At 43.3% G+C, this 288,358-nt stretch overlaps 1 protein-coding gene and 1 pseudogene across 1 annotated transcript; both read right to left on the bottom strand.

The window, feature by feature from the left end:
* Positions 1-13,838: 13,838 nt before the first annotated feature.
* Positions 13,839-208,939, bottom strand: ROR1 (receptor tyrosine kinase like orphan receptor 1). Its single transcript, XM_049775459.1, has 10 exons — positions 208,700-208,939; positions 197,650-197,788; positions 195,234-195,305; positions 145,778-146,065; positions 144,740-144,770; positions 62,037-62,164; positions 58,541-58,858; positions 55,567-55,812; positions 34,800-35,011; positions 13,839-15,296 (listed from the first exon to the last, which is right to left on the bottom strand). Exons 1-10 carry the CDS (start codon positions 208,937-208,939, stop codon positions 13,869-13,871), a joined length of 3,102 nt encoding a protein of 1,033 aa, XP_049631416.1. The 3' UTR covers positions 13,839-13,868.
* LOC126012810 (uncharacterized) lies at positions 164,220-164,392 on the bottom strand (annotated as a pseudogene).
* Positions 208,940-288,358: the final 79,419 nt, after the last annotated feature.

Consider the following 288,358-nt stretch of genomic DNA (forward strand, 5'->3'; position numbering starts at 1 on the left):
TAAAGGATAAGTGTTAAAAAAAAAAAAACAACCAATAGTAAAGGTGTGACAGTGGCAATTGCCATTGTTTGCATAGGCCTAGAAAAATATGGGGAAAACAGGAAAAAAAAAATCCTTGGCCTGATTACAAGAAGGCCTCACCCTGGGATTGCTGAGGATTGAACCAGTTTGGTTGAGTGCAAGAAAAATGCCCTACATGCTGTGCTATCTCTCTGGCTCCAAGTAACCTTTAGTTTTAATACAATTTTCACATGCTTCAAATTTAAGTTTTAATATACTTGAGAATTTTGAGCTCATGTAGCTACTTCTCATGCCTGAAGCCATGTCCTTGTCTGACTTGTGCTGTTTTGTTTTTAAATAAACCAACAGTCAGGAAAGCAAATCCTCATGTTTAGGCCTTCTACTGACTTTTTTTTTTTACTGTTTATTTTTAAGTTTGGGGGCCAACAGCATGTGGTCTCAGACAGATCTGGGGTATACCCCTGCAGACATCTTTTTATTAGCTAGCATAGCCTTGAAGAAGTTCCTTGGCTACCTCAGACTGCACTGATATTTTCTCAACTATAATATGCAGACAATCATGGTATCTAACTGCAATTGTCCACATATTCAGTATTTCAGGACCTAATTCCTGCCACATACTTGGTCACTGGATGGCTGAGACTGGGTGATGGTCACCCCTCATACCTACCATGTGCTGGGCACACGACTGTAAGTACTTGACAGACATTAATCTCCTCTTAAAAGTACCAGCCTGGAGTGGATCCCATTAGGCTTTTGTTTGCAAATTGCAGGAATTGCAGGTACAGAGACTCTGAGTGATCTCTCCTTGGGTCACACGCCAAGGTACAAATAGGGCATCTAATTACAAGTTCCATTTCTTATTAGGGGACCTCCCAATAGGTGGAAGGCTTGGTGTTCCTCCTGGTGACTTGACCAACTGAGCCTACAATTCAATATGAGGTAGGTGCTTGCTCAATGATTTAGAGCTAGGCATTTCCTGTGCCAGGCCCAGCAGTGCTCACGAGCTTCCAGGGCTGTACCTAATGATGCTCAGGGGAGCCCCTGTGCTTAGAAATGAGCATGCAGAGCCCTTATACTATCTCCCTATCTTTATGCTGCTATCCTATAACTCATCTTCTACCCCTAAACTCTTGGTCTTCTATAACAACTGATGGTTATTTACTCCCACTCGTCTTCATGCATGTGGTTTTATTTTGGTATATCTGGTTTGGACTTGGTTTGTCCCAGTTAGCTTCCAAATGTCCTTCCACAGAAATGCACAGAAATGCAAGAAAGTTGAACAAAAGCTGTAGCTGTAGCAAGCATCATGTCCTAGACTCAGTATGCCTCCTGTCATATCAGGTGACCCAACAGCAGAAACTCAGCATGACTTCTCATAAACAGAAGGACGGGCGAGAGCAATAGCACAGTGGGTAGGGTATGCAAGTAGCCTTGCACACGGCCAACACAGGTTCAACCCCTGGCATCCCATGTGGTCTCCTGAGCCTGCCTGGAGCTATTTCTGAGCACAGAGTGAGAAGTAACCCCTAAGCACCATGCAATATGGTCCCAAAAGAAACAAAGAAAAAGGATATATTTACAGTACACTGTAACTAAGCCAAAACCTCACCTACAAACTGTTTTAGTTTATTTTTGTTTTGTTGTTTGTTTTTGTTTGTCTTGGGGTAACTCCAGCTGTGCCTAGGGCTTATTCCTGATTCATACCTTATTCGGGACTCATACCTAATCGGTTTAGGGGACCATAAAGGATGCTCGGGATGAAACTCATGATTTTTGCCCAAGTTGGCTACATGCAAAGCAAGAGTACTACTTGGCCCCTTCTTTATTAATTATTTTTAACTTCAAACAAAGAGAAGATGTAAGTAAGTCCAGCTATTGTTTGGAGATGGGCCTTCCTTTTGGTCTTTTCACTGAAAATGAGCCTCCAGGATTGAAAAGAGAAGCATCACTTTGCATTTCTCCTAGACAGAGAACACTGAAATGACCCCCCAGTTCTCTATGTTTGTGTAATTTTCATAATGTGGAAATGATGGTTACATTAGACAGACAATTCACTTTGACAAAGGGACATTGGGAGCCTAGATGATGACAGTAGAGTGGATAGGTGCTTGCCTTGCATGCGACTAACTCAGGGTTCAATCCCTGACCCCTTGTCTAGTTCCCTGAGCCCCATTAGGAGTAATTCTTGTGTGTTGAGCCAGAAGTAAGCCCTGAGCACTGCCAGATGTGACCCCAAACCAAAATAAATTAACAAATCAATCGAAAAGGAAGATTACCATGACGAATCTGACCTTATCTGGTGACTCCCAAATAGAAAGGGCTGTCCCCAAACTCAGCATTTCAAAGCATGAGAAGAATTTCAGACGAGGATCACTGCCTCTGAAGCTAGAAGAGGCCACATCACAAACTCTGCTTCTGTGGTAGAGCGAGGCAGCTGGCTGACAGCCAGCCAGAACTGGGGTCTCTCTCCTACCACCTCAGGCCACCAAATCTGACCACAACCACTTGAGTTTAGAAGTGGATTAAATTCCAGTCTGGTCAATAGCTGGTGAAAGATGAACCAAGAACCCCAGTCTCAGGGCACGGAATTTGATCCAACTGGGTATTGTTCTAAGGTGCTACATTTGTGGTATTTCATTACGCAGTCATAAAGAATTAATGTATTATTTTGTTTGGGGCCATAGCTGGGGGTGCTCAGGGCTTACACCTGGCTCTGTGCTCAGGGATCACCTCTAGTGGTGCTGGGGAGACCATTTGCCCAATGGGTCAGTCATGTGCAAGGTCAAGTGCCTTAACATGCGTAACTGCTGCATTTTATCCAGCAAATGCAGCTACTGCCAAGACAAGCTTTGTAGCAAAAGGTCAGTCACTTATAGAGCTGGGGCTATTCTAATAGTGTGCAAACACAACAGTAAGCAGACATTCCCAGGGATGGCTTTGGGTGGGGCTAACAGATGAGATGGTCACTGACATCTGCAAACTCACTGGGACCATCTCCCCAGCTACCAATCAAGCACCCCCTTCTACCCGTCTTTGAAAACACAGTTCTCTCCCTTCAGACTTGAACAGATGTTTTCATTTTACTTAAACGAAAAGGCTGTTTTTCTCATCCACCAGGACTATGTACTGGTACAAAGTGTTAACCTCGTTTGAATCTCAACCCCAGTCCTCCAGAGCAAGGGAAGGCTGAGGTTCGCCAAATGTCAGCTCAGCTGAGAGAAGTGTTTTAAATCATATTTTGACGTCGGTTACACTGTTAACTAGAAAATGAAGTGCGGCACATATGCTTCTAGTAACTCTGGTTTCAAATGATATGATTCTTTCTTTGTCTTGAAGACCTTTTGATGTGCTTTCCCAATATTGAGTTTCTCTGCTTTTAATAATCTTATATTCCTTCCTCAATATAAATGTCATGAAAAATACTGAATGCTAATCTTCAGAGATCAAACAGGAAGAAAGAGGTGGGTAGCATAGTTCAGGGACTCGAATTCCTGACATTTTACATTGCAATTTAAAAAAAATTTTTTTTTTCAGCCTTAAAAACTGAAGCACCAAGAAGTGATTGGTTCTTCTTTCTTAAAAAAAAAAAATAGTGGTTGTACTGGCACGTTTCCTAAATTTTCAGAATTAAAAAATAAAACAAAACAACTACCAACAACTCAGGGTCAGAGAGACAATATGGGGGTTAAGGAATTTTGAGTTGCAGGAGGCCAACCCAGTTTAAGCCCTGGCAGTGCAGATGGTCCCCAGCATCATCAGGAGTGATGAGTGCAGAGCCAGGATAAACCCTGAGTACCACTAGATGTGGCTCCAGCCTCATCCCATCAATCTACCTGATAGACTCCCTGAGAAGCAGAGGCCACTCAATTACATTTGTATGTCCTGACTATCTACTGGCCAGGCAGGAACCTTTCAGTCAGCTTTGTTTTTAATAATTATTATTGTGATCAAAGTGAATTACGAGTCTTTCACAGTAATATTTAAGGTATATAGTGATCAAGAATTAGGTCTATTCCCACCACCAGTGTTATCTTCCCTCCACCCCTGTTCCCAGCATGCATCTCATACCTCCCCCACTTTGCCCCTTGAACTGCTAGTGTAACAGATCTCCTTTGTGTCTAGCTTGTTGTAGATCGGGTATGGATTCTGGTGTTGTTGACTTTTCGATTCTGGTGTCGTTGACTTTGGGTTTGGTGCTTAAGTCTGATCATTTTTTATTTCCACTTGATGTTCACATGACTGGTTGCTCCTTGAGCCATAAGGAGCAGGACTGTTGGACTGTCAGCCTCTGGCCACTCTGTCATGCTAGGAAGAGCGTTGTCCCTGACAAATGAGCACAGTTTGTCACCTGAGCTGAAACATCAAGAATCTCTTCAGGATAGGGCTGGTCCAGACCAAATGCAAACTGCTGTTTATTGTTTGTGTTGTAAGGATTCTAGTTTGCTTTCCATGACATGCTGGTGGTGCCCCAAACCCCCAAAGTCCTTGAAGGTGACACTCAGAAATGGAGAGGCCGCTAGGATGCTGAAGGAGAAAAGCTGTGCCTGCCTAGGATACACTAATGTGTTTTAGGAGAATTAGGGATTCTTCCATTTCACTGCCTGTAGGAGAAGACTGGTCACTGAGCCCCAGCACTTAATAGCATCTAATACAACTCTGACTGTGAAGTGTGTGTGTGTGTGTGTGTGTGTGTGTGTGTGTTTGATGCACATGATTATTGTTTGAAATCTTTCATGGATATTTTAGTTTTCTATTTTTTGGTCTTTTTGCCTTTTTTTGTTTCAAGGGTGGGCACAACCAACAGAGCTTGGGTCTGTACCGAGGGTTCAGTCCTAAGAGGTGTCAGAGGTCTAACGTAACATATAAGGCAAGCCACATGCAAGGCATATAAGACATACAAGCCACATATGAGGCAAGGCAAGTACCCTACCTCTGTAGGATCACCTCAGGCCTCTTTGGATTTTCTAAACTTATTCAAACTCACTTGCCCCCTGGAAGTTACCCCAGGATTTCAGCCTGGGAGGATCAACTTGGAGGAGTTGGAAGGAATAACATATGGTTTAAGGATGACTGAGGGATGTGACTTGGGGCTGTTTTTATTTAGCATATATTTATTAGGGGGAGTTTGAAGGGAGATGAGGGAAGTTATTGAGGGGCAAAGTTTGTCCCCACTTCACTGGTAGCTGGCCTGGGTGTTCTATATCAGGGCATGTGCAAAAAGAACTAAGTAGAATATTTGTGCTCTTTTATTAATCATTATAATTATAAAATAATTAATATGGTAAATAATTTACTACATTTGAAAATAACATGTCCCTTATAAAAGTGTCAAACACAGCAAACATTAGCAATATTTCACTTTTTTTGAGCACCTACCTGTGTCAATGATTTCATTATATATTTATATGTAATCTTATTATTTGCTCAGATTAACTCTGAAAATCAGAAATAGGAAAGACCTGAAATATGCCCAGAATCCCCAAGAGAATCATTCTGTATTTGCTCCCAGCCCAGGAAAAGCCCCAAGTTCAGGATTCAAAATCCACTTGCTGTTCCCACATTGTAATATAAAAATGTCTTGTCAGCCAACCATGCTCCTTCTCAGCATCTATCCCTGAAACAAACACACACAAACCGTTCATTTGAAAGGATCTATGTACATCCATGTTCATTACTGCACTTAGTCCAATAGCCAAGATATGGAAGTGACCCAAAAGCCAACCACAGATAAAAAAGATCAAGAAGCTGTGGTCTGTAGACACAGTGAATGCTGTGCAGCTCTCAGAACAAAGTTATTTAATTTGCAGCAACATGGACGAAACTAGAGGACATCATGTTGAATGAAGTCAGAAGGAAAGGGACAGGTACAGAATGATCTCTCATTGTGTGGGACTTAGAGAGACACAGCAATGTGGGGCCTGAGCAATAGCACAATGGTAGGGCATTTGCCTTGCATGTGGCCTACCCGGGATGGACCTGGGTTCAACATCCCAGATGGTCTCCCAAGACTGTCAGGAGCAATTTCTGAGCAAAGAGCCAGGAGTAATCCCTGAGTACCACCAGGTGTGGCCCAACTCCCCGAAAAAAACCACCACTACCACCAATACAACAACAAAAAGATACACAGCAATGTGGCAACAAAGGACCAAAAACAGTATAAAGAGAGATATGATCCACACAATTGCTTTTGGGAGGGATAGAACATAAGGAGAGTTTGGGGTCTCTGGGGGGGTTGGAGATGGGCACACTGATGATGGGTGTGGTATAAGAATTACATGTATAGGGAGCTGGAGTGATAGCACAATGGTAGGGTGTTTGCCTTGCAGGCAGCTGACCTAGGAGAGACCAGGGTTCAATCCCCAGCATCCCATATGGTCCCCTGAGCCTGCCAGGAGCGATTTCAGAGAGTAAAACCATAAAAATATCAATATCAATTAAAAATAAAATTAAATAATCTTAAGTCTGCCTGGGAAATGACTCAAAAGGCTGGAGCCAATGCTTTGTACCTGGGAAGCCAGGTTCAATTCCCATCATCACATGATACCAAGAGCACTGAACTGGAGGTTGTACCCAAGCACTACCAGGTATGCCCCTTTCTCCCAAATAAACAGAAACAACCCCCTACCCCCAAACCTCAAACTTAAGTCAAAGCATCACAAACTGGGGACCTGTGGCTTGTCAATCAGGTTTAGTCTCAGGGTTGTGTCAGCCTAGAGAATGAGAGGAGAGACCCCCTGGGTTGAGGTTCCTGAGAAGTTGTCTCATCCTGTGGACAGCTGGCAAGGCTGGGCAGTGGCTGCAGCATAAACCTTGTAGGCTGAGATCAGGAAGAAACAGCAGCTTGCAAGGCTCAAGTTTCTGAGTTGTTCCTTCCTGCAATCAGGCAGCCTGAGATAAGCCACAGATTTGAGGTGCAGACTGAATCCTGGATGTCCACCTAAGTGCTACTGCCTGCATAACTGGCTTGGTCTTATTGGGTTGACAAGCAATAAATTTCCTAACAGCGCTGGGGAATTTTAGCATCTCTTAAGTGACTTCATGTGTGGGTTCAAAAGAAACTTTTAGGGGAATTTCCTTAGAGTGACCCCTATAGGAGATTGGAGAGATAGTATGGTAGGGTCTGAAGCTGAGTTAGGATAGATCCCCCGCATCCACTACCAGGAGTGAGTGATCCTTGAGTGTACAGCCAGTGATAGCCCCAATAGGCCCCAGGGGTACTGGAAACTCTGGTCTGAGACCCTCAGAGCTGATGGGTGGCTAAGGAGCATCTGCTGTGTTAGTGAGCTTGACCTTGACTGGTTTGAACATCTGGTTTATATGTCTCTAAGGCCAAGAAAGCTGCAGCCTGAATCTCTGGCCTGGTGTGGTCTGTTCTGTTGTTTTCCACCTGAGTTTACCATAGAGAGAAGGAAGTGAGAAAACTGACATTTAGAACCATTTTCCTTCTAACTGAATGTTCTCCGAAAGATCTCTATTTCAGTCTATTAAGATATTGACTTTCGGAAAACTGTTCATGATGTCATTTGTATGATTATTTTCATCATTATTATTATTGCGGGGGAATGATTTGGGCCATAGACAGCAGGTAAGGTATCAAGGATCTAACAGATCAGTTGCTTGCAAGACAAGAGCTTTATTTGTGAGGGGGTGGGGGGATGGAAATATCTGGTGATACTCAGAACTTACTCCTGACTCTGTGCTCAGGGATTACTCCTGGTGGGGCTCAGGAACAATATAAAGTGCCAGAATCAAACCCAGGTCAGCTGCATGCAAGACCAGTGCTCTACCCACTTGACTATTTCTCTAGCCTCCAAGAAGGCAAGCATTTTACCTCCTGTGCTCTTACCAAACAAGTGACTTCACAGAGATAGGCGCTTTGAAACCCAGCCAGCCATGGTTAAGAGGACTGGTTTGATCCAAGTTCAAATTCCAAGCATGGTCCCTTGAGCATGGCCCAGAGTTATCTCTGACCACAGAGACAAGACAGCTGGGTGTGGCCCCCAAAACAAAAGAGAACAGATTCTTGATAAAGCCCTTCATAGCTCTTCAGAGGTCAATTAGTCATAACTACTCATCAATTCTCCTCCCATCCATCTCCATTTTTAACCTTTCCTGGCTGAATTTCCTCAAGGGTTATGCTGGTTTTCAGAGCTTCGGTGGTCCCTGGGACCTTCCCTTCTGAAGAACCAACAGTGGCCTAATACTCGGCATTTATAGTAACAAGTTTCAAGTGTGGTCCTTGCGAAATGTTTCCTCTCTTGGATTTGGGAAATCTGCTCAAAGGGGGTGAGCACATCCTTCACATGTGGATCTCTGGCACTGCCACTCCCCCATGCAGCACTACCAGGTGTAATTCTGGTGGCTCCCAGAGCACCTCATATTTGCAGAGAGGCCCTGGGTCCTGAATACCCTATAATAATAGGAACAATAGCATAGCGGTAGGGCATTGGCCTAGCATGGGACAGACCTGAGTTCGATTCCTGGCATCCCATTTGGTTCCCCAAGCCTGCCAGTAGCATTTTCTGATCATAGAACCAGGAGTAACCCCTGGTTGTGGCCCAAAAACCAATAATAATAATAATAATAATAATAATAATAATAATAATAATAAAGATGGCATTTTCTTAGAAACCGAGCAACTTAACAAGCAAAATAAGCTTTATAAGGGCCATGGAGACTGCACAGCTGAAGAGCATTTTGCATGTGTGAGGCTCTGGGTTTGATGTCAGGCACAGCTGAGACAAAACCCAAACAAGCTCTATAAATCACGGTGCTGAGTTTCATCTCCAGGGTCCTTCCTTCCATCCTCTTGAGACTGTCTAAAGGCAGAAGGGGAAGGATGGAGGCTGTGCACAGCAGGACTTCAGCTACCAGCAGGCTCAGGTGTCCCAGTTAGTGTAGGAATGGGTGCTAATCTTGCAGCTGTCCTGCATGTGCCTAAGGGGAGCTGTGCCACCCTCCACTCAGGAAAGACCATTTTATCTGGTACCCCAAATTTGTTAAATGGCAACACAGAGAGAATTCTTTTAGAGATATTCATTACCAGTCTGAAGAATCACAGAAATCTGTTCTGAGATGGACCTTTCTGAGGTTGATCACAGGCTGGAAAATCTATGGTCACTATCTGGGCTGTGGGCTGTTGAGATGAGTCTACCCTTAACAAACTCTGGATGTTGTTATTTTCTACCCAAGGGAACAGCTACAAACATATATATATGACTCTCTAACCAGTGGTCTAGGGTTAGTACAAAACTATCTGTAGTGGGACTGGGGAGATAGCTGAAAGGGCTGGAGCTCAGGCTTTGTGTGTTGAGGCCTGGGTACCATCCCTGGCATTGCAAGTCTCCAAGCATGCAAATCTCCAAGCAGCATCTTGAGTGGCCCCCCACACCACCCAGTGTGGTCCCCAAATAAAACAAGTTTGGTTTTTGGGCCATACCCAGTGATGCTCAGGGGTTACTCCTGGCTATGCACTCAGAAATTGCCCCTGGCTTGGCAGACCATATGGGACTCCAGGGGATGGAACCGTGGTCCGTCCTAGGCTAGCTGTGTGCACGGCAAACACCCTACCACTTGCACCACCGCTCTGGCCCCATAAAACAAGTTTTTAGTGCCAACTTATTAAGTAAAACTTGATTTTCCGTAAGGGAATTAAAGAGGCTAACATGTGATGAAATGTTTATTCTATGCACTACTAGGAATACAATGCCCAGGCATGAGTGTGCCTCAGAGTGGGAGCACATTTTGCATTTGTGAGGCTTTGGGTTCCATCCCTGGCATTGTATGTGCCCCATATCCTCTGCACTGTTGACTGTGACTCAGGTGACCCCAAGAAACATATCAACAGCAACAAAAACATAAGGATACAATGACCCGGTTCCTGTTTCTCTCTGTCCTATGCCTTTACATAAAACTGTTTCTGGGGTTTCTTGACCTCTTTCATAGGACATGGTAAAATATTCATTGCTGAACCCCAAACTAAAATTTCTGCTAATTCTACAACATCTGTGCTCAGAAATTGCTCCTGGCAGTCTCGGGGGACCATATGGAATGTCGGGGATAGAACCCGGGTCTTTTCCAGGTCAGCCATGTGCAAGGCTGTGCTATCACTTCGGCCCCAGCCATCCCATGCCTTTACATTAAGCTATCTTTGGGGTTTTATCGAAGTCCTTCATAGGATATGTTAAAACACTCATTGCTGGGCCCCAAACTAGAATTCTTTCTAAGAAGCCTGAGAATATGCTTTTCTAGGGAGCCTGAGAGAAACTGGCCTGTAGACCACATTCGGAGCAGCCCTGGGATGGAAGAGAGGCATTTAATATTGCGCCTTTCTGTTCAGCACCTGTGATTTGCAGAGGACACAATTGGCTACTGCACAGCAAGTTTGCACATGGTGTGTGTGTGTGTGTGTGTGTGTGTGTGTGTGTGTGTGTGAGTGTGTGTGTGACTGGGTAAAGTTTGAAAGTGGAAGGGTTGGGTGACAGGGGCCAGAGGCTGGAGTGCAGAGACTGATCAGGAAGAAATCGAGTGAAGGGCAAATTGAGGCATTGCAGTGAGAGGGAAAGACCCCACATCTCACTGCCATGTGAAGTGATCACTTTATTGAGTTTGATGGCTGAGGTGGTGACATGAGCTATACCTAAAACAGATGGATAAGGCCCTGGAGGTTTTATTGTCTCCCCTTCTGTATTAAATAGCCGAAATGGACAAGTTCTTTGAACTTTCGTAATGATACTCATTTTCCTTGACAGTGTGTATTAATCGCCAGATGGGGAACTCTTTCTTTTGGGCAAATACGGTCATAAAGATAAGCCGTGACAATTAAATGGCCACATTTCTTTTATTTTGTCAGGATGGCTGGAATCGAAGTTGAACATGTTAAGGTGCACACAGCTTTTTCTCCTTCAGGGTTCCTAGAAGTGATTTTTGATGTCTGTGTTCACATGGAAACATCAAGGCAAAGAAGGAGGCAAGTTTGAAAACCACACCTTCCATTTCCATCGGTTATAAAATGGTGATCACATGTTATTTAAAAAATAATCAAATTCTTGCCATGTCTAGCCTGTAATCACTGGAATTCTCCCTTCCACATAAGGTCACTAGCGAAGCATTCATTCATGCTTCTTTTAAAAGCCTACTTTAAAAAAATCATTTCAGTGGCATAGGAGAAAGGAATTGTCACTACTCTTGCTGTAAAGTGTTAAGTATTAGGATAATTAATATTAAAATTCCCAAATAGCTTGGTGATAGCAATTTTCAGGAAATAATGTTTTATGGTAAACATTTTTAATAAACAGCAGCATAAAATAATCAGTGTTTAATATCATCTCTGGTTCGGGAAATACAAATGAATATATCCTCCACATAAAATAGTCTTTTGTCATTACAATTCCATGCTTGTCTATTTGAAATGCCCATAACAACAAATCAAACATTAAGTAATACAGTGATTAAATGCATGCAGTGAAAATAAGGAAAGAGGCAGGGTGAGATATCTGACTTTGGCCATTATATATTTGAAGAAAATCTAGAGTTAAGAACAATGAAGAAAACAAGGAGACAGACCAGCTATAAAAATGCAGAGCTATATTTTTCACTTTTGTGATACAAACCATAAACATAGTTTTGTGCAAACAAAAATTCTGAAAATAAAGTCATCTTACAAAACATTGTCAACAAAGCCAAGGATAAATTTTTCAGTCTGTGAAAAAAAAATACTAGTTCAATACAAAAGGGACTGTGTTATGTAGACATCACAGTGCGATTACAAAATACATAATTTTTACAAGTGGTTTTGAAATTTAGATTTGCTCATCTTAAGGACCTCAGTAATTATAAAGGCTTAAAATAAATGTTATAGTTCTTTATCCATACTAATGTTTTTTCCAGAGTTAGGTATTTTACTGGCTCATGGAATGCTACTTTCCCTTTAAGGGAACTCCCAGACAAACTCAAGATTCACTGTAGTTGTGTTTACTTAAAGCAATAAATATTCTTGGAAAAGAATTGATTGTCGCAGGATATATAAAACTGTGGTTTGAATCTTCATCATTAAACAGTTGCATAGCAACAAAAGGATACAAATATTCTCCTCTACGTAAAGTTAAGAAATGGAACTTCTGCATCAGCTTATTTTTGTTACCCACATATGTCTTCATTTAGCTACCAACAAAAAAAATTGGGGTCCCACCAATTCTCTGTGTTCACAGAACCTTTCAGCCTCTGTTTGCTGTAAGGCAATTCAGCATTGGCAAAATGTCAATTAATGTTTAGGCAAACACTCTTGCATCATTTCTCATCTGAATTGTATTTTTTTTAAAAAAGAAGCCATCAACATGTTTCTAGTTTGCTTACATTTTCCTTATCAAATATCATTTCCAGGAATTTCTTCCTATCCTGTCTCTTTATCTTAAGAAAAAAAAAAAGGAGACTTTGAGATAAGTTCCTAGAATAAAAGAGTATTTTTTTTTAATCAACAGAAAAGGCAAACATAAATCTCCTTCCTCTACAAAAATTTCAACCCAGAAGAATTCTAATGCCAGCGAAAAGCTAACCAGCAGGTAAATGGCATTGGACACACATTTTAAATCTTCAAGGCCTAAACTAATCCTGTGGCTTTGATTTACCTGCTTCAAGAATTCAGTTCTCAGTCCCCTTTGAAATGAGAACTCAGTACGTGCCTTTTTTTTTTTTACTCTTAAAATAGTGAACTATCTCACAAAATAGAATTCATAATCTCTTTGGATTCCAACTAACTTTATGAATAAACTGTCAGAACTCTTGGTGCTGGAATAAAATCTGTGCACATTTTCAAATCAAAAAAAGTGAGAGAATTTTAAAAGAACTAGCTATGGGTGTCCTAGTTTCTACTTCTGCTGAGTCAACTCAGGATGAATGCCCCTCCACCCCAAGCCATTATGGGGGCAGAAGGGTGCCAGCACCTACATGGCCATCTGCAGAGCCCTTGCTTGTCCAGGGCACTGGTTCCTGGGTAGCACCTTGAGGTTGTCCCTTTATATAAGAAATCGCCATCTCTTTCCTCTGGGACACTGATCTAATTTTCGTCACCTTTCTTTCCCGGCCTCAGCATCTTGCGCCTAAACAACAGAATAATCCATCCACCATCAATACCAGTACCTCCACCTAGTCTGCAGAAGGCATGGGTGAATGCCCAGTGGGAAAGGTTTTCCTGGTCAGCAGAAGAGATTCACAAAGAGGCACATATGGTACTTGCTCAGAGAAGCCCTAGGGGTTAGGCAGCTGCAGGGCACCTCGGACTGGTCTTATGGCTCATTTCCAAAGTTGCTCTAAGGTCTCCTCATTGATTCTGAACGTCCTTTCCATACAAACATGCATAGAGTCTAAAGTGAATCAACCGCATTCCTGAACGTCTGTCCTAAAGAGAAGTCAGCAGGTAGACGAATGCCACGGTATAAACACTTTGGGAGAGACCAATCCTGCCCATGGGAGGGAAGGACACACGGACCACTACTTGCTCTCCTTTTTGGTTTGCTGTTCCATGGTAAGGTTCTTTCTCTTCCAGGCCAGTATCTGAAACTAGACAGAAACCCCCTCCCATGGCCAGAGCATACATCCAGACAAAGATTAATCCCACAATGGTTTGGCTTTTTCTTTTCTTCTTTTTCTTTTTCTTTTTGCCAGGCTGGGTGCCTGCCCTGCTCGAGGCAAGACCCAGCTACACTTCACAGAAGGTACCTGTTGCAAAGTCAAAGTCTGCTCCTCTTGAAACCTCACTTGAATGAAAACCATTTCAACGCATCAATTTCTCCAGGGCTATGCTGGCTTCTCCTGCAGACAAGTTTCCAGGCCAGGAGAAGCACTGGTTACAGTTCTGCAGAAATCATGGATTCGGTATGTCCATGGATATTGGAGTCTCCTAGCAAAGAGGGCTGCTTCGAGTCTATTTTGTAGGGCTTTTGTGATTTGTTGCCGAACACGGTGATGCCCATTCCTCCGGGATGGTTTGGCATCGACATATGTGGAAGCAAAGGAATATTAGCTTCCTGATTGGAGCCTGACGAGGGCAAGCTGGTGACATGGCCCGTGCTGGTGGAACCACTGGCACTGCTAGGGGAGCGACTCTTGGGGGGTGGACAATGCTGGATAACTCGGGGAGGCCCCGGAGGCTGATAGTGTGCTGCTGGGAAGGCGGCATATCCTGGAGGAATGGGGTACCCATTGATGGGGATGAAGCGTTGGTTCTGCGGAATGGGGGCACCGATGAAACCAGCAATCTGGCCCTGGGCTGGAATGGCCTGGCCGGGGAACATGTAGTTGGGGTAGCGAGGGTTACTGAGGTTACTCACGGGACTGGCACTGAGGGAGGTGGTCTGCGTGGTGGCATTGCCCCCTGATGGTGTGGTGGAGCTGGTATGGCTGGAAAGGCCTTCCCAGGAGCGCAGGCGAAGGTGAATGTCTTTGAAGCGGGGTCTGCGAGCCGGGATCTCATTCCAGCATTCGGTCATGAGACCATACATACGAGGAGGGCAATCTTCTGAGCAAGGTAGCAGCTGTCGCTTCCTCACCATCTCGATCACTTCTTGGTTGCTGAATCCATAATAGGGCTGCAGGCCGAAGCTGAAGATCTCCCACAATACCACCCCAAAGGACCAGATGTCGGAGTCGGAGGAGAATTTGCCATATAGGATGGCCTCTGGGGCCATCCAACGAATGGGAAGCAAGGACTTGGTCTGCACCCGGTAATAGTCGGCAGAGTAAATCTCTCGGGATATGCCCAGGTCGGAGATCTTGACATGCAACTGCTCTCCTATCAGGATATTGCGAGCGGCCAGGTCCTTGTGCACGAAGAAGTGACTGGACAGATATTCCATGCCCGCTGCTATCTGGATGGCGATGTGGAGGAAATCTCCGTGGTCCAGGCTGGATTTCACGGTCCCATCTTCATCACTGCTGCAGCCCACGTCGGAATGTGGGGAGCGCATGATAAGAAACTCGTGCAAGTCACCCTGATTCATATACTCAAACAACATGCACACGGGTTGCTCCTGGGTGACAGCACCCAACAGGCAGACAATATTGGGGTGGTGGAGCTCCGCCATCAACGAGGCTTCCTGCTGAAATTCTGTCCATTGCTGCGGGTTGTTACAGTCTTTCAGGGTCTTGATCGCCACCAACTGAGCGTGGTCCATGCCTGGGAGATAGAGATGGCCCTTATAGATCTTCCCAAAGGCACATTCGCCCAATTCTTCCATGAAACGTACAGCAGAAAGGGGCAGCTCTTTGGCTTTGCTCTGTGGGAAAGAAAGGAAGAGGGTTTAAGATGTTTCTTTTCTTTTAGCCTTTTCAAGCCACACTGGCTCTGGCTTCCTGGCTCTGTGCCCAAGGAACCATATGCAGTGCCAAGGATCAAACCCAGGTCAGCGTTGTACAAAGTAATCACCCTTGTAATATCTCTTCACTCTCTCAAGTTGTTTTTTTTTTTGATGGGGGATTTGGGTAATACCTGGCAGACTGGCACCACTGCTCCCATGTTATTCAGTGGACCAAACTATACCTGAATCAAGCCCAGGGCTCCTGCAAGCAAAGGCGTGCACCCATCCTTTGATCTCTTCCAAGCCTTTAATTAATTGCTGGCTCCAACTTAAAGTAATTGCCATCCGTATGTTTTGTTTTTCTCGTCATGATTTTTATGTTCTTTTTATAGGTGTTCTGTTTTTGCTTTTGTTTGGGGGCTACACCTGGCAGTGTACAAGCAGTATTCATTCCTTGGTAGTGTTCCAAGGACCTTTTGAGATGCCAGGTTCAACTGCAATAGAGCAATACCCCTGTGCTCTTTCCAGTCCAGTTTTTATTTTTAAACAAACATGGGTTATTATTTAAAATTTCTTTTTGAATGACACTTAACAGTAAAAGAAGAAATGAGTCAAATGGACAATGCCAAATTAAACAAAAAATAAAAAAGGTAGAGTAATCACAAGGCTTATAAGAATAAAAATTACACTTAATGTTGAATTTTATTTTATTTATTTTCTTTTTGGTTTTTGGGCCATACCCATTGGTGCTCAGGGATTACTTCTGGCTCTGTGCTCAAAAATTGCTCCTGACAGGTTAGGGGCCATATGGAATGTCGGGGATCAAACTTGGGTTCGTCCCAGGTCAGCGTGTGCAAGGCAAACGCTCTACTGCTATGCTATCACTCTGGCCCTAACATTGATTTTTAAATGTCTCTTTTATTGGGGTGTCAGTGATTTATAAGAGTATGACTGTTTAGGTGTTTAAGGTACAAAATATTACCTTGCCATATCTGCCACCAAAGTGACAATCTTCTCTATTACAGCCCATAGATGCCATGGTTAATAAAATCTGTCATTTTTGTGCCCCTGCTATTCACACCCCAACTCCAATCTGGGGCCACTGTTTCTGCCAAGCCCTGCTGCTCAGCCAGAGTCAGTGCCAGCAGCACACAGACCAGCACCCAAAGCTCAGACCCTAGGCATCAGAATGTTCGAGAACAGAGCCCAGGGGCCGGGGTGACTGTGAATGAGAGAAGAACTGCATAGTTTGAGACAGCCTTAACTCTCAGCCTGGCACTGTGATAATGGGTCTCAGAGCCTCTTTCTTCTGTCCCTCCCTCAAGGGAGCCCATTTGTGTCCACAGGACTGACTCATCATCTATCCCCAAACACTGAGTGTATTCTTGCCTTCCCCCTTTCCCTTTAATACCATCCTATTTGGAGAACATTTACTATGTTCAAAATCAAAGAAACTAAAATGAGTTGATCACAAGAAAGGAAGGAGGTTTGGGGTGTCTTCTCTCTACTGAGCATTCTTGTTTACTCAAAGACCTTCCCTGGATCCCCCAACTAACCCCCTTTGCTTTGAGTATCACTGTATGCAGGAGACAATGGAGCTGATGATCTCCTTGTGTGATACCCATAGCCAGATACCCCAAGTTTGAATCCTGCCTTTTGCATTTCCCAACAGCATGGTCATCCTGGACAGATCAAATCTGGCTCCAACTTAAAGTTGGAGTCCCATCTATAAAATGGGACAGTAATGACTGAAAACAACTGCATTTATCTCATTGGATTCTGATACATTTTTATTAATTTTTTTCTGTTTGGGGAGGGGCCTTTCCTGCAGTCTGGGGGACTCAGAAATCACTTCTTGTGATCTGGCCATGAAGGTCCGATGGTTCCATGCTCAGGCTTGATAATGCAGTGGGCCCAGCAGCATTTGAGGCCTTCAGGGCTATACCCAGTGGTGCTCTAGGAGGCCATGAATATTGGCATTAAAGCTCTAGACCTTGCACATGGTAAACACATGCTCCACTTCTTTGAACTATCTCTCAGTCCCTTATATAAAAAATTTGGGGAGGAAGTTATTGGGCCTATACCCAGTGGTGTTCAGGAGCTACTCCTGGCAGTGTTCAGGGGAACATATGCAGTGCTGGAAATTGAACTGGTGTTCGTCATATGCAAAGCAAGTGCCTTAACTCCTCTGCTATCTTGCTGGTCCAACCTTATAAAATTTGAGTATGCAAATATAAAACCCCCTGCATGGTGTCTGGCATATGGTATGAACTATTAGATCTTGAGCTACTATTCTTTACATATTTTAACTGGAGCTAGAGATATTGCCTTGCATGTGCCTTTCTGTTGCCGTATTTTGTCCTCTCCATAGAATTTTTATTTCTTGAGGGAAGACATTATTCTTCATGCCAACCAATATCCCCACTACTTTACAAGTGGCTTGTTTAAAGACTGATTGTAAAACAAACAGGAGAAAGTATATTTAAGCTCACAATAAAATTAAGAATGAAACTGTGACATTTGATCTTGATGGTAAATATTTATAGTCACATGTTTTTAACTATTATTAAAAATAGCTTCAAATCTAGTTGACATTTAATCTCATTAGTGAGGAAAAAATCATGAAAGCAATGCATTTGAACATAAACTGTAATTTTAAAAGTAATCCCTGTACTTTAAGTTTTTATATTTTGGATAAGATACGCTGTCCACTATCTTCACTGAAGTTGACAAAATTGCAAAGCTTTCTGTACAGAGTTTAAAAACCACAGTTTATAAATGTGTTTTAAAAAAGACAAAAATAAAATCAATGATGACTTTTTTCTGATCCACACTTTACTAATTAGAAAAATCCAAGAATGATCTGTTTTGTTGTAGGCTGATATAAAATCCCAGGATAAAAATCTCAGTAACCCAATGGTAAGTATACTTGAACTTACAGAAAAATACCCACTTCAAAGGAACAAATGGAATGGAGGTTTCCAAAGCATTAATTAATTTTTTTACACAAATTATAGCTCTCATGATAAATATCTCATTTATTCATTAGACCAGCTTTTGTGGAATTAATATTTGAAAATGTCTTATAGGAAATATACTCCTACAAAATATTAAAGAATCATCTCAAATAGTGAAATGTTTATTTCAGTAAAATAATGGAAGTTTATTGATCTAGCCCAATTATTGAAGTATTTGTAGTAAAACAATAAAAAATGACCCAATGCCAATCTAGATATACTGATTATGTAAATTATGGCTGATCTAGCAAATAAAATACTAGAGAGTTGTAAAACTGAATGCAGATATTTCTGTCTTGATAAAAATTTTGAAGATCTGATTGCTAAGTTAACAATCCAAAATAAGGGCCAGAAAGATAGCATGGAGGTAGGGCGTCTGCCTCACATGCAGAAGGATGGTGGTTAGAGTTTCGGTATCTCATGTGATCTTACCGAGCCTACCAGGAACAATTTCTGAGCATAGAGCCAGGAGTAACCCCTGAGCGCCACCCGGTGTGACCCAAAAATCAAAAATATAAATCCAAAATAAGGGGCTGGAGAGAGAGCACGGAGGTAGGGTGTTTGCCTTGCATGCAGACAGACAGTAGTTTGAATCCCAGCATCCCATGTGGTCTCCCAAGACTGCCAGGAGCAGTCTGACTTCTGAGCGTAGAGCCAGGAGTAACCCCTGAGCACTGCCGAGTGTGACCACTTCCCTCCCCCCAAAAAAGTCAGAATAAGAGGCCCAAGGAAAGTTTACCTGCATTGAGTACCTGCCTTAGAAACCAGGACACAAATCCAATCCCAGGTACCATCCTTCATGCCAAGTATGATCTTGGAAGCTTTACTGCTTGAGATTCCTAGTGCCACGACAAAGCATAGGATCTCCAACACACCACAAACCAATGTGTGTGATCACCACAGCTAACTAAAATGTGCAACTTCTGTCATTGTAAAATATTCCATAGGAACAGTTAATGCCTTATAGGCTGCTTTTGTGGGTAAGAGGAAGAAACAGGATGGTATCCCCAAGTCTTTATTGACATAGGCACAAAGAAATACAAAAGGAGAGTCAGGTACTGTAGTGGTTAGTGCAGAGATTTGGGGCTGACCACAGGAGAAGGAGAGAATTTATTTTATCTTATCTGATTGTTTTAGGACCACAACCAGCAGCAGTGCTCAGGGATCGTAAGCAGTGCTAGGGGATTCAAACCGGGGCTGGGGTTACTGCAGCTGCAGGCAAGGCAGGAGTTTTATCTTGTATTGCCTTTAGGCTCTGTTCTCAGGGATCACTTGTGTGTAGGGTTTTTTGGACTATATGGGGTGCCTGGGATCAAACTTGGGTTGGCTGCATGAAAGGCGAGTACCCTACCAGTTGTACCCAGGAGAAATTTTTAAAATTCAAGGTTTTCTACATGTTTACATTTTTGAGCCAAGTGACAATATTAACAATTAAAAAAAAAAAAAAAGCAAAAACAAACACACACCCCCCCCAACAAGTGTCTGTGTGCCAGGGAATTCAACCTAGGTTTCATACATGCAAGGCAAGTGATCTATTCTTGATCTATCCCTGAGACTCTCTTGAATTTTATTTTTAACGCAGCAATAAGATTTCAGGGATTTTTCTGTATTCATACATAGAATGTGTCATCTTGCTTTCTTATAACTATATACTGTTCTATTTATTAGATCTACCCTTCAAAGCAAAAGATATTTAAAAAAGACTGGGATGTCCATCTGAACTCTGCCTGATCTCCACTTGTGCAGCTCCTGGGAGGTTTCTTCAAATGGTCTTACTTTTTTTGAGCTACTTCTGGAAGCTGACAAAGACTGAGACTGGATAGGCTAGTTGGTGATAGAGAAGGAAGAGGGAAGGAATGAGATTTCAAAGTTAACTGCAGGAATATTAGACAAATACAAGGGATTATACATCCTGCTTCTCTCTCTTTCTCTCCCTACTCCTGGTGCAAAATTCAAGTCATAAAGGCATTATGTACTTGTAAACCTAAATTCACATCTTAGACTATTGGTTTTAGGCAGTAATAGTTAATTTCATATGATGCTTATTATGTGCAGATACTATTCAAAGCACTTAACAAACATCAATAAACTTAATACAAAAAACTTGAAGTGCCACAGAGATACTAGAGGGGATATTGGGCTTCCTTTGCATGCAACCAGCCCTGGGGTTCAATTCACAGCACCACATGGCTCACTAAACATCACCAAGCCCCATAGGATCTCCAATTTTATGGGTATCTACTATTTCCCAATCTGTGAAATAATATAATACCTAGCTTTCATAGTTATACTTGGGATTCCATGTGATAATATATGAAAGTCATTTCCACTTAATAAATGCTCTTGAAAGCCATCTTATTGTCCTAGTTAGAGAAGTAATTCAGGGAGCTGAAGACATGCAAATGATTTAAATCCATTTACTGCCTTAAGTACTTCAAGCAATCTTCTTTGTTTAGAGCATATGTTACATTTCCTGCCATTAAGCTTTTTTTTTTTGGTTCTCTTACAGTTGTTGGTTACCTTAAAAAAATGTGTTGAAAAAGGCACTGGTGGGAGGCTGACTGGGTGTGGCCTGCTCCCAGAAGATTCTGGAAGGGAACAAGAACTCCCATGAAAGAGTGGAGGTGGGAGACAGAAAAGAATCAGTAGCCCTGACTTCAAGGCCCTGGGAGAGAAGAGGTGAAGGCAGACAGGACCTTGGCAGTGGACTTGACATAGGTCCCTAGAGTGTCACAGCTAAGAAGACTAGTTGCGTTCCACTCCACTGAGGTAAACTAATGTGTTGAACTTGCCTTTGGAAGGAGAACGCCATCACTTGGCATTCATTTCTAGAGCAGAAAGTGGGTTAGAGAAAGCAACAGCCCTTAGAGGTTTGACTTCATTGCGTATATAGGCCTAATGCTTGCACTACACCTTTCTGTTTGAAACCAACAACCCTCTGACCCCAAAGCAAGTCTGAAATGGGGTGTCTCAGAAGGCTTAGCTGAGGCCCTAACACAAGGGAAGTCCACAAGGTGTGTGGACACTCTGGAATTTGAACTGTCCTTTATCCCTAAGGAGCTACAGCAAAGGGTCCATTATGGCCTCAAAGAGACTATATTCTCCACTTGTCTGTACCTGCTGAACCCTGTCCCATTTCCTCCCGTCTACAGAAGGAGGGAGTGAGTTCTTCCAATTTATCCAGAACCACCTGGAATGGCTCTGAAAAGACGCGCAGAAATGGCTGAGTTCACAGACATGGTGCTAGGAACACCTGCAGCATAAAAAAAGCTCTCCTCGGAGTTTGGTTTCAGGGGAACCATTTACACAGTGATTTGCATTTTTTAAATGCTCAAGTTACTTGGTACAAATGAGTCTTAACTACAGACTCATTTTCAAATTTTACATAAATCCTGAACTAGTTAAAAAATCATAAAAACCCTTAAAGCAGCAGTCGGGAGACTGTTCGGTGACGGCAGGAAATGAGCTGTATTGTGGAGGAACAGATGGTTTACATTATACAAACCCTTTAGGCTAAACTTGTTTAGGTCTGGCATATTGTAAATTATATTTTAGTAATGAAAGTGAAATGACCTCTGCTTGACCTCGAGGGGGGGTTGTCTGTTTGAACCAATGTAGTGGAAAACTATGAAAGAAAATGAAGTCATAAAGTTTTGGCAGTTCAATTTTGGCTCATTTCGAGTGAAGGGGTTATAAATCTGTTTAGTTTTTGTTTGACAAGTATTTGTCATACAGGGATGTACAAAATGTAAGGAAGTGTAAAATACACAGGAGGCTGGGTGCCAAAGTAAACCAAGTACAAAGGAACACTGGAGTGAATGGGGTTCCAGGCTGTTATCTCTTTATCATTCCCTCCATTAGTTGAATGACAAGATGGGCTCCGTTTATTATATGCTGTAAGGCAATTAAGTACCTTAAAACTGAAACAGCCTTTCAGTTTAAATGTTAACATTTTTTTTAAAATGTTAACATTTTTACTCCTCAAAGTAAACACACATCTGCCTTGGGGTGGTTTGAAAATTATATAATTTGGGGTGGAGGGGAGAGGAATGAGAGTTGATGCAGAAGTTGATACCTCTTCCTTTAGCCATTTTTGAAAAGCAAACTCTACTTGGTTTTAAATGAACTTCTCCCAGAAAGAGACAGAAGATTTCAGATGGGAAGTGTTGAGACGTGAGGACTGTAGTATTGTCTCACTGTGGTGAGTGAGGCCAGGTGATGTTGTGGTTGGTGTTTTTCCACCTGAGTGATGGATACTTGGTGTAGATGCTTTAGATGAAGGCACAATGATCCATGGGGTTGGTTTTAACTTTGGTAACTGTGTAGGGGGCAGATGGGTCAGGAGACTAGATAGTGTGACCTCATCTCCTGCCTTTGGGAAATCACACTTGAGGTAGTAAATCACTCAGGTGACAGACTTCTAAGGGACAAAGTTAAGTGCTAAGTAGGCATTTCCTGTTTCACTTATATTTGTCAGGACCACAGGAAATGAGATCAGGATTGTGAAATCACCACCAACTTTTTTTTGGTAAGCAGCATGAATTCCCCGAGAGCCCAATGGTGAACCTATGGCACATGTGCCAGTGGTGGCATGCAAAGGCCTTGCAGCTGGCATGCGAGAAAGTCCACAATTAAGATAAGTGCACGTGCCAAATAGTTTTTAAATACTAAAATCTTGTTATTAAGGTTTAATTGATGTGCTTGCACTTTTGAGGAAATGATTTGGTTTTGTGCGGCAGTTTGGGCACGTGGGCTCAAAAAGGTTAGCCATCACTGCCCTAGAGTAACTTTGGACTTCTCACCTGAACAAACTCTGATTATATTGCATTGATAATGCGTTCTAATGAACAGGAGAAACAGATAAAAGGCAGAAACATCTGAGGCAGGGAAGAAAAAGAATTTAGGACAACTCTTTGGGACAGAAAGATGCTTCCAAAGCAGGTGCAGAGAAAGATAGGGTTCATAATCTCACAACCAACGCCACACCCACAGTTTCCTTTCCCAAGCCCGTCAGCACAGGCCCCTTTGACTGAAGACTTTTGTGATTCCAGCGAGATCTGAGTATCTGCAGAAGACTGGGTTCTATGCTGTGGCACTATCCTCAGCCCCTAAACAAAAACAATGAGACAGACCTTGACCCCACTGAAAGAGGAGGTATTTATGAGTCCTAATAGGAGAGTGCCAGGTTCTTTTTTTATGAAGCACACTTGTGCCTGTCAGCTGTACTCTAGAGGGCATGACTTGATCTCTAAACGTCAGATACTGAACATCTCAGTCTCTGGCAGACCAGGCATAGGAGAAGGCCCCAGTGTCTGAGTGTCTGATTTTAGATGCAGATCACTCTGCATTGCTAACTGACAAGTTCCCACGGGATGATGAAGCTCCAGGATGGAGGATTCACTTTGAGAACCATGGGAATGATCAAAGATGGTCTTCTGGATCAGATAACCACAGGTAGTTCTCACTGAGTGTCATGGGTTATTGGCAACTGAAACTTAAGTTTCAAAAGAACTTGGGCCAAATCAGACCCTTTAATCAGGCTGTTTCATTTGTTGTTGGCTGGGATTTATTTTTTAATTCAAAGCACCATGTTTTGATACAGTTCATGGTCATTTCATGCATATAATGGACTCCACTCTGGTCTCAAGGTTCCTTCCATCCACCTTCTGTCTCCTACCCTTAGTAAGCTCAGTTCTATAGACTAGTTCTTATGTTCTATTGTCTCTGGCCATTGTTGTTCTGTTTCTTTTTATCTGACAAAGGAAAGAGAGCATTCTGTATCTGTCCCTCTTTTTCTGACTCACTTGGCTCAGCACGACACACTCTAGTTCCATTCATGTCGCTGCAAATTACAGGATTTTATCTTTTCCTTTTTGTTTTTGTTTTTGGATCACACCGGGCAGTGCTCAGGGGTCGCTCCTGGCTCGACGCTCAGAAATCGCTCCTGGCAGGCTCGGAGGACTGTATGGGATGCCGAGATTCGAACCACCATCCTTTTGCATGAGAGGCAAAGGCCTTACTTCCATGCTATCTCTCCGGCCCCTTATCTTTCCCTTTTTATTTTATGTATGGGCCACACCTGACAATGCTCATGGGTCACACGTGGCTCTGTATTCAGGAATTACTCCTACTGGTGCTCGGGAAACCATAAGGGATCTTGGGTATTGGACCCTGATTGGCCAAGTTGGCTGCAAGCAAGGCAAGTGCCCTACCTTCATTTCAGTTATCTTTTCTTAGAGCTGCATAATACACCAGGTATATAACACACTACTGTTTTAGACACTTAAATTGTTTCCATATCTTATAATATGTGGGTACTCATGCTCCATGTGCTTTATACAAAGCAACTCCTTTTATCCTCATATCCCATGAGATTGGCCACTCTTGACTATTCTCCTTTTATCTTAGGAATAGATCGGTTTCCATAGCTGGTAGGTTACAAATCCATACTCCAGAGTTTCTCTTCCAAATGACAATTCCTGCATCTCCTTGCCTGCTTTCTAAGTGCTTTGCAACCCCATACCACAATCCTATGAAATTTGTATACCACTATATTTCCATTTGATGGGCCAAGAAAGTAAAGCATTTACCGATGAGCAGGCTTGTTTAAAGTGACATAGCATTTAAGTTGACAATGCCAAAATATAAAGATGGCTCTGTCTGGATGTAAAGTTCGAAATTTTGGAGGAAAACGGGGTAAGTTTTCACTGAACCAACAAAAAGACCCTACTCTGATCAGATAATTAGGTGTGGAGCACTGCAGCATAGGTGTTCTCAGAGCAAGTCTCCACCATCCCCTGGTCAACCCTCATGGTTCCTATTAGTCCTGTGGGACATTTAATAGCAGCCATTGCCCAAACACAAAAGCCCTGGAGAGCAGCAGCCTTAAAATTTCTTCACTGAGGACTGACAGTAAACTGACTCCACTTCACTCCAAAGCCACCTTCCCTTTCCTCCTTTCCTGTTTGGCACAATTCATTGGTTCTTAGGCCAACTGCACTAGAATTGCAAAATGGACTACATGCTGGTGGAATTACAATGGCATTTTCAAAGACAACAATTCAGTTCTGGAAGAAGCATTCACTTCACGTGCGCACACATGCGTGCACACACACACACACACACACACACACACACACACACACACACACACACACACCCCACAGCTCCCCCAGCCACATTCACTTCAAGTTCAACAGCACCTCTCTGGAAGTGAGTGGATTTCAGAATCTATTCTTTCCCACATCACATCCCTTTCTGGAGCCATTCAGAATATCTGGTGGTGGGACCGGGAAGGTGCCATTAGAGGTAAGGTGTCTGCCTTGCAAGCGCTAGCGTAGGACGGACCTCGGTTTGATCCCCCTGCATCCTATATGGTCCCCCCAAGCCAGGGGCGATTTCTGAGCGCATAGCCAGGAGTAACCCCTGAGCGTCAAACGGGTGTGGCCCAAAAACCAAAAAAAAAAAAAAAAACGAAAAACAAAAACAAAAAAAAACAGAATATCTGGTGGTGACCAGGATTAGTTGTGTGTTGAATAACATTGTAAAGTCAATGAATAACTTTTTCTTGGCTGAAAATAAACAAAACCTCAGATTTCTCACCTCCTTAATCAGACTCAAAATAGTATCTACTTCATAGGGATTTTATAAATGTTCCATTGGAATAAACTTGTGCAGTAATTTAGCTTACTTGTCATTCCTGTGTAAAATATACCTTCTGATGATCCTCTATCCAAGAAAGACAACTTCTACATATGTTGAAGCTGAGGTGGTTTTTTGTTGTTGTTGTTGTTTGTTTTGGGGCCACACCCAGTAACTCTCAGGGATTACTCCTGGCTCTGTGCTCAGAAATCACTCCTGGCTTGGGGGACCATATGAGATGCCGGGTGATCGAACTGCCATCTGTCCGTCCTATGTCAGCCACATGTAAGGCAAATATCCTACCGCTGCGCCACTGCTCCAGCCCTGAAAATGAGGCTTTTAAACTCAGACTTCTACTTGGACAGACTTCATACTGGTCACTCTCAACTCTGTCCACCATCTGGATCTTCTTAAGGGGGTGTCAATAGGATGTGAAGTAGGAAAGCTCGTGTCAAATGGATGGACACATGGAAGCCAGAACCATGCAAAATGCCACCTCTCTGATGTTAGCTGTCCTTCTCTTGCCTTCTCCTCACCTCACTTAACAGTGAAGAACAGACTATACCTTCTTTCTCATGCATATTTTCTGCAGCACAGCATTTGAGAATTAATGAGAAGGCTGTGGTTGTCCATGCACTCTAACAAAAGTAATAACTTTTAGCAACTGAGTGCCTGTGAGAATGTGCCAGCCAAAGCTACTTTTATTCTTGTGAGAAAACAAAGATACAGATGACTTGCTCAAGATCTCATAACCAATAAATAGAAGAGCCAAGATCAGCAAGCATCTCGTCCTCTGCCTCTATTTTAACTTTATTTTGGGACCACATCCAGTGAAGCTTTGGAGTTACTTCTAGTTCTGCACTCAAGGATACTGGGGACTGAATCAAGGTTAGCAACATGGAAAAGCAAGTACCCTACTTATCTACTGTACTATTGCTTCACCCCCTTCCCTGTCTCTTAAACCTTGCCTTTAAAGTACATCACTGTCCCCCAGAAATCGTCTCTGAAAAATATGTGACTGGAAAGCTAAGCCAGGCCCAAAGAATGTGGATTCTTGAGAACTGGGCTAAGAATTGCATATTCTGAGATGGATCCTTCCAGACAGGAGAGTCATTATGTCCTGTGGGAGCAACTGTGATGCCAAAGGATGAATCAATGCAAATGCAGAGGGAAGAAGAGGCTGTTGCATATTTGACGTTGTGCCCACTCAGGAAATGAAAAGCGCTAGCACTGGACACAGGAGGAGGGAGGAGGGAAGCCAAAAGTATTTCAAGATGGTGGCAAAGAAAATTAAAGCTACAGAGAAATAAAAGAGGGAGAAATAGAGAAGGCCACAGGAGTCAGTTACAATGACCTAGAGGACCACATCACATGATCCAGAGGGCCATGTTACATGACATTGAGGGTCATGCAAAGAATGGTGGCATTCAGGAGCCTGCAGAGGCTTTTAGACACAAGGGGCAAAGTTGCTGAGGACATGTTTGCACCACAGATAGCGTGACCTGTGAAAAGCACAGAGGGCATTCCAAGGAGCATTTAGACCAGAGCAAGTCTCTCTCAGGGATGGAAGTAATTTGATATTAAAAGGGGACGACTCAGAGAGAAGAATCAAGTGTTAGTACATTCAGCAACTCTGGGCTGGGAAGGAAAAGGAGAGTTAATTTGCGTGGAGGTGAAGAAACAGAAAGACTAGTGGGAGAGAAGGTGAATGGAGAGCCTGGCATCCCTGCATCTCCCAAAATGTTCCTTTGATGAGCCACTGAAGTTTGATTCATAGGCTTAGTCAAACCCTCAAGCCCCCTCATTCTTAACTCTTCCACCTTCTCCTCTCTGTCAGCCTGATGGATAGAATGGCTTATCTGTGTTTTTGAAGTGCCCCTCCCCCAAATCCACAATTTTTTTTCCCATGGAAAAGTCTACTCTGATTTTTAAACAGGGAACATTTTGGGGACACACAGAGAAGATGGGAGAAGTGTTAGAGGAAGGGAAAGAAAAGAATCAGGGAGAAGGGAAGTTAGAGCATTTCCAGGTTTCTTGAAGAGCTTCATTTCCAGTTTTTCATGTTTTCTTAAAAAGAAAACAAAACTGGATGCCAGAGAGATAGCATGGAGGTAAGGTGTTTATTTTTCATGCAGAAAGGCATTGGTTCAAATCCCGGCATCCCATATGGTCCCCTGTGCCTGCCAGGAGCGATTTCTGAGCGTGGAGCCAGCCAGGAGTAACCCCTGAGCACTGCTGAATATGACCCGAAATCCAAAAAAAAAAGGAAAGAAAACAAAACAAAAACACCCCGTTAGGTTTAAAATTGACAACAGGGCAGAGGAAAAAATGTGACTTGGTTCCCTCCATCATTGGGTGTCCTCGGCAGATACCAGAGTTGGAAATGAGTGCAGATAACTTTTATATAGTCAACTGTCTTAAGAGTCTTCAGCTGAACAAAAAGGAGGCACAGATAAACAAATAGCTGGATTAGGAGCACTGTTCCCTTTCTCTGAAGAGCTGTGGAAGCTGAGAAACACTGACTTGAGGGGCTGAGAGCAGCATAGGGAGGAGATCCAGGGAAGAGTGGACTCATTCCCTAGGGTTCAAGACTTCCATTCTATCTCCCACCCACCAGAAGGAAACAAGGCCTCACAAAAAGTTTAAACTTCTAAAATACCATCATGGCGCTGGGGACTCACTCAGGCCAGGTCCAATAGCCGTGTGTAGAGTTGGTTGTCCTGAGAGAAAGGCTTGCTCAACACCCGAGCCCCAACCCCCCACCGGGCCTCTCCTTCAGAATCTAAACACTTGGGGGAGATTTGAGCAGCTCAGCAAGTGGAGAGAGATGGAAACTGATACCTTCAACCCAGAGGGCACATTCCTTTGGCCCAGTAAGAACCCAAGAGCCTCTTGACTTTTGAACTGGCCAAGCAGACCAGCTTCCGTCCTTCATTCCTTTCTCCTTCCAGCCCTCCCAAACAACCTTTGGCGCTGGCCCTACTAGTGGATTAGTTTTCAAGACTTGTTTCTCTAGCTTTCTTACGGTATCTTTTCCTCTTCGATTTTATAGGCACACGTGCTATTTACACATCCACAGCCTTTCTAAGCAATTTTAGAGACTGGCTGTTTACAGAAGAGTTTTCTTGAAGGTCTATCGAGTCCTTTGTGTTTCTTCCAGGAAACGCACTCAGTAAGAACCAAAACAAACAGCAGGATCACTCCTATGTGAGTGGAGCCAAATCTCTTAGGAGAGGAAGGGGGAGAAAAGTTAGCATTTGTTTCTGGTGTTTTCTTTCCTCTTCTCAAACTGATCAATGGAGCCATGCCTGGTTTTGGGGTGGGGGTGGGGGAAGAATCAGTATTGCTCTGGAACTGTGTAAGGCTAAAATCTACGCTTTGCCTGGGAGAAATCATGGCATTGGGATATTTTACAAGATACGCTTCAGGAATGATTTGAAAATGATGAAAATGATGTTTACTGATTCTTTGGGAAAAGTGGTCACGCGATATTTTGTATATATTTCTTTTGCCATGGTGGATGGAGATATTATTAGTTCAATCAAATGTTCCAAATACCTAGCAGAATGGGCACACCCATTATGATGGCCTCTGACACATGGGAATTTGCCATAAGCCAGGGCAATGCAGGCCATTAGTTAATACTGTACTTGAACTGACTAAGTGGAGTTGTGTGGTCCAATTGCTTCCTTTACTTTTACAGTGGGATTTGTTCACTGAAAAGTCCAAGGATCAAGCAAGCACTAGAGCTAAAAATGTTGGGGGATGGGTGCTTACCTGGTGAGGCTTGAGGGATCATTCATATGGGATGCCCGAGATTAAATCTGGGTCAGCTGCATTTGAGGCAAGTGTCCTACTGTTGTTTCTACCGCAAGAACTGAAAGTTTGCACCCTCCTGTTTGTTCCATTCAGTAGTTCACTGTGAACTCAGGTGACTGGCTCACTCACAGGGATGTATGAGAGGGATTTAAGTCTTCAACAGTGATAAACAACATCTCCCACTCATAACAGGAGTGAGAAGGGAAATACACTAACACATCAACATGATGTAGACCAATAGTGACTCACACCTGGACAGGCTGTTCCCCACCCCCAATCATTATCATTGCCAACATTTCATAAATTGCCCAAATTTCACATCAGGCTTTGTGAAATTTTATGGCCCTGGTTGACAAATTGGAACACAACGAACAGAACTGCCGAGACCAGAGAGACAGCATAGCAGATAGGGCATCTGCCTTGTATGCAGTCAACTTGGGTTTAGTCCAGGGTGTCATTCATCAAGAACCTTGAGCCTGTTGGCTACTCAGCAGAGTAAAAGGACCTCCACACAAAATACAATGGAGGAGCTGGATGGGGCTACTAGTAAGCAAAATCATTTCCCCATGGAAAGTTTTCTTCCCAACATTTCTACCACAGCTGAGGTGAACTCAACTCTCCCAGAGGGCGGCTACTGTGGATCTCACACTGGTGTTGCGACTTCCCATCATGTACACAGATGCCACAGGCAAAGTTCTCACAGAACAAAGACAATGGAACGAAAAATGGGAAAGCCTGGGTTTTTTTTTTTGTTGTTGTTGGTTTTTTTTTTTTTTTTTTTTTTTTTTTTGCCTGTATACAGGCTGAATGCAGTGTTCCACAAAGCACTACAATCTGTCAGGTGTCTATAGCGAAGCTAGGGTGTCAAAAGAGGTATTCTTCCACTTCTATCTTCTTTAGACTATGTGATCTCCATGCATTTCAGGGTCTGTAAGGTTTGAGTTTGGGACCACATCTGGCAGTGTTCCATGCTGACACCTAGCTTTGCTCAGGGATCACTCCTGATAGTGCTCATAGAAGCATATATAGCACCAGGGATAAAGCCTGGTTGGCCATAAGTAAGACAAGTGCCTTACTGCAAGAGTTTATTTTTTGTTGTTTGTTTTTGGAGGTCACACCTGGAGGTGCTCAAAGCTTGGCAGAACTCAGGGGACAGGTCAAATCCAGGTTGGCTGCCTGCAAAACAAGTGCCTTACCTGCTGTACTATCTCTCCAGGCTCTGTAGGGGATTTTATTTTATTTTGGTTTTGGGCTACACCTGGTGATGCTCAGGGTTTACTCCTGGCTATGAGCTCAGAAGTTGCTCCCTCCCAGCTTGGGGGACCATATGAGATGCTGGAGATGTCCATCCTAGGCTAGAGTGGGCAAGGCAGACATCTTATGCTCTGCACCACTGCTCCCACCCCCCCTTTTCAAAAAAAATTTTTGGAGGGTATATTTTGTCTTGTTTTTGGGTCACACTCAGCTGTGTTCACAGCTTAATAATACCTCTGTGCTCAGAGATCACTCCTGGATCACAGTGGGGTGACAGGGATCAAATCCAGGTTAGCTGTGTACCTGCCAAGAGCCTGACCTGCTGAACTATCTCTTACCTTTCTATCATTTTTTTAATGATAGAAAATCTCACTTAAGCAAAGGGTTTTACTTAAGACAGACTTTTATTTATTATTATTTATTACTTTTTAAAATGGTACAGTCACTGAATTTTTGTTTTGGGTCACATTTAGTAGGGATCAAGGTTTACTCCTGGCTTCTCACTCAGGGATCACTCCTGATGAGGCTCAGGAGACCATACTCCACCCTAGGCTAAATGCTAATATTGCCTGATAGTCAGACCTGCCCACTTCTGGGAGGGGGTCTGTGGTTGCTAATAAAATGGTTGCCTCAGGGGTCTAAGAGAGTGAGCAAGAAGGAAGTAAGAAGCAGCTGTAAAGTTGGCAGCATGGAGGGATAAGAAACAGGTTTATTTGCAGGGCTGCGTATGGAGCCTGCTTAAAAGGTTTAGCTTAGAAGCCACACATGGTGGCTAGGGTCTATTAATAAAACCTTGTTTCCTGAAACTTCATGACTGCTGTGGATCATTTCCTCACTGCTACACTGAACCTGCAGACCCACCGGCTGGAAGGGGTTGCAGGCTCTGGGCTGGAGGAGAAAGGCCTCACCCTCCATCTCACCATCATCTACCACCATCCAGGACTCAGTAATTAATATGTAACTCTACAATGAGGTGCTGGAGTCTGACTTAGGTCAGACTCATACAGGTCAAATGTCCTAACCACTGTGCTATTCCAAACCTTATTTTATTGAAACCATTGTGAATTACAAAGTCCTTCATTGCAGAAGCCCAAGGCTGCCAGGGCCCATTGCTGCAAGGCTCACAGGGGCCTGTGAGGCCCAGCTGCCAGTGGCCCACCCAGGAATGTCAATATGTAGCAACCACCTACCCAGGAGGGAGGGGAGGGGGGGAGAGGGAGGGAGGGAGGGAGGGAGGGAGGGAGGGAGGGAGGGAGAGAGAGAGAGAGAGAGAGAGAGAGAGAGAGAGAGAGAGAGAGAGAGAGAGAGAGAGAGAGAGAGAGAGAGAGATGGGAGAGATGGCTGGAAATCAACACTGGTGAAGGGCTGGGTGCTGGAATATTGTTTGCCTGAAACTCAGCTCTCAATAACTTTTGAACTCTGTATCTCACAGTGATTTAAACAACAACAACAACAACAACAACAAAAGAATGAGTGAGTTTGAGTGTAATGACAATTTTTTCCTAAAACCACCTTAAAAGCAACAGAGCTCCTATCTGGGAGGTTCAAATGAAAAAAGTGGCCACTCATCCCCACAGGAGGCAAATGTCTTTTGGACAATGCCAAGTGCTCCTTGCTGGAACAAAAAGCAAAGTCAACCTTTTGGATGCAAGAATCCAAAATGGCTTCAGTGAACTCTCTCTCTCTCTCTTTTTTTTTTCCTCCCTCCCCTTCAGTGAACTCTCTTGGCTTAGAAGCCTAGGACCGAGGTGCTGAGTTGCTGAGCTGTCCTGCTTTCTTTGAGATCTAAAATGACACTTGCTTCATGAAAGAGAAGGTCAGTGACCCCAGGGTCCTTGCTGGGACCTTGAGCAATCCAAATGTTGAAATATGGGGGGGGGGGGGGGGGGGAGGGGATTGAGAAGGATTAGGCTGATTCAGGGAAGAAGGAAAAGGTGAAGTCAGAATCACAATTATGACTAAAACCCAACTACAGTCATGTTTGTGATCATGGTGTTTAAATAAAAAAAATAAAAATAAATAAATAAATAAATAAATAAATAAATAAATAAATAAATAAAAAAAACAGACTTCTGAGAGTGCAGGCTGGCTATGCTTCTTGGGAACAAATCATGAGCACAGAGCCTGGTTACTACCTAGGCAGCCATATTCACAAACAGCATCAGAAAGCCAATGAGGGCTGGAGAGATAGTACAATGGGTAGGACATTTGCTTGGCACATGTCTGATTTGTTTTTATTCCTTAATACTACATAGGGTCACCTGAGCATGTCAAGAGTGATCTCTGAACGCAGAATCAGGAGCACGACCTGAGTCCTGAGTGCTGCCAAATGTGGCTCAAAAACAAACAAACAAAAAAAGACAATGAGTTGTCTGAGAAAATCCAGTTTACTCAAGTCAGAGACAAAGTTAGGTACAGAAATAATTTTTTTTTTTTTTTGGTTTTTGGGCCACACCCAATGGCACTCAGAAATCACTCCTGGCAGGCTCAGGGGACCATATGGGATGCCAGGAATCGAACCTAGGCCCATCCTGGGTCAGCATGTGCAAGGCAAATGCCCTACCACTGTGCTATCTCTTCAGCCCCCAGGGAAAGAATTTTTAGATCACTGGTGTCCCATATGGTCCCCCAAGCCAGGAGTGATTTCTGAGCACATAGCCAGGAGTAACCTCTGAACATCAATGGGTGTGGCCCCAAAACTAAAAACCAAAAAAAAAAAGAAAGAATTTTTAATTAGAGATAAAAGCTCCCAACATAAACTTTTATTTATTTTATTTATTTATTGTTTTTTGTCTTTGTTTTTTTTTGGGGGGGCCACACCCGGTTATGCTCAGGGGTTACTCTGCTCAGAAATAGCTCCTGGCAGGCACGGGGGACCATATGGGACACCGGGATTTGAACCAACCACCTTTGGTCCTGGATCAGCTGTGCTATCACTCCAGGCCGGGTCCCAACTTTTATATTTTTATGGTTGATCCACACCCACTTGACTCCTGGCTCTTTGCTCAGGGATCATTCCTGGTAGGCTCAGGGGACCACAAGGGATGCTAAGGATCGAACTGAGGTTGACAGTAGGCAAGACAAATGCCCTACCCATTGTACTCTTCCCCAAACTTTTAAATGGACATAGTGGTAAGTATACACTCTGAACCATAAATGGAGGATTGGGCCAGTGAAGTTAGGGAACTATATTGCATTTCTTTGTCTCTTTCTCACTGTGTGTACATGCTTATCTATTCATCTCACAGAAAGTGGGGAAGGAATAAAAACATTCCTTCTTTGCTTTCCTTTTTCTCTTTCTTTTTTTTTTTGGGGGGGGCAGCACCTAGCAGGGCTCAGTGATGACTGATTGATTCCTGACTCTGAGTTCAGGATATACTGCTTGGGATCCAACCAGACATAGACAAGGCAACCACCTTCCCCAGGACTATCTCTCTGGTCTCTGAAATCTCCTTCCTTGAAACTGTGAAGCAGAACTCCCCTTCCAGTCCTGAGGGGCTGGGCGAGATTCCCATAGACAGAGGATCCCAAAGTTATCTGTCCCATTGCTGGCCCTTTCAACAACCCCTCCCTCCTGCCCCTTACCCTCGTTCCATTCAGCATAAAAAAAATCAATTTCCATTACACAGCATTCCCTGAAAATCGACCTTCTTTGAGCAAATCTACAGAAAGTTCCACTTATAATAAGTCCCACTTATAAATGAGGCTACTATCATGCAGCTCACAGAAATGCTGCCAAGATGGTTGTTACCTTGGGTTTGTAGGCATTCAGCATAGACATCTCCACGTTCTGGCCTCGGACATGCTTGGGCTGTCTCTGGACTGGCGGGGATGCCGATTTCTGGTTGTTTCGGCAGACGCAGATGAAAAAGAAAAGCAAAGCAATGGCCAAGGGGATGGCGACGCTGGGCACCAGAATGTACAGGATTTCCATCTTATTCTTTTCCTTGGAATCCTTTGAATCTGGATGCAGAGATGGAAAAAGACCCATGTGAGATTAATGCCAGTGGCGTACAGGACACCCCACCAGCGCCAAGTGTGACAAGTCCTACTTTGGTTTTCTGGACTCTTTGCCCCTCTCCTCTGCTGAGTGAAGGGGAAAGGACCTTTGCTTATTCCAATTTGTTTCTATGGTTTGCTCTTCAAGCTCATGTTCTTTCTTTCTTTCTTTCTTTCTTTCTTTCTTTCTTTCTTTCTTTCTTTCTTTCTTTCTTTCTTTCTTTCTTTCTTTCTTTCTTTCTTTCTTTCTTTCTTTCTTTCTTTCTTTCTTTCTTTCTTTTGGGGGGGGGCCACACCCGGTAATGCTCAGGGGTTACTCCTGGCTATGTGCTCAGAAGTTGCTCCTGGCTTGGGGGACCATATGGGACACCGGGGGATCGAACCTCGGTCCGTCCAAGGCTAGCGCAGGCAAGGCAGGCACCTTACCTTTAGCGCCACCGTCCGGCCCCTCATGTTCTTTCTTGAACAAGCATCTTGCTTGCCTGTCTCTCTGTTTTTGTTTATTTGCCTATTTCGACTTTAGAGAAGCCTGTATTCTCCTTTTCTCTCCCTTCACATCTTTCTAAGTAAGTTTGGGTAAAGTTATCTTGCTTCACACACAAATACACACATACACACACACACACACACACACACACACACACAACTACAATAACCTTAGGGGTTGCTGTGATAGCACAGTGGTAGGGCATTTGCCTTGCACACAGCCAACCTGGAATGGATACAGATTCGATCCCCAGAGCCCATATGGTCCCTGAGCCTGCCAAGAGTGATTTCTGAGTGCAGAGCCAGAAGTAACCCCTAGCGCTACCAGGTGTGGCCTTAAACCCCCCAAACAAACAAACAAACAACTACAATGACCTTTTTCTAGCAAATCTTTACTAGAACTTGTGACTCCACCCCGGATTTACATGTAACTACCTCCCATTCCTGGAAGGGGTCTTGGGGAGATTATAAAAGGTTTGGCCTAAGGGGCCAAAGGAGATTTACCTGAATGGAGGTCAGAGGAGAGATAGCTGAATGGAAGCTAAGATGCAGGGCAAGCTAAGAATAGCATGCATAAATGGTTATAATATAGAGGCCACACAGGTTGGCTAGGGCATGAACAAAGCTGATATTTCCTGAAGCCTGCTGTGAGTGGATTGCCTTCTTGCCGCCACCTGAACTTGCAAATCCACCGGTTAATGGGGGATGGAGTCATGTGGCCGGGGCTAAAGGACAAAGGCCTCCATCTTCATAAGGCTCCATCTAAAGGACCTCTTTTTTTTTTTTTTTTTTTTTTTGGTTTTTGGGCCACACCCGGTAATGCTCAGGGGTTACTCCTGGCTATGCGCTCAGAAGTTGCCCCTGGCTTGGGGGACCATATGGGACGCCGGGGGATCGAACCGCGGTCCGTCCGAGGCTAGCGCAGGCAAGGCAGGCACCTTACCTTTAGCGCCACCGCCCGGCCCCCTAAAGGACCTCTTTATTATTTAAAGAATTCGCATTTGGAAGTTTCAAGTTTGAATGTTTAAAGGTTGTGGAAGAACTATAGGAAGCTTTGACTCCTGGGGTCCCCAAGGAGGTGGCCTCTTCAGGGTTAACTTTGTCTAACACCCTCAAATGCCATGTGAGTGGATTGTATTATGGAAGTCTCCCTCCTCCCTTTACATGTGGCTCAGTGCAGGTCTAGGGACCTGTGTTTGAAGTCCACCACTGTCTATACTGAATGCAAAAGCAAATGAAAGTGAATCTGATGATTCCTATTACCCTGGTTGCCAGCCCAGATCCACTTCCACATGGTGCTCCAAACTCATATGGTGCTCCCTAGTTGGAACTGCTTTGAACATTCAGAGTCAGGACTGCAGGGTCCAGAATCTACTTCCAGAGGGGCTAAGAGATAGTACAGAGGGTGAGGTACTGGCTCTCTATGTAGCTGGGTTTGATCCTTGGCACCCCATATGGTTTCCTGGGCTTTCTAATAGCACAAAATCAGGAGCAGTCCCTGAACACTGCTGGTTATGGCCCTCAAATAAAAACATGTTTGTGCAGATTCCAGCTCCATAATGAATCCTGGTGGGGCTACAATGGAATACTATGCAGTTGTGAGGAAAGTGAAGTCATGAAATTTGCTTATAATTGGATGGATATATGTTGAGCAAAATGAGTCAGAGAGCGAGGGATAAACATTGAATGATCATACCCATTTGTGGGATATTAAAAAAATCAAGATAGTATGACAATAAGACAATGGAGATGAGGCCAGGAGTTCCAGTCCATGGTAGGAAGCTTGCCACAGAGCAGGAGAGGTCAGTTAGAGCAGAAAAGGGACCACTATGACAATGGTAGTTGGAAATGATCACTCTGGACAAGAACTGGATGCTGAAGGAAGGTAAAGTGATATGCATGATAACCCTCAGTAACAGTACTGCAAATCACAGTATTTAAAAAGAAAAAAGGAAGAGAGAGAGAAAGGCAGACAAGAAAAATGTCTGCCATAGAGCCAGGCAGGGCAAAATGCAAGTGGGAGAGGAGGAGGGAAATTGGGACATTGGTGACAAGAAATGTGCACTGGTGAAGAGTGTTAGACATTGTATGACTGAAATTCAATCATGAACAACTTTATAACTCTGTATCTTAGGGTGTTCAATCAAATGATTAATTTTATTTAAAAAAAAAAAGCCTGGTCTTAAGATTGGCACAGCAATATAACAACCAACCAGGATTCGATCCCCGGCATCCTATATGGTTCCCCGAGCCTGCCAGAATTCCTGAGTGCAGAGCCAAGAGTAACCCCTGAATACGGCCAAGGTATTTATATGGCCTGACCTCCCTAAAAAAAAAAAAAACCCAAACAAATAAAATCAAAACAAAACAAAACAAAAATACAACCCCCCCCCAACAAAATTCTGGTCCCAGAATTAATCTCTGTAGAGAATTCTAGTGCCAGAAGCCTCAAAGCCACTGAGAACACAGGGGCCTGCATTCAGGCCTGATCAGTGTTGGCTGAGCGCTGTGACCTTGGACATGCTGGTCATTTCCGTTCCTTCTCCATGCAAGGGAAGTCTCGGCTTTGGATGATGTCTCTGGTCCCCACTAGCACAGCATCATCACTGCCCAGTGACACTTTGCGAAAATCCAAGAATGCCTCCTAACTGGTTTCATATGGATGAAATATTTCAGTAATTATGAGTCTGATATTTTGAAGTGAATTTTGAAATCTTATACATTCGCTGGACCATTACTTGGGAAAATATAATACATACAGAAGTATGAAGCATACTTTTTAAAAATCAGGTTATCTTGACCATTAAAACTAAGTACTCTGGGTATAAATGATCATGAATGAATTCTTGGGCTGGTGATACAAAAATTATGGGATAGTAACTAGACGGGTTACAGAATAAAATGGACTGATTACTAAAGACCATACAAGTTACTGTACTTTAAGAAAATTCAGAAAAGGGGCAGAGTGATAGCACAGCTAGTAGAGTGTTTGCCTTGCACGTGGCCAATCCAGGTTTGAACCCTTGCACCCCAAGCCTGCCAGGAGTAATTCCTGAGTGCAGAGCCAGGAGTGAATGCCAAGCATCTCTGGACATGGACCCCCTCCAAAAGAAAACCCAGAGAAGGTACAAGTTGATACAAAGCTGCAAGATAATTATTTACTTAAAAGCATCAGCTATGTCTTCATTCACTCCTCCCACTCACTCTGGGAGTCCATAAACAAAAGCTACTATTGCTAAACACTCTTTACCGTGCTGGAAAGAGAGAATTAAATGCAATGTAGGCTTTGCTGCCCAGGAGTTCATGGTCCAATGAGAAAGGCAAAAAATGAGAGAAATATATGGTGCAGCGAGTCACAATGGAGGTATGAAAAAAAAGATGAGGAGACAAGAATTCCCTTTATACAGACTACCAGAGCACTTTCCTCTGCACTCAGCTTCACTAGGAACTGATGATTCAGTAATTAATCACATATGCGTCTCTCCAGAGAAACAGACACAACATAAGAAGCTGGAAAGAGCCACAACTTGTGTATTGGGACAGTGCTCCTCCAAAGAAGAGTTAAGAAGAGTTGGGAAAGGATCCACTCTGGTTACTGATAAAATAAAATAGATGAAATAAAAGGACAGTTTTCCATGAAAACTATGTTCTGAACCTAGTTTCTCAGGAAGGATAGCTGTTTTTGTGGATAGGAGGTTGAGGAGATCTGAAAATAATACTGAAAGTGATACTGTCCTTCACCCCACCTCCAGCCCTCTTGGGAGAGGGATATAGTCTATGGAACTATGCAGATTGTTCTGGTGTTTTTTGGTGGCACTGGGGATTGAACTTGCAGTCTTGTGTATGCAGGGGACAGTGGCAGCATTCTTCAATGGCTGGTCGAGGGAACAGTGCTGGCCCACAGGTGTGAAAAGGTGGAAGAAAAGTTCCTTTAAGTCACAGAAGCATCTCCCTGCCTCTAGACCCCCAATATACTCCTTTTAAGTCCTCATTTCATACAACATTTGTAGGCAAAGCTATGTCCCAGGCATACTTTAGCACTGCCTGGAATAGGGAAGTGTGAGTGAGTTTCTGTCTACACTGTGGGTGAGTAGACAGAGATAGGTCATTGTCTGAAAGGGGTATTACTACAGGGTCCTTTAGTGCTACATAGAACACACACACACACACACACACACACACAGTATACTGTATTTGAGCAACCATCTAACAGAATGACAGAGCCAATGAACCTTTTTGAGTCTAAAACCTTTATCAGGGCTGGACAAGACAGGGGTTAAGGCACTTGTCTTGCATTTGGCCAAGCGTGGTGGTTTAATCCCCACCACTGCGAAGGGTTTCCTGAGAAACCACCAAGAGTGGCCGCTGAGCACAGAACTGAGGAGACTCCTGAACACTGCTAGGTATGACCTAATTCCCCCAAATGAAAAAGAACAAAAAAATACCTTCATCAACTTGGAACCTCAGTAGGCAAGCCCTCCATTGTAAATAATGGGAAGGATAATGCCTATTCACAGAACTGTGAACAATCAGGGCAGTATTAGGAACATATCTAATCTTGTTACAGCACCAATGTTTACCGCTTTTCTTTAGGAGAAAAAATAGAAAGAAAAAAAAAAAAAAGCCTGGGTCTGGGAATTCTAAATATTCCCAACTAAGAAGCAAGCCCCACAACTCTATCTACTGTGTCCTGTATTCCAGGGACTTCCTGAGCATGGCCCTAGCCTTCTCCTTGGATAGTCAAGAACTCTACTGCTCTTCAATGAATCTGGGCAGATCACCCACTGTCCTACCACTGTAAGCTGCAGGATTATTTTTTTAATTTTTAAATTTTATTGATTGATTGGTTTTTGGGCCACACCCAGAAGTGCTCAGTGGTTACTCATGGCTCTGCACTCAGAGATCATCCCTGGCAGGCTGGGGGCCCATACTGGATGCCGGGAATCAAACCTGGATTCCTCCCACGTTGGCCACATGCAAGGCAAAAGCCCCACCGCTATGCTATCTCTTCGGCCCCTGCAGGATTATTATTAACACAAAACACTTTTGGATTCTTCATGGCCCTGGAAGCAGGTGGTGGAGACATGTGGGAGAATTGCTCTTGCTTTTTTTGACTTTTGAGTGAAACCATTATGAGGAAAACAGTTACCAAAGGAAGGTGGCTCTTCTGGTATTTCTGTAGCACACATCAGTTAGGGGGGCCCAGAGTTTGGGGAGAAAGGGTGTCTTACTTGTCGGGAAAACCAAGGATTGTTCTGACTCTATCCCTTCCCACTCAGACTATTCAGCTTGGAATACTGCTGACTGTCAGGGGCAGATCCAAGACAAATCCATCCTCCTGTGCATATATGCAGGAGAACAAACTTCAAGAAGCTAAATCTTTTAAACACAGCCAAACTTGGCTCCTTTTGATTACGCTCAAAATATGCAAATGCACACGTATGTGCTTGCCAAGTGAAATAATCAGGCAGAACAATGCGTGGTCATGTGGCAGTGATAGAAAACAACATAGTCCTATGATAAATCTAGACTAGAATACACTTATTTCGCCAGACAGTGTACGTGCCACAAAAGGAGGGCGGGAGGCAGTGTCTTGTTTAACAAAAAAAACACAACACACGAAACTTTAATATTATAAAAACATTCCACAGAACAACCCATGTTACTCATGGAAGTTAGGAAGCTGACATTTACTCAGTCTCTTTCTAATGACTTCATATTTCATTTTTTATTTTTTGTTTTTATTTATTTATTTTGGCTTTGGGACCATACTTGACTGTGCTCAGGGTTTATTCATGGCTCTGCACTCAGAAATTTTTCTTGGTAGTATTTAGGGAACCTTAATGGGATGTCAGGGATCAAACCAGGTTGATAGCATGCAAGACAAATGCTCTATCTGATATACTCTCTTGGGCTTGAGTCATACTGGCAATGCTCAGGGATGCTTACTTCTGGCTCTATGCTTAGCAGTCACACCTGGCAGGGCTTTGGGGAATCATATGGGGTTTGGGGAATGAACCTGGGTCAGCTACAAATAAGACAAGTCCTGACCATTGTAGTATGGCTCAGTCCTGGCTTCACATTTAAAGTTTTCATTTCAACCCAGCATTTTGGCACAACCTCAAAGACTGAGGCTGAGATGGGATGATTTGCCAAAGCTAGAAAGTAGCTGGGTGGAAATGCGAGCCTCTCTGTCTCCAGTCCTTCTGTGCTTTTACAGTCTACTGCTGATGAAAAGAAATGTTCTATGTGGAATTATTCATCATTCTCCTTAAAAGTCAATGGTTCCTGTTCAGGATCGTACAGTGATAAAGAAATACACGAGGACAGTGGATATTAATCTTGCTGTTCACTATAAAGGGTAATAAATACCTCCAGTGCATGGTAAGGAAAACTGGTTGAAAGTTAGAACGGTGAAGAATTTGAATACTTTGAAATAACTGTTTAAGAGGTAAGTGTGCATATTAGTTACATCAGCTTAAATACTTGGGATTTTTGAAACCAGTAATTTTGGCTAGATCACATGATCAATTTCCTTTTAAAATCAACAATTTGGTATCACCGTTCACATCTGACATTCCGATTTTATTTTTACAATGACATTCAATCCTTTGATTAGTAATTAGATATAATGGAGAAAATACGCCATTCTTGTCCTGGGGCAAGGTAAATATAATTTTACTTTTATGAAGTGAAACATCATCTGGGATATAAATGTGAGTTTCCACAAGAAAGCGCTTAGATCATAAATAAGGCCAAGGTGGGAAGATTGCTTACAGCACCTTAGAATTCAAAGAAAATGAAGTCACATTATATTTCAGCCTCAAAAAATAAAAAAAAAAATTAAATCATGGAAAACAACCAAGGATTGCTGCCATTTATTATTTGAAAAGTACAAACCAAGTCGGCTTGTGGTAGAAAAGGGCCGATGCCAAGGATAACTAGGCATTTTTCATGGAAACCAGAGACTAGGTAATAATAAATAGGCCTCTGGTAGGCACATTCTATCCCATCACTCATTCTCTTGGTTTAATGATGAAAATAATAAATAGATGATCTGTTGTCTTATGCATTTTCAAACTTTTCACATCCTTTGAAAAGCTCTGACGAGACCATATTCAGTAACTAAAATTGTCATTAGAAAATGTTGCGCACCCAAAGTGGTAGTAACACATTTGTGAGAACTTGGGAAAAATATTAGTAACCTTTATTAGAATAATCTAATAATCTAAAAATAATCTATAATCTAAAAATATTAGTAACCTTAGAGTATTAGAATAATCTTTGCTAAAGGAGCAAAAAGCATGACATGGTGCAAGAAAAACCCCTTCCACCAGAGGTGCTGGGAACACTGGTTGGCCACGTGCAAAAATAATGAATGCAGCTCCTTTCTAACACCAGGCACAAATGTCAAATCAAAGTGAATTTAAGACTTTAGTATCAACTTGGAATCCACTCATTACTCTGAGGAAGACGTAAACAGAACTAGAAGCTTTGAAACTAGAAGCATATTGAAGATGGGAGGAAAGACACAGAGATGGTGGGATGGTGGTACAGTGATATGCATAAAACCAAAACAGTAAGAGTGCTGTGAATCATATGCTGAAAAGAAAGAGTATATGGTTCCAACCATTGAGGCAGAATGGGGTAAGAGGAGAAGGACCTGGAGACACTGGCAAAGGGAAGTGGGCACCACTGAAAGGACTAGTGTTGGATTGCTGGAATATTGTAGGTCCAAGACTCAACATAAATCACTTTGTAACTCATGGTGCCTCCATTAAAAAAATTACTAACAAAAATCCAATGTATTCTCCAAAAGTTCCTTTAACTTTTCAGGGTTGGGCCAGAGAGCTAGCACAGGTTAAGGCATTGCCTGTGCACACAGTTCCAGGTTTGATCCCTGCCACCATGTGGGCCCCAATATCACTGAGAACAGTCCCCCAAATAATCAGGAGTAGGCTGAGAGCACCCGTAGGTATAGCCCTCAACTCCCTCCAAATAAATAAACTCTTAGGTTTCATTTTTCTCTCCTATAAAATTATGCTAATATCTTACTGTATTTAGAACACACACAAAAGAATTATCTCAAATGTGTCACCATCACCTGTACAGAGTGCACAGTTTAGAAGCATGAAGGACATTCATGCTATTGTACACCACCAATTTCTTGAACTTCTCATCTTGCAAACCTGGGATCAAACTTGTGAGCAGCAGTTCCACATTCCCTCTTTCCTCAAGCCAGTGGCACCTGCCACTCTACTTTCTGCTTTTAGGAATTTGTGCATCTCACAGCTAGTGAGATAATCTTTTTATGACTTACCCACTTTAGAAATGGAATCCTGGGCCCGGAGAGATAGCACAGCGGCGTTTGCTTTGCAAGCAGCCGATCAGGACCAAAGGTGGTTGGTTCGAATCCTGGTGTCCCATATGGTCCCCCGTGCCTGCCAGGAGCTATTTCTGAGCAGACAGCCAGGAGTAACCCCTGAGCAACGCCGGATGTGGCCCAAAAAGCCAAAAAAAAAAAAAAAAAAAAAAAAAAAAGAAATGGAATCCTAAAGAATAGAATTACGGTGACCTAATTTCACTCAGTTAAGGTTCTTAAAGTTTGTCTATATCACAGTATAAGACAAGATTTCCTCCTTTTTAAAGGCTGAAAAATGGGCTGGAGCAATAGCACAGCAGTAGGGCATTTGTCTTGCACATGGTTGACCCAGGATAAACCTAGGTTCGATTCCCCGGCATCCCATATGGTCCCCTGTGCCTGCCAGGAGCAATTTCTGAGCGCAGAGCCAGGAGTAACCAATCCCTAAGCACCACCACTGGGTGTGACCCAACCCCCTCCAATAAATAAAAATAAAAAATATTCCACAGTTGGAACATTTCATCTTCCTTCTCCCTTCAACCATCAACGGGCATCTGGCTTGCTTATTCCTCTTAGCAGTGAAGAGTGAGGTTGCAATGACAATAGAGCCTGTGTAAAGATCTCTGCGATTCTACTTTTCATTCTCTTGGCTAAGTTTTTCAGAAGTGGGTTTGCTGGCTTATATAAGTAACTTTTTTGGAGGACTATTTATTCTGCTTTCTACTTTGCTGCCATTTCTGTTCTCAGGAACAGTGCCCAAGAGTTTGCATTTCTATTACTTCAGTAACACGTTGCTGTTTCCTTTTTCTCTCTCTTTTTTTTTTTTTTCAAAGAGTGGCCATCTTAATGAAGTGTGAGGTGACATCTCATTATGATTTTGATCTGCATTTTTAGAATGATTAGTGCTCTTGAGTGTGCTCTCATCGCCTATTGATCTATTGTCAAGTTATTTAAAGAAATGTCTAAGACCTTTGTGTACTTTTTAAATCATGCTTGGCTTTTAAAATAAAATTCAATAGGTTGTATAAAATGAAATCTATTTTATTTTGATGGAATAATTTTTGAATCATAGATCAAGAACATTTTTTTTTTGGTTTTTGGGTCACACCCGGCATTGCTCAGGAGTTACTCCTGGCTGTCTGCTCAGAAATAGCTCCTGGCAGGCACGGGGGGACCATATGGGACACCGGGATTCGAACCAACCACCTTTGGTCCTGGATTGGCCATTTGCAAGGCAAACGCCGCTGTGCTATCTCTCCGGGCCAGATCAAGAACATTTAAACAAGCAAAGTATTAGGTCAAGTGGCCAATGATGTCCTTATAAAAATAAAAATGAAGAGCCAACAGCTGGAGAAATAGTATAGGGGGGAAGGCACTTTCTTCGTACCAACCTGAGTTCAATACCCAGCATCCCATATGATCCCTGAGCTCTTCTAAGAGTGATCCCTGAGCACAGAACCAGAAGTAATATCTGGACACCACCAGATATGTCCCTGTACTCCAAAAGAAAAAAGGCTAGTTAATAATTGTGAAAATTTACCCCCCCTAGCAAAAAATCACAAGAATGGAATATGTTCCTATGTAAAATAGGTCATGTATTAGAATGTAAATGGTTTGCAAAAGTGCACCCAGGAAAAAATATGAAATAAAGCAGAATAGATAACAAATTACTGGCTAAGTAAGCATAGAATAAGATGTTTTAGATGTAAGGACATTATGGGCAAAAATAGATTAGACAAGACTATATTTTCAGGGTGCTTTCCAATTGCTCTGTAAAACACCCAAGCCTCTCTAATCATCATGTACCTATTGAATACTGAAGTGCTTCCTAACAGTCCTTAATGTCTTGGTCACCAATAACTCACCTGTTGGGAGATGGTGAGGGAGCAATACTGTATTAAATAAATGTCTTGCTTATGAGACCACTGACAGCAACCCAGGTGACCCAACACTTGGGCAGTCCATGTTTTCCTGTCTGTCTCCTGATGTGTTTGCTTGTATCATTCTAATTTACCAACCCCCACTGGACAGAGGTCGAAGGTGCCACTCTGGTTGGCATTAGACAAGTGATATCATTAAATAGATTTGTAAACCATCATAAACTATACTATAGCAGTTTTTGTTAATGAATCCATTTCAAATGTAGTTGTTTGAACTGGAATGATACTGCCCATTCTACCTTATCACGGACCTAGATGGCAACATGTTTATCAAAATTAAAAATGCCCTGAATGTAAGAGACATACTCAGCAAACTCTAGAAATAAAATTTCAGAGGATCACACAGAACTGCTAAAATAACAATCCAAAATCAAAAGTTGAAAATTTAGATTAGAGCTTACAGTTTGGTTAAAAATCTACCTTAAGGGCCCCGAGAGATAGCACAGTGGTGTTTGCCTTGCAAGCAGCTGATCCAGGACCAAAGGTGGTTGGTTCAAATCCCAGTGTCCCATATGGTCCCCCGTGCCTGCCAGGAGTGACCCCTGAGCACCGCTGGATGTGACCCAAAAACCAAAAAAAAAAAAAAAAAATCTACCTTAAGAGGCTAGCGAGATGGGGCCGGCGAGGTGGCGCTAGAGGTAAGGTGTCTGCCTTGCAAGCGCTAGCCAAGGAAGGACTGCGGTTCGATCCCCTTGCATCCCATTTGGTCCCCCCAGGCCAGGGGCAATTTCTGAGCGCTTATCGAGGAGTAACCCCTGAGCATCAAACGGGTATGGCCCGAAAACAAAAAGAGGCTAGAGAGATAGTACAGCAGGTAGATGCTTGCCTCGCACATAGCAGATCTTTTTAAACTGCTGGCATCCATATGCTTCCCAGTTAGTCAATAGTAATTCCTGAGTGCAGAGCCAGGAGTAATCCCTGAATGCCACTGGGTGTGGCCCCAAAATAAGCAAAAAGAATCTACCTAAATTTCATGATTGCTTAAATCTACAAAATAGGTTCTTCTATAGTCTAAAGTCCAGAGAAGCAAAATAAGACTAATATGTCTTAAGGAAGTCATGAGGCAGGGTGGTGGTGATTGTTAATCCAGTTGAGCATGAAGAAATTGAATCAAAATGTTCTTATCTGGCATTTAGAGCCACAAAAAATAGGCTTTTGCAGCTATTCTGGTCTTGATCAAAAGCGTAATAATCATATTTCACCTGATCTAACTAGAAGACACCTTCCAGAGTCATGGTTTTAAGATGAGCTTTAAAACAAAACAAAATAGGGCCTGGAGAGATAGCACAGCGGCGTTTGCCTTGCAAGCAGCTGATCCAGGACCAAAGGTGGTTGGTTCGAATCCCAGTGTCCCATATGGTCCCCCGTGCCTGCCAGGAGCTATTTCTGAGCAGACAGCCAGGAGTAACCCCTGTGCACCGCCGGGTATGACCCAAAAAACAAAAAACAAAAAACAAACAAACAAAAAACAAAACAAAATATAACACCTAGAAACACACAGAGAAGAACTTGGTGGGTAAGGGTAAGTGGGAAGAATTACATCCTTAGGCCAGACAAGATCAAATGAAGGATATGTTTGGTATCAAACTGTTTTGGATGACAAATCATATCAGAGGTTACACACTGGATTCTGTTCATAGGCTTGTTCCTTATGAGGGCATTTTAAACTATTTGAATTTGTGGTTGAGATTTTTCTCAAAAATCAAGAGACTTCACACACTTATTCTGGTTTCTGCCAAAGAGAGAAAATCTTCTCATACCGCATCAGGGTGGTGACAGGGCCTGTCTCTGGTGTCTCCACAATGTTTCAGCTAGGGATGATTTCTCTATGGTCCCTTCTCAGGCCAATATATTTACATAAATGTCTTATAGTTCATTCCTCTATTGATGCAACATAACTACAAATTATAAGTCCTCACAATCCAAGTATTTCTATCAAGTTCTTTTTCCCCTTTATTTATACACCATGATTACAAAGCTGTTCTTCATTGAGTTTCAGTCTTATAGTGAACACCCCTTTCACCAGTGCATATTTCCCACCACCAGTGAATGTCCCCAGTTTCCCTCCCACCCTTTACCTTGCCTGCCACTAGGGCAGGCATTTTACTTCTCTTTCTGCGCCCCTTTTCCCTTTAGACACTATGGTTTGCACTATTGTTAGTGAATGGGGTACTTACTATTCATATTAGTTTATCTCCATTCAGCACCCAATTCTTGTACAGAAAGATCAGTTCCAACTATCATTGTCATCCCTTCTCTACCCTAACTGCACTGCTCCACTATTTGTGCCAAGCTTCCTACTATGGACTGGTCCTCCTGACCCTCATCTCTATTGTCTCTGTATATTATTACCACACTCTCTTTTTATTTTGCATATTCCATAAATAAGTGTGATTATTCCATGTCTATCTCTTTCCTTCTGATGCATTTTACTCAGCATAATACTCTCCATATCCACCCATGTACAAGTAAATCTCATGACTTCATTTTTCCTAACAGCTGAGTAATATTCCATAGCTCAACAAGGTCTTTGTAAAAAAAATTTTTTTGGTGGTGGTAGGGGGCACCAGGAATTGAGCCAGGGTCAATTCCCTGAAAAGCATCACCCTAGCCACTGTATTCTCTCTGATTTTTCTCCCTTTGTTTTTGGGCAACACTCAATGGTGTTCAGAGGCCCATATGGTGCCAACATTGGCATTGTGGGCCTCCGTCAGGCAAAGCTCAGCCCCGTAAGCCATCTCCTTGGCCCAAGATCTCTGAGTTTATAAAGTGAGTTGACAGCTTGGTTAATGCCTCCATTGAATTCTGGGATGCTCTCTCTCTTGTTCCCTTTGATAATACCAAGTATCAAAATGAGAACCTCAAGTATCCACCATAAGTGCTCTATCATTGAGCTACTACATCTCTGGTTCTTCTAGCCCTCACTTGTGTGTGTGTGTGTGTGTGTGTGTGTGTGTGTGTGTGTGTGTGTGTGTGTGTTAGAATCAAAGCCAGGGCCTCATACATCTCATACATGCAAACTAAGTAAGTACTCTGCCACTGAGTTACATCCCCAGCCCTCAGAGTACAATGTTGACTCTCTTATGAAAGTGATCTAAAGTCTATTTGTTTATTTGATCTAAAGTGTATTTTGCCCTGAGTGTCTTCTAGCCCAGGTGCATTCTCTGCTTTCCTATCCAACTTTATGCAGAGGCTGATCTCTGTGCAAAGTATTCATGGACAACTTTGCCCTCTGGCTCCCAATAGATTGAGCCAATAGAGGCACCAGGAGAACAAGGATCTCAAGGAAAGAGCAAGAATGGCATGTTTGCTCTATGGCTCCCTTGCTGACGACTTACAGCTGGTTGGCTATATCTACCTACACAAGACCATGGCAGCCCTGGCAGCATCTCTTCACCTCTCACTGTGCTCCACAGGGTGAGGGAACCAATTTCCCTTTGGCTTTCCAGGCCAGGATGGTAATGCTCCCCAATTTTGCTAAACTAGCCCAGCACCATATTGGTTCCCCCAATTCTGCCAACACCTTTATAAATAGGCTCTTTATAAAAGTCTTCTTAGACTCTTTCCTTGTGCCTTTCATTTCCTGCCAGAACCTTGAGTGATACAAAGCCAAGAGCAACAGTAATGATGATGAGAATGTCAGAACCCATCATCCAAGGACTGGGGGGACGAGAAGCACTTCCTGTTGGCATGATGGTGCAGAAGCAAGTCAAGAATTGCTCGAGGCTCATTGCCGAAGCATCTTCAATGCCGTGTGTAAATGCTTCTACACATACATAAGGGGACAATAAAATAAAAATTTGAGAGAAAAGTTTTTTAAGATAAAAAAAAAAGTTTATGGACCGTGACTTAGTTCTAAGTCAGGGGGTAACTATTGTTCTTTCCTGTGTCAGAAATCTACAAAGACTGAAGGTTAAACTATGCCATGAAAAATTTTTGTAGCATAAAAATAACTCTTCCAGAAAGCTTTCGACTCCACCATGCCATGCTCTATCCCTTTCTCTGTCTCCCCTCCTTGCCCCCCAATTCACTGTAATGTTCAATTTGGGAGCTGAAGAAATGGCTGAAAGACATATCGCCTTCCAACAGGTCCTCTATGAAATATGGGCGAAGGCTGCTGACAGGGTGAGTTAAAAACTGCAGTGTTCGCAATCTGGCAAACATCTGCCTTGTCCCAGACTGGAAAGCACCACGGTGCACAAAATAGTTTGTGACAAAGCAGCACCAGGGCGGGTGTGCAGAAGGTTATGGGACAAGTCAGGGCTGTTCAGGCATGGGACTGGGCACTGTGCCCTCCGGCAGACAGTTACAAGTCTAGGACTTGAAAGGAAATTCAAAAGCAACTAGCCAGAGATGCCCGCTCCAGTGGGAGCCAGCTGGGGGCTTCTTTTCCTAGCAGTGGAAACTCTTTGGGGAGGTGGGTTTAGAGGCACAAATGAGAGCATGACTTGGAAATGAGGTGGACACAGCAAGGGAGTGACATCAAGGACGAGGCTGGAAACTTGCCTTTTCTGAGGAATCAAGAAAGAAATGGGGACTGGCAAGGAAACAAAAAAAAGATGCAACATGCGTTGAGGGGCTGGCAGAATGAGAGCAGGAAGGACACGCATCAGAGGACAGGAGAGAGAGAAGAGAGATACTGGCCTTTGCACAAGCCCAAGGAAGGCTGTAGAAGACCCCAGAACTTGTGACTTGTGTGTGTATGTGTGTGTGTGATATTTATGGAGAATGACTGGAAGGGAAGAGGCTGATTTTTTTTTTCCCAAAGTCCTTTGATATTGACTCAAAGGGAGATTGTGGGGCCCAGAGGTGAGGACAGAATGAAACAGGCTTGTGGGTAGGATCTTAGGGATGTTGCCAAGTTGGAGGAGATGATTTAGGGTTACCAGAAAGGGAGGCAAGTTGGCACCTAGCAAACTAATGGGTAAATGTTGCTGGTGTGGGTGTCAGGTGGGTGAGAACTGCTGGTTGGGGTCTCTGTTCCTGCACCCCTGAGGCTGTGAGGGAGAAAAATCAATGGGAAATGTCCCAAAGACCAAGAGAGTTTTATCAAGGGAAAAAAGATGTTGATACTTCTGCAAAGTTTTGAATATGTTTCATATACACTTGTGGGAGGACACAGAACTTTTTAAAAAAATTATTATTTTTTAATGTTTACTTTATTTAGGCACTGTGGTTACAAAACTGCTCATGATTGGGTTTCTATCATAGAATATAAACCACCCTTCACAGTGTACTTTACCAATGAACATTTACCAGTGAACATTTACCAATGTTCCCAATGACCCTCCCTCCCACCTCCCCAACCCCTGATTACCTCTGGGGCAGGTATTTTACTTCTCTCTCTCTCTCTCTCTCTCTCTCTCTCTCTCTTTCCTTTTGATACTATGGTTTGCACTATATGAAGGCACACCATGCATATCACTTTATCCCCTTTCAGTTCCCAGTTCTTGTCCAGTTCCAACTATCTTTGTCATAGTGGACCCATCTCTACCCTAACTGCACTCACTGCTCTTTGTCACAAGCTTCCTACCATGGATTGATCCTCCTGGTTCTTATCTCTATTGTCTCTGGCTGTTATTGCCATACTATCTCTTATTTTTCTTATATCCCATACATGAGTGAGATTATTCTATGTCTGTTCCTCCTCGCCCTCTGACTCATTTCACCCAGTATAATAATCTCCATATCTAACTATGTCTTAAAAGAGATAGTTTGAACCCCAAATTTCGAAAACCATGACTCAGCCTCAACATCTGTAACAGGGAGCTATTGTCTCCATTTGGTGGTTACTGTGAGGATGAATTAACTCCACACGCTTTACCAAGCAGCAATGAAATCCTTGTTCTGATGCTAATGGGAAAAACTTAGTACAGGACCAGAAGATGACTCAAAGGGCTAGAGTGCAGGATCTGCATGCAGGAGCCCTGGATGTGGCCCCCAACACTGCTATTAGTGCCTTCAGCACCATCAGGCATAACCTCCCCTAAATTTTCTACCCCATATACTCCAGGAAAAAGAACTTAGCACAATATCTAGTACCTAGCAAGCATCCCCCAAATGCCAAGAAAGTAAAGGTAAGCACAATGTCATCTATACAGGAGATGGATCTAGACAGCAGGGCTGTGAGTGTTTTGGGTGGTTTAAGTCTGAATCTTCTCCTAAATCTTAAACCATACAAGGGCATCATGGGCTGCTCTAACTTTTGCTCATAAAGTTTGCAGCTCAACATGGAAGGATCTCTAGGGGTGACAGAGTAAATCCTGCACCATTCTGCAAGTGAGAAGCAAAGGAGATGAAAGATGAGGAAGAACGAGGCAGGTCAGAACACAGTCTCTGCTCATCTCATCTATTGCCCAAGGGTTGCCCAAGCAATGCCTGGTTCCAGCACAGCCAATTCCCAGAACTCAGAGTCAGCTCACTGGGTCGTGTTTAGTTCTGCTGCAGAGTGCAAGTGCCCAGCTAAAACAATCTGTGGCAGAAAAATTCTCAAGTGCCTTTCTTCTAGAAAGGACAACAAAAGCTCACTTTCTGCATTTAATTAGGCCTAGACTTCCTTTACTCTGACTTAGCTGAAAGGAAAACAAAAGTTATCAGTAGGAAAATGAGAAACCCCACGGGGAGTTGGAAATCTCTTTAAGTTTGACTTCAGGAAAGAATGCAGGCGCATTCCCACGAGGCTGAGACACCATCCCATTTGAGGGAGGAGAAAAAAATGCATTTCAAACCTGTGCTATGGAGCTTACAACTTATTGGAGATGCAAAGTAATTCTTTAGCTCTCTCTCTCCTATTCATCTGTCTACCTGCAAACCCCAACCCCATACACACGTCAGAATTTAAAGACTATCTAGTTAAAGTTTCGTTTATAGTACTGGGGTAAAGACTCAAAGGGTTGAAGTGCATTTTTCTGTAAATGGGAGGCCCCACTTTGATACTTGGCATAGTCCTGGAATATGGCTCAATATGGCCCCCAAACAAAATAAAACACACTCATCAAACAGTAACTCTAGGTTTGGGTCTACTGATATTCATTTCAGTGGTTTGCACAGTCATTGAACCTCTCTAAGCCTTAATTTTTCTTTACTTGGATAGAATAAAGCCCAACTCACAGGCATGTAGAATTGTGATGTATGAGATCATGCATGTAACTTTCTTAGTATTGTCTGGCTCATGGTAAGCTCTTTACAAACAGTTTTCACAGTTTAATATTGTTATTCTACTGCCCCAATGATTCAGATCTTATCCAGCATCATCCCTGTGTGTGATTTGATTTTTTTGAGCCGAATAATTTTGGGGGAATTCTCAATGAAGGCCAACAGGACCATGGAAACACACCTATCTCTGAGACCCAAACTACCAGCAGGCTCTGTTGAATGTTTCCAGGAAGATTAGGAAGCTCTGCTTGAGAATCAGGGCTGCAGAACAGAGATGGGGATGGCTCCTGAGACAAGAAGCCTTGGTGATCTGGGTTCAATCCTGCCACAGTCCTGGGTCTGCTTATATGGAAAATTAGTGCAGGAAATTCCTACCATGACCCCCATATTTAAGTCAGTATGAAATAAGTCCTCCAACCCCAAATGCTCACATCCAGGCCAGATCACATCCGGGCCAGATCCTTTAAAAGGTGTGCTTGGGGGCTGGCACCATAGTACAGCAGACAGGGCTCTTGCTTTGCATGTGGTTGATTCAGGTTAGAACCCTGAAATCCCATAGAGTTATCTGAACCTGACAGGAGTATTTCTGAATACAGAGTAAGAAGTGACCCCTGAGTTTTGCTGGTTATGGCCCCCAAACAAAACAAACAAAACGAAAGAAAACAAAAAAGAACTGTGCTTGGGTCTTTGTCCTGAAGAATTCAAAAAAGAATGTCTTTCCAAAAGGAATCAAAATACTCCTTTGAAAAAAAAAGAATGAAACATACTAAAACGATTTCATCATCTCTAGCTTGAACTTTCATCTAGACTGATCTCGCCCAGGACTCTGACAAACCACTTTGTAGAATTGTAACCATGTACCCCACAGACCAAAATTCATGAAAAACCAGGAACTGAGATGCTGGGGCAGATTTGCACATCAATGAAGAAGGAGGGTCTAGATGTGCTATCTGACCAATCAGCTGGAATCCAGAGGCTGAATTCCTGGTCTTCCTTGTACGTGTTTCTAAAGAATTGTTAAACGGGAGCCAGCAGAGCCTGGTCGAGAAGTGTGAGTTTGGGGTCTAGTGTGTGAGGGTTCGTTCGAAGGGGTTGGCCATAATAAGCAACATTACTTAAAGATCTTTCCAATAGTGAGACTCATTTTCCCTTGAGCAAGTTCTATCTGACATGGAGTATATAACATAGGTAGAGATTGATCCAACATTTATTGATAGTCAATCATAAATTCTATTTTGGGGGGACTACACCCAACAGTGCTCAGGGCTTACTCTTGGGATCTACAGTTAGAGATCACTCTTGGCACTGGGTCAAGGGTCCTCTCTGCTATTTTAGGAGGACTATATGGGATGCTAGAGATCGAACCTGGGCCAGGTGAAAAGGCAAGTGCATTATCTGCTGTTCTATCACTTTGGCCCCAAGAAATTACTTTAAAACAAAGTTTGAAGATTTTTGTGTGATGCCTACACTTCAGTTACAGTTAGATGTGCGTTTAAGACCTGAAGATTCTTAATCCTCATCAGCCCCCCTGAACAATGCAGACTAACATCTGCCTGAGTATGGTTGAGTTTTCAGAGAAGATAAATCAAGATAGCACAGAGGATAGAGCACTTATGACCCTGATTCTCTCCCCAGCACAACATTGGGTTCCCCAAACACTATTTCAATAAAAGCCCAACAGACCTGGGCCTGGCCTGGCCTTCCTTCTAAACTTAGAGAAAAGATATGGATGAAGTTTAATGTGACAAAAAATACTGTCTTCTTTTTCCTTTCAGTTTTTGGGTCATAGCCAGTGGTGCTCAGGGGTTACTCCTGGCTCTGTGCTCAGAAATCTCTCCTGGCAGGCTAGAAGTTACTGGGGATTGAACCCAGATTCGTCCTGAGTTGTCCACGTGCAAGGCAGATATCCTACTGCTGTGCTTTCACTCTTTGCCTGACTCTCCTAAAATTTTCTAGAAAAAGGAGCCAGAAGACTCAGGAATTTCATTTCCTGGTAGTGTGCCTTCTGAGGAGTGAAGGGAAAAGACAAGTCAGGAGCTAGTCTAGGCAATGAGGATGCATGCTTAGTACACACCTGACTTAGGGTTCAAGGCCCTGCACACTTGGTTCCCTCAAACAAGGCTGGGGTGACACCAGGTGATCCCTAGCACTGCAAGGTCAGAACATCACCACATCCTCAGTCCCTTGCATTGAACTACTAGTATAGCTGGTCAAAAATTACCCATGAGGTGCTCTGGGTTTCCAGACCACTTCTTGGTTAGGATAAAACAAAGGGCAAGCAACATACCACAAATACTCTGGAGGGAAGATGTTCATTATGCACTGTGTGCCGACCACAGACCTAAAAGGGACCAGTCTCTTGAGAACATGCTATGGTACCCAACGAGGTGGGTTTGGTAGAAACCACCAGGTTCACCTAATACAGAAGCATCCTGAGAGATCAAGCAAGCACTTTAGGGGAAATGGTTGGAAAGACTTTGCATGGGGGAAAAGTTCAGCACTTATTCCGAGCACCACATGGTCCCTAGAGCACCACTGGATGTGGTCCTCAAAGAAAACAAAGATGGCTGACTCACCACAGGCAGGGATGTCGCAGAGGTCAAACTTGAAGTTCTCATCCAGGGTGAAGCACCAGGGCGCCTCCTTCTGGTTGCCTGGATTACGGCAATATGAGTGGCCTCCATTGAGCTCAGGGTAGCGAAGGGCCGTGAAAGTGTGGGTGTGTGGGTACTGGGAGTTCCAGGGCTGGCACTGGCGCCCAGACTTGGTCACACTGACTGTCCCGCGATAGTCCACTCCTGTGCTGTTGTAGCACTTGTGATCTGCGGGATACAAGGGAAAAGTCAAATATGGAGCAAGAAATCAACTGCATTTCTGGGAGGTCCAGAGATGCAATGAGTGGCCCTGTCCAGGATAAGGCTTTCTGCAGGGCCAGTATACAAAGTTGTGTCCTTGTCCTTTCTGGACTGCAAGCTACATTCTGGGGGAGGGTTGAACGCTTATGCTTTGGGATTCTAACTGGGTCTTCACATGTATTTCTTTTCTTTTTTTTTTTTTTTTTGTTTTTTTGGGCCACACCCTGTGACGCTCAGGGGTTACTCCTGGCTATGCGCTCAGAAGTTGCTCCTGGCTTCTTGGGGGACCATATGGGACGCCGGGGGATCGAACCGCGGTCCGTCCTAGGCTAGCGCAGGCAAGGCAGGCACCTTACCTCCAGCGCCACCGCCCGGCCCCTTCACATGTATTTCTAATATAGAACACAGTTAAGCCAGATAAGCTGGTGAAGGGTAATACCCCATGCACATAAGATATTTCTAGAAATGTAATTTCCAGTGGTTCTTAGAAGGTTCAAATCTTACTTGTGCATTGGTCTTAGTCAAGAAGCAGGTGAGGACAAAAGCAGAAGAGAATGCTTAGAGATAGTGTGTCTGGGTTTCTTTTTTTCTTTTTTCTTTTTTTTTGGTTTTTGGGCCACACCCGTTTGATGCTCAGGGGTTACTCCTGGCTGTGCGCTCAGAAATCGCCCCTGGCTTGGGGGGACCATATGGGACGCCGGGGGATCTAACCGTGGTCCGTCCTACGCTAGCGCTTGCAAGGTAAGACACCTTACCTCTAGCGCCACCTTCCCGGCCCCGTGTCTGGGTTTCTAAGATACATTAGGTCACCTCTGCTGAGTACTATTGAGAAGCAGGTACTAACTACTTCACCCAGTACTAAGAAATAAATACTCTTTCTCTCCCTTTAAGAAGCTGTGCCCAAAGGGCTGCTCCTGGAATAAAGTAAAACTAGAACCTGGAGGGTTCATGTTAACTTACAGGAACAGGATAGTAATAATTGATAGAGTTAATACAGACTAGGCACTTTAATGCATTCTTATTGTGTATGTAGTAAAATTGCAAGACCTACCCAAGGGAAACTAAAGAAATTACCAGTGTTTACTTCTATACAGATGGTAAGTAGCTGCAGGCATGTTATTCTGTTGGGCAGAGAATAGTGAGTATGGGTGTATATACAGGTATACATGTATCTAGCTATAGATATCGAGATATATAAATATCTCATTATACTGCAATACCCAGACCATAAATTGATCATGATTGCCATTAGTGTTAATAACCTCCATATTATTCTGCACCTTCCCTACTGTCTAGCTTACTTGCATCAAGCTAAAAGTCCTGCACCTAGGAGGCAGTTACTTTCTACTTTTTCTAGCCTCCCTTGCCTTGGCAACCACTGATCTCTTTGTCTCAATGGGATCATAAGATTTCCTAGAAGTGGGATCATGCCAGGATGTTGTGCATGTAAACATTTTATGGGATTATTCTGTTACTGACCCTACCCTGATCGGTGATTGTGCCCTACCCTAGGGTGTGACCTGGCATTCTGCCCTCACCCTAGGGTGGTACCTGATTCTGCTTCCACCATTGGGTGGCACCTGATTCTGGGGGATAAAAACAAGGGTCTGTGGAAGGCGAGGGGCTTTTTGGCTGGAACTGATGCTGAGGCTTTGGACTTCAAGTCTTGTCCACCGAATAAAGCTAATATTTCCACAAGCCTGACTGTCTGCGAGCTGTTTACCCACCGCTTTCACCTCAGAACCGCCGGCTGAACAGGGTGGCAGACGTGTGCTCCGAGCTGGAGGGGAAAGACCTCATTCTCCATCCCTCCATCAATCAACCTCTTCAGGGGCTGACTTGCAACACCAGGATAGCTGGCTTTTCCCACTTGGTCTAGTGTAGCTCAGCTACTTCATAGCATGGAGCCACTTCATACAGTTTCATTTTTTTCTTGGCTGGACAATATTTTATTGCATGGCTATAGTAAGTACCCTTTGCTCCTCTACTCCCACTCACTTGGACGCTCTTGTGACTAGTGCTGGATCAAGTGGTGATATGCGTTTAAGATAGCATGAAATCCTTTAATTATAGACTGAGCAGATATCACAGAAACCTTTATTTTTATTAAGCTGTTTTTGGGAATCCATATGCAAAAGAACTCAGGGCTCTCTCCTGGCAGTGCTCAGGTTGGCTTATGTGGTGCCAGAGATCATACTGGTTGGGCCATTTGCATGGGACAAGTGTCCTGCCTCCTTGCTGTATTATCACTGCAACCTGCCTGGAGTTGTTAAAATAGGGATGACCCTAGTCATCCCATGCTTGGACTAAACTCAGGACTTGTCACTAGAGTTAAGTCTCTGGTCCTATTAACTATACATTGTTTGTTTTTGAGCCACACTCAGCAATACTTGGGGCTTGTTCCTGGCTCTGCACTCAGGGATCACTCCTGGTATTACTTGGGAGACCTTCTAGGGTGCTAGAGATCAAACCCAGGTCAGTGGCATGCCAGGCAACCTGCACTATTACTTCAGTCCCCCCTAAACCATACTTTAAAGCTGCAGAACGTCCATTAAGGTAGAAACTACCTCTATTGCACCTTGAAGGCTCAGGCAAACCAATCCCCCAGGTAGGTAAAGCATTTAGGAACAGAAAAAGAGAAAGATCAGGGTCCACATCTCCCTGGACCACACACGGCAGGGGCTGTGTCACCTACTTTTATTGATGGGATCTGCCATGGGTATTCCAATCCGGATGCAACTGGCAGCTTCGGGGCTTTCCGGCAGGGGAAGATCTTCACAGTTGGGCAGTTTCAGTCTCATCAAAATCATGGGGTTGGATCTTGCAAAAATGTACTCTGTCTGACACAGGATGTTCTCCAGGATTTCACATTCATCGCGACACAGGTCTCGGGGCTTGGGGACAGAGGAGGTCTCGTCGCAGTAGGGGAAGGCGTAGTGGCACAGGGAGGGGATGGCAAACTGTGAGCACTTGTCAGATAAGTGGCTGGAGGTGCCGATCATGGTGAAGGCAGCTGGGAAACAAACACAGCCATTAACTCCAGGGCCAGGGGGTTTATCTTCTGGGTTATCTAGTCACCAGATAGGAAACCTAAACACACAGGGAAGGAATCTGCAGGCCTGGAACCTGCAAGGCCAAGCGAGGCAGATTCATTTCAGATGTCAAAGCAGCTCACTTTCACAGGCTTGGGGTTGGTGGTGGTGGTGGGGGAACCTTCTAAGTATAAAGTTAGAAAAATAGGATTAAGTTACATCTGTGCCATTTCCTAATAAAAAAAGAATTAAGTTAAAAAGCAATCTATTTTTTTTTCATTTTTCTTACAAAGCAGCAGAACTTTGCATGTCAGCCACTGCACTTTTAATGAGTTCGGTGAGGCTTCAAGAACGTACAACAGCTGAAGGGCTGAATGAGGAGGGTTGGTGCAGGCGGTGGGGATGGATCACAACTTCCTACTGTGGCTCTGCTAAGTGCAAGGCAGCTGGGGGGTGAATTTTTTATTGTTGTTTTGTGTTTTGGGCTACACCTGGCAGTGCTCGGGGGTTATTCCTGGCTCTGCGCTCAGAAATTACTCCTGACAGACTCTGAGGGAACCATATGCTGCATGCAAGGCAAACACCCTCACCACTGTGCTATTGCTCCAGCCCCTGAATTTCTTTTCAACTTACTCTGGTCTCTGGCTTTTGGGGGTCACACCTCATGCTGCCCAGGGGTGGAGGGCTTCTGATGGTCTCAAGAAACCACGCCACACTTTCAGAACCATATTCCTGGCTCTGTGCTCAGAGATCACTCCTGGAGGGATGCGGAGGACCACATGGGGTGTCAGGAATGGAGCCTGGGTCAGTGGTTTTCAAAGTAAGAATGGTACCCGCTATACTATTGTTCAGAAGAGGATGCTTTTATTTTTAAATGGTGAAACTTTTCTGTTAGCTCTTGTTGCTTGAAAATCTCCAAGAGTAGGTTATTAAAAACTTCTATGAGGGGGTCAGAAATATAGCACAGCGGTTAGATAATCGACCCAGGATCCATGGTGGTTCAAATCCCTGCATCCCAAATGATTTCCCATGCCTGCCAAGAGCGATATTTGAGCAGAGAGCCAAGAGTAACCCTTGCGCACCGCTGGGTGTAGCCCCAAAAACAAACAAACAAACAAACAAAACTTCTATGAGGATTCCCATTTCTTTTTATGAATATCTAGTTTAGAGTATATAATGACTTTAAAGAAGGTTGAAATCTCCAATTTCTTTCTTTTTGTGTGTGTGATTGTTTTGTTCTTTTGGTGGGGTCATGGCCATTTGTGTAAAGGGGAAACTACTGGCTTTGCACTCAAGACTCACTCCTGGTGGGCTCAGGGGACCGTATGAAATATTGGGATTGGAACAGAGGTTGACTATGTGCAAGTTAGGCTGTCTAGCCATTGGCCCCAATTCCAACTTCTATCAGTTTCACTTCTTTGGAATTTTCTGAACTTCAGAGTCCTTCCTCCTTCTTAAAGCCTGAGGGTTTCAGCCAGTATCTTTCTTTTTTCTTTTCTTTTTAGAGAGTCATAGCGATGCTCAGGGTGTAAGCCTAATTCTATACTCAAGAATCATATGTATTTCTGGATATTGAACTTGGATCAGCTACCTGTACTATCTCTCAAGCCTTCAGCCACTCTCTTCTGCATTTCCTCTAATTACTTCTCCAGGGTAAGTGATCCCAAGCTCCTCTTCTACTTAAGATTCTTCATATAACTGAGACCTTGGACATGTTGCTAAGCTTTGTGCCTGCCCTGAATTTCTCTTAGCCTATGTATTTATTGTGGGATGTTGGGGGTGGCAATCTGGCAGTGCCTGGGGCTTACTCCTGGCTTTGAGCTCAGGAATCACTCCTGGCAGTTTTTTTTTTTTTTGGGGGGGGGAATGATCTATGAACAGGGGATCCAACAGGGATGGTTCATGTACAAGACAAAAGCCTTAACTTAACATCTGTCCTATCTTTCTGGTCTCAGCCTCTTTTAAATTTTAGGGCTCACTGATAAACTACAAGATACCCAGAGACTTTTGAACTCCAGATAAGCATTTGAAAAAAATGACTTGTCATTGACCTGAAGTACGAATAAAATTTTTTTTTTAATATCTCTCTTTTTTGGCCACACCCAGCAGTGGTCAGGGAGTTACTCCTGGCTCAGAAATAACTTCCAGCAGGCTCGGGGGACCATATGGTATTCTGAAGATCGAACTGGGTCCATCCCAGGTTGGCTGCTTGCAAGGAAACTGCTCTACCCTCTGTGCTATTGCTCCGGCCCGCCAGGGTTCCAGAATTTGTACTGGTTAAGTCTGGCAACTTTCTTAACACCTCTTGAAGGCGATATTTGTGGTGCACCTGGGTCTGTGGCACCAAGACACAAGAACTCACTCCTGGCAGAGATACAGGCTGCTGAGACCACCAGATAGCTAAGCCAAGCCCACCCTGTACCTCTGTAGTCTAGAAGGGCTCAGTCTGATTTCTATTATAGAGATTTCAGCCATCGAGACAGATCAGATACTACAGCATGCAGGAGGCCTAGCTTCAACCCTGGCACTGCAGATGGTTCCCAGAAATGCTAGAGAAACCCCCAAGCACTGGGAGACCCCCCACCAACAAAACAAAAAAGAGAACCAGAAAAAGGGTGTTTGCTCTGAAAACAAGGAAAGATTAAATAAATCGGGGGTATTCAGTGGCGTATGATTAATTATCTTTCTTTTCACTCATTTTAGGTGAAGACAACTGTCCCAAGAGGACAAGAAGTTTCCTCAAAGGTACCCAATACCTTTTGGGCACCAGCGCCCCGAATTCTAGACTCCTGGGTCATTTCCCTTCTATCTATTTTGCTTTGTAAAGAGAAAGATGGGGCTGGTTTTTTCCTCCGTCTCTACAGTCAGTCTCCAGCCCAGTTCCTGGTATATACGACACACTCAAGAGACATTTATTGAGTGTTGCAATGAAGTTTTTCAAAGCCTCCTTTTCCTCTATGAGCAACCTTCAATAAATAATGTTAATGTCAAATTTAGAGCACCCAGAGCCTATCTCCCGTTTCCTTATGGTCCTGATGCCATGTAGCCTAATCCTCCTTTGGGAGAAGAGCTCAAAAGCAATTTAGTAAGAATAAATTAATAATAAATAGTAAGAAGAAAACGGGATAGTGTAGACAGAACATCACAGGGGTCACCTACCTGTGATCTGATTTTCAATTTCTCCTTGCATGTGCAAAGACTCCATGTAGACAGTGCGGTTGCCAATAAATCTCGCACATGCAATCCCGCGGTACGGCTGACAGAATCCGTCTTCTTCATACTCATCCCTAAAAACAGAACAAAAAGCAGAAAAGTGTGATTAGTTGAGGCCGTTAGCTGGGATCCAGTAGATTCTGACGGCGTGATGCCCAACATGGACACTAGGGGGCGCGACAGGGCGCGGTATCCTCAGGACCAGGCTTCCATCCTTTTGGAACATCTGTTGATCACATTGGACAAGTTTCCTTCGCGCCCCCCATCCCACCCCAAATTCATCCTGCAGCCCCAAATCATCCTTAAATATGGGAGAAAACATTTTTTATTTTCGCAGCTGGTGGTGGGCTGGATGATGATGTGGTTCTAAGAGAAAAAGAGGAAATGAGTTGGAAATCTGGGCACAAGGTCGAGGGTTTTGTGCTGTTATTTTTGAAGCAGGGATGATTTCTGCTTCCTTGCTGCAAAAGCAAAAGCGTGGGTGCCTTATCCACGAGATGCATCGAGCTGATTTGCCGACTACAAAGCTCTGTGCATTGGGGTGGGAGGCTGGGTGCAGCTCGACAGAAGCCAGAGGGCAGGAGGGCTTAGGTGGTTGCAGAACAGAGACCATCAGTCATTTGGCCCTGGTGGAGGAGACAGCAGGACAGACCTCAGCCTCAGCATCTCACACGAGTCACCAATTCTTAGGAAATCCAGAGAGAAAATAGCCATGGAGAGCTGGCTTTTATGAGACTCACAACATGAAAAAACAAAAAACAAAAGACCCAAAACTTTTCTGAACTGGGGCTGCCTCCAAATGTCCCCAATACATAAAAGGGTATTGGAATAAAATTTATCTAGATGCCAGAAAGTGAAAGAATTTGTCACCACGTTGTGGTATAAAGCTGCGGTGCAGGCAGTGTAGACAGCTGGATCTAAGCTGGTTCTAGGATTCAAAGGAAAGGAATAGATTCAGCTTGAAAAGACAGGGGCTGCCATCTCCAACAATAAGCTAGAGGCTTTTTCTCTGTTGTCTCTTGAAGGCAGGTCACAGCCCAACGAAAGATCCATATCCACCAATCAACAATGTTGATGCAGAATAAAACTTATTTCCTCTCTGGTTTCTTCTAAGTTGGATCACTTTATTTATTTTTGCCTTTTGGACCATACCCTGTGATGCTCAGGCGTTATTCCTGGTTCTGTGCTCAGAAATTGTTCCTGGCTCGTGGGACGACATGGGACACCTGGGGATCGAACCCAGATCCGTCCTAGATCGGCCACATACAAGGCAAATTGCCCTACTGCTGTGCTATCGCTCCAGCCCCTATTTATTTATTTTTTATTTATTTGGTAAGAAATGAAGGGGCTGGACCCACCTATGGTGCTCAGGGGTCAAACCTGGGCTGATCACATGCAAAGCAAGTACATTAATTTAGCCAGAGCCATATACTCACTGTTACTTGCTTGAAAGAAATGTGAACCAAGCCATGAAAAATTATGGATGCACTGGCCAGGCAGATGAAAGCTGACAAGCTTGGAAGGAGAGGGCAGGCCAAGTCCCTGCCCTGTTGATGCCACACCAACTGCACTGATCACCCACAAATTGCCACTTTGCCAATGGTCCTGCTTCACCACTTTTTCTATGGCTCTCTGCAGACACCAATCTAACCAAAACTCCAGGATGCTGTTATTTTTTGGGCTGACAACATCAGAACTTTTCTGGAATGACTGTGGGTACCCTCCCCCTACCATCGCTTGCTTCAGGTAGCCCTGACAGCTGAAAACACACCCCACAAAAGCTGCAATATCAGCAATAGTGCTTGAAATTCAATTCTTTTAATACTGTCATCCTTTTAGTAACACATCAATTTAAACACCAACGTGTATCTGAAGCCACCTGATATTCAGAAACAAAAGAAGTCACAGAATGATCAACTAGCAGCAAGAGCTTACTGAACCTTCCTTCAATGACCTCAATGTGATGTACAATAATTTTCACAAATTTTCTTGTTGCTGTATCCTTTTGTTCTTTTCTTTAATTTCTTTTTAAAAATAATTTCACTCATAGTTACCTGAAAACTAATGTATTATGATCAACTAAGTCAATGATGTAATAAGTAAGAAGTAATGTGATAAGACATGGTAATTAATTTTATTAAACAAAATAATCTACATTTTAAAATATTTATTATTTAATTATTTAAATTAATTTAATTAAATATTTAAATTTAATGTTTTAAGATGTTATTAAAATTTGTATTTAAAAGTTCCCCGTATGATCAATCTCTCCTGACAATGAATTAGATCACTTGAGAGTGAAAATGACATCTGGGGATCACTTAGAGAGCTGTATTCTCTGAGCCAGGATTTTCTTACCAGAGAGGAGAAGATCCTAGGTATCTTCTCTTTGAGTCCAAGGCATGCGCTGGCAATCAAAAACACAAAAGTTGGGCCGGAGAGATAGCACAGAGGCAGGGCGTTTGCTCTGCAGGCCCTACCCCAGTGGTTCAAAACCCAGCATCCCATATGGTCCCCTGTGCCTGCCAGGAGTGATTTCTGAGCACAGATGAATGGCTTAAGTAACTGTGGTACATATACACAATGTAATATTATGCAGCGGTCAGGAGAGATGAAGTCATGAAATTTTCCTATACATGGATGGACATGGAATCTATTATGTTGAGTGAAATAAGTCAGAAAGAGAAAGACGCAGAATGGTCTCACTCATCTATGGGTTTTAAGAAAAATGAAAGACATTCTTGCATTAATTTTCAGAGACACGAGAGGAGAGCTGGAAGATGCAGTTCACCACATAGAGTGGTGAGTGCTGTTAGAGAAATAACTACATTGAGAACTATCCTAACAATGTGAATGAATGAGGGAATTAGAAAGCCTGTCTTGAGTACAGGTGTGGGTGGGGTTGGTGGTGTGAGGGATATTTGGGACATTGGTGGTGGGAATGTTGCACTGGTGAAGGAGGGGGGTTCTTTACATGACTGAAATCATACAACTGCTATCAGATTTGTAATCACGGTGTTTAAATAAAGATAAAAAAGGATAACACACAAGCACACACACAAAAAAGAAAATGTAAGATGATATTCCTCACTCTAATCTCTAGGATCTTTCAGAAGCACTGAAAATACTCAAAAGATTTCCAAACTCCTAATAACATCCTGAACAACACTCAAAATTTTGTGCCACAGGAAGGCCCTCTCTGAAATGTTACTTTCTAGTTCTGGAAATATCTTATCAGGAAATAAAAGATATATGGAAAGATGTATGAAAAAAAACACACAAAAGTTGGGGCCGGAAAAGTGGTTCGAATCCCAGCATCCCATATGGTCCCCCGTGCCTGCCAGGAGTGATTTCTGAGCACAGAGCCAGGAGTAACCCCTGAGTGCCACCAGGTGTAACACACACACAACACACACACACACACACACACACACACACGGCCTGCTAAAGAGCCACAGAGCAGACCAAGATGATGGTTAAAAGGGTACCGCGGGCATATGCTGATCCAAGCACAAGCTTCACTGCTCTGTCAGATGGAATGTGCTCAGTATTGAGGAGGATTTGAGACTTCCCCTCTTGGTGATTATGGGGGGGTGTCAGTGTTGGGGTTGAGGAAGCCCAGAAGAACAGGAAGTCAGATGGACAGATCAGATGAAACTGACCAGGAAAAGATGCTTGTTTCCCGCTGCCTTTACCTCCCTGCAGCACTAATGCTGAAGGCAGAGATGGGGGAAAGTATCTCCAACTGAAACCAGGACCTAGTTTGCCTTGCAAAGCTCTTAAAAGTGTGCCCTGTGAGTCTAAATACATATACCTGACAGAAAGACATTGACATTTTAATGTTTCGAAATCCCTCAAGCACTCCATCTGTTTACTTTCATAAATCCTAGGGTAATGCTGAAGCCTTTTTGGCGTACGTTTTACTTGGACTGTAAAATTAACCCCACTTTTATTGGGTAACTAATACCATAAACCTATGGGGAGAAAGAAGGTTCTCGATGACCTCCCCTTGGGTTTGGGACGTTGCTGGAAATCGAACGAACCTCCTTGCCCTCCCCTCCCATTACCAATGACACCTTTCTATCCCCAGGCATTACTCGAGTCCTGGATTTTTAAGGTGTCATTATGAGAATGCTTTTTCCTTCCCCACATTAAACTCTCAAGGCCTCAATTTATCTCTCTTGGGAGGACAAAACCCTGGAATTACCCCCAGATATAAATCCCCAACCTACTGGGAGTTCCCATATTTTATGTGTGAAGCTTAGGCTAAACTTATTTCCACCTTTCCAGCGCTGGACTTGAAAAGACTTAGAATCCTTTTCATTTTTTTTTCCTTTTCTTTCCCCCTGAATAAAAATGGAACACAATTCTTTGGTTACACATTTCTTATCAATGACTGAGAGCTGCAGGTGTGTAGAGTGTTGAAGTTGCCAAGAATTCCTGTTACTCTGGCTAGTCTCTCGGAAACAGAAACCAGTGTCTTGCCGGTTTAAAAATGTTGGCCGATGGCGCTGGAGAGATAGCATGGAGGCAGGATGTTTGCCTTGCATGCAGAAGGATGGTGGCTCGAATCCCTGCATCCCATATGGTCCCCCGAGCCTGCCAGGAGCTATTTCTGAATGTAGAGCCAGGAGTAACACCTGAGCACTGCTGGGTGTGACCCCAAAAACAAAAAAACAAAAACAAAAAATGTTGGCCAGAGGGCCAGAGCGATAGCACAGAAGTAGGGCATTTGCCTTACATGTGACCAACCCTGAACGGACTCGGTTTGATTCCTGGCATCCCTCGAGCCTGCCAGGAGTGACTTCTGAGTACAGAGCCAGAAGTAATCCCTGAGTGCTGCCAGGTGTGACTCCCCCTTCCAAAAAAAATCGTGTTGGCTGGAGCAATATTACAGCAGATGGGTGTTTGTCTGCACAATGGCCAACTTAGGTTTAATCTCAGGCACCCTCTCTGGTCCCCTGAATCTTGCCAGGAGTGATCTCTGAGTGCAGAGCCAGCCCTAAACATCACAGGTACTGCCCCCAAACAAAACAAAGCATCTCCTCCAGAAATTTTGGAAACTAACATGTCCAAACCCTGCCTTGGTCCTAAGATCTGAAGTTATATACCTTTGGGAGGAAATGCAGTTTTTGCTTTCTACATTAATTTGGAATGACACATGCACACTTATGCTTGACTACCACACAACCTCACAGAGGTCCTTAGCTTTGTTTCATCCTCAGTGTCGCTCTGGGAAGAGGAAGAGGAAGAAGAGGAAGCATGGATGGTTCTAACCCAGACCCCTGAGGTCTCTCCCATTTATACCACATCTGGTCCCCATAAGACAAACTGGTCCCTCTAGCTGCCTTCCTGGCCTCAACCCCCAACCTCTCTGGCTGGTGCAGAAGGAGCTGGGAACAGGGATGTGACATCATGGTTGGCTGCTGACAGCCTTGGTGGCTCTTCACTGCAGTCATGGACCACTGGCTGAGCAAAGCCATGGATAATGCAGGGCTGGCCCTGGCCACTTCTTCACAGGGGCTGCCACTGCCCTTGCAAGTGGGACCTCAGGGAAAAAAAATACAACAGCATATTGCTTATCACATTTCAGAGATCCCCCACACCTTCATTTAGGCCTCAACTCTTACCTTCTGAGAACTCTATCCTTCACCCCATTTATTCCGGAAGTGGAAGCTTTTCTTTTTATCCATGAATTTCTTGTATGTGATATGAATAAAAAGATTATCCATAAAAAGTTAGAAAAAGTAAGATAAACTATGTATTAGAGTACATCTTCCAACCACATTTTATATAAAATTTCAAAAGAGTGCACTGGCATTTCAAGCGACACAATAAAAATGCTTGTATTTGGCAAATTTCTTCTACCTGTGCATGTATTTTCTCAGGAGGAGGCTAATTTGTCACAGTTGCCTTCTGAAAGTTTTATTTGAATTGGTAACTTTATTTTATTTATTTAATTTTTTGGTTTTGGGGTCACACCCAGTGGTACTCAGGGGTTACTTCTGGCTCTGCACTCAGAAGTCACTCCTGGCAGGCTTGGGGAACCATATGGGATGCTGGGAATCAAACCAGGGTCTGTCCTGGGTTGGCTGTATGCAAGACAAATGCCCTATCAATGTGCTATTGCTCCAGTCCCCTAAATTGGTAACTTTATTGAATCATCAGCAAACCCAGCTGATTGGAACCCCTTGTGGCTCCAGCCTCAGTATCTCTAGAGCTGTTTGTAGTTTCTCAAAGGCTTTGTCTAGACTGTTGTTTGTATTGATCAAATCATAACATACCGTATTTTTCGCCTGACCATAAGACGCACATAGTTTTTAGATGAGGAAAACATAAAAATAATTCTTTTTTTTTTTTTTTTTTTTTGTGGTTTTTGGGTCACACCCGGCAGTGCTCAGGGGTTACTCCTGGCTCCATGCTCAGAAATTGCTCCTGGCAGGCACAGGGGACCATATGGGACGCCGGGATTCGAACCGATGACCTTCTGCATGAAAGGCAAACACCTTACCTCCATGCTATCTCTCCGGCCCCAAAAATAATTCTTTTTTAAAAAATTATTTTATTTTGCTTTTTGGGCCACAGTCAGGGTGGCTATGCACTCAGAAATCAGTCCTGGCTTGGGGACATAATGGGACGCTGGGGGATCTAACCATAGTCCATCCTAGGTCAGCAGTGTGCAAGGCAAGGGCCCTACCGCTGCACCATCGCTTTGGCTCCGGAAAAAAAATTCTTTTTTTTTTTTTGGTTTTTGGGCCACACCCAGCGGTGCTCAGGAGTTACTCCTGGCTGTCTGCTCAGAAATGGCTCCTGGCAGGCACAGGGGACCATATGGGACACTGGGATTTGAACCAACCACCTTTGGTCCTGGATCAGTTGCTTGCAAGGCAAACGCCGCTGTGCTATCGCTCCGGGCCCGAAAAAAAAAATATTCTAAAGCAAATGGTGCAAAGCAAAATGCAGTCAGAAGACAGTGGCTGGGAACAACCAGCCTGTGAGGCCAAAAAATATTTACAATATTTACAATATGCCAGTCTACAGCTGGTTGAACACATTTAGTTAATTTTTTTTTACACCAGAAAATAAAAAACATTTTAAAAATACTCAGGCTTCAGCCCCAGGAAGCATTTGCTTCATAAGATGCACAGACATTCCCCCCCCCCCCCCACATCTTTTGGGAAGAAAAAAGTGAGTCTTATGGTACAAAAAATACGGCAGTTGTTGCTCTCTGAATCCGTGGACTTTTCTCCACTGTCTTCTTCAAGTCCGAGTCTGTCAAAAGCTTGGTGGCGGTAGCCTCCTCGATCCATTCTGTTCTGGTTCATTCCAATCACTGTGAAGCAACTTTCTGAACCTCCCAGCCTAACCTTTGAAATACACCTTTGACATTGGCACTAAACTTGATGGTCTGGGATGAATTTCCCAGATGGCACTTCCGCTTCTAGGCAGAGTTTTCTTTATAGTCTAAACCAGCGCCAACCTTCCACCCAACAGAACTGAGTTTTGAAGGCTTTGAAGTAGGTGCCCCTCCACCCCAAATCAATGTTTATACAATCAGATCTTGTGCTTCCCAGCTCTGGCTCAGATACCTTGGCATCACCTGGCTGGCACTGATGTGCATGTAACCAGCACTCCCCAGAACTCCACAGGCCTGGATCTGTCAGCCTTAGAGTTAGCAGGTCAGAAACGTACTCCCCAGAACCACAGCCCTCTCCCCCCCAAATCTCTCTCTAATTTCACTGGGTCCTGGAAAGCTGTGCCTCAGAATTAACTCAGCAGTATTGAATCTTGTCTGGCTCCAGAAGGCTAATTTTTAAATTTTTATTTTGGTTTTTGGGCCACACCTGGTGATGCTCAGGGACTACTCCAGGCTATGTGCTCAGAAATTGCCCCTTGGGGGACCATATGGGATGCAGGGGATAGAACTGAGGTCCGTCCTAGGTCAGACACGTGCAAGGCAAATGTACTACAGCTGCACCGTTCCGACCCCCAAAAGGCGAATCTTTTAAGCTACCCCCCAGACTATTAACTTTTGACTTTGTAGTCATTTCCAGTTGGAATACCATAAGGCTGAAAAAGGCAGGTCTGAGAAAAAAGACCTAAATGTCTTTGTTGAGAGATACATTCCTCTCCTTGTGGAAATGAGGTTTGCCTATCAAAACTGCAATTTGAGGGTCCTGCTGAAGAGACAGCTCTTAGGAAATGAATCTCTGGGTGAAGACTTTGGAGCAAAGTACAATGAATTCCCTCATCATTGTTTACAAAGTTTCTGGTGCATTTCTCTAATTCTTTCACATCTGAAAAGCTGAAGGCGAATGCAAACCTCAGTGGTGGACACAGGCGGAACCACTAGTGCTTCATGTTGGGCTTCAAGATGGTGGAGCTGGAGTCAGAGTAGAGCAGTGGGGAGCACTTGCCTGGCATGTGGTTTGATTCCCAGCACCCCGTGGGGTTCCCAGAGTCAGCCAGGTGGCATACTGACCCCTGAATACCAATAAGCATAGACACCTGTATTTGTTTCTCTTTCCCTTTTCCTCCTATCACCCAGGCTTGATTAGGGACTTACCTAGGTTTAATTCACATAAGTACCCTTAACTAGGTCAACCCTGTCCCTCACATGAATTGCTTGCGTTCTGTTATTAATGGCTAATCAAAGCACTAGGGAGGAACAGGGGGAGTTAGGTAGCTGGCTCAGATCAATTTAAGAGGCTGCTCAACCCCCTTAGCCCCTATGGACCTTCTCCAGTGACTCCATCTGTTTCGTAATCAATGTCCCTGCTGCTGATCCACCCATTCCAGGCTTGGAACAAATATGAATATGAAGACCAACTGCTGGGAAGCTGGAAACCTCCCAGCCAGCCTCATCAACCAGGTATGGCCCCAAACCAATTTAAAAAAATTAAAGATCCAAGAAGGATCAGTTTTTTTCATCAGCAGATTAAACCCTTATCTTAGTTCACCTTGGATGCATTCAGTAGATTGGGTACACTAACTCTAATAACCTTGCTACTGGGACAGGGTTAGTATTGACCTTATCCACCCATACTCACATTCTAGACAGGGCAGATGCAACAGGTTGGAAACAGTACTGGGAGTTTTCTGGGTAGATTTCCTATACCACTGTTTCAAAGAGACTCAGAGGCAGAGAGATGCCAGAAAATCTTAGTGGGCCTATTTTCTAAGGATTCCAGAAGCCAGACACAGCTCCACTTAGAAATGCAGAATACTCATTTTCCCCATTTGGTTTTAAATTTTGGAGTCCACATTCACTGGTATTCAGGGCTTACTCCTAGCTTTGTACTCAGGAGACCATATGAGGTGCTAGGTATCAAATCAGGATCAGCTGCATGCAAGGCAAATGCCTTATTTACTGTACTGTCTCTCTCACCAGTAAGCTTTGAGCTTACTGGCCATTTGATTCCACTTTCCACACTCTTGAGGAGACTGGGGTTGCCTGAGTGGGTGGAAGGCAGGAATAGGGCTCACTTCTTATTATGTCTGGAGACACTGAGCTTCTGAGCAGAATGAGCAAACACTCAGATGCTGACTTTGAGCGGAGGCTGAACAAGGCCCAAGGGACATGAGCAAAACCATGCAGAGACTAGCAGGGGGAGCAAAAAGGGAGGGAAAACAAGTCTGGTGGAGAGAGGATCGGAGGGAAAGGGAAGGAGGGAGGACAAGTAGGATGTGTTAAAGAAAAGCAAATTAGGAGATTGCTCTAACATCTCACCCCATGAAATAAATTTGTATGACACGTTCACATAGATATTATCATCTGAATTTAGAGTCTTGCCTGCACATTCTTGCAAGTGATGATGTCAGGACATTCTAAATCCACCCCTGAAAAAGATCAACATTTGCTTGGCTTTGAAACACAAGAGAAGGAAAAAGAAGAGAAGAAAAATTACATCCAAACCCAGGGATAATCACAATGCACACAAACATACACTTTACAAACGAATTCTTCTTATTAATCAGGATTCTACGGAAGCCACCACAGGGTGAAGTTGGTAGAGGAATAATCTAGACTAAGCCTGAATCTCTGGGTAGGCATAGAGTTAGTTATCATCTAGTTCTGAGCACCTCTGCTGGCCTGGAGGGAAATCATTGTCTATGTTATTTGAGCTACTGTCTGTCTACCCATACATCCACTTCACTTAGATGTGTATGTGTGTATTAGTGTCATGGTAGGAGTGGACAAAAGAGTCCAAGGTGAACTAGTTAATTGGCTGTTTAAAATTTCACCCACATGGCTGGAGCCATAGTACAATCGGTAGGGTACTTGGTTTACAATGCAGCCTTCCCAAGTTCAACCCCCAGCACCCCATATGATCTTGAGTCTGCCGGGAGTGATTCCTTAGCCCAAAGCCAGGAATAACTTCTGAATACTGCTGGGTGTGGACCTCCCAAATAAAACAACAACAAAATCTCACCCACAAACAAGACTCTCACTTAATTCCCTGCATATCCCTTGGCCATCCACTGAATTATGCTTATGTATTGGATTTGGGGGGGGGCACACCTGGCAGTACTTAGAGCACTGTAGGCAGTGGAAGGGATTGAACCAGGATTAGTTGTGGGCCAAGAAAGTGCTATCACTCCTGTCCTATCTCTCTCGTTCCTCCATTGAATCTTTACCACACTGCACTGCTGTTCACATGAAGAAAAATAGCAAAGGGCAGTGCTAGGGCGAGGATGGAATGGGAGGGAGGGTCCTTTCTGTGGTTCAGGGTATTATCTCTACATTGGTAGGTGGGGTACAGGGAGAGTGTGCCCATAAAATATCTAAACATTTACACTGCTGTAAATCAATGTTACCTCAGTGAATTAAAACAATGAAGAAGAGAGAAAAGTCAGGCTCCCAGTGTTTACATTTATGATGAAATTAGATTAAAGACATGCATTGCATGAAGTTTGGGCTGGAGTGGTTGAATTATTCTCATGAAGACAAAATGCTAGCATGATGATCTCCCTGCAGAGCCACCAAATTGGGGAATTTGGATGTGTGGAAGGACATTGAAGCGTGTGGAGATGGAGGGAAAATTGGAGAGTCCAGGAGAGACCCTTGAGCTCAGCCCATTGGGGGCATTTCCCCAACCTTTCTGCAGCCCCGTGATGAAAGAAGCATGTCTCACTATTCACATTGCAAGAACCTGGAATTTGCATGACCATGAAAGAAATGCTTAGTGAACAACAGAAACGAAAAACTCTAGCCTAGCTTTTGGTCTACGATCTATTCAACAAACAAGATCTCCAACTCCAGAGGTCTGACTGAAACAACCGCAACTGAACGGGTCTTCCAGACTTTATCCCAGGCTCCATCCTAGGAGCAACATAATGACCAAGACCACAAATTATAGAAGATGGATTAAAACGACACTGAAGAAGCAGAACTCCATTCCTGGAGCTGCACAGTCACCAAGATCTCTAGATACAGAGGTCTGATTTTACCATCCAAGACTAAGCAGAAGTCTTCCGTACACCACAAAAGCACCGAGGGGAGAGTACAAGGAGTCTACAGTTAATCCCATGACAGAATACTTCAGGGGTGGAGAAACTCTGTAACTCCTAGGCCAAGGGAATTCCCTCTATAATATCCCCAATACTTAATGTGCCTATGCAGGGGGTAAAAGAAAAAAAAAACACAAAATAATCATCTTTCCACACATTTATTGATTGATTGATTTTTTGACGTCTTTATTTTGGTGTAGATATTGAAGTTGATATCTCCAATTTTATTTTATTTTATCTTATCTTTCTCTTTCTTTTTGCACTCTGGCATGATTTGATTTCAGAACCGAGACTATTGTCTGGTGCTTGTCTTTATTGCTGTAGTGCACATGAATATTTAATTTGATATTTCTTTCTGTATTGTTGTGGTGTTTTAATTACCTTTTTCATGTCCTCTCTCAAACTGAGGTTGAAAGCCCCTAGAAGGTCTCCGCCCATTTTCAAAGTATTTGACTTCTTTTTTTTATTTATTTTCTATTTTTTCTTATTTTGTACCCCATTCTATTGCTTTTTTTTTTCCTTCAAACAAAACCACATAACTCGATTTATCTAGCTCCGCCTCTTAAATAGAGCGGGAAACAAGGGAGGGTACCAGGACCAAACAGATATATGACCACTAATAGTAAGCTAGACAAAAAGGGGTCCACCTACTCTAACAGCCTGATGGGTGATGGTGGGGTATATGGGTTGCAGAAAGGGATCTGGGATTGGGGGAGGATAAATTTGGTGATGGGTATTCCCCTGATTCAATGTTAATATGTACCTAAAATACTACTGTGAAAGATATGTAAGCCATTATGATCACAATAAAAATTAAAAAAAAATTCTTTGTGAACTTGGAGCCTCTTGTAGAATGTTCCAGTCTCATGGATGAGTGCAGGGGTGAGGGGTGGGGGAGTGTCTTTCTTTTCTCATGACTGGGTGTGAGAAAAGTGAATATGGAGGAGATAAAACTTCTGATATGAGGCAGCCTGAGTCATGTTAGAGAAAGTGTATGTTTATAACTTCTTTCTTCTTTTAACAATCAGGGAAAAATGGAAATTATCTTGAAAAATAAAAACCCAAACTAGAGTTGAATCAAAAAAAAAAAAAAAGAAAGAAAGAAAAAGGCTCTGCAAAGAGGGTTTCTACTTACAAAGCATTTTCCATGCTTTATCTTCTCTAGTCCTCAGAAACAGCATTTTCTTTCCTCTTTTGGGACCACAGTTAGCAATATTCAGGAGCTACTCCTGGCAATGCTCAGAGGGCCAAATGGTGCCAGGAATTAAACCCAGGGGTCCTGTCTGCAAAGCAAGTTGCTTGGCCATCTAAGTTTATCCCATCTCAAAAATCAGACTTTTTTTTTATTTTAAATTTTCAAACCTATTTTTATGTTTGTTTACAATTATTTTAGTTTTACGTTTACTTTTTTGGTTGAGGTTTTCTGATTTGCAATACTATTGCAAATGATGGTTTCCCAAGCACCTAATCCCAGCACCACACCCCTCACCTGCATACCTCCCTCCCTCCCCCTAGGACCCCAACACCTCTCCTTCCTATTATATCCCTGACAACTCAGCTGGATGGATCATTCTCTCATTGTGCAGTCTGTTCTCACCCTTAGTTGTACCTCTCTCTCTCTCTCTCTCTCTCTCTCTCTCTCTCTCTCTCTCTCTGTGTGTGTGTGTGTGTGTGTGTGTGTGTGTGTGTGTGTGTGTGTGTGAATCAACGAAGAGGCTGGCTCGTAGCGAGCGGTAAGAACCAATTTGGTGTTGCTAAAAATCACCATAGACCATGTCCCAAAGGCCTCCCCTCTCAGAGATAATGCCCTTTAAAAAAAGACAAAGAAGAAAAGGCATGCTTTCATGTGGCTTTCCCTGAAACGCAGCCTGACAGTCTTAGAGTATGGGTAGCAAAGCTGCCCTCTTTGAAAGGGTCTCTCCACCCACCATATGCAGCATCCTCCAGGCCCAACATTTAAGCATCTGTGACACCATCACCTCCCACCAATTCCTGCATTGGGCTTTCAGTTGCAGGCAGCCGGGTGGATGTTCGCAGAGACACTTTGGGATGGGAGGAGAGACTTGAGGTACAGCATCAATACAGTTAGGGGGGAACAGGATGCCAGAAAGGGGGTGTGTGCATTAACTTGAAAGCCCAGCCCAGGACTGCAAGTTCACAAGCAACTCTCTTTGGGTTTCAACACATTGTAAATCTGGTCTCCCATGCCAGGGCCTGTCTGTGGCCAAGAGTAAGAACTCAGGGCAGAAGCGCTCAATGAATGAAGTGCTGCTCTCTTTGATGAGTTAGAACTTGAGGGAGCTTTTGAAAGTCTCTGATAAACATAATCCCGCTGTCCACTTGTGGTTATAGAGGTGCTAAGCCCTTTGGAGATGTGACTGCAGACAGGTTCATCCGACCAGCATAAGATGGGGGCGTGGATGCCATGGCATATTTCTTCCTCTGATGAGGTTCAGAGAAATAAAACCTAGTGTCTGTGTTCTATTTACACCCCAACCCACAGGATGCCTGGGGCCTTAATGCCAACTTCTTTCTTTAGAAAGGCACTGAACCTGGATGGATCAGACAGGGAGCAAAAGCAGATCACAAAAGTAGTATAAACAAAAACAAAAACAAACAGCTCATATTTTATCTAGAATGCTTGAATATGGGTTTAAGGAACAAGCATACATGATCTCGTTGAACTACCTAAGATGGTAGCTGTACTGATTCTTTGATATGAATGAGTAAATGGGGTCTCAGAGATTCTGAGGTGCTCCAGCTCACCCCATTAGAAAGGAGTAGGGAAAAGTCTTAGATAAAAACAAGAATACTTATTGGGCCTGGAGAGATAGCACAGCGGCGTTTGCCTTGCAAGCAGCCGGTCCAGGACCAAAGATGGTTGGTTCGAATCCCGGTGTCCCATATGGTCCCCGGTGCCTGCTAGGAACTATTTCTGAGCAGATAGCCAGGAGTAACCCCTGAGCATCGCCGGGTGTGGCCCAAAAACAAAAACAAAAACAAAAAAAGAATACTGAATTACTTTTCTTAAATAAGTCCCAACCAGTTCTTAATTTAATAACAGTTATTATATTATTGGGTTTTGCATCATCCCCAGTAGTGCTTAGGGGACCCTGTGTGGTGCTGGGGAATGAACCTGGGTCAGTAGTGGCCCGACCTTTCTGTTCCATTTCTCTGGCCCATAAACCATAAGCCCCAACCATCCCTTCTCTAATTCCCCCCCTACATCCCCAGAGTCAGATCCCCACAATATAAAAGGCAGACAAATGGAGTTCATTGAGCCCTTAAGGTCCCCCCTTTGAGATGGAATCCTCTATCAGACAATGTCCTTCCCAGGAAAAGCCACATCGACTGAGAGAGTGACAAATTGTGCCAGGAATGTGCGTCTCTGGCCCTTCGCTCTGCTCATTACTCACCACTTTGCTGAAGAGCGAGGAGCAGTTGACGACACCCGCTTAAGCGGTGTCCATCAGAACAGCAGCGCGCCCTGCTTGATGAAGGTGACGCTAAACACCAGATCTGTCATCTGTCAGTTTCGTGGGGGCCCCACTGGAGAGCAGAGATGCCTCCCGAGGCATGTCTCACGCACCCTTTGTTTAAAGATGGGGCGAGGCTGAGAGACCTCTTTCTTTCTCCTCTGTCTGTCAGTATTGGCTCAGAGAAGCCAATCATTCAATCACTGTCCTCTCAGGGGCCTCCTCCCCTGGGCACACCTGCAACAGGTACTGCCATCCCTTCACCCCATTTTCCACATGATTGATGGCCTCCCCGTCAAGTGGCACAACAGGCTCAGGAATTCAGCTGGTCTGTTGGGCATGAGTGTTACCCGTCTAATGGAATTGTGCAGGGGGTGTACAGGATAAGGGTGGCACAGGAATACACAGTGGTGAGCATTTCCCAGACCATATCCCACCCCAGACACTGGCTTCATTCTGTATCCTCTTTGCTCCTGGAAGGAGAATCTTATCTGGGTCTCACTTCCTAGAAAGATGCACAGGACAGAGAGACACATGGAATAGTCTCACTCATCTATGGGATTTAAGAAAAATAAAAGGCATAAAACGCATTGTAATAATACCCAGAGACAACAGAGACAAGGGCTGGAAGGACCAGCACATGATATGAAGCTTACAACAAAGAGTGGTGAGTGCAGTTAGAGAAATAACTACACTAACAACTATCATGACAATGGTAATGAGTGAAAGAATACAGGCAGGAGGTAGAGGAGGGGGGAGATAGAGTGCATTGGAGTGCATTGGTGGGAAGGATGCACTGATGAAAGGGGTATTCTTTGTTGTGACTGAAGCCCAATACAAATATGCTTGTAATCATGGTGCTTAAACAAATATATTATTAAAAAATGTCTAGCTGGGGGCCCGGAGAAATAGCACAGCGGCGTTTGCCTTGCAAGCAGCCGATCCAGGACCAAAGGTGATTGGTTTGAATCCCGGTGTCCCATATGGTCCCCCGTGCCTGCCAAGAGCTATTTCTGAGCAGACAGCCAGGAGTAACCCCTGAGCAACGTCGGGTGTGGCCCAAAAACAAAACAAAACAAAAGTCTAGCTGGGGCCAGAGAGAGAGCATGGAGGTAAGGCATTTGCCTTTCATGCTGAAGAATGGAGAATGGTGGTTCGAATCCCAGAATCCCTATGGTTCCCCGTGTCTGCCCAGGGCCGATTTCTGAGCATAGAGCCAGGAGTAACCCTTGAGCGCTGCCGGGTGTGACCCAAAAACCAAATAAGAAAAATGTCTATCTCCACTAGAACACATTTCCCACCAACACCAATGGAAAAAAAATTGCAGAGGTTCAAGTCAGGAAAAGAAGAGAAAAGTTCATGTTCTCAACATCAGGAGCTAGATCAAACACAATTTTCTCTCTATATGTCTGTAGGTCTCCATAAGTAAAGTGGTCTTGCCTTTGCTTTATAGATGAGGGTCAGGTGCAGGACAGGAAATGATGAAGTGTGGAGTTAACCTTGTCTAATTCCAATGGAGGTTCTGTGGGTACTTTTGGCTTCATGCTGACTTAATAAGAGAGAAAAATGGAGGACTCCTTGAGACCTCTTGAACATGAGTATCCCCTGGACCGATTTTTTCTAGGAAGGGTTTCCAATGGGGGGTCGAGAGACATGAGAAGAAGGGATGCTGGGGAGCAGGAGATGGAGGTAGAACTGCAAGGAGCATCTTCTGGAAGATGGTTTAGCCACGCTACCAAGATGCCATAAGGCATTGTTGATATGAAAGAGAAAAGAACTGACAGGCAATTTAGGTTTTATTTTTCCATGATTAACTGTCCTTTGTGGACTTTGAAGAATGGATTTAAGTTTATTGTCCACTGAGTTTCATTCTCCCTGGGAGAAATAAGGAATCAGATCTAGATAAATAGAGCTAATCTCAGAATTGAATATAGTAGGACGCCATCTGGCTTTACCTTCTGTGACTTGATGCTTTGGGTAAAAAACCACAAAAAAAAAACGTACACAGCTATAGTTCAGCTAAAAGATGGGACTTAAATACAGTTTACAGAAGCCAGAGGTTTGTGCAGATCACAGATGTATCTGAATACTACATTTCTGTCATGATGTATTTTATCTTTTTTGTTTTGTTTTTGGATGGTCACACCTGGTGGTGCTCAGGGGTTATTCCTGATTCTACACTCAAGAATTACTCCTGGCAGACTCAGGAAACACAATAAAATGTGCTGAGGATTAAACTTGCGTCAGCCACACGCAATACGAACACCCTACCTGCTGTACTATCTCTCCGGCCACTATTTTATCTGTATAATATAATTTTTTTCTTATTTCTTATCAACCTTTTGAGTGCCCCTTTTCTTTTTCATTCTCGTTTTTTTGGAGGGTCACACCCAGTTGTGCTCAGGGGCTATTCCAGGCTCTGTGGTCAGAATGGGAGTGCTCAGATGGGGTGCTAAGGATCAAAAGCAGGCCAGCTGCAAGCAAAGCAAGTGCCTTACCTGCTTTAATCTAAGCTCTCTCCAGCCTTATCATTTTTTCCTTTTGTATGGTCGCTTAGTGAAGTGGCAGATGTGTGAACAAAACTATTGAGTACAGGTGGCCTTTAAGGGTCCAAATTGGATACACTTTTTGAGCTGTCCACCAGGAAACCCAGCTTGAAGAATAAGCCTCTAAGTGTCTGAGATGGTGAGGAGACGTGTGTGTGTGTGTGTGTGTGTGTGTGTGTGTGTGTGTGTGTGTGTGTGTGTGTGTGTGTGTGTATGTGTGTGTGTGTGTGTGAAACCTTCACTGCCTTTGAAACAATTGCAGGCCAATGTCGAGTAGGAACTGAGGGCAGAGACAATTACTTCTAAGTCATCTGGATTATATTAAAGAAACCGTCCTCATGTCCAGCCAGGTTTGGGGGACAGTCTGATCTCAATTTAGAGCTGAGGCACAGATTTCCTATGGATCACAAACTCTTACCTAGCCTCCTATATGCATCCTCCAACTCCCCAGCTGACAGCAGGGTCCAATGACAGCCAGGGGTATCCTTCCACCCATTTACCTTCGAAGTCTGAACTTTTTACCCATTTGCCTCTGAAGTCTGACTTATAAATGTCAAATTGTTCTTCAAACCCTTCAGGGGGAAGAGAGAGAGAGAAAGAGAGAGAGAGAGAGAGAGAGAGAGAGAGAGAGAGAGAGAGAGAGAGAGGAGAGATTTGAAAATGGGTTCTGAATGGCACTTTTTCCTTCCTTCATGTGTTTTTCTTTCCTTCAAGTTTCTTCACAGTCATGTTGGAGCAAAAGATTTTGATCAAAAGCTCAGACATCATCAAGACTTGCAAAAATGTGTTCTGGAAGAGTTTTTTGGCTTTGAATGTTTACAAGTTAAAGATGTCTTTCCGACTCCTCCTAACTCTGTCCCTAATTGTGACCTTTTCTTGACTCCTTCAGTGCTGAAGGAGCTTAACCCCACTGCTTTTATTTCCGGGCTGGTGAAATGAGGGAAACAACAGGGAGAGTCAGAAAATAGATGGCCAACAGATATTATAGGATTTTTCATCAAGAGACCATTCAACTATAGTGAGTTAGAAATTCAAAACAAAACTACCCTGATTCCCATTTTCGACTTTCAACCTGGGTTAAATAGAATAATTTATTCTAATTTATTCTAATTCCAGCTATACTACTTTCTAGTTGTCCATCTATAGTAGAAGTGATTCCCAGCGGGGGGCAGCTCAGCTGGAATGACTGAAGTCTGCCTACTAACACTGTTTTCTGGCTGTGTGACCTCACAAACTTAACTTGCTGTCTCTGACCTTTAGTTTCCTCATTTTCCTCATTGTGATAAGGAGCCTCTGGTTAAGATACCACAGGTCAGGAGAGAGTGGATGGGTTTGAGGAGTGAGTTTTCATTGCTGCCCCAGGAAGATTTTACCCACTGGTCCCAATAGCACTACTCAGTGATTTATTCAGTCACAGATAACACAGCACAAAACAGGGGACTTTGGAGTGTAGCAAAATCTTCTCAGAGAAAGTGATGTCTATTTGGAGAGATGAAGGGGAAAAGCAAGAATAAGAATGTTCCAGAAAGGAGAAACTTGTGCAAAGATGAGGGGTCAGATGGATAGTACAGAGATTAAGACATGGAGCTGAAGTGACAGTGAGTATGGTGTTAGTCTTGCACGTTGCTGACCTGAGTTTGATCCCTGGATCCTACATGGTCTCCCAACCTGCCAGGAGCAATTTCTGCTCACAGAACCAAAAGTAACTCCTGAGTATCACCCTTACTTCCCCAAAAAGACATGAACCTTACTTGTAGCTGACCAGAATTTAATCCTGGACACCACTGGGTCCCTTGAGCATTGGCAGTTTGTCTGGGAGTGATCCCTAGCACACCAAGGTCCTTCCTTGCATTATTGATCCATAGTTTGATTGGTGAGAATCCTTGAGATGGGCCTCCTGAGCACTGCTTAGGGAAAGGACTGTCTAAGTCCCAAGTGTAAATGTAAATTGGGGTGAGAGAGGCCAAAAGAGAGGTGTGTCAAGATTTTGCAGGCACAAAAGCTGAGTCTGTCTAACTTCTTGAAGAGCAAATGGGACATTCAGGGGAATTTCAAACAACACAATCGCTCTCCATCTCAGGGACCTAGAGCTCATGGCAGCTGGCTTGAGTCTTTCACTGGGGGCAACCTATAAAATGTGGGTCTGGAGTGATCATGACCCTATCTTGGGCTCTACAGGCACCAAGCATCAGACCTACAAGTGATAAGTGCCCACCAAGATTACTCTGAGTGTTTGGATTTTAACAAATCCCTCTGAGCCTTTCGGCATGCCGTGATCAAAGGCACTAATGAGTTGCTAATTGCAGCCCCTAATCTAAACAGCACTCAGGACTCTTAGGAGGTAGGTGCAGACAGAGAAAGGCTTCAAGTATGTTCTTGAGTGATTTGGAGCTGCTTCTCTGTTTTCTGACCCTGACCCTTCTGTACCTGTTTCCTTCGAATGGCCACAGACCCCTCTCAACATCTGACTGGTTTACTGGGGTGGGTCCCCTTAACTCAGACTATGGCCTCCGTGGATACAATTTACACCTCTGATCCCCTTGGAATATTTTCTGGGGAGCCTAGATGAGGTCTTATGTAGCAGGGCTATATGGTACAAAAGAGACCACGCATTCCTTCCTCGTTTCACTCAATTTTATAATGAATGAGTGGAAGACAGAGAAAGAAGGGAAAGAAAGAAGGAAGGAAAGAAGGAAGGGAGGGAGGGAGGGAGGGAGGGAGGGAGGGAGGGAGGGAGGGAGGGAGGGAGGAGAGGGGAAGGATGGAATGCAAGTTTGACAAAGTTCTATTTTCTTTTTTTTTTTTTTCTTTTTTTGGTTTTTGGGTCACACCCGGTGGTGCTCAGGGGTTACTCCTGGCTCTCTGCTCAGAAATAGCTCCTGGCAGGCACGGGGGACCATATGGGACACCAGGATTTGAACCAACCACCTTTGGTCCTGGATCTGCTGCTTGCAAGGCAAACACCGCTGTGCTATCTCTCCGGGCCCACAAAGTTCTATTTTCTTTCACTGAATGATCAGTTATATTTAAAATATCAGGAGCTTTTATTGTGGGGGGGTCACATCTAGCTATGCTCAGGGCTTACTCAGTGCTCACGGATCACTCCTGGTGGGGGCCAATGAATAATATGGGATGCTGAGGTGCAGAGCTGTGTTGGATACATGCAAGGCAAACTCCCTACCATCTGTACTATAATTTCTCCACCCAAATATCACATTCTTGCGCAATGACTGTCTTCTCTGCTCCAGGACTCCTATCTCCTTCTCCTCCTCCTCCTCTCTTCTTCTTCCTCTTCTTCCTCTTCCTCCTTCTTTCTTTTTTTCTTTTTGGGTCACACCACCTGGCAGTGCTCATGGGTTACTCCTGGCTCTACTCTCAGAGATCATTCCTGGCAGGCTGGGGGGACCATATTGGATGCCGGGATTCGAACCACTGTCCTTCTGCATGCAAGGCAAACACCCTACCTCCTTGATATCTCTCTGACTCCTCCAGGACTCCTTTCTCCCACTAAGATCAACTTGCTCTGCCTGCTGGAAAGTCTGGAAACAGTGGTAGAGCTGAAATGGGAAGAAATTTCGCTCTTTAATAAGCCCTTCAGTTGCTGCCAGACACACCCAATGCTTTAGCATGGGTCTATCCTAGCATGAGTGGGCCCTGCTGTCCCTAAGCACATTGGCACGTGCAAAGGCTGTCAACTAAGCAGTCTCTAATTCATGGCATTTTTTAGAAGGTAGTGACGGTTACATGGAATCTTTGGAAGTCTATAAAATGTTGAAGTCTCTTTCCTATTGACCTGTGACCTCTCTTAATCTCTTCCTGGTTGCTATTGTTTCTGTTTGGGAGACACACACACACGGTGGTGTTTGGGGAACCAAACCAGAGGCTCTTACTCCCTGAGTTTATCTTGACTCAGCCTGAATGGTGGGACCCAAATCATACACTCGGGACAGAACGTGTTGTTCCCTCTATGTTTGTTTTCTTGTTTTAGTAGATGGATTTTACAGATTAGCCCCCATAACCAGCTGTTGAGTCTGTCAGAACGTACAACTGAGATTCGAATGACCACAAGAACCGGAAGTCCTGAGAGTTCATAGGAAGCATTTCAACCATGCCACCCTGGAAAGATGAAACTAAATCTCTTGATTTTTTTGTTTTTCTCAGTGCCTAGGGTTGCTCTCTCTCAGTGCTCAATGCTCACTCCTAGTGGTTCTTAGGGACCACCCTCACCCAGGTTCCAGATGAAAAGCGTGAGCTGCAGCCATTTGAGCTGGCCCAGCAGTCTACTTAGTGACACTGAGGACCACTGAAAATGGCAGTGAGTTCTGCTTGGCAACGTGAAGAGGAAGCTCCGGAAGTGACTTGCTCTTCGTGTACCATGTGCAAATCTGGAAGTGTAAGGACCTAAGGTTCAAGTTGAAAAGATACACCTCGGGCCTACAGTGCCACTATCCAGGGACTGTGGAGAGCTGAGAAATCCCCTGACCTTGCTGGGAACAAAGATCTTGTGGGGAACAAAGAAACAGTGTGTGTGATTAACTCCACAAGACCAAATATTTCCACATGCTGAGGTGGTACGTAGGGTGAGCTCTGAAGAAGAAGGGATGGTGCTGTCTCAATTTTGCTAAAAGATAGAGTAATCCTCGGTGCTGTGCCTCTGAAATGGGAGGCTGCCAGGGACACCCACAGTCTGGCTCACCAGCCTGGAGACAGAAGCCAGGGATGCCCTAGGATGTCAACGGGAGGGCCACTGGCCATCCTCCCACAGAGTGAGGGAACAGATTGACCCCATATCCCCCCCAATGCAGAGGATCATACTGGAATCTTCTAAAGCTTCTTTCTGACCCAGTCTGAGGGTCTGAGACCCCACATGTTTGGGTAAACTCCAGCTTCCTGAGATCCCCTTAAAAACTCATTTCCTTTGGGGCTGGAAAGATAGTACTAGGGGTTAAGGTCATGCCTGTGGCCATGGTTCCATCCGGACCACCATGTTGTCCCTCCATGGCCCTTTTCATGGTTTTGAGCTAGAAGTAGCTTCTGAATGCTACTGGGAATGGTCCAAACCCCTAATAATGACAATAATAATAATTCATTCCCCTGACCCCTATTCTTCAGGACATGTGTAATTGGTGGGACAAAAACTCTTAGCAATTCCCATAGAAAGGTGATGATCCTGTCAAACGTCAGTTCCAAATAACCCGTGAGTTGTAAGGAGGTTAAGCAACTTTCTGTCCTCCCCTCCCAAAAGAGGGGGTCTTTAGAGATCCTGGTCCCCGAGTCTTTCCTTTCAAGATGGTCATGCATGCTTAATACCTTATTTACTTGTGCTTTGAAAAGGCTGCATATGGGAGGTGGCTCAAGAGAAAGCTGTGTGAGGTCTTGGTTTGGATCTCTTGCATCACAAAAAGAAAAGGCTGAAATGAGGCTGGAGAGATAGCTTCACAAAATGGTTATAGGCTTGGCATATTGAAAGTCTCAGTTTAGTGCCTGGAACTCACAGTACCCTGGGCATTGCTGGGAGTAACTCCTAAGCATTGCCTGGTGTGTCCCCTTCTTAAAAAGTAAAATAAAATAAATATTGCATTGGACTGGGCTGTGGTTCACTGGTAAATTCACCTTGTATGTGAGGACCTGAGTTTGATCCCCTAACGCACAAAATTGAAATAAAATGCTGCATTTGTGTGTTGGGGTTTGCCGAGGGTTCAGGGGTCCCACCATCATCTCTACTGCCAGCTTTTCATGTCACTGATTTCCTTACCTAGGAGGGGGGTGCTGGAAACATCTGGTTAGTTGAAAGTTCTGGGTCTTCAAGATTTTGCTACACTATTGTGACCTCATGCTTTATGACCTAGCACTTGCAGCTAAAAAGTGATTAAATAAAACTCAACCAGATGGCTAAAATGGGATGCCCAAATCAAACTCCATATTTATGGAACTATAATATAATTAAACATGTCATTTATTTGCCATTAAAATGATTATGATTTAGCACAGGGCCAAACTTTGGCCACCGATGCTGAATATTTATAGCTGGTTCCCTCAGGACATAGAGGTGAGTACAGAAATATGCTCTTTCTCGACCCGCCCTCTGCTTGATGAATGATTATTTTACTTAGTAATAGACTGAGACCAAATTTGAAAATTCCTTCGAGGTGAGGCTCAGCACAATTACATTGATAAATACAGGCTATTGTAACCATCTTTGAGTGAAGGGCTCAAAATAGAAATTGAAAAAGCGAATCAAAGGGAGAAAAATTAAACAAATTAAAAGCAAAACACTTGCTTAACTTGACCTGGAAAGCAAGTTCTGAAAATGTAGCCGAAAAGCCTGGCTTCAAAGAAAAGGCTCTAGCCCTAGTTTCTGAAAACACAAACATGAAGTATAGCAGGTACCTTATAAGATCATCTGAGACACTGGGAGGAGGAATTGGTAGTGACTGCCTATATGAAGCTCCTCCAGTGTTCACAGAGGTTTTCTAATTATCAAAATCAGTTTTCATCTTTTACAATAATTTTTCTAAGTGTGTGATACACAGGAGAGGGATTTGTGGTTGGGAGTCTGGGTCCAAGGGGCTTGGGAGCTGGTCCCCCAAATATTACAGCACAAACGCCAAGAACAGAGCTGGGATTATGGTGTGTGTCTTCTAAATAAAACAAAACAAATGAAAACAAGAGATCTAAGTTCTGAGATATCTGGTCCACCTAGGGCCAGAGAGACATTTCAGGATTTAAGACACTTGCCTTGCATACAATCACCCCCAGTTAGCTCTGTCACTCCATATGGTTCCCTGAGTATGGCCAGGAGTAAATACAGAGCATAGCTGGGTGTGGACCCAAAACAAAACACAACAGAACATGTCAGTCATCTGACAAGATTGTGTGCTTCAGCTCCAGCAAATCAAAGAACCTCTGTAGAGCTGAATCCTGATCTGTGAAATGGCAACAACACCAGGTGAGATGAAGCCCAATTAACTTCGAATCTATATTATCTCAAACCATGACAACGTGAAAGTTTGTGCTTTCAGTAATCCAGAAATAGAAAGGAGCAGTGTCTGTAATAGGACAAGGGAATGAAAAACATAAGCATTCAATCAATGTCATTTACATTGGAATACTATACTAAATACAAACCCCTTTTATAGGCAGGTATCCTTTTCTGTTTGAAGCCAAAGCAGCCCACTGTCACACTCAATGCCCTCGGACACAAAAGGCCCAACACCAGGATAGACCATTGTTAAATTACCAAGCCACCAAGTTTGTTCTAGATTGTGGACCATGCAGCCAGAATGACACTTCCAAATTTCAAAGTAGTGCCAGCCAGGAGTACAGCAAATTTGATGGAAAAATTACAGAAAAGACCACCAAGCTCAGTGAGCCCAAACAGTAACACAGAAGGTTCAAACTAGCATCAACCTCAGCCCAGCAAATCCTTAGACAATGATTTTAGTAACATTGCGAATAGAGACATTATTTCAAATTGGCTCTTCTTTTTTTTTGGGCCACACCCGGCAATGCTCAAGGGTTACTCTTGGCTGTCTGCTCAGAAATAGCTCCTGGCAGGCACGGGGGACCATATGGGACACCGGGATTCGAACCAACCACCTTAGGTCCTGGATCGGCTGCTTGCAAGGCAAACGCCGCTGTGCTATCTCTCCGGGCCCTCAAATTGGCTCTTCTTAATCTAAGCTTTGCTAGTTCTATTTGCTTTTGTGTGTTAATAAACAATGTGAAGTCAAGTTGTGCCTGCAGAGGAGTAGAGTAGGGTGGTCAGAGGGAAACTGGGGACAATGATGGTCACACTAACAGTGGGATTGGACATTTAATGCCTGAAACCACTGAACAATCTGGTAAATCATGGTATTCTAATAATTTATTTTTAAATCCAAATAACTAATACATTTACTAAAGCTTCAAAACCCACATCTATTGCTAATTTCAATACATTTAAGCAAAGTCATTTTATTTATGTTTTGTGGAGAGGCACTGGGTAGTATTCTCAGGGTTTATTGTGGCTTTGTTCTCAGGGTTCACTCATGGAATGGGTTGGGGGACTCTATGGGGACCAGGGATGGAACCTAGGTCGGAAACCTTTGGCACAAACACCCTTCCTGCTGTGGTATCTCTCCTGCCCTCAAGCAAATTTAAATTTATCACTTAAAAGTATGAACAGGATGATTGTGTTTTTCTACAAATGCAACAATTGTTGATTGTCTCTTGATACAGACCAATCTGCCCTTTGCAGTTCTGCAAAGTTGGTTTCACCCAGCTCTAAAGGGAAAAGTGTTTTCTAACTGTCGCAAGGAGCTTTGCTAACTCTGAACTCTTTAAGCAAGAACATCTTTTGTCCAGCTCACCTAACATCTTCCTGCTGCCTTTCCACCTGTTTCCCATTGTTCAAACGCAGTGGCCGAGGCAGCCATCTGTTCGTGGGAAGAGTTCATTCTTGTATACCTGGAGATGCAGAAAAACATCTGGCCAGGGCCTTCCTAATAGGGGTTGAGTCTGTAGCCCTGGGGACACCAGCCACGTCAAAAGGTATTTTTGGTCCAATGACATTCCTGGTTGTCTCTGCAAATGAAGCAGCTACTGCATGTTATGGGGGAGGAAGAAAAGGTATACCAACTGTTCGACAGGGCAATCTTCAGTCCATATTTAGCCATAGAATCAGGATGCATTTAACCCATTCATGCCCCAGAGGCCTAGATCATTGTTCTGAAAGGCTTTTTAGCAGAGGAACAAATTGTTTTTGTTTGTTTGTTTGTTTGTTTGTTTTGGTTTGGGGCCATACCAAATAGTGCTTAGAGGTTACTCCTGGCTCTGTGCTCAGAAATTACTCCAGGCAGCTCAGGGGATCATATGGGATGATGCTAGAGATCATAGCTGAGTTCAAGGAGAACACCCTATCCACTGTGCTATCACTCTAGCCCAAAGTGTTGTTTTAAAAATGGAGAGAGCTCTCAATACTTTGTATGGAGAAGGCTGAGTTCCATCCACAGCTCTGCCTGGTCTCTCACCGATAGAAGCAACCCTGAAACTCAGTGTTGTAGTAGCCCCATCAGGTGTGGTTTCCCACCACCCCCCCAAAAAATCCCATGAGTCTAGTGTTGAAATATAAGCTTTCTTCTTCAGGCTGCATTTTCAAATTAGTGTGGAAGGCAGCCATGGACCCCAGTGCCAGCCTGCATTAAGGCACTCAGTCCAGCTCAGGCTGCAGAGGAAAATGAAGGCCCAAGACCTGGGGCCTGACTCAGGCACAGAAGCACTTGCTTGTCTTCCAAGCATAAGGTTTGATCCCTGTTGCCAGTGTATGCCAAGCAGGGTGATGGTGAGGTCATGCTGCTGGGACCCCTAGCATGGTCACAGAAATGATCCCCAGCACAAGACATTTGCTGTGAACAAGCAAGGTCTGCATAGTAACAGCAACAAAGAGGAAGGAATAAAAGCATCACTCTTTTCCACAGCCGTAGCACAGAGTTGAGGATGCTTGCCCTGCACACAGCCAATCCGGGTTCAATCCCTGGCATCCCATCTGGTCCTCTGAGCCCACCAGGAATGATCACTGAGTGCAGAATCAGGAGTAAACCATGAGCTGCACTGAGTGTGTCCCCAAAACAGAATAAACAAACAAAAAAACAAACAAAATCATTATTTAAAAATTTCTCAGGTTCTTGGGGGTCCCTGACTCTTCCGACCTTCATACATCCACCCCAAGACCCAAAGGATTATTGATGACAAGCAGGGGCTGTGGGTGTGAAGGATGTGGGTTCCCTCTTGTCTCACGCATCTCTCATCTCCATCAGGAGGGAGTTTATTTTCCCTCTCTACCTCCCAGGGACAGAAACAGAGATTTGGTTTCCTCGAACATTTCATTCCATCTTCTGAAATGGGAAAACAGAGCAAACAGATCTGACTCCACTTTCCACACTCCTTCTCTGGGTATTGTTAAGTGAAGCTGTTAAAACAAATAGGACAAGGGGTGCGGTGCTGTGCTTCTTGGAGCCCAGTTTGCTGTTGAAGTCTCAAAGTCTCCTGCTCTGCCCTTTGGGAAAGAGGAGTCTACAGGCCTACAAGCCTGAATCCAGGGGGTAGGGTAGGCTGGTTCTTGGTGACACCTGCTCCTGAGGCCTGAGGATTTTGACCAGTTCACCAGGAGCTAGACCAGTCAGAATGGCAACAGCTGATCTTTAAGCAGGATTTGAGCTATTTTAGTGTTCCATGCTAGGATTCTCTAGCTGGGAACCTTTACATTGGCAGTGCCAGGACATGTGTAGCTCAGAAAGGCTCATGTTTCATGCCCTACCACACAGCTCCTTTTGGGCAAGACAGTCCCCAACAAACCTATGGGGAGTCAGTTTGCTACTGTACTTTTTTTGTTTGTTTGGGGGCCACATCCGGCAGCACTCAGATTACCCCTGGCTCTGTGCTCTGAAATTGCTTCTGGCAGGTTCAGGGGACTATATGGGATGCCGGGTATTGAACCCAGGTTGATCCTAGATGGGCCACGTGCAAGGCAAATATCCTACCTGCTGCTTTCCTTCCTTCCTTCCTTCCTTCCTTCCTTCCTTCCTTCCTTCCTTCCTTCCTTCCTTCCTTCCTTCCTTCCTTCCTTCCTTCCTTTTTCTTTTCTTTTCTTTTTTTTTGTGTGTGTGTGTGGGCTGTGGGAGGACACACCCGATAGTTCTCAGAGCTTATTCCAGGCTCTATGCTCAGGAGTGGCTCATGGTAATGCTCAGATGCTCAGGAATCCAAATGAGATTAGCCTCATTCAAGTCACTGCCTTCACCTCTGAACTATTATTTTTCTAGTCCTAAGCAGTCCTCTTCTGCCTCCTCAGTACAAAAAGTGCTGACAAGTGGTCGGAGCAATAATTTAGTGAGTAGGGTGTTTGTTTTGCACGTGGCTGACCTGGTTTCGATCTCTGGTATCCCATATGGTCCCCCAAGCCTGCTAGAAGTGATTTCTGAGCACAGAGCCAGGAGTAACCCCTAAGTGCCACTAGGTGTGACATAAAACAACAAGAACAACAACAACAAAAAAGCCAACAACAACAACATTAATAGCAAAAAGTGCTAGGGCCAGAGAGATAGTACAGCAGGTAGGGAACTTGCCTTGCATGCAGCTGATCTAAATTCTATTCCTGGCATTCCATTGGGTTTCTGAATCCCATCAGGAGGAATTCCTAAGCACAGAACCAGGAGTAAGCTCTTAGCACCTCTGGGAATGACCAATAAATAATAACAACAGAAAAACTCAGAAGGGAAGTGCCCTAAGGGAGAGCAGTGTTTTTGCCTGAGCATTATTTACAATTGGAACGATCTGGAAAGAACCCAGGTACAGGAAAGCAGATGAGTCTATAAAGAAATTGCGATCGACACAGCAGTGAACACCACTCAGCTCTGGGAAATGAAGGATGCTTGCCCTTTGTTACAACTTGGATGGAGCTGGAGGGAAATGTGAAGTGAAATAAGCCAGAGAGAGAAAAGCAAATGTCTGGTGGATCTCACTCACAGGTGGGCTAGAGAGAAACAAAGGAAGCTGAGTGGCCAGCAGTGGATGCAATCGTATGGTCTACAGAACTGAGGTTGCAGATGGCTGATAGGTGTGTGTGTGTGTGTGTGTGTGTGTGTGTGTGTGTGTGTGTGTGTGTGAAGGATGGAGCCTGACTAAATGTGAGATCAGGATAGACATGAAAGGTCTTTGGCAAAGAGGCCTGTGGCAGTAAACCAGGTGTATAAGCAGGAACAAACACCATTCCAAACTATGTATCTGCAATAATAAGATAAAAATGGAGACATGTCCCACAGCTGCCACCATGTCTGTTCATTGGCCGGCTTCATAGACTCATTTTATATTCAAAAGAGATGTAAATCAAGCTGTGAAAAATCATGAGTACACCAGACTCAGCTGAAAATTGGGAGGAGGACAAGGGTAATTCTCCATCCTGCTAAAGCCTTGGCTGTTGCACCCACAACCCTCAATTGCCATCGCACCAATGGTCCATCTTCACCATTTTACCACTAATCTCTGCAGAGATATTTAACCAACTAAAACTCCAGGTATGCCAAGATATGGGCTGAGAATTCTGGGGTCTTTCTTTCTAGAATGAATGAGACATTCTCTCTTCACCTCTCTGTATTCAAGAAGCCCCAGAAACCAGAGATACATCCCACTGCCACTACCATGTCAGCCACAGAACCTAGAATTCCTGAAGAGCGCAACCACATGCCTCCAAAAATTTTCAGTACTGACACCTCAGTAGGAACACACCAAATTGGATGTTAAAGTAGCATACCACCTAAGGTTAACGAACAAAGCCAATAAAACAGAAGTATCCATTAGCAACAAATAATTTAGTAAACCTAGAGACAATGACTTAGTGACCCCAGTGTGAGATATGACAATTTTCACAGATTTTCATTTGCTGAATTTGTGTGTGTGTGTGTGTGTGTGTGTGTGTGTCTCATAAACGCTTTGTCACTTAGTTGTAAACAGGCAATGTAAAGTAAATTATTTTGGGAGTGGTGGGACACCAGAGACAATGTTGGAGGGAAGGCTATAGTGGTGGTGGGATTGGTGTTGGAACATGGAATGGCACAAACAAATGTATTATGAGCGATATGGAAGCCATAACATTTAAATAAAGAAATAAGGCACATGCAATGACCCTGTCTTTCTTTTAATAAAGACCCTGCTGGATGTATCCATGAACTCAGAACGGGCACTGGGGAAACAGGGGTGGGCGGCCACTCCTGCCCGGGCTGGTGGCCATCTCCTCCCACACTGACCAATCTGCCCAGCTCTGTGCCTGAGCATGTTAGCTAATCCCACCTCCTGAACTATTCCACATGCTCACATCTGTGGTAATTTCGAGGTTCATCCAAACAACAGAGAGGTCCTGATGATTTTTTGGGAACAAGGCGGGATGAGCAGTGACTCCCAGCTCCTAACTCAGGGCCCTGTGCCCTCACCATACCCTCTAGCAGAAGGTCCTAAAAGCCCTGGCCTGAAAGACTTCATTGTTCTCAGGGCAGGACTTAAAATTCCTTGCCAGGTTACTTTCTGGGCAAGGAGAGTTGTGGAACGGTGGTGTTTTTTTTTACCAAACCATCTTGAAGTTAAGAGAAAGGAGTATTTCTCCTTGTGAAAAAGTGCAGAAAATTCTCAAGATTTTAGGAGTGACCCTGGACCTTTCATTTCCCCCAACCTCTTTAATTTCTGTAAGAGAATCCCACTCCCCACTGGCATCTGGCTTAGAAAAATAAGTTCTTGGTCTTCTACCAAGAACTCGGCCAGTGCTTCTGAAAAGCCTGCATATCACTGAGATGCAATAATTTTCTGGAGTGATCTTGAGTATGGCCGTGAGGTCATGGTGGGGGACAGAGGAGGTCTCTGTTCATCCCCAAGATGATTTGACGCCATTGCAAAGAGCTCATGGTAGGAAAGTGGGATGGTAGGACGATGTTAGCTAGTATCACGTAGAGAACTCTCCAGTGGAATTTTCTTTCCTTTTCCATTCCTTTCTTTTAGTTTGTTGTTGTTTTTTTTTTTGTTGTTGTTATTGTTGGTTCCATACCTGGCTCTGTGTCAGTAGTGACCCTTAGAAGTGGGGGACCATAGCAGTGGTGGATGATATACAAGGCAGGTGCCTTACCCTTGTACTGTCCTTCCAGTCCTTTAACTAAATTTTTAATTTTTATTTATGAGCCTGACTACCAGGGAGAGAGCACATTTTCCAAAATCCAGATATCAAGTCTAAGGTGGGCACACTAATAAACTTTAAAAAAACCAAAACACCAAATCCAGTCATTTGATTTTGACTGAATTGCACTCAACCTACAGTTGTTCCCTATCTCATTTGGTAACACTTTACCCTCCCCACACACACACACAATTCTTTTTTGCCAATTAGAAATGAACTCATGTATTTGGCCTGCATTTTGAATAGTCAGCCCACAGACTTAATCAAGTAATAATGTCCATATGGCTGGAAGTCTTGATTAATTTACAAGTAATACTATTAATAATATTCATTTCAGGAAAAACAAAACAGTAATCAATAGGGAAACTTTCATGGTATTACATGAATGGGAGAAAGAATTTGCATATTATGCATTTGAAAAGGAAATAATATATAAAACATACAAAGAATCCACAAAATATAACTTGTCGTTAAGGCCCAAGGAGATGGCACAGGAAGCAGGCACAGGCTTTGCATGCATGGAACCCTGTTCCAATCCTAGGCACTCTGTGGACCCCAAACCCCAAACATGATTCTGGCAGTCCTGGTCTTATTGGTCCTGGTCCTTATTAGACTAAAAGTCTAATATATTTTTGAGCCTGAGCACTGAATTGTTGACCCAGTTTACCTACAATCACAGGTCATGGCCCCCAGGTATTCCAAACACCACATGAGAGAAACACTCTCTCCTCTAAATAAACAAGTCAACAACAAAATAACTATGAGAAATGGGAGGAGAGATGAACATCTAAATATTTCACAAGAAGGATTTAAAGATAATGGGTTAGTAGGAACATTAGAAAGGATCTTTATCACTATTTATCATGGAAAAGCAAACTGGAAGGACAATAGATGCCATCACCTCACATTATGAGAAGGGTCTCGAGCAATAGAGTAATAGTATCGGGAGAAGGTGCCTGTACATCCTTGGCAGCAGTGTAGTCCTTATGGAAATTCCTATGAGACTTCTCAAAATAGTGACATGGAATTATAATAGGAACCACCAACTGCATTCCCAGGGAACATCTCCCAAACAGGAACAAATGGATTTAAAAAGGTATTTGCAGCACTATTTATCATGAACAAAAGCTAGAAATAAAGGAAGGATACAAGGATAGAGGAGTGAATAAAGAAGATGCAACATGACAGAGAAATACTATGCAGCAGTGTGAAAAGATGTGATCTTGCCATTGGCAACAAGGTAAATGGCACAGTGCTGGAATAGGCTATGTAAAATAAAACTGAAGGAGAAAGACAAGCATCAATGATTCAGGTCAACTGAGGAACATAAAGAAAGAAAACAAGGGCCTGGAAGAGTGCACAGGTATTTAAAGTATTTGCCCAGAAAGCTCAAGGTCACTCACATGGACTGAGACTGAAATAAACCCAATAGCTCAACTTTTAGAGATGTCCAGTCAGCAAGGACACAGAAGATGGCTCAATGCTTGTAGGAAATGCCCAAGGTATGAGTGAAGTCCTGCCTTTAATGTCTGCATATATAGTCAAAGGATCTTGACCAACTCATGGTGAGGGGTCCTCTGTGAGGGAAGCATAAAAAACTAAAATAAAGAATAAAATCAAGAACTGGACAAAAGATGTGAAGGTGATCTGGTTGCAACATCTGTCACCCCATTGATCGCCAGGGTTGATTCGGCTGATCTGGTTGGCTAGGCGGGTATCCCCTTCCTCCCTCACCACTCTATATGCATCCCTCTCTTCAGTCAATGGTATACAAGTAGCTGTGCTCCCCTGCTTGAATCTCCAATAAGCTCTCAAGGTCCATTTGTAGGAGAACGTAGGGTAGTCAAGCTTCTAAGACTCCACACATCCAAATGAGGTGCTGCATATGGCAGTCTGCCTTCCATTAAAAAAAAAAAAAAAAACCCGGAGAGATAGCACAGTGGCGTTTGCCTTGCAAGCAGCCGATCCAGGACCAAAGGTGGTTGGTTCAAATCCCGGTGTCCCATATGGTCCCCTGTGCCTGCCAGGAGCTATTTCTGAGCAGACAGCCAGGAGTAAGCCCTGAGCACCACTGGGTGTGGCCCCAAAACCAAAAACAAACAAACAAACAAAAACACAAAACACATACACACACACACACAAACAAAGAACTGGGGCTGGAGCCGTGGCACAGGGCATAAGGCATCTGCCTTGCACGCACTAGCCTAGGATAAACTTCGGTTCAATTCTCCAGCATGCCAGATGGTCCCCAAGCCAGGAGCTATTTTTGAGTGCATAGCCAGGAGTAACCCCTGAGCATTACCAGGTGTGGCCAAAAAACAAAAACAAAAACAGACAAAAATGAACTGAACAAAGTCAAATTAAACTGTTGGATTCTGAAATAACTAAGGCCGTCAAAGAGGGGGTGTCTAATGGATTGGCAGTGATCCCTAATGGTGCTCAGGGTTGCATATGCAGTGCTGGGGCTTAAACTGTCAACAACATACAAGACAAGATAAGTGCCTTAACCCCTGTACTAGCTCTCCTGCCCAAAGCAGTCTTCCCTTTGGGCCATTACGAGGTCCCCCTCAAGAAGGAAATTGCTACTAGAGAGAACAACATCTTGGCCCAAGCATTAAAAATAACCAAGATCTAGAAATGGCTCAAATGAGAGGATGAAGAAAATGCAACAGACACATAGAATGGGTGAGGTACAGTACCCAACATCTGAAGCCATGCAATACTGTACTTCTCTAACACACAGAGTGGCAAACCAAAGTTAATTCAATAAATAACGAAAAGATAAATAAAAGACCATGAAATAATGAAATACTAGTTTAGGAAACTCATTTGCTTTCCTCATCTTTTAACAACCAAGCAGAAAATGTCGACACAGTGTTTCTTGTTTTGTTTTGTTTTGTTTTCCTTTGACAATTTTCAGATTCAATGCAAATGTTCTGGGAGTGGAATATTCCATCAGAGGCCTCAAAGGCCAAAGAGGGCTGCATTTTATTTTATTTTATTTTTTTTTTTGGTTTTTTGGGCCACACCCGTTAGATGCTCAGGGGTTACTCCTGGCTACACGCTCAGAAATTGCCCCTGGCTTGGGGGGACCATATGGGACACCGGGGGATCGAACCATGGTCCTTTCCTTGGCTAGCGCTTGCAAGGCAGACACCCTACCTCCAGCGCCACCTCGCCGGCCCGAGGGCTGCATTTTAACCATTCCTCTCACATCAAGGTAAAGAGCTGAGGGCTTAGAGCTGTCCAGCTCTTTCTGCTTTGCAGAGGGCATCTCCTGGACCAAGGTTTGAGCGAATCTATGCCCTGCATGAACGGGTGGGGCTTAGAACACCTCTACATTCATTTGTGGGCTCTGACTCTGCACCCTGGCATGAGTCCATGCACTGTGAGTGGAGCCTTACTTTGAGGTGGCAGCTGCTAGGAGGTGCAAGGTCTCAGGTTCATTCCTCCACTCCCCTGCCATGATGTTGGAAGTGTGTGAATGCAGCAAGTGCGGGGACCATGTCTCCCCTCCCCAAGGACCTCCCGTACTGGGAGCTGTGAGCGAACAGCTCTGGATTAAGTGGATAATATATGTGAAGGCACTCTACCAATGAAGTTTTCATTATTGTTATTTATAACCTGAATTCTCGTCTGCAACTTTTTTCCACCTTGGGCCTGAATATTTATTCCTCATCGTTGTTGGGGGGGGAAATGATTTATTTGTTGCGAAGGGAAAATTATTTCAGGCTGACGAAGTCCTGAAGTCCGACGGGGCCTGCTCTAATTCCGTCCCGACATTTCTGACTTTTCTCTGCTGTGCACAGAGGAGAGAAGGGAGAGAGGCCAGAACACCAGGGAGTGGCTTTGTGTGCTTTGTCTGATCCACCCAAGACCAGTGCAGAAGAACCCTGAATTTTCTGTCCTTTAGTCTCAGCAACACAGAGGTTGTGCAATGAAAAGAAACTTGAGCATTTGCATTTTGGGGGGAGCTGAGACAAGTTAATATCTGGAGGTACTCAGGGGCCACACGGGATGGAACTGGGACAGAAGCAGGGCTCCCCCAAGTGCTCTCACCTACCTCTCTCTCCTAAAACTAGCCAGAATGACTGACACACAAGGCCTGATCTACTCCCTTCTAGCTATACTATTTGCAGTCAGGCTGATAGGATACTCACTGAAGCTCTGCCTTCCCCAGCAGCTGCTGAGAACCAAGCCTGAGAAGAGTCAGAAATTGGGGTAAGGCAGGAGCCACAGGAAGAGTCTAGAACAGGGCTTCTCAATTTCCTCGAACTTTGTTTCCTTCCGTGGCCTTCTGCCCTACTGATTGACCTCGCCCTGGTAGTACCCCCTTTCACTTATTATTTTGGTTTGGTTTGGGGGCCACACGCAATGATACTCAGAGTTACTCCTGGTTCTGTACTCAGGAATTAATCCTGGTAGGCTTGGGGGATCATTTCAGATTCCTGGAACTGAAACCGGGTCAGCCATGTGCAAGGCAAGTACCCTATCTGCTGTATTATCTCACTGGCCTGTAGCCATTAATTTGATTAATACCTGTGGTCCCTTTAAAATCTCCTGGGACCTCTTGATTGAGAAAAGTTGGTCTAGAACAACCCCTTTCTATTACCCCTCATAGAGCAAAGATTTGTGCCTTTTAGGGGTTCACCTTTATTTTCTTGTGCCATCATATAAGCAGGGTTGATGGGAACCCATCAAGGCCAGTGTGGGGTGTCTGTGTGCAGGAGCTCCAAGCACCAGGAAGCCCAATGTCTGGGATTAAATTTTTCTCCTGAACCCAGCAAAGCACATTGTACTTTCCACATCACTGCCCAGGGTCAAAGTTGCAAGAACTTCCGGCTCTCCTAGAGTCAGAAAACTACTGCTGTGTCTGTGCTGCAAAGGATTCAGCTGAGACAAATTTAGCTCAAGGAGAGATGGTGAAGTCTAAGGGGTGGGCAGCACTGGTAAATTGATGGGGACATTTGCCTATGAAGGAATAATCCCAAAGTAGTAACTACTGTTCCTCCCTTCTCAGGCGCTCTCACTATCTGCATGAGCTCAGTCTCCAGAGTTGGGTTCTGAGGCCCAGTTATGGCCTAATGAGAACACAGACTTCTTCTCTAGTCCAGACTGGGCCTTTGTTTTGGCATTTGGGGCCACACATGGCAATAACTGGGGCCTATGCTCCTGGCTCAGAGGACCATCTGGGGTGCTGAGGATCTGACCAGGGTTGCCCTCCCCCACTCTTGTCTTAAGCTACTGCATAAATGTAGACCAGTTACTTCACTTCTCTGCTTTTGTTTTTCTTAGTAAAATGAGAATCATCCTACTTAGAAGGACAAAGCACTGCTTTGACGCTTACAAAAGAAAAGAGAGGCAAAGGCATTTTTGAAAAACTGCACAAATTCCAGGAGCTTGTGCTCCTGACTCTCCCTCCAAGAGGTTCAAATCTTAATCCTGAGGACCCTTGAGAAGGTCAGGTCACATGCCAGAAGGAAATTCAAGTTTCAGAAGGAACCAAGAGCAGCAATCAGCTTGGAGATCCTGCACTCTGTGGATGGGGTTAACCTAAACCAAGAATGCTTTGAGGAAGAGAAAGAAGCAGCTGAGACATCCCTGGTTGTCAGACACAGACTAAGGAACATTCTCCCAGCCACTGTCCACAAAGAAGTGACAGAAGCCACAAGTGAAGGATGCCTAATGGTGCCACACAAGGCTGGAAAAGACCCAGGAACTGGTTGTTCCCCTCTGCCTTCCTCTAGAAGGATGAATCAGAGCCCAGAAAGAACCACTTCCAACTTCTAACTGACAGGACCATAATAAATGTGTGCAGGGTTAGGCCAACAATTTGGGGCCACTAGGGACAGAGGCCATTAAGGGAGTCATTTAGCATGTTAGGAAGGGGATCCCTCCTCCCCAAATAGTCAGGGTGCTGTAAAAAAGCATCGATTGCTCATCGATGATAACAATGGGTACCATCCTTGATATCATTGATATTCTTTTAAATATTAGATGAAGGGCTAGAGAGATCATACAGGGCTGGAAGCACTCCAGGTCCTCCAAGCCCTGCTAGGAGTAATCACGAAAAGCAGAATCAGTAGTAAGCCCTGAACACTGTTAGATGTGGTCCAAAAACCAAACAATAACAAATCAATCAATAAATAAATATGAAATTGAGCTGAGATTCCTTGCAAGTTAATATTTCCCCCTGAATGTTCCAATACTAAACCAGATAATGATCTCAGTTTGTGGGGTCACAAGTTTTATATTTAAAGATGGGATCCCACTTTTTTTCCTAGGCAAACACTGACCATATTGTTCATGATATTTATTTTAGAAGTCCTTTGTTCCTACTACAAAAGTACACTTCAGACTGAATGGAGTGTAGCATATTATTCTTTTAGAGGTTTATTTGGAATATCTTTGTGAACACAGCTAAAAGATCTAAGGACTTATCTTGGCTCACCCAATTATAAGCTGTATAATTTATAGTCTATCACTTCCTTGGCCCTGTTCTCTCTCTTTCAGTAAAACATTTGGTGATGGAACCAGATATTCTTTCTTACTTAGATGCCTTCCAGTTTTTCAGAAGGTAAAGCAGAACTTTTGGAATATGAGACCAAAGTGAACGGATATAAGTTCTGTTCATAACTTCTTAGTAAGTAAAACTTGGAGTGGTAGGAAAAAGGAGATTTTTAGTGAGCACCATCCAATGACTCTCACTTAAATCTATAGAATATGACAGCAGTTCATTCCACCACAGTAAGCACTATTCTGACTTCCATTCTCTTTTATGGTTTTCATGGGTTTTGGGTCACACCCAGTGGTGGGGCTCAAGGATTACTCTTAGCTGGTGTTCAGGGACCATACACAGTATTAGGATTTGAAGTGCCTTAATCTATGTACACACACACACACACACACACACACACACACACACACACACACACACACATTAAACCCAGTCACTGTTGTTTTGTTTTGGGGTCTGGGTGAGGTTTTAAATGCTCCTGACTGCCCAGGGGTCACTCTTGGCAATGCTTAGAGGATCACGTGCAGTTATGGGGACTGAGCCAGGGTCAGCTGCATGCCAGACCAGCACCTCTTTATCCCTTTTACTGTCTCTTTGGTCCTCATTGGCATTATTTATCCTGTAGAGAAATATAGCAGCTCTTGGCACTAGAAAGGGAAATCTCAACTTGGCCTCCACATCTGGCCCCTTTTGATTGAGTTTCAAAGGACAAGCCACCAGCTTCCCTGTGTGCATTAACCCTGTCTGTGAAATGGGAGAACAAGACACCACCCTCACTGCACTCAAAGTAAATAAACCACTGAAGTGGAGCCCTTCTGGTAGTGTTTCCTCTTATCCTTATGCAGTGTTAAAGATAATATGGTGTGAGGTTGGAGTGATAGTACAGGGTGTTGGGCACTTGCCTTGTAAAAGGTCAATCTGAATTTGATTTCTGGCATCCTAGATGGTACCCTAAGTGTCATCAAGAAGGGATCCCCACGTGTATAGCGAGGAGAAACCCCTGAGCATCACTAGGTGTGTACCTCCTAAAAAAACGATAAGGTGATAGAGTGATTTTGGGAAGGGGCAGCATTCAGGTTAAGAGGCTAAAAGAAAACTAGAAGTCTCACTATCTATCATAAACAGGCTTTTTATTTTGGGGCCACATCTGGTGATGCTCTGTATCTACACTCAGAAATTACTCCCAACAGTGCTCAGGGGACCATATGAGATGCCAGGATTGAACCTAAATTGGCTGTGTGCAAGGCATTAAATGCCCTTCCTGTTGTACTATCACTCCAGCCCGATGGCATCACCGTATTGGAGGTGCCTTCATTTGCTGACAAACACAAAAAAGGGTTTTCAAGACAGATTGGAATTAGAAGGACCCCAATTGCTTTGAGGAGTGGAAGGTTCCCCATCAGAAGCACTTAGGTGTGACTTATTGTGGAGGAAGGAGTAAGAGAAAAGCAATTTGCCCCCAAATTCTCCTCTTGCTTCTTCTGCTGCTCTTTTTAAAAAATCTGTTATTGAAATTGCAAGTTGACATCCGATTTGTTTCAGGGAGCAGAGAGGGGGTGTGTGCTGTTTAAAAAAAAATCAAAAGGCATCTTGAAACACACCAGATGACATGCCCCCCGCCCCAGCTTTTCCTGCTCTAAAAGCTGAGGCCCCGCTGACTGCCTCCCATTGTTGGGGGCCAGCACTCCCCAGGGCCAGGCACAGCCTGGACAGTCTCAGCAACCCATTAAGTTGTCTATCTCGGGAGAGCAGGAAAAACAAACCCTCCCAAGGATTGTGGCTGCAACAAACGATGCCTCCATCTGGAGCAGGAAACACACCAAGTGTGCCCTCTCCAAAGGCAATGATTAGCATCGCCCGGAAACTGTCGGCCAGACCCCAAGGAGTGGTCCTCTGCACCAGGCTCTGCTGCTAGCTGAGGATTCCCTAACTGGTATAGGAAAGGATGAGATGGCACAAAGCGTTCCTGTTGGTTACCCAGACCCCCATCATCTGGCCCTCATGGCTACTGAGAAGAAATGGTTTGTGGGGGCCGGTGAGGTGGTGCTAGAGGTAAGGTGTCTTCCTTACAGGCACTAGCAAGGAAGGACCACGGTTCGATCCCCCGGCTTCCCATATGGTTTCCCCCAAACCAGGGGCAATTTCTGAGCGCTTAGCCAGGAGTAACCCCTGAGCATCAAACAGGTGTGGCCCAAAAACCAAAAAAAAAAAAAAAAAAAAAAAAAGGATTGTGGGGGCCAGAGTGATGACGCAGCAGTAGGACATTTTCCTTGCATGCAGCTGATCCAGGACGGAACGCAGTTCGATCCCCTGGAGTCCCATATAATCCCCCAAGCCAGGAGTGATTTCTGAGTGGGTAGCCAGGAGTAATCCCTGAGCATCACTGGGTATGGTGTGGTCCAAAAATAAAAAATAAAATAAAAATGAGTTGTGGGACCTGAATGACATCAAAACAGATAGGAAACTTGCCTTGCACGTGGCCAACCCAGGTTTGATCGCTGGGACCCCATATGGGGTCACCTGTACGTCCCTGGATATAGCTCAAAAACAAACAAAAAACAACAGAGAAGAAATTAGTTGTGAACAACTAATGTGATGAACAACTATGTGATGAAAACATGTAAATTCTTCTGCAAATGGAGATTATGAATAATTTATACCAAGAAATCTGATGTGCCAGAAGGCACCTTCTCTGGAGGGCACCAAGCTCCTTTGGAACAGGATTTGCTAGAAGATGCTCAAAACAGATGCAGGGCCAGGGATGGAACTCAGCAAGTGCTCACCTGGCATGTGTGAGCCTTTGGATTTGATTCCCCAGAACCATGAAACAAAAGACTGAACTGTGATACAGTTAAAAACTGAGAAAACAGACCATTCATTCTGGGAGGCTGAGGGGCAAAGGAAACTTCCAGGACTTAGCCCTTCCTGTTTTATTTTTATATTTTATTTTTCTGAGGAGTCTCACACACACTCTGTGATGCTCAAGGGCTACTTCTGGTTCAGTGCTTGAAAATTCTTCCTGGCAGTGTTCAGAAGATCCTATGTGGTGGTGGAGATCAAACCCAGGGCTTTCCAGACACACCATATGCTCCACTCTTCAAGCTACACTCAAAGATAGGCTTTAGTCTGCCTGTCTTATATAATCTCTACATCTTCTGTGATAGGTCAGACATGAGAAAGATCTACAACTCTCTGGACCATCACTCATTGGTCCAACTTTTCCTGACAGAACCAAAAGACAGGTCAAGTGATGTGTCCAGACTTTAGGAAGCCCAGACAGGAACTTAAGGATACATCAGAGGGTTGACTAAAGACCTGGATATAGTAAGGAGATGCTATGCATGTTTGCAAATCAGCTAAAGGTCACCACTCTGGGTAAGACCCAAGACACTACCCAACCAGATCTGGGCCAAATGCAATTGGTTTGGACATTGAGAACTCAACAATCTTTCACTTGCAAGCAGCAGAAGAATGTGGGAATATTTCTGAGAAACTCCAAGGTAGGGCCAGAGTTTCTGATTTTCTTGTTCATTTATGAAATGTGTAGATATCAACCGAGCCATATACTGCATTTATTGTGCCCTGTTCAAAGAAGATGAAAAACAACTTCAACATGTCCACTGTAGCCTGTTTATTCTCTGCTTCATGTCGCTCCACAGGGCCTGTGCATTATAAAACCAGCCCTGCTCAACCTACCCATTTCAATGTTTATTATTTTCGAGAGCAACTGCAATGGTAACCATTAGCTTGGGAAATAAAATAGTGAACCGAGGGGGAAATGCACCATAATTTTGTGTACATTAAATTCCTCTCATAGAGTAATATTCCTGAATGAGGGAGGAGTACGGAGAAAAAACATCAGTAAGAGCAATTAATGAACCACAATGAAATTGTATTTTAAGAGAGGAAAAATTATTCTAAAATACCCGACTCCAGCACAAACTAGACTCATCCCAAAAAGGTCTTTCAAAAGAAAATGCTGCTCTACTAGGGAGGTGAGCCTTTTATAGTGTTGTAGCAAAATGGGAGAAATTGGGATTTTCTACAAGATTTCTAATCTATGGTTTGGATTGCTTTCCCAAAAAGCCTTCAATTTTGCCCTGAAAAGTCTGAAGTAGGCTGGTTCCACCTATGCATTCTCCTTATAGAGGTTAAGAAGTGTCTGAATGGTTGATCTCACAAGGAGGTCACTCAGGATCTCATTTCTCTGGGTGGGTCTGATCTTTGAATCATTTGTGTCCCTTGAGACTCGGGGAGAGTGGCAGAATCCTAGTCTGATTTTACTACAGCAACAAGGGACAATCTATTGGTTTACCCGCAGAAGCTTGGGAAAAGTGGGGGCGGAGTTGGCTTAGTGAAGAGGATCCCTGGAATCAGATAAACCTATCTTTCTGGCATCTCAGCTTTCTGGCCACAGGCAATTCCAGATGTACACTTCAATCACACATAGAGAAGTGTGCAAGAGAGCTTGTTTGTCAGCTTCACATTAGAAACATTTCATGGAAGGGAGAAGATTGTCCTGGCTTTATCCCTGTGGCCCCTGTGAGTATTAGTGTCCTTATAGAGCTCAAAGATGTCAATTCCCAAATAAGGAGCACTGGGCTAGACAAAATGACATACGCCATGATCCTTTTGATGAGAAGCTCTCTTACTAGTAATCACTCCTTTCTACTTCATTACTTAGCCTTCTGATGGACAGATGGTGAATATTTGCAGTTGTCTCTTGATGGGTTAAGAACACAACTAGGGCCCGGAGAGATAGCACAGTGGCGTTTGCCTTGCAAGCAGCCAATCCAGGACCAAAGGTGGTTGGTTCGAATTCCGGTGTCCCATATGGTCCCCCATGCCTGCCAGGAGCAGACAGCCAGGAGTAATCCCTGAGCACCGCCGGGTGTGGCCCAAAAACAAAAAACAAAAAAACAAAAAACAAAACAAAAAGAAAGAACACAACTAAAGTATGGGGCTGGAGAGATAGATGTGAAGTCAATTTAAAGCAAAACCATACCAGTAAAAAATAAGGATGAGGGATGAGGGCGATCCCTGCCAACAAACCCCACTGAAAACATTTCCCAGGTGGTTTGGCCTACCAGCCCACCTCTCCAATGTTACTTACTACTTGGGTCCTTATCCAAAAGCAGAAACCAATGCAAAGTGAGTTACTCAAGTAACTCATTTGTTACCCAAAGCTCACCACTCAGCAGCCATCAGTGACTTGCCGACAGACTGATGGATATAAGCTCCAAGAGGATTAGGACACTCCCGCTCTTTCTGATTTTCTTGAACCCTACCCCGTGGAACAGTTCACCGAGTTGCATTTTTGTGCAGAGACTGGAAACTGCAGGCCATTTCAGGGAGTGCTGCTTTATATCAACATTCCCGCTTATCACAGACAATAATAAATACATTTCTCTGTAGATGGAAGAATGTAAATGAAGGGTAAGCCACATGACTCAAAGTGGAAACTATGCCATCCAAACTGAAAACAAAGGGTCAGCTTCTCCTTCACTTCCAGAGGGTCCTGGGAGCTCCAGCTGGTGGTCTCTGGATATCGACAGTCTGCCTTGCTCTGGCTTGGGGCCACCATTCCCCCCACCCCCCAGAATGGATGCCAATTGCTAATGGACTATGGAGATTCCGATCTATATATCAAAGCTAAAGCATACATAAAACCAGGTATTAATCAGGTATGGAACTACTTGCACTCTTCTGACTTGACTATCTCTGATTTATCAGCTGCTGAGGAGCTGAACTATGGCTCCTCCATTGACAGATGGTTATGGATGTCATATTGGCAGTTAGATGGTTATGGATACTATGTACTGATAGAGATGATGAATGCTATGTTGACAATTATGGACATCATGTTGAAAGATGTTTATGGATGCCATGTTGACAACCAAACAGTTATGGATGCCATGTTGATAGTTATGGATGCCTTATTGACAGATAGTGATAGGTGCTATGTTGACACAGTTATAGATGCTGTGCTGACAGTTATGGACACAGTTATGGACAGACAGTTATGAATGCCATGTTGTTGCCCTCAATCTCCCAGTTTCTTTTGAAATTCTAACTCCCAATGGATTGGTATTGGGAGCAGTATCTTTGGAATGCTGGTTGGGGCTAGATTAAGTTAGGAGGGGAATGCAAGACTGATGGGATAGCATATAAAGAGAGCCCTGTGTAGCTTTCAAAAATGGTCATAGAAAGGTACAGCTAAAAAGACTCCTTACCAAGAGTCCAAGCCTGTGAGCACCTAGCTTCTAGGCTAAGAGACATTCCTGTTACTTAAAACATGGACACCGGGGGGGGGGGGGGGATGACACACATCGACACTAGTGCATACCACAAGTGGTTCACACTTGACTGTGGCTTAATTAAAACAAATTGCAAAACCTGACATCAATGTGTTAAGTCATCCACTCTGTAGTCTTCTCTGACAGATGAGGACTAAAACATGCAATTTTACTAAGATGCCAAAAATGGACCAAGTGACAGATTGCGTGGAGACAGCTGACTAAGAAAGAGTTCAGGTGGCTAAAGTCACTGTCTCTTGCCAGTGGACCTTTTCTGCTCTGTTTCACATAAACAGCACCTTCTCCCCTGTGCTGGCCCAAGGACATGTGGAAAGAAATTTAAACTTTTGGTTTACTCTTGAGCCTGAATCCTAGCCATGCTTTTCACTGGCCAGGAATGCTTGAGGATGTTTATGGCATCTATCTGTCAGCCACAACTTCTGTGATTATGAAATGGGACTAAAGGTTGGTTTTTGTTACAAATAACAAGAGCAAGTAAGTCTAATACTGTGTGTGCAAATAGCTCAAACTGATATAATCAAATCAGAATTATTGGGCTTTTCTGTAGTAGACTAATAGCCAGATGTGCTTTATATAATGGACAGGTAAGGGGATCTGTTCTGTACTGAATTTCAGGACAGGGTGGTCAGGGTGGAAGTAGTTATCTAGATACCAGTGGGGTTCCACATTTTTACCCCACCCCCATGCTCCCCTGGGGTTCCACATTTTAATTCAACTCTAATCCTTTCTACCTGGATAGAGACCAGATGCCACAAAGCAAGGGCTCAGGCCTCATTCCCTCTCCATATACCAACCACATACTGCTGCTCCACCCATCTGTTACACATTGGAGGTTTGCACAGCATCCTCCTCTAGCAATTACTTAGTTCACTAGAATGGCTCACAGACCACAGAGAGCAATCTCATAACCAGGTTTACAGTGGCTTATCAAAAGCACGAAATCAGAAACTGCCAGATGGAAGAGAGGCCCAGGATGAAAACGAGAAAGAGATACAGAGCGTCTGAGCCCTCTTGAGCATAGTGCTCCCCATTAACCCCACATGTTTATGAGCCTCTTGGAATCCTCTACCTTCTGGAATTTTATGGACACTTCCTTTCAGAGATAAGAAGGATGAAATCCATGAGGACTGAACTCAGTCTCCAAACCTCTCCCTTTCCAGAGCCAAATTCTAAACTTTCAATGGCATGGTTGGAGTTCCTGGCAGCCAGATGCCATCCTCCCCCCGAAATCACCAAAGTAATGAATTTCGTTCCTCATCACTTAGGAGGTCTAAGGATTTCACTGCTCGAGAAGCAGGAACTATGCATAAATACCAGATGCAGAAGAAACCCACTATAATCGTCTAAATGGTCAGATCCTCCATAGTTGGTTTTCTTGAAGAACAGCAAACTCACAGCTGCCCTAGACAGTGTGGATAAGAGAAGCTCCAGACAGCCAAAACTTCCCAGGGCCTTTTCCCTAGATCAGAGGGAAGGGGCAAACTTATGCATAAAATCACCATTGAGCAATAAGATAAAAACCAAACAAAACTAGAGGCTGAAAGTGCACATCAAAGTACTTTAGACAAGAGGATATGTCTAGACTTTTGGAGTTTGAGCTATTCCTGGCAATGCTCAGAAGGTATTCTTGGTTCTGTGCTTAGGAGTGACCCCTAGAAGGGAACCATAGCTAGTGTTGAGTTTTTTGAACCAAGATTGTAGACAATTTAGCCTCATTCAAGGCAAGTGCTTTACCTCCTGTACTATCTCTCCAGTTCAAGAAGTGTGGTCTTGAAACCAAGCCAATTCCCACCTAAAACACAGATCTCCTAATGGCCCAGGACTTCCACCTTGGTATACAGTCCAGTGCCTGGTACAGACACACCATAGTATTGCCTGCATGAGTTGACTGAGGAATTAGTTCACTGAGTAGCCAAGAGGAAAGCACTGGGCTTTGGAAGATAAAGCTTTGGGTTTGAGTCCCTGCTCTTAGAAACTTTCTACACCTCTTTACAGGAAAGCACCTTAGCTGCTTTCTCTATAAAGCAAATCGATAATCTCTGTCCACTCTAAGGGACATCTTACAATGAATACACAAGGATACTGGCCACAGCCAGCCTTTGAGCAGTTAAAGCTCTAAGGAGGGTCCATAACCTTATGTATGGGTACAAATTCTGTACAGTAAGAAGCAGCAATCTTCCTGCTGACTTTTCACTCATGTCTCTTTCCTTGGGCTCCACCCCAGCCCAGCATGTCCTCTGAACAGAAGGGACGCTTGTTTCTCCTTCCCATCCTGGTAACCGACCAGCAATGCACTGTTACCATTAACAAGATCAATAAACTTGCCACATTCAAAAATCGACAATTAACCCCTTTTATGACACTTCAAGTCACATGCCTCTCGGTTTTATGTGGCCAAGCCTAACTGCTGAACACATGGTTATTATTATTACACCCCCCTTAAAGGGGGGGATACCCAACTACTAATAATTTAACACCTTCTAGAACCTGTCCCTCTGGCCATGGTTTTTCAGGGAAGCCCAGAGCTCCACAGCTGTCATTGGCAGAGGCCACCTCCAGGTCCTCACTGCTCGGGGAAACTATATTATCTTTAGTCCTGCTTACCTTTCTACATGTTTTATGGTTTACAGCTGTGGTGAAAAGCATTTGGGGGTCGGCCGAGATTTATTCTCCTTTTTAATGTTTTTACTAGGCTGAATAAACACATTCTTTAGGAATGAAACCTCTGGCGACGCTGGGAATCTAGGGACCTGGGTGCACCTCAGCAATGCCAGCTCTACTATGCCTGACCCTCACTCTGAACAACGAAAACCATTGTCAGCTCTGTGAGGGACTGTGGGCAGGATGCCTTAGCATGGGTTTTGTGGCACCCACCCCTCCCCAGCTCTCTGGGACTCCTTCCACTTTGTGGGATCCCATTAACACCTGTAGGAAAACGCTGGCTGGAAGGGCTCTGGGGAGTCAGGGAGATGGGGAATGCTTGATCAATTCTGTTTCTTTGGTGCTCTGGCGGCCTTAATGGGCTCTTGTAAAATATTCTTGGCAGTGAGTTTAGATAAAGCCGATCTTTCTTCCCAATGCATACCAACTCTTAATTTTTATAAGGCTTAGAAATCTTCAGAAAGAGATTCCTTAAAAAGGAAAATTTAAAAAAAAAAATCCTTATTTCCTTAACTGGCTCGTTGCATTGATTTTGGCTGAGACGGCTCAGAGAATAACTAGTAGTTTTGAGAATGATTATTCATATAATGACTTGAAGCTGAGTAGAATTTGAAAGTATTATGATTCTCTTCTTGGGACACTGCTCACCATTCTGAGCAATTAGCCAACCTTTGAATAAAACAGAATTGGACGCTCATTCATAGCACCGACCCAACCCCTTGACAAAGGTCACTTGACAAGGTCACTTTATCTCCTTGAGGTTGTGAACCAAGTCAGAGGCGGTGTCTTGCTGTGTCACGAGTAAAGAAAAGTTCATTTGGAAGATAGGCCAGTTGGGAGGTATGGAAATGAGGAACTGACATTTTTTGGAGCAGGTGTTACACTCAGGACACTCAGGGGTTACTCTTGGCTTCAGCTCAAAAATTGCTTTTGGCAGGCTGGGGGACCCCATGGGATGCCAGGGAATGAACCTAGGTCCATCCCGGGTAGGCAGTGTGCAAGGCAAGCACCTTTACCACTGTGTTATCATTCTGGGCCCCTGGCTCTTTCTTTGATTTTCTCTTTGGAGACCCATGCAAGAGCCTTTTCATGAACTGGCTCTGAGAGTTACATGTGGCCGATTCTGCCTCTACGGTAGTTTCAGACTACTGCACTGGGTCGGACTCAACTTGGGTGTGTGGTCACAGTCCTGAGGAATCACTGGTTTGGCAGATATTATATGTTCTTGAAACAAGCATTTTACTAGGAAAAAATACTTGGGAGCTAGATAGCGTCAGACTTACAGTTATGGCTATTTCTCCTGTGGGAATGCCGTTATGAAAGTTTTCCTTGATCGTTCTAAGTGTTGAGGGACCAGGGTAAGGAATAAAACCTACAAAAAATAATGGTGTGAAGCCAGACGTGGGTTCTAAAGAGCTTTGCTCAACACTGTTTCTATGCCTCTCTTATCACTCCATTGTCCATCATTAGGATCAAGCCTGCTACCAAACTGCCCTTTGCTGTGAATGCTACTGACTTAATAGACCTAGAGCCCACCCTGTCTCTGAATACTCAGGCTACAAGAGTACTAGAAAACCTCAAGCAGTGTGAAACACCATATCCCATGTCCTTTCTTGCCAATTGGTTGCATTCCTTTGGCCCCATGATGAGATTCGCAGAGACTCACATCTAGGCACTGAATGCCAGGGCTTCCTTCTTTCAGTCACACCTACTTTCCTTTTATCCCTTTTTGTGTTGCATGGGATCCAACCCAGGGCCTCATATCTTAAAGCAAGTGCTCTTTCCTCAGCCTCATTTGGGTGGGGGTTCACGCTTGATGTCACTCAGGGGTTACTCCTGGCTCTGTGCTCAGAATTTACTCCTGGCAGGTTCCGGAGATCATATGGGATTCAGTGGATCAAACCCAAGTTGAACGAGTACAAGGCAAATGCCCTCTCTGTTGTGCTATAGCTCAGGCCATCAGTCTCATATCTTATTTATTTATTTTTTTGTGGTTTTTGGGTAACACCCGGCAGTGCTCAGGGGTTATTCCTGGCTCCAGGCTCAGAAATTGCTCCTGGCAGGCACGGGGGACCATATGGGGCACCGGGATTCGAACCAATGACCTCCTGCATGAAAGGCAAACGCCTTACCTCCATGCTATCTCTCCGGCCCCCAGTCTCATTTCTTAAGGTCTAACTGAGTGCTTCTTTCTTTGAGTTCTACCCCAGCCCAACAGCTGCTATATATACAACTGTTCCTCAGCTTCTCCCTCTTCCATGCGTCTCCCTACTCAGGGTCCAGAGGAACAGAACCGTGGTGGAGAATCCCAGCCTCGAGTTCGATTCTTGGTGCACCACATACCCTGATTGTGGAGATGTTGGCAGCTTGGCTGTGTGTGATTCCCAGGGTTGCAGGCTACTGCCAGCCACCCAGTGGGTAGGTGGGTGTGTGCATCATAATGAGTATAATCCTAGGCAGCATAGCACCACAACCAGTATCTATGGTGAGCACAGCAGTGACCCCCACTCCCCCCGGGAACTTAACTGTAAGCCTCAACAAAGAGAGTGACTCCAGAAGGGCACAAATACAAAGTCCTATGATTAAAGGAGCCAGGGGCATTTGGCGAGTGTGTGGGCATTGCCGCCTGCTGTGAGACAATAATGAACTAGTTCTCTTATTCTCAGAGGTAAGCCTGGCTTCACCAGAGACCTAGTGAGACCCCCTGTTATGTTCACTGTGTGATTCTTCAATTGTCTGAAGAGGCTTGTCTTTCTTGCTTTCTCATTCCCTCTGGGCCCTCAATGCCACTGTCCTAGCTCCAGTCCTTAACAACTATTCTAGTTTCCTTTAATTAGTTACCGCCAAACACCCTGAGCTCACATTCCTATCTCCAATACCACTTTGTCTAGTTCTAAGTTCAGGGCTTCTTGAACTATAGTTGGCCAGGCCACCAAAGATATTTATCTGGACTGCTGTGTGTTTTTGCCACTGCTGCCTGTCCTGCTTAACTACCAATTCATTCCAGACTCTCAGTGCACACGTGTGGGATGTGCATCACACTTCCTGTCTCCCCTCCATCTTTCTGTCTCTAGACCCCACCTCTCAGTCTTGGATGGGAGTCCCCAAATACAGTCTGTGAGTCACTAATGTCCATATTTCTTAAAGTATAAAAATAACATAATTAGAATATAAATAATAATCAAATTAAAAAAGTAATTTTTAAATAATTTAATTGATTAAATAATACTTTAAATAAATCTATAATTTAAATATAAAAATAATATAATATAATTTGGTCCTTCAATGGTCTGGGGGACAGTGAACTGACCCCTGTTTAAAAAGTTTGAAGACCCTTGCTCTAAATACTCTAAATTCATGTGCTACTAAGTTCTCCTCAGAGAAATTTTTCTCATTAAAAAAATAACTACTTAAAAATGTTAGAATAATTTAAGAAATTGGCCATTTTCTTGCATATGGATGATCTGAGGTTTGATTTCTGGCACAGTGGATGGTGTTTCAAGCACCACCAGTGCCACAAGTACCAGCTAAGTACCCCAGAGCACAGACAGAGCCAGGAGTAGGTCCTGAGCATAGCTGGGTATGGTTCCAGCCCGCAGTCACACAAAAATGAAATTGACTCATGTTATTTTATTTTCAAATATGATTTAACTGTTAGCCTTAAACAAAGTGTAAGCTTTTGGCAATAGCTTGGTTTCTTTCCAGCCTTTTTTCTACATATGTTTTATATGGTTGAGATCATTATTATACAATAGGTGTGGATATATTTGTGTTGCATCTTGCCTCTTACTCTTGGCACAAGAGTGTAAGCATTTCCTTAGCCAATAAAACTCTTAACGAATATGGTTTTACCCCGGCTTTATACCATTTCATTCTGGAGATGTGTTCAAATTAAACTATTTTGTAATATTGTCCAACATTAAAAGTGAAGCAATAAGAGGGCCTGAGTGATAGTACAGTGGGTAGGTAATTTGCCTTGCTCATTGCTGACCCACAAAAATGAACCAGGTTCAATCCCTGACACTCCATGTGGTCCCCCCAAGCACTGCTAGGAGTGTTTCCTGAGCACAGACCTAGAAATATGCCCAGAGTACCATTGGGTATGGCCCAAAAAACTGGGGGGAAAAAGGCAATAAGTTACTGAGTACTAAAATTTTTGTATAAATTTGACAGGATTTTCTTGGGTTGGAATTTCAGAGATGAGAAAAATCTCAGTTCTAGGAGTTTGAAGGATTTTCTGGAGCTTCTAGCTGGAACAGGGAAGGGAGGTAACCTGCTAGGTTACCCCAGTTGGGCTAGTAGGGATCCTCTGAGACCTTGAGGGGTCTAGGCAAAAAAGCTACAAAAGGTTCATTCTAATGAGACTTTTCTAAGATTTCTGCCTGTTTCTGATGCATCTAGAGATGTTACAGATGCATGACATTGGCGTAAATAGTTTTAGAAACTAAGAAAATGTTTGTATAAAGTCATACATAAAGTCATGCTGGCATTAGTGCTGCATATGGTCATGGTCCTGTCCTGACTTGGCAAGTCTATAGGGCCTGAAGAGCTGAACTCTAACAGCATTGGAAGACAGTGAGCCTGCATCCAAAATCAAACAAATGGTGGCAACAATCTGTCTGAAAAAGATTCTCCACCTGGGGCCCGGAGAGATAGCACAGCGTGTTTGCCTTGCAAGCAGCCGATCCAGGACCTAAGGTGGTTGGTTCAAATCCCGGTGTCCCATATGGTCCTCCGTGCCTGCCAGGAGCTATTTCTGAGCACACAGCCAGGAGTAACCCCTGAGCACTGCCGGGTGTGGCCCAAAAACCAAACCAAAAAAAAAAGAAAAGATTCTCCACCTGGACTGCTAACTTCTGTTTTTCCAACGTCTCAGTGTCCCTGCCTTTACCCTGGGAGAAATCTGTCATGTTTGGTCTTTTATAAGAAGTGATTTTTCTAACCAAAAGGAATTACAAAGATCTCTCTTCTTGAACAAAGGGATGGAAGTTCATTCCCCAGGGACTGTGCACTCAAGCACAGCAATTCTTAAATTAGAAAATAAAAACATCCAAAGGGTTGAGAGAATGTGTCGATAGAAGCTGATTAAGGAGGAAGATTTGAAAATGAGCCAACTCTCTCAACCAGGACACTATTAATATTTGAGTTGAGTTCTTTGGGAGAACATTCTATTTATTCATCTCTGTGCCCTAAGCTTCAACAGCAGAACCCTTCTTCTCCAGGTAAGATTATAACATAATTTCTCCAGCTACTTGCTTTCCATAGGGCCTAACACCCTTGGTTAAGAGCCACTGAAATAAACTGAAAGAGTCCAGAAAGGAAAGACATTCAACCCAATGTGGGTCGCAAGCAGTACAACAAAAATTTAAATGACAGGGAAGATTTGAGAGAATTACAAATCAGAGCAGAGCTAAGGTCCCTTTTGGCTCAGCCAAAGGACATTTCCAGATCTATACTGAAAAGGGAAGGGCAGGAAAAGCGCCTCTTTGCCCAGTAAAGTTTTTTTTTGTCCCCATGAAGGGAAATGATAATTCTAAGCAAAGAAATGGTAGCAATGATAGAAACGGCAGAAATTGGTGGCATGGCTCCTACCAAATCTAACCAAAATCCTCTTAGAATGAAGAAATGAAGTTCTAAGACTACCTACCCTCCGTAAGTTATAGAACTACATAAACATGACTGATTATAACACAAATAAATGTTATAAGAAAATTCCTATGCCCAGAAAGCAAAGCAAACTATAGAATCCTGATACTGAATTCTATTTTATCTTCTGCAAACTACAGAATCCTGATACTGGATTCTATTTAGATCCTCCCCAAGATACTTATCCATAAAAATCTCAGTATTAAGGGCTAATGAAATAGTACATCAGGTTGGGCACTTGCCTTGCACAGGGCTAATGTGGGTTTAATTCTTGGCATTCCATGGTCCTTTGAGCCTGTCAGGAGTGATTTTTGAGCACAGAGCCAGGAGTAAGCCTGAACTACTTGTCTGGTGTGGTCTCAAAACAAACAAAATAAAACAGCAAAATCCTGGTCTTAAAAGGATGAAGAAATCTCATTAAACTTATCAGTTTCTTGTACAACACCCTAGATGGTGGTTACAAAAGGCACACCACTCCATGATTAAATGGTATTATGGATGTTTTCATTGTGAGGAGGAAGAGAATTTCCTTCCTAGTTCCACACCCCAAAGCAACATGGAAGATAACCATTGGCAGGTTTAGATGTGTAAATCAGACTTGACTACATCCTTCGGTGACCCTCACTCTTCAATCACTCCTTCTAGGAAACATATCAATGGTCATTCATTGGCCATTACTTTTCTCCCATAAGGCACTCTCTTCTCTTTCCTTTGGACTGCCCCCCCATCTTTGGACTTCCAATGATGTCACCCTCAACAATACACAATTACCTTCAACAATGATTCTGGTGTTGGAGAGTTGGTATAGTGTGTAGGGCACTTGCTTTGCTTTGATTCAGCCTGGATTCATTCATTTCCCAGCACTACATAAGGTTCTTTGAACTCCATCAATAGTGATCCCTGAGCACAAAGCCATGAGTAAGCCCCAACACAGATGGGTGGGGCCCCAAAACAAACAATGATTCCCAGACCTTCCATCCTTCAACACCTTTTATTGTTGAGCTTCAGTAAAGAATAAGCACCAGAGAAGTAGAACCCTCAAGATCCCACCTTTTCCTTCAATCTTCTCTTGCTTGTACCCCATCTTATAAACTTACCTATATTTTTAGGGATTCTTTCTCCAGAATGAGAAGGTGATTCTCACTGTCTTTTTTTCTGTTGGTTTATTTATTCCTTTCATTGTTCTATTCTCAGAATCTACCACCAGGGTTGGCTCAACTAACAAACAAACCCCTTCTTCTTTCTAGTACATCCTAGCATAGCATATCTGAGTTTTGATAAAAGAAAGCCATATTGGGGGTGGAAGCTATAGCACAGCTTAGAGTGTTTGTCTTGCACATAGCTGACCTGGGTTGGATCCCTGGCATCCCATATGGTCCCCCAAGCAAGCCAAGAGTGATTTCTGGGGGCTGGAGAAATAGCATAGCAGTAGGACGTTTGCCTTGCACGCAGCAGACCCAGGACTGATAGAGGTTCGAATCCTGGCGTCCCATATGGTCCCTTGAGCTTGCCAGGAGTGATTTTTGAGTGAAGAGCCAGGAGCAACTCCTGACAGAAACCAGGTATGACTCAAAAACAAAACAAAACAAAAAGAGTAATTTCTAGGTGCAGAGCCAGGGTACCACTTGAGTACTGTTGGTGTGGACCAAAATCTGAGAGACATGTTAGCAGTTGTATTATTATCACTATTTTTTTCACTTGCAGAACATGGTTTTTATTATCAATATTTAGAGACTAATTGCAAGAACATAACATTCACATCCAATCAAGTCAAAGGCCTTATACTTGATGCCTGTCTTGCTGCCATCAACATACTCACAAGCCCTGGAGCATCACCCCTGCCTAAGGCTCCCAACCCAGACAGTTCTCATCCTAATGTCTAGAAATGACACCCCACCATATCCACTGCCAGTTCCTTTTCTCAGAACCCTCTTAGGTCTTTTCTGTGCTGGATCTCCAAAGGGGGAAAAAGAGAGAGACAAAGAGACAGAATGAGAGAGAGAATAGAGTCAAATCAGTTTTATAGATATTTAATTAAATAAGACATGAGAAGTTTTATGCACAAAGGGAAAGCTAAATCAATTGAGGCTATTATTATTATTATTATTATTATTATTATTATTATTATTTTAATTCCTTAGGCAGACTATTTCCTTCTCCCTTGGAGTTCATTAGTCTTCAGGATATTGTGGGGGATTTTGTCCAAACAAGTCAGCATTTCTCTATCAGTCTAGCAGATTCTAAGGGCAGGAACTTAATTTTTCTTTTTTCATTTTTTTTCTTTTTTTCCTTCAATCTGGCTAATGAGCGGAATGCTGGCCCCTAGTGGGAACTGGATTTCTAGGTGGTGAATGAGTGAATGACAATTCTCTCGCAGGAACTCGAGGCAATGATTAGTCCTTAGAATTAACCCAGCCTGTCCTGGTTCTCTGCACAAGGCTGTGGCCTTTTCAGCAACGCTATCACATTTCAAGCCTCCAATTTACCTCCGTGAAATTTGGACTGGATTAGCAAAGCAATGGGGGTGGGGGTGCACGGAGTGGGGGAACCCCCTCCCACACACACACATACACACATGCCGCATCTTGGGGGCTGAGTGAACTCTTAGCTCTGTCCTTGGTGGGCCAGATCTGCGCCTCCCAGCAGCAGCCTAGCAGGGTTCAGATGTGGGCCAGTGGCTGAAGGTGGAACAAAAGCCTCATTGAGGGCAGCGCTCAGAAGGCAGGGCCCTGGGCAAGATCGGAGGATTCCTGTCAGCATCTCTCTTTCCAGACAGGCGCCCAACCCCACCTTTGCCTTCAGGAAGGGCAGGTCAGCCTCCCAGGGCCTGGCCAGGTGTGAGGGCCCTCCCAGGAATGCGGCCTGGCAACTCGGCAAGGGGGTGTCTTTTAGGGAGCCTTCCCTTCTGATGAGTGTGGGGAGTTGTTTTAAGTAATGACCCCGCTGAGAGCCAAAGGGCTGCCTGTCTTCCAAACTCCTCAGCTCCACAAGAAGTCAAGCCCAGCATCTATCTGTCTTCCAAGAGCCTATGCTTTAAATCTGCACCTCTACTAAACTTGATGTTTTTCTCTTTGGGGAAAAAATTTCTTTAAAAAAAATTTCTTGAATTTTGGGTCCGGAGCAGTGGCGCAGCGGTAGGGCATCCACCTTGCATGTGGCTGGCCCAGGATGAACCTGGGTTCGATCCCTGGTGTCCCATAGGGTCCCCCAAGTCAGGAGTGATTTCTGGGTGCATAACCAAGAGTAACCCCTGAGCAGCACTGGATGTGCTTGAATCTTGAATTTTGGGATTGGGGCCATACCTGGTGGTCCACAGGGTTTATTTCTGACTCTGTACTCAGGGGTCAGTCTTGGTGGTATTCTAGGACCATTTGGGGTATTGGAAATGGAATGAGATGGGCCATGTGCCAGGCAAGTGTCTTAACCCCTACACTAACTCTTTGGCCCCTAATGAGAAAAATCTTGAGATCTCAATGCATTGTGCCTGACTTATTGTGTCCTTTATTTCTTCTACCAATCTTCTAAGGAATGCCTGTTTTTCAACCTTAAAAATAATACATATGGGGGCCAGAATGATAGTACAGCAGTGAAGTGTTTGCCTTGCATGAGGCTGACTGGGATGGACCCAGGTTTGATGCCTGGCATCCCATATGGTCCCCAAAGCCTGCCAGGAGCGACTTCTGAGTGTAGAGCCAAGAGTAACCCCTGAGCACTTCTAGGTGTGGCCTCTAAACAAAAACAAAACAAAATAAATAACACATATGAAGTGGGGGGTGATTTTAGGAACATATTTCGAGCAACACCACTTGTCAGCAATTTTGTTAGTAGTCAGTCAGTTTGCCTGAGGTCAGGTAGGATTTTGAAGGACCTCAATCAATTAATAAGCAATAAACTATTTTTCTTATTGACATGATTATGTTTGTATGTTTGTTACTTTTATTAAAATATCCCGTAGCTTTTAAAACTACTGCAGCCAATGAAACCTAACCAGCATGATGAAAGCACTTTTCAAAAACTCTATTTGAGGCCCGGAGGGGTGGCACAAGTAGTAAGGCGTCTCTGCCTTGCCCACGCTAGCCTAGGACAAACCTCAGTTTGATCCCCCAGTGTCCCATATGGTCCCCCAAGCCAGGAGAGATTTCTGAGCGCCTAGCCAGGAGTAACCCTTGAGCATCACCGGGTGTGACCCCAAAACTAAAAAAAAAACAAAAAACAAAAACGAAACCCTTTATTTGAGGCAAACAAATAAAATTGTCATTCTAGTTGTCCTGGTGCTTTAAAAAATAATAGTTGGTGGGGAGCCGGAGCAATAGAACAGTGAGTAAGGCACTTGCCTTGCACAAAGCCAAGTGGGTTCAATTCCTGGCACCCAATATAGTCCCCTTGAACCCAGCCGGGAGTGATCACTGAGCGGAGAGCCAAGAGTTACCCCTGACTACAAACAAAACAAAACAAAACCTTTCTTCAGGGTCAGAGACAGAATACAAGGGCTAAAGTACTTGCTGAACCAGGAGCTGTGCTTGCAAAACTGGCTCAAATCCTGGCACTGCATGTGATGCGCTGTCAGATATCATGCCTGAACACAAAAATCTGGCAGGTGGGATCCCTAAACATAAAGTCAGGAGTGACCCCTGAGCACTATGGGGTAAGACCTGACTTCCCCTTCAAAACACAAAAGAAAAGAAAACCCCCCCCCCCAAAAAAAAGTCCCCACAAAACCCAAACCATCTTTCATTGCTTAAGTGCTAAAAGGTGTCCATCCTCTAGTTGCTTTCTCTGCACCAAGTAAAATTTTGCCCATGGGGAAAGCATGCAAAGGTCTTTGTTTTGACCTGAATGCTAATCTGAAGAAAATGCAATTTTAGGATATCCTCCAGCTGTTTGAATAATCCCTGAAGGTGCAGATCCTAAGGGCTTCAAAGGAATTTTAGGACCAAGAGAAGTAATGCAAAGTTCACCTTTGCCCTGATCTCCAGCTCTCCCTCAGCCGGATCCTGCAGGCAAAGCTTATCCCTGCAGCCAGGTGGACAGGGAAGGGTCCGATTTCAAAGTATTCCAGCAGCTCATACTCTGGAATCCAAATAAGGGGCAAAGGCTTTGATGTGCCCCAGCAAGACAGCCCCCCAATTGTCTTCTGTGCAGTCCCTGCTACTCTAAGAAACAAGATTCAGTGACCAGGGGATCAGTTGCCACTCAAAGGTGCTGTGATGCTTCTCTCTGTAACAGCAGAGAGGCAGCTGACACAGATCCATGGTGCAACTACCTGAAAGATGAAACTGGGGTTTGCTATGGGGGGGGAGGAGGGGAGGAGGGGAGTAGAGGGGGGGGGGAAAGAGAGAGAGAGAGAGAGAGAGAGAGAGAGAGAGAGAGAGAGAGAGAGAGAGAGAGAGAGAGAGAGAGAGAGAGAGAGAGAGAGAGAGAGAGAGAGAAGGCACAAACAGGACGATCACCTGAGCTCCAAGCAGCAGCATTCTGAGACTCATGCTCATAAGAGCTCCGTGTGGAAAGGCAGGTAAAAAGGGGGCGAATCATTCACTCAATGACAGTGATGTAAATCAAGAGAAGAACCCAGATATTAGGAGATAGGAAGATCATGTTATGAGATGGAAAATTGGAAGGAATTAGGCGATGGAAGAAAGACATGGGAGCAGAGGCCAATCCAGAAGCACCACAATCTTGGGGGCAGATGTGTGGGAAAATGACTGAACTCATGGATGGCATTTACTACATGTCTTATGTGCCAGGCTTCTAGAAAGCAAGCTCTCTCTCCTGCAATCTTAACCCCATACTCTGAATGGAGTCTTCCATCACTGTTCCTGAGGGATGAGTGAAACACATGGTGAGAGAAATTAGAGGAACCTGCCCAGGCTCATAGCAAGTGTAACTGGAGAAATTGGAAGCAGCTATGCTTAGCTTGTTCAGAGTAGAAGATCCTGGTGGTGACGTAGAGTAGTGGAAAAGTAGTGTAATTATTATTAAATTGAAAACTTTATATCTTTTAATTTTTGGACCACTTCCACCAGTAGTGGTGGAAGTAAGCTGCTTAAGTGGTGCCTTACTTCTGGCTCTGTGCTTAGGAATTACTCCTGGCAGGCTCAGAGGATCACATAGGTTGCTGGGGATTGAACCTGGGCTGGCCATGTGGAGACAAGTGCCCTACCCGCTGTGCTATCGCTCTAGTCCCAGTATCAAAATTCTTAAAGACATAAAAACCTTACAACTTTCAACTCAAAATGCTTCAAATCTTTTACAAAAAATCAGGGGAGGAGCCAGAAGATAGTAAGTGGTTAGGGTACGTGCATGCCTGGCAGGGGTCATTTCTGGGTTCAATTCCTGGCATCTCATGATCCCCAGGCATTGCCAAGTACAGCCCTGGAGACTTCAGTACTACATGGGTGGGGATGTTGGGAGGGTTGTCCCATATACCCCCAGCACTGCAGGGCCAGGGCAGCATCACATCCTCAGGTTCTGACACTAAAGTGACAAGAATTGCCAGGGGAGTCCCCAGTAAAATAAAATAAAACAAAGAGTTAGAGGAGGAGGCAAGGGCAATTGCTCGAGTTGCAAGAAGTCATACTTTGTGTGCATAAGGCTTGGATTTGAAGTTTGATTCCTGACACTGTAGGGTGCAAATTATATTATTAAGGACAGTTCATTTCTTTTTATCATTTGAATGACAGAGATCAAATCCAGGTCTTCTGCATATACGGTGATTGTTCTCTGACAATAGGTTAAACCATTACAAACAAACATGCACACACATATACACACTGGATTTGGGGGCCACACGCAGTAGTATTTAGAGCTTACTCTCGGCTCTGCACTTAGATTACTCCTAGCTGTGCTAAGGGATCCGTGTGAGGTGTAAGGAATTGAACTCAGGTTCATTCAAGGCAAGTCAAGTACCTTATCTGCTGCATATCTCAGCATTTCAGACTTACTTATTTATTTTAGTTTTTAGGTCATACCCAGCAGCACTCAGGGGTTATTCCTAGCTGTGTGCTCAGAAATCACTCCTGGCAGGCCCGGGGGACCATATGGAATGCCGGGATTTGAACCACCTTCAGTCCTGGATCGGCTGCATACAAGGCAGCCTTACAGCTGTGCTATCTTTTCAGCCACCGACTCTCTTCTAAAAGGAGTTACTGTATGTACAAGACTACAGAAAACCCAAGGATTAAGGCATTTATTTGCCTTTCAGGCTGCTCTGAACACAGAGCTCAGAGTAGTTCCTGAGCAGGGCTTGGTATGGGCCCCAAACAAATCAAAAACAAAAAGCAAAATGTTAGGGGCCACAGAGATGGTACATCGGGTAAGGCATTTGCCTTGCATGAAGCTGACCTAAGTTCAATCTCCAGCATTCCATTTGGACTCCCCAGCATTCCAATTGGACTCCCCAGGAGTAGTTCCTGAGTAGAAAGCTGGGAGTAACCCTGAGCATCACTGGATGTGTCCCAAAATAGAACAAGCATCCCCAAATAACCCCAAATTGTTAATGTGCTTAAACTTGTGGTTCCTAATTATTTATTTACTTTCTATGTCTTCAGAATAGGAGTGTAGAACACGCTCCCTCAATACTGGGATGAATCCAAACTCCTAGTTGCAAATGTTGAAACAAATCTCAATCCACCTGGAAGATGCTACAGACAAAAAAGAAACCAAAGGAGCCAGCAGAGCAGGGCAGAAAGGAAACGACTGGAAGGATCTGGAAGTTTGAGGCCTGGCTGAATTCCTAAATGCACCATGGGAGCTACTGATCATATGGTCCCTCTGCTGATCAGGGGAAAGCAGGTTGCTCTTTTCAACATTTGATGAGGGGACACCAAACAGGCCAGAAGAACTCACAAACCACTGCTGAATGGAATTCCTGGGGCTTTAATATGTGCTGTCTCCACCCCCTATCTCCTACCCCTCGGATTTGGAACTCTCCACTTACCTCTTCCGGAGCTACCAGGCAGCCAGTCCATCACCCTGATTCCAGCATAGAGAGCTGGGTCTGGGAGAGAGTTACAAAAGAAGGTCCCAGATCTCTGACATGGCATTTTAAGCTCACAGGGGCTTTTCCCCTTCCCTACAAATGAGGTGAACCCTTCAGGACCAGAGGGTGTGGGGGGAACCCAGCAGAGAACTCATTAGTGGCTTTGCTTCGGAGCGCTTCAAAGAGGCCCTGACATTTGCCAACGCCGATTTTTCTTAATACGGTGCAGGCGGCCGACTAATCCATCTTCAAATGATCTAATTGCCTCTAAACTTTCTCTGAAGCAACATGGCGTGGGGTTGCAAAGTCTTAATTGCGGGGTGCATCATGCGGAGTGGCTCCAAGATTACAGGGCCAAACTTTTCAAGACAAAGCCGGGGGGATTTCCCATGGAAACTTCTAGGGGAAGAAAAGGGAAGGTAGGGGGAACATAATAGGTCGAGTTCTTATGTACCCGGTGTATCCGATGGATGAAGTTTTGCAATTTACTCACTTCACTCTCCTGTTCAGGGCTCTTAGGATTCCTCCCTTAGTTAGCAAGTCCCTTAGGTTTCTGCTGATGAGAGAGGAAATGAGGCCACTCTAGGGGCAGGGGCAGGCAGAGAATCTGATTCCCCAGGGGCAAGGATAAAGACCCTTAAGTGGCTCCTCATTTTTTTTTTTTAAAGTGCTGGGTTTGGGGAGGCTACATTCAGTTCGCTTGACTGGGGATTGAACCTGGCTTAGTTCTCATGGACCATATGCATGCAGCACTGGGGATTTGAACCAGAAGTGAGTGGCTAGAACTTCCTTGTTTTTATTTTAATTTTTGTTGTTGTTGTTATTGGTTTGTTTGTTTTGATTTTTGGGCCACATCCGGCTTCGCATAGGGATTACTCCTGGCTCTGAGCTCAGAAATTGCTCCTGACAGGCTCGGAGAACCATATGGGATGCCGAGGATTGAACCAGGGTCCGTCCTGGGTTAGTAGCGTGCAAGGCAAATGCCCTATTACTGTGCTATCACTCCCCCCCCCCTCCTCCTCCTCCTCCTTCTATCTTTTTTTCTTTTTTTAAAATTTGAGCCACACCTGGCTCTATACCTAAGGAATTATGCCTGACAGGCTCAGAGGACCATATGTGATGCCAGGAATTGAACCCAGGTTGGCTGCATGCAAAGCAGGAGCCCTGCCCACTGTACAATTGCTCCAGCTCCTCTTTGAAATTTCTCTGGCCTTCTGTTGGGTTATTCCAGCAATTTGTACACCATGCAAAGGGGCAGGCAAAGAGGTGTGTGAAGGAAGGAAATTAGGCCACAGGGGGAATAGAGGGCAAGGCCCCCAGCTTCTCTTTTTGGAGGGGAGAGGGCTCCAGCTCTGCTGAACTGAGGTGAATCCCAGACCTGGTGCCTAGCCAGGCTGGGATGCAGCCTTCTGCCTCTACTGGGAAGCCCAGATGCCAACTCCATCCCTCAGAGCTCAGACCCATCCTGAGGGCTTAAGCGGGGCTGAGCAGGGTCACATACAGGCTGCCCATCCCCCTGAGATTCCTGGCATGTGGAGGTATAGATAACCCAGCTCGCAAATTCCCTGGCAGGCCTGGGGGAGCTCTCAGTTTTACTAGGATGAAGTCATCTACGACACACAAACATGTTTTCTGTCAACAGCAGGTCTTTCTGCCTTTGTTCCGCGCGCCCCCACAAACATATTTATATTGGCCCCAGCTAACCAAATCCCACTTTCCATTTGCATTCCCGATCCCTCATGTCTCATCTGGTACATAATATGCAGGAAATTGGGCTGTAAAGGAACTGGCGGTAAACTGACGGCATTTTATTAATTCCACTCTTGGGTCTCCAGGGAGCAAGAGAACTGGGGGAGTGGGGAGCGCTCAGGATCCTGCACCAGAGCCCCACTTTCCTGGAGCCGGGCCCAGATTCCCTTCCTAATCCAGGGCTCCCAAAGAGAATCTCCAGGGGCCATTTACCTACAACGATTTTAAAAGAAGCAGCCGAGGACCCCTAAATAAGAGCAACAAACTTCGACCGAGGCCTCGTGGGGTGCCAAGTCTACAAACTGAACAACACATTTTCATACTTTACTTCACAGGAGTACAGTGTCTGGTCCACCCCTTTTCTACAGAATGGGGAACCTCATAGATTCTTGCTGTAGTTCAGAAATGAGCCCAGCAGAATCTGTAACACATACAGATTTCTCGGAGCCTAAGGGCTCCCTCTTCCTGCCAGGGGTGTGAGCGACTGAACCATAGACCATAGCGTAGTGCGGAATCAGGAAGCACCTTTGCTGCCTTGCCCAGCCTGGCATCTAGTCTGGCATCTGCCCTGTCTTCTAAAGCCCGGACTTGACATGAATAACTCCAGCCCCAGCATGAAAACCGCTCAGGACACTCTTGTTTTTGCAGCTCCAGGAACTGAAGCCCAAAGGCAGGTCTGGGACTTCAGGGAGCTCTCTGGAACCTTGTACCCTGCGTCCCCATCCAAGTCCCTCAAGGGTGTCAAAACACCAGAAGACATGAGCCGCGGTATGCATGGATCCATTTTGCTAAATGAAAGAAATCAGATGCATCAGCCATCACAATGCATGTCACAGGAAATGTCCTGAAGAGATGGACCCGGAGCAGTTATTGCAGTGGTAGGGTGTTTGCCTTGCACGAGGCTGACCCAGGATGAATTGTGGTTCGATCCCCTGGTGTCTCATATGGTCCCCCAAGCCAGGAGCGATTTGTGAGTGCAGAGCCAGGAGTAACCCCTGAGAGTCACAGGGTGTGGCCAAAAAGCAAAGAAAAACAAAACAAAACAAAACAACTCTAGGGGCCTGAGAGATAGCATGGAAGTAAAGCATTTGCCTTGCCTGCAGAAGGTCGGTGGATCGAATTCCAGCATCCCATATGGTCCCCCAAACCTGCCAGGAGCAATTTCTGAGCGTAGAGCCAGGAGTAACCCCTGAGCGCTGCCAGGTGTGACCCAAAAATAAACAAACAAACAAACAAAAAACAAACGAAAAAAACAAAGAGACAGATCTGGGCTTTAGAACAGTATAGCAGGGTAAGCAACTTTGCTTACCCTGCAATCTGCATGTGGCTGACCCAGGTTCGATCTTCAGCACCAAACACAGTTCCTGAGGCCTGCTAGGAGTAATTCCTGAGTGCAGAGTAGGAGAAGACCCTATGCATCATCAAGTATGGTCTCCCCCAAAGAGGCAGCTCCATTGAAACAGGAAGATTAGGGGGTGGCAGATAAAACAGACTGGTGAGGGTTTGCTCAATGGATACAGAGGTTCCTCTGTGGGGCAGATCTTAGGCCCAGAGATAAAAAGACAAAGCTTTGTGGATACACTTAACTGTGCTTAACTGTGACAGTGAAAATTTGATAAATGTTTTGTGTTAATTTCCTTTTGTTTATTTTTGGAATATATTCACTGTGCTCAAGGATTGCTTTTGGTGAGGCTTGAGGGAGTCTCTGGGGTGCCAGAGATCAAGCTGTGTCTGTTTCAAGCAAGGCAAGCACCTTACCTACTGTTCTATCCCTCTGTGCAGGCTATGAGTATCCCAGGAGAGGCTGGAATCTGAGGCGCTCCAAACCTTGCTGTACCTCTCTAAGCCCTCAAGCGCTGCTTTTTCCATTTGTCCCGACCCTCTGCAGGTCACCAAGCTCATAAAGCACAGCCTGGCACAGTTTCAAAATTAGCAGTAATCTAAAAGAATAACATTTGGCTCTGCAACTTCTTGGTGTTTCTCTTTGTAATTTACTCTTTTTGTCTTTAATCTCCATCTCTCTCTCTCTCTCTCTCTCTCTCTCTCTCTCTCTCTCTCTCTCTCTCTTTCTCTCCCCCCCTCCCCCCCCGTTGAATGCCTCTTTGCAATCTGTCAGCCACTCCCTCCATATTTTGGCTTTCTATTTTTAACTCTACACAGAAAAGAGATTCACACAACATCAGTCTGGAGAAGTTATGGGGGGGGGTGTTCTGTGGCATTTTGGCCACTGAGCTCTCTGACATAGATCTGAGAGCTGGTGCATGGGGGGGCACCCCAGCATCTCACCAAAGCTAAGCCTACTCCCCACATCTCCAATTTACAAGATGGACCACTGTCCACTCTCCCAGTTTAATGCTATGCTGCTCACTTTGCCCCCCAAATGCCAACTCGCCCAGTGATGCCAACATCTGAGTGAGGACTTCTTCTGGATTAGAAATGCTGACTTGGGGCTGGAGAGATAGCATGAAGTAGGGCATTTGCCTTCTTTCAGAAGGACGGTGGTTCAAATCCCAGCATCCCTGTGGTCCCCCAAGCCTGCCAGGAACGATTTCTTTTTTTTTTTTTTTTTTTTTTTTTTTTTGGTTTTTGGGCCACACCCATTTGACGCTCAGGGGTTACTCCTGGCTATGTGCTCAGAAATCGCCCCTGGCTTGGGGGAACCATATGGGACGCCGGGGGATCGAACCGCTGTCCGTTCCTTGGCTAGCGCTTGTAAGGCAGGCACCTTACCTCCAGCGCCACCGCCCGGCCCCTCCAGGAACGATTTCTGAGCATAGAGACAGGAGTAACCCATGAGCACTGCCGGGTGTGACCCAAAAACCAAAAAAAAAAAAAAAAAAAAGAAAAAGAAAAGAAAAGAAGGAAGGAAGGAAGGAAGCAAGCAAGCAAGAAAGCAAGAAAGCAAGCAAGAAAGCAAGCAAGAAAGCAAGAAAGAAAGAAAGAAAGAAAGAAAGAAAGAAAGAAAGAAAGAAAGAAAGAAAGAAAGAAAGAAAGAAAGAAAGAAAGAAAGAAAGAAAGAAAGAAAGAAAGAAAGAAAGAAAGAAAGAAAGAAAGAAAGAAAGAAAGAGAGAAAGAGAGAGAGAGAAAGAGAGAGAGAGAGAAAAGAAAGAAAGACTGACTTGCTGATTTTTCTACCTGACTTCAGTGATACCGACTGAATGGTGGAGCTACTTGGAAGATGGCTGGCAAAGATGGCCAAAGCATGCCTGTGTGTGTTTTTTTTGGAAAGCCACTGGGGAAGTCAGCCACTAGGTAGGAGAGGGATGGGATTCCAGATGGGAGTCAGAAAATCTAGACACACAGGAATTTTCCAAAAAGACTGTGTGTGGGGGTGTTTTTTTGTTGCTTTGTTCTATGATATGATACACATTGAAAGTATCTGTGCTTGTGTGGGGGTGTGTTCAGAAGCAGGCTGTGAAAAGTGGGATGGATCCAGTTGTTAACATAACTTTCATTTCTAAGTGCAAATAGAATCATTGCCAGTTTATAGAAATGTTGAAAGAAATCAGAGGCAATGAATTCAATCTCTCCGTTCCTTGCCAGTACTGGGTGATTGAACTGTAAAAAGAGTTTTATGAAGATTTACTGTGCTGTTAACTCCAATTCAAGACCTTCTTAAAACAGAAGGCCAGCTTGCCAAATACTCAATAATCAAAGACCAAAAAATGCAATACGATTTACATTTTATCACTGATACCATGCTGAGAAAAAGAGCAAGCTAAACCTGTAGTTCTAAGAAGAGGAAAAAATAGTGTAACCCAACCAGAGAGCTAACAGAGAATGCATGTTGTAATAGAAACTTTCCCTAATACAAATCAGCAAAACCTTGATTTTTGCTCGCTTGGTATGAGATGGTGGGCAGAAGATTTTAATGGTAATTGACAGTCTTGTAAATGGCAAGAACCACAAGAGAAATGCGAAGAATGCTTTGTTGTATTGATAGATTCAGTGTTGCTTTCCAATTTCTGCTATATACCTTTGAATTCAATAGTAATACTTTATTGGTGGATGATCGATGAGGTTAATGGATACAGACAGCTTAGAAATGATTATACTTGGGAGATCAAAGTCAAATCAATTCTTCTGAAAAAATTTTGGGGCAGTGTTGCCATGTGGATGTGAATAACAAAGTCAAATGAGTTTGGGGGGGATCTGATTTGGTCATTGGAGAAGTGAGTATGTTTGCAACAATTTGAGATATGGACATCTTTGGTTGAATTGTTACTGCTCTAAAGAAAAAAATTAGATCAAGTCACCCAGAGAAAAACAGTACTCCACTAGATGAAATGTAGATTGCACACCCAGCAATATTTTGAATATTTGGAAAAAAAGAGTATACCACATTATTAATGTTTATACCAACTTCTTGAAAGAAATTGTAATTTTATGTTGATTGAATGAAACATATGTAAAAATTAGTTTGAAAGTAAAAATAAATATGGATACCAGTAAACTTCAAATTCCTTATGAATCTGAGCTATGTCCCAGCCATGCAGATCAACACTGACAAGAGCTGGTGGCCTCAAGATAGAGCCACATAAACACACAAAAATCTCCCCAGTCAAGTTTTGAGTGGGACACTTGCCTTACACTTGGCTGACCCAGGTTCAATCCCCAGCATCAAATATGGTCCCCTGAGGTCTACCAGTGTAGAGCCAGAAAATCGCCCTGAGAATTGCTGGGGGTGGTTCTAAAATAAACAATCACAACAGTAACAACAAAACCATGTGGCTGCATAATATACTAGATCAACTCCCAAAATAATAGATGCTTGTGATATAGGATATATGATATATGTTGCTGTATTTTTTGTAGCCTATATTTCTCTGCAGGTGTATAGACAGAATATCCATCCACTCCTCCCATTGGCAAGCATTTGGGTAATTTCACCATTGGCCAAATTCTAGAAGGATCCTGCCCCACAATCCACTCAGTAAAGTCAAAAGTGTTAGAACTGTGGAATATATCTCAGCTGAATGGAGCCCCAGTTAAGCAATTCTACAGCCACAGACCTTGCCTCTGGAATGTATTTAGCTACAGATGCTCTGTAACCATCAGCTCTCACGTTATTTAAGACGAGATGTGTCAGCCTGTCAGGACCACTCAGTTCTCATAATGGATTTGTGCTTTGCACCTGGTTTCAGTGGAGTCTTGGGGTTTGGACAGTGGAGGCATGCCGTGTAGAGACTGACCTCTCCACCATTCAAAATCACTTGTTCTGGGGCTGGAGGGATATAGCAGATACCTTGAATGCAGCTGACTCTGGTTTGATCCTGGGCACCACAAAGTTTTCTACGTATCCTGGGGCTGTCCCCAGCACTTTTGGATGTGCCTCCAATATACACAAAAGAGAAAAAAGCAACTAGACTATTGATCTAAAAAAGCCTCATGCTTGTGTCTCTGAGGCAAATAATCCATCAGTATGCTCAGCCATCCTTCCCCACATCATCTCAGAAGCTATGTTTGTTGTTTAATTGTCTATCTTAACTGCATGAGCGTACGGGTCAGTAAGGAGCCTGTGTTCATAAGGGACACATGCAAACATTATCTTCTACCCCAAAAGCCTTCAAGGATACCAGGCAGGCAATAATGACAGATGAGTGCTGGAAGAACATTCCAGAGAAGACCTAGGTGCCTCTCCACCATGACATAGCACTATCTCCTGCTGTCTTCCCTACTAAGCTTCAAGGGAGAGTTTAAAAGCACAGGGAAGGCAATGCTGTGGCAAGGCACTAAGGCAGAAAGCCTGTAACTGACTAGCAGGATCTAAACTGACCAGCAGAACTTGCAACTGGCAGGCACAGACTACAACTGACCAGGGAAAACCAGGCAGGACTTCTATCCTGAGGCCTACGGACAATTCAGAATTGCATTTGATGACACCCAGCTATCAACCCAAAACAAAGGCCTCCCCCCATCTTCCTCTTTCTCCATAAAGTTCTTCCTTTGATATGTAAAAGCCCACCTGGGTCTTACTCCACCTTGCCCCATCTGGTTGTATTGTGTACTGGGTTGTGCATTTCACAATCTCCCAAAAGGTGGAGGGATTCCCATGCCCCTGTCTAGGTAGGACAAGAGACCCAGGTCCAGCAACAATTCTGACACAGTAAATAATACACACACAGTTAGGAAGGTACAACAGGCCAGAAAACTAACAGCAAGCTATTCATCCACAAGTCAGTCACTGCCCCACTATGTGGAATCAGGACCAAGATATCAGCCACTTCTCCAGGCTGCCTGAGTAGCCTTTATTGGGATAAAACAAAGCCCACCCCTAAGGGAAAGGGGAAAAAGCCAGATGAGGAGGCAATGGGGAAACATCTGTTTAACAGGAAAACCAAAGGAACCAATTGAGAGACATCTAATTAGAAGGCAATATGAGAACCAATCGAAAGGCCTCTACCAAAACTGGATTGAATAAAGAGAGAGCAGTCTAGCTTTGGGTGTGGAGAGACCATGAAAAGCAAATGGACCCCATGATTCTTTCCTGACCTTGGTTTGTTAATCCTTCACTGTTACCCTACCTTCTTGAGATCCTTCTGCATGGGGGTTAGAAATATGGTGCCGGTGGGTGATCTCACAACTTGTGTATCTTATTTTACAGGTGAAGATGGGGCAGAATCATTCTCACTGATTCATCAATTGTGCTTGAAAAGGGCTGTTGGAAGCACAGAGCAGGCAAATGCCTCAAAGTAGATCAGAAACACTCAAAATCAATCAACAGTAAGTTGAGTTTGAAGTATCAATCAAACAGCATAGCATTAGAAGAACTGTGAAGAGAGTCCTGAACTTCAGGACTCCAAGAAGTTAAGTAATGTGGCCAGTGCTAGGGTCATGGACTAGTGGAGGACAGAAACACAGAGAAGTGCTCCTTCTTTAAACTTCTACTTCTCAATGGTTGTGGGCTCCTAAAGGTGCAAGCAGCTGGCAAAAGTGTTTCAGAATAGTCTCAGACCTCAGGTAAACTACTCAAAACCTGCATTTTAACACTCCTCTTCTCTCCACTCTGCATGTAGGACCACACTTTCTTTTGTTTCTTCTTTTTAAATTTTGTTTTTGGGACATACCCAGTGACGCTCAGGGGTTACTCCTGGCTATGCACTCAGAAATTGCTCAGAAATTGGTCCTTGGGGGACCATATAGGATGCTGGGGGATCAAACTGAGTTCCGTCCTGGGTCAGCTACATGCAAGGCAAATGCCCTACCACTGTGCCATCACTTGGGCCCCAGGACCACACTTGCATTCCTAAGAAGCTTTCTGTTTACTTCCAGGCATAGTTGGAACTATGTTCTCTAGTTCTTACAAACTACTTACTCTGCCACTGGTACCCAAAAGTTGGTGTTAAAACCTAAAAAAAGGACCTTGCAGGGGATCCAAAAGGACATTCAGAACTGCTGCCTAGCACTCACCCTGAGACTTCACTATAGATCCTCAAGGCCAGAGGTCTGGAACCTAAGAGAAACTTGGAAAAAGAAGTGTTGGAGCATGTCTTAGGAGAAGACTTTGTTCAAGCTGGAAACTCTTTCGATGTAGTTTCCCAGGCACCTATTTCCTTAGTGCCTACTCTGTGGTCTGTGTGCAAGGTGCTACGCTGGAGGAAAAAATATATTCATGGATAAAACACAAACCCATGGGTGGACAGAGGGCCAGAAATAAACCAAAAGACAGACAGACAGACAGACACACACACACACACACACAAACACACACACACACACACACACACACGGGATGAGATGAATTTCAGAATGTGTGCTCCTGAGCAGGATTAATCTTCCTTATTGTCTCTTTAAATGTGCCCAGCATACAGAGATATGCAAGTGCCAATATTCACAAGTACCGTTCGAAGGGGAAGCTTTCCACACTCTATTCATCCAGCGGGAATTGCTGAGTGATGGGCGTGGACTGGGATACAAGATAGTAGAGCTTGGCTTCTCCACTGCCTGTTCATTCTTTTGGAACTCTCTCCCTGGGGATCGGGAAACCCTTCTTATCTAATCTCCCCACATTCCCTCCATCCTCTTCTCTTCAAAGTGCTGAGTTTCAGGGCAGCTGATGAAGAGACGAAGGGGAGCTATTTCACCAGAGCAATGTGTCCCCGTGTTCTCTGCCAGCTGCTGTTGGACTTCCTGGTCTCCTCTCTGCAAGGCACCTTGGCCCATGAACTGCCTGAGTAACTTCACTGAAACCCTTGGGTTTATCTTGAGTCGAAAATTACATTATCGCTTCCTGGGTTGGGCCAGCGCCCAACTACACTGCTTCACTGTAGAGTCTTGGAAGCAGATAAGAAAAGGAAAGAATTCATCAAATGCTGGCCACTCTGTCTTTCTGCAGGAAGAGCCTTAGACCAAAGTCAACAAGACAAAGGAAATAAAGGTTTCCTGGTCTCCTGCTGAGGTTCACAGTGGGGAAGAGTCCAGCAGAGGAAACTGGCTGGAAATGATGTTGAGCTTCTTTGTTCACGTGGTGATCATGCTAGTTTGCCAGGGCTGATGCTGATGGGGTGCTGATGGGGGAGATAGCGATGAGGGCAATGGTGAGAGAACAAGGGTGGTTATGGGGGTGATGGTGGTGAGAGAAGTGAAGAGGATGATGGAGTAATGGAGGTGATGGACTGATGATGGTGGTTATGGAGGTACTGGAAGTGATTGTGGAATTAGTGAAGGTAGTTATGGGGGTATTGATGATAGTGATGGTGGTATTGATGATAGTGATGGTGGTAATGGGGATGATGGTGGTAGAAGGGGTGATATTGATGCTTGCAATGATGGTTAAGGGAGCAATGGGGAAATAAGGGGTAATGGGGTAAAGGCGAGATGGAGTGACAGGTATGATGGGGAGGTGGAGGCATTCAGTGTCTTTTCATAACATGCAGCAAACATAACCAGCTGCTTTATCTGCCTCATTGACTTTTCATTCAAATCTACAGCAACCCTCCAAGACTGATGATATCTTTTCTTGACCAGATTCCATTTATAGGACCGTGCCAGAGGCTTCAGAGGATGAGACGAAGATTAAAAATCTTCCTGAATCCATTGTCCTCACTGCACACAGGGTCCTATTGTTGGTGTTTCTCAGGCATCAGAAAGAGATGCTGTATGGAGAGTGGCCTGGCAGATGCTAGGGCCCTTGGGGAAGAAACATCTGGTAAGCTCCAGGCACTGGTGTGCTATTCCTTACTGCTCCCCACAGTCCTAGCAGAGAGCAGTCATTGTCCAACCTCAGAGGAGGCTCGCTCTGGAGATGTTCTAAAATTCTATTTTTCCAGTGACTAGTTGCCAAGCACTGGCTGCGTTGAGAATGGAGACGAAGCAGATAAGGAAGTTCTTGACTTAGAAAGTTCCTCTGCAGACTAATGACTGACTATAGAAGGAGCACAATGAGAAGAGGGTGGGTAGGAGATGAAGGAGGGAGTTTGGGATGTATCACATGCAGGGACATCTGAGGACCTGACAGCCTAGGTGAGAACTGCATGACAAGACGGGGTGGGGCATCCAGAGAAGATGAAGAACAATTCCCCAGGCCCAAGGCCAGTGAGGAGGTCTAAGGCTCAGGAACCTTGCCCAAAGGAAACCATCTCTCTGGGCTGGATGCAGGACAAGGAATGGGAGGTACAGGGGGTAAGGTCAGAGACCAGCTGAAGCAAGAATCAGGGATCTCTCATGGGTCAGAGCTCATAGGTTTGGAGACTATATTTTTGGGTTTGGGGTCACAACTGTCTGTTATTCCTGGTTCTACACTCAGGACACTTCTAGTTGGGATCAGGGGACCCTAAAGAATGCTAAGGATCGGGGCCGGAGAGATAGCATGGAGGTAAGGCATTTGCCTTTCATGCAGGAGGTCATCGGTTCGAATCCCGGCGTCCCATATGGTCCCCCGTGCCTGCCAGGAGTAATTTCTGAGCCTGGAGCCAGGAATAACGCCTGAGCACTGCCGGGTGTGACCCAAAAAAAAAGAAAAAAAAAAAAGAATGCTAAGGATTAAACCAGGGCTGGCTGGCTGTGTGCAAGGCAAGCATCTTTTTTCGTTATGCTGTATTTCAGGCCCAGATTATTATTAATTACTTGATTGATTAATTTTTTTTGATTTTCAGTCCACACCTGTCAGTGCTCAGGTGCTCCTTCTGGCTTTGAGCTCTGAAATCACTCCTGGAAGACTCCAGGAACCATAGAGAATATAGGGATTGAACCTGGTCTGCCGCATGCAAAACTACCCACGGTGCTATCGCTCCAGTTCCAGGCACAGATTATTTTTATATTTAAGAACACACACTGGTCTCTGAGATGAGCAAAGGAAAATTCACAGAAAGGCAGGGGACAGTTCAGACACTTGAGGTGACTTCTCAGAGGCTTGGGACAGGTAGAGTGGAGGCCTCTTATGTACTTGTTATACAAGTGAAGATCCAGCTTTCAGGTGCCAGACATGGAGTGACTCCAAGGCCAAGCCAGTCTGTATGGCCTCAGTAGAGTGTGGCAGAGAGTGTGGTCTTAGCAAAATAACAAGATTTGTTAACATTAATCAATATAGAATATTTGTGGACTCGGAGCTACTGTTTATTGAAGGAAGCCAAGATCGAAAGCCTGAAAAAGCCTGCAGCAACCACAAATACCCTGGCTGGTGAGAGGCAGATGGATCCATGAAAAGATCAGATCCTGGAGAAACAAAACTGCAGGAGTCGGATATGAAATTTGTCTGATTAAAGCAATGTCAGCCATAGGATGCTTTTCTTAGGAACTCAGGCCCAGACCCTCAGCTCAGCCTTCTCAGGCAGCATCCCTTGCTCCTATTACTTTCTATTGAGCTGAGATGAATCACTAGAGAAACAAGAAAAAGAATAAAAGCAAAGGGCTCACAAAAGCTGTCCCTTCCCCACAAACTGTGAAAAAAAAATCAGTTTTCAAATTTTGGGAAATGAGCCAATAGCTTGCAACCCTCTGAGGAGCACTTATTCCAGAAAAGAGTCTGGAATCTGGTAAGAACAGAATTCTAGAAGGCCTTCTGAGGATTCTGGGCTCAGGATTTTGGGTTCAGAAGGCTATTCCATAGAATGATCTGTTTACAGGAAGCTTGATGCACTGATATATTTTTGGATTACAGAAGAAGGTGTTCATAGGAGGAGCAATGTGCACACTGGGGATAACTTGAGAAAGCCCTAAGCTTTCTCAAGAGCCAGCTCTGAGGGTCCCACAGAAAACAAAAGGCAAGGTAGTTAAAACTGCTGGGGTGCTGAGGCAAGCCTCCAAATTCACATGGGGACTCCTGGCAAAGAATGGAGGCATACTGGTTTAAAAATAAAAAAAATATTCTGGAGCCAGGGTGATAGTGCAGCTGGTAGGGTGCTTACTTTGCATCAAGCTGACAATGGTTTGATCCCCAGCACAAGTATATTTCCCCAAGCATGCCAGAGCCAGGAATAAGCCCTGTACATTACTGGTGTGGCCCCAAACAAACAATAAAACAATACAAATTCCAAGAGCAACAACTAAAAACTCCTGCTGTTCCCAGAGAGAAAGAACAGGAGGTAAAGTTGCTTGTCTTGCACCTCACTGACCCAGGTTTCATCTCTAGTACCATGTGGGTCTTTCAAGCACTACCAGGAGTGATCCCTGAGCACAGAGCTAGGAGTTAAGCCTTGAGTACTGCCAAGTGTGTCCCCCACTCCCACCCAACTGAATAAAAGCCCTTTACTGGGTAGTGGATTACTAATTAAGCAGAAAAGCTTCAGTTACTCTTCTCAGTACATCCCTACTCCCAGACAGGGCATACAGATAATACAGCGTGTTTTCTGGGAAGGCACCAAAGTAACACATCAACAACATCAGAGGACAGGTGCCCTGATGTCCACTTGTCACATATTATTTAACTCTGGTTTCCAGTACAAGGAAGTAAAAGATCACTGACACTTGAAAAACTTTTTAAAAGATCAACAATCGAAAACCCTTTAGCTTGATTAACCAATCTGACCAAGAGACAGATATCATTTATGAATATTGTAGAAATAAATAGCAGAGGAAGGAAATTATAAACAACTCTATCTGCTGATGATATACACCCTCTAGACGAAATGGGAAAAAAAATCTTAGAAAGACATAAACTACTAAGTAACTCAAGATAGGGAAAAAAAAGGACATGGTACTGTGCCCATAACTGATTCTAATTCAATCCCTGAGTACTGCCAGATGAACTCCTACAAGCTCTTGAGCACAGCTGGGGTGGATCAGCAATGAAGGACTTGAGAAATACTGCATACTTGGGCTTCACATTGAACCTCACATTGAACAATAGCTGGATTGACCTAGTATTACTGGAATATCTCCCAGACCCTTAAGCATCACTTGGAAAGATCAGACCTTCCAAAACATATGGGTATATATATATTTTTTTCAGTAAAAGTAGTATCTTTACCCATTTAATCCACATCAGAGAACCATTTGGGAATGCCAGGATAGAACTCGGGTTGGTCCCTCTGTGATAGCCCTCTGTGCTATCACTCTGTTTCCTCACTTTTTATTTTTAACAATGATCTGTTTTAAAATTTTGTTCATCACTTTATCAGAAACATTTTCAGTAGGAGTCTTATACTTTAGGGTGCCTAGTACAAAATAACTCACATGAGATCCTTCCAATCCTTAAGCTGTGTATTTATTATCACATACATATTTTCACACCGAGTACTAAAAAAATTAAGAATTCTGTGAGTCCCTTTATTTTTTAAATTGAGTTTTATAGAAACCTTGGCTGTTGTCAATGAAGTATACTAGTATTTTGAAATGATTAGTTCCATTCTTAAATTTATTTTTTTTGGAATTTGTGGCGTAATAAGGCATATCCAAATTAGAAAAAATTTAAATAAATTTTAATAAAATGTTAAAGAAAGGAAAATAGATTTATAAGAAGGACCAAAGTTGAATTAGTACTTTCAAAACTTACCACAAAATACAATTTGTTTCAATGTGGCTTTACTGGTAGCTCTCATCAAATAATAATGAAAAATTAATACAATCTTTTACAAATGAATCTCAAAAACTCAAAGACAAGGAAATATGTCTCAGATCACTCTAAGAGCCTAGTTTTTCTGATGTCAGAACCACAGACATCACCAGAAAAGTATAGACTGGTATCTTTTATAAACATATTTTCAATACCACTAAACTGAGCTCAGTAATACATAAAAAAGGCTTGTAAACCATGATCAGGTGGAGTAATTCCAAGGATGCGAATTTGGTTCAACAACAAAAATTAATCACACAGAACAGAGAGTAAGGCACTTGCCTTACATGCAAACTGATCCTGGTTCGATCCCCAGCTCCACAGATGGTCCCCTGAGCCATGCCAGAAATGATCACAGAGCCAGGAGTAAACCTGAACACAGCTGGGTTCAAAAATCAAAGTAAATAAGTAAATAAAATAAGTAACATAATCACATAATTGTGGTGATTTAATTTAAATAATAACCACCACATAATATAGAAAATAAATAAGTAAATTAAATCATCACATTTATTTGATAAAGGACCAAAAACATCTCCCCAAGATGATCTATATCAGAATAGGGTTTGTAGAAATTGATCCAATTAAATTCAAGCAAACTAACATGCCCTTGCTCTGTTACCCTCCCTTCTCATTACTTCGTATTTTTGTTGTTGTTGTTTGTTGGTTTGTTTTGTTTTTCCTTTTCTCTCTTCTTGTCTCCCTCCTCTTCTTCTACCTTCTCTTCCTTATTATCATCAATTCAATCCATGTCAAACAAAAACCACACGGTTACCTCCTCTATAGGAAAGGAAAGCTGACATATAGGGTGCTGCGGACAACACTGCAAAGGGTAAACACCTACATAGATAGATCTCACTAACACAAGGGTTAGTACTCAAGACACGAATCCTATACATACCCAAAAGTTGATCTATTAGTTTCTTTTCCTTACTTACCTATCTTTCTGTACTCAGCGTATCCCTTGCCCTCCCCATCCCTCTACATTAATATATACCTAAGCTAACTTCTATATGTTTATATGTGGGCAGGAGCACACAGAGATAGGAATCCTCCTTAAGAGACAAACCTAAACCAGAAACAATCCATACCTATACCCTATATAACCCCTCCCTACTCCCTCTCCCCCCTACAGAAATCTGACTATCCCTTCACCCCTCAATCCCATCCCTGATATCCCCACCACATTATAACTCTTCACCCTCAGTTCTTAATCCAGTAGCATCAAGACCAACCTCCTACCCCAAGGATCCAGTACCCAGTACCCAAGTGAAGAGATTTCCACTCAAACTCACACCTTGTTCCTGACAAGAAAATACAACCAACACCCTGACTGACTCATGCAGTGTGGCCCTCCTAATCACCTCTCCCTAATGTGGACTGTGGCTTAATACCATACCTAGCTCCAAAAGGACTCCCACTGCAAGAACTCTACCGAGACCTCCCTGCCTGGCTCCCACACCCCACAAGGAAATCTCAAAAGACAATGAGGAAGCCTATACTTTCATCATAAGTATAGACCTATATAACACTACCTCTTATCCTGTTTTTCGCCAAATGTAATCTCCTGTATCACTTTCTCCCTTTTTCTTCGTTTTTTTTGTTTGTTTATTGTTTTTTTTTCTTCTGTTCGTTTTTTTTTCTTTTTCTTTGTTTGTTTTTTGATTTGATTTGTTTTTGTTTCTTTTGGGTCACACCTGGCAGCACTTGGAGGGTGGAGGGTGCTCCTGGCTAGGAGAGCGCCCCTGGTGGGCACAGGGGATTATGTGGGATGCCGGGATTTGAGCCACCGTCCTTCTGCAGGAAGGACAGATGCCTTGCCTCTATGCTATCTCTCCCAACCCCACTTTATTCCTTTAATTATGTCTTTTATTTAATCTTTTTTTTAAAAAAAAAGAAAATTTTTTTCTTTAGATATGTGTGAGCATATATATTTTTAGTTTTTGTCTTGTGTCTGTTTTCTTCTCTCTCCACCCCCAAATCCACCAGCAATATAATGTAACACCGCTTCTTCCTTCAAAGGCATATTAAAAAAGGGGGAAATTTGATGTGTAAAAACAAGCTCTTATCTACTAGGAATAAGAACTTATACTTTTTTACAACACAGGGGCATCTCCCACCCTGAGCGTTTGTCATGTGGAACCAACTTAGACCCCAGGGAACTAAGCACTGACTGTCCAGCCCTGACTCCTGGATCCCAGACATAGAAATAATAGAGTTCTCCACAACAGCTCCAGGAACCAAATCCCCTCCAGGACATCCATAATGCTGCTCTGACACCAACATGTGCCAGTTCTAAATTGATAACCTGACAACAAATGGGAACAACTTGATCCAAGAGCAAGTTGTCCTTCCTCACCAGCCAACCATAAGACAAAATCAGAAGACATGTCACCCTTTGATCTGTGCAAAAGCCAAGGTTGCTATATACAGATGACTGTTTTTTACAACCAGGACTGGACAGTACGCATCCCGGGACCACCACCACCGCCACCACCACCACCAACAACAAAAAGCACTAGCCTAGCTTTTGGTCTACGATCTGTTCAACAAACAAGATCTCCAATTCCAGAGGTCTGACTGAGACAATCGCAACTGAATGGGTCTTCCGGAAGCATAATGAAAGACTTTATCCCAGGCTTCATCCTAGGGGCAACGTAATGACCAAGACCACCAACTACAGAAGATGGATTAAAACAACACCGAAGAAGCAGAACTGCTAGAACCACAAAGAAAGACTTCATCATAAGCTCCATTTCTTGAGCTGTACAGAGATCTCTAGATACAGAGGTCCTATTTTACCATCCATGACGGAGCAGAAGTCTTCTATACAGCAAATAAGCACAGAGGGGAGAGTAAATGATCATGCAAGGAGTCTATAGTTAATCCCATGACAGTACACTTCAGAGGGGGAGAAACCCTGTAGCCTAGGCCAAGGGAATTCCCTCTATAATATCCCCAATAGTTACTGTGTCTATGCAGGGAAAAAAAAAGCACAAAATAATCATTTTTCCACATATATATTATTGATTGATTGATTTTTATTGACATCTTTATTTTGGTGTAGATATTGAACTTGATGTCTCCAATTTTATTTTATCTTTCTCTTTCTTTTTGTACTCCAGCATGGTTTGATTTCAGAACCGAGACTATTGTGTGGTGCTTGTCTTTATTGCTGTAGTGCTCACTGGATATTTAATTTGATATTTCTTTCTGTATTGATATGGTGTTTCAATTACCTTTTTCATGTCCTCATTCAAACTGAGCTTGAAAGCCTCTAGAAGGACTCTGCCATTTTCAGCTTATTTTATTTATTTTTAATTTTTTTAATTTTTTCTTATTTTTTACTCCATTCTATTGCTTTTTCTTTCCTTCAAACAAAACCACATAACTCGAATTATCGAGGTCCACCTCTCAAATAGAGGGGGAAACAAGGGAGGGTACCAAGACCAAACAGATATATGATCACTAATAGTAAGTTAGACAAAGAGGGGACCACCTACTTTAGCAGCCCAGGGGATGGTGGTGGGGGATATGGGTTGCAGAAAGGAAACAGGGAAGGGGGGAGGACAAATTTGATGATGGGTGTTCCCATGATTCAATGTTAATATGTACTTAAAATATTACTTAAAATACTTAAAATATGTAAGCCAATATGATCAAAATAAAAATTTAAAAAATTAAAAATTAAAAATTAAAAAAAAGAAATTGATCTAGTTAAAATGAGGATATTGGGTTGGAAATCCATAGATAAAGTAAATTTGGGGATAAGATGAGAAGAATAATAGGGAAGAATATAAAGGCATAAACTGGGATGATGCAATTAAAACTCAAAGAACACCAAGAATGTGGTTAAGTAATTCTAAGAAGAGAAAAACTCTTAACTGGAAAGATCTTGGCAACAGTTTGATGTGGACTTTACAACCTTCTGAAGTGGAAGGACTAAACATTTTTGTTATTTAAGTAACATTTTATTAATACTTAAGCCATGCTATTTAAGAAAATTAGCAATGAGTTTGTGACACTAATTTCTCAGTGAGTTACAGCAGCCTCTGCAAACCTAGACATCAAACGATTAATTCATAGCTCTCTAAATTTGCCCACCTGAAGCCTGAATTCTGATTTTAGGACAAAATGATAATGTTTGGCAATCTTCTCCACATATGATCATCTGACCCTAGTATTACCTTTGAACAAGATAGAAAAAACTCAGCTGATTTAAGTATGACTTTCAGAATTAATGGATTCATCACTGTTGCTATTGGTTCAGAAAAAATATAATGGTTGCTCCAATTTAAAATTATTTCTGAAAAATAAGAATTAGTCTGGGGAGATACTTAGTGGGAGGGAGCCCTGGGTTCAATCCTTGACACCATATAGTCCCCTGAGCATTATCCTCAATGACAAAACCCTGCCCACACCCCAGCAACCACATCAGAAATAGAAATACACTCCCCAGCACCACCAGATGTAGCCCAAGATCCCCCCAAAGTAAATAAAAAATAAAAAAAATAATTACAACAATTCAAGAAAGTTGTCTAATTTGGCATTGTTATCAATAGCATATACACCAGGTGGAAATGTCATATAATAACATATTTCCTAAAATGAAGGTAATAAAAATTATTTAATTTCCCATAAATTTTAATGGGGAAAAGTATATAGCGATCTATAAATTATATACAGTATTTCTCTGGCTCATGACCAGAACACCAGACATGTATAATAATGATGAAAGCAGTTCTTTGGGTAAGTTCCTGGCTTTTAGTCATATAAAAAGCATAATTTTGCATGTATGTTTTCAATTTTGTCACAACGAAAGTAGATTTGTCCATAAGGGAGGACAGAACAGGTTTCAAGGAACTAACCCCTCACACTCCTGCCTCCATACTATTGTTGTTCCAAGATGAAACAAGACTCAACAATGACAGCAGAATGACAGCTGCAGCAACAAACACCAGCCAGACCCTCACGCTTGGTTCTACCATATATTCCAATGCCACCCCAAAGGTGTCAGTCCAAAGCCAGGAGGATCGTGCCAAGGGCCTGACAGATGTGTTCTTGGGGTTCAGTGAGGAGAGATGTCACATGGAGCCCAGGTGCTCTGGAGTCCAACCACCTGAGAAAGTTCACTGCTCAAATGCTAGTCTGGGTACTGCACTTTACTTATGGTGGTTTACTTAAGGTGCTGAGCCATCTTCAAGCAAAGGCAAACATTGAACAATGGCACTCAGCCTCCTACCTTGGAAAAGCCCTTGTCTAACATGACAAAGAGCTTTCAGCACCCACCTCAAGGCTCTCAGACCCATCCCAGCATCATGTCATGTTCTATCCCCTTGTAGGGAACAAACAAGGAAGGGAAGAGAATGATAGTTGATGCAGGGGTTCATCTTGGGAAGAGAGAAACTCATAGATGGCAGCCACAGGGGATAAGGTATGAGAGAAAGAGAGCGAAAGTGAGAGAGAGTGAGTGAAGCAAGAGTAAAAGGTGGGAGAGGGACAAGAGAAGAAGGTGGGAGAGAGAAAGGGAGGGAGGGAGGGAGAGAGGAAAGGAGGGAGAGAGAACCACAGAATCATTTCCACCTTGGACTGTGTTTGTTTGTGGCCAGTGTGGTAGCTGCATCCTGCTCCAGCTGACTCGTGTGAAGAGAACATGACAGTTAAATAAATAGGAGGTCTGGACATCAATAGAGTCCTATGAGCAGTGGCCAAGAACGATCTCCAAACAACTTCAATCCCATCCCCAGAGATATCCACTGAGAAAGGCAGAATACAACATCCTCAGGCAATTCAGAACCCAGAAACACTCAGGATTGCGTTTCTCAGAAAAACGCTGGCAAAGGAGGAATGGGCAGTCCAAAATGTAAGGACAGAGGATGTTTAAAGAAAATTCGAACTCTCTAAAGGAAACTCTTGGTTGTAAGCACACAAGGCAAAAAGTCCATAGTCCAGTGTTCCAGGCTGATTAGGAGCCACTTTCATCAACCTTGGGGTACAGTTTATCAGTTCCCTGAAACACCGATTAACAGGAACAAACAAAAGTACCAGGGTGGGAAGCATTTTTACAGCAAGTAACAGAAGTTCTCATCTTTGTTTAAATAAGACTTCAGGGCCCGGAGAGATAGCACAGCGGTGTTTGCCTTGCAAGCAGCCGATCCAGGACCAAAGGTGCTTGGTTCGAATCCCGGTGTCCCATATGGTCCCCTGAGCCTGCCAGGAGCTATTTCTGAGCAGACAGCCAGGAGTAACCCCTGAGCACCGCCGGGTGTGACCCAAAAAACCAAAAAAAAAAAAAAAAAGACTTCAAAAGGATTCCACATATCAACCAATCATGGAGTTGGGGAAGGGGGCTTTTTTTTGGGGGGGGGAAGGTTAAAGTCAAGAAACAGCAAGGTGCTGTAACCAGACTTCTGCCCTGTTTAAAGATCAATCAGCATTTTCTACCTGGGCAAGTAGATTGCAATTAGCACTGGGTGATTTTAAAGACTCTTTAACAGTGGCCTTTAACTGGCTGATGAAATAACAGAACAGAACGGTGTGGCTGAAGGCCAATGTTTATTTTTACCCATTACCTGTTTTATTAATGGGATTGTGGGCCACGGGGCCTCCAGGCACACACAAATATATTAAAATAGCCCACACTGTAATTAAATGGCACAGAGGGATTAGAGCAAATTAAGTGGCTGTTATATTTGCCATGGGTGTAACAAGGTCAGATATTTCAAGGCTCTCTGGGCAAGGCCTGATGCATTTTACTTCTGAAGGCTACAAAATAGGGGGTATATTTTCTGGGTTTTTATAAAGGGGTCTTTCTTTACAAATAAAAGGTACACATGAAGGAAAATACCCAAGTGGCTGTTTGGGGAGTGAAAGGAGAGTTTCTGAGAGTGCTCAACTGGATCCAAAATAGAATCCATCAAAGAAATGGCATCTTTGGAATCCCCAAGAGAGAGATTCAGGGTATATCAAATTTGTGTGTAACTATGAATCCAGGCCCCAAACTTTCTTCTGAGCTGCTTCTGAGCTGTTTATATTTCCTCATCTGTCTTTTATTTGTCATTTGCAAGGCCAGAGACGAACCTCAGGGCCTTAATTTTGAAAAACAGTGGCTCTGAGCCACATCACCAGCCTTGGCTTTGGGGTTCTTTTTTAAGGGCAAAAGAACAAGACAATCACTTCTTTGGTGACCTGACGAATATCAAGACACCAGAAATTTAGGAAGCTAAAAGCTCAAGTCCAGGTTACCAAGTCTGCAGTGTTTCATTTCCTGGTTCCGTCATCACTGATGGTCACTCATGGTGGCCATGATCTATCAGATGGATTTCGAAGTAGAATCTCTAAGCAGCCTTTTGCTTTAATCGTTGAAAATCATAAACAAACCACCACATTTGCAATGAACCCCTGGGTATGGGTTTGCTATGACCCTCCCTATCAGCAAAAAAGGCTAACTAGAATGTGGATGGGACCACATGGAACCAAAAGTCAATGGCATAGTTCTTGAGCCCAAGCAGAGTAGCCTGGAAACCACTTTGAAAGAAGAAAAGAGATCGAATGTACTTACGAGGATCCTGGACTTGCAGTTGGAGGGGGCCCTAAAGAAATGAAAGAAAAACAGAAGAAATGAAGGGATTATGTGTACACTCAAACCACCCAAGGGATAGTATCAACCACTTGGGCCCCAATAGCTTTCCTCTGCCCAGGATTATTTTGCTTCCCTCTTTCCACCCACCTCTACAAAAAGGCAAACCCAGAGAGATGTGTCTGGAAACCTGAAAACACCAAGACTTCAAAATGATAAAAAAAAAAAAAAAAAAGACACCCAGAGGGTGTCTCCAAAAGGAGGCTGAGTAACTTATAATTTGTTGGAAGATTCTGTTAGTCATTTTGTTTTTGTTTTTGTTTTTGTTTTTGGGTCACACCAAGTGACCCTCAGAGATTACTCCTGGCTATGTTGCTCAGAAATCACTCCTGGCTTGGGGGACCACATGGGATACAGGGGATAGAACCGCGGTCTGTCTTAGGTTAGCCCCGTACAAGGAAAAGCCCTACTGCTTGCACCACTACTCTGGCCCCTATTCTGGTAATCTTGACCACAAGGGTCTGTAGAGTAAGGGCTGAGGGCAAGCTGCCAGTGTTATGGCATGAACTCCCTGAGCTTTGCACAAAGGACACCTTTGCTAACCTCACATCAGAACTGGGGCTCTGGGGTGAAAGGGAGCTGGACCCCATTCCCATTCTGCTAGTCATGAGCCAGACTACCCTGAATCTCACCATTGGGCCTTGGCTTGCTGATCTTTAAAATGGAAACAACTTGGCTGAAGCGATAGCACAGTGGGTAGTTTGCCTTGCTTGTGGCCAGCTCGAGTTTGATCCCCAGCATCCCATATGTTCCCATGAGCTTGCCAGGAGCGATTTCTGAGTGCAAAGCTAGGAGTAATTCCTGAGCACTACTGAAAGCGTCACCAAACCCCAAACCCCAAAATAAATAAATAGATAAAATAAATAAATAAAATAATATGGTGACAACTGTCTCAGGATCAGGGTGGCTAGGCTGTGTGTTTTTTCCTTCTTTCTCTTCCCCATACTGGAGGCTGCTTACCAAACTTAACGAACAGAACGCCAGTGGTGGACACCACCTTCTTGCCGTTGGTAGCCACGCACTGGAAGTAGCCCGTGTCGGTGGTGTCAAGGTTTCTGATGCGCAGCCGGGAGCCATAGTTGGTGGCCCTGAAGGAGACCCTCCGGGGCTCCTGCACCACGGGTGCATCGTTCTTGAACCAGCGGATGGTGGGAGGTGGGTTTCCAGAGACCCGGCAGTGCAGCTCGGCTGTCTGACCCAGGGACGTTGTGATGTTATTCATGGGCTCATCCAGGTTCAGGTAAGAATCTGTGAGCACAGGGAGAAGGAGGTAAGTAAGAGCAGTGAGAATGGAATAGGAGCATTATGGATACAGTTGAGGGGCCCCCTACACCCACACACTAGTCACCCACAGTTTCTGCTTAGATAGTGGTATTAATAATTGAATCAAATTCAAGATTTGCAAAAGTCTTATACAGATGAATCATAAAAAACTGAATGTGCTTTTCCTATAGGCTAAGACAAAATGTGCTTTTTGGAGGTGGGAAAAGGAATTTGGGGCTACAACTACTACCCCTCCCCAAAACCAAATGCTAACCTTACCTGGATGGTGAGACCCTCCCACAACTGGGAAGAGTCTGTGGTTGGTAATTAAGAGTGGTCTGGGGAAAGGGGTGAAACAGATGCATACAGGAGAGATAAGAAAAAGGATGGATGCAGAAGAGCAGGAAGAAGGCTGCTTAGCTTAGAGGCCATGTGAAAAATATGCACATGGCGGTTAGGGCCTTGTAAAAAGCTGGATATTTCCTGAAACTTTATCTGATTGTCTGTGGGTCATTTCTTTGCTGTTATCCTGAACCCACAGACCCATGGGCCAAAGGGGCTACAAGCGATGGACTGGGCCAAAAAAGGTCTCACCATCCACCATCACACTAGAACTTAATGATTAATAATTAATTCAACAACACTCAGTGATGCTTGGGGGCTACTACAAGAGCTAAAGGTTGCTCTTAATATTTGGGGGACCATTTATTATTACTGGGGATTGAACCAGGCTTAGTCATGTCATGGGAATATCTGAACCCCTATCCTATCTCTCTGGTCCAAAATAAGCCCTGATATTTCAGCATATATATGAAAGATGTGGGTGAGGCCAGAGTAATAGTACACAGCTGACCTGAGTTTGATCCTCAGCATCCCATATAGTCCCATATAGTCTCCTAAACACAGGTAGGGGTGACCCTTGAGTGCATAGTCAGGAGTAAGCCCAGAGTACTGCTGGGTGTGGCCCCAAAACCAAAATCAAACAAAAACCATGAAAGTATAATTAACTATTATAATTTCCAAGTCCTCAATAAAAATGGTGAAAACAATTTATAAAACCCTGCCCCTCTAAGAACAAAGATTTTCCTAAAACTAAGGAACATCTGATTATTTATCTGGCTGGTTGATCTGACTAAGTCCAGTTTTGACATTAGGAAACAGGAGATCTCAGGGGTGAAGCATTTGTCCCAACTCTACTGCAGAGTTGGGTAGTGAATTTGCTCAAGCAATCTTCTAGGACTGTGTCTCTCAACTGGGGGCTATAGGAAACCTTGGAGGCCCCAGGATATTCCATGGGAACCCCAGGTGAAAATCATGTAAAAAGGGGAGGAGGTTACAAAAGACTAGGGAACCTACCAATAAGAGAGGAGGGCACAGGAAGAAGAAAACATGGTCAGAAGGGGAACATGGCCAGACAAGGCCAGGAAACAGTGACTCTCCTCACATCATGCAAAAGCAGTTGGAAGTCAAGAGCAGTAGCTGGCCAGGAAGAACAAAGCCATGTCAACAATTCCTGTGTTTATCGAACCAAGGAGCTTTGTCACGAGCCAGGGAATTTGGCTTTAACTTTCCCCTGATAAAGAAGAATGTTCCAATTTATGTGTCATCTGTAGCTGCTCACTTAGGAACTACAACAAGCAAATGGTCTGGCCCTGGGTTTGGCAGAGATCGAGAGCCACGGAGTGACTTGTGTCTAAACAACATGAAAGCATCTTGTGACAGGACTCAAATAAAGTGGAAACGCATGTCTGTAGTGCCGCTATCAGCCTGGTTGTTAACATGTCCCTGGATGCCAGCCATGCTCTTCCCCAAACCAGCTGGGCTCCTCTGGGCAGCCTCCTTGGGAAAGAGCTTCATGTCTTTGGGTTGGGGAGCAAAGCTAGGGCTGAGACTAGTGGGTTCTAGAGGTGTCCCTTTCTTCACAGTACCCAGGGCACCCCAACAAAAAAGAACAGGGCAGAGAAGAGCTGCAGGACAGGCCTGGCTCAAATGGTCACAGCATGCCACTGGCTATGATTGTGGGGTCCAGGCTCTGTTCTTTCTGGGAAAGTCCCTAAAAGTAGCCAGGAAGCAAGGACAGACAGAGCTTGAATGTCAGACAAAGCAGTTTGGCCTCTCTCTGGAAATCGGCCTGTTCTTGCTTGTTTTGGGCCTCAATTTGGTGCCTCTGGGGAAACAGGCAGGAGCTGTGGATGTTTCCTCATCTTTCTCGCCCTTCTTCCTGAGACCACAAAATGCTGGATTGAAGAACAAGGGCAGAGAGTAGATCTGGGTCCCTGAATGACCTCCATCTCCCAGAAGCAGACCTGGTATTAGTGATGATGGCAATCTCAATGACAGTGATGTAGGTTCAATAAGACCATGATAACAATTCATACTACACGTACTTATTACCTGGTTGGGGTTATAAACTATAATTAGCCTCATTTTACACAAGAAAACCTGAGAGAGAGAGAGAGAGAGAGAGAGAGAGAGAGAGAGAGAGAGAGAGAGAGAGAGAGAGAGAGAGAGAGAGAGAGAGAATGAGAATAAAAATGCTGCCTGAGGTCGCACATAGTAGGTTGGAAATCAAAATTCCAGAAGATCCTTTGGTACTTAGACGACTGATTCCATAGACTCTACCTACATAATAGAGAAGGAAGAGAACCAGAATAACCAACAGAGCACTGAGGGAGAGTAAACTCAGGCCTGCCATTACCTAATTTCAAGACCTATTATAAAGCTATAGCAGTCAAGGGGCCAAAGAGATAGTATAGTGGATAAAGCACTTGTCTTGTATGCTACTGACCTGGTACATCCCTAGCACCAGATGGCCCCTTAAGCCCATAAAGAGTGACTCCTGAGCACAGAACCAGGAGTAAGCTCTGAGCACTGCTGGGTGTAGCCCAAAAATCAAAATAAAAGAAATTACAAAGCTACAGCAGTCTAAACAGTTCAGTATTGGTGGAAGACAATGAATGAAGCAGTAAAGAAGTCAGAAATAGAAGCATGTACGTACAGACAAATGTTCTCTTACAAAGGAGCAAAGCAAACACTGTCTCCAACCAAGAAGGTTTTTTTTTTTGTTTGTTTTTGCAGAATACTGGAGAATCATATGCAAAATAAAGATTCTAGACTCAAACCTTCTACAGTTCACCAAAAAATGAAAATGGACTTCAGGCCTAGATGTGAGATGCAATAAAATTTCGTCAGATAACACAGGAGATAATCTGGAGGCTGTAGGTATGGCAACGTGTTTTGTTTTGGGATGACACCGGCTGTGCTCAGAGCTTACTCCTGGCTCTGTGCACAGGGGTCACATGCCTAATAGTGTTTTGGGGACTAAATGCAGTGCTGGAGTTCAAATCCCATCCCACCATGTACAAGCCTTATCTTTTGGGCTATCTCTCAGCCCCCAAGGCAATGTCTTTTTAGATTCAACACCAAAAATATAATCCCTAAGAAAACAAAGAATTGATAAACTGGACTCTACTAAAATAAAAACCATCTGTTCTGCAGATGACAAAGTCAAAAGATAGAGAAGACAAGCCACAGGCTGGGAGGAAATATTTGCAAGAGGCATCTCTGATAAAAAAAAAAAAAGTGATAGCCCAAGTACACAAAAGCACCTTAAACTCAACAACAAAAATCCAAATTATCTAGTTAAAAAAAAAATGGGCCAAGGACAAACAGACACTTCATCAAGGGGATACAAAAAAATGAACAAATAAAATAATCAACATACATGTGAAAAGAAGCTCTGGGAATGTTGTCAGGAAATGCTAATTAACAGCAATGGGACACCACTGTATCCCTCTGAGAATATTCCAAGTTCCCTCCATTGACAAACCAAGAGCTTTTGAGAATCTAGTGTATTAGGGGCTCATGGATGGCTGGTAGGAAGGCAAAATGGTGCAAGCTGTTCTGCAAGATTGCTGGGCATTATCTTACAAAACTCATTATACTTCGACTATACAATTGTACTATTACACTACTAATACCTGTAAGTGAACATTTTTTAAAAACTTTCTTACTTAAGGGGCCAGAGAGATAGCATAGCGGTGGGACATTTGCTTTACACACTGCTGATCCAGGACAGACAGTGGTTCAAATTCTGGTGTCTCAATGGTCCCCCAAGCCAGGAGCAATTTCTGAGCACTTAACCAGGAGGAACTTCTGAACATCACCAGGTGTGGCCCAAAATCAACCAATCAACCAACCAAACAAAAAAACCCCAAAAAACAACAACCCCACAAAACTTGGTTACCTGGAAGTAACCAAGACATCTTTTCCTAGGCCACCCATTAAACCACCATTGTACCATCAGACTATGAAATATTACCCAGTGCTAAAAAATACTAGATCTGGTTGCAGAGAAATATAGAAGTTAAGGCTCTTCCCTTGCCTGTAGCTGACTCAGGTTCTATCTCTAGTACCACATATGGTGCCACGGTCATCCCTGGGAGTAATCTCTGTGCATAAATCCAGGAATGTGATTTCAGCATTGTGTGGATGGCCTCAAAACCAACATAAACAAAAAAAAAAATTTGAGTTATCAAGCACTAAAATGTATAAAAATAAAAGGGATACAGCTTGCACTACGAGAATGTCCCGAGAAAACTCTTTAACATACACTTTATCTCTAGGTTATATCTTCTTTTAGGATTTGAAGCATGTGACCAGTCAGACCACCGAAGCAGCAACTGTGACGTACAGAATTATACTACAGGCCCTACTCATCGAACACATTCAAGCAAACTAGCATACCCTTGCTATTTTCTCCTCTCTTCTCACTACTTTCTTTTTTTTCTTTTCTTTTCTTCTTTTCTCTTCTCCCTTTCCTTCTAATATATTTTCTCTTTTCTTCTTTTCTACCCCTTCCATATACTTTCCCCTTTCCCCCTTTGGAAATCCAACTACCCCTTCACCCCTCAATCCCATCCAGACCTCCCACCATATTAAAACTCTTCACCCTTAGTTCTTAATCCATTACGCATCAAGACTGACCTCCTACCCTAACGAACCAGTACCTAGCACCCAAGCGAAGGGACACCCAGTCAAACCCACACCTTGCCCCCTGCAAGAAAAGGCAACCAACTCCCCTGCAGACTCATGCTGCACGGCCCTCCCTACCAAATCCCCCTACCGTGGACTGTTACTTGAAACCGGACTTAGATCTAAAAATATCCCTAATGCAAGAACTCTTACAAGACCTCCCTGCTGCAAATCCTTTGCCAATCTCAAGAAGGTCAGGGGGAGTGATGGAAAGGTGCCTGGGAACCCACACACCACAAGAAAATCCCAAAAGACAATGGGGAAACCTATACTTCCAACATAAGTATAAGACCAGTATTGCACCATCTCTTTACCTGCTTTTCCCCAAAAGTTAGGTAGTCTCATGCATCACATGGTTCCTTTATTTTGTTAATTCATTATTTTTAAATGTTTGTTCTACATATACATATGTGAGCACATATACTTTTATTCATATTTTTATCTTGTTTGGATGTGTGACCTGTTTCTGATTTCTTCTCTGTCTACCCCCAAATGCACCGACAATATAAAGTAGCACCATTTCTCCCTGCAAAGGCAAACTACAAAAGGGGGAAATCTTACATATAAAAAAGAGCTCTTATCTACTAGAGATAAGAACTCATATCTCCCACTTGGAAAATATGTCATGGGACCCAACTTAGACTCCAGGTGATTAGACACCATCCGTCCAGCCTTGAACCCTGGATCCCAGACATAGAATCGACACAGTTCTTCACAACAGCTACAAGAAACAAATCCCGTCCGGGACATCCTTAATACCACTGGGCCACCAACAAGTGCCAATTCTAATATGATATCCTGACAACAAAGAAAATGGGAACAACTTAACCTAAGAACAGGTTATCCTACCTCACCAGCTAACGATAAGACAAAATCAGAAGACTTGTCACCCTTTGGTGACAAAGCCAAGATCGCGATTTACAGATGACTGGCTGCTAGAACCATGACTGGACTGAATATATCTTGAGACCAATAAAAAAGCCCTAGTCTAGGGTTTGAACTATGACCCGCACAACAACCATGATCCCCAGTTCCAAAGGTCCGGCAGAGACAATCACAACGAAATGGGGCTTCTGGAAACACAATGAAAGATGCTAACCTAGGTTCCATCCTAGGATCAGTGCAAAGACCAAGACCACCAACCACAGAAGATGGATTAAAATGACACTGAGGGAACAGAACTTCTAGAACCACAAAGAAAGACTTCATCATAAGTCCCACTCCTGGACCTGTGCAGATACTGAGATCTCTAGATACAGAGGCCTTATTTCATCACCCAGGACGGAGCAGAAGTTTTCCAAACACCATGAAAGCACCACCGGTAGAGTAAATGAACCTGAACGGAGTCTATAGTTAATCCCGTAACAATATACCCCAAGGGTGGAGAAACCCCATAGCGCTTAGGCCAAGTGAATTCCTTTTCAAATGACCCCAATATTTACTGTGCCAGTGCAGGAGGGGAAAAAAAAAGGCAAAAAGCACAAAACATTTTTATCTTTTATATATTATTTTTTTCTTCATTTATTATTATTATTTACCTATCTACTTTTTGTCGATTTCTTTGTTTTGACGTGGTTATTGAAGCTGTTGTCCCTGTTTATATTTATATTGTTATTTTTCTTTCTTTTTTTTCTTTAGGTGCTCTGCCATGTTTTTTAACTCAAGACCATGGCTTTTTTTGTGGTGCCTATCGTTATCACTGGAGTGCTCACTGGATATTTGACACTTCTTTTTGTACTGTTGGGGTGTTTCACCTTCTTTTTCTCCTTCATCTCTCAAACCAATGATGAGAGTCTCTAGAAAGATTCTGCCCATTTTCAGCATATTAGACTTTTACCCCAGTTTATTACTTTTCTCTTCTTCAAATAAAACCACATAACTTGAACTATGTAGTCCTTCCTCCCATTTAGAGGAGGAAATAAGGAAGGCACCAAGACCAAGACTACTAAGTAGTAAGCTATGTACAGAGGGGACCACATACTCTCGCAGCCCGGGGGTGAGGGAGGAGGATATGGGAGGAAGGACGAACACGGAGGTGTAGGAGGACAATTCGGTGATGGGAATCCCCCTGATTTTATGTAAATATGTACCTATAATATTATTGTCAACAATATGTAAACCACTATGATCAAAATAAAAATTATATTAAAAAAAGATATTTGGCACGTGCCGCATAGTTTTTAGATACTAAAATCTTGTTATTAAGGTTTAATTGATGTGCTGGCACTTTTGAGGAAATTCTTTGGTTTTGTGCAGCAGTTTGGACACTTGGCTCAAGAAGGTTAGCCATCACTAATCCATGGTCTCCTGAGCTCTTTCAGGAATGACCACTGAACAGTATTAGAGTAGCCTCTAATACTGCTGGGTATGCCCCCCCAAATTAAATTAAATTAAATTAAAAGGGATACATTAAATGTGTGTATTAGATTAATAGAAGTGAAATTCTAAGTTCAAAAAACCAAGTAGAAAAGGCTTCATCCTGTATAATTCTAACTATCTGATATGTTGGAAAACTATGGAGAAAAGATCAGTAGGGGCTGAGAGTGGGTTGGAGAGAAGAGAGAGAAAAAGGGGAGCTCACTAGAATCTTCAGGCCATGAAAATCCCTTGTGATACTCTACTGATGGGCACATGTCATTATACTTTTGTCTAAACCATGGACTGTCTAGAAGCAGAAATCTAATTGGGGAAAGGTATAATGATGTCAGTCATAATAATATAAAGTCTTTGGTAGAGAACAAAAATTGTGGGTCAACAATGTGTACAGGGCACTAGACATATATCAAAAATCCTTTCCTGGCAATTATGCTGTGAACCTTAAAAAAATTTTCAAAAATTTAAGTTCTAAAAAAGGTGTTTCACTTCTTTATCAAAGGAGGTAAGTAATATGCATGATATCACTTTAATAACAATATTGTAAACCAGTGTCTAAAAGGAAAAGAAGAAAAATAGAGAATGAGGGAGACAGAGAAAGAAGAGAAGGAGGAGGAGAAGAAGGAGGAGGAGGAGGAGAAGAAGGAGGAGGAGGAGGTGGAGAAAGAGGAGGAAGAGGAGGAGGAGAAGAAGAAGAAGAAGAAGAAGAAGAAGAAGAAGAAGAAGAAGAAGAAGAAGAAGAAGAAGAAGAAGAAGAAGAAGAAGGAGGAGGAGGAGGAGGAAGAGGAAGAGGAGGAGGAAGAAGCAGAAGAAGGAAGAAGAAGAAGAAGAAGAAGAAGAAGGAGGAGGAGTAGGAAAAGGAGAAGGAGGAGGAGAAGAAAAAGAAGTAAAAGGAGGAAGAGGAAAGAAGAAAAAGAAGGAAAAGAATGATGTCTGCTGAAGAGGCAGTATTGGTTTCAGGATTCCTACCTAGATCCTCTTTAAATGTTAGGGACCCCACTGAGAAAAATGGTTTACCAATATATTTTAAATAAAAATAAAATGACATTGCTTGTTAGTTCCAAATAATATTTCCATTAAAAATAACTGTACATTCACACAGAGAAGGGTGGCATTGTTATATGTTATAATTAATCAATGATTTGGCATAAGAGGACACAGCTAAATTCCATATTCAAGCTACTGAGATATATTATTGTGGTTACTGTAGATGTAGAAAATCTGACCTCACAGCAGGAAATAAAAGAGAGTCCTTTTAGATTATTTATGACAGTTTTCAGCAAAACAAACCCAAAATTCAATAAGTTGGTAGTTTCCTAAGGGCTAGTGGCAATGTGAAATTTGAAACCATTCAATTAACTTTTCATAAAATGGTACATTCAAATAGGATGATTTATTCAACACTTTGAACAGACCTTCTATGGTCTATTTGGGAAATATTAGTTTATTTTGCTACAAAGTTCTTCCCAAGAACAAATGCATTTAATTATATCACCTAGAAAACTCATATTAACCAATACCACCATTCCTTTCATTTCATACACAAATATGTTAAAATAAAAATGAATGAAAAATTTCAAGATTAGACCAGAATACATAAAAAAATATTGAGGAAAATATAGGCAGAACACATACCTCAGAAGTGTCTAATGATTTGATTTCACTGGCAAAGATAACACAACACACATATAAACAAATAAACTACAACAAACTAAAAAGATTTACATTGCAAAAGAAACAGGCAACAATTCAAAGGTGCCCTGTTGTGTGGGAGACAATCATTTCCCACCAGAGACAGTGCTAAAAATTCAACAGCAACAATAGGGAGCAAGGATGAACAAACATTTCCTTAAAGGGGATATAGGGATACCACTAAGCATATTAAAATGATCTCATACTCATTTATTATCATATAAATGCAAATCAAAATGACAATATTGGGCCGGAGAGATAGCCCAGCGGTAAGGTGTTTGCCTCCACGCAACCGATCCAGGACGAATGGTGATTTGAATCTCGGCATCCCATATGGTCCCTCGAGCCTGCCAGGAGCGATATCTGAGTAAAGCCAGGAGTAACCCCTGAGTATCGCCAAGTGTGACCCAAAAACAACAACCAAAAAGTGACAATATCATCTCACACCAGAGAAAATGACATATCAAAAAGATTGGAAGCAACCAATGTTAGCAGGTCTGGTGGGAAAGAACCCTTATCCACTGGTAATGAAAAAGTCTGTTCAGCCTTTATAGAAGTTGTTATATAGAGGCTTCTGAGTAAGAACTGAGCTTTCTGAGCCCAGAGAGATAGTACAGCAGGAAACAGTGCTTGACTTGCATGTGGCCAACCTAGGTTTGTTCGATTCCCCGCATCCCATATGAGCCCACTGGGAGTCATTCTTGAGCACAGATCCAGGAACAACCACATTTCTGGGTGTGACCCCCAAACAAAATCAAACTAACAAGAAAGAAAAATATAACTGAACTTTTTTTATGACTGGGTAATCTCAGCATTCACCCCAAGAACCATAAAACATTAATTTGAAAAGATAATAAGCAGAGCTATGCTCATTATTGTGGTCAGTATACTAGACAGAATATGGAAACAAGCCAAATGTCTAAACACAGATAAGTGGATAAAGCAGCTAAGGTATATATAATACAAAGGAATACTATATAGCTGCTAAGAAAAGATTATCATGTAAAGGGCTGTCCATAAGTTAGAAAAGAACCAATACTGAACAATCCTAACTGTGGAATTCAGAGAAACGAACAAGGGAACCAACAATATTGAAGGAGGGCAAACACTTGGCCTTTGACTGCAAAATACTGAGATTTTTCGCAGTGGGGAAGGAATGGACAAACAGCAATTGCATAAAAGCAGTGAGGCACTTTGGTGGTGGGGAGGGTGCAATTAGCTTTAGACCTCAAAATCATGAAGGTTAATGTGATTGTAACTATGTTACCTAAACTTCAAATATATAAAAATTTAAAAAGTGTAGCTAGAGTCAAGATTTCATTAAAACAATGACATCTATTGCTCCATTTTGGCCATGGCCATTCTATTAGTATATTTTACTGTGTGTGTGTGTGGGGGGGAAGAGTATAAATTACATTATGGTTGAGGTGAGGATTAACTTCAGGCTGGTCTGGTTGCCTGCTTAGTACTGCCCCTATAGCCGGGTTTCCTCCATGGCTTTGCCAGCTCAGAAGAGGCAAATAGGCCCCTATCTGGGGTAAAAGCAAGAGCAAAAGCAGGATTTGGGCTCACTCCAAGTTGTCCTCTATGTGCCCTCTGGGTGCTGGCATTGTGAACTTTTGGGGCAGTTAAACTCAGTCTTAAATACCAAAAGCCAGAGGGAGGCTTGCAGGATCCATTTTCTATTCTAAGCAAACAACTAGGGACAGAAGAATTACAAATAGGAAGGAACTTTGGAGGAGGAATTTAAAAATGACAGGCTGACTTTTTTTGGGAGGGTGAGGGGGAGAAATATTGGGCCCCTCCTGGTTCTGTGTTGAGGGGATCATATGTGACACCAGGGATGACATCAGGGTCAGCCACAGACCAGGCAAATGTACTCTCTCTCCATCTAAAAGATTGGTTGTTTTTCAGAAAGCAGAAAAATTAGACGCCAGCCTTCTCGTAATACTGACTTTTCCTCTATTACCCAGAGAAAGTGAGGTCATAGTTAACTAAGCAACGCTCATTATACCTATCAGCCTATTTAATCCTGAAAACCATCCCAAAAGGACAAGATAATTTTCCTCATTTGGAGATAAGAAGGGACTGGGAGACAGTATTGCCAGTCTGGTTGGCCAAGAATTTCTGGTGGGGCCCCTGGATTTCCCGCAGATAGCATTGGATTCCCCCCACCCCAAACACACAAAGAAAATGAGACACAGAGAAATTAAGAAGTTGCCCAGAGGCTCACAGTCAGAAAGTGGTGAAGTCAGTTAGAACCCACACCCAGAACTTTAGACGTGGCGGAACAAAGGAGAAGCCAATGTGCCATCTAGTGATCAACTAAGAGCCTCTCCTCACCCCTTCCTACTCAAGGTCAGGATGGTTACAGTATATTTTTTGTTTGTTTTGGTTTTTGGGTCACAGTCGGCAGCTCTCGGGGTCTACTCCTGGCTCTATGCTCAGAAAACTCTCCTGGCAGGCTCAGGGGACCATATGGGATGCTGGGATTCGAACCACCATCCTTCTGCATGCAAGGCAAACATCCTACCTCCATGCTATCTCTCTGGCTCGGTCACAGTATTCTTGACCTTTTAATTTGATTTGCTTTATTTTTATTTTTCCCTTTATATTTTGTTTTATTCATTTGGGGGGGGGGGTTCCCAGTGGTGCTCAGGAGGCCTCAGAGCCTCATTCATTAGTATATTCAGTCAACTACACACTGCTGAAGTTCAACGGAAAGGTCCAAGGATGAGATGCTACTTGAATTCAGGGGTGTCAGGGATTACCAGGTTACCCTGACAGTGCTAGGGAGGGGGGGTCTCTGGGGCCACACCTAGAGGTGCTCAAGACCTCTAGGACTACCCCTGGAAATGCTCAGGGGAATGTGCCAGGAATAAACTTAGGCTGGGTGTTTGCTAGGCAGGTGCTCTCACCGCTGTACTATCTATCTCTCAGTTCCTCTTCTCCTTTGAATGAGTCCCTCTGGCCAGGACAGCACATGCTGGCCCTGAACTCAGTCACTGCTGGTTTCCTATGTAACTGGAAGTCGTCATTGAGAACGAGCTTTGAAAACACAGCCCAGATCTCATTCCTGCTGACACGTAATCAACCCCAAACGTGAGCTACAAGGGAGAAAGAAGTTAGTTATGAGCATTCTGGGAATTCAAGCTTCATTTCCCTCCCCCCCCCCCCGTTTTTCCTTTTTGTGTCCTTCCCCCTCCCCCTCCCAGCACTCTGTATGTTATTGTGAACTCCGTAGGCACTTAATAAATGCTGGTTGATTAAGGAAATACACTCCAGTGTATTTGGGGCAAATGAGCATTGGAGACACCCCATTTATTATTGAGCCATTTGACAAGATGTCATCTCTACAAATCCCTCCCTGCATTTATTACTTAATTTCAAAGCATCCCCCACCTCAGCTCTCCTCTGGGAGGAAGGCAAGGCTGAGCCAAGAGTCCCTTTCTGACAGGTGAAAGAGAGGAACTTATACAAGGTTTCCCATTTTTTGTCATGGCAACCTCGCCAGGTCACCAGGGGAACCCACCACAATTAGGTGTAGGGCCTGGGTCTTGGTATCAAAGAGGCCCACACCCCAATCTGGGCTCCTGCAGGACCGATCCTTTTCACGATGAGGGAGGAGGCCCCCCACATGAAATAAAATGCTTAGCTAAACACAAAGGAAAGCTGCCAAACACAGTTAGGTCATCACATTTGACTCGGAGGGAACATTCTGTTCACGCTATCAACCTGCATTCACTTCTGCACACTTCACCATAAATACTTCTGACTCACTATCTCGGGAAATATTTTTTATCTTAATAAACTCAATGCAAAACATAATCTAAATCGGCCTGCACATTCTTGAGTCAGAGCCACAAGCTGCGTTTAATAAAAATCAGTCGGAATAACAGGAGACTTCTGAATAACCACAGTTCCTTATCTGACCACGGGCTCATGGGAAGCCATGAGTACAGAGGGACTGGAAGATTGGGCAGCTGGAGGTGAGGAGAGTGCCCCCAGACCACTAGGTGAATCCACTTGCTGGATTTGATAACAGTTTGGTTGGATGGCCTCATGGGGGACAATATGGGTGGTGGTGAAAGTGGGGGGATTTGGGGCCTCTACTCTGAGGTTAACTGCCTGGATTGGGGATTACCTTTTCTCTCACTAAGCCTCTTCCTTCCACTGTTAACTAATACTAAGAACTATAGTTACTTTCATGGACTCGGAGCCATGAAACTAGAATCATCAGAAGCAGAATTGGACACACCTGGCAGGACACAGAGGTCATTTGGTGCCAGTGACTGAACCTGGCTTCCTGCATTCAAAGCCTGAACTCAGCCCAGTGAGCATCTTTCCAGCTGGAAGTCAAGTTTCTTCACTCTCACTTGTCCTCACTACCTCCTAGAGAATTGCTATTTTACTGGAAGGGGGAGTCCGCACCTAATGTTATTTAGAGGCTACACCTAGCATAGGGATCACTCCCAGAAGTGCTTATGAATCCTCTTGATGCTGGGATGGAACTTGACCTTCACGCAAAGCCTGTGCTCCAGCCCTTTCAGTTCTTTCCTTGCCCCCAACCTGAGAGCTAATCTGAAAAAACATTAACATCTGGGTCTCAGCTCTAGAGACCCTAATTCAATGGCTCCTTGATTCATCACAAAGAAAAGATTTCTTTCACACTCTCCCCAAATGACTCATCCAACAGATGACCAAATACTGAGCAGCCAGAGTTTGAAAACAACTCAAGTGCCTGAGAACACATGAGTGGATAAAGAAACTAGTACATTTAAACATTTAAAAATGGAATACTATACAGCTTTTAGGAAAAATGAAGTCATGAAAGTTGCATATGCATGAATAGATATGGAGAGTATTATGCTGAGTGAAATGAGTCAGAGGAAGAGGGACAGATATAGAAAAATCACATTCATTTGTGGTATATATTTTTAAAAAGTAGTATGGGATTAAGATCCAAAGACAATAGAGATGAGGGCCAGGAGGACTGGTCCATGGTAGGAAGCTTGAAACAAATATTGAGGGAGTGCAGTTAGGGCAGAGAAGGGATCATCATGACAGTGACAGTTGGAAATAATCATTCAGGACAAGAATTGAGTGCTATAGGAGGTAAAGTGGGTGCATGATAGATACCCTTTCAGTAACAACAATGCATACTAGTGTCTAAAAGGAAAAAAAGAAGATGGGGGGGGGAGAGAGAGAGAGAGAGAGAGAGAGAGAGAGAGAGAGAGAGAGAGAGAGAGAGAGAGAGAGAGAGAAGGGAAAAATGCCACAGGGACAGACAGGGGAGAGCATGGGGGGGGAAGGGGCAGGGAAACGAGACATTGGTGCATTGGTGGTGGGAAATGTGCACTGGTGAAGGGTACTGGACATTGTCTGACTGAAAATCATGAACAACTTAGTAACTGTATCTTATGGTGATTCAATTAAAGGATTTATTTATTTAAAAAAAAAAAGCACTAGGCTGCACTAATAATAGCTACTTTTTATTTCCTGCCCACTGATTCTTGCCAGGCTGCCGGCTAAATCTAGTATTTACTGCTTCAAAAGGAATCTCTGCCGCAATCCTCATCATTCATAAGGTTGCGACACTAAGCATGTTACCTAAAATCTTAAGAATGAATCAGTGAAATCAAGGCTGGGAAGATAGTTCAAAGGAGGCAGAACACATTCCTATCTTTTACCATTCAAACTCACAAGCTCTAAATTTGGTCCTCAGCCCTGCCTGGCTTCCTTGCATCAGAAGACCAGAGCACTGAACCTTTAGGCTGAGTGAGGATTACCAAGCCCAGACCTTCAACTTGCTTGCAATCAAAACCTATGGCCCAGGTTGACCCAGGCTTAATTAGTCCCACATCTTTTTTTCTGACAAAATAAAGCTGCTGTTGATTTATGCACATGACAGTGAAGATGCAAAAGGGAAGAAGTGCTAGACTAGACTCTGTCCTGGCCTTACACTTGTTTTCTTGAAAGCTCAAAATCCCAAGCTAGGTTCATGACCTGTGAGTAACAAGAGCGAGTTTCAAACGTGTCCAAGGAACCAAAGAATATGCTGGAAAGGAAGAAACTCCTTCTGTGGTGAGGAAACATGAATCTATCAGAAATATGGCTGCAGAATGTACACTGTTAGCAGCCCCCCAATAAGTCTGTATAGGAAAGGCAACAGTGCAAGGCCTTCCTTTGTGCAGAAACAGAAGTATAGAGTGACTTGAAGGAAAATGTGGTTACCTGGAAGCAGACCCAGGTGAATGGTTCTGCTGAACTAGTAGATCAGTTGTATGTAAGAAAGCTTAGGGACAATTGGCTCAAGTCTGTCCTATAAACAGGGCTGGTCTCCAACAGCCCACATCACCCTTCTCTGCAGCCTTCACAGTACCCGTTGGCAGGTCTAAACACTAATGGTGAGGTAGAGGGTATGGCATGTGAGGGAATCTGATGCCTCTTAGGAACTTCTCATTGAGGGCTGAATTTCATTCACACTTTCTTGGGCTCTGTGAGAGATGAAGAATTTCCCACCCCATGAAAGAGAAAGCTAAATGTTTAGCTGAGCTAGAGTTAAGTAAGGGAAAAATTGGAACCCATTCTACTGATACCCTTCTCCTGCCCCTACTCCCCAACAGGATTCACTAATACCAATTAATTTGGTTTCAATTCCACTTCCTTTTTTGTTGTTTTGTTTTGGGGCCACACATAGCTGTGCTTAGGTTTTACTACTGGCTCTGTGCTCAAGGATCATTCCTGGCAGTGATAAGGAAACCATAATAGAGTTTCGAAGCTGGGCTGGTTGCATCCAAGTAAGAGGCCTACATGTTGTCCTATCTTTCCATCATTATTACTTGTGAATATGTTTTTGCTATTGATGTCATATTTAAAGTTTAAATATAAGAATCATAAAAAGGCATAGTTCAAGATATATAGCATATGAGACCCGGAGTTTGGTCCTTGGCACTACTTTGGGATCCTACCCCTCAGCACAGCCTGACTGTGATCATTGGGAGTGATCACAGGTACCCTGACCCCCAAAACCTCATGGGTGTGAGTCCTATTGAAAAAAAAAACTTCACATGATGAGCAGACACATGTCTCCCTCACTAGAATGATTTTGTTATGACCAAATACTGAAAGTATTTGATGACATGATGTAGCCTCGTTAAAGATGTCTAGACTAAGTCCTGCCTTCATAGGCCTTCTGGGCTGAGACTAACCCTGCCAGCATCCTCGGCTACACTGTTCCTATGCTCATCATGTATCTAGAGGACTCCAGAGACCCCATGAGTACTCAACTCTGCTGCCCAATTCTCAGAATTGGCCACATGTCTCCTGCTCACCCTCTTCCCAAGATTAGCTCCTCTGTAGAAAGCAGAACCCATCCCCCAGCCAAAAGTTCAGAGATACAATAAAAGACTCCCCAAGGCTGTGACAATTGGGTGACTCTTTCTGGAGGCCTCTACTGTCAGTCTGACCAATCTATTTTCTTTCAGTAAACTCACTTTACTCTGCCTAAACCATCTTGGTCTTCTGGTAAATTCTTTCACCAACCTCAGCTGGAACCCAGCAGTGCCTGGCTTCAAGAAGTATTTCCATTTCCTTCATTTGACACCAGGACTCTGGCTTGAGGACTGTTCCTACCTTTTCTGGAAGTCTCCCCAAACTTGTTTCTGTTGCCCCCAGCCTTTTGACATTCTATTACTACTTCAGAGCAGGGTTGGAGAGAGCTTCCTTGAACTGAGAGCATGTTTGCATGGAGGTGGTTCAGTTTGCATTTCCTGTACCATGTGGTTCCCTGAGTACTTCTACAAGGAAACCCTACACTGAACAGGAACAGTCCCTGAGAATATGACCACCAAAACAAAAACTAAAGACATTTAGTTAAAAAAATTAGAAAAAATAAAGGAACTTTTAGCTTCTGCTGAAGGCCAGTATAAGGTGAAACTTATAAACCTGAAATTCCTGGAACCAGAGAGGTAGTATCTCAGATAAGACATTTTTGCCTTGCAAGTGAGTGACCCAGGTTCAATCTCCAGTAGCTCCCCCCTCACTGCCAAGAATGATCTCTGAGCTCAGAGCCAGGAGTAAGCCCTAGGGCACCATAAGTGTGCCCTCCACCTCTTCCAAATAAAAGATGCACCTGAGATTCCTTAGGTCTGTACACCCAGTATTCAACAACTGCTGGTCCCAGATCTGCAAACTCAAAGCATATGACCTAACAAGCTCAGTCCTCGGACACTTCTCTGGTAAACTTCTAACTTACAAAGAGTCCAAGAGTTGAGCCTGGTCTCTCCTACTCACTCAGGCCCTGCTGCCTGAACACTGCCTTGCCTGACTCCTTTCCAGTTGAATTAGCAACTCTGTGAAACTCTGACAGACCTTCACTCTGGCAGGACTGGGGAGAGGGGGTGCATGATGAACTTTTAAATGGCTGGAGATAGTATCGAGGAGGCCAAGCCCCAGAGACGGTTCTGGCTTGGGCCAAGGGCCAAGGCAAATAGAACACATCATAAGTCATCACTGTGATTTCGAGTCTGTGGACAGGAGATATCCCAGCATTCGCAGGAGGCAAGATCCTGGCTATAGAAGCCGGGAGAAGCTTCTGTATCATGCCACGACAGAGTGCTGAGTGTTCAGGTCTGCGCAAGAGTGAACAACTAGAATGCTGTGATTAGGGCCAGGCCAGGCAAGTGGCTGAGAAGTTTCACACACTAGCCTGACCCCAGGAGGCAGTGCATGTCCCAGTTATCATCAATTCTCCAGGGTTTCTGAGGAATTATCTTGCCTAGAGTTATAGTAACTCCATTTTCTCGGAGCACAGGCCCCCAGATTCTTCCATGGTCAGTCAGAATTCCCACTTATTTCCACTAAGGCTCATTGGCCATAGCCCCAGGTTTTTCCAAACTATAATCATTTGGGAAGTCTGAAAGGCACATAGACTATGCTTCTCTCTCTCTCTCTCTCTCTCTCTCTCTCTCTCTCTCTCTCTCTCTCTCTCTCTCTCAGGAGAGGACGCTCTGGCTCCTCCTCGTTGGGAAGTCTGAAAGGCACATAGACTATGCTTCTCTCTCTCTCTCTCTCTCACTCTCACTCTCTCTCTCTCTCTCTTTCTCTCAGGAGAGGACGCTCTGGCTCCTCCTCGTGGCTTCCGGTGCTCTACAGGATCAGAGAAACTTCTCTAGTCACATACTATAGAAATGATCCCTAAAAACTATACTAAAAAACAATCTCATTACCTAACTTGAAGTTATACTGCAAAGCCATAGTGATCACATTTGCATGATACTGCAACAAAGACAGACTTTTGAACCAATGGGTTGGAGTAGAATATCTAAGGCCAAGCTTTCAAGTATAAGGTCAACTAATTTTTGATAAAAAGAAGCTGAAAACATGAAATGGAATAAAGATAACCTCTTCAACAAATTGTGTTAGGACAATTGGATAACCACATGTAAGAAATTAAAGCTGGATCCATAGCTCACCCCTCACACGAAAGTCAGCTCAAAGTGGATCAAAGACCTTGAGATTAGACCCAAGTATATAAAGTACTTTAAGGAAAACATAGGCAGACTGCTCCAATATCTAGATCTCAAAGGAGTCTTTAATGAATGATACCAATGGCAAAGGCTATAGAAACAAATCTGAATAAACAGGACTATATCAAATTAAAGTTTCTGCATAGAAAAAGAAACCAGGCTAAAACTAAAAGCTAATTGAGTAGGAGAAAATATTTGCATTCAACACATCAGATAAAAGGTTGATATCTAGAATATGCAAAGTACTCAGAAAATATGAATGCCTCCCTAAAATTTAGAAACCCTATCAAAAATGGGGAGAAGTGAATAGAATAGAAAATTCTCTGAGAAAGACCAACAGATAACCAACAGGCACATTAATAAATGCTCATCACCTCTTATTATTAGGGAAATCCAAATCAATACAACAATGAGCTATCATCTTATACCAGTATGATGGCACATATCAGAAATACGGGAGACAATCTGTTGGCTAGGATGCTGTGAGAAAGGAACTCTCATACACTGCTGGTGGGAATATTGTCTGGTTAGCCCTATGGAAAGCAGTATGAAGAAGTCAGTAAGTCAACTGACCCAGCAATTTCACTTTGAGGTATCTATTGCAAGGACAGAAAATCTTTTATTCAAAAGGGCACACTATTCATTGTAGCACTCAGTTCAATAGCCAAGAGTTGGAATCAACCTAGATTTCTAACAACAGATGAGTGAATCACAAATATATGGCATGTGTACGTACAATGGAACACTACATAGCTGTAAGGAAAGAAGCAATCATGCACTTCAGTGTAACATATATTAAACTGGAAGATATCTTGTGAAATGGAGTAAGCCAGAAGAAGAAGGATAAATACAGAATGATGGCCCTTACATGTGGTATTTAGAATAACTGCATGAAGGAATAAAATGGTTTAAATAGGTGTTGTCTAGAACACTCTTGGTACCAAAGTATAGTGAGGAGAAGAAAGAAATAGAGTGACAAAGGTCAAGGGGACTAAGGTGTTTTGGTAGTGATAAGGAAAAACAGAACTAAATATCTAAACCACAAAGTCAACAACACTGAAATCATGAGACCCAAACTTTTGAAAACCAAACTTGACCAGGGGTGTATGTGTGTTTAGGGAATTAGGGGATTTGAAATGCACTTCAGGAACATTGGGAAGGGGAGGTTGACACTGGTGATAGGATTGGGGATGAAACAGTGTATGTCCAAAACTTAACTATAAATAACTTTGTAAATAACAATGTTTTAAATAAAATAGTGGGAAATAAAGATAAAACTTAAAAAAAGAAAAAGAAAGGGAGGGAGGGAGAAAGAGAGGGAACAAGAAGGAAAGGAGAAAGAAAATAAAAAAAATTATTTTGTGCTTATTGTCTCTTTTTGTGTGTGTGTGTGTGTGGTTTTTGGGTCACACCTGGCAGTGTTCAGGGGTTACTCCTGGCTCCATGCTCAGAAATTGCTCCTGGCAGGCACAGGGGACCAAATGGGATGCCGGAATTCGAACCGATGACCTTCTGCATGAAAGGCAAATGCCTTACCTCCATGCTATCTCTCCGTGCCCCCCCTCTTTATTCCCTTCCTGCATAGGCACAGTAAAAATTGGGGTCATTCGAAAAGGGAATCCCCTTGGCCTAAAAAAAAAAAAGAGACAATAAGCACAAAATAATCTTTTTTTTTCTTCTCTTATCTAGTTTTTGTTGATTTCTTTGTTTTGGTGTAGATATTTAAGTAGTTGTCCACTTTTTATTTATATATTTACTTTTTTTCTTTCTTCTTTTCTTCCTTTTTGCACTCTGTCATGTTTTTTATCTCAAGACCATTGCAATTATGTGGTGCATATCTTTATTGCTGCAGTGCTCACTGGATATCTTATTTGATACTTCTTTTTGAACTGTTGTGGTGTTTCACCTTCTTTTTTCCCCTTTGTCTCTCAAACCGAGGATGAGAGCCTCTAACAGTGGTCCTCAAACTATGGCCTGCGGGCCACATATTGTATTTGTATCTGTTTTGTTTCATCATTGCAAAATAAGATATATGCAGTGTGCATAAGAATTCGTTCATAAGTTTTGTTTTTACTATAGTCAGACCCTCCAATGGTCTGAGGGACAGTGAATTGGCCCCCTGTTTAAAAAGTTTGAGGACCCCTGCGTGAGTCTAGAAGGACTCTGCCCATTGTTGGTGTAGTTGATTTTTACTCCATTTTATTACTTTTCTCTTCCTCAAACAAAACCACATAACTCGAACTATCTAGTCCCACCTCCCAATTAGAGGGAGAAGTAATGGAGGTACCATGACCAAACAGTTATAAGATCACTAAGTAATAAACTAGAGACAGAGGGGACCACTCAGTCTAGAAGCACCTGGGTGAGGGTGGAGGATAGGGGAGGCAGAATGGGAACGGAGGTGGAGGGAGGACAATTTGGTGGTGGGAATTCCCCTGATTCAATGTTAACATGTACCTGGAATATTACTGTGAACGATATGTAAGCCACTATGATTAAAATAAAAATTATATTTAAAAAATTATTTGGTGTGGAAAGAGAGGAAGGAAGAAGGAGGAGGAGGGAAGAAAGAATGGAAGGAAAGTAGACAGAGAGGGAAGGAGAGAGAGGGGGACTATCTCTATTTCAGGGGATAGAGGATCTTACAAGAGAGAAACTCTGGATCACAGGGCCCAGAAAAGGATCTTCAGAGGACACAAAGAATGGGAGAGAACTTATAGAAAGGAAGATACCAGCTTCTGTCCTTCCAAAGTTTCCTAAAATCTCGCAGGGGGTGGGGGGAGAAGAACAGTCCAGGAATGTGATTTGAAAGTACAAAGAAAAGTTAGAGTGAAAGCAAAGTGTGTGGCCAAGATGTTGAGTAGTGAAGGAGCTGGCAGAGAGGGCTGGGAGTGCACAAGGGACTAGGGAATGGGCAGTGGCCCAGAGGCAGGCAGGCAGGCCTTGCCTTTGCTCAGGCAGAGCAAGGGAGGGAAAGGCCAGATTTCCTGTCCCCTTGCTGGAATGTGCTTGCATCTGGGGACAGCAGAAAAACAAGCAAAGACTTCAACACCCTGTACAAGTATAGGGTGGTGAGTGGGTGGAGAGGTCCTCATCACGCCTGAACCTTACAGAACACAGATGTAAGAGAAACTGATTAAAAAAAAAAAAACAACAACAACATGGGGCCAGTGAGGTGGCGCTAGAGGTAAGGTGTCTGCCTTGCAAGCGCTAGCCAAGGAAGGACCGAGGTTCGATCCCCCGGCGTCCCATATGGTCCTCCCAAGCCAGGGGCAATTTCTGAGCGCTTAGCCAGGAGTAACCCCTGAGCATCAAACCGGTGTGGGCCCCACCCCCCCCCAAAAAAAAAACAACATGAGCCAGGGTAGATACAAGAGCAAATGGGCCTATCTAGCAGACTGGAAGGTGAGAATGGAAAAGGAGCTCAGACTTGAATCAGGTCTTGATGGAGCGTAGAAACTGGGACCAGGTCTTCACCCCTGACTGAGCCTGGGAAATGGGCTTAGGCGGGGCAGGGGGTAGTCAAGATATTCTGCAGGATCCCCCATATGAAACCATGGCAAGTGTCTACAATCTTGGGAATCTGCTCCATGGCCGTCAACTATCCACCATAACTGTTGGTGCAACTGACAAATAGCACTGCATGCCTCCAATCACCAGGGCCAAAGAACCATCACATTAACCTTATTCTGCTCTATTTCTTCTGAGAGAAATAGAAGCTTAAGGGGGCTCTGCTGTCAGAGGTGGAGACTGAGAAGGCATTCCTGGGGGAAGGAATGATGAACCAGGCTCTCCAAGAGATACTTTCTTTATGGGGTGATGGCAACGTGAAATCTAGGATCCATGCTCTGTGTGTGTGTGTGTGTGTGTGTGTGTGTGTGTGTGTGTGTGTGTGTGTGTGTGTGTAGAGTTTAATACCTGAAACCACATAAGAAAGAGGGCTAGAACAAATTGGGCCACGACAGAAGAAAAGACTCCATGACACATTCATTCTGTGCTTTGTCAAGCATGTTTCACTAAAGTTGGACCAGGAAGCTCTACTAGTGTCAGGGAGGTACAAATCAGGTGAAGAATGACCAATAGGAGGGTTCACTTTATTAGATAGGAGTGGCCCAAGAAATCCAGAAGAAATAGCAGAGCACTGACTATGAATTTCCATCAGTGAAATGCCAGGTTTTCCTCCCATAGCTGCATATATTAATTTTCCTTGCTTTTGGGTTTTTGTCTGTTTGAGAGTCACACCTGGCAGTTCTCCCGGCTTAGTCCTGGAGGAGATCAAGAAAGCATATTGAGTGTCTATTAGGGCTTGGGAAAACATATGGGTGCTGAGAATTGAACCTGGGTTAACTGCACATTGCCTGCTATACTATCTTTCTGGACCCTTTCTTTGATTATTCCTTTTCTGCAACTTATAGGTTTATGATTAAATAATTTCTTTCTGTATTATTTTTGTGCTCCTTGTCCTCTTAAGTAAAACTTGTAGAAATGTGGCTCACTCCTTCTTAGCAGGAACCCAAATTGGGTTTTCTGCCTAATTCAGGACTTAGTACACAATTACATGCCAATGGGAGACACTGATTCTTACTTACTGGCTTTTCCACACTCACTTCCAGACTACACAGCCATGATGGTAGAGTTCTGTGAGTAACTGGGGCTGAGAGGAACAGACATTGAAAAGGTCTACAGGTCAGTGGAGGTTTGCTGCATGGTTGATATACTGCAGAAATGAACTACTGCTGGTTTAGAGGCAGAGAGATGGAGGACAGGCAATTGGACATAAAATGTGAAGGATGAGCTACTGCTTAAACCCCACTGGTTCTGATTTGTGTAGTATTAAAGAAATTTACTGGGGAACAAGAGATTTAGGTAAAGTGAGTTCATTGAAGAAGAGTGCACTGGTCAGACTGACACAGCACAGGTCTCCAGTGAGACACACTTAACAATTTTGAAGAATCTTATTATTATTATATATTAATATATATTATATATATTATTATAATCTTATCTTATTGAGTCTCTGAGCTGTTTAGGAGGAAAGTTTCTGCTTTGCACAGAGGAGCTAACCATTGGAGGTGAATAAGCAGGAGATGTATGGCCAATTTTGGGAACTGAGCAGCAGAACTGAGGCCCAGTGGGGTCTAGAAAGGCCTCTAGAATCTCTTGGACACAATCCATGATGTGAGTAGGGACAGCATGGCTGATGCTGTCAGCAGGCATGGTCTCAGTCCATCAGGCCTCTGAAAGAGGGACTTAGACTAGGCATCTGTTTAGAGGATTGCACTAGATCATTTAAGGATGTATCCTGGACTCTAACAAAAAGTTCCACCAGGCCTCAGGAGGATCAGGCTAAAGCCTAGGCTAGAAAACTGGTGGTAACTTAAGCCCATCACTGCTCCTCTCTATGAGTGTCTCTTATAGAACATATTCCATTCCCCTCACTTCCCAAACAATCTCATGACACTATAGCAACTCAGAAACACTGGCTCTTGTTTAGTCTCTGAGATTGCAATTTCAAATTCCCAGAGAGATTCTGATTGGCCCAACTGGGTCAGCTGTTTTCTCCAGCTCCAATCAATTGTCACCCGAGAAGGAGTGTTTCATAATACAAACATGGCAGGCTGAAGGGTTATTTCTGTAGGGCATGGGACCCTTTATCAGATAATTGGTAGTGACTGAGAGGAAAGCAGCTTCTCTGAGCGGTGTCTATTACAAAGTCAACAAAGAAACCATTGTTTGGATTATAAATAGGATGAACATTCTCTGACTTAAGCTCCTTCAGAAGCTTTCAAAGCCTCTCTCAAAACTGTCAAATTTCAGGAAATAAAAACAGTTCAATTTCACACTCATCTAGCTCCTTTATCACTGTTTTCTAGCACCTTTAGGATGGATCCCTGAGCATTACAACAATGCTGATTCAGGAAGAGATTACAAACTCACGGTGGCTAGTAGAGGACGGAGCCTCCTTCTTGCTCCCTCACCTATTTTATCCACGTTGGAATTTGAAGACCATAAACAAATGTCTTCACTGATTCCCAGGCCAATTACCAAAAAGCTGTTGAGAGACTTCTGAGTGTCACTTGAGAAGCCACTTAATTTGTAGCCTGCCTGGTAAGAGAATCACACCAGGGCATGAGAAGATTCCATGGCAAAGGAGGTGCCTCGAGACTAATGTTATCAAATAAACGAAAGGCAGTTACATTTGACATTTTCACAATTACCTTAGGGTCTGGTTCTTATTAGCTCCATTTGTTGCTTTATAAAAGGTATTTGTCTTTTTTTTTTTTAACTGAAAATGTGAGGAAATTTGGAACAGAAACATACAATGAAACATATCCCCGACCCTCTGATCTATCAATCTTTCAAATAAATAAAAATAATTTAGAGCAGCCTGGAAAAAGTTATTTCTTAGTACTCAACTGATATTAGTCCCTGGACTGGTCAATTCCCACTATTGCTATTTTGGAAATGGAGCAGAATGAAAAGAACTGGAAGACATATTGCATGAGAATACCTGAGTGTATGTGTGTGTTTGTATGTGTGCACATACATGCAATGATAGAAAACTAGAGCTCAAGAATTCATCTTAGATAGAAATGCCTTAATAATAGAAAATGCTTATAATGTCATGCTTTAATAAATGGAACTGCCTATAGGCCCCCTCTAACTTACTCTACCCACTTTCATCATTTTAGTTTGCCAACTACTTTACTCACAAATGAGACATTCAAGAAACACCAATTCTGAAATACAAATGTGCGCGCCACCAGTGGAAAAGCAAACAGAAAGCAGCTAATGTACTGTGGCTAAAAAAATTTTCAAACAAAGTGGCAGTAATTTACGGCCTGAGCTCTTAGTGGGACCCCCATGAACATAATCAGAACTGCCAGGACTGATGGGAATGTGTGAATTACAGTTAAGTCTCCGGATAATAAAGGAAAATGAAAAAGCAAATTGCGCATGAACATGAAAGCTGTATTTCTTCCGCTTTCAGCAACTGATTCAAATTTCCAGCCAAAATTTCAGGGTGAAACTTAGAAGTCCCTCAAGAAGCAAACCATGAGTCAACCCACATCCATACTTGGATGCTGCCCCAGTTGTCTGAATGACATAACGAATATTTTGAGATAACAGTTGTATTCTTCGCCATCTTTTGGGGGCTGAGTTCTCATTCCATCACTTGCTTTATCAAATGTACTTTATCAAATGTAGTCAGACAAATTACAGAGTATTTTCAAGTCGTAGCCATCCCTGCAAGATGGACTCATCAAGGTAAAATAGATAAAAATGTTTGGAGGGTGTTTTTTTACATATGCTTATTTTAATAAGGGTTGATGTAAATAAAGGCTTATTTTAAAATAAACCTTGAAAGTAATTTTGTTTAATGAGTAAATTTGAGGCCTTTAGAATAGTCCCTGGTAAGGCTTCGCATGCAGGTTCAATACTCAGCATCACATATGGTATCCCAAGCCCACCAGGCATGATTCCTGAGTGCAGAGCCACGTGTAGGCCCTGAGCACAACTGGGTGTGTCCCCGAAACAAAACCAGAAAACAATCCCTAGAACACAAAGAACTATAGGTGGGTTTCTCAGTACCATGATTATACAATAAAAACTTAGCAAATAGGAATGTTTAGACAATGGGGTGACTAAGTTTGTTTTATGTTGAAGCTGAAAACCTCCTCCAAGCCACTTCAGTGTTCCAAGAAAATCCTGTGGGATATTATTTCCCTGGATTCATAAGCATACTATGCTATGTAGTGAGTGAAATGTTTACACTGGCTCTTGCAAAGTTCCAGGAAGACAAATGGAAGGCTGTGGGCTCTAGTAACAACCCTGCTGAGATTAGATCTGGAGCCTCAGTTTAGTCAATTGTACAATAAAGATCAGACTTCCTGTGCCATGCCCTTCTATGAGTTTGGATAACTTAGTGAACATACTCAAGCCTGTGAAGTTACTTTAAACAATTAAAAAAAAAAAGCAAAGCCAATAAAATAAAACACAATAAAATCTGTTTCCGTTGCTCTTCAGATATCAGACCCTACTTCCAAGGAAGCAGGTACACAGTGGAATGATGAGTCCAGGCTATCCCAAAATGGGCCTTTTTGTTTTGTTTTGTTTTGTTTTTGTTTTTTGGGCCACACCCGGCGGTGCTCAGGGGTTACTCCTGGCTGTCTGCTCAGAAATAGCTCCTGGCAGGCACGGGGGACCATATGGGACACCGGGATTCCATCCAACCACCTTAGGTCCTGGATCGGCTGCTTGCAAGGCAAACACCGCTGTGCTATCTCTCAGGGCCCCCCCTCTTTTTTTTTTAAACTGTAGTCCCATAATATATCTAAGATGGTGCTTTAGCCATATTTCAGCATGTGGTGGTTGAGTAGCATTAAGTATGAACACGTTGCCATATCTCCCTTTCACCACAGAATTGTTGTCATATTCCCAAACCAAGATTTTTTTTGTTTCTTACCCGACTCCCCCTTCTCCTGCCCAGTCTGGGGCAGCTACTCTTCTGTTTTCCATCTCTATCTATGGCTTTGCCATTTTAGGTTCATCATAGAACTGGCAACATATAAGATACTGCATTTCCTTGTTCATTTCCTTAGAGTTAAATGCAGGATCAGAGAGATAGTGCAAGGGTTAAGGTGCTTGCCTTGCATGCAACTGGTTCTGGGATCCCCATATGATTTCCCGGAGCAAAGAATAAGCCTGAGTACTGCAAGTTATGGCCCTCTATTTTCTAACATATTTAGGGCAATTTCTAGTACCTATACAGACCCCAAACCAAAGTTGAGCGCAGAAGACAACGGTGGATCATTGAAGATTTCATGTTGTGATGTCCATATCTTGGAGGATTGTCATTAGGCCAGAGGAAGAAATATAGACACAAGGTCCTAATAACATCCTCATTCTCTAGGCCCTGGAAGGGTCTCTAGATGAGTCTGGCCATGACTATCTTATTGGAAGATTTAGAAACTGTGATGTCTGAGGGCTATGTACTGAGAAGTAAGGAATGGATCTGGTCTCCTTCCCAGTCCAGAAGTGCTTTTCTCTTCTTTTTTTTTTTTTTTTGGTTTTTGGTTTTTGGGTCACACCCGGCAGTGCTCAGGGATTACTCCTGGCTCTACGCTCATAAATAGCTCCTGGCAGCCTCGGGGGACCATATGGGATGCCAGGATTCAAACTATTGTCCTTCTGCAAGCAAGGCAAATACCTTACCTTCATGCTATAGCTCTGGCCCCCAGGTTTATCTTGAGCAATTTGTTGCCTTCCTAAGTTTTATGTCTGTGAAACTTGAGGCTGACTTAGTCAAATTATTTCTAAGTAGTGTCAATGCCATCTTTGTGGGGTGTAATGACATTTCTAAATAATAGGATACACACAAATATCATCTTTGCCTTCATCTATCTAGGAAAATATGTTTACTGTGCATTTTTTAATGAAGGAAGAAGAGGGTTCCGGAGATATAGCACAGTGGGGTGAGCACTTGCCTCGTACATAGCTGACCTGGGTTCAACCCCCAACATCCCATATGCTTTAGAAGTCCATCAAGCGAGATCTCCTGATTATTCCTAGTGCAGCACCAGGAATAAGCCCTAAACATTGTTGGTATGGCTCAAACAACAACAACAACAACAACAAGGTAGGAGAAGAGGAGGTCCTAATTTTTTTTTCCTGGAAAAACAGAGAAGAGAAAAAATACCTCCCTTCTCAAAAAGGGAGAGACTGAATTTATATGCTGCTGGCAATTATTTTTTGTTGTCATCTCTCTTCTGACCAAGAAAACACAAAACAAAACTGAGAGAGGAAAGTTTCAGAGCAGATGCCAAAATTATTGAAAACATGAACCCATACAGGAGTAAAAATCCTGCTCAAGTTCAAGGCTATGATCTTACAACAGGAAAGAAAAATATTGAATGAAACAAGCCATCGGACTAAGAAGATAGAGCAACAAGGTGATCATTAAGATGTTGATGAACTTAGAACAAAATGGACACCAGTGCCAGATTTCCAAGACTTAATTTCATCAAGTACAAAAATCATTCCGGCTAAGTATAAGAGAACAAAGGGGTCAGAGTGATAGCAAAGTGGGTAGGGCATTTGTCTTACACACAGCCAACCCGGGTTCAATCTCCAGCATCCCATATGGTCCCTAGAGTACTTCGAGGAGTGATTTCTGAGCTCAGAGCCAGGAGTAACCCCCAAGAGCCATTGGGAGAGCCTCCCCCCACCACCACCAAAGACAAGAGACTCAGGGAGTTATATATTTGGAGTCTACCAACAGCTTTTGTCATTTATAAACATTCCAATATGAATATATTTGAATCAGGAGATACTTCTAGACAGATAAGAGCTTGGCTCTGAGGAGAGGATAACCTAGTTCTTACAGAGGAGACACTTTCTCACATGAATCAGTCATCCCCAAGATGACCGCTGCTGTAGTTGTTGGCTGCATGCCCCAGAAACTGATCCTGGACCAGGCTTGTCCACAGGGACCCATCTTCAGCACAGACTATATCAGGACAATCAGGCTTAGGAACTCAAATGACCAAGTTTCAGAGTCAATCAACAGTTTAGACTCACAATCATGTCTCTACCAGATAAGGGACAACTTGGTCAAAAACTTCTGGCTCCTTATTGGCCAAGATCAAGTCTATTAGCTAGGTATAGCTGTCTCCAAGGCCATCTCTACTCCAGACAATTTCATCATTAAATAGAACAAATGAGTCCAAAAAATACAAGAAGAATAAGAATGATACCATATAATAATATTACCAAATGCCTTATATCTTTTCCAAGAAAAGATGTCAGAAGATGGGTTTTATTCCCATTAAACTGATGTCAGCCACTGAGAATTCTTGAATCATACGATTTTAGAGATAGATTAAAAACCAAAATATCAGCGAAAAAGGCCACTATTTCCAGAACATTCCCAGAACAGCATTCCTGAGAAGTGGGCATATGATTTGCTTCCAACCCTAAGGCAGGAAGACCACTTCTGAGAAGGAATAGGTGAAGGAGACAGACTACAGGAAATTCCACCAAATTTAGTCTTTTGAAACTTTGGCTTTTCTCAGCTATAAAAGGAGAGTATTTTAAAAGACCATGGGAGTAGCAATTATGTGAATGCTCTGTTCAAGGTTAGTTTTCTTGCTCTATTAGGTTGAAATTGTGTCTTTCTTAGCTATTGCTGGTGGTGTCAATTCTGGCCTGTCAGAGCATATGGATGGAACCTCTCCCTCTTTCTGCTTCCATGAGGCACTGTTCCCATGTTTAGTCCCCAAGCTTCCCACAATGCTTTCTTCATTACAGCTTCATATAACTGACCAAACATTCCTTGTTCCCAATCAACAACTTGAGTCATATCTTGAGGGAGAACCAAAGAGAATTCAAGACAGACTCACAGAAAGCCAATGGAAACAGGGAACTGTTTTCCAAGAGCCCAAAAGCATATTCAGTTTGGGTGAAATTGGGTTTCAATCAAGATACAACTAATCAAAAGACAGCAGGATTCATTAGATTTGAATAGAAAAATAAGAAAAGGCTTCACAGGAGCTATTATTTGAGTTGGAATATACAAAAGCTGGAATGAAGACAGTATTAAAGACAAGGAAGGCTAGGTGGGGAAAAAAGCAAAAATAAACACTTGAAGGAATGAGAATGCATGAAAAGTATGAAAAATGGTGCTGTGGGTTTTGAGGGGTCCCACTGCATGATTTGGAAGCTACAGTTCTAACTAGATAGTATGAATGTCACTGAAGTAAGGTTTTAAAAAGGCAATTTGGATTTCATGAGGTTGTAGGGGATGAGTTCTCCATCATGTGGAACCTTACAAGAAGAGGAAGCCCCCCACTCACCCCAACACAGTGATATGCAAGTCAGGAAGAACTGATCATCATAGAAACTGAAAAAAATAACACCTGCCAATCCTTGATCATAGACTTTCCAGCTTCCAGAATTGCATGAAAATGATTTTGTATAGATAATATCCTGCAGTCTGTGGTATTTGTTAGAGTATTATAAAAGGCAATAACACAAAAGACATTAGGAGAAGAAGGAAGCAGCAAAGAAGAATCAATGGACATTAGCTTCCAGAATTCTGAGAATACAAGTTAGTTCATGTCCTGCAATCTGTGGTGTTTTTTTAACACCAAATACAAAGGGAAATAGTGAAGAAGTATTATTAGCAGAGACTCATCAATGGACAGAAATTCTGGGAAGAGTAGAATGAGACAATATCTCAATGGCTAGAATGAAGAGATGGAATGGCTTTGGAGAAAAAGATCAATGTTCCAATCTATTTGGGGATTTAAATAGTTCTGGGACTTAAGATTAGTTATGAAACTCCCTGAGCTCAGATGCCTTCTTTGTCAATGGCTGAAAGAAAGAATACAGAGAAGACACACTTTACAGTGCCCAGCAGTTGGCAGGTACTTGATAAATGCAAGCAATTATATTATAATTAATGTAATTATTGCTGGTAACAAAATTGGTGCTAAGGGATGATGTAAGAGTGAAAGAACATGTCTAAATGATCTGAAAACCTCTACAAAATGGCCATAAGGCAAAAGGTAGTATAAATGCAACTGGAACAATCCAAAGATCTAAGCAAAAGGGATTTGGGTACAGTCAAATAGGGTCTTAATTTGCTTTAAGCTATGCAAACGGTAGTAACTTCCTGCCAGGATGGAGAGAGAAGAGTGGAGAGAAAGCAAGTAAACTTCTTATTCCTCCTAGAGTCTGAGGCCTGCTGCCACTGCTTGGGGGGCTGGGAGGGTGGGATTTACCAGACAGAGGTGGCAGGGGAGGCCTGGGTTCAAGTAGGCAGCATCTCTCCATTGCTTTATCACTGCTCCCCCCACCCTCAGACCAGCAAGCACTGCTATGGTCTCTATCCTAGGCCCCTCTGCAAAGGTCCAAGTTTTTATTTTTATACCTAGCATTACAAGGAGGCATGTCCAAGGGGGCATGTCCAAATTCAACAGTCATTAGAGTGGGGGGATCCAAGGGGTGTGTCCAAGTACCATACAGAAACCATGTATATCTCATAATACTAAGCTCAATCACTACCTTCATAAAGCCTGATCAACTCCCATACCTATAGTCCTGGTCTTTTAATTGTTTTTTTTCACTGGGTGTTTTAAAGATAGACATACATTACAGCTTTCTGTGCCCAGCACTGCTACCTTATCAATTTACCTCAATTCAAGGATGTGACTGACTCCTTGTTGAGTTAATTGATGAGATAAAATGGCCATGAAACATAAAAACAAACAAACAAAAGCCAGCCAACTCAGTCATTTTGCAATCTAAGAAAGTTGAAATAGTAATAGGTCAGGATGTGGCTTAGGAATAAATTATTTTCCTTCCAAGTATAAGGTTCTGTGAAAAATCCCAGCACCACAAAACAAAAGCAAAATAAAAACAAAGCAAATCATGTTATATGTTAGGCTTGCTTTTAATGTGAAAGTGACAGTCTGTAGGGGAAGTCAGACTGAAGCAACATTCCCTACCCAGTTGCTAGGAAGCTGCTGGGAAGAGTGGGTGGGATAATGCCCAATGGCCAGAATGGAGAGACGAGGGTGGCTTTGGAGAAACAGATCAATGTTCCAATCTATTTGAAAGTTTAATTAGTTCTGGGACTTGAGGTAAGTTATGAAACTCTCAGAGCTCAAATGCCTTCTTTTTTAATGACTGAAAAAAAAATACACAGAAGACACCCTTGTGCATAGTGAGGTAATAGCATGAGACCAGATCCTGTTCTTGGCCCATTCAGGAGTTTTCCAGAACAATATTATTTACAGCAATGACAATGAAAAATGGGAATAGTTCTAATAATGGTTATCAACAATAGTAGATAAATTAAATAAGTCAGCTAACAGTAGACAATGAGACAGGTTTTAACATGTTAAAAGGACATCATTAAAATGATTTAATAACTGTCGAGCCCCATGATGCTGACAAAAGACAAATATTGTGTATGAAAGTGGTGTGGACGTGTTGGCTCTCCCTCACAATGTGGTTCCATTTTAGAATACGTATGTAGAAAAATCTGCAAATGAAAAATGGCCAAAAGAATCTACACTTGATCTTAGCTAAAAGGCCGAGAAGCGATAGGCCAAAAGAATCTATGTAAGCAGCTAACTATAAATAAATTTAGCTTTGTTTCATACTAGACTTTCAACAGTGCATGTATTGGTATTTTAGGCATTCAGGTTCAGTTTTCCTAAAGGAAGAAAAGATATAAGGAAATACAATAAACAGGAATTTCAGGCCTGAGAGGCCCACCTTGCTACAAAAGATCTGTGTTGCCCAGACTCCTCTTGCTTATAGAAGCCTCCAAGTCCATCACAGGGGTAGTTCCAATGTAGGAGAGGAGATTTTTTTTTCATCTGCCTCTGGAGAGGGACTCAACCATAGAGTTGAACTCTACAGGGTCTTTCAAGATCTCCAAGACCTCTTCCTAGTGTCCTTCTTGATAAGATGGAGCCCACCAAGACCAATGGATCTCTTCAGGACCCTTCTGATCAGAGCCAAAGTGACCCACATACAAGGTCAGCTATTCCAAATTAGTCAGAGCTTTCTTTCTCAAAACTCTTGTCTTCAAGGTAATTGGAAAGTCTATTAGTTTTCCATGACTACCACCTTTCCCCTTCAAATATGGCCCTCTCATAAAGAAACTAAAGCAAAATACCCAGAAGTTAAAAAGTAGGAAGAGCAAAGACTTTAAGAAGCCTAGTCCCAAATCTACACATTATCAAGTAATCACCACCTATTTCCAGTGTTCATTTAAGAGACATATTAGAGAGGCTGGAGAGATAGTCCAAGGGTTAAGGCCTTTGTTTCCCAAGCTGCTAACCCCAGTTCTTCTTAGTTCTTCCTTGCTCTAATCAGCACAGTGCTTGATCAACTAAATATTGCTAGGGGTCACTCCACGACAAGTGTTTAATGATAAACTGAATATTTCAGGGTGTGGCTTAATACCTCCCCATTAGTAACAACTACCTCTCCAACCCTTGCCTGAAGTCATAGACACACACACACACACACACACACACACACACACACACACACACACGATATATGCCTGGAAAGTGCTTAAAGATGATTTCTAATCACCTAATATTTTTAAATTAAAGTTTATCTATTTATTTAGGGGAGTTGGGCCACACCCAGCAGCTCTCAGGAATTACTCCTGGTTCTGCACTCAGAAATCGCTCCTGGTAGGTTCAGGGGCCATATGGGGTGCTGGGGATAGAACCCACATTGGTCCTAGGTTGACACATGCAAGCCTTACCACTGTGCTATCAATTTGGCCCCCTCAGCTAATATTCTCTTTTGTTTGATTTTGGGGCCATACTAAGCTATATGCCCAAGGCTTCTCTCCTGTTAGGACTTGAGTCTCCTATGGAGTACCAGGAATCAAACCCAGGTCTGGTGCTTGCCAGTCAGTGCCTTCACACAAAGTCAAAACAGATCCTATAGGGAGAAATTCTGTTGGGAGCTCGCTCAGCTCTTCTGGTACAATAGAAAAATAGCATGGTAAAGCTTACCAATAGGCCAAGAACAAACCTAAAACATTCATAGTGCTATGCTATCCCTATCTAGTTTCCAAGCATATTCATTATCTCTAAAACTCCCTTCCAGTAAGCAACAATACCCCCATTTCCCCACCCTCTTTCTAACCCTTTGAATCCCCAATATGCTACCTGTTTTGACATAAATGGCTGATAGAATCTTTTGAATCTGGCTTATTTCATGCAACATCGAATTTGAGATTTGTTCTTGAACCACATTTTAGGAACTCATTCTTTCTATCGTAAGTCACATTTCGCTGTATGCATTTTATACATACTACATTTTAAACATCAGTGCTGCAATTGGTCTATTTTTCCATTACCAAATGTTGGGTCTGTTCCCACATTTTATCTACTTTTATTAACAATGTAGAGAACATGCAAGTTCATGTACTTGGTCTGAGTACCTGTTTCAATTCTTTGGAGTAGATATGAGTTTGCTTATCTTTTTATGTACTTTACTTATGTTTTATAAAAATCATAGAGGTAATTCATTGCTAACACTGTAAAATTGTGGAAGAGGGCAACAAATTAAAAAAATTCACCTAAACATTATTAAGACTATCTCTTCCAGAAGGGCTATTTTACAAACCAGAAGGCTCATAGGCCTGTTCTTTATTATAAGCACAGATTATTATTGCAGAATTAGACAGTCACTGAAAATACAGACTTGTCAATAAAACCAAAAGTCTGGGTTCAAATCCTGGCTCTGCCATTTGTTAACCAAGTCACTTTTCTGCTCTGTCCTTGAATTCTGACTCTAAAAAGGACTTGGATTATATTGTGAAATGTGACATCCTCAGGAGCTATGGTAAAAAAGTGTTCCTCATCAGTGATTATCAGGGACAAACAAATCAAATGACAGTGAGGTATCACCTCATACAAGTAAGAATGGCCAATATCAAAAGGCTGGGAACCACCAGGACTGGTGGGCATTTATGCAAAAGGAACTCTCATTCACTGTTGGTAGGAATGTCATCTCTTTCAGCCTCTATGAAGTCCAGTATGAAGCCTTCACTAAAAAGTTCAAGTACAGTGGAGAGACAATAGAGCAGTTAGAGTTTATGTATAGCATGAGCCTGAGCTTGGTCTGCCAAGCTCTTCCAGGTGCAATCATAAAGGCCACAGACCACCAAGGTGGCAGAGGAAATCCTTGGCACCACATTCTCAGGTCCTTACATTGAACTGCCAGCTTACCTAGCAGAGACTCATCAATAAACCCCTAGGGTCTCCTGGCCTCCTGGCACATTTTGTATAGACCCATCACATTTTAACAACACAGCGACTATATGATCCAGTAATTCTACTCCTTGGCATACATCTCAACATAAAACCACTAATTCAAGAAGACATATAGACACCTATTTTTCCCATAGTGAAAATGATAGTAACTAAGCCCAAAAAATGACCCAAGGGTCCAACAAATGAATGGATGAAGAAACTGGTAAAATATACAATGGAACACTACTTAGCTATGAGAAGACAGAACATCTTGCCTCTGCTTCAATATGATGAAACTAGAGGGTTTCATGTGAAGTAAAATAAGCCAGAAGGAGAAAGACAAATAAGGAATGATCTCACTTATATATGGAATATAGGGAAACAAAGCAAAGGAATGGCCAGTGGCCAATGAAAACAAACCCAAAGACTGCCAGCAGATTTGAGTTAACCAAGAGGCAGAGGGGAGGATTTGGAAAGAAAGAAAGGGAGACATGAGAAAGGACAGAATTCTGAAGGAATATTGGGCACTTGGAGGTGGATGGGTTTCACTAGTGTTGTATGCCTAAGATAAAAATATTAACACTATTACAAAAATGTTACTTCCTTAAAAAATTAAAACAAAATAAAGCCAGGGAAAGTCAATGCAGATAAAGCTCCTTGATTTAAAACTAAATCTGACACTCCGACTAGCCAATCTGTCAGCTTTCTACAAAGCCAAAAAAGAGATTTTATTTGAAAGGACTGAAGAAATTTTACCTACTTATTTTGTGTATGTATTGGCAGGGATAGAGAAGCCCATCTAGCAGTGCTCAGGAATAACTCTGGCTCTGTACTCAAGAAACACTTGTGATGGGATTTGGGGAGGAATATGGGGTGCCAGGGACTAATATTATGTCAGCAAAGCATGTAAGCAAAGCATTATACCTCTGTACTATCTCTCCAGCCTGCATTTACCTACTTGCATACTGTGTCCCTTTACTGATCATTTTCACATTGTGGCCTCTTCCTCTGATCTGGACATCATTCTTTGTCCCCCTAAAGGAAAACCCTAGCATGGGTTTCTGCATAGTACACATGCAGGGCATTTATTCTGGGCATAGGTTTCCAGAACTGCTATTCTCTGCTCTTTTCAAAGGAATCCATTATAGGTTAGTGCTGACCTGCTGTCTTCTTTGGAAGGACTGACATTGTCTCTAAGGAGATTCTTTTAGGCACACAGGTGAGAATAGCATCATAAGAACATGTCCAGAGCAATGTCTGGAACAGCAGACATAGAGGAAGCATAGCTGTGATAATATTTCCATGGGAGGTTCCCCCAAATCACCCAGAAAAGCTGGAAGATCAGAAAACAAGTTTTGGAAACTCAAAATCCTACTTAAGAGAATAAGCACAGGGGGTAAGGCTTGTAATCCTTTGTACCACGTATGGTTGTCCCTAGCACTGCCAGGAGACATACCTGAGCACAAAATTCCATCCCATGCCCCCTTCCTTCTGTTGATGTATTTAAGGGAATTGCTCAATGTACTTTCTTTTTTTTTTTTTTTTTTTTTTTTTTTGGTTTTTGGGCCAAAAAAAAACAGGTTTTCACACCTGTTTGACGCTCAGGGGTTACTCCTGGCTATGCGCTCAGAAATCGCCCCTGGCTTTGGGGGACCATATGGGACGCCGGGGTATCAAACCGCGGTCCGTCCTACGCTAGCGCTCGCAAGGTAGACACCTTACCTCTAGCGCCACCTTCCTGGCCCCACGCTCAATGTTCTTTCAATGAGTGATGACAATCCCCCATCAAGGCAGTGGACTAGGACCCCCTGTATGGTGACTGGATTGGGACAGTCACCCCCATACAATTGACAACTGCCCCCAAATATAAAAAAGAGAGTCTGGCAATAATTGGGGGTGGCAGGGAAAAGACTGGAATAGAGTCTGCTGGTCCACAGGGTCCGAAACCCCCCCTCTGTCTCTCTCTGTCTTTCTCTCTGTCTCTGTCTCTCTCTATCTTTCTCTCTGTCTCTGTCTTTCTCTCTGTCTCTGTCTCTATCTTTCTCTCTGTCTCTGTCTCTGTCTCTGTCTCTGTCTCTGTCTCTGTCTCTCTCTCTCTCTCTCTCTCTCTCTCTCTCTCTCTCTCAGAAACCCTCCTACAGCAGCAAACCAGGCTGGGAATAAAAGGATACATTACTTCTCTCTCTCCCCCAACCCCCACACTTTGGGCATTGGCATTCCAGGTCACTATACCCTCAACTCCCCTCTACCCTCATCTTCCCCCCAATTTTACTCAAGAGTGTTCAGTGGCTGGAGTCAGTCAGGTCTGACTCAGTCAAGGCCCATATGAAACCATTCACAGAACATGGTGAGAAAATACTTTAAAAAAATAATAAAAGAAAGAAAATACGTTTGAGTTGTCACAATTGGGGGCATACAACCCTCGAAGCCATGTGGTGAGGGGACTTTTAAGTGACTCCACTGGTGAAATAAGGCTTCATGCCCCCCTTTTTTTCCCAAAGCAAATGAAGTAACGGATGGAGTGAACTCAGGCAAAGAGCTATTTAAGCACAGGCCCTTGACAAGAACTGCCCTGAAGTAATACTGCTTGGAACTAAAGAGATGATTAGTGAGGTGCTCAGGGCCCAAGAGGAAATAATGGCTGGCACCGGAATCCAAAGTTTTCCAACCTTGTCTAAAAGCCATCCCCGCAGCTCCACTGCCTCGTAACGAGCCTGTAATGGGTTGCAGAGCTCTGTGCCTCCCGAAGGCCTTCCTGCCTTCCTCCATCTGTGGGTTCTTAGCTCAAATGAGGGGCCTGTCCTGCTCATAGACCAACTTCCCTTGCAAACTCAGGAGGCCCGAAAGGGTGCTGCAGACATGCAATGTTCCAGAAACAGGGAGAAAAGCAAGCAAAGGCTGGACCAAGATTGTGAGCTTGTGAAAAATCTTTAATATCTGAGCCTCAGTCAAGTAAAGACACGGTGTCCTTTAAGGAGCCTTCACTCTTGCACTGAGACCATACTTCAAATAGGAAATGAACTGTTCCAGTTACTCTTGGGTGCTCAGTAGCTGTGCAACTCAAGGCCAGAGCTTCTGTCTTGCTCAATAGGGCTTCTTCAGCCCTCAGTATAAGCCTAGGCCTTAAAAACGTGGTGCTCTGTGATCACTGGTGGAGCGCATGCCTTTGTGGAAAGCATGTTACTCCAAACTTGCATGCCGTTTGGAGGCAAGCCTGTATCCTTGGTTAATAGTAGTAACTATTCTGGTTTCACAGCTTGAAGAACTGGGCCAAATGACTGACAGGACTTTTTTTTTTTTTCATTTCCTGCTGTTTCTTCAACAAAGTAGTCCAAATTTTGTGACTTCAACCCCAAGAAATGTGTGCAAGAGTAGACAGGGCCAGCTCCCACAAAGCATGAATAACTAAAGCATGACCCATAGTAGGGATTTACGCAAGGTGGAACTCAGGGAACAAGACAATGCTGGAACTTCTGAGTCCATTTATGGTCTAAAAACTAGGTCTCCATGGGGCTGGAAAGATAGCTCAGTGGTAGGGTGTTTGCCTTAGACGCAGAAGGATGGTGATTCGAATCCCAGCATCCCATATGGTCCCCGGAGCCTGCCAGGAGCGATTTTTGAGCGCAGAGCCAGAAGTAAGTCCTGAGTGGTAGTGCTGTAGGGTGTAACCGCCCCTCCAAACCGCACCCCCCCAAACTAGATCTCTTAATTGTTCATTCAGGTCATCTTTACCATTGGGCTGTGGGCTGCACTCTTCAAATGCTTTTCTCCACTGGAAGGAAGAATTTTGCCTTTTCTCTGCAAATTCATGATCAGATTATAGTAAGATAATTTCCTTCATGCAAAGTGCTCAATATATCACAGAGAGTCATACAATAATTTTAGAAAATTTATTTTCCTCAAATGCCATTCCTACATTTAAAAACAATGAACAGCCCCTCCAACCTCAAGCAGTGTTCAAGGAACTCAGAAGCTACCACAGAGATACTCGGCCTGGGGGGTGTGAGCTGGACTGTTCAATGTTTGGTCCTGGCAGTAGTGGTGGTGGTGGTGGTGGTGGTGGTGGTGGTGGTGTAACAAGGACTACACTCAGCAGTTGGGTTTGGGAGATGTGATATTCAGGGATAGAATCCAGGTTTTTGTATGCAAAGAATGAGATCTAGTCCTTAGAGCTATTTCCTGGACCCGTCCATCCCTTTGAAGTCAGCAGGATTAAAAACATCACCTCTTGCTACAGAGCAGAAAGAACAAGTTCAGATTTAGCTATGGTTCAAACTGTGTTTGCAATGCAGAAGTACCTTTGGGCAGGAGTGATAGGATAGCAGGTAGACATTAGCCTCGAATGCAGTGGGTGTGACCACAAAACAACCAAAATAACAACACAACTGTGGACCCGGAGAGATAGCACAGCGGCGTTTGCCTTGCAAGCAGCCAATTCAGGACCAAAGGTGGTTGGTTCGAATCCCGGTGTCCCATATGGTCCCCCGTGCCTGCCAGGAGCTATTTCTGAGCACACAGCCAGGAGTAACCCCCAAGCACTGCCGGGTGTGGCTCAAAAAACAAACAAACAAACAAACAAAAAAAACCAACACAACTGCAAGGTGCAAACCACAGCAACAAGTGTGATCTAAAATAATATAGAAGACACTGAAAAGAATCAAGTAACATTAACGTTTATCTTTCAAAATGCTACATTTTAAAAGAGATAATACAAGTATTAAGGCACTTGCCTTGCATGTGGCAGACACATGTTTGATTTTCCAGCACAGTATGGCCCCCTGGGTACCATAGGAGATGACCTGCAAACACAGAGCTGGAAGTAGCCCCTAGGCTTCTTCGTAAGTGACTCAAATATTTCCCCCTCCAATAGTATCAATATTAGAAAGGTGTAGTTTAAGACCTAAACCTGCTGAATTAGGGTTATCTTAAACTCTGTCTGGCTTCTCCAAGAGTTCCTCCAACTAGCTACCAGTTTGGATGATGAACTACAAGGAGAAATAAACTCTCAGAGACCCCAGTTCCTGAAGTCTCCAGTCCCTGTTCTTCAGCCTGTCAAGAACATAAATTCTGGTCAATTCCAATAATATCGTGCCCTTTTGTCCATTGCCACTGCCCCTAATACATGCAAACCAAGAGCACAACTCCTTTCCAATTAGCTATGAACTTCACTCAAAACAGATCTTCACATGGTAGGGATCCATCAAGTAATAGATATGAGTGTATGTGTGGTGGTGGTGGTGGTGGTAGTGGTGGTATTGGGGGTGCAAGGAGAGGAATCAAAAGACACCACCTGTCCTAATTCAGAGCATTTAGTGAAAGAAATGCTGAGTGAGTTGCTCAGGGAAGAAGGGATTAAAAGGCAGGAGCCATGATGTGACTGGTTTGTCCAGAGAACTATGACCCTCTGACATTCAACACACAAGTAGAATTTATAGGTGCCATTTGTAAGACAGCAAAGTGACTTTAGCAGATAGACGGCAATGCTTCCATTCCACATTGAACAAAAACATCACAAAGCTCAATAGTCAGAGAAACTCCAGAAGCCCTGCTCCTGAGAACCACACTTCCCATTTCCTTCCCAGTTAAGTATCCTGATCTCTTAGGGAAAAAAACAAAAAACAAAAACAAAAACAAAAAAAAAAACCAGCTCTCTATTTGAAAATAGAAAAGGCAAATCAGAACCACGTTGGTTCAAATCCTGGCATCCCATATGGTTCCCCGTGCCTGCCAGGAGCAATTTCTTTCTTTCCTTGTTTTTTTGGTTTTGGTTTTTGGGTCACACCCAGCTGCTCTCAGGGGTTACTCCTGCCTCTACGCTCAGAAATTGCTCCTGGCAGGCTCAGGGGACCTTATGGGATGCCGGGATTCGAATCACTGTCCTTCTGCATGCAAGGTAAACGTCCTACGTCCAGGCTATCTCTCCGGCCCCCCTGAATGATTTCTGAGCACAGAACCAGAAGCAAACCCTGAGTGCTGCTCAGGTGTGGTCCAAAAAAAAAAAAAACAAGAAAAAAAATTACTGCCTAATCCAGTATCAGCACTGATTTGCATTTGGAATCAAGTCTCATTATTTCTTGATGGAAAGCTCTCCCTCCCTTCAGGCTACCTTTAGGTACAATTTTTAAATTGTTCCCCCAAAGCAGTATTTGGTTCTCTAGAGAGGAATTTGGAAAGCCCATGAGGCTGAGAATGAAAAAAAAAGAGAAAAGGGCTTCATCACACTTAGCCCCAAGTCCCCAAGGAGAAGCTGAGGTGAGACCTGTGCAGATTTCTTATTTGAGGAGATCCCTGGTTAGGAAACATTTGTTTCAGAATGTTCCCTGTGTCCCACCCACAGCAGCTTTCAACAACTCTTGGGAGGGGGGTTTGTCTCCTTCATATTTCATTTCCTGTTGGAAAGAATACACTGTGGCATGCCCTTGCCTGGACTTTTTAACAGAAAACCAGAACCAGAGTGAGCTGCACAGCCAGAGCAAGTCCACAGATAGGTGGTACAGAGCAGCTGAGAGGAGAGAGAACACCAGTGATGGATGGATTTTATTTTAGTGCATCTTCACGAGAGGGAACCTGACCCACAGAAGAGGAGATGTGTATATCAGGAAGATAGCGTGCTCACTGCTAAACTAAACACAGATCCTGAGACTAGGCTCAGGTAGGAATCTCCACTAGGTTGCTGGACAATAGTGCCCCAAAGCCAGACTTGTGACCTCTAATGAGTCACCACTGTCTATTTGTTCTATGGCATAGGGTGTAGGTGGTTTAAATTCAAACAATGTCTTCAACATGCTTAGCAGTGCCTAACACCAGTAGGTTCCCACGTAGCGGCTAACAATTAGCATAGGAGTCCAATGAGTTTAATACCACATTTTCAACTACATACCAAACATTGTCTAGGGCAGGGGTCCTCAAACTTTTTAAACAAGGGGTCAATTCACTGTCCCTCAAACTGTTGGAGGGCCGGACCATAGTTAAAAATATATATAATATATTATATGATTAATATATGTATATATTATAAATATATAACAATATAAATATTATAAAAATAAAAAAATCAATAATAAAATATCAATGTGATATAATATAAAATATATAATTTATATATTAATATATATACTATGTTATATATAAGGGGCCAGAGAGATAGCATAGCTGTAGGGCATTTGCTTTGCACAACTCGAGACAGACCCAGGTTAGATTCCTAGTATCCCACATGGTTCACAGAGCCTGCCAGGAGAGATTTTTGAGAATAGAGCCAGGAGTAAACCTTAAGTGCCACAGGGTGTGGCCCCAAAACCTAAATAAATATATTAATAAATATTTAAAAAATAAAAAAAAATACGAACAATAGTGGTCTGCTGGCTGTAGTTTGAGGTGCCTTGCTTGAGTCTCAGAAGAGTAGTCAAGAGACAGAGAGAAGAAAGAGCATTGGTGAGGGTGGTGTACATCCCACCATGGGCACTGTGAGCCTGGGTCAAGTTAGTGGCTAAGCAGGGCAGACAGCAGTGCCACAAATACTTGGCGGGCCGCATGTGGACTGTGAACCCTAGTTTGAGGACCCCTGGTCTAGGGTTGTAAGAGCATACTGTAGGTAAGAGAATCCCTGGTTTGAGAAAGAGGCAGGTACACAACAGATCATTTCAATACTGCATGGTGTGGATTCTGATCAAGGTAGATTTGAAGAATTCACTTGGAACCCACCTATTAAATAGTTTGCAGCACTACTGATGCACAAGCAATGGAGTTGGTAAGAAGACAAGATCTATCCCTCTCTTGAGAAGGTAGGTCTATCAAAGCAGGAATAATACTTCTTGGAGGTTGGAAGACTAGGGTTGGGGCCACACCAAGCAGTGTTCAGGTCCACTTGTACTCTGTGCTCAGAAACAACCTTTGCACAAACCATGTAATGATAGGGATCCAACCTGGGTTGACTGCACACAAGGCAAGCACCTCGGTACTGGCTCTCAAGGCACAGGAACAGTGTCCTTTTTATTTAGTCCTATCTATGTCTTTGAGGAGCACTGTGAGGGGAAAGGAGAGAGAGAGAGAGAGAGAGAGAGAAGAGAGAGAGAGAGAGAGAGAGAGAGGAGGGAGAGAGGGAGAGAGAGGAGAGGAGGAGGGAGAGAGGAGGGAGGAGGAGAGAGAGAGAGAGAGAATAAATTAAGACTTAAGTCAAGAGGAGTCAGCCTGATAAAAATGAGAGCAGAAAGAAACAGCAAGAATCAAAGCAGAAAGAATAAAGAGAGAAGACTCTGCCCTGGAAATTAGTGGCAGGTCACTGAAACAGGATAAAGAATGGGGATTTGGCTACAGTCAGATGATTTGGCAGGGACATGGCCTCAGAGAATAATTTTTGCCACACTCAGGAGCCTCTATTGTGGGTGACTATGAAATGGAAGTCATCCCAGCAGCTACTGATGTGGTACATTTTATGGGATTGAAAATCTTCCTCCAATGTTAAATTCTGCTTTCCTGACCTAATAGTCCCTGGTGTTTCACTATTAAATCCAAAGTCATCGATATTAGCCCCAACTGCTCAATACCGTATCTATGAATTGACTCAATACAATAACTATATTACTCAACAATTCCATAAGATAGAGGATTTTTATTATTTTATTTTCCAAATGAGTTATCCAAACAAAGAAGCTAACATGGCTTGCTCAAATCGCCACAACTCATAGTAAGTAAACTATTCTCTGAGTCACCATATTCTCTTTAACCAATTGGTCTTCCAATTTATTGATTCTCTCTTTAGCTGAGCACATCCACGATGTAATTCACTGGACAATTAAAAAATTATAACTCTAATAATCAATCTGAGAATACTAATTTAGCTCTAGTAAACTCTAATTTGAAGCGCTATATTATACTGTATATCTTGTGAGGTCTAATTCTCTTTTACCAAAAAACACCTTAAAAATATGTATCTACTCTCTGTCTGAGTCCATTATTCAGTCCTTAAGACACGAACTCTCTGTGCATTTTGTCTAATGTCTGGCCAGGGTTGGCTGTGTTTTCCTCCTCTCCTGCATGGGTTATAATTAAAAAATAAATAAACTCAACATCAGTGGGTATTTGCTGCTGCTCTTATGTTGTTTTGATGTTCTTGGAGAGAAATACACATGCATTGGGACAGAGAGACAAGACAGTTTTATGGATGGGTTTTAGGTTGGTCTTTATCAGGGTGTCATTATTGATCAATTGCAGATTAAGGGTTGACAGTATCTTCTTGGTTCAAGCCTGGTGCAGCGACAAAGAGGACCTCATCCCAGACTCATGCATAGCACTTATTGGGGTTTTCTTTTCTCCTGGAAGATCCTAGTGACCCAAGGCAGATGATAGATCTGTGCTCACTGGAACTGTCATCATTTTAGGCCCCACCAATCATTCTTCATGGCAGTCTGGGGAGGGTGTGTCTTTCCCAAGTCTGTAGTGTCCTGACCTTGGGACCTTAACACTCCCATTAGGAGGCTCTGCATTTAAGAAATACAGAGTCCTTGTCCAGGATTGTACATCTTTCCTAAATCTTTTGTTTTGGGATCACATTCAGCTGAGCTCAAAGTTTACTGAGCTCAATGCTGAGAGATCATTCCTAGTGGGGCTTGAAGGACAAGATAGGGTGCTAGGAATTGAACCTGGGATGTCTAAATGCAAGGCAAATGCCTTACCTGTTGTCCTATTTCTCTGGGCCTTTCCTAGTTTTTTATTTGTTAGTTTTAATTTTGGGCCACACCCAGCAGTACTCAGAGGTTACTGGCTTTGAGCTCAGGAATCAATCTTGGCAGAGGATGGGCGACCATATGGGATGCTGAGGATTGAGCTCAAGTATTTGCCCTACTTGCTGTACTATCGCACTGGTCCCGCTTTCTTAGTTCTTTTTTGTTTGTTTTTGGGCCACACCCCGTGGTGCACAGAGTTACTCCTGGCACTGTGCTCAGAAATCACTCCTGGTAGGCTCAGGGGACCATATGGAATGCCAGGAATCAAACCAAGGTCCATTCTGGGTCAGCTGCATGCAAGACAAACGCCCTATTGCTGTGCTATCTCTTTGGCCCCCCTTTCTTAGTTCTTAAGAACTGGCCAGACCAGACTAGCAAGGAATTGATACTTTACTTATATTTGATCTGGGAACCACTCTCAGTAGTAATTAGATTTTATTCCTAACTCTGTGCTCAGACATCAATCCTGGTGGACTCAGGAGACCATATGTGATGCCAGGGATCGAACCCAGATTGGCCAAGTGAAAGGCAAGAACTCTATCTGCTGTACTATTGCTCTGACCCTACAATGTTTTAATCAATAAATTAGTTAGTTTCCAAATGGAAATGAAAGACTATGTATACATTAGCTTCTACAGAAAAATGCTCCCAAAAATTAGAAGAAAATCCATGTTCTCTGGATACACAGTCATGCTAAGCAAGCCCAGAAGTTTGGGCCTCTGATGAATTGGTACATTGCTCTTTTTTTCTTTTTCTTTTCTTTAATCACCATGAAATTACAAGTTATTCATGCCTGAATTTCTGGCATATTGTGTTTTAACACTGATCCCTTTGCCGGTTCCCGCTTCTTTCTACCAGTGCTCCTGACCATCATTTGCTCTTCACAAAAAACTTTTAATTTATGTATATAAAATTTTTTTGCAATGCAATTTACAGCACTGTTGCTGATACAGTTTCATTCCTAACACTTTACCATCTTCAGCACCACCTCCTCCTCCCAGTTAGATATGTCATTCTTAATCCTGTTTATACCCTGTCCCATCTTCTTCCCATTTTTTCTTTTGTCTTAGAATTAGTGTTCAGAGGGTCCATGGACTACTCCTGATCACTTCCAGCTGTGCAAACCTGGTGGTTCTCTGGTTAGCCCTGGCAATGTATGCAGTGGGACTTGGGTGTGCTCAGGTGTCCACTGGTGCTGGGGATCCAACCTGGGATCTCTGCATGCAGAGCTCTTTGAGCAACTTCCCCAGCCTAGGATACTCCCTATCTCCTGAAGGACCATGTAATAGGGAATGACTGTGAAGGTCTGGTATAGATCCCAAGTCTACTGGGCAGAGCTCTTGCCTGGAGACCTGCCTGATGGACACACAGTGACGTCTCTGTCACTCCACTGAAACCTGCTCACTTACAGGCAGTGGACAATAAGCTCATTTTTCAGTTAGTGCTATCAGGAGATTTCTGAGAAGTTCACATACCTGGAAGCATGTGGCACGGTGCCTGGCACAGAAGGGGCCCTCAGTTAAGATTTAGGGTACATTATGTCTTTAAATCAACTGTAAACTTGCTATTATGCTTGAGATAGAGATAGGAGATACACAACTCTTGCTTCAGTGCTTAATTAGGAAATATGTTGACACAAAAAATGACATGAGTGCTATTGGGTTTAAGGTGAAGATGTACTTCACCTCCTTCTTCTTTTTTTTTTTTTTTTTGGTTTTTGGGTCACACCAGGCAGTGCTCAGGGGTTATTCCTGGCTCCAGGCTCAGAAATTGCTCCTGGCAGGCACGGGGGACCATATGGGACGCCGGGATTCGAACCGATGACCTCCTGCATGAAAGGCAAACGCTTTACCTCCATGCTATCTCTCCGGCCCCATCCTCCTTCTGACCCCCTAAAATGCCTAATAAAGTGCCTACAGCAAAGTGATTTTGTCAATTCCTGTTTTAGACGATTCCCAGGGAATAAGTAGTAGATAAAGAGAGAACTAACCATACAAAGCGAAGACTTAGGAGTTTCTTTTATTTCCATAATAATTCCAGGATCTATATTCATGTCTCAAGTTGAAACTCAGTCATTGGGTGGTGAAGGGGTGGAGGACAGGTCTCTCACATGGCAGTGCTCAAAATTTACTCTTAGTTCTTTACTCAGGGCTCACTTCTAGCAGTGCTCATCCAACTAGATGTTATGGCCACTAAACCAGGGTTGACCATACTCATTGTTGTGTATGTAACTATGTTACTCACCCTAAACTCAAGACAAATGCCTTAACTCCTGTTCTAGCTCCAGTTCTCAGTAAGTTATTTCATCTGTTCTTATATGGTCTGTTCATCAGTATGGCTAAGATTGGGGGGATGACTCATTATTCTCTACCTGTTAATTGAAGATCTCCTATGAATGAGAATCTATGCTAGATTTTGATGAAGATGGGGGTAAGTTAATGGGGGTAAAAGAAAAGAAAATTCTCAAGAAACTTTCAACTTTAGGAAGAGGAAAATATTTAAATCACATGATATTATAAGAAAATGCTGAGAGAGTCAGAGAAATAGAGAAGATGTACAGCAGGTAGTGTGCTTGCCTTGCACATGGCTAACCTGGGTTCAATCCCAGGTACCCCATAGGGTCCCTCCAAGTCATTCAGGAGTGATTTCTGAGTACAGAGCCAGGAGTAACCGCTGAGTATGCTGGATGTAGCCAATGACAAAATGAAACAAAAATAACTTGAAAAATGAATAAATGCATACGTGGTTTTAATTGACAATATGCATAGTCTTGAAGAGATAATATACTGGCTAGTGGAAGGAGGAAGATAAGTAATGACAAGAAAGAAAGGTCAATAAAGAAAGAAAAAATAACTGAGCAGGGCTTCTGAAATTTTCTAATTCATGACCTCTTTACATTGAGATATTTTTGCATGATCCCAGATAGATTGGTATATAAAATAGCTATATATGAACCACTTAGAAAAAATTAAATCATGAATTTTATTTAGGGGGCCAGAGAGATAGTATAGTAAGAAGATCATTTGACTTGAATGTAGCTGACCCAGGTCTGATTTCCAGCATCCCATTTAGCTCCCAAAGTCCTGCCAGGAGTAATTCTTAAATTCAAACCCAGGAGAAATCCCTGAGCATTGCTAGGTGTGGCCCCCACCCAAACAAATTTCATTTAAAACAATTTGTAAAATTTTTGTAATTGCCCCTATTTAGTTACATCACCCCCCATGTGTGATGGTGATTGCTATCTTTAAGAAGTTAGGCTCACAACTAAACAAGCAGAGCAATACAGGATATAGAAGTAGAAATAGATATTTGACTGGAGCTGCCAAGAGGGACAAAATGCAATGAAAATAAGTCTTGAAAGATAGGAAGAGTCAGCTTAGAGGGGCTTTATATTCACCCTGAATAAGTATCTTAAAATACCCTAAGACAGAGTGGCAGTGCTTGGCAGAAAAGAAGCTTAATGAATTGTTCAGGCTCTTCCCAGCAGGAACCTGTTCCCGACATGCACACAGGAAGCTGCCATCCGGACACAAGCAATTACTAGCATTCCAAGTCCTGGGCCCTGAACCCCGCCAGCACATCAAATGCCCCCCTGTTAAAGGTTACCCAGCAAACAGCTCTGATCCTGCCAGGCTCGGGCGGAATCCAATCTCCTAAATAAGATCCACGAGAGGCAGTGTCAGGAAGGTCAGGAACAACCCAGCTTCACATCTTGAAGCATTTTTTACCATGTGGAACATTTTAGAGAAGAAGAGAAAGGAACGAAGTGGGGAGGGCTCGGAGGAGTTGGGGGGGGAAGCCTCCCTCAAAATAGTAGAAACCCACATAATTAAACGTTAGATGATCACAGAGAAAATGGGGCATTTATTTTGGTTTCCACCTCTTGGTGATCTAAAATACAGCTGCTTTCCAAAAAGACTATGCCAGGATGGAAAATAATGGGGCTCACACCTCCTTTACTCTGCCTCCTCTCTTCTCCCACCCGCCTGTCCCCACTGCTCTGTACCTTTGTCGAGTTCCGTTGATATGTTCCATGATGAGGTAGGCACTACGTCAGCAGTGACTGACAACTCTGTTTCTGCAAAGAGAGAAAAGGGAGGGGAGAAAGACAATGGCCATATTAAAGAGAGTAACTTATGGGCTGTTAGATGCATTACCCAAGAGTTTCACAGGGCCTCCCCTTCTGAGCGAGACCAGTGCAGTCCCATAGCTTGTTAAGCCAGAAAGGCTGTTCTGTGGGCCAGGCAGTGGCGCCTGTGTTATAAGGGCGACCCAGAGGGATGAGTTGTGCACTAGACTGGAAGAATGTTTTCTTGGAAACATAGGCTCAAATAAGAGCTCTGTTTCATTAATGGGAAAAACAAACCTGCAGAAAAGGCCCAACAAGATGAAGCATAAATTCCTTTCCTGCTAAAGACCCGTTTTAGATTATTCCAGTCAAGTTTTCCCACTGGAAATAGGAATTCTCTTGTTGCGGCTGATAGTGTTTGTTGCATTTGTGAATGGACAGCCTGTCTATACATAGATTTGAGGAGACTTTAAGTTAAGATGAATGAAAGTGTCAACAAGAGAGAGTTGTTCCAAGATAACTTTCCATAAGCAAAGGCAACCATGTAAATCACTGATCTAATAGGCACAATACACTAGCAACAGAGAACATAAAACACACATGAGATTTGCATAGTTGCTGTTGCATGTTTAAGCTACAACATCATCTCATAGTGCATTTTAATAGGACTGTATTCAGCTTTCCTTAGGCTTGGTACACATTCTATTACTTTCTGTATTTCTCTCTCTCTTACACACACACACACACACACACACACACACACACACACACACTAGACAGGATCTCACACAGCCAAATCCAGCAGGTAAGTAGCCAGCAGCCAGACTGCCAATACCTTCCCTGTAGTCGGGGGCAGATATTATAATTCACTTATGGGCCCTTCTGTCTATTAAACTTGGAATCCACCTTCTAATCATTCCCACATAGTCCTCTTGGGGGCCACTAAAAATGGCTTTGTGTTCACACCCTTGAGTAAGTGGAAGAACTGGGATTCAAATCCAGATGGGCCTGATGCCACATATACTCCTGCAGACCTGCATGGTTGAGCTCTCCAGTCCAGGAAACCCAGCTTACTTTTTATCCACAGTACCCTGCTTCTCTCCTCTCACCTCAATAAGCACCCTTCCTTCAGTTCCTTATTTACTGAGGACCTGTCTGCCACAAAGGCCACAGATGTCACACGCTAATGGTTGTGAGCTCTGCCAAGAACAGGATGTTTGCCCACCCACACCTCGAAAAGGTCCATTCTGGCTGCCAGGCCATTAATCCACCAGCTCCACACAGCATAGATTAGAAGGTCTGTGATTTGTACAGTCTTCCTTAGCTTGATTCTCCTTCCCAAATGGAAAACAATAGCAATATCAACAACAACAACAATAACAAAAAAACCCATATCCTTCTTAGCCCCAACAGCCTCCTGTATCCTGATGCCTAAAGAACATCAGTTCTTTGTAGGGGGCCTGATGCCAGGTGGACAAGATGACAGAAACTTTAAAACACATCAAAGTCTAACATAAAGCCGGACAGAATAATGGAACCACGTAGGAACACAATTCATACAAGAGCCCAATGGAAGGCAGGCAGTGTTCCTAATGTCCACACCAGATCTTCTGGGTAGGTATATATTTCTTACATGGGGAGATATATATTTCATGCATGAAGGGGTATGTATTTCTTGCATGGACTGGTATGTATTTCAAGCAAGGATAGGTGTATATTTCATGCAGGGATTGGTATATATTTCTTGCATGGATGGGTGTGAATTTCCTGCATACATCAGTGTGAATTTCCTACATAGATGGGTGTATATTTACTGCATGTATGGGTGTGTGTTTCCTGAATGGATGAGCATTCATTACATGAAGGATGGGTGTCTATTTCATGTAGGATGTGTTTCCTGTAGAGATGAGTATATTTTTCATGCATGAATGGGTCTGTATTTCATGCAGGGATGGCGTGTATTTCCCACAGGTGGGTACACCAGGAAGAGATCACTCTCTTCACAAAGGGGTCTCCATGTAGCATTCCAACCACACTACTGCACTTATAGCACCATTCTGCTGCCACCCACTTTGGCTCTGGGAATAATGGCCCCTTGTTTGCATGGCTATGGACCACAGGTTCATAAAAAGGCTCAGACTGCACCCAGACTTCTGGGAGCCAGGGAATAGAGGCACTGTTGCCCAGATGGAGTTTCTGAGGAGGATGCAAAGGCAGGGAAGTGGCAGGATCAGGACAGATCTTGATAGCATTGGCATTCCATATTTTCATAGATTCATCTTACTGCGACTCAGGGTTAAGTTGCCAGAAATACAGGTTTCATTTTACAGTATTCACTTTATGGAAAGCTAACTAGATGTCCTTTGGTTTCTCTGAGCTGTTTGAATGGCTGCTTGATTATAATTTGGGACCCATGACAAATGAATGGATTCTTTGGCACTGCTAACAGTGAGGCCGTTCTCCCAGTCACTGATCACCACTGGGTTCTTAGGCTACAGCAAAGATCATTTCTATTCACAAGCTCACGAAGAGACTGTGATGAAGCTGAGGAATTCTATCCTTGGCCTTGATATCCTTTGCTTTAGAGAGCCACATGTTTAGCTGCTTAGATAAGATGATAATCAAAACAGATAAAATATTTTGACATGGGAATAACCTCCCCTGAAAAATATGATCTTCCAAGACTATGTTTTTATAAAAAAGAAAGATGGATTGTTTTATACAAGAAGTTAAGACAAGTAATGTTCCAAAAAAAAAAAAAGTTGAATATATTGTTTTTCTTTCTTCATTTCTTTTTTTGGCCCTAAAAAGAAAGTCTAAATCTAGTGAGGAAACTGATCACATGGAGTTTCATAAACTACAGTGTCAAGAGCAGCTTCAGAGTCCCAAAGCCCATCTCTGACCTAATAGCTCCACACTGATGAATTCAGCATCTTTCCCCTTCCTCTCAACTATGTGAAAGGAAATTCTCAGACCACCATTATTTGCCCTTCTCTTAGTCAAATTACTGCACTCATTAGAAAATAGAAGAGAAAAAAAAAAAAAAGAAAAGAAAATAGAAGAGGCTGGGCCGTAATGGAGGTGCTTAGGAGTGACCCCTAGCGATCAGGGCATCCTATGTGATGCCGAGGAATAAACTGGGGTTTGCTGCCTACTAGAAAATGCCTTACCTGACACATTATCTTTCCCACTTACCAACAGAATTTACTGGACAGACCAAGCTCACAAACTATATTCTTCCATTTACCAAATTTGTCATTATGGGAAGTTAATATCTTTCTATCGTCTATTTTCTCATCTGTTTAATGGAAATAACAATAGCATCTCATAGGGTGGCATAACATGCAGAAGGGCAAAGCCTGAGTGTGAAAGGAATAATAGCTAGCCCAGTGCATTTCTTTGCCAGCATTGTGGAATCCCAAGATGTTTTATCTGGATGGTCTTTGGGATCCAGAAATGACTTATCAAGATATGGTGTGTCTATAAGATTTTGTGCTGGATTATATTTGGGTTTTCATGGGATAGAGGATACAACCTGGATATAGAGATTCTGCCTCTGATATGCTATCATCTCTTCATTTTATCAAGAAAGTGAAGCCCAGAACAGAAAGCTGGGCCCAATTGGAGGTTTCCAGGATAAGTCATGGTTTAGATAGAGACAATGCAGAGGTTAAGATGTTTGCCTTGCATGCAACCAATTCTGGTTGATTCTCAGCATCCCATATGGTATCCTGAGCACTCAGGAGTGACTTCTGAACAGAGAATCAGTGGTAGACCCTGAACACTGTTGGGTGCAACCTTCAAATCCACCCTTCCCAATGTAAGAACTCAAGGCCTGCTTCAAGGTCCATTTGCTTTGTGGCAACAGAATGGCTTGTGGTTATTTGGTGATGGAAATAGAAGTGAGGGTGAGGGCCCAGGGGAAGTAGCTTCTCTAACCAGCAGGATATTTAAACAGTTGGTGTGAAGATTCTTCTCTGGGGAGGCCACATGCCTTCCATAGGCCTGTATGAAACATGTCCCATCACCACCCTAGTGGTATTATGGAGGAGAGTAAGAGTCTATTCCTGTTTGCAGCCACCCCTACAGCAATGGGCGTTCTCTACCTGTCCATTGTTCCAGTTTGGCTTCAGCACTGAGGACAGGGAACTGACCTTCCTCAGGCCAGCAGGGAAGTTAGGAGTGATGTCACCATCAGGACTTCAAGTTATGGTTTCTGGTGTTATCTTTGGTTTTGGGTGACACCCTGTGGTGTTTAAAGACTACTTTTAGCATGCTGTTGGGGTGGAGGGTAGGGGTTTGCTCTTTGCTTGGGAGGTAGTGACAGGAATTGAACCTGAGATACCTGCTCAGCTTCTTGAGTTCTCTCCCTTGGCCTTCTAATGTAATCTTGCTTGTGGGTTTTTTTTTTTTTTTTGGTTTGTTTATTTGGATGCTTTTTGGGCCATATTTGGTGGTGCTCGGGGCTTACTCCCAGCTCTGTGGTGAAGGATCATACCTAGAGATGCTTGGGGGACAATATGAGATTACAGGGATTAAACCTGGATCAGAAATGTTACATCTTTTAAATATGTTAGTATTATGGATTACATGAGGATCGTAAGTCAAAGGACACATGTGACACAAACCACAACTGGGCATTGCACATTCAACTTTGAAATGATTAAAAGTTCCCATGTCTTAGGAAAATGTCCTGCTATTGTTGTTTATTTATTTGTATTTCAAAGCCATACCAGTGGTGCTCAGGGCTTACTCCTGACTCGACTCTCACAGATCACGTCTATTGAAGATTGAGGGACTATATGTGGTGTCAGAAATATATCATGGTCAGACATAAGCAAGATAAGCACCCTACCCATTGTACTATCTCTCCAGATCCCCCCTTGCTTTTTAAAACAATCAAACTTAGAGCCAGAGAAAACAATTAAACTTAGAGCCAAAGAGATAGTATAGCAGGTATGGTGTTTGTTTTACATACAGCTCACCCAAGTTTTAACCCTGGCACCACATGCAGTCCCCTAAGCACCATCAAGAGTGATCCTTGAATACAAAGTCTCTCTCCATCCTCCTCTTAAGACCAAACCTGGACTCTATATATTAGGCTCTTTACAATGAAATTCTAAAGGACTCACTCATACTTCTAAAACATATATCAGTACTTTCTCTGTAAAAGAATTGGCAATACAACCTCTATCAAAAACACCAGTGGCATTTTTAAGAAAATAGCACAATTCTAAAGTTTCTGTGAAGCCATAAAAGTCAAAGCAATTCTAAGAAGAAGAAAGATGGACTCATCTCACTCTTTGACTTCAGACAAACTTATAAAGCAATAGTAATGAAAACAGCATGGTAACGGAACTCAAACCATACCACAGAAACTAAGGCACACAGGCCAATGGAATAGAATAGAGAACCCAGAACCCAGAAGTAAACTCAGCATATATGATTAAGGAGACAAGCCCAGGTAATTTAGAAAGAAAAGCCTCTTTAACAAATGATGTGGAGAAAACTGGACAGTCACACACCAAGAAAATGAAACTAAGTTACTATTTAATACCATACATGAAAATAAACTTAAAAAAAATAAAGTCTACACTATAGACTAGGGTATTAGGCCTAAAATCATGAAATATGTAAAAGAATTCAGATGATTCGCCAGCCAAAAAATAGTATTTGGAAACTCAACTCCATTTACAAAGGAAATAAAATCAAAAGTAGATCAATGAAATGACATCTGCATAGAATGCTTTTATACAGCAAAATAAATTATCGTGGATATGGAAAAAAAGCAACCAAGTAACTGGGAGAAGATATTTGCATATCAAACATCTAATAAAGTGTTTGTTCATATCCAATGTGGTAAAGTATTCACAATCGACAGCTAAAAATGCAAGCAACCCAATTTTAAAAAACTGATGAAAACCAAAATAGATACATAAAAAGAAAAAGACATATGCTGGCCCATAGACATATAAAGAAAATTTCAAAATCACTTGTTCCTGGGGTAATATATAAGAATTGCAATGAAAAGGTTAACCTGGCCCTTAATGTTTTTTTTTTTTTTTTTTTTTGCTTTAAAAAAAAAAAAAAAGGACAGTATCACTGGGAATGTGGTTCAATAATAGAGCAAATGCCTTGCATATTAGAAGTCCTAAGTTTGGTCCATAATGCAGTCCTCCACTTTGGCACTGTTTGAAGATTCCCCTCTGAGAGAGGCCTATGAACTGGAAATACTATGGCATATTAATAGGTATGAAGTAAATTCAATGGGGAAGAATTTATATAGTAACAACTTTTCCAAAAGTTATACAAACTAAAATTTTAGAATTCAAAGGCTTCTAGTGTCTGTTTTTTAGGTGAGGGAACCTCCTAAACAATGCATAGGGGGCCCCAGGGTCCCACTTGAAGGTGGTTGAAATGGAACCAGACCTAGTGTAGGTAGGTATGGAGTACACTCTAACATTTTGAGCTCTCTTCCAGTCTCCCTTCCTCCCTTAAAATCAATGAAAGACATTCCCAGATCCCCTTCCTTCCTTAAAGTAAATGAAGAAAACATCACAACATGTTACTGGGCAGGCAGGTACTTCTCAGGATCAGTGCAAAGTCCTATTTGAAATTTTATGATGGTGCAAGCCTTGAGTTTCCACAAAAAGCTGAAATGAACAGATCCAAGTGAAGCCCAACAGGGCCGCTAGACCCAGCTTTGTGCTACTAAAGAACCTGTTTATTTTTCACTTCAGAGAAAATTGGAATAGATGGAATAAAGAAAAGGTTGAGGCATGCTGGGAAATACTTAGCTCCAAGAGTGGACTCATCTCCCTTGATAATTTCATTCCCGTGGGTGCATCAAACACCTTAGATTGTCAATGATACCGACAGTCTTCACTTGGCTCTTCCCTTTTTCCCCTAGAAGGCTCATTCTTAGTCCCTACCCTTTCAATAATGCTTCCTGGCAGTTTATCTTTCTTATTCATCCTGTGGTCTCATCTGTCTTTGTTTGTCTTCTGGGGTTTGCCATTTCATTTTCCCCTTAGCGTGATCTAAGCATACTTCCATTTCATATTTTAGGATATATCTTGTAGTAATAATCTGTCGCTGATTCACTCTCATCGACTCAAAGCCATCATTCAAAAGAAATAAGAAAGCCAAAAAAGATGTTCAAATTCCATAAGAGCCTGAGAATTTGTGACTTTTTTTTGTTTTGTTTTTTTTTTTTTTGTTTTTTGGGTCACACCCAGCAGCACTCTGTGCTCTATGCTCTATGCTCAGAAATTGCCTCTGACAGGCACGGGGGACCATATGGGATGCCGGGATTTGAACCACTGTCGTTCTGGATGTAAGGCAAACACCCTACCTTCATGCTATCTCTCCAGCCCCAAAATCAAGAGGGTTTGTTTGTTTGTTTGTTTTGGTTTTTGGGTCACATCCAGCAGTGCTCAGAGGTTACTCCTGGTTCTGTGCTCAGAAATCGCTCCTGGCAAGCTTGGGGAATCATATGGGATGCCAGGATTTGAACCACCAACCTTCTGCATGCAAGACAAATGCCTTACCTCCATGCTATCTCTTTGGCCCTCTTTTTGTCTCTTGCAAAACATAAAGTCTTGGTGAAGTTCCATACCTAACGGGTGTTGAACTCAGTCAAAATATATTAGTCAGCAGTTTGCAAAACTCATGACCACAAAGAATTTTTTTTTAATTCTTTGCTTTCATCCATAGTATAATGCTATTCTCTTTTTTTGTTTATTCATTGATTCATCCATCCATTCATTTATCCACCCATCCATCCATCCAATCATTCCAAAATATCTACTTGGGCATCTATTTTGTTCTCTATTGTCTAGAAGCTATTGAGGTGCTAGAAGAATTGGGAATCAAAATCAAGGTTGTTTTGATTTTGAGGCTTAGTGTGTGGCAAGGACACAAAGAAGTAAATAAAGAATTAAACTCTAGTATGATGAATGTGGTACATTGGATAAAGTTAAGGGTGCAGGGCAAAAGGATTAAGTGTAGTCTTGAAGGAATCTGTCCTAACCAACAACTCTGGTGATAAAACATATGTGGTTTATGGTGAGTCAGATGTTTAGAAAGATACAAGGAAGCTGGTTAATTCATTTTCCCTTGAATAAGAAAGGATTTTTCTGCAACAAAGAGCTGCAAACATCACAGAAAAAGCTTTAAATAGGGCTCTATTCTATACACTTCTTAAGTCAATTCTTCAGCTTATACTTTATCAAAATATCTGTTGAGATGGAGGATATAATCTGTTCAAGGTTTGATATTTGTAGTTCCTTTTTACCTTTTGAATTTACATTTGGAAAGAGAAAGTATGATTGTCTACTTAATATGAAGCATACAGATTCAATGACCAACCTGCTGGTTAAGGGAAGAAATAGATTGCTTTAAGGGCTTAATCGAGACCACAGTGGATAAGGCATTTCTCTTGCATGTGCCTGACTTAATTCAATCCCTGGCACCAGAAAAGTTTTCCCAATCCCCACCAGGGTTGATGCCTGAGCACAGAACTAGGACAGCTATGATTTTATCATGGCAAAACATTCAAACAGTTTAACAGGAAAAAACTGTTAATTTGCTGGTATGCAATTGACAATGAAAAAGACAAAGACTAGAATTTTCTGCAGTTTTCTGTTTTGTAATGTTTAATCCTATGGTCCCTTGGCTCCTTGTGACTAAGCATTCTTTCCTTCATTCTGATAAGACAGCCAACTTATTGAGGGTAAAATGATGCCCCACACTCTCTTGGTGTTCTACTTGCTTCTTCATGATCCTGGGAAGCAGCAAAACAGAAGGATGAAAAGCTGAACATGAAATCAGAGTCAAGCAAGATGCAAGAACCTTGGTTAACTTACTTCTTAACTCTACACCTCTCCTTCATAAAACAGATCCAATAGTGATGAGCTGCAGAGGTCTGATGTTCAAAGTTAATATTTGGCAATGAGCTTATTATCTAGCCAACGATAAGCCTGTAGCTAAGGAGCAGCTATTACTACCAATTAAGACTTTTTCACTTACTTTTTCAGAGAGTTTCAAGGTTATTCAGCATTATGGCTGCCCAACTCAGTAGGGCAAAAATTCAAATGAATACAACTTCTATGGTATCTATTCTTTAACAGCCTGCTCTTCTTTCTGAGTTTTACATAACCAACCCAGGCAACTGGCTCTCAACAAACTACTAGGAAGGGAAGCTCCCCAAAATGCCCACCACAAATTTAGATACACAAAAAGTTCATAAGTGGAAAGTATTTAAGAATCTTGAGAAATGAGAGTTGGACAGCAAAAGACTTAATTTCTGTTTCATTCCTATAATTCCCCCAGTAGTTAGAGATCTCAATATAGAGATCTCAGTGAATGCTGAACTAAAGTGAACCCCAAGTCCAGGTGTTCTTCAAAACCAAGTATTTAGGTTCAGTTTTGTTGTTTGTTGTTGTTGTTAGCCCACACCTGGAGGTGCGATGGTATTATTCTTGGCTCTGTGGTCAGGAATTATACCTGGTTGTGTTTGAGGAACCATATAGGATACCAGGGATTGTCTGGTGTGATGGGAATTGGCTGCATGCAAGGCAAAGGCCCTTCCCACTACTATCACTTCTCCTCAAAGTATGTAGGTTCTACTTGAAAGTTTTTTTCATTCAGCTGGCCGACATATCAACCAGATAGATTTCAGAAGGGAAATCACCCCCTGTAAAGAGCAAAGCAGCATGATTTCAACCTCCCTCTACACTACAGAGAATCTCAAGGGCTGAGAATGTTGACTCTGTGGCCCATTTTACCAAAAGGACAAATTATGCCCCCTCCCCAGCCTCCAAATTATGTCCTTGGCCTACTCCAGGCACAGAAGAAGAAAGAAACAAAACCCTTTCAGCTTTGATTTTCAGCCACTTAAAGCCTTTACAAAGAGAAGGCCACTTTAGATGCAGTTAAAAAAGCTATTAAGATTCTAAGAACCTTACAGTAATACAAGTGGCTAGCATTTAGGCAGCACTTTTCCTTTTCAAGGAAGTCTGTACACAGAACAGATATAGCTTGGGACTTAACACAGGAACAAGGACCAAGGCCTGAGACCATTGTACTGGGTTGGAGCAGAGGAAACCCAGACATGGCTGAAGAACATGCCCGTGTCTTCTGGATGAAGGTAGATGGCAAGTCCAGCTTCTCTCCCAGCAACATGGTTACATGTAATCCCTTTCAGTGCTGCTGAGGTTCATACCTTTGTAAGCTCTATTTTATCCTAATGGAGACACACACTGTTCCTTCCATCATTATACATGCCAATGAGTACAAGGCAACTTAAAAAAATTATTCTCAAAAAAAAATCTGATTGAAAATCTGATTTATACCTTCTGGCAGTCCCTGGAAAGCAGTGTTAAAAGTTAATGGGACTGGAGGGCTCCTGGATTAGTGAAAAGCATTTATCAGAGAGGGACCTCTCAGAGGATAACTAATCCCCTTCAAGACAGGAAGATGCTTTTGCTCAAGTCATATTTGCATGGAGAGGGCTGGAGATTTGCAAATAGTTCATTCGCCTCCAATTGCTCCTGCTTAAAATGTACTGCCCCCTCCCCATAACCGGCTACTGCACTGTCATTATTCATAGCCTTAGAAAGATCAAGCCTGGTAAGGAAATCAAGGGAAACATTCAGCAAAGCAGAAACTGAAACCAAATTCTTGCCCACTGCCTTCTCATTTAATCTTCCCCTCTCAAATAGACACCAAATAGTCTCAATCATTTATGGGATTTAAGAAAAATAAAAGACATTGTTGTAATAATACCCAGAGACAATAGAGATGTGGGCTAGAAGGACCAGCCACTCTATGAAAATTACTACAAAGAATGGTGAGTTAGAGAAACTACACCAACTACTAGCCTGACAATGGTAATAAGTGAGTAGAAAGCCTGTCACGAATACAAGCAGGCATGGGGGAGGAGGGAGATGGGGGCATTTGTGGTGGGAAGGTTGTACTGGTGACTAGGATAGAATGGTACAATATCCGATTTATTCACATAGAAAGTGTGAAGGCTACAACTTAGCCTCAATCCTTGTTTTACTTTTTAGTCCCTCTCAAAAATAAAGTTTATTTCCCCACCTTGAATCTGAGCTGATTAGAGGGGGAGTTTGGAGACAGGAAGCAGGGAGCAATGGGGATAGCAGAGAAAGTGCATGATGAAGATCCTGAAGCTGAGAGTCCCCATCCCCCTCACTCTACTGTAGTGAATGAAGCTCATTATTCACTCCAAATTCTCCTTAATGCTTTGCTCATCCTGGACTAAAATAGATCCTTGCATACCATGTGGAGAGTAGATGCCTTTCAGAGCTGAGGATCCATTTTTCTTTACTGGGGATAAAGTAGCCTATCTGGGGATGTGACCATGAGCAGACAGCCATCCATCATTCACAGGCACAGTAGCAAAGGTCTTTCCTGTTGGCTGCACCGAGTAGACCAGCTCCCTTCATTCTGTTGGCTTTAGCCCACTAAATGGGCTCCAGTGGACTCGAGGTTCACAGTCCCAGGAGGAGCCCTTTCCTTTGATCTTCAGCAAACTTGAACCTGGTCTTGCTTTGTTGTATTAAATTGCCATGCCTGCATTCACCCAGGCTGACATTGCATCAGCAGTGCAGCCAGCACTGCATTTCTGGTGTAGAGGTCTGCACTTAAGAAACAGCAATACGCTCAAAGACTCTGTTCTGAAAGGGGTCAATGAAAACTTGAGTTTATGACCAGGGAGATAGCTCAAAGGGCTTGTATGCATGCTGTGTATGCAGGACAACCCTATTTGATCCTTAGCACCCCTAAGCTTCACACTATAAGGAAGGCTCCTCCAACCACCTCTGGATGCAGCCCCTAAGCCAGTCTAAAGCAAAACCCTCTAGCTCCTGCTTCTGTGTCTGCTCTAGATGTCTCTCTGTTTAAGTGTTTGTGAGTTTGGGGTTGGGGGTTCCCAAGCAATGCTCAGGAATACCTAGGCCTACTTTAGTACACCAGAACTACACCTAGCAGTGCTTAGAGAAAGTTGGAGGGTCAGGGATTCAACTTGTACTCTGCATGCCAGGCATGTGCTCCAGTCCGTTGAGCTTTTTCCCTCACTCTAAGGATGGCACTGGAAAAGATGAGCATCCATATTCCAGATCACTGAGTACAAAGGCCCCAAGCAAAAGCCTGCATTGCCTGTGTGTGTGGAGAAGCCACTCTGGTGTCTCATGTCCAGTGAGAACATCACTGCAGTGCATAAAATGCTCTCTCTGGCTCCAACATTTTCATTCTCTACTTTTAGGAAACTGGGGCATTGGTAGAGGGAATTGGACACTGGTGAAGAGATTGATGTTGGACGTTACTCAACACTTAATAATAATGTATAACTTTGTAACCCTGTCATTTATGCTGATTAAAAATTTAACAATTACTAAGGGAAATAAACTCAAAAGCCAGTACACTTGTACTTTGCCTTGCATGAGGCCAACCTGGACTTGATTCCTGGCACCCCATATGGTCCCCAAGCATTGCCAGAGTGATCCCTGGGTACAAAGAAAGGAGTAAGCCCCAAGTATTCCTGAGTATGCTCTAAAAATCAAACACCAAATGAAATCAAAACCTCAAAAATTAAAACTACTGATTGAAATTCTCCAACTTGGCAAGGCGGCGCTAGAGGTAAGATGTCTGCCTTACAAGCACTAGCCAAGGAAGGACCATATGGTCCCCCCAAACCAGGGCAATTTCTGAGTGCTTAGCCAGGAGTAACCCCTGAGCATCAAAAGGGTGTGGCCCCCCAAAAAAAAACAAAAAGAAAAAAAAAGAAAAGAAATTCTCCAACTTGCAGATCACAGTGGATAAAGCAACTAGATCCCAAACAACAGAATCCAAGTTGCTGCATTGATAAGCCATACAGAGTCCAAATTAGACCTGGGAGACAACTGGGAGCACAGGTTGTAGAATCTTCCCTCTTTTTCCAGTCACTGGAAACCAGCTGGTTTTCTGCAGGGCCATGGAGAAGGCCTGTACTGGGTGCTCATCATCAGGCACCAAGGACACACAGGCCAACTAAGAAGGGTCTATACTACCCTTGACTTCCATTTGCCAGCAACCTGGCAAACCCCAAATATTTAAAAAATGGCTATGAATGAGAAAAATTTTCCAGCACACTGAGTGGGTCAGTTGGAAACCCTGAATCCACACAATAAACTGCAAGTATGTCAAGTCCAAGTATATGAACCACTCCTTGGGTAGACAGGTCTTCAGTTTACAGTTTCCACATGCCCTTCAGCTCCACAAGTGCCTGTGGTAAGGAGGATTCTGGGAACTCTATTAAAATGCCAAGAAAGGTGAGTTATTCCTCTTTCCCTTTCACTTTATTTTTGTTTTGAAAGAAAGGAAGAGATTCTGGCTTTTACCTTTTTCAACATAAACATCTGACATGTGCCTGGGAGGATGAGGCATAAAGAACTTGAGTTTTCAAATGCACAGCTGAGGGCCTGGGAGAGTGCACCATTCAAACATTTCAGCGTGGGCAAAAATAACAACTTCCCTTCTCTGGAAAAGAGGGCAGGGTTTTTGTTTTTAAGGGCAAAGGGGTTCATCATAAAACCAAAAGAGTCTACTTGGATGTCGAAGGGCTCATAAAGAAAAGACATTATGGTGAACTAGGCAAATAAATTAGCAAGAGGCAGAATTCTTCCTGCTTCTTGGGAGTTTTCAAAGCCAACACAAGGTCCAAATCTCGCCAGTCACCCTCCCCAAGGGTAAATTCAGGACCTGGCAATTTCACTTGGCATATGAGAGCGAATGAATTCTAAACCAGCTCGGGGCATAATGAAGCAAACCCACTTCCAGACTTTTATGTTTGAAGACATGAGTTCAACATATTCCTTGGAATGTCAAAGTCCCCTTCGACCCCAATCACCTCTTTCCAGTGGTTTTAACTGTTCACAGAAGTTACAGCCAAGACCTCTGGTCTCGCCTAGTTGGTTGAGAATTCAGAGATCATGTCACAGACCATGGCCACGCTCCAGGTATCCAAGCATGTGGCTCAATTTTATTTCAGAAACGATTCCCATCACTTCTGGAGCTGGTGGGGCCAAGAAGAGATTTTATGGAAATATTTTCCTGTTTCTTGGAGAAAGGCATGGGCTGCGCTGAAGAGGGATCCCTGAAGAGGCTTAAGAGAGCATAATATGATACCAGGGATTGGAGCAGGGTGGGCTACAATGCAAGGCAAGAACATTACCTCTGCTCCCCAATATTTCCCCCTTAAGGATCTGCAAACAAGAAACAGAAAATATGGGAAAAGAAGCAAGATGGATCCTACATTGAGCTGCAGCAGCAACATTGCTGAGAGCACTCTGGGCAAGAGGAGAATAAGGCGAGAAGAAACCAGGCAGAGCTGAAAGTGCTGAGCCGATTCCCAACATCCACAGTCCCAGTCGTTCCTGGAGCCAGCATTAGGGAGCATAGCCAAGAGTAGGTGAGAGATAATGAAACTTCCAGGCACCCCATTAGACCAGACAAACTACAGTTCATGAGTTGAGAAGCATGATGAGTGCTGGAAACCACATCACTTAAGAACCAGTTGAAGGAATCCAGAATGCTCGATCTGAGCAAGAGAAGACTAGGAAATGATGGATGACAGTGCTCACACTTCAGGGAGAGAATAGGATATATGGAAGGTAGCCAGGATTTCTTCTGAGAGGTTACAAAGAGCAGAATAAGGGCTGATGAACAAAATGGACTATTGCAGTTATAGAGGTTGTTACTGATCAGCAAGAAGGCTTGTCTTCCAGAATGGCCTCATTAATGCCCCTGACCAGTACAAAAACAAATAAAGGTTGCTAGCCCACCATTTTAAGACATCCAAGAAAGTCTTCCTTATTTTTGGTTTTAGAGAATATCAAGCATTACTAAAGAATTACTTGCGGCAGGGCGTAGGGTAGATAGATATAGGATGCCTGGGATTCAACTAGGTTTACCATATACATAAGGTAACTTACCCAACCCACTGTACTAGTTCTCTAGCCCAAGAAAGTCCTTAAAAAGTCTTTCTTCATCTTCCAACGTTATTATCATCACAATCAAGTCCATAATTATTCATCGGTTTTCAAAAACAGGTAGACAAATAAGGCAAAGTGCAGAGAGGTCAATTTGTCCAAAATTACATAGCCTATATGTTTGCACCTTGGATAGGTGTCAAGGCTCAGTTTGTGCTTTCTTATTTTTATCCTATATCTTTAAATTGAGGTGAAAACAAATGGGAATGTCACAAATATTGTGGGAGCAGAGGCATAAGAACTCCCAGATATTGTTAGTGGGACTATAATGAGACACAGCCATGATGGAAAATGAGGGGGAAGTTCTTAAGCAATTAAATGGAGGATTCTAAAATGATCCCATACTTCTCCTGCTGGACCCCAAAGAAGTAGGGATGTGAACTTTTATATTCACAGAATTGGTGTTTAAAAAATCACAAGGAGAAAGCCATTGGTGTGGCATGACAGATAAACCAACAAAAGGAGATGAAGGCAGACCTGGGGCTTTATTCAACCCTGAAAAAAAGTTCTTAAAAAAATTAAAGAAGAAATTTCTGGATATACCCTCTATTGAGTGTACTGACCATCATATACAATGCTGTGAGGACAGCGAGAAGAGGGAAGAGGATGCGATCACATTTAAGTGGGGCATGTTGAAGTGTCTGGTTCAAGGAGAGAAGGAAAATGGGGGCTATCCATTGGGGGAGCCAGGAGAAATACAGAGTTTGTGTTCACTAGGTACCAAGTTTCTATTGGGAGACTGGTGGTGAGGAGAGTTACAAAGCATGGTGACTTAGGCCCGGAGACAAACAGTACAATGGGTAAGGTGCTTGCCTTGCACATGGTTGACCTGGGTTCAAACCTAACACCCTACCTAAATGGTCCCCTCAAGCACTTCCAAGAGTAATTCCTGAGTACAAATGCTCAGAAGTAAACCCTGAGCATCATGGGATATGGCCCCAAACAAATAAAACCAACCAACCAACCAACCAACCAACCAACCAAAAACAGAAAAAATCAAAAACCCAGCAACAACTTAATGCCCTGAATTATCCCCCTCAGAGACAGTAAAAGTGATTAATTTAATGTCCTAAATAGTTAAACACTGCTTTTTTAAAAAAAGAGAAGTGAACTGTTTGTGGCTGGAAATGTTCAAACAGAGACTAATATCCATATGTCAGCAAGGCTGAGGAAGGATTATTATTCCAGGAAGGGGCTGGATTAAATGTGAACTCAGAGAGTTCTTCAACTCTAAAATGCTCTGACAAGATAAGCACCTCATCAATAACAGAAGCGAAAAGTTGTTTTATTTTTCCCTGAGAATACAGACTACCTTTTATCCTGGTCTGCACCCGAGGACAGCAGAGTCCTGGGTCTGATTTACACTCAAAATCCCTCATTATTTGTAAAGCATATTACCAGAAAACCATTTCCAGCTCCATTTTAATGAGGACCAATTTGTTTTCATTCTTCTGGTGTGTGTATTTCTTTTTTCTTTCTGGAACCCTCTCCCCTCCATTCCATTGTTACAGAGAAGATACAAGAAAAGAAAACCTAGGTCTTGTAGTTCAAGAACTTGATGAGGGCCCTGAAACAATTAGGCCTTAAGTACACAGAGGTCTTCTTAATGTAAATAGGCTGTATTTCACAGCAAATCTTCTCTGAACAAGAGATCCATTTCAGCATGGCAGAATGGGCAATGGAGAGGGGCTCTCGTCTGTACTTAATTTGCCATTTTACTTCCGTTGACGTTGACTAATGTACAAATAGCCTGGCTTCAAGGATCTGGAAAACACTAGGTCACAGTGTGAAATATATGCTAATATAGCACAATTTATATAAAAATAGAGGAATGTAAATAGCTAACTGAAGCCAGAGCTCACTACTCCAGCCAAATGAGGACCATGGAACACTAACAATGCAGAGAGAATGTTCTCCTGAAACCTTGAAACCTCCAGGAACCTTCCCCTGGGGTTTTCTTTCCCCATTTACAGATGAGGACAAATTCAGACAGAATCATTGCCGTGCTTCCAAACGTGTGTGTGTGTGTGTGTGTGTGTGTGTGTGTGTGTGTGTGTGTGTGTGTGTGTGTGTGTGTGTGTGTGTGTGTGTGTGTCTGGGGTTGGTGGACAGGGAGAGAGGTGTGTCTGCCTTTCTGATCGGAAAACATCCCATTACATCGTGGAAATAAAGTTGGTATGAGACCAAGCTGCCTATTCCCAGCCTGCATGATTGAGAAGATAACACAATAGCCAAGCTGAGGGTCAGTCTACCTTGAAAAAGGCGAAGGAGTATTAAATCGGCCATAAGATGGAATGGGATCTGCCTGGTGAAAAACAAACTGCTATTTACTTAGCACTGATAGGTCACGGGTAAGTATTTCACACTCATTATTGTTATCTTATTATTCCTCTTATCTCCCAGCATTGCCAGGATGTGGGTGATGAGCCAGTAATATGGAGGTTATAACTGGGTCATTTGCAAGTTCTGCAGATTTGGTTGCACAGCAAAAGCCTGGCTGTTTCATCTCATTCACCAGCCCATTACCAGAGTCAGCCCATCTCTAGAATCTTCTGCAGGTTTTGAGTGTTTGGCCATGGGCAGCAACATGCATGGGAAAGAGCAAAGGCAGAAATGTTAGTAAAGCACATGGATGGATTCCAGGTAATGAAGAGAGAAAACTCAAAGTTTAAGGCCAAAGGGTGAAGTTGAAAATTTCATGTCATTGGAGTGTGGGCTTGCTTCTTCTCTGCTGCTTTGCATCTCCTGGCCATATGGCTACACTTTTCTCAGGTCCCCCCAGTTAAAATCTATACTGGGCATAGACGGTGTGAGATCAAGTTTAAAGCCCTTGGCAGAGCATACAAAGTCCATTTCAATCATGTCTCCTATTACTGCAGACGTGCAGAATTACAGTTCGTCACCCCCAAATGGGCCGCCCTTTCATTTCAACCTTCTTTTTGCCTCTGCACCACCTCCCCATTCATCCTGTGCTACACGGGTCAACACTGGGAGTGAGAGAGTGAAAGAGAGAATGTGTATGTACAGGGGGCAAGGTGTTTGCTTTTCATGCAGTTGACCTTGGTTCAATCCTTGGCAACCCAGAAGGTTCCCAGAGCATCTCCAGGAATGATCTCTGAGCACAAAGCCAGGAGTAAGCCTTGAGTACTGCCAGTTGTGATCCTCAAACCAAACAACAAGAATGACCTAGAAACATAAATGAACTAATGAAGAAAGGTAGAAAGGGAGAGTATGATCTCTGAACTACATAGATGCCTCTATACTGTTGTTCAGGGGGCCCAGTTCTCTCTTTTTTTTCCCACCTAGACTTCCAACATTCCATAGGCAGGGAGTGTGACTGTCTAGACAGGCACTGCTTAGCCCAGTGCCTGGCAATAAACAAGAACTGATTGAATGAATCCTTTTGATGGTCTTATAAAATCCCACTTTAAGGAACCACTTTAGGTCACAGTCACTTGGCGTCCCAGTCAATGTTTGGAGCCATTCCTGTGGCTCACATTTGACAGACGAGATAAACAAATACCTGACAAAACCTTGTCTACATAAGGACTCTTTCTGTTTGGCCAAGCCAACCACCATGTAAGTCTGGGGCTCTCAGTCCTGTGAAAAGCTCAAAGGGTCTTCCATGAAGCTGGTTACAGGCGCTTTTCACAAGCTTCATGATCAGATTTCCCTGACAAAAGTGGACTAACTAGACACAACAAATTGAGAGCAGGAAAGGAGATGGAGGCAGATAAACTAGAAAGGCCTCTGAGCAGAAAGAGAGAAGACCCATGATTTCCAAAACTCAACAGCTTGGGACAATGAGCCCAGAGTTCACTGTTCCTGGAATATTTGAAAAGCGGCTCTCAGCAACAGGTCGCTGTGATAGCCATGTGCTGTAGTGCAGAGGTGCCTCTATAAGGAAGACAGAGGTGTATGGGCAATCCATTACAGCAAGATTTCCATGAAACGAACCATTTGGCGTTTAATGGGCAATTCTTGGATTCACTGGAAAATTCAGTTAGGTGGAACGGTTAATGAGCTGACAATGTCAGATATAAAAATGGGTTCCTATAGAAACCAGAGGTTTCATTTTGAGTCTCTGTCCATTTCCAGCCATCCAATACATGGAAAAGGACCAAAAGAAACATCAGCATGAAAATACACATTAAATTAGGGTCCTAAATGTGATCCCAGGCAAGCCCAAAACAACGTCTGAAGGCTGCCTTGAGTGTTGCTTCGGAACTCTTCCAGGAACTAATGACTGATACCAAGAAAGCTAACAAATGACTGTCACACACCTTTTAATGACATGAACAGGACTGACGTCCACTGTGGAATTAGCCTGCAAGCATTCTTTGAATGGCTGAGCAATCACTTAATTCAGTTCCATACCTAGTGGCACCCTTTCCAAGATGGAGAAATGAACAGCTTTAAAAGCTATTGCAATCAGTGTCTTAAAGGAAAATAAAGCAAGAGTGAAAGAGAGAGAGAGAGAGAGAGAGAGAGAGAGAGAGAGAGAGAGAGAGAGAGAGGAAACATGTCTGCCCCAGAGACAAAAATGAGAGAAGGTATTGGGGAGAGTGAGTGGAAAACTGGGGACATTGGTGGTAGGAAATGTGCACTGGTGAAGGTTGTGGTACGTTGTATGACTGTAACTCTATCATGAACAACTTTATCTGTGGGGGGGGGAGTCACAACTGTATTATGAACAATCTTGTAACTATGGTGTTTAAATAAAGTAATTGATAAAATAAAATGTGACTGATCAGGGTCTAGAGTAAAGGCTAGAAGCCTGAATTAGACAGAGACCAGCAGCACACAGACACCACCTTTCCCCGACCAGTTTGTTCCCCCATTGCATTTCTCTCACCCTATCATCCAGAAATACTTTCCTGAGTCTGAGATTCCCATAGCAATCTGGTTGGAGGGCTTTGGGAGAAAACACTCCTGATACCCCTATCTCCTATACTTAGAGCATCCTCATTAGCACCCACTTATTTAGAGCCCCTTTGGTCCCAGGTAATAGGCTAGGTTATTGCACATACATGATGTCATTCATTCCTGTGAAATCTCAGGGAATGGCATGTTTCAACTTGGTCTTCATGAATGACAGGGTCCATAGAGAATTCATTAGCAAACACAGAAATGAGGTCTGGCTAGAAAGTTCTGTCTTTGGCTCTGGGAGAAGCCAGGAAGCGAATATTTCCTGAACTACCTCCTAGGAGATACATGATGAGTAGCATTCTTGTTTCCCCACTGATCTTTACTGTCATCTAGCAAGTGGCCATTAAGAACCAATGACTGAGGCTCTGAGTTGCCATCAGAGCCAGAAGGAACAGTTAGATCTGTTCGCAATTACAAGGCCAACTTCCTCTATACTGCCATGATGTTAGAGAAAAAATTTTTGAAATAAGAGGAATTAATGAGCTATTTATTTTTAAATAACTAAATTTGTGCTGTGTGCAACAGGGTTGAATCCTGGCTCCAGTCTTAAGGATCACTCTTGGTGGCGCTTGGGAATCAAACCAGGATATTCCATGTGCGAATGCCGCACCTTCACCCCTGTAATAACTCTCCTGTCCTCTAATGGAAATTTTAAAGCATTTTCAGCAGTGGTATCACTCTTGATCTATTTGCTGGAAATCCTCAGGGATTACAGGGTGCCAGACTAACATGCTAACCCTACTAAATATTCCTAAAACTGAACATCTGGTTCCAAACAGCTTCAAGAATACCATGCTGAGGACATAAATCTCAGATGAACTTCAGAATTCTAAAGAGGCCATTTTCCCATTGAATGCCATCCCTCTGGGTGTCTTCCTCCTCCATGCTGGCCACATCACAGACATTATGGGCAGCACATATTTCAGACAATGGATCGTCTGACTCTTCCTGCTCAGTCTCCATGTCGCATGAAGATGACAAGTTTGCAGAGTCATGGCAAGCAGAAATAATAGAGAAACCTTAAAGAACAGGTCAGAGGACCATATAGGGCATTGTGGCCTCCAACTGCACATATTTATTTTTATTTATTTATTTTTATTTTGGGGTCATACCTGGTGGTGCTCAGGGGTTACTCCTGACTCTATGCTCAGAAATAGTTCCCAGCGGGCAACCATATGGGATGCAGAGGTTCGAACCACCATCCTTCTGCATGCAAGGATGCTACCTCCATGCTATCTCTCTGGCCCCCATTTGCAAATCTTTAAAATGGAGCTAGGTGATCAAATCTCTCCGGTGGTGGTGGTGATTAATGAGACAAGGTAGAAAATTATGTCTCATAATTAACCTAGCTCACCAGAGATTCTTAATTATCACAGCAGAACTGAGTGCTTTGAGCACACTTTACTCATACTTGTTCATGAATGTTTTGTGCGTTTTTAAACCCCAAACATGAGGTCACTTGAAGTGTCGACCCTGAAGCAGGAAGGTGCTTTCTTAAGAGCTTGTTTGGAGGTTCTAGCAGGGGAGCACAGCTACTCGTATACCCTGGACCTAAGAACGGTCCATCTCTATTCGGGGAAGGCCGTCCTCTTCGACTGAGCGTGCAGCTTCAGGAGGGATGCACATGGAGCAGTGAGGGAGGAAGGGGACACCCGCCTAGCCAACCAGATCAGCCGAATCAACCCTGGCAATCAATGGGGTGACAGATGTCGCAGTCAGATTGCCCTCACATCCAGAAGGTGCTTTCTTAAGTACGCATGGAATCATCCCAACAACTTGACCAGGCTATTGTAGTCACCATGATGATGACATTTTATTGATGAGAAAACTAAGTAAGGGTACTTTGGGACTGTGTCTCAGGGATCTCTCTAGTTAAAGAGGGACTCTGGCTGACTATGAGCACTGATGCGACAATTCTGCCCTGTTGGGAGAGAGTCCTTGAGAATCAAGAGGTTCCCAGTTCCTGGGAAGTTTCTCATTTATCTAAACTCACGCAGGGGTCTTCAAACTACGGCCCGTGGGCCACATATTGTATTTATTCCCATTTTGTTTCTTCACTTCTAAATAAGATATATGCAGTGTGCATAGAAATTTGTTCATAATTTTTGTTTTTACTATAATCTGGCCCTCCAACAGTCTGAAGGACAGTGAACTGGCCCCCTGTTTAAAAAGTTTGAGGACCCTTCTAAAGCCTCTGGAGGAAACTCCCAGGATCTGCGAAAGTTTCAAGACACTTAGTACAGTCTCTTGGGTCAAATTTCCTCCCTATTTCAAGACTTCTTGAGCTTGCTCCAAGTGTACTAAACTTACTCAGAAGACAAAGCCTTCCTCATGGCTTGGGTTGGGTGGATTCAATAAACAGAGAATGATAAAAAGGATCCCTTGTGGTGTTATCTCATTGAATAATTGTCTGGAGTGTCTTGTCCGAAAGGAGATGTTGAAGCAGTCTTTTTTGTCTGCCAGAGCTAAGTTAGTTAGTATAATACCATATATTTATAGGGTGCTTGGCAAGTTTCAAAGAGATTTCCCAATTACCATCCCATCTGATCCTCAGTGCAGGCTTGCAAAACCAGCAAGGCAACTGTTATTACCAGCCCCACATTAGAGGCAATGGGCTCAAGAATACCATCTCCTGGGCTTTGGAAGAAAACAGACAGGGCTCTCTTTCTTCAGCTTTGATGATCTACCATTTCACCTTGACCTTGTTTCCTTAACTTTCAAAGTTTCACTTTCTTCAACAACCAATTGGGAAAAGATGATTGACAAGCTTATTAGAGACAGGATTCATACAAAGCAATGAGAACCATGCCTATCACTGACAATTACTAGTATTTTAGTTTATAAAATTTGGACTTTAGATGGATTTTTGGCCCAGTCCCAGCCAATCTCAGGACAGCCTTTTTGTTCCTTGTTTGTAAGTGTCTCAGGACAACCTTTTGTCTCTGTAAGTGTCTCTGTCAAGAAAGAAAGAGAAAGAAAGAAAGAAAGAAAGAAAGAAAGAAAGAAAGAAAGAAAGAAAAAAGAAAGAAAGAAAGAAAGAAAGAAAGAAAGAAGAAAGAAAGAAGAAAAAGAAAGAAAGAAAGAAAGAGAAAAAGAAAGAAAGAAGAAAAAAAGAAAGAAAGAAAAGAAAGAAAGAAAGAAGAAAGAAAGAAAGAAAGAAAGAAAGAAAAAGAGAAAAAAAAAAAGAAAGAAAGAGAAGAAAAAAAAGAAAGAAGAAGAAAGGAAAGAAAGAAAGAAGGAAAGAAGAAAAAGAAAAAAGAAAGAAAGAAAGAAAGAAAGAAAGAAAGAAAGAAAGAAAGAAAGAAAGAAAGAAAGAAAGAAAGAAAGAAAGAAAGAAAGAAGAAAACAAGAGGACTAAAAAAGACCAACTTTTAGAACTCCATGAAGTTACATTTTTAAATTCCAACCCCGAGACACTAGTCTGTATCCATGTTCTCTAACTTCAGAATGCAAGTCTCAACTCTTCACAGGACTGTGAATGCCTGGAGGGAAAGGCTCTACCATATACTTTGTTTAGGGAACCAGAAAAATTACATTGGGGGGGGGGGAATTCCACCATTCTATTAGCTCAGTAGAAGTTAAAAAATAGTTTCAAAAGAGTGAACACATGCTAGTAAGTTATGATTTACACTTCAACCCTTCAAACATCATGTGAATGAGCAAATCTGCATACACTGGATGATGGCAAGATTCTGGAGGTGGTCTTTAAATGGAAGCCTCTGTTCCCACCCTCATCCACAGCTTTCTCAGACTGATAACACAGGACCCATACCAAGAAAATACATCATCGATAAAACAGCATCAATCCAGATAGGACAGTGGGAGCACAAGGCTGAAGAGAAGTTACATAAGGCTCTGAAATTTGCTTTGGCACCAAGTGAGGACCCCGTGGCATTGTTTTGTGTGTGTTCAGCAATTTCAGCATCCCATGATTTTTTTGTCTTATACTTTCAGGCAATGAACTAAGAAGAATTCCATATCACTTAGGGCTTAACTGGTAGACAACTGACCGAAAAGAAAAGGTCATGCTGGAACACTGACTTGGGCAGTCAATCTTGGTTGTCAATTCCTCTTACAGACACTGACAATCTTCCACTTGATAAATTTCCACTGACTGGCTCATTCTAAAGCAGAAAGAATGAGAGAATATGGGGGGGGAGGGTGAGAGAAGGCTTTGTTTTTTGCTTGGGGACTTATTCTAGCTCTGAACACCTGGCCAGGTTCTGGGGATCAGGAATGAATCTGAGCTAGCCGTATACAAGGAAAGCACCCTACCCACTGTATTATTATTTCTCTGGCCCCAAAGAGAATGTAATATATGTAACAGAATTCCATGTATTGCACTGACAATATTGCAGTATCTGTGGCCAGCCACTGCAAATACACAAGTAATCTGTACATCTGGGAGATGTGTTTAGCTGGAGGGGAATCAGACTGCTTGACTTCGTCTTCCTTCACATTTGATTTTCCTGTTCATTAGCCTCCCCAAAGGAAATGAAGCTGATAAGCTGGGCCATCATTGAGCAGTTCTGACAAACTGCCTGCTGGACTAAATAGATAAATATAAGTTATGCTTGGCTCTCTATATGCTTTAGATAAATAAGAAATCATAGGTACAAACAAGGTTGAGAGAAATCTTGTGGTCTTAGGGTAAATTGCTTAAAAAAACATTGACTTCTATACTGTGATTTGCCTTCATTAAACCAGGTTTAAGTGTGATTCCCTACCCAGTGATATGTGTCACCATCAGTATATGCTGGCATCAACATATTAAAAGGTTATAAAAGTGATGCAAGGAGGCAAAATGGCTTATTGGGGTACACAGCCAGAAGCACTGGGACCAGAAGCACTGGGACCAGAATTTAAGCCAGCAGAAGCCCGGCTTTCTGCTTAAAGTATTCACAAATAGCAAAAGGCAGAAAAATGAAGAGATTGTATTTCTAGCATGTTCTTAGGAAGAGTCATGACCACATTAAAGAATCCTATTCAATGCTCTTTTAGGAAGATTCCAAAAATACAGGTCTCTACCACCACCTAAAAGGGCTACATTCCTACAAAATCTTCTGTAGACCTAAGTGGTATGAAGCAAAGGAGCAATTGCCATTAACTTATATGGGAAAAAAGTTTCAGCTTTCCCAGTCTCCTGAAACAACTTATTAAATCATATCCACCAACACGTGAACATAAATCCCACAGGCATTATGATCTGAACAAAGCACAGTCCATCCAAAATTGCTCTAGGGAGAGGTTCCTGGAGTGCCTGGGTCTCAGGAATGCCTGCTAGGAAACAGTGAACAACATTTTTGCTTTTCTTTCTTTTTTTTTCTTTTTTTATAATTGCAATATCCTTCACATTCCATTAAAGTAAAGTGGTGTTATGTGAACTTTAACAAAATAGGTGCATGTGGGTGAGCGGGGAAGTCTGGGCAAGGGGCCATGAGACAATGATGGAGGGATCTTGATCTTAGTGAAGGAACTGGTGCAGAAGTGTTGACTGTCAAACAACTGTCTTGAGGAGAGGGATAGACATAGAACGATCACACTCATTTGTGAGATATAAAAAAATCACAGTTAGATAATAATATCCAAGAGGATAGAGATGAGGGCCAGAAGGACTGGTCCAAGGTAGGAAGCTTGCCATAAATAGTTGGGGAGTCCAATTAGAGCAGAGAAGGGACCAATATGACAATGATAATTGGAAATAATCACACTGGACAAGAACTTGGTGCTGAAAGGAGGTAAAGTGATATGCATAATATCCTTCAGTAACAAAATTGCAAACCAAAATGTCTAAAGGAACAAAAGAAGGGAGAGAAAAGGACAGAGAGAAAGAGAGAGAGTGTGTGTGAGAGAGTTGTCTGCCATAGAGGCACATGGAGGAGGGAGGAGAGGGAAGGACAATTGGTGACAGAAAATGTGCACTGATGAAGAGATAGGTGTTAGAACACCTAGGTGTATGATTGAAACGCAATCATGAACAACTTTGTAACTATATCTCACAGTGATTCAATTAAAACATTCATAATTACAAAAAAGCACAACAGCCTCAATAGTACTAGTAACTTGGGTACCTTAAAAATAGGGGTTGGCATTGTGGAATTGGGCTCAAAAGGCTGGAGTATATGTCTGCATACACAGCCTTCTGGGTTTGATGCCTGGCACCACATATACCCCTGTGTATAGTCCTGGTGACTTCCAGCCAGGGGATACCAGTATTCATATACTGTATTTCTTGGTTGTACTCTACTGATTCTGATTCTGAATGTACTTTTGCATAAAGTATACAAACATACACATATTAGGAACATTTACATAATAATAATAATGGATAGAAATGACCACTATTATGACTGATTCTTATTATATTCATTATGTTATCTCATAGACATACTCTTCACTATAACTTAGTAAAGTTGGTTTTAAACATATCCTCAACTCCCTTGCTGATAAGAAAACAAAGGCACAGAGAGGCAAAAGGTTTGTTCAAGGACACACAACTGGACAGAATTTCAACCCCTTTCAACTCCTCTGGCTCAGCACAGTCATTCACACCCATCGCAGGGTTTCATAATATCCATGATCCACATTCGACCTTCACAGATTTTTGTTCCCAACTATTTTTTCTGAATAGTTCCCATAAAACAGATCCATAATTTTCTACCCAAATAGCTTAACCTTTACTTTGGCAATCACATTTGTAAAATTATGCATTGGGTAAACCAAACATGGGTTTTACTTACGTTAAACAAAAAATAGAGAAATAGAATATTCATCTGCACAGCACCCAGAGTGTCAATTGGGTGCAGTAACATCTCGTCCCCCTCTCGGAGAGACATGTACCCCAAAGGCACTTTGTCAGGAGTGGATTGTGGGAATTACAGGATTTGTCTGTTTCTACCTCAATCAGAATACGCATTGTTACTCATGGAATGGAATTACTTTCCAGACTATCATCTGATTCCAGACCCGCTTCTCACCAGTGTTCTGGGGTTGGAACCCAAAGACTTAATTCAATAATGAATATCTAGCATGAGGCACCCTCTCTATTGGCCATTATCAGGAGCATCATTTATCAATGCACCCTCGCCTTAGCATCTTGAGACTCATCTCAGACTCCAGAAAATATGTATATTGTGACCCCAATGCTAAGATGAAGAATTCACTTAGAATGAAATCCAGAAACTAGCTTCTTTTTTGGGGGGGGAATGGAGCATCTCTATAGGTACTCAAAAGGCCAGCAATCATTGGCTTTGGTTCAGTGTGAGAACATGAGGTTGTGATATTGCTCGGGTACAATAGTGTTGGGTTAATTCTGGAGCCACCGCAGCAATTCAGAGATTTCCGAAGTTATATCTGTCAATGTTGGGGGTGGGGAAGAAAGGAGGAGACTGTGCAGTGGCAGAGATCAAGCTGGTATCAGTCGCAGGCAAGACAAGCACCTTAATCCTTAATCTCTGCATTCCAGCCTCCAGAAAATGGCATTTGTAGCTAACACCCACCACATCCATCACTGCTAGTACTTAAATATTATGTCTAAAAATCAGATATCAAGATATGGGGGGGTACAATTTCCAAAAGTTGGAGTCTCTCTATTCAAATGTACAAGCAGTAGCCTCTCTCTCTCTCTCACTTTGGAGTCAGCAGTCCAAAGTGGAAGTAACTCTGAGGTCTCTTAGCTCAGATCCTATCTGCACTTGTGTCTTCTTGCTCCTGTTTGCAGGGCCCTGCCTTTGGAGGTAGCGCCATCTCTTTCTTTCCCCCGGGGAGTGGGCAGAGATACTCAGGGGCTAGAAGTTCACTCTTTACAGGCAACACATCATCGTGAGGGAACTTCTCAAAGAGGCAAAGTCATAAATACACCCCAGGCAGCACAGGGGAATGTTTGATCTTTGTCCCAATGATCTCTGCTTGTGCTTGGCTTAGCCTCATTCATCACCATAAAGACAAGAAGCTAAATTAGAAAGCAAGACCCAGAAGGTCGGGATCCCTGGGCAGGAGGCAGCCCGAAGTCCTGGATAGCTAGAGAGAAAGTGAGGTAGGCCAAGAGGGCAGAGGGAAAGGAGGGAAATCAAGTGCTGTCAGGCCGGGTAGGGGGGTTCAGGTAAGCAAACCCCATTTGGGGCTCTTGAGAAAGAGGAAAGAGAGGACCTGAACCATCCTCCACACTGGCTGCTTGCCCCAGATTTGGGGTGCAGATGGCTATAGGCTCAGCTCAAGATTTGACATTTCAAAGCAAGAAATGTACCCCTGGTCACGTGTCATTTAGTGGTTTTGTCTTTTAAAAAAAAAAAATCCAAAGAGTTGCCAAGACTGATTCTAAGGAAATTATACAAGTGAGTCTGGCTGATCAGATTTCCCAGAAAAGCAAAAGAAAACCTCCCACCCTGGGCCCACATTCCTGCGTGGCCACAGTCAGGGTCGCTTTTGCTCAAGAGTGTTGAAGTCCACTTGTCCACAGACCCAACCTGCTCAGCCATTTGCCTGCCCTGTTGGCACCTCAATTGGCAAGCTCAGGGCAAACACTCTCCCAAGGCAAATAAAAATGCCATTACCATGTTATCTTCTCTCCTTCCACAAACATCTCTGTTGAATGCCAGGGCCGGAGACCTTGCTCTTAGAGGTGCCACAAACAGGAGTCGACAGAACAAAGAGATCTATTGATCATCAAGCTGGGTCAGAGACATGTAGGGGTGTGTTTCTATGACTGTGTTTGTGTGGGGGCATGCATGCGTGCATAAACAGTGACCTCTAAAAGGAGCCAAGGGCATCGGGGTTGGACTTGGCTTTGAATGTTTTCACAAATCACTCTCTGGGTCTTGGGTTCTTGATGAGGGAAGGGAGAAAATTTCTTGGGAAGGGTTCTTTAAGGGTTAAGAATTGTCAGTAAAGAGTCGGGTCATAGGGAGATACAAGGGAAACATCAAAGTTAGAAAGGAGATTATTCTAACAACCAACTACATGGAAGATCAATCGTGAGGTGGTTGAGTGCAAAGAAGGAAAAGGTGAGCAAAATGATGGGCTCTGGCAAAGCTTTGGGGTGAAAACAGGCTTTCACTGAGCTTGGAGTCATCAGAGTTGACCAAGAGGGGTGATAATATTCTTTTTTTGCGGCGGGGGCCACACCGGGCGGTGCTCAGGGGTTACTCCTGGCTGTCTGCTCAGAAATAGCTCCTGGCAGGCATGGGGGACCATATGGGACACCGAGATTCAAACCAAACACCTTAGGTCCGGGATTGGCTGCTTGCAAGGCAAACGCTGCTGTGCTATCTCTCCGGGCCCGGGCGGGGGAGGGGCTGATAACATTCTAAGCCAAAGAAAGGCTAAGAAGAAGGGAGGCAGATGGGTAGGGCACAGCAGAACCCAGTCTGATTTCTAGAATCCCTGAGCTTGCCAAGAATGAATCCTGAGTACATAGGCAGGTAACCCCTGAGCACTGATGGGTGTGGCCAAAAAAGAAAGAAAGGAAAAGAAAGGGAAAAAAGAAAGGAAAGAAAGAAAAGGAAAAGAAAGAAGAAAGAAAGATAATGAAAGAGTGGTTGGAGGGAGGGAGGGAGGAAAGAAATGAAGAAAAGAAAAGAAAAGAAAAGACAAGAAAAGACAAGACAAGACAAGACAAGACAAGACAAGAAAAGAAAAGAAAAGAAAAGAAAAGAAAAGAAAAGAAAAGAAAAGAAAAGAAAAGAAAAAAAAGAAAAGGCTAAGAGGGGAAGTGAATGTAATAGAAGGGTGAGGGGGCTATGGTGCAGAGTGGTCACCTGTACAAGCTGCTATCACCCCCACCTCTCCCAACAGGATACACACACACACACACACACACACACACACACACACACACACACACACACACACACACACACAAACTCTCTGAGACCATCCCTGAACCTCCCTTTTAAAAGCACTCCCATTACAATATGTACATCAGGCTTTAAATCAATCTAAAGCAGAGATCTTAAAACTTGGCCCAACTTTAACAAGATTTATGAAACTCTTTCATGTGGGGTTTTATGGATGATAATACACACATACATATATAAAGTCCATGAGGAGATGAAAGAACTAGTGGGTTTCTACATCTGAGACTGGAGTAACATGGCCCACCCTGGTACTTAGTAATGAGAGCATCTTCCTATCATTTTTGAGTCAATAATATTTGCCTGATTATTTACATTTTGAAAAAATGAATGCAAATGTAAGTGCTCATCATAGTACCTTGTTCTAAGAATTTGTGTTTGTTTTTGTTTGGGGAGCCACACCTCGTGGGTGCTCACGGGTTACTCCTGGTTCTGCACTCAGATCTGGACTCAGTAATCACTCCTAGCAGTGTTTGGGGAAGATAGAACCTGGGTCTGCTGAGGATGGAACTTGGGTCAGCCACATGCAAGGTAAGCGTCTTCCCCATTGTGCTATTACTCTGGCACCTCTAAATATGGTTTTTTTTGTTTGTTTTTTGGTTTTCTTTGGGTTTTGGTCCACACCCAGTGACGCTCAGGGGTTACTCCTGGCTCTGTGCTCAGAAATCACTCATGGCTTGGGGGACCATATGGGACACCAGGGATGGAACTGAGGTCTGTCCTTCATCAACCATGTGCAAGGCAAACGCCCTACCACTGTGCTATTGCTCTGGCCTCACCTCTAAGTACTTTTATATCTGAAGTTCCTTAATTCTTCCCAACAGTACAGGATATAGAAAAGAATGACTGTTATTCTAGTTTTAGAGATGAGGAAAATGAGTGAGATGGGGGTGTTAAATAATTGGCCTGAGGTCATGTACCTAACAAGTACCTATAAGCTGGAGCTGGATCCAACACAACCCAACACAGGGTCCATGTTTTAAGCACTGTTAGTGATGCCTTCCCCAGCACTTTTGGGAGGAAGGGTGAAGAAATACAGAGAGCTCTGGGTGGATTTACCACATCTGGGATGGATCCAATACAGGCCAGAGTTAAGGAAGAAACAAACTCCTGAGGGCAGATGAGTTCTGACCCCAGACCCACTTTCTGTTTTTGAGAACCAGGGAGATGTCACAGGACTGAGACAGATTGCCTCCTGCAGTCGCCTGGGCAGGCAGTGAGTGTGACCCTGAAATCGGAAAGTGGGGCAGGACTGCCACATGCCCTGCTCTATGCTCTAAAACACGTTATTTATCTTTCCCAAACAACCTTGTTTTCATCCGAGCAACAGGACGTTCCTTGCTGCATAGATGCATGGAGAGAAACTGCAGATTCACAGAGCAGCAACCATGGGTGGATCTACACGGGTACTAACCTTTCTTTTATTTATTTTTTTATTTGGCTTTGTTTTGGGGTCACACGCAGTGATGCTCAGGGGTTTACTCCTGGTGGTGCTCAGGGGACCATTGGGGTGCTAGGGATCAAACCTGGGTGAGCTGCATGCATGCAAGGCAAGCAAGCACTTTACCTGCTGTACTATTGCTCCTGCCGCTTAGCCTTTGAGCTTTCCTGTCTTTCAGATGAGACTCGTACACAGTGACTCAACTTGTGCTTAGTCTCCTGGTTCAATCCCCAGCACTACATAGATCCCCTTGAACATTGCTTGGAGAGAGCATCAAGAGGAAAATGATTAGTCTCTGAGCACCACTAGGTGAAGCCCCCAAATTAAACAAAGAAAAGACAATCTTGTCAGGAAGAAATGCTCCAGGGTTTTAGCCAAGGAAAAAACAAAAGAACAAAATGCTTATTCTTATAGTCAAGATTTCATAGTAAGGGGGCTGGAGTGATATACCGTGGGTAGGGCTCTTGTCTCCTATGTGGCTGATCTTCAATTTTTGGTACCAGATATGGTCCCCTGAGACAGGTCAAGAATGATACTTGAGCTCAGAGCCAGAAATAAGCCCTGAGCACAGCGCAATGTAACCCAAAAACAAATTTAAAAGAAAAAGAGAAAAACAGAACTCATATTGAGCCTAGACGAATACAATCTGGAGATATTTTTTAACTTAATAAATTTTAATTTTAACTCAATTAAATTTAAATCAATATTTATTCATCATTATCCTGTATTGACCTAGGTTCTAGAAACACAGAGCAAGCTGACCCCTGCCCTCACAGAACCCAAACAGCTGATGATGAGAAAGACAAAGAGAACAGGAGGACCGGTAGAGGCACAATGAAAATGAAAAATGTTGGTGCTCATCTCAGCCTGGGAATGTGGAGTAACATCTGACTCTTTACCTACAGTAGAGATCCCCAAACTTATCTGTCTTATTGTCCATTTCTGGATGGAAGAGCTCCCACCCAACCCTGGAAATTTCCATTCTTTCTGTCAACAAAGGGCTCCCTGAATTGCACCCGAGCCCACTAAACATCCCCTTCGATCATTTTAGCAGCCCTCCCTATCCCTCCAAAGAACAGCATAACTCACTCTGAGAAACATTGGTTGAAGATCAAAAGAGAGGAGAGAGGAGGTTAAGAGTAAAGAAGGAAGGGGGCAAGGAAGAATATTCTAGACAAAATGAAGAGCAAGTGTGAAAATATATTTTTTTCAGGTGTGCTGAGAAAAAAAAAAGAAAGAGGACACATTTTATATAGAAGTCAATTTGGAAGGAGTACTGACTGGTTGGAGAAAAAGTAGGGCACATATACCATAGGAGAGGTTAAGGGGACAGCGCCAAGAAGGGGCTCAAGGCTTGTTCTGAGGACATTGGGGAGCCAGACAGGGGCACGAGGCAGAGGAATGTGGTGATCAGAGTGACATCATCTATCCTCATGCCTGGTAGGGTAGTTAGTGCTAGAAAGAGAGATGAAAACAAGCAGGTTGATGATGGGGTTGAGGGCCAGGAAGAGGAGAACAAAGAGAAAGACTGATTAAGGCAATGGATACATGAGCCACTGAGGACACAATGGATCTAGTCATCTTTCATCTCTGCAGAAATCTCTCAACTTGCATTCTACAAGGGCTATTACTTGAGCAAGAAAATTTCTTATAGTTACTCATCCAAATAAATACAGAACAAAATTTTATGCACTGGCTTGACTGGTTCCTTAAATGAATGGATGAATAACCACCTCTACCACCCCTCACATTTTATTTGGGAGTTCCCAGCCAAAGTTCTTAAGTTATGGTCATTTATTTAGGGGGATATCCATCAATTCAGAACAAGATCCCGAAGAGCTAATTTTTGAAAACCTTCTCAATCTTTTTGAGTCAAAGAATCACGTCCTGTAAGACTTAGGCACCCAGTTTGATGAGGCAACATCTAATGAACATTTATTGTAACAAGCTTGTGGGAAATACAAAGACCCTGATAAGGAAGATGGAAGGCCTTGCATGTGGAAAGTTGATGTCACCTGGCACCATGAAGAAACAGATCTCAAGTCAGAGTTCTGCAGCCCAACTGGTGCAAAATTGGTTCTTTCTTTTGCAGGAATATTACCCTCGCAATCTGCAAGGCCAAGATCTTCCACTACAGACATGGAATCAGAATCTGACTTGCCTGAAACAACACTCTTATTTCTCAAGGAGTAGCTTATGAGAGCTATCTAACAGATGTGAGTACACCACATTAAAAAGAGGGAATGGTGTGGTGAAATAGGGACAGAAGTGTCCCTTAGACAAGAGAATGCAAGTGGAAGGGGCTAGACTATGTGGAAAGGACATGCTCAAAGACTCTGATTTAAAAACTCTCCCTAAAACAGGCTCTCTGGTGTTGGGTGTGATATTGGAATGTTACTTGCACGGAAAGTATGATTAACAGTATCATAAATCCTGGTACCTCCATTAAAAAATGTTTTTAAAATACTACAAAGTTGAATTTGCAGGGTTAAGTATAAGTATCAGAAGAATATAAAAATAAACACTAGTCTTTCTGGGGGGGTGGAGAGAGAGAGAGAGAGAGAGAGAGAGAGAGAGAGAGAGAGAGAGAGAGAGAATAGTGGTTAAGGTACCTGTTATGCATGTGTTCAAACCAGGTTCAATCTTAGCACCTGTCAGCCTCCCTAAGCCCTGCCATCAGAGATCCCTGAGTTAAGAAGCAAGGGTAAGCCTCAAATCCCAAAATTGAATGAAATTAAGTGAAAATAAGAGATCTTCCCAGGCTACACAATAATCAAAAGTCTTCCTAGAGGGTGTACCACCTCCCACTAAAATAGCCAGCAGGAAATTGGGCAAATCTTTGGCTTCTCTCTAGTACTATTGCAAACGCAAAGACATCCGGGAAAAAGGATTGTTCTCAACAGCCCTGCCTGTATCAACACGCCAAGCTCTGATGTGCCCTATAGAGCCGTGGGAGCTCAGGGTGGGAAGCCCCAGCAGGTACTGGACATGCACAGCTGACATTCAATGGAGAGGAGGCAGGAAGGGAGGCACAAAGCGTGCGTCTCCAGTCACTCAGCTTTCCATGTCAGTCTACCTGCCGGACAACTTCGACAGGAGCCAACTGGTTTTTACCACCTCTGAGGCCATGCCAACAAGAGCACAAAACTGACATTGATAACTGATCGTGGGTGACAGGCATTCAGCGTGGCTCCTCCACCAAGCCCTGCACTCAAGTTTCATCTCCTATGCAGGACTTAGTTCCCCCTAATAATCCAGGAGGGGGTGGTCCCTACCAGGAAGAGGCCTGTCGCCACTCCACAGGGGAATAAGTAGGGAGAGAATGAGAGGTTTAAGGGCCTCTGCCCATAGTTACAGAGAGCAGAAGAAGGGAAGGGGGCATTAGCTGCACATCTGTGGGACCCCAAAGCCCACACCAATTGCTGCTTGAACTCCTGCTTCCTGTACATATCAAAGGAGTACCACAAGCTCTTTTGTCACTAATTTGAGTCCTCAGTCTTCATAAGGAATGACCCGTTTTAACATGGAATCTCATCAAAACAGAGACTGGGCACAGAGGGACAACTCTGATTTGTTTCTTATATTTTAGGCACTGTGACTTACAGTATTTGTTTCTTATATTTTAGGCACTGTGACTTACAGTATTAATACTGGCAGGACTTCGTGTGGAAAAACACACTAATACCACATTCTCCACCAGAGTGTCAGCTCCCCTCCACCATGATCAAGGGTCCCCATTCCATCCTAGACACTAATCCTCCCTACTAAAAATATTTTTCCTATTAAAGGCCAGGTCTCAGCTTTGATTGCCTTTGAGTACTTGTTATTTCTTGACTGTATTATTACTTTAGAGCCCACACATGAGGGAGATCATTCTGTGTCTATCCCCCACTCTGACTCTCTCCATCTGGACTCAGTATGAAATTCCCCACATTCATCTAGGTAGCTGCAAATTGCATGATTTTATCTACCTAGTAAAATATAGAACTTCAGATTCTTTCCAAACTTGCAAGTTAGGTTAAATCTCTATTCAACCAAGGTATTGAGAGGTAGAGTCTCTTCCCACCTTTTAGGTAACTAAAAGTTGGGAAGATAGGAAAAAAAAAAAACCCTTCTGATTAGTGTCCTTATATGAATAGCCCAAGAGCTAGCCCATCTGCAATGGGAGTTCACCATGAAATGACAGTCCTTTATGATACATAAGATAGGTGAGCCCAGAGAACCCCATCTTACACTTCCTCAGTTCAAAAACTCTTGAGGATGAAGATAAAAGCCCCCATCAACAAAAACACATGAAGACATATGGACTGTACTGAGCGAACAGTGTGGAACTACCTTTGAAATGCATCCAATTCTCAGGACTGGAACAGAGTTCTCGAGCTGCACTTAGGGAGAAAACTCAAGGTTTGGTTTGCTTCTTGTTAAGCAAGAATGACAGAGCATGGTCAATCTGTTGTTCAGAAAGGTTCCACAATTTGGGTATCTTCCTAAATAAACGTAACGTGTGGGAGAATGTTCTATGTGGAAAGTGTTGCTGAAGTTTCCAATGACAACATCATATTAATGGCTGGAACCAATCCCTTTTGCTGGGAGGAAAAAGGGTTCATAACCAGGGGTTTACAGAAGGACAGACCAGTCTCCTTGGAAACCGAAGATGGCAGAGGAGTGCTTTATGAAAGGGGATGAGGGGGGATTTGGAGTTTAGGGCCCTTCAAGGCAGGATTGTTTTGTCTTGTTTATTATTTCGGCCACGCCTAGTGATGCTCAGAGTCTGTACTCTCATGAATTACTCCTGGCAGTGCTGGGGAACTATATGGAAGGCAGCTATACTCTCTCCCCATTATACCACCAACACAGGTACATGGGGTTTTATATGGGATGCCAGAGATTGAACCCAGGTTGGCTGAATGCAAGGTAAGCACCCTACCCGCTGAACTATCTCTATAATCCCTTCCCTTTTTTTTTTTACCTTTCAACACTATGGTTTTTAAATAATGAACAAAATTGTTCATGATACAGTCCTCAGTCTTCCAATGTTCCAGCACCAATTGCACTATCAGTGTGACCTTCGTCCACCAATGTCCCCAGTTTTCCACCCTCCTCCCTAACTTGCCTCATTAGCAAACACAAAATAACTTATTTATCTTGCTCTCACAAATGGTAAGTAGAATTATTTTAATAAAAATAGTTCAATAAAAGAAAATTGGTGAAAATTGTTATATCTCACAATGGTGTTATGAAAGTCACCATCTGAGGGTATACTGTGGGCTTGCAATAAAAATTGGTAGTGTGGGCCCGGAGAGATAGCACAGCGGTGTTTGTCTTGCAAGCAGCCGATCCAGGACCTAAGGTGGTTGGTTCGAATCCCAGTGTCCCATATGGTCCCCCGTGCCTGTCAGGAGCTATTTCTGAGCAGACAGCCAGGAGTAACCCCCAAGCAATGCCGGGTGTGGCCCAAAAACAAACAAAAAAAAATTGGTAGTGTGTAGAGAGCATGGTTAAAGGCAAGTGCTTTGGAGACAGCAGCAATGAATAGTAGAGAATGTTCTATCTCCCATGAGGGCATCAAGCCACTGGGATATCTGGACAATCCATGAATCCTTCACATATACCCTGTTTCAGAGCAAGGTTTCTCTCTCTTTATGCCCAGCTCAGAAAACCTGACCCAACCTACTCAAGTTTCAAATGACTCTCCAGCTCCATTACACTAGATGCAGGAGGTGAAATGACCAACAAGTCTTCAGAAACCAAGAAACACAATATAAGTCTTACCACCATGTGTCAATAATAGCCCATGGATGGTCTATCAAGAATGCCCCATGTGGAAAACATAGGCTTTCTCTGAGTAATCTGACTGGTTTCTTCCAGAGGTAAAATTACAAGCTGATTTCTATCACCTTTGAATTAGGAGATGAATTCTCTCATCAGAACCATCAAAGATAGATTCTTTTCTTCTTTTCCTCCTCCTCCTCCTCCTCCTCTCCTTCTCCTTCTTCTTGGTTTTTGGGTCACACCTAGAACTCAGGGGTTACTCCTGGCTCTACACTCAGAAATTGCTCCTGGCAGGCTCAGGGGACCATATGGGATGCTGAGATTCGAACCACCATCCTTCTGCATGCAAGGCAAATGCCTTACCTCCTCACTATCTTTCTGGCCCCAAAGATAGATTTCTTATGGGAAAAGGAGTGTGATGTATATATTTCACTCCTAACAAAGTGTATATGTGTGTGTATAGCGACTTTGTTAAAAATTCCATGAGAAAAAGACCAAAGGGGAAAAATACATTAAATTGAGATTGCTAAATTATTTTACAAATGCATGTGTGTGATATATGCATGTTGATGCATAAACCATAGATTTTATCTCAAGAAAGCCAACAAATACTGACCTCTTACTTCAAAATAGAAGCCAGATAGGTATGCAGATAGCCCAATTCAGGGCAGTTCAATTTAACAAGCATGTCACTGCAAAGTGCGGATAAAAGAGGAGTTCTGTACTCCAACAGAAGACTCTCGTGGCTTTCTGACTTTCAAGAAACCAAGAACTGTCTCTACATCTGTTTCCTCGCTTGTCAAAGCAGGCTGTGTGCAAGGCAAGCATCCTATCTATTGTGCTATGGCTCCCTACCCCTGATTTTTTTTAGATATTTAGATATTTTAGAAGACTGCTGAAAAGGTCAACGAGATGACCAGAGGAAAATAGGACTGGGTGCATGATATGTAAGTTTGTGGTTAGAAAGAATATTACCACTACAACAAGGAACTTCAGTAAAAAAAAAAAAAAAAAAAAAGGCATCCCCCCCCACCCAAGATCAATATGGTTTCCTACTGAGAGGCTAGCCAATCTCTGACTTCTGGTTCTTAAATATACACTTGAGCTTCAGGTACTATTTGACCACAGAAAAAGGAGAAGACAAGGGTGCAAATGGAGGGGGTGAAGGGCTTCCTCCTTTGACTCTAAAACTTTCTCTTTGTTAAATATAAACCGGTTTTATTTAGAAATTCTGAGGAGGGGGAGGAAAAGGGAGACAAAGGGGGAAAGAAAAAGGTACTCCAAAGAGAGCATAAGCTTCTTCAAAGATAGCAAAAGCCCCAGTATACATCCTACCATTAGAGCATAAAAATAAAATATTAAAGTCCACATCTCCAGATGAGAGATGCAGGTAACATGTGTGTAGGCACCATGTACCCTGACAACACATGTGCTTGTCCCTCCAGAACTTTCTTGCAGTTCTAAATAGCTCTCCTTGGAACTCTTTGGCAAGGACTTGGTCACTTGGCCATACCAAACCATAAAGGAGACTGGGAAATGTCGGGTTTTAGCAGGAAGAATGTTTAGAAGCTACTGGAGGGCTTTTTTTTTCCTAGAAGAGAAATGGACATGAAGAGGCAACTTGAAGTCTTTGACACATGGGATAGAAAAGTTACAAGCCTTAAAACCCACAAATGTGACTCAGAGGAAAACTTGACTTGGGGTCTAGTGCTGCTCTTGGCTGGACACTAAAGGTTTATAACTAGTATGAGGCCTGGCTCATACTATGTATGAGTATGTATGAGTATGATGGCCTCCTCCATCAACAATAATCCCAAACCAACTCCTGATAGTGTTCATCCTTGTCCCCTTGTTTTCTCCACTACCTGGCCTTCACCTCTTTTACTCAAACATCTGATCTGGTGAAGAGCTTCTGCATTTTCCATGGACAACCTTAAAGTGGCCCCCATCGATGCTGCAATCTTTCCCTTGCTTTCATATTGCACCACTGACCCCTCCTGGCACCACCCCAGCACCCCTGCTTTGACTTTACCCCCACCCAGGGAGACAAAGACATGATATGGGACCCCAGGTTATATGTCAATACTCCTGCATGTGGCCCCCTACTCTACTCTCATTGAGTAACACTAGGTCAGAATTTGAGATGCAATGAGACCCTTGGGGTCTCCAGAGAGATTTTTCTGTCCTTGATTCCTTCTCTCTCCTGAGCTACAGATGGGTTCTCTTCTCCCCCCTTTTACCTGAGTCTGGAATCTAGATCTCCAAGAGTCCATGGGTCTGCAGATAGCCAGTTCCTGCTGGTACTCTCTCCATGTAGATTGTGTTTTCACCTGATTGTTCCTAGGGTCTCACTCCCCTTTGCACACATCCCTTTTGCAAATGCCACTTTGCACAGCCTTACTTCCTCTTTCCTCCTCTAATATCTTGGAGCCACCTCTAACTCTAACCAACCTTGCCATCTGAATGGCACCTCACAGGTCAAGGAAAGACTGGATGAAGCGAGGGAAGGTTAGGAAGAAGAAAAAGAAATGCCCAGAGTGGAAGAAAGAAATGAGGCAGATCATCAAATGCTAATTCAGCTCTAGTGCTTCAATTGCTTAGCCTCTAAAAGCTGCTCTAAGATTCCCTAAAAGAAAGTTGCTGGGGGCCCGGAGAGATAGCACAGCGGTGTTTGCCTTGCAAGCAGCCGATCCAGGACCAAAGGTGGTTGGTTTGAATCCCGGTGTCCCATATGGTCCCCCGTGCCTGCCAGGAGGTATTTCTGAGCAGACAGCCAGGAGTAACCCCTGAGCACCGCCGGGTGTGACCCAAAAATCAAAAAAAAAAAAAAAAAAAAAAAAGAAAGTTGCTGGAATATGTTCATTCTTCTCTTTTGATTTACAGATTTGAACCCAGGTCAATCAACTCCGAACAAGTGCCTAAATCCTTGTACTATCTCTCAAGCCTTTCTTCTCTTCTATTTTTTTTTTTTTGGTTTTTGGGTCACACCCGGCAGTGCTCAGGAGTCACTTCTGGCTCTATGCTCAGAAATCGCTCCTGGCAGGCTCAGGGGACCATATGGGATGCTGAGATTCGAACCACAATCCTTCTGCATGCAAGACAAATGCCCTACCTCTATATTATCTCTCTGGCCCCTCTTCTCTTTTCTTAACATGTCAGGCTATTCCCTCAAACACTCTCTAATATCTCCTCTTCATGTAAAATGACCACATTTTCCAAACCCGAATCTCCTAATAATAAACACTTAGCCTACAAGACCCAATTTTCTTTGTATTTAATTTTTCAGAAAATAAACAGAGAAGCCAGTGACTCAAGGGTTTCAGCATCTCTCTGAATGGTGAACACAGGCCCCATTCCCAAAGAGGAATGTTAATGACCTGGGCAAAGCCACGCAGCACACACTTAGATCACGTGTCTGGGTCAACTTGAATGACAAATGACACCAAGCGCTCTGGCTCCTCTTTCTGTGAAACAGAGCTCCAGGATTCAAACAAGGATTAGCACCCTAGACCTGTTCCTCTTTAAAAATAAACCATTACAGAAAGCCCAGCATTTTATTCATGTGATGAATGGAGGGTATCGTGAATTCCTTCAGCTCCATACACCAGGTTCTTTTCCCAGTGGGATTTGGCTCACAAAGCCATAAGGCAGTAGGGCAGCGATTGCAGGCAAGCTTGTTGCTTTGAAGAAGCAGGAAAGGGGTTCATGGCATGTGAGAGCAGAATGAAAGTTGCCCATCGCCCAGACTGTTCTCTTATCAGGAAGATGCTCACCTGCTTTTTACACTGTCATTCATTCACACAATACATAGGAACAAGGTTTCAACTAGACCCAAGGAGCTGAGCATTAATTTCACGTACTGTCTTCTTCTGGGAGCTCAGAAAGCCCCAGGAGCAGACAGGTTCAGTCTTAACCACTGAGGGTGAGGAACCAACTGAGCCAGCAGCATCCCTGGGAAATCTAGTGGGGAAAATGTTCATGCCAGAGAATAAGGAGAATTGATAATGAGTAATTCCAAGTGACCTGCAGAGACTGCCGGCTAACAAGGGTGCAGAACTGAATAGGACACCCCGGGGCAGATGAGGCTCCTTGCTAAAGAGTCTTCTACTAGGCTTGTTGGAGGATGCAATGAAGCCTAAGGAAGGGATTCATCATATAATTGGAGAGTGAAAAAGTGGAGAGTTCGTAGATTATGGGAACTGGAGTGGTAAATGGCTGATTCTTTCCTCTTGAGCTCCTGTTGATGCTGTCACCAAATGTGCTTCCTGAGTGTCCTGGAACACGATCCCAGAACATATCGTGGTGTGGAAGAGGAGATCAAGAGAAAGAAACTATGATCCATTTCTCCAAGTTTTCCTTTGCAGATGTAGTCATTCAAAATAACTGTCTATTTTCCTTTAGGAAGCATCCAGGTGGCAGGGAAGGAGAGCAAAGAGATAAATGCAAACCACTTCATACCCCTGCTCTGAGTAGCAACTATTTTCTCTCTGTGTCAGCAGTTGGTAAAAGGAAGATCCAAACCAAGGATTAAACCACAAAGGGCAGAGTCTGTGAGCCGCCTCTCTGCTGTCAGCAAATCCCCGCTGTCTGACTAACAGAACCCAGGTGCAGCTGGGCGTGGCCATGCCACCAAGCACTGGTCAACGAGACGTGAAGATCAATGAAATGGGCCACGTCATGTAAGTTTCTAACTGACATGTGCTTTTTTTGTGCCGAGGATGCAACTTGATGGATGAAGCTCCAGCAGCTGTCTTGAAATCCTGAGGCTGGAAACTGTATGCTATGAATGTAACCAAGCTAGAGAAGGCACAGAAAGATAGGAGGAACCTACTGATGGCATGAAATCACCAGCTAAGTCCTAGCCGTAGCCAGACTCCAGACCTCTTTTAGGTTAAGATAATGAAACTTCAAGGTGGATGTCTCTTTTTATGACTGAAACCAAACTACAAACATGTCTGTAATCATGGTGCTTAAATTATTATAAAAATTATTTTTAAAAATATAAAAAATTGTTATAAAAACAGTAAATGACAGATATTCTACGTGGGTATATATGTTTTCTTTTGTTTGGGGCTTTCTCCTCCTCAGATACTCAGAAAGCCCAGAGGGTTACTACCCCACTATTCTTAGCCAACTGGCAATTTAGGCAACTTCAATGTGAGGGTGGGCAATAGGCTGCTCAGTCATGCCTGCTACAGCTTCTTTCTGTGACACTTTGACAATAATGCATATCACCAGTGGCTCTTACTGATGCTTCAACACAAACTGGTGTATACATGCCAGCATCAGTGTGTACCAGTCCTGTGTGCTTACTCATAAAGGAGACTTCAAATGTCATTTTAGCCCAATGCCAGGTTGTTCATGCTCTAGGCTGAGTTCTCCCCAGAACACTACTGACAAATATCACAGCACCCCATAGCTGCCATAGGACCTGAAGTTATAGCTCTGCCTGCCTTTCTCAGACAAAGGCTGTGTGTGCACAGCTTGTCATAGAAGGAAGAAGTCCAGGGCTCTCAGAAGTAGGGCCGGCTGCCTCACTCACTGAGACAACCCTCTGTCATCACATCCTCCGGGCTGAACTTGGTGAGACTTTGAAGAAGTGAGGAAGAAGGGAGGCTGTTTGATGGTCAGATGGGCCCACAGCAGGCACCCAGATAGGAGTGGCTACAGTTAGTGATTCAGCCTGTAACTCTGAACCATCCAGAGTCTCAAATGCTTTTCTAATTCAAATAACAGGTCAAAAGGTGGATGAACCAGGGTGAGGGTCCAGGCGTGAGAGTTTCAATTTCTCTTCCTCCTTTCTCCTCCTCCGCCAGGTCTGCAAGGAATGTAGCTGGGCCCAGCAATCCACTAACTCTGAGAAAAAGCTGGAATCTTGGCACTTTTTTCAGTTTCCCTCCAAAAGAAGAAAAAGAAAGAGCCACCCATCCAGGAAGCCCACTTAATTTATTTCTCCCGCTTTTGATTTACACTCCCATTCAGGCTCACAATCATTGTTTTTAAATTATATTTTAGCTGTCTGTCCTGAGAAAAAAAGGAGGGATGACTTATCTGTTTTTAAAAAGAAACTAAGTCCAAAGGGCAAAGAATCTGCCCCCCACAGAAATGATTCTCTTAGAATCGCTATAAATAAGCTGTCTGATTCAAAATCAAGATAAGATTATCCAAAAGAGATGAGACCCCCCCAAAAAAAAAACTGCCAAAGAAATTAATTTATGCCTACATTAGCAAACTCCCTAAAAGGATTAGTTCTTTTCAGAGAAACACTTTTTTTTCTTTAAAAGCCTCTTCCCAATTAAAATAAAGAAGTAAAATTACTATCTATAAACCCCCGCAGACATGTGAACTTAAATTCACTTAACCTGGCTGGCCTCTGGGGTTCCGCCCTTTCAGAGGTCTCTCTGCTGGTCAAAACCCCTCCAGGGGCATCCCACCTACTGCAGCCACTTGTGTCCAAGTCACTCTCTTCAATGTCTGGCCTTAGACAGCCTCAGCCCCACCTCTGAGAACATGTCTCAGTGAGCTAATTCCCCTGGACTCTGCAGAATAGGACATGGTTGTTGAGTGCTCCAACCCACCACCGCCTTCACCATCTTCCTGGCCTATATCTCTTGACACTAAGTTTTCATGAACTTTCTTTGGGTCCTCCATGACCATTATAGAGTGCCTGATGCAAATTCAACTTATTACTACAGTCATTTTCTCTAAGATCTGAATCATCCTCAGGTTTTCACTGAACACTGACCATGACCAAGACTGTTGGCTTCCCCACTTCTCAAAATAATAGAATAGGAAGTGTGTCTCTTTCTGAAAGAATGATATTATTTCCCTGGCTCCCTTGCAGCTAGCTAAGTGTGACCAGATGACCAAGCTTGGCCAATAGAACCTGAGAAATGGAAATGCCCTATTTCCCCTTCCATTTGGGTGGGGTGAAGGCATGCTCAGAAGTTTTCTTGGTCCACAACAATGAAGATGGCAAATTAGCAAAGGTGAAGCAAAATCAGCATCTGGAGGGCTTCCACTCTACTCTTCATTATAAAGGACACTGTTATTTAGGGGTCTTTGTTATTTGGAGGGGCATAAAGCAGCTGAATTTATGTTCTGACATTTATGTCCTTCACAATGATGATTGCACTAATGCATCTGCTTAGCTCAAGCTTCACACCCCTGGGATCCACTGTATTTCCAAAGTCTAGAACTTAGCCCCATTTGGCTATGGTTTCTGACACAATCTAATTTATGACTCTCTCCCTGTTTTCTGTCTTTGCTATTAACTCATTACTTAGAAGGAGAGACAATTAGTTTCATATTCTCTGTACTAAAACCTTCACAGTCTCGTGGAATCCATCCTCTCCTTTTAGGTTTCCAGTCTTATTTGAAGTGGTCTTTGAGTCTCTCAAAACAATTCCCTGCTTGAAAGTTCCCAGTCTCATCCTCTCGAAGGTCCCCATCTGTGACATGTCTATACTACTCTGTAATTACTTCCTGCCCTAGAGTTCCCCTTGGAAATCTGCACCTCCTCAGCACCAGTATTGATTGACTACTGGTAGGTGTCAAATCCTGGGTGGGTGAAGAACACTGCTTCTAATCTCCAAAGCCAGTAAGGAAGATTGCCTTATTGATGCTTTACGATATGAAAACAGGTCTAGGAGATTAACCCTATGCAAAGTGACACAAGAAGGAAATGACAGACCTAGGATTTGAACTCAGGAAAATCCCATTTCTATTCTGCAACCAGCATAGTGGAGCACTCAATAAACATTGCTACATGGGGGGCCGGAGAGGTGGCGCTAGAGGTAAGGTGTCTGCCTTGTAAGTGCTAGCGTAGGACAGACCGAGGTTCAATCCCCCAGCGTCCCATATGATCCCCCCAGCCAGGAGCGATTTCTGAGCGCATAGCCAGGAGCGTCAAATGGGTGTGGCCCAAAAACCAAAAAAAAAAAAAAAAAAGAAACAAAAAACATTGCTACATGGATGAGTGAATAAAGGAGTGAATGAATAGAAAATGCCTTTCCACAACCACTTGTGTCAACTGTCTTAGATCACAGAGTCCTTTGCATTCTCCTGAGACAGACACAGGGTCAAGGACCCATAATTTAAAAAATTATATTGAATCACTGTGACATACAGAGTTCAAAATTTATTGATATTTTGGTTTCACTCATACAATGTTTCAATATAATTTCCTTTACCACTCTTCATTTCCAGCCACTAATTTTGTTCCTGTTTCCCCCAAGACCTGCCCTGCCTGCCTCTCTGGTATACATTTCTCTCTCTCATTCTGTCTTCTAAAGCCCCATCATTTTTCAGTGTTCCTCTGCTTCTTAGTAAGATGCCATCCTCCTAAAGTAATGGGGTTGGTATGCAAGGTAGCTTTAAAAAAGATCTCTGGGTCTTTCCACCTTCCCTCCTCCCAAAAGCTACCCCCCACCCCAGCTAATGAGCATAGGATAGTCCCTGGCTTTCTAACTCTGAAACAAATACTCTGCTCTTCACCATAGTCCCTATTACTTCCAACCAAACACACAGACACAAAATGTTCCTAGACAGAAATTTTAGAGTCACCATTAGTTCTATTTGTGGCACCCAGAAGTTCATACTTTAAATATCAAATTCCTTGGCCATGATTCAGGCCAGGCATGCCTGTGCAACCTCAAGTCCAAGACATTCCCACACAGAGGCCTAGCTCCAGTCCATGCTCACCTCCCACCTGATCTCCACACATATCTCTTCTCATGGTGGCACCAGAAATGCAGGCTAATATATCTCTGCTGAGTGCTGCCCACCTTACTAGTTCCTTGAACCTCAACTTAAAGGCATTTTTGAGTTCTTTGTTATGTGATGCTCACTTCTCCCCTATATTTCTAGTGCAGACATGTTCAAAGACTTTCGACTGCTCTTGGGATGATAACCAAATTCATGATCTGAGTCCTTTATAAAGGAATTTAGATCACCTTTCTAAGTTTTTAGAAAGTTTTTATAAGTTTTTAGCTTAGATGGCCAATAGGCATACTTAAAAAAGGATCATCACTTATTACCAGAGAAATGCAAAATAACAACAATGAGATTATACCTCATACTGTCAAAGACCAGGAATAACAATGTCAATGAGTATGAAGAGGATTCTTCTCACATTGTTGGAGAAACATTAATTTGTCTAGCCTCTTTGGAAATCAATATGGAAATTTCTTAGGATGGTAGAGGTACCACAGGATTCAACAATTCCACTCCTAGGTATATATCCAGAGGATATAAAAGCACTAATGTGAAAAGGTGTCTGCACACCTCTATTTATTGCAATGCTAGTCACAAAGCCAAGATCTAGAAACAATCCACTGCCCGATGACAGATGAGTGGATAAAGATGATGTGTGTAAGGAAAAGGGAAACTTTCTTTTCATGATCACATGGATAGTTAGAGACTGACTATTATGCTAAATGAACTAAGTCAGAAAAAGACAAATACCAGATGATCCTACCATATGTAAGATATAAAGGAACTAAGTCAGAAAGAAGGCAAATCTAAGCCTAAAATAACCCCTGAATTTGGACAGTAAACCTGAGGTTACCAGAGAGCAAGGCTGTAGAGGGCACATAGAGGGCAGGGGTATGTGTCAATGAGCCCAATAGACAGTGGTAGGCAACTCCATACAACAGAGTCTGGGAGGTGTGTGGCAAAGCAGTCTTGAAACCAAAAGAAAGATATAAACTAGTGTTAAGTCGTTAAAAAATATAAGATGGTACAGAACAATAGTACAGTAGAAAGTACATGTGGCGACTTGGTTTCAATTCCTAATATTCCATTTGGTTCCCTGAGCCCACCAGGAATAATAGCTGAGTGTAGAGCCAGGAGTAAGCCCTGAGAATTGCCAAGTATAGTCCCCAAACTAAAATATTTTAAATTAAAAATAAAAATAGTACCCTAGGCAGGGAAAATGGTGCAATAGATTAACCATGTGCTTTGCATGCTTGAGAATAGGGTTTGGGCCACTTGGTTCTGTGAATATAGTTAGGAATGACCCTCAAGCACTGAGCTAACAGTGTACCTTGAGCACTGTTGGATGAGGCCCAGGAAACTATAAGCAAACTAAAGGAGATTTCCAATCCTAATATCTAGATTGTTCCTACTTTGGAACTATTTTACTTTCCCCATAAGATCTACCCTCTAACCTCTATATTTCAGTTCAAATGGATACTAAATACTTTCTTATCCACCCCAAACAGACCCCCCTTTCCTCCACTGTACTTCCTCCACTTCTTCCCCTTGGCCTGCTAATTTCTACAATTATTACTGAGAATCTTCTTTTTTTTGGTTTGTTTTTTTGTTTGTTTTTTGGGGCCACACCTGTTTGATGCTCAGGGGTTACTCCTGGCTTGGGGGGACCATATGGGACGTCAGGGGATCTAACCACTCCTCCCTTGGTGAGCGCTTGCAAGGCAGACACCTTACCTCTAGCACCACCTCACCGGCCCCACTGAGAATATTCTACATGTATTTGTTTGTATGTTTTGGAGCCATACCCAAAGCACTGCTCAAGGTTTACTCCTGGTTCTGCACTCAGGAGTTACTCTGAGTGAGATCAGGGAACCATATTAGATGCTGAGAATCCACCCAGGGTTGGCGGAATTCAAAACAAATGGCCTACCTATTGTACTCAGTTCCAGCCTTATCTGCATGTATTTCCTTAGTATTTAGTATTTCTCCACTAGACTAGGAATTTAGCTTTTCTTTGTTTTTTGGAGGTCAGTTCCTGCTACCAAATAATCTTGTTGAATAAATATGTGGATACATCAAGCAATGCACACATATGGTCCGAATCATTCTTAGGTCTTCACTGAACACTGACCATAACCAAGTCTGCTGGCTTCCCTGTTTACAAAAATAACAGAATACAAAGTGTGTGGCTTTCTGAGAGAACAATATTTTCTCAGCTCCCTTGCAGCTACATGTAACCAGATGACCAATCTACTACTGTACCCCTATCCTGAATGTAGATTTCTCCACCAATTTTCCTTTCTTTCTTTGGGGCTCAGGATGTGCCAAACTTATTATTATTTAGTGCCTTTTCTTTATGTTCCTAGCGGATAGATTCAGGCTTTCTGAAGCCTTTATTTTATTTATATAAGAAAGAAGTTACACCCTCAAGGGAAAAAATCACAAATACAAAAGTGCTGAGAGCCAGAGAAGTAGTAGTTTTACATTGGGTAAAATTCTTGCCTTGCACATGCCCAACCTTGCTTCTATCCTCTGTGCTGCATATAGTAACCCCCAGCACCAAAATGAGTGAGTCCTGACCATAGACTCAGGAGTACACTCTGAGATCTGCAGGGTAAGAAACTCCCCTAATATAAATAACAACTTTCCAGAAAACCTAAGACAAAGGCAGAAGCCACCCCTTCAGAGCTCCTTGAAAGTCCTGCTCCACCCCCACTGTGCGTGCCCCACCAACTCGAAGGGTATTGGCATTGCCAGTCAGGCCTCCCTTTAATGCTGCCTCACTTCAGACAACAGAGTTCTCTAAGGACATCTCATGGCTCACTAGTTTCTTTCCAAAATGGCCTTCACTAACATTTTATTTCCTGATCCAAAACTTCCCTTCACTAACATTTCGTCTTCTGATCCAGTATCTTCTTTCACCCGCATCTTCCGACACTAACATTTTATCTCCTCATCCCAAATATTCTTCTTTGCAACAGTATCAGCTGAGACACCCAATCTGGTCCAGTTATATGCAGTGCTTGGTTCAATATTTGTCATGTAACTAGGATCAGATGAAATTTTGGCTAAATATCCAAACAAGACCCACAACCCTGTCCACATTCACTGTCTTCCCAAGCATTTCAAGGATCAATCAGAGCAAGGAAACTTAATAGTGAATTGTCCTCTCTCTGACATCCTGTGACCTCTGGGAAGGAGACCGCAGCCCTTGAACAAAATCCACAGCCACTGTTAAGTGCCGCCTGCTTTCCCTCTTTCTCACCCAAAGAGCTTGGAAAAATATATAGTCACACTGCTTAGGAGGAATGCAAGGTTAAGGCAACTTCATATAAGATCTTTTAGATGCTAGACTATTCTAGAAAACAATGAGATTGGTTAATTTGATGAGGCTCTTATCCCACAGGAGAGGGAGGTGAGGGTATCTCTTTCCACAATCATCTCAGCTTGGGTAAAATTGGTAGTTGCCAGAGCAATAATACAGGGGGTAGGGCATTGCCTTGGATATGGCCAACCTGGGTTAAATCTCCTGCATCCCATATGTTTGTTCTCCTGGAGCCAATCAAGAGTAAATCCTGTGTGCAGAGCCATATCATGGTTGTGTCCCCAGAAGAGTTAACACTCCAAGGTGGAGTGGGGATAGAAAGGAGAAGCTCCTCTGTCTCCCAAATTTTGCTGCTTTCCTCTAGGACTCTCCACTGACATGTATGATGGGACAGAGTGGGGGAGGACTTCTGGCCTACATCCACTTAAGCAGAATGTCCCCAGGCTGGCAGGGCCCTGAGTGTGTTTAACAAGCACCCCTGGGGACTCTGGTACAGACCCAAGTTTGGAAGCTGCTCTGAAAACAATAAGAGATTCAGATACTAAGAGATTCAGATATCAGAGAAGGAATCTCCAAGATATTTGGAAGTCAAAGGTCAATAGATTTGGGCTAACTCAGAAAAAAATCATGTGTTCACAATAGATGTCAAATGAAAAAAAAGATAGCATTTTAACTGATCTCTCTTTATTTCTCTATTTCTTTGTCTGTCTCTCTTTGCCTCTGTCTCTCTCTTTCTCTTTCTCTCTCTCTCTGTCTCTCTCTCTCTCTCTGTCTCTTTCTGTCTCTGTCTCTCTCTCTCTCTCTCTCTTTCACACACACACACACACACACACACATTCACACAACCAACACTACACTTTCCTTGATCTGTACCACTTAGAGCAGCAACCAGATGGGGCATTCAAAGAGAAAATCAGAAATGCTCTCAAATTCCTGGATGATCCCATCTGAGAAACTTGAGCTCTTCTGGAAATGGTATGATAACTAAGCCCTTAGTACTGAGTAGATCTCTCCAGCACTAGCCCCAATTTCAGGCAGGTCCTGGAATTACTATGTAGCAAGACAAAGTATCTGAGAATAGCCAGGCAATCCAAAATCTGCCCTGAGCCTGGGCAAGCCATGGCCCCTCTTTAAGTCTGAGGGTCCCCATTTGATCTCGGGCATGAGGCCAGGAAGAGTTAAAAGAACTGTACATGTGAGGCCCCAAGTTATCTGACACCACAGAGTATGTCCCCCAACACAACCAGCATAGTCCTGGTGAGCCCCTACCCTTAGGCACCAGCAGTATCACATTGAACTCACTAGCTGAGCCCTGCTGGAGCGTGTGAGGGAAGGAGGGAGTCTGACTAAAACCAGTTCAGGCCTTTCTACCAGCCAGAACAGGGGGCTTGTCTCCCCTCCTGTGGGAAGCTGTAGTCTTCCCCTCCCTGCTGGAACCTTCTCTCATAGCCTCTCCTCAGGCACACTGTCTTCTCATTAGAGAAGATAATCAGTGGAAATCACTTTGTAAAACTGAACTTGGATCTGATTTCATTTTTCTTGGCTTTCCCCTAACCCTTCTCCATGCTCTGAACATGTCATACACTCGCTCCCCCTTTCCTCCCCAAAGCCCCACTCCTCTCTTCAAGGCTGGAAAGGGTGTGTGTTGAAAGCCCGGATGAAATTGCACCTACTGGCTCCAGCTTTCCAAGAGTGCCCAAGAACTATGGGCCATGGGTGAGAGTCATTCACTCATGCTTTGCCAGATCCGTAGAATACAAATTACAATGCCCATTCCTGGGCCACATTTGTTCCCCTCTGGCTGCAAATTGCAGAGTTATCTCTTGACAGAAGCCTTCCAGACCAGAAGAGGAAAGAAATGGCGAGCAAGTCACAGAGAAATATCCTCTCTTCAGGAGCCCACATTTCTGAGAGGACCAGATCTTCCAGGGTATTACCAAATATGCAGGGAGGAAAGAAATGCTCCACTTAGGCTGGGAATGGGGTTTAGCAGTAGTGTACTTGCCTCCTCTGCTTAAGGTTTGGTTCCTGATGATACAAATATTAATAAAAGCAAACAAGATAACTCTTCCCATTGGACTTGGCATGAATGTGGCATGCTCCAATTTTTTTGTTTGTGTGGGGGTCATACTCAGCTGTGCTCAGGGATTACACATATGTGGCTCTATATATTCAGGCATCACTCTTGGCAGTGCTCAAGGAACCATATTGGTTGCTGGGGATGGAACCAGGGTTGGCACTATCTCTCTGGCCCATTGATTTCCAAATCTGGCCTGTGAGTAGAGAATATATGCTGCTTACAAAAGTTCACTGCTTGCATAGTTACTTATTCTACGGTCTTGTTATATTATATAACACACTTGAAATAGAAATGTGTACAACATTGGTGGTGAAAATGTTGCACTGGTGAAGGAGGGTGTTCTGTTTATGACTGAAACCCAACTGCAATCATGCTTGAATTTTGGTGCTTAAATAAAGATTTTATTTAAAAAAAATGTGTACAAGATGTGATCACTCACTAACAGGAGGCTCCCAATTCTAAAGGAGGATTTCTAAATAGGGTCAGGAACATGAAAACACTCCCTAAACATTTGATTCTTTAGTTTTCTGTGTAAAATACAAGAAAGAACCATCAGACCCACATGGTAGCACTCTTGGGAGAATTAAAACGAGCAGATTTAGATAGATTATTTAATAATACAAGTATTATCAATGAATGATTATCTTTTCCAGTGGAGGTATATACCCAGCCATACTCAGAGGCTATCCAGGACTCTGTGCTCAGGAGTGACCCCTTGCAGTGGTCAGGGGATTATCCAGGGTGCCAAGGATCAAAAATCACAGGCAATATTGCAAGACACCTTTGTGCCTTAATCTCTGTCCTCTCTCTCTCCCGTGATTATCATTTCTAAAACTCTATCTGTTCATTCCATTTTGGAGGAAGATTGTGTCTCCTGAGACATAATCCTGATGGTGGAGAACATACCTCCTCACGATTGGCATCAGGTATCAGCAGGGCCACTAATTCAAGTCCCAATGGGGGATCGGATTCTCCATTGTAACAGATGCAGGTAGAACTGATATCTGTTCGCATTATAAATCTTGTTTTGACCCCTAGGAAGACTTTCTACGCCGAAGGCAGTTCACCCAAGTCTCAGCTGCTCCCCCAACTCTTCACTGGCAGCTGTCCAGGTCCATTGGGAGGGGCTGATCCGTGCATCTCAGTTTATTAAAGGGTGCAGAAAAATGATACAGTCCCAGTGAAGACCTAATGCTGCTTTCCAATATCTCCCTGTTTAGGGGGTGGGGATGCTTTAAAACTCAGAACTATTTTCCTTGGCAGGGACAAACCCCATTTAGATGCAATTTCTTCCTGACACTTTAGAAAATTGTTTTCCATCTGTATCCTCTATAAGGACCATCCACAGAGGTCAGAAAGGAAATGGCAGCTCTAAGAATGCCCACAGGAGCACAGAGGGGAAGCACGAGCCCCTAGCTAAATAGCTCAGGCCCCCACCAGCCTGCCAGCTTGATGATTAACAAGCCAGGCTGCCCCTTTGGGGGACTGGACAGGGGACGGCGCCCGGGACAACCGCTCCCGGGCCAACGCAAGCTGTATGTGTTTAGTCTACGTCAGTATTTACTCAGGATGCCTATCGCTGTGGAACCGAGACGGCTGTCTGAGCTGGGGACCACTGTACACCATGTGGGACATGGCAGGCCATGGGCACCCCCTTCCTTTGCTGGGTTCCTCTCTTAGTCCAAGGAGCTCCCAATTATGCCAGAGAAGATGTCAGCACCTTGATCGTGGTTATCTGAGGCATGTCTTGCACCACCGAAGTAAAAAATGTTTGTCACTGTGACAAGTTTTGGGGAACCCTAATGATTACCTTCAGGTCTAGACATGGTGGGGTGGCACTACCACCTCAACCCACACCAATCTTAGGGGTACAAGGGGTGTCCTTGCTAATAGCTCTTTCACGGGGGAGCCAATCTGCCTGGGGAAGCTAGATTAGCTCTGAGTGCAAGAGAGTTCCAAGCTGCAAAACATTAAAGCACAGGATTTGTTCATCACCTCTGAGACTCAAAAGAAGTCAAAGCTTTTTCTCCTTTCCAACAAAAATTGTTGGGTCCTAGAATCTCTCTCTAAGGAAGGTGTTAGGAGGGAAGTACTAATAACTGCCATCAATAGGATCAATTGACTAACTAGATGCCAGAGTTTAAGTACATTTGATTTGGTGTCAAACAAAGTTCAAGGGGCTAGAGGACAGAGGATCCAAAATTTTTTTAAACCAACATTAGAGAAAAGAACTGCCAGAAAGCTCTAGAAATAATGTGTGCCTAAAAGAAATTCTCTGTCCATCCAGATCCACCCAGGGGTTCCAGGGCAGTGAAGCAAACAGAAGCCTCTTCCAGGAGGCTCTCTAGGCTGAGTGTTTGAGAATAAGAATGATCTTAGAATGCATGGGAACCTAAATTCAGTGTTCAGCAGCATGTCGCCACCCAAGCCCTATTGTGGTTGGTGTTTCTACACTGATTTAAGGCACTATGACTAGTGCCTACACTGGCCCCATTGCTGATAAATGCAAAGGCAGAAGCTGAGAACTCTCTACAAGGGCAGCAGAAGGTATAGGAATATCTAGACAGAACAAGATGAGGTGGTTCTGCTCTCCACCCTAAATCCCAGGTGGGCTCTAGAGCAGAGACCCCACTCTCTCTCCCTTCCCTTTGTTACTGGTATCATGACTAAGGGTGGGAGGCATTCACAAACTTGGTATAGTGATTGCACACTTGGGGTGCAGGATACACTGGAAGCCACACACTTCAGCTGAGGTGCTCCCACAAACTGGGGTGGAATTAAACATTTTGATTGTGAGGTCAGAAATCACCATGGGCAATACTACCTGAGCAGTACACCCTCAATATAGGCTGGGGTTCCAGGAAGCAACTGTGTCCTCATATTCTGCCACTGAGCCACTCCTCCCAGATACCATGACTTTTTTGGGGTGGGGACACACCTGGCTCTATGCTCAATAATTACTCCTGGCAGGCTCAGGGGATGGGATGCTGAAGCTAGAACCCAGATCGAGTCAGGATTGCTGCATGCAAGGCAAATTCCCTACCTGTCGTGCTATTGCTTCAGACCCTGGGGTTTGTTTTATTTCGTTTTGTTTTAAATCTTTAAGTCCAATAACCTCAAAAGCAACCTCTCTGCATCTCTACTTGAAGTGTGAGTTGCGTTAATTTCCCAGATCTCACCTCGGGTGGAAGAGATGATGCACAGACCTACTAGTTTAGCGGCTGGAATGTTGGGGAGAATGCCAGGCTTCCCCGCTCGTCTGAATGAAGGGCTTGGCCAATAGGGTCAAGAGCGAAGGATTGATGCAGCTAGGAAAAGGGAGGGGGAGGGCAGAGATATGGATCCAAGAGCCAGGAGATTCAACCTGGAAGGAGAGCAAAGAAACATCAAAGCTTGGGCGAGCTCGCTTCCCAGAAATGTGCCTTCTTGTGTTTTTCAAACGACAAGTCAGCACTCATTAGCAGATCATTAAATCAAGGCTGTGGCTGGTGGCCAGCAGAGAGAGAAGGAAAATGAATGAACAGTCTAAACTGCAGTGAGAGATAGCAGAGTGAATCACAGGTAGCTGGGAAGACTAAAGGGCCCTCTGAGTTCTGTCTGAACTGAACAAAGTCTATTTATGCGCACCACGATGGCTTGTTTATAAGGTTACAGTCGAGTCAAGCCTGACACCCTCTAACAGTTCGTGTTTTCTCCATAGGCCTTCCAGTGACAACCCTGTGAAACTCTCATCTAGAAGGGCTTCCTCTCAGCTCACACCTGACAGTCCCAGATCTTCAGGTAGTTTGATAGATCATCTCCTTGAGGATCAGCTGACCCCCCCCCCTGGATTCCAAACCAGAACTTTCGGTAAGATAGGAGCTACTGATATCTTGGCAAGTCCTACACTGTTGGATTTTGCTTCTACCATCTTGGGGGCAGGAGTGACTCCAGGTCTTTCTGCTACTGAGGCTGAGGGACCCTGGAGAATATCATTGTATCCACACTACATCCCTGAGGAAAATAATGGAGAATCCTCACTTTCCAGAAGGAATAAGAAGGGGAAGAGGAGGGGCTGGAGCAGTGGTACAGGGATAAGCATTGCCTTGCACACGCTAGCCTAGGATGGACCATGGTTCGATCCCTCAGCGTTGCATATGGTCCCCCAAGCCAGGAGCGATTTCTGAGTGCATAGCCAGGAGTAACCCCTGAGCATCACCGGGTGTGGCCCAAAAATAAAAAATAAATAAATAAATAAATAAAAATAAAAATAAAAAAGGGAGGGGAGAGGAAATTCAGCCAATCATATCCTGAGGTTCAGAATCGAAGCTGGGCAGGACTCAGAGACCCTGACTGGTATTACTAGGTTCCCATCCATCCCACTTTACCCAACATCTTTCCATTGCAAACCAAGGTCCCAGAGAGAGAGGCCAGCCCCGGACAGTTAAAAATCTCAGCATTCCTTTGCACAATCCTTCTCGGAAATGCGTCAACCAGCTCAAGGCCCTCCTGACTGGAAATACGGAGCCGACCACTTAAGTTGAATCAAGCTATTCGATGAAGGCCAAGTGAGCTATTGATACTAGTTTGCCCGTCTCCAAGGAACAAAAACACGGAAAGGCCAGGGCTTAAAATGAATGAAAATGTAGCCAATGTACAATCACATGAAAAAAGCTGTGGGCTCAGAGCCAGGGATTATCTGCCAGTTGGATCTCTTTCAGCACCCTAAATTTAACCAGCTGTGATGCTTTTTCTCTCTCTCTCTCTCTCTCTCTTTTTCTAAGTATCATCTTTTTCAACCTTCTGAAAGAAAAAGATTTTCCTTTTAATGGGAAATCTGTATTTCATCAAAAAGATGGAACACAACGTGCTCAGTTTAGCCATCCCCTGAGAAGAAGGTTTTTTTTTTTGGTATGTTGTATGTTTGGGTATAAAAGAAAGACTTACATTCCAAGCCGTTTTATTTCAGACCTGATAGACAGGAAGCCTATCTGTGGAATTTAAGGAGAAATTGTTTCTCCGTTCTCAACATATTAATAATACTTACATTTGCAGCTGGTTGCATCACTTTCACAAGTCAATACAATCTCAAACTTTCCAAGCAGTTTCTAAATGCAATGAATCAAGGGAAGTGTGTGGGTATGTGGTGATGGTGAGGGATATAGAGGGTGATCTCAGGCATTTACAGTGGTCGAGACTCAGTGGAATTAGAAGTATTCTGATTTTCCTTTATGTTTCCACTTATTGTCAAAAAATCCTCTGCAACAAATTATTTAGCTCTTTGCTAAAAGAAAATGAAATAGTATCAGCATTTGTCTTGCACATGGATGATCCAGGCTGGATCCCTGGCATTCCCCTACTGGTCACCCAAGCACCACCAGGAGTGATTCCTGAGTGCAGAGCCAGGAGTAAGCCCTGGGCACTGCTGGGTGGATGTGGTCACAAAACAAAACAATACAAGAATAAACCAACAAAAAAAAGAAAACAAAGAATCACACATGACAAGTGAAAAGCAGAAATGACTCTATAATCAAACCCCAAGATTCTGCCATTGTCTCACCAGCTATTGGAGGGGACCCCAAGCTATCTTTCCCAATGCCCACTCCAGCCTGCAGTGGCTCTCACTGGACTTGCCAACAACACAACTACCCCATGACCTTATTTACCATCTTGAATGGAGAGAGAATGGTGAACCAAAAGGACAGAGCACACACTCTAGAGCAGGGGTCCTTAAACTTTTTAAACAGGGGGCCAGTTCACTGCCCCTCAGACCATTGGAGGGTCTGCCTATAGTAAAAACAAAACTTATGAACGAATTCTTATGCACACTGCATATATCTTATTTTGCAATGAAGAAATAAAACAGATTCAAATACAATATGTGGCCTGCGGGCCATAGTTTGAGGACCACTGCTAGAGTGAGACAAAGGAGAATGTTTGGGTGGGGAGAAAGAAAACTTGTAACTTTCTGCACAAACTATATCTTTGTTAACCTTCTGAAAGGAAGAAACTTGTTTTCATCACTTCAAAGTCGCTTAGAGATTTGAATGTTGTCACTCCATAAAATAAATTATAATTATAAGACATCAGAGCTGTCAGTTAATGTTATAGGTGGCAATCAAACTACAATATAAACATGTATCAAACACCACCTGTGTATCCCCTTAATTCACACAAACTTCGATCAATTCCATATCAATTAAAATATAATACTGTATATAACATAATAATGTAGTATTCTGCCTATTCCAAAATAAAGAATCAAATTCAGGAAACTTAATACTGTTATATACTTTCATCTAATCCAGAAGCCATATTCTAATTTTTTTTTTTTTTTTTGGTTTTTGGGCCACACCCGGTGGTGCTCAGGGGTTACTCCTGGCTGTCTGCTCAGAAATAGCTCCTGGCAGGCACGGGGGACCATATGGGACACTGGGATTCGAACCAACCACCTTTGGTCCTAGATTGGCTGCTTGCAAGGCAAACGCCGCTGTGCTATCTCTCCGGGCCCGCCATATTCTAATTTTAAGCTCTTTTAGCAATTGTCTAAGTCACGTTGTTTGCATTTGTGTTCTCTAGGACAAACACAAATCTGGGTCTCTCATTGCACTTAAAGGTTGTGTCTCTTCCATCAGTCTAACCTGGACAGTCTCAACCTTTTGTCTTTGGGCACACTAGCCCAAAGATAAGAAATCCGTTGCTTGGTAGAATGTTCCCTGTTTGGGTTTGCCTAGTATATTCTCTGGATATGCATTCCTGGTCAGAAAACAATACAAGTGAAATCATGTCAATTCAGTAGCACACACCAGAATCCAAACAACCAGTTGTTCTGCAGACTGTGTCTCTTAGGTGGCATCATCTAAGATGTCCAAAGTGTTCATTTTCACCAGACAATTGTCGTCATTTGTGTACTTAAGCCAATAAGCAATTTTTTGGATACATGAAGGCCATACAAATATCCTGTTCTTTATCAAACCTTAACTTACCTCTAGGTTTAACACTCGTTAGTGACTATAAACTCATCACATCTTCCATGGATCTACTGTCATTATACTGTTGACAAGTTCTTTCCTCTCCTCTATCAAGCTACATATCCATCTATCCACCCATCCATCAATTACAGAATGGATTCATGCATTTCTATTCAATGATCCAAAATCTATTGCACTCGTATTGATTTTATCACTCAAATTTCTCCAAATTGGTTCTTCTATCTTTTTAGCATCAATAATCATATTTGCTTACTTTCTGGCATAATAAAAGGTTTCAGGCATTTTGAAGAACAATATAGACATTTCTCAAAAAACTAGGAAGTGAGCTTCCATGTGCTTTAGCCTATAGAATATATGCTAGATATACCCTACAGGCTTCAAAATACAATAGATCTAAACTCCTATGTTCATTGTAGCACCAATCACAATAAATACCTCAAGAGCAGATGAGTGAATAAAGAAACTATGGTACATCTACATAATGGAATATTACACAATTAGTAGAAAAAAAATCATGAAATTTTCTGCTACATGAATGGACATGGAGAGCATTATGCTTAGTGAGATAAATCAGAAGGAGAGGACATAGAATAATCTCACTTTTTTATTTTTATGGCCACATCTGGTAACAATCAGGGGTTACTCCTGGCTATGTGCTCAGAAATCGATCCTGGCTTGGGGGACCATATGGGATGCCAGGGGATCGAACCCTGGTCTGTCCTAGGCTAGCGCCAGGAAGGCAGCTACCTAACTACCGTATTTTCTGGCGTATGAGACGACCCCCTAATTTTGCAGTTAAAACATAGGTTTAGGCCTATATTCGCTGTATCAGACAGAACGTTCCTGTGCTGCATGTGCTGCATGTGTTCCTGTGCTCATGTACCACAGTAAGCCAATCACAACAAGCCAAGGTGCAAAGATTCTACTGTAATAGACGTCCTCTCTGACTCTGGCCAATCTGAGCAGGCTTTTGACAGTGTAGATTCGGGTCCAGAACATTGTCTAATTTGCATGCATCAAAAGCCTGCTTGGATTGGCTGAGTTAGAGAGGCTGTCCGAGCAGCCTTGCAGTGATTGGTGCAGGATCGAGTTGGAAAATTCATTTTGTGGCAATATTCAGAAAATTTTCGTTTAGCGGCATATTGAAACATTTTTCGGTATATACTCGGCGTATAAGACGACCCCCGATTTTCAGTTGACTTTTTTTTTGTTTCAAAAGTCGTCTTATACGCCGGAAAATACGGTAATTCCCATCCCCACTCTGGCCCCATAATCGCACTTTTTTTTGTGGTTTATTAGTATATATAGTATGGGAATACCCAAAGACAATAGAAGTGAAGGCCAGGAGGACTGGCCCTTAGTGGGAAGTTTACCACAAAACCAAAGGAGGGTGGTTACAAGAGAAAAGGGGACCACTATGACAATGACTGTGGGAAATGATCACTGGACAAGAATTGAGTGCTAAAAGGAGATAAAGTAATATGCATGATACCCCTTCAGTAACAATTTTGCAAAGCACAGTGCCTAAAAGGAAAAAAAAGAGAGAAGAAAAATACCTGTGATAGAGGCAGGCTTGAGGTGGAGAGGGAAACTGGGGACACAGGTGGAGAAAAGTGGACACTGGTGAAGGGATGGGCTCTCAGACATTCTACTACAGAAGCTCAATCATGAACAATTCTATAACTTCGTATCTCCCAGTAGTCCAAGGACATTTAAAATAATTAAGTAAATGTATGCATGCATACATACATACATACATACAAGAACTCAGGTTTAATTTATACCGTCCCTGCCCTTGCAATAGACTAGGTCTTCCTCACCCTAGCAAACAACCCCCACCAGGATTTCTTGTTCTCTGTGATAGACAACGATGTAATCTGACACTTTCAATTGTTAGTCTGGCACAAAGTCATTGAATGAATGACTGAAGGAATACAAATCTGCCTTTCCTGTGGGACTCATGAATCATGGAAGAGACAGAAAATTGTCACCTGACGCCTTAGAAAAGATGGATAGTTCCGGAACACAACCTTGAACCATGCAGAGCTCGCAATCCAAACCCAAACTTCCTCCCTTCCTACTAACTCTTCACCCTTTCCAATGAAAGGACTACAGATGTCCACAGCTCAGCCTGGGTGGTACAGGAACATCAAAAGTCCTTGCAACAGAATTGTTGTTACTGGTGAAAGGCTCAGGACAGAGACCTGATTCACCAATTCAAAACATACAGGAAAGGAAGGCAAAAAAGAGCTAACACTTAGTACTAACCTAACTCCCCTATTTTCTTATATACTCATGGTCACACAGCCAGTGAACTATAGAATCTGATACAAACCCAGAACCCTCTGACTTCTTCAATCATAAGCTTTCAAACATATCACAGATCCCAATTTGGCAGATTTATCTCCATTTGTATGTTTAACATTTAACCTATATTTTTTTTCTCAATACTTTCTCTGAAACATTTCTGGACAATTTCTCTTGCTCAAAATAGCACACAATGGAGATGGAGTGATAATACAGTACATTACCCGGTTTGCAAGTGGCTACCCAAAATTGATAACAATCCATATGGTCCTCCCAAGACTGCCAGTAGTGATGCCTGAGCACAGAGCCAGGAGTCAGACCTGAGTTCTGCAGGATGTGAACCCCCCTCCAACAAACAAAAATTAGTATGTAGAGTTCCCTCACATTATTTTTTTCCCTTGAACTTTCCTAGATTTCAGATTTGAAGTCCCCTGGATTTCAGGGGAGGAAATATTTTACTCTTTAGTTGAAAATTGAATCTACTCTACCTTCGTAAAAATAACCTTAAGTCTCTGAAAATCATCATATGGGTATTCTCTTTCTTGCATTAAGGATCCCTTGAGATTTAAAAAAATATTAATGCTTCTGGTCCCAGATATTGCCATTAATTGCTTTGTAGAGGAGTTGAATACCAAGATTTTTAAAAGCTTGACCAGATGAATCTAATCACAGAAAACTAGCAGCACTGCCAGACACAAGGAAAATAAAACAAAAATGGAACTCACGCCTCAAATCTCCACGGAGTGAGGAGGTATTCTGGAAATTAATCAGACGCCTTTTCCATCAGACAGTGACCCAGGGTATGGTAGAAAATGAAATTAGAGCTGATATGTGTTCCTTCATAAATGTCTAATTTCTAAACATAAAACAAAATGGAGACCGAACTTAAAAGCCAGCTTAGTGAAAGATGTGATTAAAATGATGGGCTAAATTTGATTTTGTGCAGCAATAATCCAATCTGCATTTTATGGAGCAGCACAGCACAAGGCATCATGGGAGGTCCGAGTGTACATGAGAGAGAAACCAAGTAGATACACTGGAATCGCCTTAAATCTAAAGTAATACAGACAATGACTGCAAACAATGGCAGAAAGTCACTAATTGAAGGTATCGGGATTCTGCAAGCATTGATCCAGATGTTATGTCCTGGGATGTATGTTTTTATGGAGGAAAAACAGTCATGTGAAGAAAGCAGAAAATTAGGATGATTACTGCTGCTGCACTTGGCCCATTAGCAGTTGGCTCCCAATTGTTGGATATCCTGTACCTCCCGCTCTAAAAACTATCAACCCAAAAGTCCAGACAGGAAACACACCAGGCATGTACTAAAAATGGAACCGCTGAGTAGATAAAGTTGTCTTGCGACTGTTTCATTGATTCAACTCATGACTGTGCTCTGGGTAATGTGAACCAAAAGGAACCAAATCAGCACTGACCCTGCCCTACACATGTTACCAACCCACCACAGTGCAGGTGCCTGCTATTTGGCACATGGTCATAGAAGGCTGATGTATTGCACCTGATACCCACCTCTCTAAGGAGCTGCAAAAAAAAAAATGCCCCCTAATCACCCCAAGGATCCCAAACAACCTCTGTTAAAAGGGGCATTGGGGGCCCGGAGAGATAGCACAACGGTGTTTGCCTTGCAAGCAGCCGATCCAGGACCTAAGATGGTTGGTTTGAATCCCGGTGTCCCATATGGTCCCCCATGCCTGCCAGGAGCTGTTTCTGAGCAGACAGCCAGGAGTAACTCCTGAGCACTGCCGGGTGTGGCCCAAAAACAAACAAACAAAAAGGGGGGGGGCATTAGCAGGACATCTCTAATAAGGATAGCTCTCAGAGTGAACTTTCTAGACAAAAACACCACATTTTTTCGTTCTATAAAACACACGTAGTTTTTAAATGCTCTCCCCTCCTGCTTCAGCTCTAGGCGGCATTCACTCCATAGGACGCATCATGGTTAATGTGCCCCAGCAGACAAGAAAAAAAAAATACTCTTTTTCATTCCTTTTTTTATTTTCCTAATAATATTTTATTCAAGTACCATGGTTACAAACATGTTTGCGGTTGGGTTTTAGTCATAAAAAGTACATTCTTCTTTCCTATATGTGTAGAAAAACAATGGAGTCTACCCTAGAGAATAGCCAACTTGCCAATTTTGAAGAAGGATGTTTTAAAAAAAAATGATCAAGGGATAGGGGAGACAGCACAGAAGGTAGGGTGTTGCCTTCCATATGACTGATCTGGGATTGATCCCTGGTTCCCTGAAGCACTGCCAGGAGTAAATCCTGAGTGCAGAGTCTTGAGTAACTACCGAGCATTTAGTACGACCTCAAGTATGGCTCTGACCTTGTTGATGTGAAGGGAACCATATTGGGTACCAGAAAATTAAACCCTGGTCAGCAGAATAAGAGGCAAGTTTCTTACATGTTGGTTACTATGGCTCTGCCCACGAAGTATGCTTTCTTATCTGTTTGTTTGGACCATCTACAAACATACTCGAAGCTATTCCTGGTTCTATGCTGGAGATCACCTCTTGGCAGGGCTCGAAGAACCATATGCAGTGACAGGGACTAGAGAAGAGTTTGCTGCAAGCAAGGTGAGCACCTTAACCTCTGTGCTTGCCCTCCTCCCATAGAAAAGTGATTCTGACAGCTAAAGAAAGAGCAAGAAACTTCATTTTTGTTATTTGAGTAGTGGGGGCAGAGGTGAATTTCTGAGTCATATTTTATATTTCCAGGGAAACAAAACAAAACAAGAAAATCATGGTAAAAAACACAGAGATCAGGGGTGCCAGTTTTTTTTTTTTTTTTTTTTTTTTTTAGGCTCAGGTTCCATTGCAATCCCAGAGGACTTGTTAGGGTGATCCTGGGGGCCCCCTCAGCATTGCTGGGCTTGAAACACAACTATTCATTGCCCCACTATATAACCATCTCTCAAAATAAATCTAAAAACAGAGCTGGAGAGATAGTAAAGGAGTTAAGGTATTTGCCTTGCATGTGGCCAGCAACACATGAAGGCCCCTTAATCCCCAGCAATCTCAGGGTCTAAACAGCACCATAATGCTGTTCTGTTTACTTACTTCTTTGCCAATGCTTACATTCTGGGCATCCTGGGTACCACTGGGAAAACCCCCACACTCTAGAGAAAAATATTAAAAAATTCGAGTCCCCCCACCAAGCAGATTCCTTATTACTGAATGCAACACTGACTGGTCCATAGGGAGAGAAGAATTCAGAAAGAAGCCCAAGCCGAGATGTCTCCTACTTTAGAGCACCCCTTTCTTTTTCCTTGTGATATGCCCAGACAGGAAACACATAAGATTATGCATGCTTTGTGATCATGTCTTTGGAACGAATTGATTTTGTTCCCTTCTTATTAGACAATAGCAGATCAGCTGGCAGACACAGGTCGAGCTTTCTATCGTCACTCAGGACACAAAAGCCAGCCAATGAGAAGGCTGCATCAGTAATCCTTTCTCCGGGATGGTCACTTTTATGCTTTTGGACTGTCACTTCCAATCACCAGGTAATGACACTGGAATTCAGGCACAATTGACATGGATATTCCCCTTTGATTCTTCCTAATCTCCGTGCCCAACTCAGCCAGGCCAAGGACACCCCACTGGCATTGGTTACCCAAGTCTTTATACTTCATAGGACTCTTCTTTATTTTGCACTCGGACCCCCAGCTACCTCATAAATAGCTCCTTTATCACAAGTGTGGCTGTTTCTCTAAGGCTACCTGCAACATGCCAGACACAGAGAGTTTTCTAAGGGGCTAGACAGAGACTGTGTCTGACCTCTAGGTTAACCAGCCTAGGAAAACTGGCCCCTGAACTCCCTTCTGTCCCAGTTGCTGTTTCATGACATAAATGATGGCCTTTCAGAGTAGCAGCCAGACAGGGTCCCTGGACCTTCTCTGACAAGGCGCAGTTTGTGATTGAGTCCTGTCTTGTCTTCCCTTCTCGGTAATTAAGGCTGTGGACATGAGTGATTCTGGAGAAGAAGCTTCCCGGGTAGCCCCACCCTTAAATGAAAAGAGCAGGTGGCAAATGTTTCCAGGGGTTCAGCCAGAGAGGGATATGACGGTTGGAGAAACTTGATTTTCTCCAGCAAGGAAACCCAGGCCTGACCTGGGCTATCTTCTACAATGAGTCGGATTGTGTCCTGCCCTCTCCCCTTCCACCATGAAACCTGCCAAGGATTCCTGAGTTCACTTTGTCCACTCACCTCCAGACCCAGCTCAAGTTTTGGGCTCATACCCAAACATCCAGCTTGGAGATGACATCTGAACTTCCTGTTCACTGAAGACATTCTCTATGCCGAATTCTCTATGCCTGAGACATCCTTGCTTCTTTCCTTTGCATCCCAGTTTCAGCTCAGTCTTTAAAAAAGTGCATGCAGGGCAAAAGCTGGCTCCCTGTGTGTGACACCAGGCGGGGAAAATCCGCGAAAGTACACCAGCCCAGTGGGGCTCAGCTGTGAAAGACTGTGAGTGTGACCTGTCTATGTCTGTCTACTGTCCTCTTGCGTGAAACTCTTGCGAGTGGGGCAAAAAGAGGCTCAGAGGAGCACGGCCGCTCCGCTTCGCTACGCGGCCGTGCACTCTTTCTAAGGAAAGAACTCCATTGCAACAAGAAGGAAAAATCACACTAAGAACGGCGCTATATCACAGAAGCAAACATTTCTCTCTGGACTGTCTTCTCTGTTACATGCTCGGGCCTAAGATTTGACCCAGTGTGAGGCTTCATCCACGGAGGACTCCCCTCCCTTAGAGGCAAGTCAGCCCATCCAGAAAGGGAGGAGCCAGAGGAGTGTGCTGCCTACATCATATAGACAATGAATACCACTACAACACGTAGAAAAACCCACAATACAAATGTGACAATGGGGAAACAGCGCAGGCCAGCATCAGACATAGAGAATGAAGATGACAATTCTGAGGACCAGATAATGACTGAACAACTAATCAACCTCTCAGATAAGGACTTTAGACTAGCAATATGGAAGGTGCTCAACAGACTCCAAGAAACCATGGATCGAGTTGAACAGAACACTAATAAGAACCAAGAAAATATGAAGGCAGAAATGACAAAACTCCAAACTGAAATAACATGTCAACTAACAGGCCTGAAAAACTCAGTAAACGAAGTGAATGACAAAATGGATAAGCTCTGGGACAGGGTATCAGAAGCTGAGAATAGACTTGGTGCTGTGGAAGATGAGATACATAACAATTCCATACAGCAGGAGAGATTGGACAAAAAACTTAAAGCAAATGAGCAGACAATGGAAAAATTAGTCAAAGAATGGGAACAGACGAAAATAGAAGTCTATGATAAGATCAACAGAAACAACTTAAGAATCATTGGAGTCCCAGAGACCCAGGAAGAAAATTTCCAGGAAGAATCAATGGTCAAGAACATCATTAAAGAGAAACTTCCAGAGCTAAAGAATATATGTGATCAAATCCTGCATGCCCGAAGAGTACCAACCAAAAGAGACCCCAGAAAAACCACCCCAAGACACATCCTAGTCACAATGACAAATCCCACAGATAGAGACAAAATTCTGAAAACAGCAAGATCAAAAGGGGAAATCATGTTTAAGCAAGCTTCCCTGAGATTTACAGCAGACCTGTCACCAGAAACGCTCAATGCCAGAAAGCAGTGGTGGGATATTGTGACAAGACTGAATGAAATGAATGCTTCACCCAGAATACTATACCCAGCAAAACTCACTTTCCGGTTTGATGGAAGAATACATGGTTTCACAGACAAAAAACAGCTCAGAAACTTCACAGACACAAAACCAGTCTTAAGAGAAAAACTGAAAGACCTAATCTAAGACAAGACTACCCAAAAGACACACCAAATTTTGAAATAAAGATGGCGTTAAATCCCAGGACAATTCTTTCTCTCAACGTCAATGGACTAAATGCACCAGTTAAGAGACACAGAGTGGCTAAATGGATCAAAAAACTCAATCCAACCTTCTGCTGCCTACAAGAAACGCACCTGAATAGTCAGAACAAACATAGACTCAAAATAAAAGGCTGGAGAAAAGTTATCCAAGCAAACAACACCCATAAAAAAGCTGGAGTGGCCATACTAATATCAGATAATGCAAACTTTATACTCAGGAAGGTTGTAAGGGACAAAGACGGACATTTTATATTAATCAAGGGGTACGTAGAGCAGGAAGAATTCACTCTCCTAAACATATATGCACCGAATGAGGGGCCAGCAAAATATTTAATACAACTGCTGACAAATCTGAAAAATAATATCAACAACAACACAATAATTGTGGGGGACCTAAACACGGCTTTGTCAACACTGGACAGGTCAACCAGACTGAAACCCAACAAGAATATACTAGACCTGAGGAGAGAAATGGAAGAAAGAGGCCTAGTGGATATATATAGGACACTCCATCCCCAGAAACCTGGATACACATTCTTCTCCAATGTACATGGGACATTCTCCAGGATAGACTACATGCTGGCACATAAAACATACCTCCATAAGATCAAGAGGATAGAAATTTTGCAGATTACCTTCGCTGACCACAAGGCTCTGAAATTATTTGTGAACTCCAAAGGGACTCAGAAGAAACACTTTAACACCTGGAAGTTAAACAGCCTCATGCTCAATAACCAGTGGGTCCGAGATGAAATCAAGGAGGAATTAAAAAGGTTCCTGGAAACAAATGACAATAAAGACACAAACTCTCAGAACTTATGGGACACAGCAAAAGCAGTACTGAGAGGAAAATTTATAGCTTTGCAAGCACACATCAGGAAGGAAGAAGGAGCTTACCTGAGTAGCTTAATGACACAGCTAATAGAACTAGAAAATGCTCAACAAAAGGACCCAAGAACAGGAAGACAGAAGGAAATAACAAAGCTGAGAGCAGAAATCAACGAAGTGGAAACTCAAAAAACAATCCGAAAGATCAACGAAAGCAGAAGTTGGTTCTTTGAAAAAATAAACAAGATTGATAGACCACTGGCAAACCTAACAAAGAAAGAGAGAGAGAGAAACTTGATAACTCGTATCAGGAATGAAAAAGGAGAGATCACTACTGATATGACAGAGATTCAAAGGGTAATCAGAAACTACTTTGAAAAACTCTACACCACTAAAAATGAGAACCTGGAAGAAATGGATAAATTCTTGGACTCTTATAATCTTCCACGGTTGAAGGAAGAGGATGTAGCATATCTAAACACCCCCATCACCATTGATGAAATTAAAACAGTAATCAAATGTCTGCCGAAAAACAAAAGCCCAGGTCCAGATGGATTCACTAATGAATTCTATCAAACTTTCCAAGAGGAACTACTGCCAATCTTGGCAAGACTCTTTCATGAAATTGAACAAACAGAAACACTTCCAAATAGCTTTTATGAAGCCAACATCACCTTGATACCTAAACCAGACAGAGACGCTACCAAAAAAGAAAATTACAGACCAATATCACTGATGAATGCAGATGCAAAGATCCTCAACAAAATCCTGGCAAATAGGATTCAATGCCTCATTAAGAAGATCATCCACTACGATCAAGTAGGTTTCATCCCAGGAATGCAAGGCTGGTTTAACATCCGTAAATCTATCAACATAATACACAACATCAATAACAAGAAAAATAAAAACCACATGATCATATCAATAGATGCAGAGAAAGCATTTGATAAGGTCCAACACCCATTCTTGATCAAAACTCTCAGCAAGATGGGAATGGAGGGAACCTTTCTCAATATAGTGAAGGCCATCTACCACAAGCCAGTGGCAAATATTATCCTCAATGGAGAAAAACTGAAAGCCTTCCCTCTAAATTCTGGCACAAGACAAGGCTGTCCTCTCTCACCACTCCTATTCAACATAGCACTGGAAGTACTTGCTATAGCGATTAGGCAAGAAAAGGATATCAAGGGAATCCAGATAGGAAAGGAAGAAGTCAAGCTCTCACTGTTTGCAGATGACATGATACTCTACTTAGAAAACCCTAAAGACTCTATCAAAAAGCTTCTAGAAACAATAGACTCATATAGCAAGGTGGCAGGCTACAAAATTAACACACAAAAATCAATGGCCTTTCTATACACCAACAGTAATAAAGAAGAAATGGACATTAAGAAAACAACCCCATTCACAATAGTACCACACAAACTCAAATATCTTGGAATCAACTTGACTAAATATGTGAAGGACCTATACAAAGAAAACTATAAAACTCTGCTCCAAGAAATAAGAGAGGACACACGGAAATGGAAACACATACCCTGCTCATGGATTGGCAGGATTAACATCATCAAAATGTCAATACTCCCCAAGGCATTATACAGATTTAATGCCATCCCTCTAAAGATACCCATGACATTCTTCAAAGAAGTGGATCAGACACTTTTGAAATTCATTTGGAACAATAAACACCCTCGAATAGCTAAAGCAATCATTGGGAAAAAGAATATGGGAGGAATTACTTTTCCCAACTTTAAACTGTACTACAAAGCAACAGTTATCAAAACAGCATGGTATTGGAATAAGGATAGGTCCTCAGATCAGTGGAATAGGCTTGAATACTCAGAAAATGTTCCCCAGAGATACAACCATCTAATTTTTGATAAAGGAGCAGGAAATCCTAAATGGAGCAGGGAAAGCCTCTTCAACAAGTGGTGTTGGCACAATTGGATAGCCACTTGCAAAAAATTAAACTTAGACCCCCAGCTAACATCATGTACAAAGGTAAAATCCAAATGGATTAAAGACCTCGATATCAGCCCCAAAACCATAAGATATATAGAACAGCACATAGGCAAAACACTCCAGGACATTACAGGCATCTTCAAGGAGGAAACTGCACTCTCCAAGCAAGTGAAAGCAGAGATTAACAGATGGGAATATATTAAGCTGAGAAGCTTCTGCACCTCAAAGGAAATAGTGCCCAGGATACAAGAGCCACCCACTGAGTGGGAGAAACTATTCACCCAATACCCATCAGATAAGGGGCTAATCTCCAAAATATACAAGGCACTGACAGAACTTTACAAGAAAAAAACATCTAACCCCATCAAAAAATGGGGAGAAGAAATGAACAGACACTTTGACAAAGAAGAAATACGCATGGCCAAAAGACACATGAAAAAATGTTCCACATCACTAATCATCAGGGAGATGCAAATCAAAACAACGATGAGATACCACCTCACACCCCAGAGAATGGCACACATCACAAAGAATGAGAATAAACAGTGTTGGCGGGGATGTGGAGAGAAAGGAACTCTTATCCACTGCTGGTGGGAATGCTGTCTAGTTCAACCTTTATGGAAAGCGATATGGAGATTCCTCCAAAAACTGGAAATCGAGCTCCCATACGATCCAGCTATACCACTCCTAGGAATATACCCTAGGAACACAAAAATACAATACAAAAACCCCTTCCTTACACCTATATTCATTGCAGCTCTATTTACCATAGCAAGACTCTGGAAACAACCAAGATGCCCTTCAACAGATGAATGGCTAAAGAAACTGTGGTACATATACACAATGGAATATTATGCAGCTGTCAGGAGAGATGAAGTCATGAAATTTTCCTATACATGGATGTACATGGAATCTATTATGCTGAGTGAAATAAGTCAGAGAGAGAGAGAAAAACGCAGAATGGTCTCACTCATCTATGGGTTTTAAGAAAAATGAAAGACACCCTTGTAATAATAATTTTCAGACACAAAAGAGAAAAGAGCTGGAAGTTCCAGCTCACCTCAGGAAGCTCACCACAAAGAGTGATGAGTTTAGTTAGAGAAATAACTACATTTTGAACTGTCCTAATATTGAGAATGTATGAGGGAAATGTAGAGCCTGTTTAGGGTACAGGCGGGGGTTGGGTGGGGAGGAGGGTGATTTGGGACTTGGGTGATGGGAATGTTGCACTGGTGATGGGTGGTGTTCCTTTTATGACTGAAACCCAAACACAATCATGTATGTAATCAAGGTGTTTAAATAAAAAAAAATTAAAAAAAAAAAAAAAGTGCATGCAGAGCCCAACTGAACAAATCTGTGTCTCCCCTTTGGAGACCTGGACAAAATACTTACTTTTGCTCTATAAAATGAGGCCAAAAGCATCTAGACCATATAGGCATTTGCTAAACTGAAAGGTGTCAGGGAGAAAAGAAACAGAAAGAGTCTGGCAAGAGTTTTTATTGAAAATCCTCTTGTGTATATAGCTTCACCATAAAGAATCTGGTCTTCCTTAAATCTCTGGACATTCCTCCCTTCAACCTGTGAGCACAGATAGACACTCGGTTCTCTGGGCAAAGATGAATATGGTCATTTTTATCATTCTGGAGTCTAAACTATCCACTGCAACACTGCATCTTAGGTCCCGGGTACTGGCAATCTACTTCCTGGGCTGCAACGCTAAGTCCTATGTACTTTCCTCATAAGTTTTCCTTACCAATAGCTAAAAAGAAATTTTTAGGGGGTAGTAGTAAATTTGGATGTTTTTTGTAGTTGGTTTTGTTTGGGGGCTACACCTGGCTGTTCTTAGGGATAACTCTTGGCTCTGACCTCAGGGATCACTCCTGATTATACAGGGAACCATATCGGATACCAGGAAATCAAACCCTTTTCAGCCGAATAAAAGACTAGTGTCTTGCATTCTGGTTACTATGGCTCTGCCCATAAAGTGTGTTTTTTTTTATCTTTTTTTTTTTGGACCATACATAAACATAATCAGAAGCTATTCTTGGTTCTATGCTGGGGATCACCTCCTGGCAATGCTCGGAGGACTATATGCAGTGGTAGGGACTGGAGAAGAGTCTGCTGCAAGCAGAACAAACACCTTTACCTTTGTGCTCTACCTCTTACCCTAAAAAAGTGATTCTGACAGCTAAAGAGCAAGAAAATTCATTTTTGTTATTTGAGTAGTGGAGGCAGGGGTGGATTTCTGAGTCATATTTTATATTTCCAGGGAAACAAAAACAACACAACCGGTGACTCTGAACACATTTGGGTACATTAAAACTCTCCCCTAAACCCCCACAACTGGAGTTGTATAGCAGATTACTAAATTTTTTGCTGAGTCAAAATGGAAAGAATCATGAAAAATTGTTTCTCGCTTCCCCCACCCCTTATTTTATTTTCCCTTTGAAAAAGTAATTAACACCCCAGGGTGGGTCGACCCTTCTTTGACATCATCAAAATAAATCCTCAGAGACTATGGCAGGCTTTGTGCGACAGGTAGAGTAGCCCTGTGGAGAAGCTCTGGCATCCAGAACCTAGACACAGGCTTTCCGTCATTTAAAAACCCAACGTCCCCCAAGCAAAACATTTTAAATAAACGTTTTAAAAAAAAAACGAAACCTTGGCCTAGCCAACCCAAATGTTTTCTTTCTGTGAAATTTTAAAGAACGTTATACTGGATTCTGTGCAGCTGTTTGCCCATTTAAGTTGTGAGGTGTGGGTTTGGTAGACATTATCTGTCAAAATCAAAGCATGTGATGCATTCGTAAAATCAATAATGTTTGGGATCAAATGTGCCTTTTGATCAACAATAATATCTGGTAGCTGGTGAGAGGCTTCCAGGAGCCAGACCCTGTGGGAAACTGTCCAGCAGGGCATCATTTGACTTTCGCCAAATTAAAGCTCTGAGGTTGGGCTTGTGAATGTGGCCAGAGGGACTGGATGGGTGAGAACAGGATGGCGGAGCTTGGAGTCAAATCTCTCATGAAGACACTCCTAACTCCATCCCTGGCTCGAGAGCTAATCTTTGGATGTGCCCTCACTGGCATTGCATCTCTTCAACCTGCTGAGTCATAAAGGCATCCTCCATGCAACTACAAATAACAACGGAAAAATGGCTCCCAAGTACCAATCATCCCTTTGATGCTTCTCTTGTCTCCATTCGCCACAGTTCATGATGCTGAAGCCAATGCCACATCCCCAAACACACACATCCTGCACCCTACATATTCAACTTACCCTGAGTCTTGTGTGTCTGGCTGATCCCACAATATGACACTGGAGACTAAGGTTCCACACTGCTGCTTGCCTGGTGCTGGGAACCCAGGACTGAGAATTAGCATTCCAGGCTCTTATGACTCCAACCTTACCACTTAGATCATGGAGCTTGGCTTTCTCCTGGAGTCTCCCAGGGTCTTTATTTATTTTCTATATAAAATACTAAATACAATAAAGTGTTTCAAGATTGTCTTTTTGCAAAGTCAAATATAGGGCCAAAGAATTAAAGGAAAGGGGAAGGCACATGCCTTGGACACAGCCAACCCAGGTTTGATTGCCACAACCCTTGGGCACTGTTGAGCAAAGAGACAGTGTCCAAGTGCTGATAGTAAATGGTTATGACCCAGACCCCCAAATCAAATGTGGGGCTGCAAAGAGAGAGAAAGAGAGAGAGAGAGAGAGAGTAGGATGGGGAAGGTGCTTGGCTTACATGTGTTGGTTTGATCTCTAGCACCTCATACAGTTCACAGCGCTGCCAAAGGTTACTCCTGAGCACAGAGACAGGAAAAGTCCCTGAGCACTGCAGATATTTCCCACCCCTCCCTCAAATATAAAAGCACTTAATGGCTTAATAAGAGTCAGTATCTTTGACCATGAAAGACTTCTTAAAGATCTTTCAGCCCTTCTGTGTTCTAGCTGAAAATTTTCAGGAGGGCAAAGTCATGGGCTGCATTCATTCATTTAATAAATACCCTCGTAAGAGCCAATTCCAGGCCATATGAATGGGACTGGTCCCCAGTGAGCTCTCACAGCTCATTTCTGGCAAAGAATGTAAAGGAACCTCAAGCTCCAATCCAGGAGTTTGCATTTCAATGGCGGATCTCATGGCACCTGGCTGGTATCAGGCCAATGGCTTGACCACCATCTCCCACAGCAGAGAATGAGGCTGAACAAAGACCCAACCCATTACACTGCAATCACCTGCTCTCAGGACCCAGTCCTTTCATATCATCTTCTGTCTTTTAATTTAGGAAAATTAAAGGGAGGATCAGTTCTTGACACTTTCAACACAAGCCAATTAAGTCAGGCAGGAGCTTCTAGCACAGGTCCAGCGGCAAGGTGGAGAGCGGGCTGCTTTTTTATGGAGGGGGAGGGTCGTATATGGTGTGACTGCAGACATGGAGGACTCCAGGACAGGTGGGCACAGGAAGCACTAAGCTCTCTGCACTGCAGCCCTCTTGCTGACACCACACCTGCTCTTCTACATTCTGGGCAGAGCAGGCAGCCAAGAATTATATCCAGGGGTCGGGCGGTGGCGCTAGAGGTAAGGTGCCTGCCTTGCCTGCGCTAGCCTTGGACGGACTGCGGTTCGATCCCCCGCCGTCCCATATGGTACTCCAAGCCAGGAGTGACTTCTGAGCCCATAGCCAGGAGTAACCCCTGAGCGTCACCGGGTGTGGCCCAAAAACAAACAAAAACAAAAAAGAATTAATATCCAGCACCTGAGCAACATGGTGCACTTCTTCAATGCCCCCCACCCCCGGAAGTGACTGAGTAAAGCAACCATCGTCTGTGAAAGTCTTCTTCGGCAAAAGTGAATTCAGCTCCTCAGGGTTATTGGAGTGGGAATCTAAAGAGCAATGCCCTGGAGACTTTGGGCTTCCTGAACCATTACCAGATGAAAACCCCAAATAGCCCATACCCATACACCCTGAAGTTGTGTTTCTCCACTGCTCAGCATGCCTCCTAATTGAGTACCTAGGAAGTAGTTTCCATCCAAGCAGGAAAACATTGCTTTTTCTTTATACTGTTTTTTTTTTCCTTTCTGCAAAAGTTCCTGTATTCCTTTTTTTTTTTTTCCAAAATGCTAGGTTAGAGGCTTTTAACCATAATGGAAATGCTAAAAGTCAAGTTGGAAATTATTGTACATGTGATTTTTCCCCCTTGTTCATACATTTGCGCTGCCCACATACTCTAGGCATATTTCAATAGAACAGTTTGAAAATAAATACTGTCTGGGATCCCTTCCTCCCCCCCCACAAAAAAGGACCAGAGAGAGAGAGTCCATGGATAAAGCACTTGCCTTGTGTGCAGAGCTGACCCTTATGTGATCTTTGGGTCTCCAAGATCTGCCAGGAGTGTTCCCTGAGCAGAGAGCTATGAGTAAGTCCTGAACACAGCCAGGTGTGACCCAGCATTCCCAGGCTCTTAATGGGTAGCATGATACCCAGAAGGCCAGGTTTTCCAGGGCAGATTGGGGTCCACAGTGCTCAGCCCCTTTTCCATAGCAAGAATCATAGAGCAAGCAAGAGGCAAATTCCAACCACCCTAACCTCCAAACCATGGCTCTCCACTTGTCTCTCCCAACCTCTGAGTGAGCACCAAGAACTCCAGCTACTTGAGAGTGTTGCGGTGTAGACACTGAAATTCCACACCTGCTAACAGGTTCCAACTAATCTCTGTGCACTCGGGGGACCAGAGCTTAAAGCAAATTCTACTTTTGGGACAGAGGTGCTTAACATCTCAAGGATCCTAAACAAAAACTGGCACTGAAAGAAAGATTCGAAAAAAATGTCAAAGTGTCAGTTTTTGTTTAGGATCCTTGAGATGTTAAGCACCTCAGGTCTGGAAGTAAAATTTGCTTTAAGTCATCACCAAACTGTCTTTTGTTTGAGATCTCAGAAAGAAATCCACCTTTGAGAAGGATCCAGCTTCAATAAATCAGACTGGTTGGGACAGTATGGAAGCGACTGCTCCAGTAGGTAAAGGATTTCAGGAGGTGCAAATGCAGCCAAAATTGTGGGCAGTCCCGTGTTCCTATCACTGTGAGTCCATGGCCCAGGGGAGGCAGTAGAGTGGCCAGGCCCTAAACCTATCAAAATTCTCAGTCTGAACCTGGAATACAAACAGGGTACTTGAGATTCTAGGTCAGAGACAAGAGCATTGCCAGAGCCAAAAGAGGGAGATTTAAGCTTTTTTTTTTTAAGATGGGAGGTGGGGTTTGGTGGCATTTTCCACCTAATAACTATTCCTACTTGGGGAAAAAAGTTAACCTATGATTTTCTTGTCACTGCAGCTGCTGGGGAGAAGATCTAGAACAACCCCTCCAAAAAAACTCCAAGCATCTCCCCTTGTAGGAAAGATCAGTGAACTTGGATTAGCAGGCAGCAGAGTCTAAGAGAAGGCTCACCACCTTTCTAGCCAGAGGCTGACAGTTCACAGACTCTGCTGAGCCTGGTACTAGGGGTCCCAAGAGTTCAGGGTTCGACTGTTGGGCTCCAATCTCAGCAGGGTTCTCAAGCTTCTCCATCCCTTCACCTAGGAGGTGGCGTTGCTGATGGAACCTGTTCAACATCAGAACAGTTCAGCAAGCTCTTGAAGGAGGCCACAGAGCTGAAGTTGGTCTGTGGAGTTAAAACTCACTTAGCTTTGCAGTAGCTGTAGTGGGAAACTGCTTCCCCAGCAGTCAGAGTTAACCCTCAATCCATGACTTACCATTTACACTCAATCCAACAAATACACACCGCATGCTCAACATTCCCCCTAGGATTTCTCCCTGGCATCTCCCTTCACTGACTCTCAGACTCTCATTTGAGTCAGACAAGTAGATAAACATAATATGGATGAGGCTTAAGTCAAAGTTTTCTAGAAGCAATCCCCCTACCCCCATTCCCACCCTCACAAAAAAAAAAAAAAAAAAAAAAAAAGGAAAATGCTAACCATGAAGGAGAATTTTAAGAAGGCTTCCTGGAGGTGGTGATATTTGAGAAGAGCTTGAAAGAATCAATAGGATCTGGCTAACTTGTTCACACTTGAATGTCCATTTCTCAACTAGCTTTGGGCATGGCCCAAATTCCTATGAGGAACCATCTCTCCTTTCTCTCTCTTCTCTCTCTCTCTTTCTCTCTCTCTTTCCTCTCTCTCCTCTCTCTCGTCTCTCTCCTCTCTCTCTCTCTCTCTCCACCCCCCACAACCTCATCCTCTACAGGACAGATGTCTCTTAGTATTTACTGACAGAGGCAGTAGAAAATAATACAATAATATTAAGAAAAAAAGAGGAAGAAAGAGAAAACAGCTCAGGGTGGAGAGTGGGTTTGGGATGGAGGATGGAGACAGCATCCCCAAGGCAGGAAGTGTCAATCTACCTATTAGTGCTTTTGCTCCTATAAACCATAATGGGCCTTCTAGAATACATCCTGTTCATCTGGGATGCGTCAGCTGGATTAAAATTTCCAGCCCCTTGCCTCTGACTTTTATGAGCTTCAAACTCTAGCTGGAGTCAATCGGAGGCCACGGTCGATTCTTGCATTACCAAAAAGGAGGAAGCAAAGAACACAGGCAGCACAGAGCAGATTCCAGACCCCTGTGAGCATGAGGCAGGAGTCCACCCTTTTCTGATGGGCCAGACCATCTTTCAGAGCTTTGCTTCGATTAATCCAATTGGTTCCTCAAACCACTCTGCAATGGCTCCCATCCTGGCTCACCAATAAGAAAGGGAGGTTGTGGCATTATCACAAAGTCAAAAGCTAGGGCTAGAGCAATAGCACATCAGTAGGGAGTTTGCCTTGCATGGGGCCAACTCCAGATGGACTCTGGGTCGATTCCCAGAGTCCCATATGGTCCCCTGAGCATGCCAGGAGTGACTTCTGAGAGCAGAGTCAGAAGTAACCCTGACCGCTGCCAGGAGTGACTTCTGAGAGCAGAGTCAGAAGTAACTCTGGATGCTGCCAGGTGTGACATCCCCCAAAAAGAAGTCAAAAGCTAGAAAGTGGCAAGAGGTTCAAGCATCACTCCTCCTATGTGTGGATCAAGAGCCCCCAGACAGCATTTCTGGAAGCAAGTCTTTGTCTTCCCACCTTACCAGTGACCAGAGAGCACTCTGCCAACTCTACTCCAACTACCCCTGGAGTTGGTATAGGGCAAATAAACCTATTGGTGGAAGGGCAGTAGCAGTTGGGTGCAAATGGAGGCCATGGTCCTTTTGGCTAGTTCACTTCAAGAAGGTAGTTTTCCTGGACCCCGCTAAGTGATTGCTTCTGAAAAACATGGTGGCAGTCAGAGAAGTTGAGCCACACTGCCCCAAGCTATAGAAGCATCTTGTGCCTATCAGGCACTTCTGCCTGGCGTGCTATAAAATGACTAAGTTGCTAATAAAAGCAGTGCCTTTCACAGTGACTGGTGCCAACCCCCACTGCTAAATGCCAATGGCCTGCTGGCTTTTCCCACCAAAGTTTCTGGACAGCTCTGAGCAGACAAACCACCCAGACTGCTGCAAACCGTACTTGGAGAAGAACAAGTGCCAGGAGCAACAGGAAAGAAGGGCCCACCCTCGCTGCGGACGAAGCTTTCCTAAGTAAATCCATCCTCCAAAAATATTCATTATTCTGACCAAGCATTCTTCGGAGTTGCCAAGCATTCGGGGATCGATTTCACGAGCATTTCCCTGACCTGCTCTGGAGGATTGGACAGGACATTTGACAGGGAGTTTTGGGAGAGAGGCAGGTACTCAGACGGTGGAAACCAATATGGCTCCAGGCTGCCAACAGAGTTAATGGTGAGCCAATAAAAAGGACATACCAGCAAATTTGATGCCAGGCTTGCCAGATTGCAAAAGGTGATGGCTCTTGAGATGTCTGGTTAGAACTGGAAGTACCTATCCATACTTGATCTATTTTTAAGTCCTAAAAATTCAAAATAGGCCAAATGGGAGGAAATAAAACCAATAGGCTAGAACACCCTAAATCATAAAATGCATCATGATCATGTAGGAGTATGATTCGCCTATGGTGGTGGGAAAGATTTGCATGACTGTAGACCAATCTCCTCTTTCCACTAAGCCTCCACTTTACCTACAGATTTTCCTTAATTTACAATAGGTTGTGGCCCCAAGAGAAGAAAAGGATGCTGAAACTAGCAAATAGAAACTGTAGTTAAATCCAAACCACTTTTATGCCAGCATTACGATGAAAGAACCATCCTGAGTTGGAAACCATTCACATAAAAATGCTATCATGACCCCAAAGCCAGTGTGCAAGTGAATCCATTGCAACCTGGCATCAAAGTGGCAACAGGCACCTTGTTTCAAGTGCTCACAGCTTTCTCTAAAATCTGACAATTTAGAGAGGTAACTAGGAAGTCAGGTACCAGGGCAAAGCCTTATCCTAAGCTAAAACCTGCTTATACAAGGGCTTCCCAGATTAGTTTCCATAGCACAGCTCCCCCAAACTCAAAGTGGGTTCAATAAAAAGATTGTGCAGGGCCCGGAGAGATAGCACAGCAGCGTTTGCCTTGCAAGCAGCCGATCCAGAACAAGGTGGTTGGTTCAAATCCCAGTGTCCCATATGGTCCCCCGTGCCTGCCAGGAGCTATTTCTGAGCAGACAGCCAGGAGTAACCGCTGAGCATCAACGGTGTGCCCCCCCCCCCAAAAAAAAAAAGATTGTGCAAACTATGCAACTTTGAAGTCCCTGCTGGCAGAACCCGAGTCCTGGGTGTCTCCTACCTACAAAATGTCTCTCCTTTCGTTTTGTCAGTATAGATGTACCAGAGCCCCAGCACATATACTGAATAACTACTGGTATGTGCAGAACATACAACGGCTTGACCCTGTAACCTGCTGACCTGACTGACTCCCTCCTCCCTCCTGCTCCTTGCTTTGGGAGAATTCAGTGACTGTGTGTGAGGGACTGAGAACAGTGTATGGTATCCAGGAAGGACTCAGCGCAGGTCAGACCTGAGCATGTGCAGGCCTTGAAGTAGCTGCTTCTCAAACTGACCACTTGGCTTCTGAGAACGAATGTTTGCTGCAGGCTCCGTGGGAGCATGGTGGGAAGGCCACTTGGCGGAAGGCACAGAAACTTCCAAAGGGGTCCCTCTGTCAGAGCAAGCTTTGTAATACAAGAGAGAAATGATTCCAGTGGATTCCAGGGAAATGATTAAGTGTCCGGGAGAGGTGGGCTGACAGATTATCTGTGTTGGTATGTAAACTATGCTTGGCAGACTAGTGAAAAGCAAAGCACTTCCTCTTATCTGTATCTGCCTCTTGTCTTCGTCTTGATACGGAGATAAAAGCTCCTGAGGGACCACATCTTGGTGGTGGGGAAGGCTGTGAAGGACAAGCTCGCTCAGAACCCGGAGACAGACACTTGTAGTTCAAAGGTGGCCTCAGTGAGAATGTGCCTGCCACCACCGCCACTCCCACCTTCACAGCCACTTCCACTGATCCTGGCCTTAACCCACCTGCATCAGATCCTTCCCCATACCCTTCTCCTTCCACTCATGGAAAATCAGTTTAAATCTCTCTTAGAGTCCCCTCTCCTTTTTTTTTTTTTTTTTTTTGTTTTGTTTTGTTTTTGGACCACACCCAGCAGTGCTCAGGGGTTACTCCTGGCTCTGTGCTCAGAAATTGCTCCTGGCAGGCTCAGGGGACCATATGAAATGCTGGGAATTGAACCTGGGTCTATCCCTACCACTATGCTATCTTTTCAACCCCAGAGTCTCCATTTCTAATGCTGCAAATTGGCTCTTCCCACCCTCCCCAATGGGGCAGCCCCATGTCTGTCCCTTTGTTTTGCCATGTAACTACCCACTTCCCTACAATATCCCAGTGAAGTGGAGCCTGCACATTCTCTTCTTTTATTTTTTAATTTAATTTTTTAATTAAATTAAAATATTTTTATTTTTAAAAATGACTTTATTTCAACACCATGGTTTACAAGGTTGCTCATAATACAGTTGTTTTTTCCACAATTCAAAGTTGTTCATGATTGAGTTTCAGGCATATAGTGTACAAGACACTTCACCAGAATGTATTTCCTGGTACTAATGTCCCCAGTTTCCCCTTCCATCCCCAACCCTTGACTGCCTCCACAGTAGACATCCTGTCCTCCCTTTCTCCCCCATGTTTTTCCTTTTAGACATTGTGCACTATCCTCTTCTTTGCATGCTCCTGATCAAGCTGGTACAGAGCGGTGCTCTGGGTTTCTGATTCACCCATTTTGGTTTGGGCTGACACCCAACAGTGTTCAGGGATTGTGCCTGGCTCTGGTGTCCTGGAGGGGCTCAGGGAACCTTACAGGGTGGGAGAGATTGAACACTGTTCATCCACATACAAGGTAAATGTCCTGTTCACTGTAATATATATCACTTGAACCTTTAGGACTGATATCATTCCCGTTTTTCTGTTTTATTTTGTTGTTGTTGTTGTTGTTGTTTTTAATCAGACAGAGAAAGGTGATTCAGGGTGGTATCTGCTCACTTTAAATCAAACAACTACCTTCCTAGAACCTTTAAGTAACAAAATCATAAGCCAGAGTGATATAGCACAAGGAGTAGGGAGGGCATTTGCCTTGTAGGCGACCAACCCACGTTACATCCCCAGCATCCCATATGGTTCTCTGAGCACTGCCAGGAATGAGTGCAGAGCCAGGACTAACCCCTGAGCACTGCTGGGCGTGCTCCACCTCCTCTCCCCAAAAAGGAAACAAAATCAGATTTCTGAGCTCTTTGCCTCTGCTAATCTTGATCATTTTTTCTAGATTACCAAATCATCTGTTTTCTGCTCACTGCACTAGAGTACAAGGAGACATTTTCAGACGTAGCCAGGCTTTAGGGAGAGAGATGTTCCCCTCTTATATACTGGGCCAACACTTGGGGGTGTCAAAGACATGCCTACTGAAGGCCCAGTACTCAGTCAATGTCCATTGGTGGTGCCATCAGGAACCTAACCAAAGAAAGACACAGGGATTGGGTACAGTTTACTTGGTGGCCCCAGTAAATTTAGTAAACCCGAGGCCCCAGACTTTTTATCTCCATCTCCACCTCAAGAAACATGATGCTTCTTCTTTTGCTCTGCCATTTTTGTTGGAGTTTCCCTTATCTTCCAAAAACACTAAAAAACTTTAATTTCTTCCCTTTTCGGGGGAGTTTTCTGGGGCTATAACCAGCGGTGCTCAAGACTTACTCCTGGCTCTGTTCTCAGGGATCACTACGGGAACCAAATATGGTGTTGGGGAAAGAATCTGGACAGAAACTGGAGAGATAATATGGCAGGTAGGGCATTTCCCTTGCATGCAGCCAACCCAGTTTTGAGCCCCAGCATCCCATATGCTCCCTTGAGCCTGCCAGGATTGATTTCTGAGTGTAGAACCAGGAGCAACTCCTGAGTGCCACTAACTATGACCCAATACCCCCACCCACCAAAAAAAAAAAGAACCTGGACATAAAAAGCATTCCTGTGTGTTATCTCTCCAGTCCCATCCATCCCATCAATGGATGGGTTTCCTATTAATCTTATACCACACACCCCCCAAAAAAGCCAGTTCTGTGACCACTGTTCCTGAGAAAGCTCTACCTGTCGACCATTTTAACTCAGGCCATAAAATACACTCTCTCTCGGCTGTTTTTTTGGCATAAGACGTCGAGGACAAAATAAATTATTTTGCTGATTAAAAGGAAAAAACTCTCAGTGGCAGCTATTAAATTTTGCAGCAGAAGAAAGGGGGCATTCATCTGCACTAGCTCTTTTCGGGTCCTTAATCATAATGCTTAAGCTCTTATTAATTTTAGAAAAACAAAAAGTCATTTTTTTCCCTCCATGTGTCGATAGAATGCAGTCCTTCCCACCCCCCCCAAGCATGTCAAACAAAAATGAGGTACTAAAAAGAAAAAAAAAATTGCTGAAGAGAAACAGTTCTACCCTTTGACCTTGGGAACTAAACCATCATTTCAAAGCATTTTTGCCCAGATATCGACTCTCCAGATATGCCTGTCTTTTGTAGAATGCCAGTTATTTGTTGCTGTTGTCACTAAATATATATTTATTTTTATTTATATGTGTAGGTTTGGAGCCACAATACTTAGGGGTTACTCCTGGCTCTGTGCTCAGGAATCCCTTCTGTTGGGCCCAGGGGACCACATGGGATGCCAGGGATTGAAAGCAAACTTGGGTACTATAAAGCAAATGTACTATTGTTCTGTCACCCCTTTTTTGAAATCATCCAGATACACACTAGTATTAAGGAATCTTGATTTTTTGTTTGGGTGCTATTCCTGGTAATTCTCAGAGATTACTCCTGGTAGAGCTCAGGGAACCATATGGGGTGGCAGGGAATGAACCAGGGTTAGCCAAATGCAATACAAGCACTCTACCCACTGTACTAATGCCCCAGCCCCAAAATATTGAGTTTTCAAGGTGAACTGGTTAGATTTTCTTTGCAAAGTCAACCATCCTAATGTGACGGTGACAACTGTCCATGTGCTGGACTTTGTCCCTTGCTAGTCTCACTCACAGAGCCAGCCCCATTGCTGCCCATGGTCCATGCACCATGATGAGGTGGAGGAAGAGGCAGCCTCAGGCTGCTCCAGAGCCCGGGAAACGGCTCCCCATGCTCAGCCTTCAGCCCCACGACTTGTGTGGGCAGCATTTGGCCCATTCCCTATTTACACAAACTCCCTAACGGTCTCTGGCACCACCGGCGTCTCTGAGGGAGGCACAGTACATAAGAGTGTTTCACATGAAAATCTTTAAACAAAAGGAATTAAAGAAAATCCCTGTTTAATAGTCCGTTTTTACCAAGCTCCTAAATTCTCGAGAGCCTGTGAAATATTAACTTTCCCCAAATGGGAGCACAGAGCTCGCCTTGTTCCCCCTCCTACAGTTGGGTCTCCCAAGCCTGAGAGGCGCAGAGGAGAAACTTTGAAGATCCGCTGGGCTAAGCTGAGAGAAAGTGCAGGGTCTGGGCCCTGACAGACCTGCCTCTGATTGAGGCCTGGTGCCTCACAGATAGAGAGCAAACCATCAGGAGGACTGTGCGGTCACATGAGGTGCCACTTTCTACCAGGGCGTGTGGGGCACACACAGCAGGTAGGATCAGACTGTCCACCTTACACCCATTCTTAAACTCTTCCGGTTTCCCTCACCCCCATTCATCCTGCCTCTGGCACAGGGGACTAGGCACCCAAAGGGGAAGTAGAGGGACTCTCAAGGAAGCCACAAGAGGGCACTCAGAACATCACCTTGGGCTGGGGAAAACAATGAGTTCGTGATCTATGGTCATATCTCTGGGGTCACGTTCTCTCCTCTCTGTAGATCATGAGACAGAGAGACCAGCAGGGCAGAGGGTCTCCCCCCAGGGCACCAGGCCAGCAAGAATCCCAGAATATTCTGTAATATTCCAGAATATTCGAAATATTCCAGAATGGTTCACAGGTGCCTCTACCAGTGACTCCCTACTTTCTCCTCCATCCACCATAGACATTTCCCATGGCCAATCTGGTCCCCAAATGTTTCTGTTTCCCTGACGATCAGTCCCAACTTCACATCAGAGAATGTCCTAGGGGGTTGCACATGCATGGGGATGGGAAACTCCACAGAATTCTTCACTATCTTCCCTCAGACCCTTCTCTCCTTGGGTGAAGCTCTCACACTCAGGGCTTCATGACATCAGTCAGCAAAACACTACAGGCAAAGGGGGACATGACCCTGTTTATGATTAAGTGACAACTCATAGTGGGGCTACAGCGTAGAAAGCTACTCAAGCAGATACCAGGAAAATAAAGGTGGGTGGGTGGCTTAGTTTTTTCCTTCCCTGTTTATTTATTCTTCTTTTGGTGTGTGAGGAAGGGGAGGTTTGCTCCAGGCTTGTACATGGTTCCGCACTCAGGAACCACTCCTGGCAGATTCAGGGAAGCATATAGAATGCTGGGATGGAACTTGGGTCAGCCATATCCAAAGCAGCGCCTGACCCACTCACTATACTAGCAGGCTGGCCCTAATTTTTCTTTTCTTTTTTTTTTTTTTTTTAAGATTTAAAACAATATATTTGAATGCATTAAAAATGTCTTATCCCTTCAGTAACAATATTGCAGAACAAAAGTGTCTAAAATGATTAACAGGAACTGAGAGAGAGAGAGAGAGAGAGAGAGAGAGAGAGAGAGAGAGAGAGAGAGAGAGAGAGAGAGAGAGAAGAAAAATGTCTTCCACAGAAGCAGGCCAGTAGAAAGAGTAGAGTGAGAGTTGGAAGGAAATTGGGGACATTGGCGGTAGGAAATGTACATTGTGAAGGGTGGTGTACATTATATGACAAAAAACAATTATGAACAATTTTGTAACAGTGAAAGAAGAAACAACTGTATTATGAACAACCTTGTAAACCATAGTGTTTGAAATAATTTTTAGAATATAAAAAAGAATATGTAAACATAAATAACACTATATAGGCAACTTTCATGACTTTGTTTTTCCTAATGGCTGCAGAGTATTTCATTGTGTAGATGTACCAAAGTTTTTTTAGTCATTTATCTGTTATTGGGCACCTGGGTTGTTTCCAGATTCTGGCTATTGTAAATAGTGTAGCACTGAACATAAGAGTGCAGAATTTTTCTCAATTTTTCTAAACGGACCTGTGAATCATGAAATCAGAAACGATTTCATGCAGCAAATACTGAAGGACTGGGTACCTGTCAGCCAGTACCCAGGGCCTAAATTTACTACAGAGAACAAAGCCAATGTACCTCCTGGACCCCTGACTCAAGGACTTCCATCAAATATATCACATGAAGTGATGGAACAAGAGCTATTAAAGAAAGAGGACTGTGCTGCCCCTGGGAAAACGTGACTAGGAAAGAGCCTCAGAAGGTCAGCCTAAGAAGACTGGAGCAGAAGGACTGGCCTGGCTGAGGGCACAGGGCCAGAGAGGGGCCAACACAGGCCCCATGCCAGACAGAGCAGGCCTGAGAGCTGAGAGTTGACAAGAGAGAAAAGTGGCCTGAGGCAAAGGGGCAGGAAGTGGAGGGTCCTGCCTTCCACATCCTGCTTGCAGTGAGATGGAAATGGCTTGGGAAGATGAGGTGAGGGGGTAGGTATTAAAATAGAGTCTGGGGTCTGACTGCTTGTGAACATGGATATGGGGTGGGGTGCAAACAGAGGAGAGATCACACCAGGGGCACAAGGTCCAAAGCACTATTTTATCTTAAACCCTGTAGGCTGCACATCTGAGAACAAATGGCAGGTGTATTTACATTAAACAAGAAACTCATTCAATCCTGTTTGTGAGCCACTGAGCTCCTTTATTCCCAGCTTCCCTGGGCTTTTGTAGTCTGTTATCTCCTATTACCCTGTCATTAGTCTTTTCCTCAATGCCCCCTGGTCCTGTCAGACTTTCTCCACAGCTTTGTGCCAAGAAGTTCACCACCTTGAGGAGCCTCCAAGAAGGACTAGCCCTGGGAAGGCTCTTTCCTTTCTCCCTGACCTCTGAGGAAGCCAGAGCCTGCCAGTGGATTGACAGGCATTGCCTGGGCCAAAAGGAAGGTTCTGGAAGCCCGGCAGGCAGCCTTTTTTCCTAAGCAGCATGGGCTGCAGAGGACACTGCAGGGGAAGGGAAACAGGGTAGAATTGTTATTTTCAGTCCCTGGCTTTAGAAGCTGTGTAAATAGTAGGTTAAGGAAGTTAAAGAGGGAGCGGGGATAAAAGCAATAGAACATTCTCAAATGGGAAGGATGCCAGGAATTGAAAGAGGCCTTATGAAGGGTTGCTCTGATGGCTGGGGTGCCACGGGAGGAAATCCCCCACATATAAGTATTAGGGGAGGGTCTTGCCTGCTCTTCAGCCAGAGACCAGGTAAGCACATTTCTCCTATAGGGAGTTCTGTGTATTTATATTTAGAGCACCTGACTATGTGGGATCAGAGTCACCAAGACAGAAATGCAGCACTCAGTTTCAAAAAAGCTCCTCCCAGCTGACAGCAGTTAACTCCTCTCATTGGAAGCCTAAGGGGTGAGGGGTGAGGAGCCCCAAATGTCCAGCAGAGAACCCTTTCATTCTTACTCTCACACACGAATGGTCTTACATATACAAGCACACTCAAAGACATTCTCAGGTAGACACATAACATATATAACATAACATAACATAACATAACATAACTGACATATACATGTCAGTATGTATTCACACCCAGATAGACACTCTCATTCGCATATACAAATACAATCTCCTACATATGCAGGCATACACTCACACACATCGACACACACATGCTCAAATGCACTCTCACATATAGATCTTTGAATGACATCCACATATATGTAAGTGTGTACAGATATGGTCACACTCTCACAAATACCCACCTGCACTCATGAGCACTCTTACATACACTCTCTCGCATCTATAATGTTCACACGTACAACTCTTATAGCACCCACAACTCACATCCTCACACACATTCTTACAAATACACCCCTGTAAGGTGAACCTAGCTGAAATCCTTAACAAAGTTGTTCCCCAACCTTCCTCTTCCCAGTCAACTCTTCCATTGATATGTAAAAGCCCACCTGAATGATAGGAAATTCCCCAAGCAGGTGAATTTGGTTCTGGAGGAAAAAAGAGAGGGCAGTTCTGGCTTTGAGGAGTGTAGAAAAAGGTCATGAGGCAAAAAGCAGACTGACTTGGTATAATTTCTCTGCTGCTACCCTGCTTCATTAGACCCATCTGCATAAGGAATTAGAAACATGGTGCCTGGGGTGGTCTCTCCACACATGGATTTTTATTTTTATTTTACATAATCCCACCTCAGTCCCCAGCCACTTTACTGGGCAGTCAATTCTACTCTCCATGCTCTGACCCAGCCATTCAGGGTCTAAGCATTCTTAGCATGATGGATCTTCCTCCACCGAGCCTCAGCAGTTCCAAAGTTGTAACTTCAGCCCCCAAACATTTTCTATAGCACCTTCCAGGACCCATTATCACATCCTATTTTGTACCCCAGCTGGCAGTAACTGTCTAAAATCTCTGCAACAGATGAGGGGGTGTCTCTGATGACCCCACTCCCAGCTGATACCCTTAGGGCCAGCAAGATGGTATCAAGGATGAGACTGTGGAGTCAACCCCAGATTGCATTAAATTCCAACTCTGCCATTTAGTATTTCTGCAGCCTTGGGCAGGCCTCTTCTGACCTGAGCCTCAGTTTCTTCACCTCTAAAAGGAAAATGAACATAAGTTCAACCTCTATGGGCAGGAAAGAATGTTTAATGGGGAAATGCTGGGTGCACAGATTCAGTAGAGGACAAGCACATGCCTTCACACTTCATGAAAAACTGAATCCATGGGCATGTCCAGACCTTGAGGGGCCTGCACCCATTTTTGAGAGGCTCTCAATCCCCATATGCTCTCCTGGGAAGAGGGGTATGGAGAGCGGGTGCCAGTTTTAACCACAGTCATGAGCCAAGTCACATGGCCACTAGCTGAAAGCGTGCCCTCTAGATTAGGGGTGAACATGGATGGAGAATGTTCTAATGGCCCAGACTACATTGGGCACCTCTGAACCTGCTCTGGGAGAAGAGAGTAAAGTCTGCCAAGCAGGAAAAGAGGTCTCAGGGTTGCATGTGCAAAAGTTTTGTGCTTGGACAGGTAAAGAGAACAATATGGAAAGGATCAGACAAAACAAACAAACAAAAACAAAAACAAAAAAACCTTGTGTGTCACTGAAAGGATCAGGACTGCCTACCTTCAGGCATGTGTGTGTGTGTGTGTGTGTGTGTGTGTGTGTGTGTGTGTGTGTGTGTCTTTCTGTCTGTCTGTAGAAACCTTGCCAGGAGAGTGACTTCAATATACTATAGCTTCCCATGGCAATCCAGGCTTTGACAGAATTGCAGGATACTGTGGCCTTGCTGAAGATAGGGAAGGGGCTGCATAGGCCAGGCTGGGACTGGCATTCAGCCTAACACCAGCCTGTTCAGAGAATTGTGGCTGAATCACTGAGTAGTTGCTCAATAAATATTCAGGGACTGAAGCAAGAAGCAGGCTCCAGAATCCTCACCAAGAGCCTACCAGTAAAGGGGACTCATAAAAGAAGAGCCAGGTTCTCTCCAAAATATACAGCCTCTCTGCCTCCTCCCCAGAAAGTTGTTTTTGTTTCTGAGGTTGAGTCCTGGGATTACACTGGGAACTTATGTTCAAAATATTTAAGATTTATTTGCTCCCTGGGGGAAAGTAGAGGGAGGGGGTTAGAGGTGGGAAAAAAGGGGAAAAAAACTGTCACCCAAAGGGCAACTTATATTTTATATATCTGGAGAGCTTTCCTTTTGTAAAATCTGTGTGTGGGGGGGGGAGAACACGAGCTGTAGTCTGAATTTACACACTATGCTCTTTATCAAGCACAGAGCAATCCAAATTCACTTTCTTTTCTTTTTACCAGAAATAAAAACCACACACTGCATTCCTGGAGATGGAGCCTTGCCCCACCCCCCAGAACTACAACAGTTTTTAAAAAGAAGTGGAGTGGTGGTGGAAAATGAGGCCAGGCAAAGTCACATGAGAAGAGACTGGAGTCACAGAGGGTAAGCCAGCGTGTGCCCGCCTCTCACCCAAAGGACTTCTTCCCACATGCAAAGCCAAATTTGTCTCATTTATCTTGCCCAAGAGAAGGATGTCCCTGAACAGGCCTTGGGGCAGGAATGGGGGCTCCCAGCCTCTGAGCCCTACAAGCCAGCATTCCTAGTGTAAGATGAACAGTCCCCATCATCCATCTCCAATTGAAAGGTCCATAACCGACCTGTCATTACAAACAGGCAACCTACTTCCTGAGGCTACACTGAGGAGTTTCCTTCATAGCATCATGTGCCTTGTTCAACCATCCACCTCAGCTCCTCAAGACTGGGCCCTGCCACAGACAACACCAGGCCCCTAAACTCTTGAGTCTCTACCAATGGGAATTCAGCTTTCTCATCTGTTGGCCTGCTCTGATAAACTCCTACTCATCTTTCAAGACCCAGCCTAATTTCCTCTAAATACTCCATGCAAGAAGAAAATTATTCTAAAAGCAACATTCTTCCTCCCTCCCCATACATACACATTTAGTTCCAGAAGCACCTACTGAATAAATATGAAGTCCAACCGTGGGGCCACAGAGGTAGTACAGGGGTTCAGGTGTATGACTTATATGTGGTTGACCCCAGCTCAATTCCCAGCACCCCATGCCCACAACCCAACCAAATACTATAGGGTGTGGTCTTGGAAGCTGCTGAACACTGTGTGATGATGATCCAAGTTGTCACTGGCATCACAGGGCACAAGGACACACATCTTCAGGCCCCTATACTGAGTTCAGATGTGGTGGGAGCTCCTCAAACCCGGCCCCCCCCTCAAATTCATTCCCATCCACATGGTCAAAGCCTGTAACCCACAGCTTAAGAGAGAAATTCCTTCCCCAGCACACCCTTCATTGAAAAGAACAAAGTGTTCTTTTTAAATTTTATGGTTTAAACTTTTATTCATTTGGGGGTGGGTTTTTTGTTTGTTGTTGTTGCTATTGGCTTTTTTTTTTCTTTTTGCCCATTTCCTCCTTCCCTAGAAACAGCCATCTCAGTGACTTCCTTAGTAGAGATAGATATAGACAGAATTCTATAGACAGTGGTCTCTGGCAAATATGACATGCTTCAATGTCAGGCATGCTCCAGCGCCTGACACAGCCATCCTTAAGACTAGTCACCTTTAGAATTCATAGGCAAGAAAACTAAGGATCAGAGTGAATCACAAAAGCAGTGTTGTAATGCACATTTTGTAACTCCAAAGATAATGCCACGGGCTTCTTCTGATTTAAGAAATAATAAATACCGGCCACAAGTTTTGAAACATATGGTACAAGATAGGCTTAAAGGGACTTTGGTTTCTCCCCTTTTAGATACCTGCAGGCACTAGCTGATAACTGAGCCAATAATCTTCTGCAGCCCCAACTCGGTAGAAGGTCAGTAATACACACAACACTCACATACACAAACAACTCACATTTACACACTCAAAAGTCACACAATTCTTACATATACATCTTTCACACTCACATACTCATACACTCAAACAACTTTCACACTCACACAATGCCCCACAAACAACTCTCACCCTCACATAAACTCTCACCTCACAGACATAGACACATACAAAACTCTACACAAGAGCACTCTTTCCCTCTCACACAATTTATGGTGCCCAAAGCAAAGTCATTGGAGCTACTCTTCCCCTCCAGCCTCTACTCACCATCCTGAGTTGGGGGACTTGCTCTTCTGAACCCCCAAAGGGCAGCACCTGTGCCCCAGATGGAAAAGAAAGAATAGAGAAGGGACTAGCCCCCACAGCACTAAGCTCTTAAGGAAGCCTCAGAAAGGGCCTCCTTCAACTTCTACTTAAGGCTCAGTGGCCACAACAGAGATGCAGGTCCAACTCAAGGGAGGTGAGCTCAAAACATCACAGAGGAAGAACAGCACAGACATGGGAAATCCCATCTGCCAGCCAGAGAAAGTTAAGGAAGAGCAGAAGAAAATTCTGGAAACCTCTGAGCTAATTAACCAGGCAGAGGCAGCTGTCCTGGAGCACAGGAGAGAAAAGAAGGATTTAGGAAGGAAATATGTGTCCACCAGTCTACCAGCTGGGAACAAGATACGCTCCCTCCTTGGGAGCAGAAGGGATAGGACAGGAATTCCAGACCATCCCACAGGCATTTGCTTTCCAGGGTTGCCATAACAAACAATGATGCATGTGGTAGTGTCAAACAACAGAGGATTATGCTCTCACAGACAAGTCTGAGGTCCAGGTGCCATCTAGGTGATGCTTCTGTTCAAGCTTTTTGGCCTCTTGAAACACTAGGTTGAGGGTCTGAATCAGGGACCGCTCCAGCCAGGCTTTGACTGAGGCTTCAACTCTCCCATCTTTGACTCCTCTGGCTCTGATAAGGACACAGGTCAGGGCAGTGGTCTTGGGACACAGCTAGAGAGATCATTCAGGGAATCTCATCTCTGGCCTCTAAACTTCATTCAAACTGCTAATAAGCTGGTTTCCAAGATCACATGCTCCATGAAATAAGAACAGAGGGAACCATTCTCATGGCACTGTAACTAGAGAATACAATAGAAACCTCAAGAATTGTACCCCATGCTCTCCAGAGAACATTCAGCCTTATCAGGGGTATGGATACAGCCAGTGTGATGCACTGTTTCACTGAGAGGTAGTATTCAAGACAAGCACAGCCAACCCTCTGACTATTCACCAGGCAGGTCAATGTGAGGGAAACAAAGGTGCAAACCTTGTACCCATACTTGCAAGCTGTTTTCTAAATAAGGGTGCACATAGCAATGACTAGTAATAAATAATGTACACATTCTGGGTGTAGGCATCCCTTTTTGAGGATCACTGTCCAGCCCAAAAGTCACTTCAAAAGTCCCACACAGAATGAACAATTCCATCATTCCAAATATAGGGTTGAGAAGTCTGTGTCTATAAACTCTTTTGCATGTTTGGGGAAGAGGAAAGATGCTGGGAATGACTCCCTAGGAATTATATTCAAGAGGAAGAAAGACTTAACTTTACTCAGCCATTTGGTCAGAACTGAACAACAAAAAAAAAGGTCTTCAGAAGTAGACCATGGAAAAAGAACCCAACACAAGGTTTTTGAGGTGCAGGGAGGTTAGTTTCCAATTTAATGAATCAAGAAAAGCTTTATGAAGGGAACAAGCCCCAAAGCTTTCCAGAGGCATGACTGAAATTCAAAATGGCAAGCTGCCAATCCACTGGCTCATCCACCTTCATTGTCAACACTCCAGAACCAGCTGTTTGACTATTTGTTTTATCTCCTTTTGTTTCTGTGGCCCAGCCTAGTCCCTGAGCCTCTCCATGACTAAAGCCCATGAGCTCTGTCTGAATATTGAGAATTGCACAAGCAAAGATGCCATCTGGTTCAGTGGTGATTCCAGAAACTTGTGCTTCCAGAATTTACTCCTTAAAATATGGACAACTTGCACAATTCATCATTCTGTTGGGGTAAAATGAGGGTATTTGGCCACAGTCAGCAGTGTTCAGAGGTGAGTTCAGGCTCTGTGCTCAGGGTTTACTCCTGGTGATGCTCGGGGTACCATAGGCAGTACTAGGGATCAAACCAAGGTGGGCTGCATGCCATAAAAGTGCTTTACCCCCTGGATTATCCCTAACTCATTCATCAGAAAAAGTCACCATGTGCCTTGGTGGTTTCAGATGCCAGAACTGTTGGGGAACATAAGGAGGCAGAATCTCTATAATCCGGAAAGCAAAAAGGAGCCAATATGGTAGAGAGAGAAAGAAAGTGGGGAACTAAGGGATTGAATACATACATTACATGCTGGAAACCTGCACTGGTGACCGCCCCCTCCACCCCCGCACATCATCAGCATGAGTCCAGATAATGGCTAAGCACAGAGTTAGAAAGCAGAGCAGGTATCTAACTGAGAGAGCTGAAATCAGGCTGCCTGAGACAACTCTCCCCTTTTACCCACATGCTTTTAAGCAGCAAGTTCTTTCCCATGAGAGAACACGCCCAACTCTTCTGTGGATTCTCAGGGCTCTGAATGCTTTAAAATAAAACATAGGAAAAATAAAACAGCTGCAGGTCGCTTCCCAGACTTCCCAACATATTTATTCCATTTTCGTCACGGCTTCATGTAGCAGTGACTCAGACAAATGGACTGGAAAAGGAGAAACAGGGACTGAAGCTGAGACGGATGGAGCTGTGTCTGCTCTGGGGAAAAGCATGCAGGTGGCAAAGCTGCACCATCAAGGCTGAGGGACTCCAGAGATGCATGAAGCATCTTTCACTGCTAGAATCAGGTCAGGTGGGGACACTGCAGTG

The sequence above is a fragment of the Suncus etruscus genome, chromosome 6 (assembly GCF_024139225.1).
Source record: "Suncus etruscus isolate mSunEtr1 chromosome 6, mSunEtr1.pri.cur, whole genome shotgun sequence".
Taxonomy (NCBI): Eukaryota; Metazoa; Chordata; class Mammalia; order Eulipotyphla; family Soricidae; genus Suncus; species Suncus etruscus.

Excerpts from the sequence above, each read along its gene's own strand:
- ROR1 (XM_049775459.1), bottom strand. The coding sequence starts at position 208,939 with ATGTCTTTTCTTTATGAGCCCTTCGACATCCAAGTAGACTCTTTTGGT. Across the intron at positions 195,306-197,649 it reads GAGAAACCAAAGGACATCTA|AAACAGAGTTGTCAGTCACT; the intron begins GTTAGCTTTCCA and ends CTCTCTTTGCAG. Across the intron at positions 146,066-195,233 it reads ATCAACGGAACTCGACAAAG|ATTCTTACCTGAACCTGGAT; the intron begins GTACAGAGCAGT and ends CTGTGCTCACAG.